Source organism: Rhinolophus ferrumequinum, chromosome 10 (genome assembly GCF_004115265.2).
Source record: "Rhinolophus ferrumequinum isolate MPI-CBG mRhiFer1 chromosome 10, mRhiFer1_v1.p, whole genome shotgun sequence".
Taxonomy (NCBI): domain Eukaryota; kingdom Metazoa; phylum Chordata; class Mammalia; order Chiroptera; family Rhinolophidae; genus Rhinolophus; species Rhinolophus ferrumequinum.
The window spans coordinates 86,209,469-86,497,826 of record NC_046293.1 but is presented as its reverse complement, the minus strand read 5'-3'; the positions used below and the strand labels follow the sequence as shown (position 1 = coordinate 86,497,826).

Genomic DNA, 288,358 nt, shown 5'->3' with positions numbered 1-288,358 from the left:
GAATGCCTGAAGAATTCCTAAATTTCAATAAGTTAAGGGAACGTATCTTGGTGTTGAATCTTTTATGTCAGTTTTTTTTTCTTTTTCAGAATCACTGGAGGTGCTGATTAAAAATGCAGAATACTGAACCGCGTTCCAGACTCACTGATTCCAGATCTCTGAGTGTGGGGACTCAGGAATGTGCATTTCCTTCCTCTTTTTTAATTTTTCAATTACAGTTGACATTCAATATTATTTTATATTAATTTCAGGTGTACAGCACAGTGCATAGATATTTGTATAATTTAAGAAGTGATCCCCCTGACTAGTCTAGTACCCACCTGGCACTATACATAGTTATTACCATATCATTGACTATATTCCCTGTGCTTTACTTTACATCCCCTTCACCGTTTTGTAACTATCAGTTTGTACTTCTTAATTCCTTCACCTTTTCACCCTGCTCCCCAACCGACCTCCCATCTATCTCCCCAAAAAATCTAGTACCCATCTGCACCATACATAGTTATTACAATATTATTGACTGTATTCCTTATGCTATACCCTCCATCCCCATGATTACCATGTAACAACCAATTTATACTTAATCCCTTCCCTTTTTTCACTTACCCAAAACCCCTTCCCAGCTGGCAACCATCAATATGCTCTCTGTATCTACGAGTTTGCTTCTGTTTTGTTTCTTTATTTTGTTCTTTAGATTCCATATATAAGCAAAATCATATTGCATCTGTCTTTGTCTGTCTGACGCAACACTAAACACAATACCCCCCAGGTCCATCCATGCTGCCTCAGATGGCAAGAACCCATTCCCTTCCCTGGTGGAGCAATATTCCATTGCATATATGTACCACCTCCTCTTTATTCATTCGTCCATTGATAGACACCCAGGCTGCCTCCACATCTTGGCCATTGTAAATAATGCTGCAATGAACATATGGATGCACATGTCCCCTCTAAGTAGCTTTTGGATTTCTTCAAATAAATACCCTGAAGTGGGGTTACCAGGTCCTTCTTTGTCGTCTTGTTATAGCCTATGTTTTAAAGTCTATTTTGTCTGGTGTAAGTATAGCTACTCCAGCTTTTTGTTTTGTTTTATTTCATTTCCATTTTCATGAAATATCTTCTTGCATCTGTTTCCATTTGTATATGTCTTTCAATCTGAAGTGAGTCTCTTGTAGGCAGAATATATAAGGACTTGTTTTCTTGTCCATTCAGCCCTCCTATGTCTTTTGATTGGAGCATTTATTCTATTTACATTGAAAGTTATTGTTGATAGATATGTAGCTATTGCCATTTTATTATTCATAATTTTGATTTTTTTCATGTTAAAGAATTACCTCTAACATTCCTTGTAATACTGGTGCTGATTAAGTCCTTCAGTTTTTTCTTGTCTGCAAAGCTCTTTATCTGTTCTTTGATTCTAAATGAGAGCCTTACTGGGTAGAGCAATCTTGGTTGTAGGTCCTTGCTTTTTATCACTTTGAATATTTTGTATCAATATCGTCTGACCTGCAAAGTTTCTGTCGAGAAATCAGCTGACAATCTTATGGGAGTTTCCTTATAAGTTACTAGTTGCCTTTCCCTTGCTGCTTTTAGTATTCTCACTTTGTCTTCAACCTTTGCCATTCTAATTATAATGTGTCTTGGTGTGGCCCTGTTTTGGTTCATTTTATTTGGGACTCTCTGCACTTTCTGGACTTGTATATCTATTTCCTTTGCCAGGTTAGGAAAGTTTTCAGCCATTATTTCTTCAAATAGGTTCTCAATCCCTTGCTCTCTCTCTTCTTCTGGTACCCCTATGATGCTAATGTTGTTACATTTGACGTTGTCCCAGAGGTCTCTTAAACTATCCTCATTTTTTAAAATTCTTTTTTCTTTTTGCTGTTCTGATTGGGTGTTTTCTACTACCTTGCTAACCCTGGAGGAGCATGGGAGAGGCCACATGGCAAGCTAAGGATGGCTGCCACTAATATCAGGCCTGGGTAGCTCAGCAAAATGCCAGGATACCCCAAGGCCTGCTGTCATCTGTCAGCTCCCTTAAGGTTCAGCTGCTGATAAAGCCTCATGCGGTATGCAAGTTGGATGAGGCAGGGTCTCAGGGAGTCACTAGAATGGGAAGAGTTGTGGTCACTACGTTAATGTAAATTCTGGCTTGGTGCCGGTGCTGAGCCAAAAGTCTCAAAAAAAGTCTTACTTTTGCTACTCCACAAAAGTCTGGGAGCACACTGAGGCCAGTTGCCACCCACCTGGGGTCTGTAGGACTCTGATAGTTTTCCAAGAAAGAGTGCAATGATGATGAGGCTGGCTGCTTTTGGAGAAAGTGCCTCCCGCACTGGGGAAGTTGGGTGGGATGGGGTCCCAGTGAGTCAGCAGGGCGGAGCAGCAGAGCTCACCATACCAATTAGATTCAGATTTGGCCGTAAGTGTAGGGGGTGGGCTCAACAAAGGAAAGATGGTGCTCGCCTGCTGGCTGCATGGGAGGAGCACCTCCTTACAAGGAAATGGCTACTGTCCTCTAGCCTTTAACCAGAAGAAACACAACTCAGTTTGCCCCCTGTATGTCTCCAACACCCTCCAAGTTACTGTGCCCTCTGCTGGAGCCCAAGGTGAGTGCCTGTGAGTGAGTCTGTGCTTGGGCCCTTTAAGATGATGCCTGGGTTTCCTTCCATCTTCCGTCCCACCTGGATGGTTGGAATCCCACTGTTTTTCACAGCCAGATGTTGTGGGCGCTCCTCTTCCTGGCATCAGTACCTTGGACAGGGAGGCCGGTGTGGGGCTGGGGTGTCTTGCTCTTCTGTGGGAACCTCCATGGCTGAGATATCGCTCCCAGTTCTCAACCACCACAGGGAGATTTGGGGTTAGGCAATTCCATGTCTCTGCTCCTCCTACCAGTCTCAATGTGGGTTTTTCTTTATATTATTAGTTATAAAACTTCTCTTCAGCCTGACTTCAGATGGTTCTCCAGTTTGATTGTTCTGTAATTTAGTTGTAATTTTAATGTGTTCATGGAAGGACACAGGCACAGTGTTTATCTACTCCACCATCTTGGATCTCCAGGTCTGTGTCAGTTTCCATGGAACCAGTGTGGTCTTTCAATCTGCAGATTTGATTCTTTCTGCATTTCAGGGAAAATTCTTGGCTTCTCTACCTCAGGGACACTAAATATCTTGTTGAATTGTCTTCATCTTCATTCATATCTGTTATTTTCTCTCTAATTGCTTTTATCTTTGTCTTTTGTATTCACTGACACTAGCTCAGGCCTTTTCACTAACAAATATTCTCACAGTATATTTTAGTCTGTTTCTTATCTACTTATTACTTCTATAATGACCTTGCTTTGTTTCTCTGTTTCCTTAGTGCTACAATCTCTCTCTTTTTTTCTTTTATTCTATCGTTTTATTATCTCATCTTTGAGTTTTTGTTTTTATTGAATTCATGTTCTTTTTAGTTTCTTCTTCTTCTTTTTTTAGTGTGAAACACTTGTGGAGAATTCTTTTCCTTGAGTTATTTTTCTTCCAAACTGGGTTCTTTTTTTATCTTTTGCATGCTATGATCTTTCTTTGCTTTTACTTTACTTTCTATTTTCTTTTCTCCCTCTTTCCCTCCCTGTCTGCCTCCCTCCCTCCCATAGTCTCCTTCTTTCTTTCCAATTTTGTAGTACATTTGCATAATTTCCATGCTGTTTCTTTTTATCTTGCTTATAAGCCTGAGCAATGTTATCCAGACCTGTTTGCTCTGGGTTTGGAGATGAGGCTGAGGATAAATCTGAAAAACCTATATAGGTTTTCGTTAGATTTTGACTCTTTTTCTTTCTGAGATTTGGCTCAATGTTTTGTTTTGGGGATAATCTATTTTCTGGTCTTTTCTCAATACATGTGGAATATTTTAAAAATTGGGATAACATTGCAGTGGATTAAATATGGCTCAAATTCTTTGCCATTCCTCCTATTGAGAGGCAAAGCCTATATCCTTTCCTCTTGAATCTGGGTTGGCGCTATGAAATGTTCTGATCGGTAGCTTATGGCTGAAGTAACCTTGTATAACTTCTCAGGCTTAGCCTCAAGAGGTATGAAGCTTCTGCTTTTGTATGCTTGGAATTGCTCCCTCTTGGAAGCCAGCTGTCATGTAAATAGTCTGAATGCCATGAGACCACCATGCTGTAAGGAAGTCTAAGCTAACTATATGGAGAAAGAGAGAGAGAGAGATTGAGAGACAGAGAGAAAAGCTTTTCAGAAGAACACTGTGGTGCCAGAGATATGAGTGAAACCTTCTTGGACCCTTCCTAAAAAAATAATTTAAAAAAATTTTCAATTGCAGTTGACATACAATATTATATTATTTTCAGGTATATAACATAGTGATTAGACATTGTGGGGAGTTATGAGGTGATCACCCCAATAAATCCAGTAGCCATCTGACACCAGACATAGTTATTACAATATTATTGATTATATTCCTTATGTTAAACCATACATCCCCAAACTCTTTTGTAACTACCAATTTCTATTTCTTAATCCCTTCCCCTTTCCACCCATCCTCCAATGCCCCTTCCATCAGACAACCACCAAATCGTTCTCTGTATCTAGGAGTTTGTTTCTGTTTTTTTTTTTTCTCTTTAAATTCCACATATAAGTGCAATCATATGGCATTTGTTTTTCTCTGCCTGACTAACGCCACTCACCGTAATCCCATGGTCTATCCATGTTGTTGCACATGACAAGATTTCATATTTTTTATGGCTGATTAATATTCCATTCTGTATATGTACTACCTCTTTATCCATTCATCCATTGATGGACACCCAGGTTGCCTCCAAATCTTGGTCATTGTAAACAATGCTGCAATGAACATATGGATGCATATGTCCCTTCAAAGTAGTGTTTTATGCTTCTTCAGATAAATACCCAGAAATGGGATTACTGAGTCCTTCTTTGACTCTTGTTATAATCTCTGTTTTAAAGTCGTTTTGTCTGGTATATGTATTGCTACCCCACTTTATTTTTTTTTTCATGAAATACCTTTTTCCATATTTTTACTTTCAGTCTGTGTGTGTCTTTTGATCTGAAGTGAGTCTCTTGTAGGATATGTAAAGGTCTTGCTTTCTTATCCATTCAGCTATGCTATGTCTTTTGATTAAAACATTTAATCCATTTACATTGAAAGTAATTGTTGATAGGTATGTAGTTATTGCCATTTTATTATTCATATTTTTAAATCTTTTTTTCCTTCTTCTTAAAGAAGTCTCTTTATTATTTCTTGTAACATTGGTTTGGTGGTGATGAACTCCTTTAGCTTTTCTTGTTTGGGAAACTCTTTATCTGTCCTTCAATTTTAAATGATAGTTTTGCTGGGTAGAGTAATCTTAGTTGTAGGTCTTTGCTTTTTATCACTTTGAATATTTCATGCCAATCTCTTCTGGCCTATAAAGTTCCAGCTGAGAGTCTTATGGGAGCTCCCTGGTAGGTAACTAACTGCTTTTCTCTTGCTGCTTTTTAAGATTCTCTCTTTGTCTTTAACCTTTGGAATTTTAATTATGATGTTTTTTGGTGTGGGCCTCTTTGGGTTCATCTTGGTGGGATTCTGTGCACTTCCTGGTCTTGTATGTCTATTTCCTTTGCCGGGTTAGGAAAGTTTTTCATCATTATTTCTTCAAATTTGTTTTTAATTCCTTGCTATCTCTCTTCTCTTCCTGGTACCCCTATGATGTGAATGTTGGTACGCTTGATGTTGTCCCAGAGGATAGTCCCCTTAAACTATCCTTATTTTTTTGGATTCTTTCTTCTTTTTGATGTTTGGGTAGTTTGATGTTTGATGGTTGTGTGTTTTCTGCTACCTTATCTTCTATATCACTGATTCTATCCTCTGCTTCATCTAATCTACTGTTGATTTCCTCAAATGTATTCTTTATTTCAGTTGTTATATTCATTTCTGACTGGTTCTTTACTATGTTTCCTATCTCTTTGTTGAAGTTTGTCACTGAGATCATTGAGCATCCTTATAACCAGTGTTTTCAACTCTATATCTGGTGTATTGCTTGTCTCCATTTTGTTTAGTTCTTTTTCTGGAGCTTTGTTCTGTTCTTTCATTTTGGACATGTTTCTTTGTCTCCCCATTTTGGTTTTCTCCCTCTGTTTCTATGTATTAGGTAGAGCTGCTATGTCTCCTGGTCTTAGCACAGTGGCCTTATGCAGTTAGTAGGTGTCCTGTGGGGCTCACTGGCACAGTCTCCTTGGTCAACTGAGCCAGGTGCTCCAGGTGTGTCCTTTGTGTGGGTTGTGTGTGCCCTACTATTGTAGTTGAGCCTAGGTTGCTCTTTGCATGTCAGTGGGAAGGACTGACCCTCCAGCTGATTGGTTGTTGGGAGGACTGGCTGTGACTACAGTGGAGGAGCTGTGGTGCAGGGGCTGACTTTACTAAGCAGGATTCACTTTAGTGGAGCTCTGGTGCCTATCCAGTCTGCCCTTTGGGTATGTCATCCATGGAGGCAGCCAGGTAGAGCCCTGGCTCTTTCCAAAACCAGCCACTGGGCATGCTGGCCCCGAGGCCTCTTGTGAAGGTCCCCACTCAGGCTAAGTTCAGCTGTTGCCTGTGCCCTGCGCAGGGTCACCTGGAATGAGCCACAAAGCAATCCACACTGTGCTGGTCTTGGAGGTGATTGGAAGAGGCTAAGCTGCAATCTGAGGCCAACTGCCTCTAATGCTAGGCTTGAGGCTTCTTAGCAAGAGGTATGGGGCACAGTGAGACCAGATGCTGCTTGTTTGGGGTTTGGGAAACTTTGAGAGATTTTTGGAAAGTCTGCAGTATGAACTAAGACTGGCACTTGTATGGAAAAGCCACTGGAAGCCCCTTTGTTAGGCTGCAAGTCTGGTGGGGCAGGTTCTCAGGGAATCACCAGGACAGGAACAGTGTTAGCCAGGTTGATGGAGACTCAGATATGGCAGCTACCTGTATCTACACTGGGTGCGGGGAGGGCTCAACAAAGGAACAGTGGCTTCTACCAGCAGTACTGTCTGGAAGAAAGCTGTCCCGCCAGCCATCACTCTGAGCAAGACAACTCAGCTTCTCCCTGTATGTCCCTGGCACCTTTTGAGCTGTTGTCCCAGTGCTGGAGGTCAGAGCGAGTGAGTCCATCAGTGAGTAAGTCTGTGCATAGCCCCTTTAAGAGGAGCACCAGGGACTGCAGCTGCGTTCCATCTCACTCAGCCACGATCTCTTCTGGTTTCACAGCCAGAAGTTGTGAGGTCTTCTCTTCCCAGCACTGGAACCCTGGGTTGGGGAGCACAGTGTGGGGCTGGGATCCCTTGCTCTTCAAGGGTCATCTCCTCAACCAAGATACCCTCCTGATTTTTAAATGCCACATGCAGGTATGAGACCTGCACATTCCACATCCCTGACCCTCCTGCCAGTCTTAACGTGGTTTCTCCTGTATGTCCTTATTGTAGGATTTCTGTTCAGATAGGCTTCAGGTGATTCTCAGTGATGGTTGTTCTGTAGTTTAGTTGTAATTTGCTGGGCAAGCACAGCATTTACCCACTCTGCCATCTTGACCAGTAATCCTTCTTGGATCTTCTAATCCAGCACAGCCACCAGCTAAATGCATCTAAGTAAATGACCCTATCTGATGACACATGGAGCCACCAAACTAATCCCTACTCAAATTCTTATTTCCAGAATTGTGAGAAATAAATGATTGTTCTTTTAAAACTAAGTTTTAGAGTGGCTCGTTATGCAGAAATAGGTAACCAGGACAATTCTATAAATTGTTTTTTGTGTTTTTTATTTTTAAAAAACCACTTAATGATAAATCCTGACCACTTTCTTCCAAATTAGTAAATATTCATGAAAATGTAATTTTTTGATGGCTGCACAGTATTTCATTTTTTGGGATTGTAAATAAGGTTTTGATGAATGTCTTTGTACATAATTCTTTGGAAATCGAGATTTGATTTTCTAAGACTGTAATAACACTCTTGAGACATGTGCATAAAGTTTGAGTTTTTATTCGTGCAGTTGTGGAGATAGGCTTGCATGGAGACTATAACTGAAGCCATATTTAAGGTGACAGCATAAGAAGAATGCAATTAGTTCAATTGCATATGAAATAAGAAGAGAGAAAATTTATTCAAAAGAATGTCTCACATGTGACCTTGGCCTCATTAGCTCAGGCCTCTAATTAACAAAGCTGATGAAAACAGTTTGTTTCAGACTGCTATTATATTGGGATGGTTCATGATGTAGAAGAGCAATGTTGTTTAACTTCATGGGATTCTATGTGAAGGAATACCCTGCAATCTATAAACCTACTCTTCATAGATGAAAAGGAGAGAAAACTATTCCATAGAAAAGGAAATTGAGTTTAGAGAACTTTCCTCAAGGGCAGTTGTTCTCAGTCTTTAGTGGGCATAAAAATCAACTGATGAACTTTTAAGAATGCAAATTCCCAGTCCCAACCAGAGAGTCAAATTCTGGAAAGCTGTGTAAAAATCGGTATTTTAAACATGCATCCAAGAGATTCTGATTCAAGATCACAATTTGAAAATACTGTCCTAGTTGAAGAGAACATTTTTTTTGTCAGGGTTGGGGGAGAGTTTCATACTCTGGGCTAGTAACCATGCAATAGTTTTTTGTACTTAACCTCATTACCTTATTTAATCATTTTAATTATTATATACATGTTCCAGATGAGAAAACTGAGGCTTAGAGAGAAAAGTGAGCAGCTCAAGGTCAAACACAGCTAGAAAACGCAGAACAGAAATTCAAACACAGGTCAGTCTGGATTTCGCATTGTACCATGACCTTCAAAGCAATAACCAGGTCAGTAACAGCCTTGGCGATGGAACATAGATTTGGCCATCAATGTACAAAGCAAATGCCTGGAGTAATTAAGCAAATAACCACTAACAGCTTGAGTTTATCTAGCATCTTTCTTTTGGAAGAGTCTGTTAAGTAATGTCCTTTCTGTAATTCTTTGTGCTTGTGTTTTGGTTACTACATTATTAAGGCCCCAGATGTGTATCTCAGGAGAGAGCACTCAACTTAAAGAATAGAATTATTTGCTTTTCTCTACCATGAATGAATGCTCCGGAGTCAGCAAAAGATAGGGAATACAAATTTGCTGAGAACTCCATCAGTCTTAGTTCACCTTCTCGTACTACAAAATGCTTTCTTTTCAGATAACATGATCCCTACACAGACGCCAAATTTCATCTGGTACTCAGTCCTCCAAGAAACTGTTCTGGAAGAACTGGCAGAGGTGAGCTTGATGAGAGACTATACATTGATCTCCATGGTACTTTCTAGAGAAATTTTGAAAGCCATTTTGACCATGTACTCTATTCCACAGAAGCTAAGTTTGGAACACAGTCCTCTGCCCTCTGAGCAAGACTCTATAGCCTCACTCTAGACCCCACAGGGGTGGGTGGGCAGAGCAGCTGGGCTCAGTCACTCATTGGCTCTCTGTGGTGTCAGTCTCCACTGCCTTGGGATTACCGCTAGGTGGTGAAGTAAAACTGTGAACTGAAGGCCTTTTTCTCTCAGGGCATGAGCACGAGGGCAGAAATCACCTCAGGACCACCAGGCCAGGGCAAGTCAAGCTCTTTACTGCTTTCCCTGAGATCTGTGAATCTAGACACTTTTTTTTGGAAAAGTCTCTCTATGACATTTAAATTTTCTGTCATCACTTTTCTGTTTCACCTGAATACTTGGTACAGTTTCTTCAGGAAATGTCAACCAGTCTCCGCTTCCCTTAGAGGATCCAAGAGAAGTTTTCTGTGGGATTGGTTAGTTTGCTAACAGGAGGGGCTTGGTGGTAGTCGTGGGGAGAAAACCCCATCGAGGTGGTGAAAGCGAATAGAAAAGTGCAGTGTAAAACTTCAATCTCAGCCAATTACCAGTGCTGCCCATACCCCACCAGAAACACAGGCTAGGCTTGCAGCTGGAGGGGCTGGTCCTGGAGAGGCAGTAGGGTTTGTTTCTCACCCACTGCCCCTTAGCTCCTGAAAGCAGCGGTCTCCTTGGGTTCTCTGTCACATATAGATAGTGGCTGGGTGTCCCTGACCTTCCCCTGGTTTGCTCTTGGTCTGACTGTTACTTGGGAAATCAGTGACATGGTGGTCTCCATGGAGTGCTTGTGGTTTCTTGGAGTGGTGGTCAACTTCGTCTCTGTCCGTGACCACCTACCCTCTGAGGAGAAATTGGGTCTCTTTTTGGCCCAGCAACAACATTTCCTCTGGGAAGGACATCCTATCCCTCAGCCCAGCAGCTGCCCCATGCTTCCTGCACCTTACTGACTTATGAGCTCCTTCTAAGGAGCCTCAGGAGCTGATCGTCCTCCTCTGGCCCCTCTTTGTGTACCTTGCCTTCCCTGAAAGGCTGGTAGCCAGCAGCGCCTTCTTCCCCAGTTGCCTTTTATACCACGTTGACAGGAGAGGAGGTGGAGGGTTAATGATAGTTGCAGGTAGGACTGCTTTGCTTGCCTTGTGGTGAGGGCTGGGGCGGGGCGGGGGTTGGTCCTCAATTCAATGGCAGCTTTCTTTCAGGAGTGAGAGTTCTTGGTGTCTCTGGTTTTTAAGTTTGCTTGTTAATCGCAATTCAAGAACAGGGAAAGTCTCATGTCCAATATTTTTAAATCAGGCCATCCTAAAATACCCATCTAAATTTGGTTTTTTAAAAAAATCTCTTTGGTCATTTTTACATAATGTGAAAACAAGAAGCAGGAAGCTAATTTTATTTATATAGATCGTTGCAGTTGTCCTTGAACTTGACCACAAAGATGGCAGCACTTTTAGCTGGGACCTCCTAAGAGTGGGCTGCAGGATGACATTATTCCCATGGAGATACCCAGGAGCTGAGAGGTAGGAACCCAGGAAGGTGACTGCAGAGTCACTCCAGCTCTTGAGGCTCTTGTGTGACAGTCTCAGACAGGATGTGGAACAGGACAAGGCCCAGGGTCTGTGAAGCCTGCAGCCAATGAGTTCGAGTAGAACTGAAAGCCTGAGCTCCTTCTTTATTCGTGTTTAGGAAACTTTTTTGGAAATGTCAGTTCATTTCAGAATACTAAGGAGAATCCAAAGCAGGGGAGGGCTTTTGTTTATCTTTAATGAGAGCATTTTTTAATAGACTCATAGGTACACTTAATATTTTATTTATGTACAAGATAACACGTTGCTGTAGAGATTTCCTATGTTCATGACAATATTTGAAACATAAAATCAAGATACATTATCTAAACTGTGTGAACATACTGATTGGGACAGCGATGCAGAATACCTGAGGCTGGGACCATCCTGGCAGACCTAGAACTTGTGCCTGCTGTCCCTGTGGAGTCCAACAGTTTCCCTTTGCCCTTCTGGGCCCTGGACTGCCTGCACAAGGGATTTGGCAGCCAGAACTGAAACCGAATCCCGGAGGGCTGATGGAGCCCGAGTGGGTCTCTTGTCCATTTTTCAGATGGAGAATCTTATGGCCCAAAAAGATGTGTCTTGTCTACAGTGATAGTTAGCAAGATGTTTAGATTCTACCCAGAGGAATGCACACAGCCTATGCATGTCTATATAAAACAGCCCGCTGAAATATGGAGCAAATCTACCCAATCACTCAGATACTTGACCCACAAGATGCCCAACAACTTTGAGAAATTGTTTCTGTTTTTCACTAGTTGTGGGTTTCTTTCTTTCTTTTTTTTTTTTTTTTAATTTTATTGGGTAACAGTGTGTTTTTTCCAGGACCCATCAGCTGCAAGTCAAGTCGTTGTCCTTTAATCTAGTTGTGCAGGGTGCAGCTCAGCTCCAAGTCCAATTGCCATTTTCAATCTAGTTGCAGGGGGCACAGCCCATCATCCCTTGCGGGAATTGAACCAGCAACCTTGTTGTTAAGAGCACATGATCTAACCAACGAGCCATCCAGCCACCCACTGGCAGCTCAGCTCAAGTTGTCTTCAACTTAATTGTGGAGGGCGCAGCTCACTGGCCCATGTGGGAATCGAACCGGCAACCCTGTTGTTAAGAGCATGTGCTCTGCTCAAACCAACTGAACTAACTGGTCGCCCCTTCAACAGTTGTTTTTATTGCTTGTCATTATCTCTGGGACATGATAGTATTTTCAAGTTTACAAAACACTTTTGCATACTTGGTCTCATTTCACCCTCTTCACATTCCTGCATGGTGATATATCAGGAATGCTTTTGGCTAAATTAACAGAAAACCCAATCACAGTGGCTCAAACACAGAGAGGGATATTTTTCTCTCGTGCTAAGAAATCCATAGGTAGGTGTTTTCTGGTGATGGTTCAGTAGCTCAACATCAGGGCTGACATAATTGTTATTCTTTGGCCTTCACCCTGTGGTGGAAAGATGGCTGCCCTAGCCCCAGCCATCATATACATTTTCAAGGCAGAAATAAAAGGGAAACAGAGAAGGTGTATCTTCCCAGAGCCTTCGGTAGAATTCTGCTCATGTCTCATTGGCAGGAAGTATGTCACATGGCCACCTCTGGCTTTAGAGAGGCTGAGAACATGATTATCTTGCCTGAAGTTTTGCATATTGCTGGCCCAAGCAAAACTGGGTTCTATTAGCAAGGCAACCAACAGTGCCTGCCATTTGGTGGGCCACACGCTGCTCCCTTCCTCAACCTTGCCCGACAAGCAGTGAAGTTTGGCTTTGCTGCATTTTCTCTTCTTTCTGCACCAATCTACAGTTGAGCTTTGAGCAACAAGGGTTTGAACAGTGCAGGTCCACTTATATACAGACTGTTTTTTCCAGTTGACCCACATAACTCAAACCCACATTATTCAATGGTCAACTGATGGTTGGGAATCCATGTATAGGGAGGGCTGAGTTAAGTTATATGTGGATTTTCTACTGTGTTGGCAGTTGGCACCCCAACCCCCATGTTGTTCAAGGGTCAACTGTATTGTATCATAATTTTAATTTCTCCCATCATTACAAAAGAAGAAAATGCTCGTTCTAGAGCCTTGGACATGTCAGGAAATAGTAGAGAGCAAAATCATCAATAATCTCATACCCCAGAGATAATGACAAATGTTAACATTTTGCAATGCTTTCTTCCTGAAATTCTCCCACACATATATAAATGACATTATATTACATATTTAGTATTGTACCATGCTTTTTTACTCAATAGCATATTGCATTTTCTATGAAGTTTTTCAAACTCATAATTATTTTTTCTTTATTACTTTTCTGATCACAAAAGTAACACATGCTTGTTATAAAACACTGATGTTTATGAATATTCTCTATATTCTCATCTCAAGAGAAAATCACTCCAGCCAGCAGCTTTCTCAGAATTTGCCCAGAATGTCCATGTTGTTGGACATTTAGGTTGTTTCCATTATCAAAGATAACATTTTGACAAATATCCTTGTGCATAGATTCTGTTCACATTTCTGATTATTTCCTGTGTGTAGATTCCTAGAAGTGGAATTACTGGGGTAAAGGGTGTAAACATTTTCAAAGCTCCTGATGCATACTGCCAAATGGCTTTCTGGAAGGACTGTACCATTTATACTCTGACCAGCATTTTATGAGCATGTCCAACTTACTCCAACCTCACCAGGATTTCTGAACTTCTTTCAGCCCTTTTGCAAGAAAGCAATATGGCTTAACAGGAAGCATGGCAATCAGAGGTTTGACTAATTCTGACTAGCAGTCAAAAGTAGTGTGTTTTTTTTTTTAATATTATAAGACTTTATGTAAATGACATAATACTGACATACTATTCTGCAACTCGCTTTTTTGTTCCTCATTATATTCTTGCATATATTTTTTATTCTAATACCTTTGCTTTTTATTTTATTTTTAAAAGATTTTTATTAAAAATACAACTCACATACAATATTATATTAGTTTCAGGTGTACACCATAAATATTCAACATTTATATACCTAAAGAAGTGACCACTCTGGTAAGTCCAGCAACAATCTGACAATGTACCACGCTATCACAATATTATTGACTATATTCCCCATGCTGTACATTACATCCCCATGACTTAATTGGTTTAATACCTGGAAATTTGGACGTTTTATTCCTTTTCACCTTCTCCCACATTTTTAAATTTATCAATTACAGTTGACATTCACTATTATTTTATATTAACTTCAAGTGTACACGATATTGGTTAGACATTTACATAATTTAAGAAGTGATCTCTCTAATTAGTCTAGTACCCACCTAGCGCTATTCATAATTATTACCATATTATTGACTATATTCCCTATACTTTACATCCCCATGACTATTTTGTAACTACCAATTTGACTTTTAATCCCTTCACCTTTTCACCCTGTCCCCAACCCCCTCCCATCTATCACCTCAACAAATCTAGTACCCATCTGTCACCATATATAGTTATTACAATATTGTTGACTATATTCCTCATGTTATACCCTACATCCCCTAACTACTTTGTAACAACCAATTTGTACTTCTTTTTTCACCCACACACCCAACCCCCATCTTATCTGGCAACCATCACAGTGTTTTCTGTATCTATGAGTTTGTTTCTGTTTTGTTTATTTATTTTATCCTTAGATTCTACATGTAAGTGAAAACACATTGCATCTGTCTTTCTCTGTCTGACACTCCACTCAGCACAATACCCTTCAGGTCCATCCATGCTGCTGCAAATGGTGAGAACCCATTCCCTTCCATGGCTGAGCAATATTTCATTGTATACCAGGAGTGCCAAAAAAATGTATGCACATGCCTTGTATTCATCTTTTGTTATTGGTATATAGGTATTGAGTATTACAATTTTAATACAGTTTTTTCCTTTCTTAAAGTGTGGAACACTGGTTTGGTGATGATGAACTCCTTTAGCTTTTTCTTGTCTGGGAAGCTCTTTATCTGTCCTTCAATTTTAAATGTTGCCTTGCTGAGTAAAGTCGTCTTGGTTGTAGGTCCTTATTTTTCATCATGTTGAATATTTCCTGTCAATGCCTACAAACTTTCTGTTGAGAAATCAGTTGATAATCTAATGGGAGCTCCCTTATAAGTTACCAGTTGTCTTTCTCTTGCTGCTTTTAGGATTCTCTCTTTGTCTTTAAACTTTGCCATTCTAATTATTAGGTTAATGCAAATGTAATTGTGGTTTAAAAGGTAAATAATTGCAAAAACCGCAATTACTTTTGCACCAAACCTAATATAATGTGTCTTGGTGTGGGCCTGTTTGGGTTCACCCTGTTTGGGATTCTCTGCACTTCCTGGGCTTGTATGTCTATTTCCTTCACCAGGTTAGGAAAGTTTTCAGTCATTATTTCTTCAAATAGGTTCTCAAGGCCTTGCTTTCTTTCTTCTCCTTCTGGTACCCCTATGATGTGAATGTTGTTACACTTGATGTCCCAGAGGTCTCTTAAACAATGAGTTGTTTTGGATTCTTTTTTCTTTCTGCTGTTCCAATTGGATGTTTTCTGCTACCTTGTCTTCCAAAGTGCTGCTTTATCTAGTCTGCTAGTGATTCCTTCTAGTACATTCTTCATTTCAGTTATTGTATTTTTTCACTTCTGACTGGTTCTTTTTTATGGTTTCTATGTCCTTTTTTATGCTTGTTATCTCTCTGTTGAAGTTCTCACTAAGTTCCTTCAGCATCCTTATAACCATTGTTTTGAACTATGTCTCTGGTAGGTTTGCTTGCCTCCATTTTGTTTAGTTCTTTTTCTGGAGTTTTCTCCTGTTCTTTCATTTGGGCTGCTTTTCTTTGTCTCCTCATTTTGGCTGCTGCTGTGTGTTGTTTTCTATGTATTAGATAGGGTTTCTATGTCTCTCAGTCTTCTCCAGATGCCCTTATGTTGTACGTGTCCTGCGGAGCCCAGTGACACAGTCTCCCTGTTTACCTGCACCAGGTGGCCCAGGAGTATCTCTTGTGTGGGTTGTATGTGCTCTCCTGTTATAGTTGAACCTTGACTGTTATTGGCACATCAGTGGGTGGGATTGACCCTCAGGCTGACTGGCTGTGGGGTGAGGCATATCCACAGCTTATGGTCTACTGTGCGGGAGGCTTACACCACTGAGTGGGATTCACCCCAGTGGGCTCTGGTGCCTGTTGAGACCACTCTTTTTATGTGCCACTTGTGGGGCTAATAGCAGTTCTCTGTTGTGGTCTGAAGCCAACTTCCAAGTATGTTGGTGCTGGGGCCTCTTGGGAGGGGCTCTGGTGCAGGCCCAGGTCAGCTACTACCTCTGAATGGCTGGGGGCTACCTGGTAGGAGCTACAAAGTGCTCTGTGGTTGTTCACTGCCTGTGCTAAACCTGGAGGTACGTGGTAGAGGCCACGCTGAGAACCAAGGATGACTGCCACCAGTACTGGACCTAGGGTAACTCCACAAAAAGCCAGGACACCCAGAGGCCTGCTGCCACATCCAGCTCCCTTAAGTTTCAGCCACTGAGAAAGCCTCATGTGGTACATGAGTTCGGTGAGCAGGGTCTCACGGAGTCAGAGTGGGAAGAGTTGTGGTCACCAGGTTAACGTAGACTCTTGTTTGGTGCCAGTGCTGAGCCTGGAGTGACTCAGCGAAAGTCTCAGAGCACACCGAGGCCAGTCACTGTCTGCTTGGGACCTGTGGACTCCAATAGTTTTCCAAGAAGGAGTGAAATATGGGAGGGGCTGGCTGCTTGCAGAGAAAGTGCCTCCAGTGGTGCATGAGGTGGGTGGGACAGGGTCCCAGCTCAGTCAGCAGGGCAAAGCAGCTGAGCTTACCAGGCCAATCAGATTCAGATTTGGCCTGCAGGGGCGAGCTCAACATAGGCAAGATGGCATCTGCCTGCTGGCTGCATGGGAGAAGGATCCCTCACCAGGAAAATGCTGACTGTCCTCCAGTCCTCCCCCTAAAGCCACACACCTCAATCTGCCCCCCGTATGTCTCCAAGGCCCCATGAGTCACTATCCCTCTGCTGGAGCTCAAGGTGAGTGCCTATGAGTAAGTGAGTCTGTACGCGGGCTGTTTCAGAGGATGTCTGGGTTTCCCGCAGCCTTCCGTCCCACCCAGATGGTTGTGATCCCCAGTGTTTCTCACAGCCAGATGTTGTGGGGGCTCCTCTTCCTAGCACCAGTACTCTGGGCTGGGGAGCCTGGTGTGGGGGGCTGTGGTCTTTCCCTCCCACGGGGGAAACTCTGCATCTGAGACATCCTTCCTGATTCTCAACCACCACATGGAGGTTTGGGGCCTGTTCTGTATCTCTACCCCTCCTACCAGTCTTGACATGGCTTCTTCTTTGTATTTTCAGTTATAGGACTTCTGTGTGGCTAGACTTCAGATGGTTCTCCAGGTTGATTGTCCTATAATTTAGTTATAATTTTAATGTGTTCACAGAAGAACACAGGCACAGTGATTATCTACTCTGCCATCTCTGATCTCCCAAAAGTCCTGGTTTTAAGTTCTGATTCCACAAGAACGTGTGTGTGACCTTAGGCAAGTCACTGTACTTCTCAGTTTAGAGCAAAAATATTGCATCCTGGTGGACACTGTTGGTTATCTGTCCAGTAATTATTTTCCCTTTCCTCCTTTCTAAAAGAATAATGTATTTTTCAGGTAGCACCCTCCTCTATATAGCCTTAGGGCTTCCAGGGATGCTCACCCCATCTCAGCCTCAGTAGGTGGATGTTGATTTATCTAAGCAGTGGTTCTCAAACTTTTTGGTCTCAGGACTCCTTTAGACCTTTAAAAATTATTGAGAAACACAAAGAGCTTTTATTGTGTGGGTTATATATATTTATATTTACTGTATTTGACACTAAAACAGAGGAACTGTAAAACTATTTTGAATGCATTTAAAGATAACAGCAATAAGCCCATTATATGTTAACCTAATTTGCATATTTTTATGAAAATAACTATATTTTCCAAAACTAAAAAAATTAGTAGGTAGAGTGGCATTATTTAACATTTTTGCAAATCTCTTTTTAATATCTGGTTTAATAGAAGATAGCTGGATTCTCATAAGGGCCTCTGCATTCAGTCTGTTGTGATATCACATGGCATGTAGTCTCTGTAGAAGTCTACCATGAGAGAATATGAGAGAAAAAGGCAATGCTGCTATGAGATGTTTTGGCCTCATGGACCTCCTGAAAGGCTCTCAGGGACTCCAGGGGCCCCAAATCACACTTTGAAAACTGCCACGGTGATGTCATTGCCCTTACCAGTGATAGTGCCTGGTCCAGGAGTGGGCACATAGCCCAGTCTGACCAATGAGGCATTAGGGGAGGCTGCCGGTGGGCTCTGGGAAAATACTTCCACCCAAGTCAAAACACAGGAAAGGTGTGTTCATGTCTGCATGTGCCATTAGGAAATGCCACAGCTGTTTTCCTACCAGCCTGAGGATGAAGCCAGCACGTGTAGGAAGGCTGAGCCAAGGATGGCAGGCTGGCAAAGCTGGTGTCTCAGGAGTAAAGCTTGTGTCTTAGAGTCTGTGCTCACTGTGGGAGAGAAACATGGAGCTGCAGAAGACATATTAACCATAGAATTTGGCGTGAGGAAGTAGAGGCATCCACAAATAAGGAATCGGTGAGTCGAGGAAGTGTGGGAGCAGGCGGTAAGAATCAAAATTCCTGCTGTTCCAGGCTGGGTAACGGGAGACACTGCTATGTGGCTGTGAATTAACTGATCCAACCATTTTCAGTGGAACCTTGGGAAAGTACAGTGTGTGCCCATTGAGGGTTTAGTATCAGGGCAAATGACGGAAAATTCTGGAGACTGGTGTATTGGTATGTTTTGGCTATTTTTATGGCCTTTAATAAAGTCCTCTAAGAAAGAGATAAGCTTATGTCCATATGAAGGCAGAGAAGTAGGCAGGAATCTAATATCCAGGAGATACTAAGGCTCAGAAAAGCCTTCCTGGCCAGTACTTCCCCAAACCCCTGCCTTTAAGCTCCTCCGCCTGACACTCTGGACAGCATGTGGACAAGATCAACTCTGTGGTGAGAATATTATTTGGATTGCCTCTGGGCAGAGGTGTGTAAACTGAGTCCAGGGAGATGGGCAGAGCACAAAGGCCATTGATCAGGGCCTCAGATACTATATCCAGATAAAGTCTTGACCCGTGGTTAATGCACCATGGAACTGACCAGAAGTAAATTGATGGAAGGCTACTAAATGTTCAGGGAATTGTATTGCCAGAAAAACCCTAGTTTTGGCCAAGTAGAGCCTAGTAGAGCCATGACATTTTTGATCCGTAAGGCAGTTCCCACATCTCTGAACCTGCAGTTGCTGAAGCTGTGCACCTTCCCCAATGGTATTAAAGATTCTTTCATGCCAAGGATCTATCTACAGCAGACTTCTATGAAAATGCAAATACCTCCCAACGTAGCAATAATACTAGTTAATTTCTATGTATCAGGTATTTTACATACATTATCATATTTAATCCTCACAGTAACCCTGCAAAATTGATGTCATGACTCCTGCCTTGCAGATGAGGAAACTGAAGCTTAGTTTAAGAAACTTACTGAGTGATTCCTGACTTCAGAACCTGGTTGATTTACCCCACCAAGCTGCCAGCTGCTAGGACCTTTGTTTGTCTTTGCTCATCTGAATTCCAGTGGTACAGAGAGCAGAACAATGGGGGGCAGAAATGAAGTCCTCTGGTTCCACAGTCTGGAAATGAGCTTGCCCTCGCTGAGGTAAATGAAATTGAGCACACAGTGATATAAAACATTGATTCAGATTTTCTTAAAAATGAAATTTATTATCTCACAACAGGAAGTCCACAGGTAGGGCAAGTAGGCAGGAGGGATGTTCTCAGTTGGAGGACGGGAGTCCAGAGTAATTTCTGACTCACCTTGAATCACATCAGATAAGTTGCTGTGTATGCTGGCTATTCCTGGGAGATGCAGGTACTCATTGACTCCAGCCAGTGTTCTTAATGACTGCTGAACACACATTGCTGGTCCCTAGTTCCATCACCAGGCTCACTCTCCAAAATCCAGGGAAGATTCATCTCCAAGAAGCCCCATGATTAACCTGGGCCCCTCTAACCTCTCCATAACCACTCATAACCATAACTGTGTAACCCTCAGTGCTTATACATTAGTGCCCGCATACCCGCAGTTTCACTTTCCACAATTTCAGGTACCTGTGGTCTGAACATATCAAATGGAAAATTCCAGAAATAATGAATTCACCAATTTTTAAATCGTGTGCCATTCTGAGTAGCATGATAAATCCCACTCTGTCCCACCTGGGACGTGAATCATCCCTTTGTCCAGTGTCTCCACACTGTGCCCTCCCCGCCTGCTAGTCACTTAGTAGCTGTCTAGGTGGTCAGATCAACCGTGGTGTCGCAGTGCTTGTGTTCTAGTCACCCTTACAGTAGCCTAATGCTCTGTCACAATGCCTGCGTCACTCACCTCGCTTCATCTCATCATGTAGGCATTTAATCAGCTCACGTCATCATAAGAAGGGTGAGTACAGTAGAAGAAGATATTCTGAGAGAGAGAGACCACATTCACATCATTTTTATTACAGTATATTATTATTGTTAACCTCTTACTGTGACCAATTTATAAATTAAACTTTATCATAGCTATGTATGTGTAAGAAAAAACATGGCATATATAAGGTTCAGTACTAGCTGTAGTTTCAGGCATTCTCTGGGGTCTTGGAGCATATCCCTCGTGGATAAGGGGGAAATACTGTATGTGTAAAAGTAATTATGAGCAAACTTAAGAAATCCAGATACAGAAAACAAATTCGTTACAATTCACCATAGGTTTCTTTTCAGAACACTAGAATTACGCTGTTGCATCTGACCCATGGGCATTTAGCCCTGTATCCTGTTTCCTCCAGCAGCTCCAAAGAATGGTTTCTCAGAATGGGGGAGAAGGAAGGGACTTGGAGATCATCCAGTCCAAACCCTAATTTTCAGGTGAGGCCCAGAGAGGGGAAATGACTTGTCTGAGTTTTCACAGCTGATTACTGTCACAGCAAAGAGTAGACCCCAGGTCAGGACATGTTATCCTGTTGGCTGTTAGCCTCCAGGGAACCCCAAACATGCCCCTCCCCGTGCTTCATCCATTAACTTACCTAAATTTCTTGCCCAGCCCTAAGCATTTTATCAGGCTATATTCACATTTGGCAATAATGAGTTCTATAACTTTATCACCTGCATAAAAATTGATAGCACTTATTTATTGAAAAGTTTTCCAGAACTTATATAAGTTTTGAGAAGGGAGCTTACATTTTAATATTTGAGAGTTATATTAAATGTAGTCCATATTTACCCTAATTACATTGAACTACTTTGCGGACTTTGATCATTTCTCATCCCTGCCTTTGTCTCAGTATGCATTTTTTTTTAAGTCTTTTTAAACTTAAGGCAAGATCTGAGCTGATCTCAAAGAATCATTCGTTTTAAAGCCAGAAAGGACCTTCCAGACTAGATACAACTGTTTTCTAGTATTGGGTAAGTGTCCTTTCTCATAAGTTTTACAAGAGAATGTTTATTTAGTGTACTTATAATACAACTTTTTGTACAAAATTTACTTGGGTGCAGTTTTTGGGAAGAAAATTACTATATAAAGTTGACATTAATCTGGCACTGAAGTTGTCATCTGGAAATAGTCCCCTGCTGCCTCCCCATTTGTGTTATCTTCCCGGTGAGACTGATCGCTGTTGGAGGATGGGGCATATTTCTAATAATTCTAATTCTGTAGTAACTGTATCCCCTCCATAGCGCTAACACTGGTCTGAGCACACAGGGGCATTTGATGAGTGCTAACTGAATGAATGGACTAAACAAATGGATGCAACCCAACGAGTGAGACTCGTCTTTCTTTATGGTAAGGAGGGGACAAGGCATAAAAAACATACTAATTCCAGAAACAGCAACAAAGATACCATTCCAGTAAAGAGAAGAAAAGACTTGTTTCCGGCTAGCATCTGCCAAAGTTGGTCCAGGAAGGAGGACAGCAGTGACGATCATTTCTCAGAAAATGCTTTTGTCCAGGCACAGATGCAATTGCTCTGGGAAACAAAGCCATGCAGAGGTGCAGAGTCCAGGGGTCCTGCTGGCCACCCTCCCCCGCCCTCACCCCAATGTTCCCCCCTCTTCCCACCTCCACCGGTGAGCAATGTACCCCAGAATGTAGTTCCAATTCCAAGAATCTTTGAAACTCAGGAAGGGCCTGAATCATTAGGACAGAAGGAAAGAGAGGCAATATCCAGAGGCCTTGAATGTCTCCGTGTAGAGCTCCCTGTTGTTATGAATTCTCATTTCCTTGCTAATAGAGACGCGTATGTGGATCATTTGGCAAAGTGGAAACTTCAGAAATCACGTGTACGAAACCTTGGGAGCACTTGAAGAAAGTCTTAGCAGACACTCTGGAGCACGCATCTGCTGATATGAAGAAGTTTTCCACAGAAATAAATATGATGGAGGTTGTATACAAGAGTCCAACAAAGACAACCTGTTTATTCAGTTTAGTGAGGTCTGAGTGAAAGTCATTTGGTTAGTGTTTGGCTAACATGGGCTGTTAGATTTAGTTCTGATTGTTCGATAAGTTGTCTTCTCTGCATAAGCCATCAGTTTGACCATTTTCTGAGAGATTTAGTCATCCTGCTCATCTTAAGGAAGACAATCAAGCATAAAAATCAGAGAACAATCTGGACGAGTTCCTAAGAAAGCCTCAAATGTTGAACTAATCTAGTTAGACTGCACTTAGCTGCAACCTATGGCACTTGGGATGGGATTTGATGTATCAGTTAGATGGGAAACATTGGCCTCTTCCAATTTATTTGCATTTATAAAATTACACCTGGTGCTAATTCTTTCCTCCCCTGCACTTGCAGAGGGTTTGAGGAAATTAAGGCTAACTTTTAGCTTGAGGCTGCATGAGGGGAAAGTAGTGAAGGGAAGGCCAGAGTCAGCACTCCCTTGAGTTCAAAGAGGAAGTTTAGGCTCATTATGATATAATTATAGGGAATATTGGGGGCAGCACCAACCACTTCCTCAGAGGCTCACATGTGGGTACCAGATGTAGTAGTTCTTACGAGGTTTCAAAAGCAGTATTGTCCCCACAAAGTTCATTAGATGTGACCTCAAATTATTTATCCCCTCTGGGCCTCAGTTTTGTTGTCTGCAAAATGAAGGAATTAGCTGGAATTATTCATTCTCTGCCTATGCTGTACATTATATCACTCGGGAGTTGTCAAATGGCGATACCTCAGGTGAATGATGCAGTAATGATTCCGGATTCAGAATCCAGAAGTGATTCAGGTGGAACCCAGGCATCAGCATTCGTTAAAAAGCCCCACAGGCGATTCTCGTGTGCCTCTAGGGTGGACAACCACAGACCTAGATGGAGGATCTCTTCTTTCAAATTTTAGTGCTTTGACCAATGGATAGCTGATTAATAGTCCATGCATTCTTTCTTATTCGTAACAGACCTCTGAAGGGACATTGTAGAAATGTGCTTGTTTTATAACTGAGGATGGGCAAGGGTGGTATTTTTAAAAACTTTGGAGGGCCTCAACTGAAATGTGGGACACCTAGGTATGTAAGTTTTTTTTTTTTTTTTTTACATGGGATGTAACATGAATACGTTTCTTGTGACTATGGAAAGTAGCGTGGACAGAAAAGCATAGTTGGTTTAAGAAGCATTCTGTAATTCACTGGCTAATCAGCAAACAAGGAACCTCCTCCAGGAATAACTCTGTAGTCCATTCAATCATCTATCCGCCCAACAATAGTTACTGAATGCCTGCTTTTTGCAGAGGTGCTCTGCCAGGTCAACTTGTCGAAATTGCTCAGAAAGTGAGCTCTCTCTTGGGCTCTGTCAGAGAGACTTTACTGAACAGAATAAGCTGTGCTTCAGTGCCAGGGGTAGCTTTTCTCCTGCTCTGATCTTGTCAATATTGTGTCAGTGAAGGTAGCACAGGTTCGCCTTCTGTATCCACCTGGGCGTTCCTGCCTCTATAATGTCAAAAGAACACCTAGAACCTAAAGTTTATGAAACACTTACTGTGTACCAGGCATTGTGCTTTACATATATTATCTCATTTAGTCCTCCCATCAACTCTAGGAAACAGGCATTATTATTTTTATAGGTAAAAAACCAAGGCTTACAGAGGTTCATTAAGTTGTCCAAGGCCACAGAGCTGAGAAATGAGAGTTGGAACGCCAACCAGGACTCGCTGACTCCCGTGCTCTCGTTGTATTATTGCCCACATTCCAGAATCACTTCTCAGATCCTCTGTTCTGCCTTGCATCTCAGTCCTGCTTCTCTTTCAGGATCCAGTTCAAGACTCATGTGTACCATGAAGCCTCCTCTGAGTACTCAGCCCCACCCCAATATTTTCCTCCCACTCTGTTCACTCACACTTGATCCTACACTGCACTGGGCCCTGTCCTCTAGTGTTACACAGTGTCCAGAGAGAGGTTCAGCTTTTCATGTCACACGCCTGTTTCCCTGAGAATTTAGACTCAGCTTTATTCTTTCTTCCACTATGCCCAGCTCAAACCTAGACGTAGACCTGTGTGAAGACCCAGCACCTGATTTATGATTGATGAACAAGTGAATAGACTGGTAAATATTCTAAGTTCTTGATTCCAGAGAAAGAATCAACCAAAAAATCAAATGTGCCCTCACTGTTGACTTACTCAATATGTTGGTTGAATACTTATGCCCAGATGAGAGCTCTCCAAGCATTCTCTGCAAGCATTTCTTCTTCACCATTTTTATAGAGAATTAATTCGAGCAAAACTCAATTTGAGCAGGGCAGTGCTCAAACTGGAAGTGGTTACTGTATTTCCCTGAAAATAAGACTGGATCTTTTATTTGGAGCAAGACCCATTCTTGCTCCAAAAGATGCATTAGGGCTTATTTTCAGGAGATGTCTTATTTTTTCATCTGCAACAAACTATGTTTATTCATTTATTCATGTACAACAATCTACATTTATTCAAATATAATCATGTCATCTTCTTCTGGAACATTGTCATAACTTTCCAAACCTCAAATTCTGGCTGAATTTCTTGCGACTCCATTTCGTTTGGAACCATTGGCCCCAATCCCTCATGTCCAGCAACAGAGCTCTCCCTAAATGAGCCCTTCTTGTCCATGTAGCCTGCTCGTAGTGCATTGGCAACACAGCTGTCAGTGACTTTATCCCAGGAATTCTTCACCCAAGTCATGACCTCTTGCAGGCTAGGTTTCACAAGGTTTCCACGCTGATTTCTCTCCATTCTATTTTCAATATAGTCATTGATTTCCATGCGCAAATGGTCCTTGACTGGCTTGTTTATTTCAATATCAAGCAACAGTCTGGAGATAGGCAGTCATTCCTGTGGGAATTATTATTTGACCCATTCTTTTCTCTGCAAGGAAGTTCTTCATGTCTTTAGCGTGGTGAGTGCTGGCTGAATCCCAGACTAGCCGACCTCTTTGGCCACCACAAAACAAGTGGCAGCATTAAATTGACTCACTTCCTTATAACTGCTTGTGTGCACCAGGCTTTTTTGGTTTCAAGAACATAAATGCCCGAAACATGTTCAAATTTATCTTTCTTGCCCTTAGTGATGACTAGAGGTGGGGCTTTCTTTCCATCCAGATGAATTGCCAAAATACAGGTAACATGTGCACTTTCGTAACCAGTGGAGGAAATGTAGATTGATGAGACACCCCTCTAATCAATTGTCATTTGAGATCCTTGGCCCATAAAAACCAAGGATCTGGGGCTTATTTTAGGGGTAAAACTTTTAGAAACTGTTGCAGTTTCATCCATAGCAATCATGTTGGAGAGTTGGTATTACAAAAGTCGATGCCATCAACAAAGGACTTGAATGCAAGTGCACGTTTAATAACTTCAGTACCTTCCAGCTTGAACAGTGTTGTCGATCTTAGAGACCATTCTTAATCACCGAAGGAAGCCATCCAGCCAGTGTTGCGATGCTTTGAATTCTTCTGGGGATATTTCTAACTGTGGTGCCATTGCAAGGGCAAATGCTTGATCCTACACTACACTGGATCCTACACTGCACTGACTATTAGCCCTGCGCACAACCAAAGCCTTTTCTCTCCTGTCAGCAATCCATTCACAGATGATGTCTTCCAGCTCAGGAAACAATGGTTGCCGACCTGATCCACACTTGCGCTTCTTAGCATTTCCCTCGTCCACCTGTTGACTGAGGTTATCCTACTCTGCTCACCATTTTCAGACCATTAGGAGATCCAACTTCTCTTTGCAGAAAGCCATAAGATTCTTGCCCCGGGAGTCCTCCACCATTCCTTTCTTGTACTCGACGGAGTCGCTCTTTCTTTTTGCACTTGTCTGGGGTCAAAATATTATTCCCTTTAAATCTACCATCAAATCAAGTGTTAACTGAAGACTTATGAGACAGGAGTGGCAACAAAAATGATGAGAGTTAAGAATGATGGTCCATACAAAAGCCACGAAAAATCGCAGGCACCAAAATTCAGAAAATGTTTCTTTATTTCACACGAGTGCATTAAATACGTCCGTTACAACATATGACATATTGAATTATGAGGATTCATATTAGACACAACCACATCCATTTGTTATCAGGTGCGCACGTTATTCTTGCATTGTTTCTGTACTCCAATTGGTCATTTGGCAATAAGTCTTGAGTTCATCTGTTTACATAGGAGTTTACCTCTTGTCCAAAGGTGCCTGCTTGGGTATTTACAAATACTTAATTGTAATTTATATTATCACTTATTTTAAGTATGAATGTCAATAATATTATTTATTTATACTTAATTATATATTAATATTATTATTTTATAATTCAATATGTCTGTAATGTGTTGCAATGGACATACTAAATGCGTCCATCTGGCTGACAATCTTAACTGGGGCTTATTTTTGGGGTAGGGTTTATATTACGAACATCCTGAAAAATCATGCTAGGGCTTATTTTCCAGTTAGGTCTTATTTTCGGGGAAATACAGTAGGGGTGCTCCTCACCAATTGTTCTTAAGGAGCCCCAAAATGTACTTTCCACCCTATAAAATCAAAGAAGCAGTTAAATGCAGTCCTTGTTTTCTGAAAGCTGTGGTTTCCATCACAAATGAAATTTCAGCCAAATAGACAAATGTAGAAACTGAGGCCCAGAGAAGTGAAACAAATTGCCAGTCACATGGCCAGTAAGTGGCAATGCCAGGGCTGGAATTTGGGCCCCCTAATAGAGTGCAAGTTGTTTTGCTCTGTACAATGAAGGTTGGCAGAAAAAATGTCTCTCCTCTGAATGAGTGGTCATTAGTAGCAAAGGGCTTTTGACTGGGGACTTGCCTGGGTTCCCTGCCTGACTTGTCTTGTCTCCTCTGGCCCTGGACCACAGAAAGCACTTCATCCTTTCTGCTAGGAAAGACCAAGCAGACCGATTCCCCTCGATGGGATTTTTCCATCTTTTTGACTCTGCCATGGGTGTTTGTCTGAGAATGGTGTAGGGGACGTTATGTGGGGGACTAATCCCAACTTTTGCTGTTAGTGAGATGGGTGGTGTGGGAAAATTACTCAAATCTCATTTTTCTTCTCTGCAAAATAATGGATCTATATTAGATTGATGCTAAGTTTACTCTCAGCTCCATACATTTCATTCTTGTAGCAAATAACTTGTCTTTGTCACCTCTCATTCATTTTATCAAAAAATAAACTGTAATAGCATGTTAAAATGTAGAATATATAGGAAAAGATCTCAGTAATTTGCTTGTATTAGTAATGGCTTGTGTGTGCATGTGTAAATTCCCCAAAGGGCTGTAAAAATAGTTGACATGCCTTGACTCTACTCTGTGTCCGGCACTGTGGTGAGCACTTTGGGCGTATTTGCAAGTTTCATTCATGGAATAACCCTCTGAGGAAGTTACTCATGATCACATTCATTTTACAGACGGGAAAACTGAATCTGAGAGAGGTTAAGTGTGTTGCCCAAGGTCACGTAGTAGAAAATGGTGAAGCCAGAACTTGGCCCGGGTGGTCTGTGTCAACACTGAGCCAGAAAATGACTGGTGGTGATTAAGCTGAATGGAAAAGGTGTCACTTGTGGGTAAACTCCCTCATTGAGAAACTTCCAGTTCCGGCTCCACAAAGCAGCTATGGGTAATGTCCTGAAGATATCCAAGAATTGAGCAAATGCTTTGGGTGTGCTCAATCTCAAGGGGAGATATAGGCTTGTTGGTTCCTTTCAGCCCAACCATTCACTGTTCCTTCTGATTCCTAGAACTGTTGGCTGAAAGAGAAATGCTTACGATAATCCACAGCATGGGACCAAAGGTGACAGGAATCGTGCATTTGGCCTAATGTTTATCTTGTGGGCCAGCCAGCCACAGGCGACCATTTACTAGCATTTCATCAGCTGTTATAGGGCTTTCCCCACCAGCTTCCTTTCTAATTACTGATCAGCGCTGTAAGAGAAGGGGAGGAAATGAGAACACATGGGGGAAGGGATCTCCCCGCTAAATGCTATCATGGCAGGAGGTTGAAGGGAACTTGAAGTATGTGTCTGTCTGCTGTCTGGACTAGAAACCCCAGTGGTCCACCTTCCCATGGGCCAGGACCCAGAGCAAGTTAGTAACACACGCCATTTGTTCCCCTCATTCACTGATGGCTTTACTTTCTCAACAAATAAAACAGGCTTACTCTATGCACTCATCAATGCCACTTACTTTCTAACCACTTTTCTAGCCCATCCCATATACTCCCAAGTATGTCCATATACTCATTTATTATTCTTTCAATGAAAATATTGTCATGAGCGCCTATCCTGTGCCAGCATGTGGGTTTGGGGTTGGGATACAAAGACGACTAGCATCAATCTCTGCCCTCAAGGAACAACCAGCAAGTGGGGGAAGCCGGCAAGGACTTAGGTGATAGGACTTAGGTCCTTGCGATGGAAACCTTGTGTGGTGTGAGAAATGTTTGCAGAGAGTGAAGGGGGCTGGACTAGAGGCTCCCATTGGGGTGACATAGGAGCTGGGTCATGAAGAGTGCATTGGGTGGGCAAGGGCATTCCAGGAGGAGCAGCTCATGCAAAAGGTAGAGACTCAGAAGCAGCAGGATGTTTCAGTTAAACTTGAATTTCAGATAAAGAGTGAATATTTTTTTAGTATAAGTATGACCCAAATATTAGATGGGGGCCTACTTACACTATAACATTATTTATTGTTTATCTGAAATTCAATTTTAATTGGACATCCTGGGTTACTATGGGCTAAATCTGGCAACCCTACACTAGGAATATAAAAGATGCTCAGTAAAGAAGACCAGGGATCTGAAAATAAACTATATGCAATTTGAGGTGCAATGTTAAACACCCCCTCCTCCAATGTACGTGTGTAAAAGGATGCTATACAGTAAGCCCTCTGTATCTGCAGGCTCTGCATTCACAGATTCAACCAACTGCAGATTGAAAATATTCGGAAAAAATGTTACATTTTCCCCTATTCTGTGTATTACATCCCCATGACTTATTTGTTTTATGCCTGGATATTTGAACTTCTTATTCCCCTTCACATGTTTTCCCTCTTTTTTAATTTTTCAATTCCAGTTGACACTCAATATTATTTCATATTAATTTCAGGTGTATAGTATAGGGGATATAACCAAAAATATTGTGATAGCATGGTACGGTGTCAGATGGTTGCTGGACTTATCATGGTGATCACTTCTTTAGGAATATAAATGTTGAATAACTATGGTGTACAATTGAAGCTAATCTAATATTTTATGTTACCTGTATTTTAATAAAAATCTTTAAAAAAATTTTTAAGTGTGCATTGTGCTGACATGTGCTATGTAGTTAGGCCTATGACCTTTGTGTCTCTGCTGAACAAGGGCAGACTTTTTTTCTTGCAATTATTCCCTAAACAATACAGTGTAACAACTACTTACATAAAATTTACATTGTGTTAGTTATTATAAGTAGTCTTTAAATCTAAAGTAAAAGGGAAGATTTGTGTAGGTTATGTGCAAATACTGTGCTTTTTATGTAAGAGAGTTGAGCATCCAACGATTTTAGTGTCTGTGGGGGGGTCCTGGAGCCAATCACCTATGGACACCCAGCTGTTGTCCTGGCTGGAAAGGGTAAGCTGAGGGGAAAAGGAAGCTTATACGGAGGAGAGAGAGGCTTAAGAATTCAGTGTGGGGGTGGCCGGTAGCTCAGTTGGTTTGAGCATGGTGCTGGTAACACCAAGGTTGCCGGTTCGATCCCCACATGGGCCTCTGTGAACTGCACTCTCCTAAAAAAACAAAACAAAACAAAAAAACACCACGTAAAGAATTCAGTCTGATGCTACCACATGAGAGAAACCTGACAACATTACGCTCGGTGAAAACAGACCAGATACAAAGGGAAAATATTGTGTGATTCTACCGTATGAGGTACCCCAAGTAGTCGTATCCACAGACACAAAAAGTGGAATGAATGGCAGTTACCAGGGGTTGGGGGTGCGCATGGGGAGTTGATGTTTGATGGGTAACAGCACAGGGTGACCAGTTAAAATGAGTTTCAGTTTGGGATGATGCAAAAGTTCTGGAGATGGATGATGGTGATGGTGACACAGTAATGTGAAGGTATGAAATGCCACTTAATTGTATACACTTGAAAGTCGTTAACTTGGTAAAAGTTGTTCATGTACATTCTACCACAATTAAAAAAAAAAAGAATTCAGTCCGAGATCCTGCTGTGTCCTTAAAAGAGCTCCAGAGGGATGCAAAAGCTTGCATCTGGGTTGCTCCCGACATGGAAAACATAGATGACATTCAGGTGGCTCGGCACCCAGGCTGCAGAAACCAGGAGTTCAGTGCCAGCCAGCAGGGGGAGGTTTACGTGACTCAAGGTCAGGGACTGGGCAGGGGCTCAGAGCACCCAACTCTCCCAGTCTCCAATGTGGGGGCCATTCCTCTGCCTTAAAGGGATACCCAAAAAGAGCCTGGAGCTCTTCTCAGAAGGATGCTCTATAAATACAGCATCTTCTAGCCAATCAGGACTCCAGGGGTCATGGACAGATCACCAGAGGGATGCAGATGGGGGACAGTCCCTGGGGGACTTAAATTTAGTTCCACCAACCGGGCTCAGGTCACTGGTTTCAAAAGCCCTGTGCAGTGTCCCCAGAAGGAAACATTAGGAGAATACTGTTCATTCTTTGTAATTTGGGGGCTTTCCCTGCCCCAGTCACGGCCTAGGACCATACTGGATTGGTATGGGGTTTTGGATACAGATGAGTTTTTATGAGCAACCATTAAGACATCCTCCCTGGCCCTTGCTGTAAGGTGCCTGGGCCCTGCTAAATCCAGACCCGACAGAGTTGTTCCGACGCACCATACAAGGAAGGTTCAAGGCCCAGAAAGCATGGGCTAAATAGTGACAGTGCTCCATCTGCCACAGCAACAGCTTACCAGGGGACTCTGGTAGCTTCACCTTCTCTAGTTAGATGAGCTCACAGAATGATTCTCTACTCTATCACACAAAACAGCACATTTAACAACAAATATTATATATCACCACCTTTACTGTTAAAGTGAAATTCATAGTTAATATAACTTACGCATAGTGTTAAAAACATAATCTCTTAACTGTAGGAGAATTGAAAAGACAATAACTTAAAATACTCGCATTTCAATATTTAAATGCTTAGGTGCAGCTACGTTAACAGACTTATGAAGTATTCAGATGCTTGTACCTAGTTACAATGGATAAATTTGGCTTTAAGAGCAGCAAGGAAATGTTCAACTAAAAATGATGTGCCTAAGAATAAAAAAAAAAAGTAAGAATTATATGCCTTTTTGGTATTTGAAATAAGAGTTAAATAAGTATATCTGTGTAAATATATATATATACACATAGAGAGAGAGACAGAGAGACAGAGATAGACAGAGACAGAGAGACAGAGCAACCATTGTGATGTGGGAGCTGCAAACGCATAGTACAGATGACTCAGTACCACTGGCCGCATGATCATGAGACGACCTTCCAAAACGGTGAACTGCTGTTGAAAAATTGCCCTCCCAAAACCAGTACAGTCTTCCCTGGACTTACACCCTAGTTGGAAAATTCAGTGTGTATTAAACTCACGGGTAAATCATTTTTTTTAATTTATTTTTTTAATTTATTGGGGTGACAATTGTTAGTAAAATTACATAGATTTCAGGTGCACAATTCTGTATCACGTCATCTATAAATTACATTGTGTGTACGGGTAAATCATTTTTGCATAAGCAAAGTAGAGTTTGATTCTAGGCTCAGAGCAATAAACAGGTGTTTCACTTACATGACACTTTAAAGTTGAACAAAGTGCAGGACAATTCCTCCTGATGGGAACTGTCCCCCATGCTACAGATGTCTCTAATCTGTGGCCTCTGCCCACTAATGCCAACAGCTTACCCAATCACTGTGACAAGCAAACACCCTGCCGAATTGCCCCAAAGCTCCCGTTGGTAACCACGGTTGTACCAGTTCTGAAGGCGTTTGGCACTTACAGAAACATTTCCTCCCTCCCTTCCTTCAGCTCCTTTCCTTTTCCTCCTTTTGTCTTTCCACATGATTGTAAGAAGTGGGAGCAGGGACCGGGGAAAGAACTGTATCTGTGCGGCTGTGTGGAATGGCTGAGGAAGGACCAGCCGAGTCAGCTGCCAGGTGCCCTGAAGGCAAAGGCCTGCAGGATCTCCTCAAGAACCTATCATCAGCAAGGAAAGAAGTCGCCACCGTCCTTACTTCTCCAGAGCTTACACTTCCCACAACTCTTTCCAGTATGTCATCTCATTTGAATGTACACACTGATTCTGTGTGGTAGGCAGGGCGAGGTCACAGGCAGCCCTTAAGAGATGAGCAAACAGGTACAGAGCGCTTACGTGACTCCCTGACCCAACGTCGTTCTCCATTTTAGCCCCGCGTCTGTTTCCTTGCCAGCCGTCCTCAGGATGTGTAATAATGGTAGGTTGCTGTGTGGTGACTAATGGACAGTCTAGTCTCCACTGGAATGAAAGCTCCCAGCAGGCAGGAGCCTGCTATCTCTACAGCTCACTGATCTTCAGAAGCACTAACATGGTTATGTAAAGTGAGTAGGTAGTCAGTAAATATAATATTTGTTTAATAAATGAATTAGTAGCTTCCTTGCTTCCAATCTTTTATCCTCTTCACAGAATTCTCTTCAAATAAGATCTCATCACAGCACTTTCTTTGCAAAAACCGAGTAGTTCACCACCATCTATAAGATAATTTTGAGCTCCTTAGCTTGGCATTCAAGATCAGGCTCTAACTTACATTCCCCTCCACAGCCATCCATGCCAGCCACACTCTAAAACACCCAGAAATACTGCTTTTAGCAACTAACATTTTTTGAACACTTCCGTAGGCCAAGTACTGTGCAAAGCACTTTGTGTATATTATTCCAGTTAATCTTCACAAGGACTCTCTGAGATAGGCACTATTAGTGTCCTCATTTTTATGGAAGAGAAAACTGAGGCTTAAATAACTCACTGAAGACCGTGCAGCTCTTGAAGGGCACATCCAAGAATTGACCTCCCACCTGCCTGCCACTCACGTCTATACTCTTAACCCCCACACTAAGCTGAACTTAACTTGTGCTTTTGCAGCTTGACGGGGCATGTCCCTAGAATATCCCTCCTCTTCCGCATGTGCCTTTCATCCTTGCAGTCCAGATCTAATGGACGCTCCACGAGTCTTCCCGTCCCATCCACTCGGGTGAGTCCCTCTTTCCTCTGCAACTTCACATGCATTCTGATTTAAAGCAGCATTAGCTGGGCAGGAGATAGTCCTCCACTCAGGACGGGAGCTCTTTCTAGGCAAGGACTGTGGCCTATTCATTTGTAGAGTCAGCATCCAAGTCCCAACTCACAATTGGCATTAAGTGGATCTTTCTTGAACATCTAAAGACGAGATCCAGTGACGCAATCATCCTTATTAAGGAAGCAACCACAAGGGGGCAGTAGCAAAAGGTCTGATAATGAATTGCCTTGACTTCCCTCTGGGAGTCAGGAGTTTTGTGTCTGAAAGACGCCCTGGGACAAAGGAACCAAGGTATAAAATAATTGAAATGTGCTTAGCCAAAAAAGTAAACAACAATGTGAAGTGGGGGAGGAAAATTGGAAGAAAATTATCAAAAGAACAATTTTTCGGAAGTTTTAACTTTTGGAGTTCTTAAAAAATCTGGAAAGCATGGAGAAACAGCTTTTCCTACTGAATATTTTTTTTTAAATAAAGTACTTCCATCTTTAGTTTCCGAAACATAAATTTATTAACAAATCAAGAAACACATAACACATACATTTAGATCTGTAAAGAGGGCTAAAAATATAATTAATGTGATTTTCTATTATACTCCTCCAAATTTTGCTATCTTTCTCCCTTCACCCTCCTAATTGTTGTCTATGGATTGAAAATGTTTTTAGTCAAGAATTATGGTTATTTGTTTTTCATTTATTGGTTATTTTGGTTGTGTTGGGTTTTCCCAATTTAAAATGAATAAAAGACCATACCAGTTTTGAGATATGTTCTTTTCCTAGCACTGATGGAGATCAAAGGACACCGATAGCTCACCTTGCAGAAGGATGGGGCAGGGCTGGATGGAGAAGGACCAGAGAACATTGGTGGGCCATAAGTTCCAGAATTCATGGGAGGCACCCATATTGAGGAAAATTAAGAGGGTTTTGAGAAGTGGGTCCTTAAAGGGAGATTTTTTAGGAGCACCTAGAGTGCCTTAACAGGTCAAGAGAGACATTATGGTGAAATGCCCCTGAAGACTGGATATGTGTCCCCAAAGTTAAGGGATGCAACGGACAGCTGTGTAATCCCTACCTGGAAAATCTCCAAAGCAAGAGAGAGCAGGGTTCAGGCCTGCCTCCGTGATATGGTAAGAGTGAAGGACCAGTTGGCTGCTGTTCTGGGAAGAGTTTTCACTCCTAGCTTTTGTAGGGGCCAGGATAGTCTACATGTTTCCCAGGGACTAGGTGTGGGCCACCTACGAGAGAGGGGGTGACTTAGATCCTGTCCAATAGAGAAGTAACGGGATGTGGCAGGAAGAAGCTGCTGGTGGACTGACAGCTATTTTGCAACTTTAAATGAGCATATGGCTTTGTGTTAGCTAAGAGTGACCAGAAAAGTCTTGGGAGTGCCTGAGTTTTCCTCAGGGATGCTAGCTCCATGGGGCCAGTTTAAAGGGGCAGAGAGAGACAAAAATAAAACTTGCTTTTCAGTAGCGTCCCATCAGCTGTGTTTGTTCCACATACTTAGTTTGCTTTATATATGAAAGGCTGAAGGGAGATACGATCAAATCTCAACAGCCGTGGTCTTTGGGTGGTGAGATTATGAGTGATGAGATGACTTTTTAATTTCATGGGTTTTCTAAATTTTCTACCATGAACATGTTTTAATTTTATAATCTTCCAAAAATGAAACTAAACAGTATCCCTTGAAAAAAGAATGAAGAAATTAAGATTATATAGATAAAAATAGTTTATGGCTAAAGTTCTGAAAAACAAGTCCTGCTTTGCTGTGATGAGGGTGGGACCTGGGGGTAGAGCCCTGATCTGGGTATGAGAAGCTGAAAGATGATGGTGAGAAACAAGAGTGACTGCTGAGTTTCTTCATGTCATTTCCCTTGGATCCTAGTCACCTGCCTCTATGCTACTCTCTTGACTCAGAAACTCTTACCTGACACCCAGGTCTAAGGTTCCTCAGCACTTGTCTGATCACTGTCCACTCCGGACAATTCTTGACAACTCACTGTCCTGATCATGTTCCCACAGGGACTTCCTGGGGATCAGGATCTAGGTGTAAGGGTTGATGATGGCATGTGGAACTTCTCTTCCAGCTCATTTTTTTGTTTTGTTTTGTTTTGTTTTTTTGAAGCATCTCTTTCAGTCTTTACTTCCTAACCTGGGTTTTCAATAAGGGCTAATTTAAGAATTTCAGGACAAATAAGAGGAGTGCCTTACCTTGGAGCAGGGTTTCTCAACTTTGGCACTATTGATGTTTGGGACTGGGTCATTCTTTGTGGTAGGAGGCTGTCCTGCGCATCCTAGGATGTTTAGCAGCCTCCCAGTAGATCCCAGTAGTATACACTCCCCAACCCCAGTTGTGACAACCAAAAATGTCTTCAGATAGTGCCAAGTGTCCCCTATATGTCAAAATCATCCCTAGTTGAGAACCATTACCTTAGAGGTAATTACCTATTTCACACACTCAGAAGAACAAGGCCCCCAAATTAGAACCACCCGTACTTAGAGCAGACCCCTTAGAAGTCCGGTAGATGGTGACTGATCATTTCCCTCCTGGAATGCTGTTAGCACGACATGAAGTCTGAGGTCAGGCTTTGCCAGGTGGCAATGGGGCCCTCCTAGGACTGAATGTGTCCTCCCAATATTTATATATAGGAGCCCTAACCCCCATTGTAACTGTATTTGGAGATAGACCCTTTAGGGAATTATGTTTAAACGAGGTCATAAAGGGCAAAGCTGAATCCTATAGGACTGATGTCCTTGTAACAAGTGGGAGAGACACCAGAGCGCTCGCTCTCTCCACGTTCGCACCCCGAGGGAAGGCCATGTGAGGACACAGTGAGAAGGTGGCTCTCTGCCAGCCAGAGAGGCCTCACCAGAAACTGATGCTGCTGGACCTCGATCTTGGACTTCCAGCTTCCAGAACTGTGAGAAAGAAAATGCTGTTTAAGCGCTCCAGTCTGTGGTATCTTGTGAAGGCAGCCTGAGTCAATTGAGACAAGCACTGTGCATTTCTCCAAGAGGGAGGGAGAGACAGTCCCCTGTGGTCCCCTGGCACTGTCAGTAGCCTTGCCTCATGGAGCATATTATGCTCTGTTGGGTGGAGAGTGTCCCACTACACCAGATTGGAGGCTTCTGTGTTCCTAATAACAACATGTAATGATTAATCGTTGATATTTATAATAAACACTGTACCTGGCCAGCTGATCAACCCTTCAGCCTCCCAAATGAACACAGCCAACCAACAGCCTCTCTTCTCTCTTTCAGGGCGACTCCGGGATGAATGCTCAGGTATGGAATATTTTGATTGGCAGATTTTTTTTTAACTGAGCATTAAATTCTTTTTTGAGGAGTAGCTAAAGTTTGTGTTTAAGATCTTTTTTCAAAATATGTATTTATTCCTTGATAAACACTGTTGTCAAGTGAAGTTTTCATAGGTTTTGGAGTTTTCACTCTGAGCATCATTTCCTGTTGCATGAGACTGCAGGAGAACGTGGTATGGAAGTTCTGACAGAGTGTGGACAGATTCTAGAATATCCCTGGGATATTGTTTTCGCAGCAAAAGAAATTCAGCACCTGTTATTAGCTTGTTTTCTTGGCATTTTGGCTCCTTCTCTTAAAACCAGAGGAAAGGAGAGTGAGTAGCTATCCTGGTCAAGCCTGTGTTGGTAAAATGAGATTTCAGTGTCCCTTTGCCCATGTCATTGTGTAGACTCAGGGGCCCTGATGACAGGCACAGATGCCAGCACAGGAGCTTCGTGGTTGGTCCATCTAAGAATGAGAGTGGTTGGACCGAGAATATAAAATCTCTAGAGAGTCACCTCAGAAAATGGTGGAGCCTAGTTCCTATATTTTAGAAGAATCAGGTTCAGCCTACAAAGAGCTCCCTGGGGCTAGGACTGTTGTGTGAAATGACATGCCTTCTTTCCATCCTCCTGTCATTGCTCTATCTAGTGGCCATCTCCTCTAGCCTGGAACTCCAGTGCCTCCAAACTGTTCTCCCTGCACAGGGCTTGCGTCCTCCCAGTCAATCCCAGCGAGCTCTCTAAAACCCCTGTCTGTTCCTGTTCTTAAACTCAGCAAGGACCTCTCATTGTTTCAAGATTAAAATTCAAGCTCCTTCAGTGAAAGAAGCCAAACACAAGAAGCCACATATTGTGTGATTCTTTACATGAAATACTCAGAAGAGGCAACACTACAGAGACAGATCTTAGAAATATTAACTGGGTGAGTAAATACAGGAATTAGGTGCACAGGCCACAGGAGCAGCCAGCTTTTCCAAGAGCACACAGATTTATTCGGAACTTGCATTGCTCAACAGAAGGCACATTTTAACCTCCCCCGACACTACATGAGGAAGAACAAGGATGTGGTGAGGATGCAGGAGCATGGTGGGAAGATTACAGGTCCGATGAGAGGGAGGTGTGTGTGACATGAGAGAGTAAACCCAGCAGTCGTGGCTTCTGGTTCTGGCTGCATGGTCCTGGGTAGGAAACTAAAACTCTCTCGTCTTCTTCTTTTAATTTGTAAAGAGTTTTTATAGTCTCTCTTAGTTCAAATGTTCTACAATTCCAGTCATCCTGCTAGACCAGGGCTTTTCAGGGTCGGCATGGCCCGGGGTGCATGTTACAAAGCTAGATTCCTGAGCCCCACCAGGTCTCTGTATCAGAACCTCTGTGAGGGAGGCTGGGGAATGTGTCTTAACATACTCCTGGGTGACTTTTTTGTAATGCACATTTGTGAGAGGACAGGGACAGTGTCTACCTTATTAACTCACGTATCCCCAAAACCTAGGCCAATGTAGCACAGAGACAGGGTGCTCAACGGATGTTTCCTGATGGGAGAATAAGTGAGTGAGCAAATGTTTTGGCCACAGAAATGTAGACCAAGGCAGAAGAGGACAAGAGTGGCTGCCTCACTGTAGCGTATGGTCTACAGTAGCTTTCTTCCCCATTCTGGGCCAAATTCACCATTTATAAAATGCAGTTGTAGGACCAAGTGACCTCCTGCCTTCATTATCCTCAGTGCCATGAATCCCTCATTGCGAGAGCACCACGAATCTATGCTGTTCCCCTTCGCTGCCTCTTTGTGAGGTGGAAAAGAATCAAGATGAAAACCAACCACAGCCCAGAGATTCGTTGTCAGTTTTAATAGGGGGGCAGAGTCAAACAGTTTAGAGGAACGTATAAAAAGACCTTTTACTTTTTGCTGGAACATGATATGATTTGTGCATAGCACATACATATTTAAAAAAAATAGAAGCATCACATTTTACAAGCACATGACTGAACAAATTCTGAGTCTTCCTACTCGCTAGACCCAAGTTTAAGAACAGCTGTGCACTGGGACCCAGCCTGAGTCTAGAAAGGGAAAACACAACGTGGGGACACAGCTGTCTGAAAGCTGGAATTTCACTAGTTCATGAGGTATACAAACATGGTTCTGTGTTGGCTATCTGCATGATGGACTAGATTTGGTGTCTGTTATGGTGTAATCCCTCCTTCCTGTTCTGGGAGGGGGTACGCAACTCAGGTGCAAGTGTAGGGTGGAGTATTTCTGTCTATTCTCTGGCCTTGTTCCAGACGTTACTATCTTTGGAGTTTTCCTGGGAGGCAGTAGAATGAGTGGCTGGTTCCTTGGTCGGAGGAAGGGGGACAAATATTACCTCATTACTGAATATCACTACGGTCACCTTCCAAGTACTCCCCCTGGGAAGCTATGCACTGATGCCTGAACCTAGTTCACCCTTCAAAACAATTTAGGAACTCTTTTTCTGGAATGGCCATCAGAGCTGTTGTTGTGTTACCCTTGATGTCCTGAATGTCATCAAAATGTCTGCCTTTCAATATTTCCTTTATCTTTAGGTAAAGAAAAAGTCCTTGGGGGCCAGATCAGGTGAGTAGGATGGGTGTTCCAATACAGGTATTTGTTTCCTGGCTAAAAACTCCTTCACAGACAGTGCTGTGTGAGTTGGTGCATTGTCGTGATGCAAGAGCCAGGAAATGTTGGCAAAAGTTCAGGTTGTTTTCGTCTGACTTTTTCACGTAGTCTTTTCAGCACTTCCAAATAATAAACTCAGTTAACTGTTTGTCCAGTTGGTACAAATTCATAATAAATAATCCCTGATATCAAAAAAGGTTCGCAACGTCGTTGCAACAAGTGCGTGAACTTCATTGTCAGAGCTTCGTACTTTGCAGGCATAGGAAAGGCAAATGGCAGAGACTACCTCTTCAGTGACAATGGACCCAGAGCCTTTGGGGAAAAGCATTGGGATAAAAAGATGCAGGAGTTTTCTAGTGTGTGCCTACATGAAAGGGGGCAGAAGGGGAGAGAGGACAGAGAGAATATCGCGGTGTCTTACAGGCCAGTGGCTGCATGTGGTAGGTATGTCTGCACCCGTGGCTGTGACATTGGCAATGGATGTCCAGTACGGGGTGGCAGGAAAACTCTAGCTCGTGGACTTTTGTACTTCCTTTTTCCTCGGGACTTGCATACATGAGAACTTGAAGGACCTGAAGTCTAGCACAAGGCACAGGCCCAGAGCCGGGATGGGCAGGAGAATTCCAAACTGCCCAGGACAAGATTGGAGTTGGGAGAGGATTCCAGGCCTGAGTTATTGACCTGGGGAGAAACCTAGGTGTCTGAAAAGGAGGGAGGTTTGTAACCTGGATCAGATGAGAGAGAAAATATTCTCTTTCTTAAGTCATAGAATTGCCCTGACCAGTGCCTTGGAGTGTGTGTGTGTGTGTGTGTGTGTGTGTGTGTGTGTGTTGGAGGTGTTGTGGGATGTGAAGGCAGAGGGGGAAGGCTGTGAAGGGTAATGTTAGGGCATTAGTTGCAAAATTATATGCTGCTTCCTAAAGGAGGTTCAAAAATGTGTGGGAAGCAGGAAGGGAAGTGGTACTAGAAGGCAGCGAATGAGGAAACAATCAACAGCTCGAACAAGGCAGTTGCAGTTTTCTGGTTTCCTCTGAAGACCATCCATCTCCCTCAGGGTGCAGATTTTACATGGGCCTGGGGCTCTCCCATGGTTTCTGAGCTAAGCTCTTCCCAGGTGAGAAGTCTGTCTTCAAAGGGGTGCAGTATGTTGCTCTCTTTATCATTTGCTCTTGAAGAGGGAGGAGGACAGCGTCAGGGCTCCTGGAACCCCAAGTTTGCATGGAGCTGCCAGAGAAGGTGCAGGATAGGAGAGAGATCAATTAGCTACAAAACTCTCTAAACCAGGACCATAGCTAAGGATTTGGGGGAGGGAGGAACCCAAATCGTTCTCAATACAGCCTCAGCAAGAAGGCGGGGATCACTCTGTTCCCTGCCTATACAACTCCTTCTGCAGTCTTTTGGATCCTATGGGGCTGACAGCTAAGTTCAGGACTCAGTAGACATGACGATCAGCTAGGCGATGACTCTGCACACCTGTGCATAGACACAGCAGCATGAGAAAAGGGACTCAGAAGCTCCTTGCTGATCTTACTGTGTTCCTGCCTCTCAACCCACTTCGGGGCATGGAGATTGATTTTTCTTAAGCCTAAGCCACTTGGGAGAAAGCCCTTGGGAGAATTCCTTTGGATGGGAAGCATTTCAAAGAGTCAAGGATGCATCCATACACCCAGAGGTTATATTCAGAATACTTAACAACTAGTACAGCATGGTCTGGCTGCCAGTTCGAGCAGACGCACGGCTGCTGGTGACTGATTCTAGCCAGAGACAATTCATGTGCTGGTGCCACGATGTAGTGACTGAAAATCAAGCCTTCTTGATCCTCTGCATTTCATAGCTTCTCTTTCTCACTCCCAGCATGAAAAATGGGAGCGGACATTTGGGGAACTCCACGTCAGGATTTGAGCACTTTTATGAACCACTAGAGAGCTGCAGGAAATATCTAGCAGCCTGAGACCCCTCTTAGCTCAAAGATCTAGACAGAAAGGAACTAATGCTTTGGGACCTAAAACTTTTTTCTCCTCTCCAGATCACAGTCCATCCGTCCACCCAGCCTTCCTACACTACCGGCATGTTCCATCAGGAGCTGATACACACCTCAGGTTCTGAGAGTATGTTTCTGATGAAACCTGTCATAGAGACAGATTACTCTGAACAAGATCTCCTGAGAAACAATAAGCTTTGTCCCCTGCCTCCAAATAGCCAAACGGACCAATTTTCTCTCCTTTCTCCTTGATCTGGGACCATAGCTCCTTCCAGTTTCCAACCAAGGCTTGGCCATATCCACTCTTGCTCCTGAGCTCTGCTGTCTGTTGAATCTTCACTCACCTCGGTGTGGACTTTTCCTCCTCACCCAGCACATGTCTTCCCTAATGTTTACCTCTCCCTGGGATTGTCAACCTCCATCACAGCTCACACTCGTTCAGATCAGAGCTATCTATAGATGGGCACATCTGTATATAGAGAGGTATGCCAAAGATGAAGGCATTTGCAGCAGATGAGGGGTTGTCTTGCAGGCAGGGGCCCCTGAAAGTAGCCGAGGGTGTCAGGTCATATTGTAACTCGATGGTTCACGTATGCTGAAAATATTTGCACTCCGATCTGGCTCGCTCAGGTTTCCGATTTAGGAACGTTCCAATGGTTCAGGAATCTGAAGGCTCCAGGCAGATAACATTTATAGTCGTTTGGGGAATCTCTGAATATTCAGGAGGCAAAAAGACATTGTCCAGCAAGGAGCTGCTCCAGCTTGGCTACTTGATTTCACAGGATTATCACTCTCCTACTGTAGGGGTTCCAAGGGGGCGGCCTGCGGACATCACAGTGTCCATTCTACTGCACCCAGGCACCAGTGTGTATGTGAGAGGAGGACGACCAAGAAGGAAGTGCAAGTATCAGATGAGAACTTGGGTGAGTTTCCTGGACGTAGCTGGAGAGGAATTATCATCTGGCATCCAAAGCCTCTCTACTTCCTTCATGCCCTATTTTGCATCCCTTCACCCCTTGCCAAACAGGTTGCCATTATTAGGATCCTTGTCATCTGAGGTTAAAATAAACCCCGGTTCACAGTGAGGAAAAGTTATGGGCAGGCAGCCTGGCCTTGCTTGTTCTTGGAGCCACACAAAGCACCGACTCCTCCAAGCAGCATGGCTCTTCATAGAACATCCCGTCCCTCCCACGGCTTCCTGCAGACCTTCTCCTACTGCCCAAGACACTGTTCTGCCCCTTTCCTCCAACAAGGGGATGACTTCTTCCCCCCGCTGCCCTAACAATGCATCCCAGTGTCCCCAGAGCACTCACAGGCAAGGAGGTTGGAGTACCTGCTCACTTTCTTTCTGGTTTGCAGTTAAATCTTACTCCCGCTCGTCATGCCCTCTCTGTACCTAGAGGACAGCTGTTCCCTACCACCCACGTAACCCGCGCAACCAGTGGCCTCTCAATGGAAAGATGATTGGAAAGAGGCAGAATGGGAGTACACATCAATCCTGCTAGTTTGACAAGTGACATTCTTGCGGGCACATGCCTGCAGCGATGATTCCGGCAGAAAGAAACCTGATGCTCTGAAATGTCTTTGCTCTGACAATACATACGAAGATGTATGGCTATATATCAACGCACACATACTTCCACCCTGGCCTTTTCCTGTGCACAAAGTCACATTCTATAAGTGTCATCTGTAACTTCTTTCCTCAGGTGAGGTCATAGCATGGGCTCCATTGCCTTTCTAGAATGCTGGCTTCAACCCCTCACTTAGATGGGTTACATGTCATGGGGTCTGGTGGCCAAGGGAACCAACTCAGGTCTCCCCGAGCACAAGACAAACCTGACTCAGGAGTCATGGGGGAGTGGGGAATTGTTCACTTGTGCAAAATTCCAATAGAAAAGATGTCGCTTTCAACCTGTGAACCTTGTTTCAGGGTCCTCATATCCTGGGAAGGAAGTGAGTGACAGTCATGATTGGGGACACCTTGCTGCCCCGCTTTACCCGTCCATATTTGCTCAGTGCAATGTAGGTCCCTCGGTGCAGGTCTGACTCATAGGCGTTGTAATTGTTGGGCAGGAGGGTTTCTCTGAACTTGCATTCCTCTTGGAAGCTGGGCTGTGAAAGAATGGACAAACAGCCAAGGCTCAATGATAAACGAGGTACAGCAGGCCCCTTTGCGGGGTGCCCTCCCCTGTCCTTTGTAAGACAACAACTGTGATGGAAGCCACAGTAGGTTAACAGAATCATGAAAGGTGCAAACAGGAAGAGACTTCAGAATGCTCATAGCCCCTTCTCACCTTTCCTCCTTTACGATGAGGAAACCAAGGCGTGGGGACATAGATGGATGGTCTGTGTCACATGGGGTAAGTACCTTCAGGTCAAGGTACTTTCAACTAAGCACCTAAGTGAAAATTTATTCCATTCAGGAAAAAGGCCAGAAAAGGACACAACAGGCTGTCTTCTCAAGTCCACTGTGAGAGGTAGACTAGTGCAGCAGGAGTGAGAGTAGGGATCTAGTTAGTGGCTTTTTCACTTCTTTGTTGTGTGACCCTGAGAAGGCTCCTCGTCTCTCAGCCTCAGTTCCCTTTTCTGCAAACTGTGTTGTGGGGAGTGGTTAACGGAGGGGTGAAGACTGGACTTCCTAAGTCCTTCCCAGTCTGTCTGTGGAATATGGTAACTCTTTCCACTTGTGTTGCTATGGTAACTCTTTCCACTTGTGTTGCTATGGTAACTCTTTCCACTTGTACTGCTATGGTAACTCTTTCCACTTGTGTTGCCTCACTCTGTCTTTCCCAGTTTAAGTTCCAAATTTGTTATTCCTTAAAAAGAGATTTTGACTTTGACTCAGAACATGTCTGGTGCCTCCCAGACAGTCCTAGTTCTCCAGGGAAGTGCAGGAGCAGAGATGGTGAGGAGAAGCGATTTTTACAGGGAAAAAAACCTGGTTCCCTGTGTGACAGGTGGTGCCGTGGAGCCGGGGGCCAGTTATAAACCGCTAACTTGGCGATTTATCAGGACTGTGTGTGGACCACCTGTTCAGAAAGTGAGTGCTGGACTTCCTGTCCTGCATCAACAAGCTCATTCCCCATACATCACCCAAGTCCTCCTTGATTCCTCGGAAAAGGGCCCTTTCCTCCTCAGCCTGCCTGGGTCCCCGCCCTGAGGGAGGCTGGGGCCTTCTGTGCTGTTAGCAAGGAGCTCCGTGGGGCCTAGAGGAAGAGAGAAGATGGGAGCCAGGAGACCTGGGGTCTAGGCTTGCAAAAGTAAATAATGAAACAAAGAAAGTGGAGTATAATTTCTGACTCCTTCCTGCTGACGGAGGCCATCGGATGTAAAACACAAAAACCCACTCCATGGCTGACTGGCTGTGCCAGAGGTGCCCTCCGACCTTCTGTAGAGGAATTGTACTGTGAGCTCCCTGACCTGGCCGGCTGGGGGCATGGATGAGAGCCTCTTCCTGTTATGAATGGAAGATGATGAGCTAGCTCCCCAGCGCTCTCAGACACCCCAGCCTTTCGAGTTCCCCTCTCAGACAGCATTTAAAACCCTGTATGACAGGTTCTTCTTTCCGAATAGACTCCAAGTTCCTTGAGACAAGGAGTGTGCCTTGTTGAGTGCGTGATGCTGAATGAATGACGATGTAACGGGGACAATGCTGAAACATACAGACAGCCCCGTGTGGATGGCTCTTTTGATGCAGGACGGGAGTGAGCAAGCGGGGGACCACGTCTCACCTACCGCTGAATGCATTTCCCCATCCACCCTCATGCCCTACTTGGCTGTTTACAAAGCACTTTCACATAAGGTTAGTTATAAATGTGGAAGCTTTCACCAGCCACCTCGACACCATCTAGGGAATTTTCACAAGTGTTCCTTTCCCTGGTTATAGGTGCTCAATCAGTATTTGTGGAATGAATGAAGGAAGGAATGTCGCAAAGGTAGGGAAAATAAACCAATCAAAGTAGGTAAAGAGCAAATTTGAGCAATAGCTTTGAGGTTAGACTGATGATGATTCACCTCTTGCTTAGCTATGTAAACTTCGGCAAATTATTTAACCTACTAAGCCTCAGTTCCCTCATCTTTAAAGTGGGAGCAGGAAGAAAAATTAAGCCATGGAATTGGAGTGCACGTTAACTGAACCAATGCATGGAAAATCCTTGATCTATGCCTAGCACATAGTAAGATAAAAAAGTAATTGTTATTACTATAATTATTCTTTTCCAACTGAATCATGAACAGTCCTAAAAGCCTGTGTCCTACCCTGGATCACCATTTCAGCGAAACTTGCTGTGGATTATTGAACAACTTAACAATTAAGCTCTCCAATTACTGCCTGAATGCCTGGGAGGCAGTGAGCTTGCATGAGAGAGCACAGAGCTAGGGTAAGCAGAGGCGGAGGCTGGCTCCGGAACTGCAGCCGTCAGGACTTCTGTGGACCACAGTTTCTTCCCCTGTGCATGGGCTGTAGAGTCAGCCACAGGATCTAAGACTGTTGACGGGCAAAGCTTTGGAGCAACCACACTAAGAGAAAATAAACTCAGGATTGATTATAAAAGTTAAATAGAAATAAAGCTACACTGATTAAAAGTCTGGTGCAGATCAATGACCAAAATAGAAAGTCAGGAAGTAAACCCAAACATGCATGAAATAAAAATGGATCTGAAATGAATATAAAATAAAAGTGGCATTTTAAATCATTGGAGCAAACCTGGGGTTACTAATAATAAGAACAATAACAATAGCAATAATAGTTTGATGTATGACTTCATTCCTTACATTAAAACAAATTCCAAAAGGAGCAAAGATTTACACGTAAAAAGAGAACCTTAAAAATCCAGAATTTTTTTTTTTTTAAAAGTCAGGAAGTTCTTTCTAAACAGGGCACACAATAAACTAGAAGCCCTAAAAAAATCCAAAACAAATAAATTTAACTTTGTCTGGAAAACATTTTGAAAACCTTAATAAAAATGAACATACAAATAGCAGACTGGATAAAAAATAATTTCAAATGCATGGTATCTTGTAATATATTTTGCAGCAAAGAGGATATTTTGTTACTATATTCAGAACCCTTAATTCACTGAAAAAAATGGATGTTTATAAACAGACAATTTACGGAAAAATAAATACAAATAGCATTTAAACATAAGACACTATGCCTAATAAGAGAAATGTAAACCCTAACTGTGAGATCACATTTTTAATTGTTGGATTACAAAGAGAAAAATGTTTGATAACATACTTTCATTGGGGAGGGCATGGAGACTAGGGATTCCCTTTAATGTCCGTGAGTGTGGAAATTGCTATAAACTCTCTAAAGAGCAATTTGACAATATCTTTTAGAATAAAAATCCTTGCCTTCCCCAGCATTCTGTACAAATCTCAAATGAAACGAGAGAAACAGATGAAGTTTACTGTAGAAGCCCTCTCTGCCTTCCCCTTGCCCATGACTATAGCTTTGATCAGTAATTCTGCTTCTAGGAATTTATCTTACGGGACACTCCTACATCTGTTACTCCCTGCAGCATCATTTACAACAGTAAAACACTGACACAGCCTCATTTCGGAGGAGAGTGGTTATCTCAATTAGGGTACATCCACAAAGTGGAATACTATTAAGAAACCTCTTTGAGAACTGACTTGGAATAGTCTCAAAGATATATTGTTAAGTGAAGAAACAAGGTTCCAAACGTTATGTATAGTATGCTCCTGTGTGTGTGATTTAAAAACAAAACATTGGTGGGAATGCAGACTGGTGCAGCCGCTATGGAAGGCAGTGTGGAGGTTCCTCAAAAAATTACTAATAGAATTACCGTATGACCCAGCAATCCCTCTCCTGGGTATCTACCCAAAAAATCTGAAAACATTTATCCATAAAGACACGTGTGCTCCAATGTTCATTGCAGCTTTGTTTACGGTGGCCAAGACATGGAAACAACCAAAATGTCCTTCGATAGATGAATGGATAAAGAAGTTGTGGTGTATATACACAATGAAATACTATTCGGCGGTAAGAAAAGATGATATAGGAACATTTGTGACAACATGGATGGATCTTGAGAGTATGATGCTAAGTGAAACAAGTCAGACAGAAAAAGTAGAGAACCATATGATTTCACTGATATGTGGTATATAAACCAAAAACAACAAAAGAACAAGACAAATGAGAAACAAAAACTCATAGACACAGACAATAGTTTAGTGGTTACCAGAGGGTAAGGGGCTGGGGGGTGGGAGATGAGGGTAAAGGGAATCAAATATATGGTGATGGAAGGAGAACTGACTCTGGGTGGTGAACACACAATGGGATTTATAGATGATGTATTACAGAATTGTATAGCTGAAATCTATGTAACTTTACTAACAATTGTCACCCCAATAAATTTAATTAAAAACAAAAGAAAACAAAACAACAAAAAAACGATACCAGCACGTGCACACACACAGGAACACGTTCTTCCTGGAATGGTGCGCAAGGAACTGGTAACAGTGGCTGTCTCTGGAGAGGAACTAGGTGGCTTCAAGGCCACAGTGAGAATGACACTTAATTTCCATGCGTATTGTTTTGTATTGGTTTCCCCCTTAAACCGTGTTCATGTATTACCTAGTCATACAAGTGGATTTTTTTTTTTTAAATAGAAAAGGAATTGAGGATAGAAGATGGGCCAGGATGTGAAGTGAGAAAACCTTTGTATCAGAAACTGGTGGTCTCCTCCTCTTCCGTCCTTCACAGCCCCCTCCACCTACCGCTTTCCCCTCTGTTCTAACTTTGTATGTCCCTGGAGAGTAACCGCCCTGTTGATTTCCAGGAGAATTCATTTCTGATCTGGATGGTGGTTAGGGGAGAGGTTTCGCGTGTGGTTTGCAAACTCTAGAAAGGAAATCAAATCTTGGGGCAAAGGGTGGGGGAAGAGGAGGGGGAGGGAGGAGGAACTGAGCGATTTTGGCAAGAAACTGATGGCATCCGCTCACATCCTCTGTTCTAGAATGTTTCCAATTTCAGAATCCAGCCGTTCCTAGTGTCTGGGTCTCCTAAGACATATTTGTTTAAAAGTGCATGATGGTGGTTTATACATTTTGTGTTTTGTTCTCTGCTCATCAGATTTTGATTATTCAAATCCTCATCAACCCCTTTTTTCAAGTTTCTGAAATTGTGTTTTTTTCCCTGTTCTGTCCCTTTCATCTAGCTTATCTCATATTCCTAGCCTTCCCCAGCATTCTGTACAAATCTAAAATGAAACAAGAGAAACAGATGAAATGTACTGTAGACGCCCTCTCTGTCTTTCCCCTGCCTGTTCCTTTCAGCACCACGCCCCACCCTTGGCGTTCAGGGGGCTATCCCGTGCGAGGCCTGGGGGAAGAGGCCAAGATGATTTCCCTGAACTCTTTGATGCATCCAATGCTTCAGGCTGGTGGGATTTCCCTGCTGCCCAGATTGCTGTTCAAGCTGGTATCATGACCCAGCCCCTTAATTCACGTCCACTGTTTCTCTAGCTCTGAGCTCTCATGGCTTAGGAATGCTGGCTCCTCAGCTCTGGTGAGAAAAACACTCGCGCCAAATGAACGCTGTGATAATAAAAGTAGCTACCGTATATTATTACTTGAACAAATGAAAATAATTCCACTGGATCACATTTCCTGGGCCTGCCAGGACTCAAGCCCCAGCGTGAAAACGTCTTACATTCCGTATAGTCTAATCAGATTTATGTGGAACCAAACTCTAAAGCATTTAGCTCTCACTATGGAGAAGGATATTTGTAGAGGGTTAGATATGTGGGTGTTTCGGCGTGAGTTACCTCTGGCAGACATGCCCCTTCAAGTCTGGAGTGGACCAGGAATCCATCACTTGTTTGTAGGCAGAGCTGAGTCACCCAGACTGGTGGAGGTGTATTCTTACATTTAAAGTTCTTTCTCTAGGGCTGCCCTGGGCCACTTGCCCCTTTTACTCCTGGCTGTGTGTGTGCATGGGGTGAGGGTGGTTTAAGGAGTTGGGCAGTGACGGAAAAAGCAAAACAAAAAAAACCAAATCCGTGTCCTGAGACCTTTCCTCTTGCAGCCTCTGAGGGTTTCTTTTCCTGTTCTTAGCTGAAATGGAGAAATAACATCTCCCACCTCAGAAGAGGTCTGTATTCTTCTCCCATTGTCCCTAACACTCAATTGCATTGACAATTTAGAAGTGTTTGAAAATGTTTTCACCAAGCCTATCATTCTTCTTATTCCTGCATAGCTAGTTGTAGCTGACACGCCACAGACAAAGCCATTTGTGAGACTTGTCTGCAGGGCCCCTCATGAGCAAGGCTTTCCCTGAACCCCAGTCCCACTTCCCAGCACTTCCACAGGAGCTAAGCTCAGGGACGCTTGCACCCATCCCTCAGGAGGCCTGTTCCCTGCCATGTGAGAGACGCCCCTAACTGAGCACCCAGTGAGTGAAAGAAAGGCTTAGTCCTCCCCGCCCCAGGTAATTCTCAAAGACCTTTCTGGATGAAGAAAACCATGTGTTTTGCACATTGTCATACTACTATTGATTAAAATGATGCAGACACAATTATAATTAGTAAAACTAAAATCACTTAAAAGCACAACTGAATGTCTGGTACCTTTTTGTCCCCAGGTATTATTCTCAGCCAAAGGATTCTAATAGAACCACTGTCAGATAGAGATCTTTGATTTTATTTTTTCAATGTTAAAAAGGAGATTAGAATCACTGATTTCTGCCTCAGCCTAACCTGAGAGAGCAGAGGTCCAGGCCCAGAGAAGATCAGTGACCTTGCAGTAACTGGAGGGTAGGCGGGGCAGGAGCTGGACCGCGGGTCCCAGTCTGCACACCAAATGCACTCCTGCTGCAGGTCTTACACGCGTTCCCTGCAGAGAGAGCCCTCACAGGTCCACACACAGCCATGACTGACAGGAGACCTGGGAGACCCGTGTCTCAATTGTAAAGTGAGGGTGAAGATCCCTCCGCAGGGCACCAAACAGTAGGTGCTCAGTATGGAGGAGCTGTGTATGGGCCAAGGAGGGCGAGGCACCCTGCCGTGAGGCTCTTTCCTAGGGCGGAGACCTGTGGGGAGGACACTTTCCCTCAGGGGGGCTTTCTTGGCACTAATTCTGCGACCACGACCACGGGTTGTCCCCTATGCCCCGCCCCAGAAGGGTTCCCCTCCTCCCACAAGGAATCCCATTTAGCAGCAGTAGCAGCTGAGCGGCAGGGAGATGAGGCAGCTCAGGGGGCTTAAAGTGAAATAGTGTGAATGAAATCATCACCCAGCAGGAGTCTTCCTGGCTCTGCGGATCAGTTGGCAATTGTTTTTTTAGACTATGATAACAGGGCCAGAGGGTTGGCGGGGGAGGGGTGGAGGTGGTTCTGGAGCTTCTGGTGCTCAGCCGCAGAAAGCCTCAGGTGCCCAGGCTTGGGGCACAGCTCAGCCCCTCTCTGTACACAGGCTGCCTGGCCCTGGGCTCCAAAGAGGAGACATCCCACCTCCACGGAGAAGGTGCTCCTGGGCCAAATGCTTCGGGGAGGGTATGTGGCGTCTGGGGGGGCGGGGAGAATGAAGAGAGGACAGTCTTCTCTCCCCATAGTCCCCCTTCTTCCTGGACTGCTCAGTAGTGAGCCCTGCTTGCTCCCTTTGCAGGGGTGAGGGCCAGGGGGTCTCTGACCTTAGGAGTCAGCCCACATTTCAGAGATATTTCCCTTCCCTTGGTTGCTCTGAATGCTTACCCCTTTGCGGCCCGTTCTCTGATTATTAAATCTCCTGTTCCCAGCCTCCCCCAGCTTCTCCTACCAGTAGCATGACTTGAAGTGGGAAGTGGATAAGTTTCCCCTGCGTTTGTGGACTTTCCCTGCCTCACAGCTGAATCCTTTCTGGGTAAGGAGAAATACTAAACAGCTTGTTTATAGAGGTGGCCAGGAGAAGGGTTTCTGTAAGGAGTGCTTCCTTCCAGGAGATTCGCCTGCCAGAGAGGCCCTTAGCTAACACCCCCATTACCTGCTCTCCAACCAGTGGGACCCCAGGCGTTATGCAGGCTGCTGAGAAGGGGCTCTTGGGGATGGCTCACTGCACAGAGGGGTGCTCACTCCACAAAACCCAGGCTGTTCCCAGCTGCCTCCTGTTCTCTCCGCCATCTTTGCAGAGAGGGATAAATCTCCCAAGCCAGAGAGGCTTTCATCTCCCCAGCCCTCCAGCTTTCAGGGCTGGTGTCATCCAGGGCAGAGCAGAGGCCATGTAGCCTGGCATCATCAAGCCTGCTTATGCCTCAGAAACACCAGAGAAACTTAAAAAACAAAAACAAACAAACTGATTTCCAGGTCCCCAGCCCAGTCCTACTGGATAAGCATCTCTGAGGAAGGTCCCTGGAAAGCTGCACTTTTTCACAAGTTACCAAGGTGATGTGAACAACGGTCCTCCCACAGGTCTCCGCCCAAGGAAAGAGCCTCACGGCAGGGTGCCTCGCCCTCCTTGGCCCATACACAGCTCTCCCATACTGAGCACCTACTGTTTGGTGCCCTGCGGAGGGATCTTCACCCTCACTTTACAATTGAGACAGGGGTCTCCCAGGTCTCCTGTCAGTCATGGCTGTGTGTGGACCTGTGAGGGCTCTCTCTGCAGGGAACGCGTGTAAGACCTGCAGCAGGAGTGCATTTGGTGTGCAGACTGGGACCCGCGGTCCAGCTCCTGCCCCGCCTACCCTCCAGCTACTTGTCTTACTTCAGAGACCCACAGAATTTAATCCATGACCCGTCTCCACATAAACCACCCTGACTGAGAGGTGTTAGTGCTGAAGATCAAGGGCACAGGCCACCTGAGCACCACATTCAGGTATGTAACAGAGCTCCTCTGTTGGGACACTCTCCCCAGAAGCTGGCACCAATCCCAGATCTCTCTGTTCACTTGCTGATTCTCAGTCTGTCTCCAAGGAGAGGTAGAGCAACCCTCCACACCCTCCCCATAAATAACTCCGGTATTCCTTGATGATTGCTCAGAGCTCTTCCTTTTTAGCCTTCTTATTTCTGTCACAGGAACTCTCAGTTTCTTCAACATCATAGGGAAGCTTTCCTAGTCCATATTTTGGAATAAGACAAATCATGGGCTGAGAGACCCGGGATGGAGGGGGTCAGAGATTTTGGTAAGTGTGCTCAGGAGTGGGCAAGGTGAACCTCGCAGGGGTGATCTGTGATGGAGAGGAGGAGGTCTGGGCCTGGCCCACCAGGGGGACATAATGGGGAGGATGCTTCTCCAGTGCATGGGATCAGGGATCAGAGGACTTAAAACCTTACACTAAAATTTCCACGCACCGATGACGGTGAGGAAAAGAACCTCCATTTCTCCTTCCTATGGCGCTCAGGCTCCAGACACCTCTCGGAGGGCGGGTCGTGGAGAACAGCACACTCAGGCTGAGAGATAGACTTGCTTCTGTGGGCCTCTCCAGATCAGGGAATCAAAGCTGACCCATAGCCTGTATGACAGCTGTATGCCAAAATGCAGGTTTCCCTCAGACCCAGTAGCCCTCTGAGCTGTGGTTTCTGTGTAATTACAAAGGCTCTGGCAGGTGGGATCAGAAAGTCGTGGTCTGATGCAGGGGGCGCTACACTGTGAAGCTTACAAAGCCTGAGCTCTGAGGCCTCTAACCTGCACAGGCTCCTTCCACAGCCCCCTTCTTTTCTCATTCTAGATGCGTATTCACTTCTCTACTCAAGAGTTTGCATTATTTTCTTCACTGTGTAAGCTTCAAGCCTTGTACAGCCTGGGGCTTTCTTCCCCTGGCCTGATGAACTCACCGTCGCGTATAATCTTCCTTTACTGTTCATGGCAATGAAGAGGGCACTTTTCACTCCAAAGAGACTCACCACACCTCTCTCCACTGTGGAAATCTCCAGGAGGCCTGACAAGGAAATGGAGGCAGTGATACCTAAGGCTTGTACAAATCAGGTGGGACATCAATCTAAAGATGACCCTGCAAGAACATCTAAGCCTATCCCCCTGCTCCTAGAAAGGCAAACCCTCCATCACCTTTGTCCGCAATCTCTCTAATTTTAGGAGATCCAGCAGCTAGATTTGGCAAGTCTTGCCACTATACTGTCAAAACTCCAGCTCCGCAAGGGACTGTTGTGACATCAGAGTTAGAGATCACAGTGGCCACTTAGGTATCTAAAGATTGGCTTTGAATCTGGGCTTTCACTGACTTAATCACATGAGGTCCTTGACTTGCGCAGCAAAAATGAATTCTGATTAGTTTTGTTAAAAATATATACTCTACATGTTTCAACAAATCTCAACCCATTTAATCTTGCAAACGCTGCAGCCACATAGAGGGTGAGGCTTGCCTGGATCCTGTAGACCCCCACCCCCTCTTGGATGGGATGAGCCTATCTATCCAGCAATCCATCAACTCGTAGAACGCAGATCTGGGGATAGAGGGGGCAGGTTGAAATACAAAGAAGGATGTGCTTCAGCTAGAAAGTTTGCAAACCACTTGCTTTTCCTTCTCAAAGGGAGAAGCTAAATAAAAATAAGCTGTGTCTCATTTGGTCCTCACTTTTCTCCCCATCCTGGCCGTACAGCTTCCTAGGCTGACGGTTCCCTGTGGTCTTCTATGGCCACGGATGGGCCCGTAATGCTGGAGTAATTAGTGCCACGGGGCTCCGTGGGATGATGGCCAAGCACACTGGGATGCTCGGGCCTCCGCATATTGAGCCTGCCCCTTGACAGGGTCAGGGCGAGTCTGTTATGGGCATCCCAGTGGAGAACACCATTTCTCCCCCCTGCATCATGGGACCCCCTGCATCAGAGCAAGGCCCCTTCATCGTCTCGCCCTGCCTGAGCCCAAGCCCTCAGCTTCCCAACTGGCTGCAACCGGCACTCACTGTAGGGGTTCTCCTCGTGGCTCCCGCTGATCCGGCCGCCGGGTAGCACCTGGAGGTGGAAGCCGATGCCCACGTTGCAGTACAGCCTCCGCTGCCGCTTGATCCCCACCAAATAGCCACTTTCCCAATTGACCCCAGCGATGTCTCCAGCTAGCCCAGCTCGGGACCTGGACAGCAGGGTGCCCCAGCCCCTCGAGTCCAGCAGTGTGCTGTTGGCGCGGGTGCCCGCAGGAGAGGGCGCCACCATGCCCAGCAGGATGCCCAGGAAGACCAGGGCCTGCAGCGTGCCCTGCAGACGTCCCGCTCCCCAGCACATAGTCATGAGTAGCCTCTGTGCCAGGCGCATCCACCTTGCCTCTCAGGCACGTGGTCAGAGTTAATGGCCCTAAAAATACCGCCCTTCTTGTTTTTCTCCCCTCGGCATGGCGGCAGGGGCTTATTTTTGGAAGGCAGATGAAGGCTGCTGACATGAAACCAAAGCCTGCTTCGGGCACTTGGGTCGGGAGCAGAGGGACCCAGGCTGAGCCGCGGCTGGTAGGGACCATGGCTTGGGGACGCTGTCCAGTTCTCCAGCTTGCTCGGTCCTGAGTTGATTATATTTGATTTGACCTATCTTTATAGTTCAGCAGCCCGGCCCTCCCCTCCACCGATCATCACCCTGACGTCAACTGGCCCAGCTCACTTATCCAGGCTGTAACATTAACCTGCTCCTGGGCTGGCTGCCTCCCCAGACCCCCATCACCCTCCCCAGGCCCCAGGGATTCTGGGAGCCACTGTCATTCCAACTATGAGGCAGGAATGAAGTGAGCATCTCTGAGGGAGGGAGGGGTTGGCTGGGGGCCCAGGGGAAGCGGGAGGCGAGAAGCTACCCAGGACCCAAATTGGGCAAAAGTTCTTGGCCTGAGAGCATGGCTTCCTTATTTAGAGGGCAAAGGGTAGAGACAGGGATAGGGGAAGGCTTGGTGGCAGGTGATGCCTGGGCATATGAGTTACCCTAGAGATCATTTCATGGAAAGAGCTCACAGTTGAGAGCAAGAGAGGCTCTGCGTACACTGAAAGTCTGGACCCTTTTAGCAGGAGAGGACAGAGATTGGGTGGGTGGAGGGGTTGTTCAAGCAGCTTTAGGGTCTTAGAGGGAGACAGGGCCGGGTCTGGCTTCTGCTCACTGTCCCGGCCGTGGCTTTCATACACACCAGCCCCCTACCAGTGGGGTGGGAGTTGTCTCTGGCCCTTGACATAGCCCACTGGCCATTTTCCCACCCGCGCTCATCCTTGGTCTCTCACCGATATTATTCCCATTTTTACAGACAAGAAAGCTGAAGTATAGAGAGCTTAAGCGACTTGCCTGAGTTACCAGAGCTAAGAAGTGGCAAAGCCAGAACTTATAAAGTCAGCTTGAGTCCAGCCTTTTAATCTCTGTATGATTGCCTACGGTAGAAGTTAGATTTCCAGTCTGGCCCAGAGAGTCTACTGAGCTAATTACAGGCCAAGAGTCCATCATAGAACTATTTCAATAGCGCAAAACGATGATCCCATACATACACATAGGCTGGAGGCTGCAGGCAGCTTGGGGACAGCTCCTAGGATGAGTCCCACTGCTCAGGGATTCTTTCAGGATACCACACTTTTCTCTCGGATTCCAAGTCTGCTGCTCTGGCCTGGGTCTCAACCTCCAGTCTGTGACTTCTGCCTTCTGCCTCTTTGCCTAGTTCAGTTACAGTGGTGCTTTGGTTAGAATTTCTGCCAAGCCAAACATTCCAGTTTCGCCCGCTCAGATCCCTTGGAGCCCAGACATCTTCTGTCATTACTGTCAGTGGGTAAACTGAGTGGGGAGCGGGGTGTGTACCCCTGAGTGTGTACCCCTGTTAGTATCATTCTCACCAGTGAACCCCCAGCTTCCGACCGCCTTTCCCTTCCCTGTTACCTCCATCGCCTTATGCCCAGCTTTCCATCGCGGCACCACCATTTCCCACAAGGAAAGACTGGCACCTTGTGGGCACAGATTGAGTCTGCTATGTAGAACCTGTTGGAAAAGTGGTATATGAAAGGAGAGAGAGAGAGAGAGAGAGAGAGAGAGAGAGAGAGAGAGAGAGAGAGAGAGAAGAAAGAAAGAAAGAAAGAAAGAAAGAAAGAAAGAAAGAAAGAAAGAAAGAAGAAAGAAAGAAAGAAAGAAAGAAAGAAAGAAAGAAAGAATCTCTATGTAGAGTAGGAGAGTGGTGAACAAAGAAAAAATTGTCAAAAAAAAAACCACAACCCTTCGCTTTGGATTTCTAGCTTGATTGCATATATTTAAGCTTTCGCGTACGCGTATACAAGAGCAGTGGAGACACTCTATCTGTGACGTTCACTGGGGAACCTTGTGTTAATTATGCTTGCTGGACAGACTAAGGGAAGGGGCATCCCAGAAGCATGTTGGCTGGTCAGGAGAAGTTAGTCTCAAATGAACACTTGTCTTGGATAATTGGAGAGGCACTCATCAGCAGACGTCAGAATCTCTGTGGAATTCTTCTTGGAACCCATTCACTTTGGGACCTCCTTAGTGCAGAAATTAAACTGTAACAAGGTCCATGCTACATATCGATAAAAATGGTAAATCTCTAGATTCACCCCATCCCAGATTCCTCTCTGTGCAGAGGTTGTGGTTGACGTCTTAAAAGCAATGGATGGGGGACACCTGGATTTGAATCCCAACCCTACTACTTATTAGCTGCGTGGCCTTGGGAAAAGGTTAACCTCTCCAAGCGTCAGTTTTTGCATCTGCAACATGACATCATTACTTCATAGGGTTGTTATGGGGATTAGCGATAATATATGCAAAGGGCCTGGTACATAGCGCAGTAGAACTCTTTGCCAGTATTTCCCCCAAGTCTCTTCTCTGAAACATGTTGCAAGTCTCTTACCCAATTAAAGGAGGACAAACCCAAAGTGAGAAGGACCCTCTCTCGTCTGAAGGGGTGGGAGAGACACATGGGTTTCCAGTTCTTAACTGCCCGTCACCAGAGCATATGTTGTGATGGCTGTTAACATATGCAGAAACAGGCAGCTCAGATTCCTAAAATATTCTGAAAACCAGCAACAGCCTTGGGATCGTCCCCTGTTAAATATAAAACTTAAGTAATTCATTCTATTAAAAAGCCTGGGTCTTATTTTTATCAGGTGATGTGATGAGGCCCTGTTCTAAATGCGCCTCCTGGGCCTGTCTCTATAGCAACTCCACTGTGCTCATATAGCCATATATTTTTCCTGAAGGCTAATTAAGTGGACAACTGCTAGGGCTTCTTGGTTTACCAGATTTGCACTTGACCCTTCTCTTGGGGCTTAGGGACCCCTATGGATGTGAAGTGATAAAGAAAAGAGTAACAGGTGGAGGCCTCTCTGTGGACCCCTCTTTCAAATAGTTGTCCAGCAGCCTTTGGGGTTGTCAATCACTTTCTCTGGATGAGCCAAGAGTTAGTGGAGGTGAGTGGGAAAAATGCTAATGTTTGTTTCCTTCCATGACGGGGTCTTTGTCCCAGAGTGGAGTGCCATGCAATCTAGATTGGTCAACTTGTACTACATGTGGAACGCCCTCTGTTGCAGCCAGGCAGGTTGCCTTCTGTGACCCGTGTTTATTGCATTATAAAGGTCATACACCTCAGGAGTGACCATAAAAGAGAGCACAGGAAGCTTGCATGGATTGTGAAAAGCTGTGTTTACTTGTACTTTTTACATTTAATTTTGCAAAAGTAAGATTTGCCTTTTTCTATAGATAATTTGGAAAATATAAGGTAGGAAATAAAATAGCTGTTGTGTTTAATGTCTATCTTTTGTCTTGGTCTTTTTTGAGTCACCTCGGCCCAGGGGCCTGACTGCCTCCCTTAGTTTCTTCCTCCCTCTTGCTCAGACAGGCACCTGGGCACCTACAACAGGTATTTAGTGGTAGAGTTTGTTCAGGGGACTCAACAAGTAGGAGACAAGCGTGTGCAGAAGAGGGGGACTAGGAAGAACTTGTGCCCTAGAGCTGAGCAAAGTGGGGCTTTCAGCTTGCCTGAAACTTGCTGTAAGTGGGAAGATTCAAGAGAAAATTTTCTATTAGAATAAAGGGTCTCCAGGTTGGACTTCTGTAGCGAGGAGTCAGGTATTATTTTGGAGCTCGTCCTTGGTGGAATCCATACTTTGCACTTTCCTAGCGGAACTCAACTTTCCACATGTCTCACCTGTGTTTTAATAAGTGGGAACCCGTTAGCAATAATAATCCAGATTTCCTTAGTTCTTGCCTCTACCAGCTCATGTGGAACTTCACCCCGCGATAAATTGCCCCCACGTTATTTCTGAAGTTCCAGAACACGTCTTACTTGTGTTGGTGACCACGTGACTGCGCCTGCCTGGGACCATGGCAGTGAACCTGTGTGGACCACGCAGCCCACCAGTCTTCCACCTCCTGATGGGTACCCGATGTGTGTTGTCCCCCCTCATTTACACTTTCACTTTCTGTGATTTCAATTACCCGTGGTCAATTGTGGTCCAAAAATATTAACTGGAAAATTCCAGAAATAAACAATTCATAAGTTTTAAATCGCACTCTTGCGTGCCATTCTGGGTAGTGTGATGAAATCTGACGCCATCCACACCGTCCCTGTCTCCAGACGCTCCCGCACCTTACTCACTTAGTAGCCATCTCGGTGATCAGATCAATTGTCGTGGTACCACAGCGCTTGTGTTCAGGTCACCCTTATTTTACTTAATAATGGCCCCAAAGCGCAAGAGTAGTGATGCTGGCAATTCAGATATGCCAAGGAGAAGCCATAAAGGGCTTCCTTTATGTGAAAAGGTAAAAGTTCTCAATTTAATAAGGAAAGAAAAAAAATGGTAAGCTAAGGTTGCAAAGATGTATGGTGAAAACAAATCTTCTATCCCTGAAATTGTGAAGAAGGAAAAAGAAATTCATGCTAGTTTTGTTGTAACACCTCAAATTGCAAAAGTTACGGCCACAGTGTGTAATAAATGCTTAGTTAGAGTGGTAAAGGAGAAAATTTGTGGGTGAAAGACATGAACAGGAAATGTGTTTGATTGACAGCAGTGTGTTTTGAGCCTATAGGAAGACTTCAGCAAGGGAGCCCCTGAAACCAGTGACGCCAGCCATTTACTGAAAGTAAGGGATGGTTACAGATTCAGGAATAGGTTTGGACTGAAAAATATCAAAATTACTGGAGAGGCTGCCCTGCTGCTGAAGAAGCTGCTGCCACATTTCCGGCGGAGTTGAAGATGTGAATTAGGGTATGGTACCATCTGCGGTTTTAGGTATCCACAGGGGTCTTAGAATGTAGCCCCCGGATAAGGGGAGACTGCTCTATTACATTTTTCATGATAGCTGAGGGCATCAAGACCTTGAGGAACCAAAGCTGCTTTATGTTGTTTCAAAGCAAAGATGAATATCTTAGTCCCCTTCCTCGTAGTGATGCTTGTTAAAGGAACGTCTAATTGGTATTCCTTGTGCCCTGGTGATTTACTCATTTGGATTTTATTTTCAGACTCTTTGCCTGCAGAGGACTAAATCTTTGTTATGGGTCAAGGTCATCAGATTGGATCCGCCTTTCCTTCAGAATGGATTATTTCTCAGGAGCTCCTCTACTTTCAGGCAAATAGACTTCTGCTGGGGTCAGTCCGTCAGTTGTCTAGCTATGTCTGAATCCTGGCATAAGTTCAGGCCCTGCTCCACTCCCAGCAGTCCTTCCACTGGGGAGAATGGAGGCCATGGACAGTCAGTGTTATGGCCTGTTTATCCAGGGATTTGCAGTATCTGCTGGGAGGAGGTCATATTCTCCTCTCCACCCCAGAAATCATCTTCTTGGGTTAAAGTTCTTCATGCTCTATTTCTTCAGTCTGAGCCCCCATCTTTCTGTCTCAGTGTGACTTCCTGTCTCCCAGCTATGTCTTTCTTCTCTCTCTGTCTCTCTCACTCTCTCTTCTCCCCACTCTCTCTCTCTACTATTCTCCAGCCATCTAGAAAAGCCTAGAGTAACCCTGCCAAGAAGGCAGCACCTCAGGGTTGGCTGACCACCATGGCAACACATCTCAGCTGAATTTGTAAAGGGGCAGAGGAGTCAGATAACTTTCTGGAGCCTCAGAACATAAGGGTTTTTGGCTCTGCTCAGGGTTTTGCGGTTTCTCAGATTTGCCTTTCATGATCATCATCTAATAATACCTACTGCGTGCTGAGGCAGTCATGCCCCTGCCAGCCACCATGCAGAGTTATGTAAAAGACTCAGCCCGAATGGCAAGCTCCCCAGTGTGGCATGACAGGCCCTCCGTGTCCTGACCTCTGCTGGCCTCTCCAGCTCCATCCTCTGCCTCTCCCTCTCTGGGAATTTTTGCTTTAGCAACCTCACATGGCCTGTTGTTCTCAGGCATACTTTGTGCTGCTTCTGCCTTTATGTCTTTGCTTTAACAGTCTTCTCTTTGCCTGGTGAATTGCTTCCCATCTTTAAAGACTCAGCTTAAATATCACCTCCGGAAGCAATCTCTGACAACCTTCCACCTGTCTCTAAGCTGATCTGGTGTCCCTGTCTCCTCTCCCTGCCTCATTAATGTTTTGCAAGTCTCTCTATCACTGTCCTTACCAGGTTATAAGAATCTGATAGGGAAATCCTTGAGGCAGCAATGGTGTTTTATTCATGTCTGCATATTCAGAACCTAGCACAGTGCCTGCCACAATATAAGGTCTATGAAATGTTTGAATAAACGTTGTTGAATTAAAGGCTTTGAATCTATGGATTTCACTAAATTCTCAAGTAATCAACTTAAGTAATTCTCAAAGAAAGGCCAAGTGCTCCGTTAAGGGGTGATCAGAATTTTGGTGGGGCCCAGAGGTCACAGTGAGTTGAGGTCACAGATCTTAGGGAGACTGAGGCAGCCAGATTTTGTAAGGTAGAGTACCAAAGAAGAGGGTGTATGTAGACAAAGAGCTCCAAAAGTCTGTATACCTTTGCCCATAAATCAATTGTTGAATACTAAGCCACACCAGTATAAAGTAAAATACTATGAGACCAGGGAGAGCACTAGCAGGGAACTGTAAGTTCATTTCCAGAACTCGCACAGGGCTTTTGCGTGCAGACTGGTCAGAGTGGAGAGAACTAGATTTTCTCAGTAGAGAACAATCAGGAGACCTGCCAGAAGAGTTACACCTTAGTAATAGCAATATAAAAGCCCCAGAGTGAAGCTCTGGACCCTCTCCCCCCCAATTTTAAGATTTCCACTTCTGTCCAAGATGTAATAACAGGAACTAGATTTATCCTCCTGCTCGAAACAACTACACAACTGGAAAAGATATACCAAACAAGTTTTCAAGACATTAGATGTCAGGTAACAAAGGACAGTGATCCCTGATAAATGAGAAGTAAACAAGGTGAATTCTATGACTGCCCCTAGCTTGCTGTCTTAAGAGTTTTCAGGCATGACACAGGAAAAAGAAACCTAGGTGGAGCCTGGTAAACAGCTTGAATTGAGGATGAAGCTGACTGAGGCAGACTAAGGCAAACAGTTTTCAAGGCAAAGTACCAGAGAAGAGAGAGCTGTAAAGAGAGAACTCAGAGATATACAGAGGAACAGCCCCTAGTGACTGCCCCTAGGGACAGTCTAGTTCCTGAGTGGTCACTAGAGTACTGATTAGCACGTGTGCAAGTTACCTGAGCCTAGGGAAGGAGCTACCCAAAATGGTTGACAGAACGGTACTCACAAAGGACTAGAAACAGTGCCCATTCCCACCAGACATCCTGAAAAAATATAATAATTCATAAGACATTGGTTTGAGTATTCAGAAGGATCTTGCCTTAAAAGTGGGGAATAATCATTCTCAGAACAAATGCTGCTTTGGTTCCTCCCAACAAATATTAAAAGGAAAACCCAAAAAGGATCAAACTGTTTTCAAGCAAGTCAAAGTCATTGCAGGTAAAAGCCAAGAATATCTATAAAAATACAAAAACATCCAGATCACAACAGGGCAAAATTCAAATGTCTATAAAAAATTACCAGTCATATGAAGAAGAAGTAAAATGTGAGTCATAATAAGGAAAAAAATTTAAAAAGCGGAAACCAAACCAGAACTGACACAGATATTAGAATCATCAGACAAAGACATTAAAACAGTTATTATAATTGTATTTTATGTCTTAAAAAAACAAGAGGGAATATCAATTATCTTAAGTAGAGACACAGATGATATTTAAAAGACCCAAATTAAACTTCTAGAGATGAAAACCACAATGCCTGAGATAAAACAAAACAAAACAAACAAACAAAAAACAACCCACTGGATAGGATTAATGACAGATTAGACACTGCAGAAGAAAAGATTAGTAAAATTGAAGACATAACAATGGAAGCTATCCAAGACAAATCACAGAGAAAGAAATATTTTTAAAAAGTATCATTCAAGCATATCATTCAAGCAAACTTAATATATGTGTAATTGGAATTGCTGATGGCGGGGGAGGGACAGAAAAAAATGTTTGAGAAATTGATCACTGAAATTTTTCCTAATTTGAGGAAAGCTATAAAGTCAAACTCAAGAAGCTCAATAAACCCCAATGTGAAGAAAACTACAAGGCAATCATAATCAAATTACTGAAAAACAGTGGCAAACAGAAAGTCTTTAAAGCAACTAAAAGAAAAAAAACATTATGTACAGAGAAACAATAGTAAGGATAAAGCAGATTTCTTTGTAGAACACATTGCAAATGAGAAGACAGTGAACCAACATCTTTAAAATACTGAAAGAAAACACTGAATCTTGAGTTCTATAGTCAGCAAAATATCATTTTTTTTAAGGCAAAATAATATCAACTTCAGCCCAGAAAATCTGAAAGAATTTATCACTAGCAGATCCATACTACAATAAATATTAAAAGAAGTCCTTTTGGGAAGAAAAAATTGACATCCTATGGAAGTATGGATCTACATAAAGGAATGAAGAGCACCAGGAATGGTAAATATATAAGATTTTAAAAACCTATTACTTAAATCTCTTTAAAAGATAATTGACTGATAAAGCATAACTAAAAACAATGTAGTATATACTTTATAATATATGTAGAAATAAAATGGATGACAACAATAGCAGAAAGGTTAGGAGGAGAGAAATGTTGTGAGGTTCTTATGCTGTAAATGAAGTAGTATAATATCATTTGAAAGTAGTAGAGTATGTTAAGTTAAAAATGTACCCTATAGGGTGGCCACTTGGCTCAGTGGTTGGAGCATGGTGCTCACAACACTCAGGTTGCCGGTTTGATTCCCACATGGACCAGTGAGAAGCAACAGCTTGAGCTTGGAACTGAGCCACTGGTGCTCATAACACCAAGGTCGCTGGTTCAAGTCCCACATGGGCCAGTGAGCTGTGCCCTCCACAACTAGGTTGAAAACAATGACTTGACTTGGAGCTGAGCTATGCCCCCCCCACCCACAACTAGATTGAAAAATGACTTGACATCCTGGAAAAAACATAGTGTTCCCCAATGGAAAAAAAAAAAAGTTTAAAAAAATGTACCCTATAAACCCTAGAGCAACCACTAAAAAAGAATAAAAATAAGTAAATAAATAAATCAGAGTTATAGCTAATAAGTTAACAAATGAGTTAAATGGAATCTTAAAAAACACTCGGTTAATCCAAAGGAAGGCAGAAAAAGGAAAAAGAGAGCAAAGAAAACAAATAGCAAGATACTAGGTTTAACTCTGTGTCAATGATCACACTAAACGCAAATAGTCTAAATATGTCAATTAGCAGGTAGAAATTGTCGTATTGGATTAAAAAAAAAAAGCATGACTTACTGTGTACTGCCTGAAAGAAAACTACTGTAAATCTAAAGATACAAATGCATTAAAAATAAATCAAATTAAAGCTAGAATGTCTATATTGATACTAGAAAAAATAAATTTCAGATCGAAGAATAGTATAAACAATAAAGAAGTTCATTTCATAACGGAAAAGGGGCAACTAATTAAGAGACATAACAATCATAAATTATTCTGTACCTGAAATTAGAATTTCAGAAAACATGAAGCAAAAACTGATATAACTACAAAGAAAAACAGACCAATCTATAGTTACAGTCAGAAATTTCAATACCCCCTCTCAACAATTCATAGAACGAGTAGACTTAAAATTAGTAAGGCTAGAGAAGACCTGAACCAACCTGATGTAGTTGACATTTATAAACCTATCCATCCAAAAATAGCAGAATTCCCATAATTTTCAATGGCACATGGTACATTTACCAAGACAGATTATATTATGGGCCAGAAAGCAAATCACGATGGGATTCAAGTCGTAGAAAGTATACTCTCTTTCCCTGCAGTGGGATCTGGTAGTGCATCTTCAAGTCCTTCCCATTTGGTGACTTTATAACTTGACTACGGTATCCTCTTTAGTCTCAGGCCTGCTTTTCTACATAAATGTGCTCAGCACAGCTTTCCTCCTGAGGGCTACCGCCTTTCCTACAGAGCTCCCCAAATGGAATCTAAGCTTTAGTTACTGGATGCTTGGCAAGCAAAACAGAAATCCTGGGGGTACTAGCATTAGTTCTGTTCTAAGCAGGAAATGTAAATATGCATTAGAGCAGACTACTGTCAGCTTCCATTCTCTTAACCTCCCTAATGTTAGGGAATCAAGAAACTATTGCAGGAGAATCACATTTGTAAGGGTCCAGTTTTGAGGACTCCTTTAAAGCATACTTATCTGAAATGGCCTGTATTTTTCTCTTCAATGTCATTTCTGTAGCTTGTACACATTGACTAAGCTAGTGCAACATGCTATTCTTACTGCCAGGTGGTTTGGACTACAGGGGACATGTGTTTTCTTCTGCCTTTGGTCAAAGGTAGGTCCGACCTTTTGCCTTAAGGCCACTCTTATTCTTTATACTCTGTATTTTGCCACTTTGATGGAAAGCAAAAAAAAAAAAAAGAAGTTATCTGACAACAATATAATTAGTAGTCAATAACAGAAAATATGTAGAAAACCCCCAAGTGTTTGAAAACTAAATAACTCATTTCTAAATAATCCATGGGTAAAAGAGTAAATCCCAAGGGAAATTAAAAAGTGCTCTGAACTGAATGAATATGCAAAGGACCCAAAAAACCAAATTTTGTTTTGAGGAAGAACAAAATTGGAGGAATTCTTGATTTTAAAACTTACCATCTTGATTACAAGATTAGCTTCTGAGTAAGTTTTTTTCCCAAGGATATAAATATATCAATAGAATAAAATTGAGAGTCTGGAAATAAATTAGTACATTTATGACCAGTTGATTTTGGAGTAAGGTGCCAAAGAAATTCAATGAGGGGAAAGGACTGTCTTCAACAAATGGGTCTGAGACAATTTGATGTCCACGTATGGGAAAATGGATTTAGACTTTTACCTCATGTCATACACAAAAATTAATTTACAAAAATTAATTACTTGAAGTTCACCAAAATTAAAAGTGTTTGTGCTTCAAAAACACCATTAAGAAAGTAAAAGGAGCCACAGACTGGAAGAAAATATTTGCAAATCATATATCTGATAAAGGACTTATGCCCAGAATATATAAAGAATTCTTACAAAAGTCAAAGACAAATAACCCAATTTAAAAGACAGCGAAGGAAAACAACAGTGAAAGATGTAGATATAAGAATAGCCAATAAGCAAATGAAAAGATGCTCAAGATTATTGGTCATTAGGAAAATGCAAATTAAAACTACAATGAGATACCCATCCATACACACCAGGATGACACTAATAAAAAGGACAAACAACAAGGATTTGTGAGATTATGGAAAAACTGGAACCCTCATATTGTGATTTATAATAAGAAATATATATATAATATATATATTTATATATGCTATGTATTATATATATTTCTTATTATAAATCACTATATAAATGTATATATGGTCTTCCTGTTTCTGGCATAGAGGCCTTTGAATTTCCGAAGTGAGGAGAACAGCAATGGTGTCTTTTGTTATGTGAATAAGGTGAGTTTTGGACCCCACCTATAGATGGAGGCTGGTTGCCAGTAGAGCCAACCATCTGATAACCATGTGATAATCATATGATCTCTGAGGAGTGAAGAGAGGCTGGTGATTGAGTTCAATCACCACTGGCCAATAATTTAATCAATCATGCCTGTGTGATAAAGCCTCCATAGAAACCAATAGGACAGGGTTCAGAGAGCTTCCAGGTTGGTGAACTCTTGGAGATTCGATGAGAATGGCTCATACAGAGAAACCATGGAAGCTCTACTCCCTTTCTCCAAACTTGCCCAGGCATCTCTTCCATCTGGCCATTCCCGAGTTACATTCTTTTGTAATGAACCGTAATCTACTTAGTAAAATATTCCTCAGAGTTCTGTGAGCCACTCAAGGAAATCAATTGAACGTGGGGGTGGGGGTTGTTGGGACCTCTGATTTATAGTCATTCAGTCAGAAGCCCAGGTGACAACCTGGACTTGCGATTGGCATCTGAAGTATGTGTTTGGGGCGGGGGGTGGAGGGGTGAGGGCAGTCTTTCTTGCAGGATTTAACCTGTGGGATCTGATACTAGGTAAATAGTGTCAAAATTGAATTGAACTGTAGGACAGCAAGGTGGTGTCTGAGAATTGCTTGGTGGGGTGGGGAAACCACCCCACTCCACTCGTTGGAATTGGGTGACCAGAATTTAGACTCATACACTGCTGGTGGAAATGTAAAATGATACAGCCTTAAAAAGTAGTTTGGCAGATCCTCAAATAGTTTAACATAAAGAGAAATGAAAGCATATCCACGCAAACACTTGCAAATGAATGTTCATAGCAGTACCATTCGTAGTAACCCCTAAGTGGAAACAATCAAAGGCCCACCAGTTAGTGACTGCAGGAACACAATGTGGGCTCTTCTTACAATGGAATACTCTTTGGCACTAGTATTACAAAGAGTTACACGGTAGAAGAGCCTCAAAAACATGCTACATGAAAGAGGCCAGACAAAGCAGATCACATATTATACAATTCTATTTAGCGGAAATGTCTCTGAAAGGCAAATCTATAGAGACAGAAAGTAGATGAGTTGTTGCCTAGGGCTGGAGGGTGGGAAAGGGGAGTTACTGCAAATTACATTAGGGGTCTTTTTGGGATGGTGGAAATGTTCTGCAGTTGAACTGTGGTGATGGTTGCACAATTCTGTAAGTTACCGAAATTCTTTGAATTTTATACTTATGAGTAAATTTTGTGATATGCACATTATATTCAGTAATGCTGTTAAAAACCAGGAGGGCTTTTCATAGAAATTAATGGTTTGTCTCTAAAATTTGTAGGCAATGTAAAGGTCCTAGAATAGCCAAAATGTTTTTGAAAGAAAAGAACAAAGTTGGAAACTTCCATTATCTGACTTCAAGATTTGTGTAAAGCTGCGGAAATCAAAGGGATGTGGTGTTGGTGTAAGACAGATACATAGGTTAATGGGGCTGAAGAGCGACCAGAAATAGGTTCACACATATATAAACAACTGACTTCAGCAAAGATGCCAAGGCAATTCAATCAATTGTGATTGAACAATCCACAGGTATGGTAGGCAGACAATCTGCACATACCTTATGATCCCATATTTTAAAGGAAATGTTAGAATAGACAAAAAATAATAATCCGTAACGATGGAAGGCAGCTTAGTGGTGCCCTGAGCCAGAGTAATGGGGGACTGACTACAAAGAGTGAGAGGGGACACTCCGAGGTGATGGAGGTGCTCCCTGTCTTGACTCTCGTGATGGACGTTGCACCTTTTTCAAAACTTATGGAACAGTGAACTTCAAATGACTGCATTTTATTCTATGTGAATTATATTTTAAGAAAGTTGATTAAAATATGACTGAAATTCTAAATAAGAAAAGGAAGTTCATAAAATATTAATTCTAATTGAATAGAAGCACTGACTCAAGATATTTGGGAAACACGGGGAAGACACAGTCTATGTCACTTCAACTCCTATGTTCTATGATTTCATTAAATAGGTTGAAAACTCAACAAAAATAATTGTTTTAGAACAGGGACAACTTGGAGTATCTGGACTTACAGGCTGGGTACAAAGGCAAGAAAACCTCAGTTTGAATCCTTTGTGGGAAAAATTTAATAAATAAAATAAAATAAAATAAAATTTAATAAAGTGGGGCTCTAAGTACTTGTAAGGAAAGCAGTTGTGACCAAGTACTGAGGCTTAGAATTTTGGTCCTAACATAAAAGGACTGTCTCCCTGTATTAGTCGTTATCCATTTCTTTGTAACAAATCAACCCAAAACTTAGTGACTGGAAAAATAACTATTTATTATCTCTCATAGTTTTTGTGAGTCAAGAAGTCAAGAAAGGCTTCGTCAGGTGTTCTGGCATAAGGTAAATCAGAGGGCCGTCGGAGCTACAGTCTCTGAAGACTTGGCTGGGACTGGAGGACCCACTTTCCACACATGAATGACAAGTGGGCACCAGCTCTTGGTGAGAAGCCTGCTACCAGGCACAGGGATTGTCCCCCAAACAGCGTGATCTCAACTTTTATGTTTCCTCCAGTTCTGCACTTTGAGCAAAAGGCTGCATCATATATTTACAGAGCCCAAGCTGAGTTACTACAGTGAGCAGAAATCTTGGTATACAGCTAAGTTCCCTGGAGGACAGTTACGAGTACTCCATTCATCGTACTCAATTTAGAGTGTCACATGCGCATATATATGAGGTTTCTACAGCAAGCACTGTTAGCTGGCTTCCTGACAGATATTCCTTTCTTTCTGCTTTGACATGCAACTGTGTAAGCATGTAATGTGGGCTGTGCCAACCATAAAAGAAGAGCCAAGAAAACTTCAGAAAGGTTGAATAAGAGCCTGATATCACTGAGCTGCTGCGCTAACCAACCCTGACACCTCCCACCTCTTGACTCTTTCGTAAGTGAAATAAATCCTATTTCACAAAAGCAACTTTAAGTTGGGCATTGTGTTTTGTTCTCTTTCTCTAGACAGATGCATTCTAACTGATTCAAATTCCTAGGCCACCGTCATATGCAGATAGTAGACTGAAGCCAGACATACTTCACCTCTTCCTTTTCTTCCTTTCCTTCTCCATTCTTTCTAAGTCAGTCTTTTAGTCTTTACTCTAAAATCATCCAGATTTTTCAAAGTTAGTTCTTCATAGTATTAAACCACTTGGTGCAGGAGTCAGCTAACTACATGCCACCGACCAAATCCAACATTCTGCTTGTCCCTGTAAATAAAGTTTTATTGGAACACAGCCATGCCCATTTGTTTACATATAGTCTCTGTTTTTGCACTGCAGAGTTCAGTAGTTGGAACAGAAACCACACGGCTCATAAAGCCTAAAATATTTACTATTTGGCGCTTTAGAGAGAAAGTTTGCAACCTCAGACTTAGGGTTTCTAATATTGTGTGCTACTCTTTCCAGGGCTTCTGTGTTGCAAAACTCAAGGGGAGGGCCAGTCACATGTCTTCAGGAGACAGCATTCATTCACCTTCACAATCTAGGGAGTCTGTTACTATACTGTGAACATCTCCTGTACTGTGAACATCAGTACATCTCAGCCCACCCTGCTTCAGTTTTTCTGCTGTGTTGATACTGGAGTTCTCAATCCACATGTGAAGTTGTGGGGTGGGGAATGGTTCTTTCTATTTTTCCCCTCCTTCCCTTTTTTCCTTCCTTCCTTCCCTCCTTCCCTCCCTCCTTCCCTCCCACCCTTTCTTCGGTAAAGATGTGTGAAATGGCAAAAACATTTTAATTTATTATATATGGATTGAAAAACCATGTAAAGAGATGGGAAACTTTTGTTCTGGAAGCAGATACACACACACACACACACACGCACACACCAAACCAGGCCAAGCAAGTTTGGCATGGAGATGTCGTACTCTGAGCCATAATCACAGGGCACTTCTCAGCTCTGGGCCCTTCACAGAGGAAGAGGAACAAGGGTAATTCCAGCTATTACAGGCTCCTGGGCACCAAATGAAACACTGCTGTAAATTGTATATAATCAGTGAGGAAGACTTTTATTTCTCCGTGGTTATGAATGGGACTTTTCCTTCCTCTTGTCTAAGGCGAAAGAAACAGGTTTAGGTCAGTCTGGGGGAGTTTCATTTGGCTGAGATGACCAGAACTTTCTCTGAATCCTAAGAGTGCCCCAGTCCTATATTCAGGAACTGTGTAAACAGACATTTTTTTTCTTTTTCTTATACCAAAATGTCCCTTCTTCTTACCATACACTTTCTGTCCTTAGAACCAAGCACATCAACCATAAGGTGGTGGAAATTTTCAGATGCTTAGAGATGATAGATACAGAGTATCAATTACTGGTCACTTTTGCAAATTTTTCCACATTTTTCCACATTTTTGCAACTTTATCCACATAGTCTCTGCCCTCTGGAAGCTCACAGTTTTGTTGGTGAGGCCAATTACTTTAGGAAAATGCTGAGTTCCAGAGGTCTGGATCCTTGAGAAGCACGTGGGGGAGGGATCATCAGATACTGCATACATTTTTGTCCATTGCCAAGGCAGGTGAGACCAGTTCCCTCTACATTAAGCTTTTAGACATGAACCTTGCAGGGGTGATTTGTGACGTCCTACAGTGTGGTCGTTGGAGTTTGGAGTGGCCCTACGATTCCCACTTCTATGCCAAGACTGTCCTTCAACAGTTTCTCTCAGCCCCACACCGCGTGGGGTTGGAAGACAGTGGAGAGCACGGTGGACCCTGTCTCCTGGAATGGAGACCAGAATGGCATACACAAAGCAATGAGAAAACCAGACAGAAGAAAATACATTTTTGAACTGTAGAGAACAGAGAACAGGGAGGTCCCAAGGGGAGGAACACGGCCTGGAAAGTCCGAGAAGATGGAGCGGAGCTGCGTGGGAGTGGGGCGGGCAGAGAGGACCGGGCAGGGCGGCAGGCGGCCGGCAGAACCCTCCACCCCACAGACTAGAAGTCACTCAGTCCGTCCTGACGCGGTCCTCACCTCCAGCCTGTCTTTCGTCTGCCCCTTGTGCTTTTCTTTTTCCTTTCGCACGTGACACTGTTTTCTATATTTCATTCTGAGTTTGTCATCTGTCTGTATCAGTTCATCTTTCTCACTTGTATCATTTTATGTTACTTTTTGCCACCATTTTTCTACCTCTGTTGGTTTCATTATGTAATCTATTTCTCAATCTCTTATTTTCTATTATCTATCTATCTATCTATCTATCTATCTATCTATCTATCTATCTATCTATCTATCTTCTATCATCTGTCAAATTATCTATTCTCTATCCCTATATATGTCTTCATCTGTTTTTATTTTACTGTCCTTTCTCCTTCATGTCTAAATGGTTACTTACCTTAAGTCTTTCATTCTTAATATTACCACTCTTTTCTTCTTCATTCACTCTACTCTTTTTCCCACGCTCATTTCCACTCAGTAGTTCCTTTCCTTTATAGGTCAACACACCTCCCTCTTCCCAACTATTTGTTTTCCTCTCATTAATTAATAATAACATGTACATAAGCACGTCTTATGTGCCAAGCAGTGTTAGAACTGTTTTACATACGTTCATCCACTTAATCCTAACAACAACTCTATGAGATAGTTGAATCTCATTATCCGCATTTTGAGGAAACCTAGGTACAGAGAGCTTAAGTAACATGCCCAAGCTCCTACAGCTAATAAACAGCAGACCAAGGCTCAATCCAAGACAGTCTCTAGAATGTGTGCGATTAACCATGATGTCACACCAGCTCACCAGAAAGCCCACAGTACTTCAGCTTCTTTAAGTGTGACTCTGAGGCTGCCTAGCCGGTGGTGAAGGCAGCCTCATCATTACTGGGGCTCCCCACCCCCCAAGACAGGGCAAACTCCCAGGACTTTTATGCAGAATACAATGCTTGGGGGAGAGGCTCTTCTGGGCTTTAGCGCACTTAGAGCTGACATGCTTGCTGTGCCACATGTGGGTGCAGGAGTCATTCTGGGGCGTGGAGCCCTGGAGCGCTGTGGCCTGGGGTCAAACCTTCAAGAGGTAGCATGCTGCACCCATCTGAGGTCCCTACTACCCTCAGGACCAGAAATCACTGGTTCTTCAAAGTTTTAGAGATCCTCCCTCCCTGCTCTGTTCTCTCCGCTCTCTCAGCTTCAGTTGCCCCCAAAGGATCTCTTTTCTCTCTCTCTGCCCCCAACATAACCCCAACATTGAGTTCAGACCTCCTAAAGCAGAAGGGTGGTTGTCCACAAGCGACTTGCTTTTAGCCTTGCTCCTCAAATGGCTTAGGCTAGGGAACCAAACGTCTATGACCTTCTTGGAATGAGGGAGGAAAATGACAAGGAGAAAAAGACATAGATTATTATCAACAAATCATCCTGCCATGAATCCCCTATCACGGATGAAGTGAGAATATTTTTGACAGGAGGTGCTGCTATGCCCTAGTCTGGCCCAGCTTTCCAAGCCCGTGAGCCTCTTAGCTGGCCTCCGTGTCCAGTTTCTTAACATGTAATCCTTCCTTCTTTGGAGGCTGGGGTCATTTGCTTAAAATACAATTATATCCCATGAAATACCGTTCAGAAATATTCAAAAAGGATATTGTGTGTTCTGGAATTGGGTCATGGTGATGGTTGCATAACTTTGTGAATATACTACAAACCATTGATTTTTGTACATTAAAAGGGTGAATTTTATGGTATGTGAATAAGATCTCAATTAAAAAAGAGAGAAGGGTATTATCATCTCCCTGCTTAGAGTTAAATGCTCCAAGATGTTCCACAATACGATCCTTCATTATCTCTCTAGACTGATTTCCCACTGTGCACCTCTCTGTTCCACTCTCCCTACTCAGTTCTCCTCCACACCTCTGGTCATGTTATTTCCTCTACTTGAAATCCTTTTCTCTTTCCATTCATTAATCTCTATCCCCTACCATCCTCAAGACAAGTTCAAGTTTCACCTCCTTGGTGGAACTTTCTCTGACAACTTTGCTTTTATTGATATCGTCAACTCCAAGCCCCCTTTGTATTTACATGTTCCCACTCTGGCATAAATGTTAGTAGACTGACAGTTCCTCGACTGAACTTCCCATCTTTGTGACTCAGCATCCCACACAGTGCCTGGCATTGAGTAGGCACTTTAATAAGTGAATGAGTGAATGAATCAATGCACTTTGCTACTCTCTAAATGGTTCATATGTACTGGTTTTATTAACTAGATTGTAAGGTCTTGCAGGAAGGGTTGAGGTGTTTACCTGAAATTTAGCCCAAGTTCAGAACAGGATGCACGGTTGACCCTTCAGCTACTTAATGGCCTAATGGCTTGGCAGAGGAAGTTGCCCTTTTCCCATTTTATTGAAGATGGGCTGGAAAGGCAGCACACTGACTAGGCGGGGAGAGTCCCAAGGATGCCTGGCTGAATGGTGGTTGCTCCACCCTTAACCACAAATGGTTTATTGTCCACCGCCTTTGGCATCTACAACAGCCTTTGGAAAGAGATGTAGCAATTTCCCCCTCGGGGCTTATTTTTAAAATCAGTGGCTCAGAATGCTTGCCGGAAGTGGGGATCAGACAGCTCTGAGCTGCCTGGTGGATGGGATGGGTGCTGCCTCAGAGGAGATACAGTGGTTGGTCCTTAATTTCGGACGTCTAGTGCCCTGGAAGAAGAAGCCAGGCCAAAGGAAAGGGATGGCTTGCCCAAAACAGATCACAGCTTCCGTAGAGATATAACCACCTAGTCAGGCAGTGTTTTCCCAGTCCTAAAGTTTTAAGACTAGGGCTGGGTCAGGCAGAGAGCCTTCCATTTACTCAGTGGAAAAAATAGAAGTTTTATTGAGTGCTTATAGATGCCAAGTGCTCTGCTAGGCACTAGGGATTAAAGTGTGGACATGACATAGCTTCTCCTCTCCAGAGGCTTATAGAAAAGTGGGAGGAAACAGATAAGTAAACAGGTAAATATATTAGTGTGGCAAGTGCAACAATGGAGGCAGAGGAATAGAGAGTCCAAGGAAAGAGTCTTCAAAGTAGTTACACTCAGGTTGAGATCTGGTGGTGAATTGAAGGTAGCCAGGCAAAGGAGAGAGGCATCCCAAACAGACAGTAGATTGTGCAATACTCAAGAGAAGTAAGAAAATGCTGTGTCCACAGAATTGTAGAAAGTACACTTGTGTAACCACATAATGGCCCAAGGGCCATATCCAGCCAGCCACTTGTTTTTGTCATCAAAGTTTTATTTGCACATAGTCCCAATATTTATTTACCTATTGTCCGTGGTTGCTTCGTGCTACAGCTACAGAGTTGAGTAGCTGCAACAGAGGACATATAGCCCTCAAAGACTGAAATATTTACAAGGCAGGTATAAAGAATATACGAAGTTCAGGGGCCGGGACTGGAGTTAGGCAAGAAATGAGGCTAGAGAGGTGATCAGGAAGCAGACAATGAAAGGTCTTGTAACCAGGCTAAAGGGTTCACTCTTTATTTTCAAAGCAGCAAGGGAGTGACTGATGTGTTTTAAGCAGGAAAACAACAAGATGCTATTTGAATTTCAAATAATTGGAGTAGGATGAACAAAGTAGAGGAGGCAGAACTGGAGTCGGGGAGACCAGGTGGGAGGATTGTACGTAGATAAGAAACGATGGGGTGGAGAGAAATGGACAGATTAGAAATGAATTAAGAGGATTCAACAATTGTTTAGAGATAGGAGTGTGTGGGAGGGATGGGCCATTAGGCAGAGTGTCCATTTGGAACTTGTCTCAGGGGAGGGAGAAGCCGTCACGACCCAATGTCCTACGGTGCAATTTGACTTCCCGTTTACTTGAATGCATCAGACAAATTTCTTGTCTCAGGATTTTTGCTTCTTTGCTTGTTTTCACAGTGCACTTGGATTCAATATGACCACTTCAGTGGGATGTAGAAACCTGTCATTATACAGGCCCCTTTGTACTCCTCCCTTTGTAGTGTAGGTTTTGGTGCGCTCCATCTACATACACTGAAAACCTCATTAGACGATGTTATAATTTTTGCTTTCAACTCTACTTTTGCTGTCAAATGTACTTTAAAGAACTCAAAAGGAGAATAACCTATTATATTTACTTAGACATTTACCATTTCTGTTGCTTTACCTTCATTCTTGATATTCCAAGTTTCCTTCAAAAAGTCATTTTCCTAATGTCTAAAGGACTTCCCTTTTAAAGCATATCTGCTGGTAACAAATTCTCTTAGTCTTCATCAGAGAATGTCTTTATTTCACCTTCATTCCTGAATATATTTTTATTGTATTTGATATGGAATTCTGGATTGACAGACTTCTTTTAGCATTTTGAACAAGTTGTTCTACTTCCTTTTGCCCTCCATTTTCTGATAAGAAATCTCCGTCTCTCAAACTGGTGTTCCCCTGTAGGTAATGCATTGTTTTTTTCTGGCTGCTTTCAAAAATTTCTTTGTCTTTAGTTTTTAGCAGTTTGATTATAATGTGTCTGGGTGTAGATTTCATTTGAGTTTTCCTCTTTGGGATTTGCTGAACTTGAATCTATTAATTTATTATATCCCTCACTAAATTTAGGATGTTTTAGCTAATATTTCTTCAAATATTATTTCAGTACCACATTCTTCCTTCTCTTGGGACTCCAATAACATGAATGTCAGACCTTTTGGTATTTTCCCACGGGTCCCTGAGGCGCAGCTCAGTTTTTTTCCAATCTTTTTTCTCTCTGTTGTTTAGCATGAAGAATTTCTATTGATCTATCTTTAAGTTCACTGACTCTTCTTTTTGTCATCTCCATGCTGCTTCTGATCCTATCCAGTAACTTTTTCTTTTTAATTTTGGTGATTGTTTTTTTAATCTCTAAAATTTCCATGTGGTTCTTTATATCTAGTTCTTTGCTAAGAATTCTTTTTATTCATTTCAAGAGAGTTTGTACTTATTTCATGAAGCATTTTTATAATAATTATTTTAAAGTTGTTAAATAATCCCAACATTGTGCAATCTCAGAATTGGCTTCTGTTGATTGCCATTTGGGAGTTGAGATTTTTCTTGTTCTGTGTGTAATGAATATTTTTAGATTGTATCCAGGATTTAAAATATTCTGGGTTTTGTTTAAATCCTATGGAGAATGCTGATAATTTTCTCGTAGCTGGCAATCAACCCAGTTATTTTGTGGACCATTAAGTTCAGGCCAACCTTTTGTGGGTTATGATATCAATGTCAATTCCATTTTCAAAGTTTTTGCAGTGCTATTTGAATTTTTCTCACGTGTGCTGTTCAGTGGACATCTAGAATCTGAGGGTGGTGGGGCAGTGGCGGGGGGAGGGGAGTCTACCTTGTAGTTCAGTTCTCAAAGATTAATATACCATACCAACACATCTCTGGAGTAAGCTGAGGAGTTTGTAAACAACTTTATGGGGTAGTTTTCAAGCTCTCCTTTCCTGTGATTTCCTTAATACTTCCCCTGTGTCTCCCATATTTGGTCTTCTAGCCAGAAATCTGGCGCTTTCGTTTCTCCAACGGGTTGTGTACTTTCTAAACTACTGTTTTTAAAATTTTGTTTATTTGCTTTTTGTTTTGTTTTATTTCCTCAGCCTTGGAAAACACCTTCCTCAAGCCTTTGTCTAACTAATTACAATTACTTTTTCAGGTCTCAGCGTAAATGTCATTTCCTCTTTAAAAGCCTCCATTATTCTCATATCAATTATATTCCTTTTGTTATTTCCCCATAAGAACCATCATAGTTTATAATTATATATGTATTTGTTTATTGATTTAATATATCTCCTCTACTAGGCAGGAGATGGGTCATATCTGTTTTGTTCACCATTATGTCCATTTCTAGTATCTAGTATCTATGACATAAAACAGATACTAACTAATATTTATTTAATGGATAATTCTACCTTCTATCTACCCACTCACCCATCCATGTCCTGTGTCATCCCCTCCCAACAAAAAAATGAAGATCCTCATAGCCAAATATGGCCCTGACTCTTAAGAATCAAATTAAATCATTTTTTTATAACTTTATCGTTTGTAAAGCATTCTCACAGCTAATTTTTTCTTACCTGATTCTGTGACGTGGAGAGGAAAACTGTATTAATCATACTGTATAGACAACTAAACTGAGAGTCAAAGAAATAAAATAATTTGTGCAAGGTCACAGCTAGTTAGTAATGGAGGTGATGGGTCGGGCTGGTAACTGGATGAGGCAAATGAGTTGCCGAGGGAGCAAAATTTCAGGAGGCATTTACTCTCAGGGTTGTAAATGTTTGCACAACCCCGAGAGTAAGTATCTCCTTGAATGTCACGTTCTTGGCATCTCATTTGCCTCATCTTAGGCTTGGCCCTGCTGGTGGGTCAGTTAAGATCTGTCTGACTCCACAGTCTCCTTCGTTATTTTGACAGAGAGCTCTGAACAACTGTAACCACTGTGCATTTAAATCTCCCCTTCAACAGTGTTCTGATACATTTTGGAGTCACACAGATTGTGATACATTTTGGAGTTCTAACTCCTCTCTACTAACAATATTACCTTGGGCAAATTGCTTTTCCTTAGATACAAAATGGATACAATATCTATTTCATAGGCTTGCTGCAAAGATTAAAATGATATAAGATAGGCATGGTGATCTGCTGGTTGCCATTAATATTTGTTCTCCTCTTTTTCTACAGACATAGGAACACCAGTTTTTAGTTGGGACATGGCACCCAAAAAAGGGACTCCATTTCTCAGCATCTTTTGCAGCTAGGTGTGAACACATAACTATGTTCTGATCAGTGGGGTGTGAGTGATACCAATGTGCACAAACTTTGGGTTGTGTCCCATTCTCACTTTCACCCTCTTATTGACTGGAATGCAGACATAGTGACAGGACATCTTGGACCATGAAATGATAGCAATACCCTAGTGATGGTTGAACAAGATAGAATCTTGGAACCCTAATACCTTTCTAGGGCAGAGCTGGCATTTTAGCTTGGACTTGAATTTTAAAATGTTATCTTGCCTTCACAAATTTAATTTTGAGACTTGGTCACAGAAACTAAACTTACATCCTAAATGTATACAGTAGGTAAAGCAGTATAGGACTTAGAAGACAGTATTTAATAATTGGCAACACGTTGACAAATATTCATCTGCATGTATCTGTTAAAACCTCATTTATTAACATAAACATAGTTTGAGCTCAGTGGGTGTGTGGTAGGAAGTCCATGCCATGAGTAAGCTTAGAGTTCAAATTTACACTATCCATGTGCTTTGGGGATGACCAATTTCAATAAATTAACATAAAATTTGGTACTAAGCCAAGAATACTCTTGGACAGCCAAAAAGAAACATATGTTATACCTTTCTGGAGGGACATACCTTTAACTCAGGTTATATAGACTTATTACAAAGATTAATAAAGTTAACCTCACAATAAAAAAACTACAAAACAAACAAGAACACAATCCATTGTGTATGAGAATGTGCAGACTCCAGAAACAGAAGAGAACTCAAATTGAATGGTTTTAAAGAACTTAATTGAATGGTTTTAAATGCCTACACTAAGAAAAAAGAAAGAGCGCAAACAAACAACTGAACTTTACTCCCCAAGAAACTAGAAAAAGAAGAACAAACTAAGCCCAGAGTTAGTAGAAGGCAGGAAATAAAGATCAGAGTGAATATAGATGAAGTAGAGACTAAAAATACAATAGAAAAGATCAATGAAATAGACCTGGTTTATAAAAGAGATAAACAAAATAGAAAAACCTTGCACTAAACCTACCAAGAATTCCAATAAAATTAGAAATTAAGAGGAGACATTACAACTGATACCACACAAACACAAAGGATTGTAAAAGACTACTATGAACAATTACATGCTAAAAAATGGACAACTAAAAGAAATGGTAAATTCCTAGAAACATGCACACTACCAAGACTAAGTCATGAAGAAATAAAAAAAACCTGAACAAATTACTAGTAAGGACATTGAATCAGTAATAAAAAATCTCCCAACAAAGAAAAGTCCAGGACCAGATGGTTTTACTAGTGAATTCTACCAAACCTTTAAAGAAGAATGAATATCAATTATTCTCAAACTCTCCCCCCTCAACCCCCCCCCCCAAAAAAAAGAGAAGGGAACAGTTTGAAACCCATGAGGCCAGAATTACCCTAATGCCAAGCCAGAAAAGGAAACTACAAGAAAAGAAAATTATAGGCCAATATCCTTGATGAACATAGATGCAAAATCCTCAACAAATTATTAGCAAACCAAATTCACAATATATTAAAAAAGTCATACACCATGATTAAGTGAAATTTATTGCACGGATGAAAAGATGATTCAACATCCACAAATCAATTATGTGATATATGACAATAACAAAATGAAGGATAAAAATTATATGCTCATCTCAATAGATACAAAAAAGGCATTTGACAAAACAAAACATTCATTCATATAAAAACTCTCAGCAAAATGGGTGTAGAGACCACATCCCTCAACATAATAAAGGCCATACATAACAAGTGTGTAGTAACATCATCCTCAATGGTGAAAAGTTGAAAGTTTTCCTCTAAGATCAGAAGATAAAGATGCCCAGTCATGGCGTTTTTATTCAAAATAGTACTGGAAGTCATAGTTAGAGCAATTACACAAGAAAAATAAAAGCCATCTAAATCAGAAAAGAAGAAATAAAATTGTCTTTATTTCCAGATGACATGGTATTATACATAGAAAACCATAAAGACTCCATAAAAAAAAATTGTTAGAACTAATAGATGAATTCAGTAAAGTTACAGGATACAAAATCAACATACAACAATCAGTTGCTTCTCTATAGACAGTTACAGCCCTATACAATAGACTGTCAGAAAGAGAAATTAAGAAAACAATCCCATTTACAATTTCATCAAAAAGAATAAAATACCTGAGAATAAATTTGACCAAGGAAATGAAAGATCTCTGCACTGAAAATGATAAGACACTGATGAAAGAAATGAAAGAAGACACAAATAAATGGAAAGCTATCCCATGCTCATGGATTGGAAGAATTAATATTGTTAAAATACCCTTATGTCTGAAAGCAAATACAGATTCAATGCAGTCCCTCTCAAATAGTACTTTTCACAGCAATATAAAAAATAGTCCTAAAATTTGTGTGAAACCACAAAAGTCTCCAAATAGCAAAAGCAATCTTGAGAAAGAAGAACAAAGCTGGAGGCATCATATGTCCTAATTTCAAACTATGTTACAGAGCTACAGTAATCAAAATACTATGGCATTGCCATAAAAACAGACACATAGATCATTGGAACAAAATACAGTCCAGAAGTAGACCCATGTATAAATGATCAATTAATTTATGACCAAAGTGCCAAGAGTATACAATGGAGAAAGGATAGTCTCCTCAATAAACAGTGTTGGGAAAACGGGACAGCCACATGCAAAAGAACAAAACTGGACACCTCTTTTACACCAATCACAAAAACAACTCAAAATGGATTAAAAACTTGAATGTAAGACCTGAAACGATAACAGTCCTAGAATAAAACATAGGATGTAAGTTCCCTGAATCATGGCAAGGATTTTTTTGGATTTGACACCAGAAGCAAAGTCAACAAAAGTAAAAATCAGCAAGTGAGATTAAATCAAACCTTCTGCAGAGCAAAGGAAACCATCAACAAAATGAAAAATTTACCAAATGGGAGAAAACATTTGTAAATCATATATCTAATAAGGGGTTAATATCCAAAATACATAAAGAACTCATACAACTCAACGACAACAAAACAATTTGATTAAAATAATGAGTAGAGGAAATGAACAGACATTTTCCAAAGAAGACATACAAATGGCCAACAGGTATATGAAAAGATGCTTGACATACTTAGTCATCAGGGAAATGTGAATCAAAACCACAATGAGATATCACCTTATAGCTCTTAGAATGGCTGTCATCAAAAAGGGAAGAGATAAGTGTTGGTGAAGATGTGGAAAAAGGAAACATTGTGCACTATTAGTGAGAATGTAAATTATTGCAGCCACTATAGAAAACAGCATAGAGGTTCCTCAAAACATAAAAAATACAACTATCATATGATCCAGGAATCCCACTTCTGTGTATATATACAAAGGAAATGAAAACAAATATTGAAGAGATTTATGCACTCCCATGTTCATTGCAGCACTATTCACAATAGCCAAGGTTATGGAAAACTATATATATGTTTCATTGTGTGTGTATGTATATGTAATATGTAAGTATATATAATACACATACACACAATGAAATATTATTCAGTCATGAGAAATAAGGAAATCCTGCTATTTGTGACAACATGAATGAAACTTGAAGGCATTATGCTAACTGAAATAAGCCAGACAGAGAAAGACAAATACTGCATGGTATCACTTATATGTGCAATCTTAAAAAAAAGTAAGACTCATAGAAACAGAGAGTATAAAAGTGGTTGCCAGGAGCTGGGGGTTGGGGGAAATAGGAAATGTTGGTAAAAGGGTACAAACTTTCAGCTATAAAATGAATAAGGTCTGAGGATGCAATGTAAAACATGGTGACTATAGTTGATAACACTGTATTATATAATTGAAATTTGCTATGACAGGAGAACTTCAATGTTATCACCAAAAACTTAAAAAATAATTTAATGCTCTAATAGAAGTATATAATAAATGATTAAAGTCAAAGGAATATAAAACAGAAGAAAAGAATAAGACACTATGGAAAAAGACCAGGAAGATTTAAAAAGAATTTCTACAGTGAAAATAATATAGCATTTCTATAATAGAATTTCTAGATGAAAAATTTTATGATCCTTGACATTGAGTTAAATGGAATTGGAATAATTAAATAGCAAATTAGACACAAGTTAAGAGGAACAGTGAACTGAAGATAGGTAAAGGACATTGACTTAGAATGTAGCATAGGCGGAAGATATGTAATAAATATTTAGACACTGAGAAATTCTGATGAAGGAAATGATATAATTTTGATTTAACTAACAATGGATGTGCCAACAAAAAGATACTAGCAGACATTACATGGAGACAGTCTGCCATGTGTTCTCCATGGCTAAACACTTCAGGTATTTCAGAAAATCTATAAATAACTAAATATTTTTGTTGATGACCTGGTTAACTTTCTCTTGGTCTTTTGTTGTTTTACATGAATAAAGCACATGTTCTCTCACATCTGATACATTCTCTCTTCCTTTGAGGTTAAGTTTCCTTCTTCCTGAAGCACGGTAAATCTTTGGGAAGATTTTTAGTGAGCTCTGTTAGTTGAAAACTCATCCTTTAAGTTGTGTGTGTGTGTGTGTGTGTGTGTGTGTGTGCGCGTGTGTGTGTTTATGGCTTGAGTGATGCTTTAGTTGGGTATAAAATTTAAGTTGGCAGTTATTTTCTTTGAGCACTTTGATCGTTTTTTGGCATATGTTGTTGATGCTGAGAATTCTGCTGTTTTTGAAGTTGACATTCAAATCTCTTTTTGCTTGATTAAAAATCGTTTTAAAGATTTTTAAGATTTTTATCTTTGTTTTGGGTGTTCTTCAGTTTTACCATGAAGGGTCTCAATGTTGATTTATTTTTGCTTTCCTGCTCAGATCTCAGTGATAAATTGTACTGCATGAAAATTTAATACCTCTGTGAAAAATAAAACATAATAAAAAGTGAAAGGAAAACTATAAAGTGGGAAAAGAGATGTGCAAGAATAACTTATAAAGGTTTAATGTTCAGAATATAGAAAGAATGTCTAAAAAATCAATATAAAAAAGACAAACAACACAACAGAAAAAATGGAGTAAGTCTTCAAATAGAAAATTCATGAAAAGGGAAATCAAAGTAGCCAACAAACATATTCTGTGCTTCTCAACATCACCAGTAACAACAGAAATGTGAAACAAAACAGCACTGAGATACTATTTCACATTTATCAGAATGACAAAAAATAAAATTCCTGAAAGTTCTTGCCTAATTTATATGAATATATGGAGAAAAAGGAGTGTTCATACAGTGCCATTAGAAAGGGAAGTTGGTACAACCACTTTGCTGTTAAATTTGGAACTTATCAAATTCCACTCATAGATACACTCTAGAGAAACTCTAACTCTTATGCACAATGATACATATATAAGAATGTGGTTGTTGTAGCACAGTATAAAATGGCACAAAAGTGAAAGTAACCTCATTGTCCATCAATAGGAGAATAAGTAAATAAAATGGACTATATAATTCTGAGTATATAATTCCGAGTTTCAGAGTATTCAAAATAATATTTTTAATACTTTGAATACAGCAGTTAAAGTTAATGAACTAACACTATCTATATCAACACGGTTAAATCTTAAAAGCATGACATTGAATTTTCAAAAAGCAAGTTGTTGAATGATATGTAGAAAATACTTTCAATATGACCCTTTGGGCACATTTCAGTATGACACATTTTATGGCTATACTATATCGATGTGGATATACATTATACAGATATACACTGAAACTATAAATAAACCTATAAGAAAGAAAAACAACAAAATTAAGATAGTGGTTACTGCTGAGAGAGAGAGAGCATGATACATTGATTGCAAAAAATCCTCAATTTTTTCCCCCATACCTTGTCCATGCTTTTTTCAATGTGACTTTTGTAGCATTTCTCATTAAAATGTGGAGTGTATTACCACACTTCTTGAATATGAGGTGGCTTTGTGACTTGCTTTAACTAGGAACCGATAGTATGTCAATTCTGAGTCTAGGCCTCAAGAGGCATTGCATGATTCCACTCAGTTTTCCAATCCTGCTACATGTGACCATGTCTAGGCTAGCCTTCTGGAGGATGGGACCAGTGAAGGAAAGTCCAGGTGTCCCAGCTGAGGTCATCTTATTCCAGGCAACCTCCAAACCTATAAGAGAGACGAGCCAAGATGCTCAGAGCCGCCACCTTGAAGTAGGTCTTTAGAGTCGTTTGTTACTCAGAAACAGCTGATCTAAGGAGAGTAGAACTGGGAAGGGGAAAAAGAGAGAAGGGTTCAAGTGTAACTTTGATGTTTTATGTCTTATAAAGAGACCTGAAGCAAATTAAAATTTAACAAATATAGGTAGTAAATTCATGAGTGTTTGATATGTAATCCTTCTAACTGTTCTGTACGTTTGAAGAATTGCACAATAAAAGAACATTTAGGTAGAAGAATAAATGCATCAATGTGCTACACTAGACAAGATAGCCAAGGTGATTTTTAAAACAACAAAAAGATGTACTTTTCCTATTTCCCCCTCCCCCCCCACCACCACCACACACAAAGTAGACTAAGTAAACAAACTAGTGATTTCTGAGTTCTAATCCTCTTCTCTTACCCGTAGGACATCTTCCCTGTACCTTCCTAGCATTTGATCCTATCGTCAGCATTTAATCCTCTGGCCTCAGTCATTTGTAAGACATCTGACCAGCTCAGTGACAAGAGATGAACTAGGGAAGCATTATAGGGGTAAATTCTATACAGCTGCTACATGGGGTAGATGACTTTCAATTTCATAAGTACTTTGTGCTATTGTTATGTCTAAAATCTAGATTCACCCGATCAAAATGTGATAGTCCTACCCGTTCCACTCAAATACAAGGTTAGTCGCCTACCTTGTGACTTCCTCCGACATTCTAACGTGCCTTGTCCTTTATATCTGAAGTTGCTGCTACTGGCACAGGTGACATTCTGTCTGCCAAGAGGATTTGTGCTTGACCTACTGAGAGTGGCAAGGGCTCCCAAAGGATACCCACTTGGTGCCAGAGACAGGCAGGGCTGAGCAGCCTGTTCTCGGGGTTCACATCCCTCTTGGCCCAACGCACGCCTCGTGTTTCTAGTCTGACTTCCACAGCACTCCACGCACAGCTATTCTGCCCTGACTCTACGCCCTGACTGGCTGGTACTGTGAGTTGCCATGTGTTGTTTTCCCAACTCGATTAGGCTGTAAACTCCTTGAGTACACGGTGTTTTAGGCAACTTAGTATCTTTACCATCTAGTGAAAGGAAGGAAGGAAAGAAGGAGAAGGATCAGACAGGAAGGAAGAAAGGAAGAAAGGGGAGACAGGAAGGAAAGAGGGAAGGAAAGAAAATAGAGGCAAGTATTTATAGAATGAATATATGCCAGGTAGTGTGCACTTTCTTATTTAATCCTTCCAACTACTCAGTGAGCTAGATACTATTATTAATTTTTCCTAGCTTACCGCTGAGGAGACATACTTAGGACGGTTAGGTAATATGCCCAAGTAACCGGCCACAAGGAGTAAATCAGGAAGGCCACCCTTAACCAGCTTTGTCTAACTCTAGGGACCGTGCTCCCCATCTCTGAGACTGTACGGATTTGCTGAGAAGAAACCAGGAATTCATTATAACGAAAGAAAAAGGAGAGAAGGATAGAAAGCAGGAGAACGAAAGGGAGAAACCCACGAATACATTCTCTTCTTGCAGATGTCATACCTAACCTGTGACAGCGTGGTTTCTGCTTACTTCCTAAACATCTCCAGGAAGGATCTGTTTGCTTCTCTGGTAACATGTTCCAAGTTTCATTCTCCATGTGCCAAAGATATCCTCTCTATCCAGATAGCTCTCTATGCTCACTTGCCTGGGAGAGAAGTGACTTATACAGTTGGTTCTCATGCTGTGAACACTGAATTAGCAAATGCTGAACGATTACTTCCAGGAGAAATACAAGGCTGGGTTCCTGTAAGCCTCTCATCACATTTCACCAGCCAAGCAACCTATAATTTTTTTTATGGGTTTCTGTTTAAAGCACCTTATATAATAGATTGTTGATTCACTAACATTGAACTCACGACCAGCAGCACTACTACTCACGCCTGGACCAAGCTTATTTAACACGTATTTTCTCCATAAGGCACATCAGTCTTCCTACATGCCGAACACTAGACAGCACTTCAGCATTACACTTGGGGGCTAAATAGCAAAATCACTAACAAAAAGCACAAAAATGCAAAAAACACGGCAGGAAATAAACTGTGAAAAGGACACTTGTTTATGTTATTAGCTGAAAGAAAAAGGCAGAGGGTCACCTGGCTCCTCTCAGCTGGGAATGTGTGTTGGGCAACTCAGTTTTCACTGCTCTGCACATGCCCACAAATGATGCCAAAAGTGCTGCCAAAGGTCCTGTGATTCATGCTGTGGGCCAGTGACAGTATCCGCACAACTTGGATTTGATAAAACGATTGCTTTTGTAGATGCTTTTATTGATTCATTTTACAGTTACAAACACATGTTAGCAAGTAGGGGGATTTGCAAATATAGAGTCCACGATTGATGAGGGCTGACTCCCTAGAGCACGAAGTTCAGCCAAGTCTGAGATGGATTTATCAGAAAGCCTGATAAAGCTTAGATTTGGATATATCAGAAACCCTGTTTTCCTCCGGGAAAACAGGAAAAGAAAGCAGGAGAGATGCGGAGTGTATCACGATTTTAGCTTTGGGTATTGAATAAGGACGTCGCAAGCGCATTCGTCCTGCAGGAAACCTCAGGAGGCTACCCAGCCATTCTCCTGCTTGTTAGGATTTTGTACTGGTCATTGGAGATTGTCAGCATCACAGATCACAGAGAAGCTTGCCGAGTCTTAATCGAATAGTTCCTCAATCCCATTGCCTTTGTATAGCCCTCTAGAGGCTGGATCCCGCTTAGCACTGTGTTGCTGTGTATGGAAGAAACTTGGCAAACACTGGTGTATTGAACTGAGTTCTCAGGGTCAATGTGCTACTTACGTTGTCCTTATCGCTGCCGTTCCTTTGTGATGTACTCTCATACAAAGAGTTCTGTCTTAAGTTGTGGTCCCCAGCTTGGGCTTCCTGGAATTAGTGGTCCTTAAAGGTGTCTTCACTATGTCATTGAGATATTTTAAAAATCTTTCCGGGAATACATTTCACTAGGGTGAGACCTCTCAGGTTACATAAAATGGCAAGGTTTTGTTTTTGTTTTTGTAAATTTGCCTGGAATCATCCGAGGATTTCTATGTGATACAATGTATCACTTGCTAATACTGTCTATCACTCAGCTCCACAGACATGTGTGATGAACAAAAACAGACTATTGCTCAAATGATTTCAATTGTTTACTAAGTAAAAGTTTTCAGGGAAACATGGGGAAGATAATGGAAACGGTTCTTTGGTGGTTACAGGATAGAAAATCATTGATCTAAATGGTTCTGAATACGTGGTATTTTGTGTAAATAGGTGTTGTAAAATATTTTTAATTATTTCAAAATTATGATAATGATTTTTACACTGCTGTAACTTCTTTTGAGCAAAGCAGTCCACTTTCATCTAACTGGGAAAACTAAATAAGAGAAAAGCAATCATTTTCACCTATACACTGAAAAATAGCCCTGAAGATCCACTGTTTAATCTTTGTCCGTCCTTTCAACACAGCTCTGCTCCTTCTCCTTAGGGCCTCCAGAACAGGAATGTTTCCGTAAATTCCTCTTTCCTTTATGGAACATTTTTTTCTTGTTGAGAATTAGCCAGGATCTAGCTGAAGTGACACAGATGATAGTGTCCCATGCCAGCAAGAGATCTGCCAATTCCCAGGCAAGCTGTTTCGGTTGAAATTCTTTTTCATGCCTTTCTTCCATTCCAGTCACATAGTCATGCTGAGAACAGCTGGTCCCACACTTCCTGATCAATGGCAAGGATATAGACTTGCCTGGTTTTGTGCTTTGAGAAATGGGAGGCGGGGAGGAAAGGGTAACGTGGAATGTAGACCTCAGGCTTAGTGCCCCTGCCTGATTTCCTATGCATATTTTTAAGGCCTTGAGGATGAGACCGTCATGTTTTAGGAGTACTGGTTTATACAAATAGAAAACTTGCTGCTCACGGAGACCTCTTCACCAGGGCCCTCCATTCCCACCCCAAAAGGCTCCTGTGGTCAGCTTCTCTCACTTCAGACCATTCGTCACTGCCTCCCTTCATTCTATTCCTGCTCCCATCAGCACCTTATACCTAGAACGCCCCTTCTAGTCTCAGGCGACTAAGGTACCTCCTTCACATCAGTCGCGAAGGGCCTGAAACCACTCCCTTCCAAGAAACCCCCTAGAACACAATACAGAGAAAGGTGGTAATCTCATCCTTCCTGGTGCAATCACAGAACTATAGACTGCCTCACTAAAATCCCCGTTATTTAAATGCATATTAGTTCCTTAAATTATATATTTGTTATTAGCTTAGTGTTTGGTGTGTCTTCATTATCAGTGATACGTAACATCATAAGCACTTTTCTAATATTCTCTGTATATCTCATAATACAGTACCATGTGAAAAATGAATATTTAATAAATTCATCTTGATTTTATAGGCTAAACAGGGACTTTAAATTGCCCTGGAGTGAAAGCCTTGAGGTGACAAAGGAAGAGCTTGGGCAGCTGCATTCACCAACTTTCTGTGAATGAACTTTTCCTCCTATTCCCTGCCCCTGGATACAACCTCCAAGCTGTTGGCTGTACACTAAGTTACAGGAATTGTGTGGATTCTTAGTACCTCTCGTTCTGAATGCCTTTCATTGACTGATCCCACTACACTCTCCTCCAACCTGACCTGTCACGTTATAAACTAAAACAGTCTCTGACAGGGCTTTAGCACACCCTGGTTTTCTACTTCTGTCGACTCTGCTTTGCATTAGAACCAGTCTTCATTAGTAGCAATGATGCCTGGAAGACAGCTTCTCACTCCCAGAATACCAGAATACCTACCTTCTTCTTGGTGGGATTACACGTTCCCTGAAAAAGGATTGGGAAAGTGTTAGTGTGTTATGGACTCAATCTGGAGGATGTATTCTCCTTAATGTTGTTACTTAGACAGGCATTTCCTTGAGTAGAAAATCAAGACATTTCCTATGTTACGGGAAAGCATTTGGCATGCCACAAGAGTTTCTATTATATAAGGTACTACATGTAGAAATATCAGCAGAGTGCTTTTTGTTTCTTTCACGATGTCAGAAGTCATCCGTTTCACTCTGTTAGCCAGTTGCAACATCCATACGATCTGAATTTAACAAAACTATTGCTTTGTAAATGCCTTTGGGCAATGTAGTCACTGCTCATTGCAAATGTTATAGATGGGACACGCCGGCGATTGCAGCATCTGCGGACGGAGTTCTACAAGAACAGATGATGGAAAAGATGAGGAAAAAGAAGAGCAGAGACAGAAATGGGACACAGTTACCAGCAAAGAAATGCAGTAGGAGAATGGTTAAGGAAACTGAGAATGCAGGAAGCGGGGTGGAGAGAGAAGGACTCTCACTGTTTGACTGTCACGAAGTTGACGAGCAAGGTGCTGGTTTAAACTAACTTCCATCGGGCTTGCAAATCAGGACACTATCCTCCCAGCCCATGAAATGCTATTACCAGACAAGGGTGAGGTTACCTAGGGAAGATGAGGCAGAGGTAAAGGATCCAGCCTTTTTCTGACTTTCAACTTACAAAACCTTAGAAAGAATACATTAAAAGCAAGTTTTTGAAATAGTTAAAACAATAAGTACATCTGTTTCATGTATGTGTTTTTACAAAGATTTTCACAAGACAGCCATACTTGCAATGTATACTTCAGTGCGTTTTATTTTGCAATGGCAAATAAGAGAGAGGGAAGGTTTTACTTGTATGCTTCATTAAGCCTTGCACCTGATAGGATTCAACTCTTTGGGAAAAGACAAATGTCTCCATGAAAATGTAGTGAACAATTCCCTACATCAAGTGTCCATCTGTGGTATATAGAAAGTTTTAACTTACTAATATTCAGATAGGACATTACAATAAAAAAAAAATATATCATTTTTTTTTCCAGAAAGAGACTTTAAGAATAACTGTATAAGGAAGGGGCTGATCACTAGCCTGTACACTAGATGAACTTTTAGAATGTTTAACAGACATCTATCATGATTTGATGTGTGGCTTGGGTCGCAAGTTCTCTTTCTGGGCATCTTCTGCTTGACCGTATCCCAGCAGAGCTTGAGTTCCTGGAGAGTTTAACAATCCTCTTCCTCCAGCAGGTTGCTCTATGAGGGGTTAGTGCTTGGATGTCAGAGTAAGTGTTGATGATACTCGGAAGATCTGGGGAAGCATGTTACTAAGTTGATAAAACATTTCTTCAGAAATACTCTGTAAGAGGTTAAAAAGAAGTTTGTATTTGTTAAATCGTCATTGATTTTAAAACAATTTTTAAATATTTTAAATTATGGAACTAGTTCTAGATACGGAGTACAATATGTAAAAATTATCGTTCATGGCTGATTTAACTGCCTGGTTTTGGGCGAGGTGTTTCCCTGCTCCATCCATCCTCTGAGAACCTATGTTGTTTCTGTCAAATAATAGGTTTGATTACCAGAAAAAACCCTAGATAACAGCAGGGTAATCAATAATAAAAGTTCCACTAACTTTGCTAAGGTCTATACAGAAGACGGAATCATTCTCTGCTAATCAATGCCTTTATTTATGAACTCTTCAAAATCTATGTAACATAAATGTGGAAAAAACAAAACAAAGCAAAGATGAGTCAAGTTTGGTTTTAGAGTGAAATAAAACATCCCGAGTGGAGATTCTGAGACAATAAACTAAGATCTTGACAATAAACTAAGTGCTTTATGGCATCCAAACACTTCTCCCCTTAAAAAACAGGAAGATAGCATTTTTTAAATATTAGGGGCAGTGTGCTCACTCTATCTGTGAGGAATATAATAACAGAGATTAAGTTGGGGTGAGCCCTACTCAGATAACACACCTGTGGTACCAGAAACTGCACTGTCCTAGAAATCCCTCCATCCCACGAAGCCATTTCCATCATGAAACCTAAAACAGAACAATAGACTTTGCTTAGTTATGAGTTCTGGTCTTCACACCCACGAATCCTTTACTGAAATAAACTGAATTTTCGTTGTGCATCTTCATGTCTTGACTTTTTAGGTAGCCGTCTGCCTGTAGGAGAGGCTTCTGCAATCCTTGGTTCTCCACGCCAAAGAGGTTTAACACGGATTTAATCAACACACTCTTACTTATGATTTCTCAAGTCCTGTTTAGTCTCCACACGATGAAGCCAAAACAGATTATTAAAGTCTAATTAAACATGTGGCTCATGTTTTGTTTCTTTTTAAGAAAGTAAAAAGCTATAACCAGAACCAAATATAAATAACGTCCAAATATCCTGTATGTCAAAAGGGCTTATTTTGCGATGAGAAAAAGGTAAGTAAAAAAGCCCGTTATGAATTATTTCTTTATTAAATCCATTTAATTGAGGCACCAGATAGCAGGGGTAACTTTCACATTCTTTCTCCTGGGTTGCTCTGCTTTCAATATTTGGGAGAAAGACAAATAGGCCATTGTTAAATACAAGGTTATGCTCACCTTTAACACATTTAAACACAAGCTCTGCTCTCCTTAAGCACCACGGGATAGTCATTTCCTAAAAGCAGATACAAAACAAATCTTGTTTTCAATAAATTTTAAAAAATACATATATATAGTCAGATCTTTATTTATCTATAATGTGGGTCATCCAGTTTGTGAATAGATTTGGGCAACTATTTGCTAATTTCAGCTGGATTTCCTTTGATTTTCGGGCATATGACTTCTTCCAGCTGTTATACTATACTTGTGAAATGATAATTTAATTAGCCTAGTAAATATAATTTACTATCTAGTAAACATATCTAGTATAATTCTAAACAAAAATATAAATGACGTAGAAACTCCACCTACTATTCTCAATATGTTAACATGAATAATTCTATTAAATTGTACAATATTTGAATAAGCAACACATTAAAATGTTTTTATTATGTTATTACAAAAGTAATAGAAATAAACAACCACCCCACCCCAGCCACTTCACAAACCAAATGCACTCATTTTTCTATATTCCTGTCTAATCTTGACTGAGTGCCCATGTCAGACTCTAGCCAATACATTTTACAATTTTTCCTAATTATGATCAGCAATTATGCCATTTTAAATTCTATTTCCTTTCACTATATCAGAATTATTTTCCCATGTTGCAAGTCCTCATAATTATAATGATAAAATGTTTATTATTTCATTACAGTGATTCTCAATCTTTTTGGGTCGTAGGATCTTTTTACACTTCTAAAAATCACTGAACACTCCAATGAGTTTTGTTTATGTGGATTATACCTCTTGATATTTATTGCATTAGAAATGAAAACTGCTAAAAATACTAATTTCATTTAAAGACAATAAACATGTATGTTAATATAACTTTTTTTAAATGGAAAGTAACTATATTTTCCAAAACAAAAAATTTCAGCGAATGACATCATAAAAATGGTGGCATGACGTGAGCCTCTTGAAATCTCCCCTGGAATTTACAACAAATTGAACAACTATAACTCCACAGAGGACTCCCTGTGCAGCAGACAGGCAAGAAGAAAAGTCTCACTACTGAAATCATCTAAAGGTGGCCAAATTGTGCGAGCAGGGAAGGAGGGAAGGGAGAAGTGCGGTGACGGGGCTGCGTGGGCGCAAAACGCAGACCTAGCTCAGTGCTCCGAGCTCGCTGCATCCCGGAACTACTGCAGCTGCGGGAGAGGGAAGAACTCGGACTGCCAGGGCTCTGTTTATGGCCCATGGGGCGGAGGGGACAGCATATAACGTGGCTGAACCCAACGCTCAGGGCAGAGACCCATTCATATGCTGCCTCCAAGAGACACATCTCAGCTACCAGGACAAACACAGACTCAAAGTGAAAGGGTGGAAATTGACACTCTAAGCAAATGGTATCCAGAGAAAATCAGGTGTAGCAATACTGATATCAGATGAAACAGACTTCAGGATAAAAAAGGTAACAAGAGACAAAGATGGACATTTCATAATGATAAAGGGGACTATACAACAAGAAGACATAACAGTCATCAATATGTATGCCCCCAATCAAGGAGCACTGAAAAATACCAAGCAACTACTAACAGAACTAAAGGGAGAAATTGACCAAAACACAATTATAGTAGGGGACCTAAATATAACATTGACAACTATGGATAGATCATCCAAACAGAAAATGAATAAAGAAATAGCAGCCCTAAATGACACATTAGATGAAATGGACATAATTGACATTTATAGAGCACTTCGTCATAGAACACCAGACTATACATTTTTTTTCTAGTATACGTGGAACATTCTCAAGGATAGACCATATATTGGGACATAAAACTAGCCTCAGCATATTTAAGAAGACTGAAATCATACCAAGCATATTCTCTGATCACAAGGTTTTGAAATTGGATATCAACTGCAAAGAGAAAGCAGGAAAAACCACAAATATGTGGAGATTAAACAACATACTTTTAAAGAATGACTGGGTCAAAGAAGAAACAAGAGATCAAAAAGATACATAGAAACAAATGACAATGATAATACACCCTACCAAAATTTTTAGGATGCAGTGAAAGCAGTTTTAAAAGGGAAATTTATATCATTACAGACTTATCTCAAGAAACAAGAAAAATCCCAGATACATACCTCACATTACACCTTAAAGAACTAGAAAAAGAAGAACAAATGAAACCCAAGGTCAGCAGAAGAAAGGAAATAGTAAAAATCAGAGCAGAACTAAATGAAAAAGACAACAGAAAAAATTAATGTGACAAAGAGCTGGTTCTTTGAAAAGATTAATAAAATTGACAAACTCTTGGCTAGACTCACTAAGATAAAAAGAGAAAAGACACTAATAAACAAAATCAGAAATGAAAGAGGGGAAGTTATCACGAATGCCACCCAAATACAAATAAAGCATCATCCAAGAATACTATGAAGGACTATAAGCCATCAAATTCAATAATCTAGAAGAAATGGACAAGTTCTTAGAAACATATAGCCTTCCTAGGCTGAATTACGAAGAATTGGAAAATCTAAACAGACCGATCACCAGTAAGGAAATTGAATTAGTCATCCAAAACTTTCCCAAAAGCAAAAGTCCGGGACCAGATGGCTACACTAGTGAATTCTACCAAACCTTCAAAGAGGATCTAATACCAATCCTGCTCAAACTCTTCCAAAAAATTGAAGAAGAGACAATACTCCCTAACTCATTTTATGAGGCCAACATTTGGTATTACCCTGATACCAAAACCTGGTAAGGATAACACAAAAAAAGAAAACTACAGACCAATATCTCTGATGAAAACAGATGCAAAAATCCTAAACAAAATTCTAGCAAATAGAATGCAACAATGCATTAAAAAGATTATTCATCATGACCAAGAGGGGTTCATCCCAGGGGCACATGGATGGTTCATCATACGCAAATCCATCAATGTGATACATCACATAAACAAAATAAAGGATAAAAATCATATGATTATATCAATTGATGCAGAAAAAGCGTTTGACAAGATACAACATCCATTTATGATTAAAACACTTAATAAAATAGGTATAGAAGAAAAATACCTTAACAAAATAAAGGCCGTATATGACAAACCCTCAGCTAATCTCATAATTAATGGTGAAAAACAGAAGCCCTTTGCTCTACGTTCAGGAACACGACAGGGCTGTCCCGTATCACCTCTGCTTTTCAACATTGTGTTGGAAGTCCTCGCCAGAGCAATCAGGCAAGAGAAAGAAATAAAAAGCATCTAAATTGGGAATGAAGAAGTTAAATTGTCACTCTTTGCAGATGACATGATGCTATATATAGAAAACCCTAAAGACTCCACTGAAAAGCTATTAGAAATAATCAACGAATACAGTAAAGTTGCCGGCTACAAAATCAACGTACACAATCCATTGCATTCCTATATACTAACAATGAAATATCAGAAAAAGAAATACAGCAATTGCAGCAAAAAGAATAAAATACCTAGGAATAAACTATAAGACATTTTTAAAAGAATTGAAGACACAAAGAAATGGAAAGACATTCCATGCTCATAAATTGGAAGAATCAGCATAGTTAAAATGGCCGTATTACCCAAAGCAATATACAGATTTAATGCAATCCCCATCAAAATCCCAATGGCATTTTTTAAAAAAATAGAACAAAAACATCATCAGATTTGTATGGAACCACAAAAGACCCGAATAGCCAAAGCAATCCTAAGAAAAAAGAACAATGCTGGAGGTATCACTCTCCTTGACTTCAGCTTGTACTACAGCGCAACAATAATCAAAACAGCATGGTATTGGCAGAAAAACAGACACACAGACCAATGGAATAGATTTGAGAACCCAGAAATCAACCCACATAAATATGGACAGATAAGTTTTGACAAAGAAGCAAAAAACATACAATGAAGAAAAGACAGCCTGTTCAATAAATGGTGTTGGAAGAACTGGAAAGCCATGTGCAAAAGAATGAAACTGGACTGCTATCTGTCACCATGTACCAAAATTAATTCAAAATGGATCAAAGACTTAAGCATAAGGCCTGAAACAATAAACTGCATAGAAGAAAACATAGGTAATAAATTTATGGACCTTGGGCTCAAAGAGCATTTTATGAATTTGACTCCAAAGGCAAGGGAAAAGCTAAAATAAATGAATGGGACTATATCAAACTTAAAAGCTTCTGCAAAGCAAAAGAAACCATCGACAAAATAAAGAGGCAACCAACTGAATGGGAAAAGATTTTTGCAAACAGCACCTCCGATAAGGGGCTAATATGCAAAATATACAAGGAACTCATGCAACTCAATAACAACAAAACAAACAACCCAATTGAAAAATGGGCAGAGGACCTGAAGAGATATTTCTCCAAAGAGGACATACAAATGGAAAATAGACATGAAAAAATGCTCAACATCACTAATCATCAGAGAAATGCAAATCAAAACCACAATGAGATATCACCTCACCCCAGTCAAAATGGCTATCACCAAGAAGACAAATACTAACAAGTGTTGGAGAGGTTGTGGAGAAAAAGGAACCCTCATACACTGTTGGTGGGAATGCAGATTGGTGCAGCCACTATGGAAGGCGGTGGGGAGGTTCCTCAAAAAATTATGAATAGAATTACCATATGATCCAGCAATCCCTCTCCTGGGTATCTACCCAAAAAATCTGAAAACATTTATCCATAAAGACATGTGTGCTACAATGTTCACTGAAGCTTTATTTACGGTGGCCAAGACATGGAAACCACCAAAATGTCCTTCGATAGATGAATGGATAAAGAAGTTGTGGTATATATATACACAATGGAATACTATTTGGCGGTAAGAAAAGATGATATAGGAACATTTGTGACAACATGGATGGATCTTGAGAGTGTAATGCTAAGCGAAATAAGTCAGACAGAAAAAGTGAGAACCATACAATTTTACAGATATGTGGTACATAAAACTGAAAACAACAAAAGAACAAGACAAACAAATGAAAGAACAAAAACTCATAGACATAGACAACAGTTTAGGGGTTACCAGAGGGTAAGGAGGGAGGGGGGCTCCAGAAGAGGGTAAACGTGGTCTAATATGTGGTGATGGAAAGAGAACTGACTCTGGGTGGTGAACACACAATGTGAGATATAGATAATGTATTAGAGAATTGTACACCTGAAATATATGTAACTTTACTAACAACTGTCATCCCAATAACTTTAATTAAAAAAAATTAGTGAGAAGAGTGGCAATGTTTTACATACATGAAAATCTCATTAATGCCTTTCTTAATAGAAGACATCTGGATTCTCACATCTGCCTCTGCATTGAATCTGTTGTGTTATCATCTAGCATGTAGCCTCTGGAAAAGCTCACTGATGCTCATGTAAGAATGAGAGTGGAAAAGGCAAATCATGTCTTACTATTATGCAAATAGTTTTAATCTTGCTGATCCCCAGAAGGGGCTAGGATCCTGGGGAGATCTTCAGAACACAATTGAAAAACTACTGTTTTGTTGAACTAATGTATCATAATTTATTTAAACAGCCCCTTATAGTTAGATTTCCACTTTTTTTTGTTAATAACATTGCAGAGAACATATTTATGTATATGTACGTGTATGTCTCTCTCGTTTTTTTTTTAACAATTTCTTGGGATACTTATTTCTATTGATTAGTGAAATAAAATTTAGGTTCTTCCCTAAAAGGTTAGATCACTTTAGCCGTTAGCAATGTATGCACCATCCAATTTTACCATATGTTCACCAACACTTGGATATTTAAATACTCCTTAAAATATAATTTAACAGTATTACAAACTTAATAGATCCAAAATGGTACTACACTGATTGCTTTTAAAAAAGAGACTTTACTTTTTGAAAAAGTTTGATGTTGACAGACAAGTTATGAAAACGGTACAGAGAATTTCCATATATTTCCACGCTCACTTTCCTCTATTATTAACATCTTACATTAGGATATTACTAAAATGGAGGCTGTCTATGTACCTACCAAGAAGAAAGAGAACAGACTGTATGAAACAACTGCAGGGAAAATCCTTCAGAAATTCTAATTCATGCTGGGTTTTCAACGATTTACACGTATTCATTTAAAGCAACAGCAGACTACAACTGAAGTCTTTTCTGTACTGTAAAATAATAGTTGTGGAGTAACAGGAACAGTGGTCATGATATTACAGTGAAATAACCAACACATATAGGCCTCATTTTAACAACTGACATGAAAAAAAATTTAACAAGAGAACCTAGAACTTCATTTTGGAAATGTTTCCCAACAAACAAGGGCTTTCGCCCTATCATTTAAGGAGCCAGATGAATTAGAAGCCATAGAAAGAGGTAAATGTAGAATGTGATCTTCAGGTATTTTAACTGAATTTAATCATAATATTGTCAAATTGCTATGATCTCACTAAAGGATTTCTATTTGCTGTCAATGAAAAATAAAACCCCAAATATATTTTTATTCTTTGTATTATTTTTATCCTTTGTATTCTTTTATTCGATTGTTTTCTGTAAATGCTGTAAAATAAACAAATCATTTAATAACCAATAATTTAAAAAAAGCACTACCGATACATTATTAACTAAAATCCATTAATGCAGTTTTCCTTAGTTTTCACCTGATGACTTTTTCTGTTCCAGGATCACATCCAGGATACTATTACTATATTGAGTCACTGTGTCATCTTAGGTTTCTCTTGCCTGTGAGTTTCTCATAGACTTCCCTTGTTTTTGATGACCTTGACAGTTTTGAGGAACACTACTTAGGTATTTTGAGGATGTCTTCTATTGGGATTTACCTGATTTTGTTTTCATTAGACTTGAGCTATGGGTTTTGGTAGGAGGACTACAGGGGTAAAGTGCCATTTTCATAACATGATATCAAGGGTGTACACTGTCAACATGATTTATGACTGCTGATATTGAGCTGGGCCACCTGGGTGAGGGTAGTGTTTTTCAGGTTTCTCCACTGTACATTTATTTCCCTCGCCTCTAGATCTTCCCACATTGTGCTCTTTGGAAAGAAGTCACTCACTATGAACAGCACACACTTAAAAGGTGGAGATGGTTTGCTCCTTGAGAATGGAGTATCTACATGAATTATTTGGAATTCTTCTTCATGGGAGATTTGTTTCTTCTCATTCATTCATTCATTCATTCATCTGTTTATATCAGTATGGACTCATGGATCTTTACTTTAGATGTTGGGTTGTAATTCAATGACTATTATTTACCAAACCATTTCTCAGTGTTACTCTAATTGACCTTACTGGCATAAGTCACATTAGTGACCCTCCCTTTTTTCATTAAACTTGCCAACCCCTCCAACAGGCTGATCTGTTATTGAATATCCTAGTTCTTCACCAAACTCTGATGGTCTTTGTACCTCATGCCTAGTTATTGCTATGGTTTCCTACGTAGTTTCGTGGACTACAATATTTCCCCTCCAAAGCACTGATTTGGCTAATTCATCTTAAGTACATTTCTGATCATATTAATATTGCTGTTTAATAACTTACGATTGTCTCCTATTGTCTCATGAATAATATCTAAGACTTTCTTTTAGTATTCAAGGCTATTTACATTAAGGCCAAAACTACTTCAGCTTCTATGATGTTTAAATAAAAAAATGAAGGCTTCACTCAAGCACATCTGTCCACCTTTGCCTAAACATGACCTGCAATGCCTGTCATCCACTTCCTCCCACTTCTCCTTAAGCCATTTCTTCTGCCTAGAATGCCCCCCTCTTAGTTCCATCTATTGAAACCTGATCTTCATTCTTCAGTGTCCAGCTTAACTGCCATCTCCTTCATAAAGTATTTCCTATTTTCCTAGCTACGAATGGTATTGCTGTCCTCTGAACTCCCAAGTACTAATTTTTCTTTTGTCTTAATGATCACATTTTACCCTGTCTTTCTTTGGGAGAGAGTGTGGGAGAGCAATAGGTAGGGAGATGTGATTTATGTTTTCTGTTCTTAAGTTGTGTGCTCTCTAAGGGCAGGAACCACTTTTTATTCACTTTTACTACCTTTTTGATGCCTTCTACAACACTCAGTGAGCATAACGATGCTCAAAAAGACAGGCTGAGTGAATCAGGTTTTATCCATGGGAATTTAAAAAGAAAGTGCCTTTCTCTGTAGCAGAAAGACTTCGATAGGAAACTACTTGTTATGTCCAAGATACTTTAAGACTGGTAAATAAAAGGGGTCTAGTTGCTGAGAGGGCTAAAAATAAAGAATCTTCTTTTCCAAAGTTCTGGAAGCTTATAAAAATGACTAGTAGAATTTTATGATGTCTAAATTTGTTTCCAATACTTCTCAGCTTCAAAGTTCCCCAAAGAGGAAGCGTATTCCTTGTAACTGCAAAGCCTGTTGCAAGTGAGCCACAGTGCCTTAGGGGGATGCACACACACACAGCAGGACAAGGTTTTGTCTTTTGACTCGTTCTCCTGAGAAAAAATAATATTTCTTAAGGTGACTAAGAAATATCTACCTACAGGTGAGAGAAATGCTGATAGCTCTTAAAACTACAATAGTAATGTCTTATGTTTACATGGAACTTTACAATGTACACAAGTAACTTGCATCTCACAAGAAAAAAACCTTTATAAATAAATTTAAAAAAAGGACAACCAGAAAGGTACAGTGAATCACCCAAGGTCATGCGGCAGTCTGAGACTTGCATTTTCTTTCTTAAAAGCATCTTTTGCTGAACAAAGGTTTTCAGTTTTAATGAAGTACAATTTACTAAGTTTTTCTTTTATAGCTTATGTTTTTTGCATCCTAACAGATCTTTCCTTAACCTGGTGTCATCAAGGTTTTCTTTTACGTTTTCTTCTAGAAGTTTTATAGTATTACCTTTTTCGTTTAAGTCTATGATCCATTTTAAGTTAATTTTTATGTATGATGTTGGGGAAAAGTCAACGTTGTTTTCTTCTATACCAATATCCAATTCTTCCCATACCAGCGGCTGAAAACACTACCCTTTCTCCCATTGAACTGCCTTGGCATCTTTGCTGGAAATCAAAGAGTCAGACATGCATGGATTTATTTCTGGATTCTCTACTTTGTTCCTTTGACCCATAGTCTATTCCCCTGCCAAGATCACACTGTATTTGGTTACTGTAGCTTTACCATAAATTTTGAAATCAATTGGTGTAATTTTGTTCTTTTTCAAAATTGTTTTGGCTGTTTTAGGTCCTGTGGCTTTCACATAAATTTTAGAATTAGCTTGTCAGTATCTTCCAAATTGCCTTATAAAGATTTTGATTAAGATTTAAGTCTATATAGATCAACTTGAGAACTGATATCTTTTTTTTTTTTTTAAAGATTTTATTGGGGAAGGGGAACAGGACTTTATTGGGGAACAGTGTGTACTTCCAGGTCATTTTTCCAAGTCAAGCTGTTGTCCTTTCAGTCTTAGTTGTGGAGGGCACAGCTCAGCTCTAGGTCCAGTTGCCATTTTCTAGTTGCAGGGGGTACAGCCCACCATCCCTTACGGGAGTCGAACCGGCAACCTTGTGGTTGAGAGGATGCACTCCAACCAACGGAGCCATCTGGGAGCTCAGCGGCAGCTCAGCTCAAGGTGCCGTGTTCAATCTTAGTTGCAGGGGGCGGAGCCCACCATCCCTTGAGGGAGTCGAGGAATCGAACTGGCAACCTTGTGGTTGAGAGCCCACGGCCCATGTGGGAATCGAACCGGCAGCCTTCGGAGTTAGGAGTTAGGAGCAGGGAGCTCTAACGGCCTGAGCCACCGGGCCGGCCCCGAGAACTGATATCTTAATAGTATTGAGCCTTCCAAACCATGAACACTGTATCTCTCCACTTATTCAGGTCTTAAAATTTCTTTCAGCAACTAAGCTTAGTTCTGTAGTTGCTAGGTCATTTTCCATAGCATTTTTTTACTTGAAGATATTTTAAGCTTGTCCTCAAGTCCTTTAAAGACAGTAATCAAATATTTCATGGTCTGTGTCTCAAATCTTTGTGTATCTGTTTTTATGTGTGGTTGTTTCTGCTGGTTTTCAATCATGGTATTTTATTTAGGACATACTTATCTTTCACTTATGTTAAACATTTTATTAAAGGATCAAAGCATAACTGAGTATTTGTATCACCTTAAAATGCTCCTCTAAAACATAACACTTTCCAAAATACCATGAAAATAATCAGAATCAAGGAATTATAACTATTTATACTATTATAAATAAGGCACTCATTTTTATATATAGCAAAGCATTATCTGACAGTGTCTTATAATTATTTGAGTTATTTCAGGCTGAGGTCAAGCCTAAGCATCACTACTCCCATGAAGACAACTAATGTGAGCTGTAAGCGCAGAGCTTCAGCAGGGCCAGCCTTGAACTCCAACATATGGACTATATATTATCCCAATGTGTTAAAATAAGGATAATAATGGTAATGGTGAAAGACTGAAGCACAAGTTAGAGTAGGGGATAGATTTAACGGCTGACTAAAAGTAGATGGAAAAAAAAAGATCATCACCTTTTATCCATTAATACTATGCTTTCTTGCTTTTTGTAAATGTGTGGTTAATGGTCTAGAGAAAACATCTAGTACAGAAACTGAAAACTTCGCACTCTTCAGAATGATGTCATTGAGGCAGTTTCATCAGTGCTGTAGAGAACACACCACAATACCAACTCATGGCAGGATCCCAGGCTATCTTTGAAGTCACAGACAATTTAATTTTCATATGACATAAACCCTCATATTCCATTTACTGTAACTTAATGCTGCTTAGCAGCACTTGAACCTGAAAGAAAATGCAGACCGTTGCAAGCACGTGCATCTGTGTGTACACGCATCCTCGTTGTTTTTAAAGCCCTCATTTGCCTACAGAGACCCCATCCCAAGCATTCCTGTCATTTTTTCTCTGCTTAAAACCAGCACCTACAAAGAATGGCTTTGTGTACTTGGAAAAGGTAAACCGTAAGCTTCAGCAGTCAATACGGTCACGAGAAGACATGACTTCATGAATGTCATCATGGGACATGGCCTGCTGTCTCGAAACTCTCCCTGGAAACAAATCCCAGGCTGCATTATACAGCAGATGGAGTACACGACATAGTGGTCAGATGTTTTTGATCATGAGTTCTAAGTAATGGCCAAGTGATGAAATCTTACTGTCACACCTGTGAGAACACACTGCCAAAGAAATCCATTGAAAAAGTGGAACGGATCACGTGGAACACTTCAGACCCTGGAGCTCAGGCAGAAAAGTGGGCCCTATGGCTAGCTATACTTTAGATGATAAGTGAGCAGTGAACACACAGAATAAATTCTAAACTTGTGAAATTGAAATTAAAATGTCAGTTCTGATTGTAATTGCAGATAGTACCGTCTATCGCAAGTTCATGGCCATACTTTGACTACTCAACTTGAATTAGGGTATTGCTTGATTAGGGTAATGCTGAACTGCTGAGGTGATTAGGATTTAGTTGGTATATACTTTTAGGTCTTCACCGATTGTCTTGGAAGTTAGATAGAATTATTTTCTGAGTTTATGTGCCCATGAGGGAAATTGCAAGACTATTCTTTACTCTCAAGTATGTGCCTCTGAGCACCTACAATACTTGTACTAATACTTGAAATACTTGTATTGATCAGTTTCATAGCCATTATCAGAAGGGGAGAACTAGTATGGCTTTCTCATTTTTCATTCAAAAACAATGGGGTAAGGACAACCAGTACTTAGGAAACTATTTGGCTGTATCTACCAATGCGAAACATATGCACACCCCGACACGTAACAGTTTCATCCCTAAGTACACACCCGACAGAAATGCCAACACATATGTAGTAGAATGTTCACAGAAACATTTATGATAATAGTCAAACCTGGAAATATAATCCATAATAATCAAAGCTTAGCCAAATGTCCATAAATAGTAAAATGGCTAAATAATTGTGGTCTAGTCACACGATGGAATGATATATAACAATGAGAATGAACAGTTTACAACTACAAACAATAATAAAAATAAATTTCACAAACATAGTATTGAGTGAAAGAAGCCAGACACAGGAGTAAGTACTATATGACTCATTCCACTATATACACTACAAAAACACACCTACTAATGTATGCTTTTCAAAGTGTAAATCCTGGTTACCCTTTTGGAGGGCCTGTGGCTTGTGTGACTGGAAGGGAGTATGAGGGTGGCTTCTGGGTAAGGCTCAGTTTCATAATCTGGGTACTGGTTCCATTGGTGCTCAGTTTGTGAAAATTTGGGCTATATATTTATGACACATGTATTTTTCTATACGGGTATTACACTCTAATAAAAAGTTAAAAACAAACATCTTCACCAACCACAACAATTACAACTAAAACCCCTAAATCACAAATTATTCAACAAGTTAATAGTAAAAATAAAAGAAAGTCAGGAACTCAGGATTCTTGACTTGCAGGTTCATTCCGTATCTACCAGGTTAGACTGACTCCAGTAAGACAGTATCTTAAGATCACAAAGATCTATAGAGATAAAACTGGTGATATTAGTTATCTTTTTTCTTGATTATTGTTTCCTTTCCTTTCTATTTTTTTTAAACTGCCATTAATTTTTACAGTCCTTTTTCTTTACTACACATAGACTGTTTCAGACATTTTTTATCATTATGCCCACACTAAGATGTGGTAACAGAGTGTCTAGCAATTATCTGTTAGAGAAAGAAAGCAACATCTGAAAATGCTTTGGGATCCTTGCAGGAAGCCTGAGACAAATATTACCGCTATATCCTGTAGAGTGTTGTCTGAGTTTGTAAACTTCTTGACCTGAATGGATGTTTAAATACAACAAACTGTAAGATCGTGGCTCAATATACTTTTGTGAATTAAAATGGACACTTGGGAAACAACTTAATGTTCTGCAGCTGGCTGTCCCGATTTAAAACATGTAACTTTTGTAACCTTGTGGGAGAGGGAATGCTGGTCATATCAGATGTCTGGAAGTAAATCCGAACTTAGCGACTTTTGGAAACACTGTTTTTTGAGGTTGTTTCCCACCTACATATGACCATTTTTATAAACTGGTTAACCAGGAGTCCAGCTGCAGGAATGTTTGGATGTTTCCTTGTGGCTGGAATTCATCACAAACTTTCTTTGTTACTCCCCAAAGACTCTTTTATAGATGCCCCAGGATGATAACTTAACAATGGCTATAAATTCCTGATGGAACTAAGACATTATAAAGCTACAGTGGAGAAAAATAAAGCATGTTTATGTCAATCTCTCCTGATACCATATTAGGTATGACGGAGGCTACAGAAGTCAATGGAATGAGAGACTAGCAAGTCTGATGCAGCTTTCATAGGATGGAGCCAGAACGCTCTTAAAACAATGTGTCTGGTGAAAACACAAATGGATTACAAGTGGGAAACCATTTAAAATCTTCTTGTCTTACATGGCATTTTTTATGTGTGTGTTTATATAGGAGATTGCATTTAAAAATGAGGCCCTTTATAATCAGTCTCAGTAACACTTAGTCACTCTAAAAAGTAAAACATAAAATCTTTTACACTGTACTTTGTAATATAGCATTAACACACACCTTTTATTGTGCAAAACAACTTTTAATAATCAAGGATCAAACATCCCTCCTGCCAGTCACAATCTGCACTTACCAGTTAGCATTTTGCTTTTTAAAACAACACCAGCAGGTACCAAGCTGCTGACATGGGCCCTGTACCACCAGGCTGACCCTGGCTGTCCCGGGACCTGTGTGCCCCGTTGGCTGTGAGACTGCTCTGTTCCTCCAGACTATTGGAAGTTCAATTTTTAGTCCTTGTGCTATTTCCACAACTATTATTTCCCCTAACCAGTTTTTATGTGGGTGAGGGAAGAAAGCAGGAGAGAAAGCAGTCATAAAAAGAGATTAAAAAAAAAGTAAAATAAAAATAGTACTTAATAAAATGAATGCATGATTATGTCAAATTTTATTTGTAGAAACCAATACTTGTATTGTCCAAAAAGCATCCTTGAGAAAATGTTAAAATGAGGCTGGCTTCTCCCTGTCATCTAGCATCTCTTTCCGTTGCCTATTAAAGCATACACAGCGAATGCAAACTAATTTTAATGTTAGCCTAAGCCAAATATAAACGTGGAGGCAGATCTAATGTTACTTAACACAAAAATGAAGGAGAAAAGGAGGAGAGAGAGAGGGGGAGAAGTAGGAGCATATGCCTTATCCAAAGCTACAGATAAGTTTGATTTTCTAGTTTACCTACCACAGAATAAGGCTACAATTCTCTGAACATAACGATTAAGGATTATTCACTGTTTTGTATTATATGCCACTCGATTCTATTAACCAGACAGGAGATACGAAGGTCCATTAGTAAAAAAAAAGGTGCTTTTAAAATGTAGAGTAGCTTATTATTAGTGTACAATAGAGGGTTAACATATTCATAAAATTATGCTATTTTTCGATGTACTCACCTCTGACATATCATGCACCAGCAAGAGCGGAATGCTTATGGTTGTGATGTCATGGGTACAGCAGACCTTGAGGATGTTTCGCAGTCCCATAATGGCAGGGTCGCGAGCAGTGATGTTCCCGGATTTCACATTGTCATCCACACAGAGATGGAAAGCAACATGGATTTCTGAGAGATTAGAATGCCGTGTAATATAAAATTCTCCTGTGAACAACAAATACAATTGTGATTTTCAAATGCATAAACCACAGTCATCAGTGGACTTTATAAATAACGGAAGGGACAGTCAAGGTGTTGAACTAGTAGAGGTATACAGGAACCTATGTTGGGCGGGAAGAATACGATTACTGCTTCTTACTTGTTGGAAAGAAGGTGACGAAAAAGAGGCGATAGCCAATTTTGCATTAGGTTCACAAACTAAAGTAATCATCGAGCAGTAAGTAAATCCAATGAGTACTCATCATCTCTATTTTGATGTAGATGCTTAACTCAAACTTAACATGTGAAAATGGGTTACTTGATTATTTGTCACCCCCATACCCTAAATCTGCTCTTCTTCTCCATCTCAATTCATGGGTCCAATCTCTGTCCAGTTAGTTCCTTAGGACAGAAACATAGACATTTGCTCTTCATTACTGTTTTTCTGTCAATGCTCCCTTCCCCAATCCCCAATCTGGTTCTCCACCAACTATTTTCAGTAACATCTCCAACAAACATGTCAAATCTGAGCACTCCGTTTTTATTGCCATCTCCCTAGTTCATGCCACCATCATCCCTCACCTAGGTTTTTGTGACAGGTTTTCTTAATTAACCTCTCTGCTCTCATTCTGGCCCACCTACACACCATTTCCACGTTGCAGGCAAAACGATTTATGCGCGTGTATAAATCAGATTACGTCAGTCCCCTACTTAAAATCGCCTAACAGGCTCACACTATATTCAGGAAAAGGCCAAACTTCTGACTGTGGTGTACAAGGCCTATGAGATCCGGACACTGACTATCGATCTGCTCCAGCCTCTCTCCTCCCGCCCAGACACACAGGCGTTTGCTCAGTTCTTCAAACACACAGAGCTCGTTCCCAGTCAGGGCTGCTTCCCAAAAGGCTTCCCCAAGATTCCTGTATGGCTGGCTTCTTTTCATCAGTCATGCCTCATGTCAAAGGTCTTCCTTGACTGTCCCATTTGAGAGGACTCCCTCACCCCTCTCTTACTCTTTCACATTGTTCTGTTTTATTTTATTCTCAGCGTTACAATTATTTTATTTCATTATGAGATTAGTTTAAAGAGACCATTGTTTATATTCCACACCTATAGGAATTTTGTCTACCTTGATTAATGTTCTATCTCTAACACATAGAACAGTACCTGGTACACAGAAGGTAGTCAATAAATATTTGTTAAATGAATGAATGAACAGATGTTTTAGACTGAATGTTAGAGCAGTGTTTGTCAAACCTTAAAATCCATGCTTTCTATAACCATTCCATTTTCTATGTAGCCAACTAGCCAAAAAAAACTCCAACAGAACCAAAAAAAACTCATCCGCTTCTATATCCTGTAGTTTCTGTCAGTATAAATAAGTAAAATACAAAACATATAAAGAATATGTTTTTACAAATACACATTGCTCCCTGGAAATTCTGATAAGTCCTTCTTGGAAAGCTTTGTTCTTCTAAGAAATACTTTTTTATCACTAGCCCCTGCCCTTACAAATTCTTTTCACCTTTTCTTCAAAGTCATTACCTTAGGATTTTACTTATATTTACTGATAAACATATAGTATAGTTAAAAGTACTTAGTATACCTTAGCACAATATTTAACTCTTTCTAGTTACCAGTGTGCATAAGCCGTACTCATGGATGCCACTGACAGGCCCCAGGCAAAGGTCTTTTGTTTCTAACTTAAGATAAAAGAAGTACACAAGCAGAAAAAGAAATTAAACAAAGGATAGTGCCCGAAATATCTATGTAAGCTAGATAAAGAAAATTGTCTGATGAGAAATAGTACAGTTACAATTTCCCTGGAAGGCAATAAAAGACACAGACAGCTTGTCAGAAACCTAGTACACTCTATGAGATAATGTCCTTTTGGACCCAGGGAAGTGTATTAGCTCCTAAAATCCTACTGATAATTTAGGTGATGGAAGTTGTAGCATTAAACCCAGGCTATGGTCCAGTGGGGAGGCCGATGACTTAGTGAACAGTTCAGGAGTTCCCAATCCCCAAACTGCCACTGCTTGGTTTGACCTTAGATGACTTCTCTCCTGGCCTCATTTTACCCATTAATAAAATGGGCCTCCTGGCTGGCAGTAGTAATCAAAATACTATAGTAGAAAAAGAACTAGACTGGGATAAGGAGATCTGGTCTCTAGCACTTACTGGCTGAGTGATCTTGGGAAAATCAATCCAACTTATAGATCCTGTGTACTTTGTGTATGAAATGGGAAAATAATGCCTGACTGCTTTCCTTACAAAGGTGTTGTGAGAATTAGCTGATATAAACTGTAACTATTTAGATAATAACAAAGCAAAACTATTGGTTAATAATTATATATTGGGTTTTTCTGCAACTTAAAAATTTGTGATTTGAATCTTTTCTCCTGTCCTGTTTACTTCCTAGCTGTGCAGGCACACTTTCATGAAACGGAAATTCAGATGCTACCAGCATATCTAACTCAATAGCTGAATATCCCTTTTTAAATGCACACTTATGACATATCTTCCTGACTTGGTGGTGATAACAAGATACTAACCCTACAGGCTTTTCCCAAAATGGAACAAGGAAGGTAATAAATATAGCAATAAAGAGTTAAATTTTTTTTTTAAACGTCTGTACTTCCGGAATAGATAATAAGATTGACACATTTTAAGAAAGCCACAAAATATAGATGATTTAAATTATGGATCTATGAAGAGAAATACAATAAATCCTGTCTCAATGAAGGTATTTTTAGATGGAGAGGAGGACAGTTTCCTGTTCCACAAAGTAAAGGAAACAGCCTGCGGTGACGCAATCCTGCCTCTAACATTATCCACGAAGGTAGGAGATCTGAAGGTGGAAGGAAATTTGGAAGCTGATGACCACAAGCTAACTGACTGACAAGATGAATACCGGAAATGGGTATGCCATTTGCTAGATTAAATGGAATGTGATCTATGTGTAGAAAATCTGGGGAAGGAAATGTGAGGAAACAACCATGGTTATTTAGGAAAGGGCAAAATTTACCATTGAGTTTAAAAGACCTTACACTTAAAAAGTAAACAAATAGGCCTTCCTTGTCATACAAACGCTACTAATGAATCCAATGTAGAAGAGGATGAAGAGACTGAATTTCTGATTTCTAAACAATGTATCCAAAAACAAAGGAAATTAAAGAAATGGAAAGCAGGAAAATTTATGGGGGAATGAAAATAAGAAAGGTTCTAAATCAAATGAACTATGTTCTTTCTAAACATTCATTCAATTGTTTACATCTCTATGTACCATTGCTTATATTTTAGAGTAAAAATTATTTCTTGGTTAATTTAAGAAACTAAGAACAACGTATAAAAAAGGAAATCTGAAATAGCAAATAACAAAACATATGCAATGGCTTGAGCCATTTTTCTTCTATGGATTTAGAAAAAAGTCAGTACTCATACAAGATTTAAACTGCAGAACATCTGTGAAAGTGTATTATATAGATACGATATTGTTTCAAAGTGATACACTGAAAAACTTTTTATAAAGTACACAATAAGAGCTTAGATTTAAAATCTATGATTTCAATGTGCATAAGAAAATTGCAATTTAAAATAATACTTACCAGGTAAAATATTTAAATAGTTTCTATCAGCATTTTTAGTCTTATCGTCACTTTCTCCATTGGGGTTTCCAGAATCTATTCATAAGATAATGCGACATGAAAGAACGTTAACAACATATGAAAACACGTTACTACTATCATCACTCCTCAAGCAACCACAACAGTAAAAATTTACTAAGGGTCTCTAGGTGCCAGGCATTCTGACGCATGACACATGCTTTTACATGGATGGTCTCATTTAATACTTACAAAACTCCTATAACCACAATCTTACGAGGCAAGTACTATTACTACTTCATTTATATGAGGAAACTGAGGCTTAGGTGGGTTAATTAACTTAACCAATGGTGCACAGGTAAGTGGTGGAACCAAGTCTTGAACCCAAATACTCAGATTTCAAATCCTATGGTCCTAACCACATTAGACTTGCCAATACCCTATTTTTCACCTGGGAGGTTCAAGGCACTAAGTTAACAACACATAACTTCATTAGATAGTTGTGTGGCCATATTTATATTTAGAATGCGAGTCACTGTTGTTGATATAACTTGTTCAGGACTACAAATGGTTAGTAGCACCAGGAATCACTTGATATTCAACCCATCCCTAAAATGTGTTACTTATCTGACATTATACTCAATTTATTTCAAACAGATAATGTGAGATTGTTCTAAATGCAGCATTTTAAAATTCAGAGTCACTGGTTGCTTTTTTTTCTTTTTAGAAGACATGATTTTACTTAAAAGGATAAATGTTGGTAAAATAAGATACGTCACAATTGACCACATATTACTATGGTTGCACACTAATTATTCTACATGTATACATATATTTTTAATAAAAGACACATCTGAATTTTATAAAAATCTTATCAGAACTTAAAAATGCAGAATGAATATTAGCATTCAACATAGCTCTCTTTAAGAGGCTGAATATTTATTTCAGTTAAATACAAAACTATTTGGAATGGCCTCCAGCATTAGAAAAGCACTTGAAAAGAATCAGAACTTCAAATGAGTAAACTGCAAATACCAAGGGAATATTATGGTTTCAAGAATGTTCTAAATAAAAATAATTTAATATTTTCACCTATTGACTACTTTGATGAATTGATTTATAACACTATCCCTTGTAAATGCATACGTTTTATAAGTAAAGAGACAGAGGGAGAGAGGGGCACAAAGAGGAGCTCTGTGTTGCCAGAACCCACATTTGATGTAATAGTTAGTTCCTCATACAGAGCCATTGATTGATAAGCTTTAAATGTTTGATCATAGTACAAAAAAACAAAAAACAATAAGGACTCTAATTTTTTTCACAGGGGTTTTAAGTAAACAAAAGAGAACAGTTCATAGTCCATTTCCCTTTCCATGTTTTAATGGTAATATACTTTGTAATAAGAAAATGGCTATTTTTCATTTTTAAAAAGTATATATATATGGATGGACCTAGAGAACATTATGCTAAGTGAAATAAGTCAGATGGAGAAAGGCAAATACCATATGATCTCACTTATATGCGGACTCTAAAGAATAGTGAACAAACTATTCAGAAACAGTCTCAGAGATATAAAGGAAAAACTAAAGGTTGCTAGATGGGAAGGGGGTAGGGATGAGGCAGAAGGTGAGGGGATTAGAAAGCACAACCAGTAACTACAATATTGCCACAGGGATATGAAAGTCAGTTGGGGGAATGTAATCAATAATGTTGTAAAGATTTTGTAGGGTATTTGATGGACACTTGTCTTATTAGGGAGACCACTTCATGGACGGTATGGGTACCTGATTGCTGTGGGTACCTGAAGCTGAAGCTGAATAACAATGAACGTCAACTATAATTTAATACACACACACACACACACACACACACATATGTATAGTCACCGGATGTGGAGTACAGCACAGGGAATAGAGTCAGTGGAATTGTAACAGCTGTATACGATGTCAGAGGGGTTGTGGATTATCACTTTGTGAAGGGTATAAATGTCTATTACATGTTTTGTACACCTGAAACTAATGAAAAAATGTATATAAAATGTGCACAAAACCAAACTGTTTTTGTAGGAGTATAAAGATGCTTATATAATAAACACAGGAAAGAAAACAATGGAATGCCTTAGAATAAACAGGTACTTGTGCATCAGGATATAAACGTGTAGAACAAACATGTGGGCACGCACAGAAAAGGAAAAGATGGAGAAAGTATTTTCACAAAACTCTCTGTAACAACATGCTGGTTCCTTTAAGAAAGTTGTCTTTTATAAACCTACTTGTTTCACTGACTCATTTAACCACAAAATAGTTGCTTGAACAAGAACAAAATAATACCATGATGTACACACATTGCCTTAACCGTATGTGGTTTAAAAACTTCCTGTCATTTACTGCAGACTTTCTATCGCTCGTAAATATACTTAGAATCCTCCTCCCACACCTGTCATGATCTCAGTCTTCACGCTTTAGTCACTACTAAGAATAATAGTAAAATGTTACTGATCACATCATTGCTAGTTTGAATGAGATGGAGGAAGAGGATGGTAAGGCAAATAAGAGGACACAGTGGAATTTTTGAATGGTCGTTTGTTGGGATATACTTCCCTGATTTCCTAGAATTCAGTCTGGTTCTGTCAAGTATAACACATCCAGCCACAGCAAAGCCACAGTCACCTTTAGTGAGAATATAAACTAGTGGAACTGCTACAGACAGCAATTGCTACACTATTAAATTATAAATGTGTGTGTCCTTTAGCCCAGAAACTTCTCTTTAGGAATCTATTCTACAGATGTGGTCATGCACACAATGATATATGTGCAAGGTCATTCATGCATTATTATTTATAATAGCAAAACTTTGGGAACAGATTAAATATCTATCAATAAGGAACTGATCAATAATAGCTTATCCTGCAATGGACTATGATGCAGCAGTAAAAAGTATGACGATGCTCTTTATGTACTAATATGAAATAATGTCCAAGAGAAATTATTCAGTGCAAAAGCAGAGCACATAAAAGTGTGCAGGGAAAGCTGCCATTTGTGTAAAAGGGATAATAAATACACAGATACACGTGCTCGTATATATCTAAACATATGGCTGGAAAGTACACCAGAGGTAGCATGGGCTGCCTCAGGAGTAGGAAACTGGGTGGCGGGTGGGCAGGGTTACAAAGACCTTCACTATATGTTCTTTTGTACAGTTTGAATTGTGAATCTTGAGATTGTTTTACCTATTTAAGAAATCATTAAAAAATAAATATTATTTAAAATCTGTTGACTAAAGAAGCAAACTATAGTCAATGCTAATCAAGCTGTCTAGATAGCTACAGTCTAGCATCAGAAGGAGGAGTTATACAATTTACATGGGAGAGAGGAACCAAGACACCAAGCAAAGATATAACAATATGAACCAAAAGTACGATAATGCTTTCTTTTAAACATTGCAGTTGCAAAACAAAGGAACAAAAAAGATTATCTGAACTACCAGAAGCAAATTTAAAGGTCTGACCAGCCACAACTTAAAAACCTGCCATATTTTATTTCCTGGGCAAGACATCAAGTTTTTATATGAAATAATTAAATACTAAGTATGCATTCAAGCCAGAGAAGAACATGCATTATGATTTTATGCCTGTGACATAACATAAAATATCAGAAAACGAAGAAAATCACATATTACATATATTTTTGAATAAATATTACCCTATATTTTGATCTAACTAAACAAATTTATGGTACCAATTTAATTTTTAAAAAAACTTAAAAATTTTCATTTTTCCAAATATATGGTGATGCAAGAACTGACTCTAGGTGGTGAACACACAATGGGATTTATAGATGATGTAATATGAAATTGTACACCTGAAATCTATGTAACTTTACTAATAATTGTCATCCCAATAAACTTTAATTAAAAAATTTTTTCATTTTTCAATTAAAGAAATAGCAGAATTAATCTGTAATTTAAGACAGTTTTTTCTTTTATCTATGTCTTCCCTTAAGTTTCTCTATGAATAGATAGAAAAGATCTTGAATTTTGTTAATTTCTTCCTTCCACCCTTCCACCAACCCAACTTAATATATTTCAATGATGGCCCATATGCTATTAGAATGCTTAGGGGCAGAACATACTGAATTTTTAAGAAATTTGAGTTTTACTGACCATGTGATTCTTTCAACTTACTCCTGCGCTGAGTTCTGGCATAAAGTACCACCTGCTGGACAATTTCCAGTTGCTCTTCAATTCGGGGAAAATGGAAGTCAGTGCATTCTTGGCAAACAGTGGCAAAATCTAAGGAATCCAAAACATTGACAGTCTTCTAAAGGTGAACTATCAAATGTTTAGTATTTACTTATAGACAAGGAGATCTGGTGAAATAGAATAGAAAATTCAGAAGTATGACTTCTTATACTTCTCCTTTCAATAATTCTCTTATTGTTAGGGTACAACAATTTCGTTTTGATCAGAAATAATCTCTCAAGCACGCAAAAGAGTAAACAATAGACAAAGGAATTTTAATATAATTCCAAGCCTTCTTTAAATAATAGATACTATAATCATAATACAGTCCCAAAAAGTGCTAAAAAATATAAGAAGTTTCTTGTATTTATGATAGGAAACAGCCTCTATTCATGCTTCTTTTAAAAAACAGTTATACATTTTAAATACTTAAAAAGTTTTAAATAATCATAAATGTGATTTGTACTATGAGGGAAGGTAGAATTTTACCTAGTGTATTTAAGAAATAGAGGTTGTTTAAAAAAACATAAAAGGATAAATGGATGAATTAAAATTCACCGAGTCAGGATCTGTTTCTAAATTGAAAACTACATTTATATCTTGATTATTATTTTTGTTATACCTTGAAACAAGAATGCTGTAAGAGTATTATTTACAACATAATAGAATTTTAAGAAAAAATTAAATGTCCTGAAGCATTATACCCATGCCAAAGTAAGAAACACAAATCTAAAATAGCCATGGCTGGGCATGTGTATTTTTTCATTTACTTGAATATTGGGGAAACTAAATTTTTTTTCAAGTTTTCCATAATTTAATTCCTTTCTTTGTAAGAATGGTAGTAAAGGAGAAATTTAATGAAATAAATATGTATAATGTTAACTTACCTCTTTTAATACCACTGTATGAATTGATTCGATTATCTACTAGTAAAACCAGGCCACAGAGAGATGTAGAGTAAAGTGACAGAGCTGTCTGGAGCCGATGGAGTTTCACACCACTTCTATGATTCCTTTTGTGCTTACAGAAATCCAGCATGTCTGCTCTCAGCAATCTCAAATTATGCATGGTCTTCAACTGGGCTCCTGGGGGCAGGCAAGAATCCCAGAAAGATACTTAGCTGCAAAATCCAGTATAACAGGATGAAATCTCTATGACAATCTGTACTATAAATAATTAAAAACGGCCTTGCCATTTCCCATTTTCATAACTGTTAATACTTCATCTTTCTGTTTGCAAAAATAATATTTAAGCTAAAACAGAAAATGTATAGGCAACAAACTATAGGCTTTCTTGGAGCAGGATATACTTTGTAATTAAAAATAACATGGGTATATTCTACTCATGCTAGTAATTTTTCTCTTATAGCATAAAAAATGCTTCACAAGTTACAATAAATTATGACTGCAAAAAATTAATACACTTACCTAAGTGAATGGTAAAACTTTCTTCTAACTTTCTCTGTTCCTCGTAAATCCTTCCATTTGCTTCTACAGATTCTCTGAACTGACTTGGTTGAACTTTAATTTCTTCACTGAAATTAATAAAAGTACTGATTTTTTTTGAAATGTCTGTCAAGAACTTTTTTTAAAGGAAAGAAAGCTTTATCATGAAATGACACAAAAGTAACAGCTGAAAGTAGAACTTAATTTATTCCTAAACTTCTCTTAAATCCATGGTGACAAGTAAGATCATAAGTACCAAGAGGTTCGAAAATCCTACTTGTTCTTTCATTTCCTCACAGTAAGTAATACATGTTTTTCATTTTCAATCTCTACAATATTAATTCATATATTACCATTTAATATTTCCCAGTGGCCTAAGAGAATGATTAAATGAAGTTACTAACTTACTACTTTAAAATGACATTTTAAAAAATACATCCTTTATCAGGGTTGGCTGCAGGCAAAACTAGAAAATAGGCAAAATGACTGAAACAAAAATTAAAAAGTAAAACGTCAAACAAGGAATAATAAAAAAAGATGAAGTTCATTTTGATGTATTCACATCCTCTTTTTTTCCCCTTACCATTTCCTGGCCCCCTCCCCAATAACATTCTCCTCCCATTAAAAAAAACACACAAAAAATACTTCTCTCTGCTCTACTCTGTTCTTGTATTTGCTGAAAAGGTTTCCATGGAGGCACTATAATTATACAGCTGTTCAATTCACATTTCATGGCTTGCTGAAGATGATAAGAGCTATAATAGTCATCCATTCCCCTGACTACATTTTGGGGTTAATCCAAGCAATCTCATTAATCTCACTGACTTCCTTAGTTAATATGGCAAATTTAAACCTAAAACTAAATTTATATTACTAAAATATCCTCATCTTAGGTTGTAGAAAGACACAAGAGAATGTTGTTCCCACTCTAACAAGAAAAAGCCAGATCACCTATAAAATCAGAACTTTTCTGGAGCCCATCAGAGATTTGAGGTAACAAGGCAACCACGTAAACTAAATTCTAAAGTGTGACACACCTCTCCAAGGAAAGGAAGGACACAGTTTTCACTTTTGGCAGAGCATGGCAGAAATGCATTGCTGTAATGTAAGGGGATAACAGGAAATCAACCAAATTTTCAACTAATTCTTAATGGTCAAGTATGGGCTAGCGTGGAAACTTAGAAGAGCTGCGAGTGCCAAGCACGAGGGCAGTTTGCATACTTTTGCAAACTCTTTTCCACTGGTGTCCACCAGGTGCTTCCAAGAACACAGTGGGGGCAGGGTAGGAGGCACAGCTAGAAATACTGAAAATGCTCCAAGCCCAAGACCCACATACACAGCGTTTGCCCCAGACTGAAGCTGGACAAACACAATGGACAGCTGTCTCCCACCCTCAATGATAAGCCTAACACCCAGTGACAAACGACAGTCTACTGTTGGGGGTGGAGCAACAGCAGAGGCAGCGACCTCGTGTTGTGGCCAGGCCTGCAAAGACTACCAAAGGCGGAGGATGGAGCAGAATGACAGAGAAACCCCTGTAGAACCCAAAGTCCCAGTCTAAACATGAAGTGGCAGCACCTTACTACTGTAGAAAATGAAGCTTGTGCTGTACTGAAGGAACAAAACCAAACTCAGCTCAACTGCTCACTGGATTTGCATGACCTCCCCATGAATGGCCTGTTCATTTCTGCACATAAATACCAATCACCTCAGTGTCTTCTTTTCTAATGTATGCAATATCCAGCATTCAGTTAGAAAAAGAGAGACACCAAAAAAAGGCAGGCAAACAAACAACCCCATTGTAAATAGACAGATAAAGCAATCAACAGAAACAGACTTAGACAGAAACATATCGGGACTATAAGAAAGGGACTTTCAAATAACTATGATTAATATGCAAAAAGATCTAGTGTAAAACAACACAAGGACAGATAAGAATTTCAGCAAAGAGACAAAACAAATGGAAGCACTAGAAATAAAACATGATATCAAATCAATAGTAACAGATATCAATCCCTTTGACAGGACCATAGGTAGACCAACCACTCACATTATGATGCCACCATTACCCTGATAGCAAAACCAAATGAAGATATTATAAGAAAAATAAACTGTAGACCAACACACACACACACACACACACACACACACACACACACACACACGGCATATTTATTTATTTATTATTTTATAGTGAATAATTTATTTGTATTTATATTTTATACATGTGATATAATACATTATGACATATATGTAAGTTTTAACTATAAAACTTCTAGAAGGAAACAGGAGAAAATTCTTTGTAATCTTGGATTAGGCAAAGATATCTTAGATAAGACACAAACAATTTAATAATTGATAAATTGCACTTAATTAAAACTTTGCTCCTCAAAAGACACTATTAAGAAAATAAAAAGACAAGCTATAGGCTGAGAGACAATATTTGTAAAACATTTATCTGATGACGGACTTGTATCCAGAATATACAAAGAACTCTCACAACTCAATTAAAACAAACAAATAAAAAACAAAGGAGAAATATGGATGGAAGATCAGCATATGAAAAAAATGTTTGACGTGACTAGCCATCTAGGAAATGCAAAGTAAAACCATGATGAGACATGACTACAAAACCTACCAGAATGACCAAATATCAAGACCAAGTGTTGACAAGGAGGTGGAGCATCTAAAATTCTCACACATCGGTGGTTGGAACGGAAAAATGGGCAGGCACTTAGGCAAACAGTCTGGCAGTTTCTCATAAGGTTAAGACACTTACAATGTGATTCAGCAATTCCATTTCTAGGTATTCATATATGAGAAACAAAAACATATGTATATACAAAGACCCGTTTATAGCAGCTTTATTTATAGTTGTCAAAATCTGGAAATACATCAAATGTCTATCATCAAGTGAATGGATAAACAATAACAGAATACTAATGATCAATAAAAAGGAAAGAACCACTCATAAATGGAACAACATGAATGAGTCTCAAAAGCATTACTCTAAGTGAAAGACGCAAGACACAAACTGCTACATGCAGTTTGATTCCATGTATATGACATTCTGGAAAAATCAAAACTACAGGGACAGATTGCCAAGAGCTGGGCAACAGGAAAGGAGATTAACTATAAAGGTAGAAAAGGGAAAAAAAGGTGTAAAGGAGAAATCCTGTATCTTGATTGCTGTAATGGTTTCATTACTAATTAACTTTGTCAAACTCATCAAAATGTAAATCTAAAACAGATGATTTTTACTATTTATCCTCCAATAGATCTGACTTAAAAAAAGGCAGAATTAAATGAATAAAAATAAAATACAATTTTTATCAATCTCATATAGGAGTTCTATATGTCTTTGTCTTGAAAACAGATTTCTGTTGCCCAAGGAAACCCCTATCAAAAAAGGAAAGAAAACCAAACAAAGTCATAGTAAAAACATTCCTTCCAGTGAACATTTGGTTTTCAAAAGCAGCAGCAGCTAGAGGCCAATATTTACACAGTAGAACTGATACTATAGATTGAATTTCTGAAACTGGAGCAGCAAAGTGAGAGAGAATTTTTACAGCAAGGGGTTTTCTCAGCTTCCTTAAATTAGTTACTTTCCACATTTTTGACCACGAAATACAGCATATATTTTACATTTTGGCTCAATACACACATTCACTTATAGAAAGCTTCAGGCAGGATACGCTCTGATATTTATTTTTCCCTATTCTACTCTATTCCTTCCACTTTTTCGTTATTTTACAAGTCTGACTGGAAAGTAAAAGATCTAGAATGATCCCTAGCCGACTGCAACCAGCAGTTTGAGAACCACCACTGTACATTATAGCATATGGATGTTCCCAACACATCTTTCCCTACAGCTCTCCCTCATCACTATTTTCATTTGAAATGAGGAGTATAGTCAGCAATTTTAAAAACACCATTGTGTAGTATAGCATACAGACATTGGCAGTCCATCTTTCCCCTTTTCATCACTATTTTCATTTGAAATGAGGAGTGTAGTCAAACATGTTATCATCGAGAATGTTACCCATCTCAATATAAAAGAATAGTGTTTAAATATTTCTAAGGTGTTGACTTGGGGAAAAAAATAAGGCAAATGGGAGATTATAATACTTAGATAAGAGGTGACAGATACCAGGTAAACAGTTAAATGATCATCCATTTGCCCGTTTGTCCACCCAGCCCATATTTACTGAGTATGTCTTATGCGCCAGTGTCAAGAGCCGGATACTTGGCAAGGGTCAGGGTATACAACAGCAGAAAAAACAAATATGGTTTTTGTTTTCAAGGCAAGACTAGTGGGGGAGACTGACATGATATAAGTAAGACGCTATTTCTAAATGTTTATAGCACATATCTGAAAATGCTAGAAGTAGGATTATTATATGTACTAAATATATTTCCAATTGAATATACTTTAGGATTTGAAAGAAGAAAAAATTTCTCCAATGTGTGAATATACAGCCAGGAAATAACACAAGCTCTAGGGCAATATATGAAACACAATGTATTTAGGCCCTAAGGTACCATACAAGTTATAGGTGATGGAAAGTCCTCTGTATTATTTTTGTACCTTGTACATGCTTCTATTATTGCACATATAACTCTATACAGTATTGTTTTATTTACAGGTCAGTCTCTAGAATATAATCTCCACGTGGGCAGATGTCGTTTTTATTTTTTTGCTTAGAGAGTGCTTAGCATTTAAGATGCATTCAACCAATGCTTATTGCACTGACGGAACCCAATTCAAAGAAACAAGAGATAGTACATGGGGTATTTAGGTATACATACCTAAGAGATTTATAAAGTTACGTTCTAGAGGAGAAATCACTATTTAAAACCAACCAATTAACGCCCCTCCCAAGTAATCCACATAAAATCCATAAAACAAAAGATTTTAAAAGAAGTATAAAACTATCTTGAATTTTCATCGGTAGCTTATTTACAAAAAGGTTCAATTTTACAATAAGCACAAATTATTAATAACACTGAATTTTCATCAAATAAGAATAATACATGATTAATACCTGAGGGAGCTGTTGTTGGGGTTTTTCAGGTCTTGATGAAGTTTTATCACCCATTCTTGATACTCTTGCTTTTGGATGGCAGTTGATTGTTTTAATTCATTTGACCATTTATTTTCTAAGACCTAAGAAGAGACAATATACCAGCTGGTTATTTTTTTTTTACAAAAATAAATAAGTGGAAAAAAAATGTAACTACATTTCTAAACATCATTGTACTCTACTTACCTGCTGGGATTCAAAATGCTGAGCAGCCAGTGAATTCACATCTTGATCTGTCCGTGACTTTCCCAATTCCTGCATCACTTTTTCCATTTCAATACCTTGTCTGAAACATAAATCAGCAGATCAGACATAGTCATCAAAATTTTAAGACATACGACCACTCCAGTTTCATTGAACAATCTCTGCAAAGTGAAAGTAAAATTTTTTTATCTTATAGGAACATGTCTAAGAATGGCAATTATAATACCCGGAAAGCACTTTGAAGCCTTGGAAATGGAGATGTGGAAAAAACACTGATAATTTCATTTAACATCAACAACATCATTTATACAGATAAATTTTAATCTAAGTTTAATGTGTGAGTGAAAGCAGCAGCAAAGTGAGAGAGAATTTATACAGCAAGGGGTTTTCTCAGCTTCCTTAAATTAGTTACTTTCCACATTTTTGACCACGAAATACAGCATATATTTTACATTTTGGCTCAATACACACATTCACTTATAGAAAGCTTCATGCATGATATGCTCTGATATTTATTTTTCCCTATTCTACTCTATTCTGTTCCATTCCATGGAGATGGAGTCAAAATCTGGGTGATCTCTCAATTTCTATGGCAAATGTTTACAAGTCCAGACCCCTTTTCATCTGCAGATTTCCCTAAAGAAGATACTCTGTAATTCCAGCTTAAATATATTTTCCATTTACTTGTACATAAATTAAAGTGATTTCAACTTTTGAAAGTTAGTTTATATTATAACCAGAAGCTACCAGTTAGGTTCTAAGAATCTAAGTGACAAAAGTCACAAAGTTCCCTTTACAGAGGAACATACTATCAGGTTGGTGCAAAAGTAATTGCGGGGTTTGCAATTTTTAACCTTTTAAACCGCAATTACTTTTGCACCAAGGCAATACTTCTGAAGATAAGCTTTTGTCTTACCTTCTTCATTTATCCAAATAAATAACATGCATGAAATTAAAAATGGTTTTCCTTCCAGGAAAAACTCATCATATCAGAAGTTTCTATCATAGTTATTTATGAGAGAAATGGGTAGTGATAGATGGGCCTGGGGGAGCCTTCGGCAGGGCTGGAAATATCCCATTTCTTGCTCTGGATGATAATTACATGGGTGTGCTTACCTTGTGAAAATTTATTGACGTGTACACCTACAGTTTGTTGCCTATTTTGTATGTATATTTTCATAAATTAAGTTCATTAAAAATTTTCAAATTGAAAATTATCTTCTAAAACAAACGTGTTAAAGATGTTTGTTCTAAAACATATTTTTAACACACTTAGAAAGAATGAAACAGACATCGACTTAAAAAATTTTACTATCATTTTGATTAAGTAAATTGCTCCTAGAAGCAAATTTACACTTCTTTATAACAACTGATTAAGATATGTATATGAGTAATGAAACTCATTCACATGTTATACATTTACACATTTCTATACACACCTTCTAGGATTAAATATTCAATACCATTTAGTCCCCACTTAATTCTAATGCAGGTGACTCCATTAACTTTTTAATAACTATCAGAGGTCAGGTGAAGATTATGCTTGCAAGTAAGATTTTTATTTAAAACAGGATAACTGCTAAATATTCATACATACAAACTTTGATATGAATATATTAATATTTTACATTACACATGTTCCCTCTAGTGGATAAAATGTATCATTGCCATTTTTAAGTTTTAAAAAGTAACTTCAATCTGGTTTGCTAAAAGGAGCAAATTTCCAGTGAGGAAAAAAAAGGCTAATAAATAAGAATTCTACAAATAAAATTTCATAAACATGTATTTTACCCTAAATGTGTCAGAAGTGAAAGTAGCTAATGATATAGTGAATAATACGGTATATATTTTTGATCATTAAGATCAAAGGAAATTGTATTATATTTCAGATGAACTACTAACTATGCATTGGCTTAGTGTGTCAGGCATGACAATTCTGACAACCTGTACATTGTTTTGAAGACACTTTGGAAAAAAGATCATTATAACTTTATTGATGCTGTGCTGAAAAACTGCCTTTTAAAGATGTAAAATGAAATTTAAAGGAACGGAGAAATAGGAATTGTGTCACTTCTGCTCATGAACTGGATAAATGAATTAAGCACCAAAATTTTGGGTGAAATTCTACAGATACCAGTGAATTCCAACTTACTTTAAGTTACACTGTTCAACTTTGCAATACTGGTAAATGTTATCTACCTTAAGACAAACATAGCTATTTTTCCTTTTCAAGTTAATAGTTTGGATATGTGAAAGATAAACTAAAACACTGGGTTTTAAATAAATGTTTTCAAATATTGTTTATATGTTTAGAAAGAAAAAAAAAGGAAAGCCCCTTCAAGAATTCTGGCCAAAGGACATTTCAAAAAATACCATAAGCCAAAAAAAAAAAAACCCCTACTAAAAAATATTCTACGAAAGAAAGAAAAAAGCATAAATTAGCAGTAAATGCAAAAATTAGTTAATTCAGCTTCCCAAAAGGTCCCAAAGAGTCATGTGGATAGGAATCTGTTTCAATCAGAGAAAATAGAACAATTACAGAATATTGATATGAAATTTTCTGGGCGGTGTAGTGAGTAGGCAGTAGACTACAATTTAGAGTAGCCCAGCAGGTGAAAGAAAGGACTAGTAACTGTATTGATATGAACTACAGATGGCCAAGCTAGGAAGTTTTTCATATACCTAACTATAGGCAGAATGAGTGCAGTTCCAGAAAACGTGAGATCCAAGAACAGATTCAGAATGAGATTAAGGTTATATAATTAAAACCCTACTAGGAAAATGAAGTTCAAGAGAAGGTAATTAATTTGTATTAGGTAATTATATTTTTATGTATTTTTTAAAAATAAAATCTTTATTTGGTTCTTATTTTTATAATATATTCATAATTTTATTGGCTACATAATAAAGAACTAGAAAAAAATGGAGTTTTTGTCTCCCCCAGGGACACAACTTTGACTATTTACCTGGTGGCACCTATCCATACTGTGTGTATCCCACCCTAGAAAGGAATAAACTGCCTCAATACAGGTAATCAGCAAGCCCAAGCCCATGAAGAATGACAAATATCTCAAAACATCACGTTCTTTTTGACACAGAGACAGCTCTAATATCTTGTTAAATATGAGAATAAAAGGTCCAGAGGAATATCATTATTATGAAAATTTACGAATCTATGCAATATAATAAAAATGCTGATCTGGTACACAAGACAGTAGCCCTCAGGAAAAATGATTAAATCTATTTACTTATGATTTTTGTGTTTTAAGTGTTCTTAACTATGACAACCCTCAAAACAACACGCTATTCTCATCTTGCTAGTGCAATGTTTTCTAATGCAAAGCTAACGAGGGCCAGGAGCAAACCAGTATCTCATTTTAAATTGACTTCTTTGGGACTGATTTAATAATCAGTCCCAAAGAATAAATGTGATTTGCTGCTATTGTATTTTCACAATCAAAGAAATTTTACATCAGCAACACCAAAAAAAATTCTCTTAATGCTATGTAGACCTAAGTCTTAAGTAACTGTTTTTAAGGTAATAAATGTTATTAAATCAAGCTAGACTAAAATGGATTATCTGAAAAGAGGAGAGTGTCCTTAATTATTACTATAATTATGACATTATTAGGAAGCTTTCTGGAAAGTCATGCTTTAAGATAAAAAATGCTAGCAATTTTTTACTTACTCTGAAGGAAAAAAATAGGTCATAAAAGCATCGTTTGCATACTATTTTAAGTAATCCATACAAAATGAATTCAAATCTAATTAATATTTCTTGGAACAATACTAGTGTTTTTTGTCCTAAAGTAAATAAGCTTATAAAATGCACCGAAAGAGACCATGGACTTAGTCTCAGCAGAGTTTTAAACAGGTTTTGAACAGGGAGACAGTATGGTATAGCAGGTAAGAACTTTGGAGTCCCTTTCTGGTTTCAAATTCAGCTTGTCCTTAGACAAGTTACTTAAGCCTCAGCTTTCTCATCTGTACAATGGGGATAATGAAATGACAGTAGGGTTGTGATAAGGATCAACTGAGGAAGGGCATCTGGTATGAACTGCGTGTTTGTATGCCTTCCAAATTCATATGTTGAAAGCTAACACTCAGTGTGATGGTATTTGGAGGTAAAGCCTTTGGGAGGTAATTATGTTTAGAAGAGGCCATGAGGTTGGTGCCCTCATGATGGAATTAATGCCTAGAGGAAGAAATGCTAGCGCTCTCTCCCTAGAAGCGATGCACTGGAAGCGTGCACTGAGGAAAGGCCACATGAACGCACTGCAAGGCACTGTCTATAAGCCAGGAAACGGGTCCTCCCCGATACTAAATCTGTTGGCACCTTGATCTGGGACGACCCAGGCTCCAGGGCTGTGAGAAATAAACTTCTGTGGTTTTACCTATCCGGTCTATGGTTTTGTCATAGCAGCCCGAGTTGACTAACACAGCATCCAAAGCACTTTGCAGTGCCTGCAACAACGTAAACCTTCAGCAGAAGTAAGCTATTCCTCTTTTAGAAATAAGAGTAGATAGATAAAGCCACTGTAATTTACTTAGGTAATTTTTGAGAAGTTTTCTAAATCTACGAGGACTTACTTCCCAGTTGAAATTACAGATTTAAACACACAAGAAAATTAATTTCTAATATCAAAGAATTTTTTCTATTTTATTCAATTTTACAACAATAAGGACAAGTTATTCTGCAGGCCATCATATCTGACAATATAACATTTAATTATGATAATGCAAGAAATTTGAAATACCTCTCTTGTAATTTTTTCAGCTCCACATCTCTTTCACCAATTAGTTCTGAGATACTAACAAAGTAATTATGTTCCAGATTTAGGAGTGTTTCAGAGGCAGGAGAATGGATTAGGTCATGGTACACATCTGCAAAATCTTCATCCCAGCTGGGCTCTTCAGGCCTTGCATGCTCTAATGTGGTCTACAAGATAATACACAGACATTCTTAAATCATGACACAGAATTTATTTAACACACTACTAGAAACGTATGTATATAGTGATTATAGTTTTGTACATCAGACAAGGACAGAAAACCCCTCTATTTATATGTGTGTATATATTGGTTATATAGGATTATCTGAGTACCCCCCAAAATAGAAAGATACAAACTGTGTTATTTATATGGTTTACCTGGCGGCAGGGATGGGGAGGGGCTAATGTGGAGGAAGGCATAGAAGTGTCCACAACAGAAAAAAAACCCAAGTATGCTATGATCCAATTTCTGTAAAACAATATATACATACATGAAGGGATGATCATTAAATGCTAATGGTGGCTATTTCATGACAGTGAGGTTTCTGATGGCCTTTACTTTCTTTATATTATAATATACTGTATAATACAATAGTTTGGAGGTATTAATTATATAATCAGAAAAACTTTTCATTATTAAAAAATATATTGCTAAAAAATGTTTTGTAGGCTATACATTTAGCAAATGAGGTTACCTAAGTGGTCACCTGTGTGGTGATGAAATGACCTTGAAAACCCAATTCATGCATAGGATTTTATATCATGATAAACATATGCAATTTTTGTATTTTGACCTTTTCTAGTATTCTGCTTTCTTCTTAAAATGCAAGTATGCTTTTAGGTATATGAGAAGAGTAGCTATCCAAATAATAAAGGGACTGAGTAAACACTGATAAGAAAAACAGCAACACTGAGAGATGCAAAACAAGGGCACCCTCAGCACACAAATCCACTCAGGGCTGCCTGTCCCACGGACGTGTGAGGGGGCGACTCAGACCGACACCGTGCTTTACAAGTGAGGACACCGACACACTATGTCCCTTGTCAAGGATTACACAATTTGATGGCAAAAGTGGAAATAACACAAAGATTTGTATGTTTTTTCCATTACTGATCTTTGTTGACAGATCACTTGTGAAAAAAAAGGACAATCTGAATTTTCTCCTTTTCTTACCAATGAAAATATTAAAAGCTGCAATCTATAACATAATTGAGAGTGATAATTTACCTTAAAAATAAAACGAATGGATAAATCACAGAAACAGCTATCTTGAACTTGGTCAATCAATAGGTAAACTTTTCCCCCTTGTTTCCTTTCACTTCAGTCACTTGCCAGATCAGGAGGGAAGAGTTTAAAATGACTAGCTGAACCTAGAACATGGATTTCATCTACTCTGTGCCTTTGAAAACCTGAAACCACATTCTGATACCTGCTCCCTATCGTAAGACCTGGCACTGCTCTAGGAATTAAAACCAGCCCATGTAACTTAACCTTGGTTCAAAATTCACTTCAGGCTCAGGCTAAAATTTTGTAGAAAAGAGCCAGTGCCAGGTAATAGGGATATGCCCGGCCACACACACACATGCTTGGCCAGACATTCAGTAACCCCACGAGCCGTATCAGCTATGTATAATAATTTACAGCATCGATTGAAAACTCAGCCTAGCTTCATGAATAGGCAGAAGCTACCCATGTGAGAAGCACGAAACAGTTTTTCCTTGACCTAACTGCCCCGTTGCCTCAGGAACGATAAAACTAGAACGGGGGTTGTGAGAGCTGAGAGCAATGGGGCAGAGTGAAGGCCTGCTGAGAGAATACTACTCAGTGTCCGGGCCATTCTTTCTCCACTGCCACATTCAGGCATAAAACTCTGTTTGGGGCTCAAACCATTTGGCACCCCGATTTTTCTTGGCCATCATTATCTAACAGCCTACCCATCACTCACCGTCATTCATTTAAAGCTTTGGCACTGCGTTCACACCCTTCCGCAGATGTGTGGTGACACACATCCGTCGTCAACCCCGGTCACTTGGATGTCCATGTGGATAACCCACAAATGCCTTGCCTTCGTACTTCCCTGAACTCCGTATCTTTAATGAGTCCTCCACTCCACCTCAGTTACCCATTCTATATCATCACCAACGACAGCTCAACCTCGAAAATTCAGACATTCGCTCTCTGACTATAACCTTCAACCAAGATTTCTCATTCAATGACTCCCAGGTAATTGCTTCTTCCACCTTCTCAGGACCTCCGCTCTACAGATCCTCTCTACTTTTTCATTTTTTCTCAGCCATGGGCTCCCACCTAGCTTCACTTCCTTCCCTACGCAGCTTCCATTCCACAGACCAGCTTTCAACCACTTTCTTGCCCAAACCCTCAACTCCCCTGACTGATGTTCTTTCCCTTGCCCACCTATAAAAACTCCAATCTTACAGTCAGGTTGTAGAGAGCTACAGCAGAGTAACTGCAAACCTCGGAAGTTTATGGCGGCAGACTGGTGTGACTACACTTTCCCTTCAGTGATGCCTGGCAAGCCGATCTTTCTCTGGTCAGTTCTCTCCTCAAACATCCAACTATCTCATTAGCCCCCCACTTCATCCAAACTAATGACCTGTCTTTATTACTTCTCAGATAAAGTAGAAGCAGTTCTTCTACCATAACGTCTGCTACTCAAGTAGTAAAATTGTCTTAATTTATGTCCGTCCTTTTCTTTTTCCTTTATGCTAAAATGGAAGAAGTGTCCCTCTGCCCAGTTAAGATTAATTCCCTACTTGAGCTCTGGATTCCATCCCTTCTGGTCTTCATCTCTACCATCTTAAAAGAACAAACCTCCCACCCTGTGTTCCCATTCTGAAAGTGCCTCATCCTTCTCCTCTGGAGAGCCAAACTTCTTGAGTTATCTATCCTCATTCTCTCTACTTCCACATTCCGTGACATTCTTAAAGTCACGGAAATCTAATTTCTGCCCCTAACAATCCATTTAAACTGATCTTGCCATACGAAGATTACTTGATAAACCCAATGGATATTTTCTGAGTCTTTCCTCACTTGACCTTCTTTGCAGCATTTAACACTGTTGACCATTCCCTCCTTCCTGGCGACTTGTTGTTTTCTTAATTTTCATGAAACCATAACCGTTTGCCTTCTTTCTACGTCTTTGGCAAGCTCGTCTCTCCTTTGCAGGTTCTTTTTCCTGTTAATACCTTACGCACTAGTGTTTGTTCATTCATCTGTGTCTTCTCTCATCCATTTCTTTGCCCCCCATCTCCCCAACACATACCAAAGCCCCATTATTTGCAGGCACTGTACTAGATACCAGAGCTATAGCAAAGTGGACATTTCCAGGTGGATATCCACAAGTAGGAGATACAGGTAAGCCAACACACAATTATAATACAGACTTTTGTCAGGATTCTGTCTAGGCATCTACTCTTCTCATTCTACATAGTCACCATGTACAACTTCATTCATTCCATGACTTTGAAATGTATCGATTGCAGTGTTATGACAGTCTGTGTCTTCCTACTAGATTGTAAGCTTCCTGAAGGCAAAGACTCATCCTCAACTGTCCACCCAATCCATTTTAGAGGTACAAAGAATATTGGTTGAATAAATTAAGTGGAATTATTATTTTAATGTATCTTACAGCTTTATTGTTTATCAGCAGAAAGATTAGGTTTCTTTAATTGTAATTATCACAGACATATCTTTTTTTATGCAAATATTTAAAATAATATCTATAAATACTGTCATCTTTTAAATAAACTAGGAAACCTTTCTGGGCACAGTGCAAACTACTTTGATTAACAAATATGATCCCACAAAATGGATTTCTTTCAAATTCTCATAGACTGAACTGCTTAAAATAGGATGTAATTCACTCATTAAAACTTGCAATTATTGAATTGATTTGTCTGTTTATATAGTTCTGTATCTGGCTCTCTAACTAAAACGTAAATTTCAGTTTTTTGTCTGTCTTACTTCTATTTTACACCCAACACCTAGTACAGTACATGGCATATAACAGATTCTCAACATACTGTATCTCATCAATTCAAAGATACATTATAACTCTCAGAAATCAGGATGCATCTTATGCCTGCTGGCATTTGGCATTCTATCGTAGTTTAATTGGTGGGGGTATTCTTTCTTAGTAGTAAATAAAATAATGGTGTGTTAGTTATGATCAAGGGCATCTTAGACTTTATGAAATAAGGTATATTATTTAAATGGAAAAACGATGATGTTATATAACTATGTATCAGCAGTGAAGATAAGTGATAGGACAAAAGTAAACCAGACTAAAATGAACTACTACTACTAGTTTAAGGTTGCCAGATAAAATATAGAAAGTATACAATAAGTATACTTCTTATACTAAAAAATTATTCATTGTTTACCTGAAATTTGAATTTAACTGGTGTCCTGTATTATTAATTACTAAATCTGGCAACCCTATGCTGGTTAGAAATACAAAAGTAACCTCTCATTTTACAAAGGCATTACACAAAGTATTGTGTCTTATGTGCTCACCCTCATACAGGAAGGAAGCACTCAAGCATCAACATAGAGTGTATATTATGGAATACATTTTTGTATGTTAAGAAAAAAGGATTCTACAATTGTTCAAGTGTTATCTTATAAATTTAAAAATCCTCATCAAAGTCCAGAATATCCTTGAAATTTACAATCTGATCTGTTTTCTTACCTCAGCATAAGCTTTGGCCCATGTACTTGCCAGCTGGTGTAAATCTACTTCCCCTGACTTCACAGCTTCCAGCGAGGCTTCAGCATCTCTATCATAATCTCTGAGAGATTCTCCTTCTATAAACTGGCTCAGAGCCTCTTTTAAGTCTGTAACAGGGACAAGAAACGCCATCATCAGCAAAATCCAGACATAAATAGGGAACATCTTACCTGACCAAGCATTCCAATGTGAACTTTTATTTCATCAAGCTTATACTCTTCATACAATGTCTAAATAAATAAAATAAACGTAGGGGTTCATTTAACTAATTTCACAACTATTTTTCTTTACTATTACAGGTTATTGCCTGGAGAATGGTCAAAATTCTTAACTCTTATGTATAACCTTGATACTAATTTGAAAGGTTAATTTCTTAAGCCTGATGCTTCAGTTTGAAACTGAGTAGGTAAAAAAACATAAAGAAAAATCACCTGCAGATTTCAAGGGTTAAAAGGTTACTATATTTAAGTGAAAGTTTCCTATACACATATCGTTATCTTTTGAATTTGAAAGAGAAATTGAATAATTAGTATATTAAAACTGATTTAATTCAGATGATCAATAATTCAATTTTAGAGACACTACTTAGAGGCTGATATAATGGAAAAAACAGAGACAGAAGTCAGGATACATGCTCTGATCTTGGCTCGGTTCATAACGTTTGGCACATTAGACCAGAGGTTCTCAGTCTTTAGCATGCATCAGAATTTAGCATGCCTAGAGGGCTTACAGAAATAGATTGCTGCATGCTATCCTCAGTTTCTGATTCAGCTGAAATGGGGTGGGGCCCAAGAATTTGCATTTCTAATAAGTTTCTAGGTGATGAGATTGCTTCTGATCAGGGAACAACTTCTGAGAACCACTGCCTTAGGCAAATAATTTAACCCTTTATTTACAGGTTTCCTTATTTGTACAATGAGGTTGTGCTAGAAAGATTCTAGTTTCTCTTGTAACTTTAACTTTCTATGATCCAACAGTATCAACTGAAAATATTTCCCTTATCTGTGAGATAGAACATAGACTTTTAAAAATGGTTTAATACAAATCACCTCGTGGAATTAATTTAGGTAAGCAAAAATTCTGCAAAGATTAGTATTTCTTCTCCTCCAGGACATCTTAGGAATTGAGAATCAGATTATTAAAGGGCCAATGCATTTAGCAACATAATTCAATAATACAGAAAGTGATAGCTGAAATGCCTTATGAATGCACCAACTAAATTAAGAGATTAAAAGTTCTAATCCAGATTTTGTAACGAATTTTTCATTATATAATTTACTTTTTATACTAAACTGCCTTATAAGCAATACAAGGATTATAAGAAAAAGCACTAAATAAAACAAAAGTCTGGGAAACCTTTTCATTCTTAAAAGCAGTTCAATACCTCACATTTTATGGCTGTTTCTAATGCTTGCTGGCTTTATGCTTTCTAATATGAAACTTCTAATGACAGAGACTAGAGGAAAATAATAAAGTGGTATTAAAAAAATCAGTCCTCACCTTTTTCTATAAAGCAGGGTAAACTGTGCAGCAGCATCAGACGTCCATGTAAATAAGTGGCATCCTCTTGAACAGGAAATTTGAGGGGTACCCTCAGTTCAAAGCACTGACTTCCTACTTTGAATTTATACACAAATTCCCTCTCTTTGTTGCAGAATCTTTCTCTGTTTTTCTTCATCTTTTTTGGCAGGATATCTATAGAACTAGGAAAAAAAAAAGCAGCAGCTTACAAGTCCATGAAAACAAGGTGTTTTCATTGTTGCTGTTACCACTTCTAAGAAAATGGCCCATCACTCAGATTTTATTTGTGTGACTCTGAGCATGTTTTCCTACATTTATCCCTGCATTTTCATTTTCATAGTGAAAATGAAGTGCTTCTTTTGAGAATGAAGTTTCTTGTAAGCCTTGAAGAAAAAAATTATGCCCATAGAGTACTTTGCATTCCTAGGCAGGGTTCTCAAAAACAGGGAAAGATTACATGGCGAAAAGAGCAGAGAGAATTCTTCGGAAGAGCTACATGAGTGGACATGTACAGAGCTTATGAAACAGCTGATGAATACAAAAATCAAAGAAATAGATCAGGGACCAAGAAGTGATCTTGGAGATCTTAGATGTGCTAGATCGGATTGGGGGTAGATGAAAGGGAGATGGTGCTGGAAAGGTTTCCATGTGGGGAGAAGATATACAGAAAACAAAGTACAAGATACTCCACAAGGCAAACTGGGTGATATTCAGAAAGAAGAAAATCTGGTCAACAATAGTGAGAAATAACATCATATAAAGATTTATTTATCAGCCTCCTTACTAGACTTCCTGTCAATAGGCTCCCCCCGCCCCCGCATTAAAACCCCATCTTATAGGACTCTGAGACAGAACAGACTCCAACGCTGAAGTCATAGTAATCTTTCCAAAGTTCATACCTGATGATGCTCATCTGCTTAAAACCTTTCTATCACATTCTATTGGTCTCCGGGTAACAATCAAACTCCTTAACCCAGTTTACAATGCCTCTGCTTACATCTCCACACTTTTTTTTCAGCATCTGCACCCCTCTTCCCCAAGACACAAATCTGCAAACTTTATCTTCCAGCCATACTGAACTCGTTTCTAAACCAAACCTCTTTTTCCACTTCCAACCTTTTGGAATGTTTTTCCTTTGCTTAAAACATTCTTACTGTTCTTTTCTTGGCGAAATATTTTAGCTTTGGTTTCAATCGGTTCAACATTTAGACTTACTATGTTTCAACAAATTGATTCTTTAGTTCCCTCCCCACCGTGTTTTTTTTTTTTTTTTTTTTTTTAAGCAGGGGTGAAATCAAGGAAGGATTCTCATGCAAAAACGGGATAGGAGGAGGATCGCTGGGCAGAACTCATACCGCCAACACAGTGGGGATCCTCAGGCTCAAATTAGTCACGCAAAGGAAGGGCTGAAGCTCCAGCCGAGAGAGGGGACAGCCCCTCCTTCAGGGGTTTCATTCTAAAGGGGTGTCCTCACTCTTGGTTCTGGGCTCACCTCCCCGAGGTCCGAAGTCCTGGGGTCCGCACACTCGGAGCTGTCAACGAGCCGCGGCTTAGGGACCATCAGCTGACTTACCGACTTGTTTTCACAACCAGCAGATCCGCTTCAGCAGATTCGCGCACACCTGTTCCTCTTTCCTGCCACCCCGGAGAAAACTCCTCGGTCTAAGTGCCCCCTTGTTCTATCCTGCCTCAATTTAATTATTCAAAAGTGTAAGAAGGTATATTTCTACTGTTACTGTATTTCAGACACGAAACAAAAGCCATTGTCGTGACGAACATGCAGCGGCAAAATACAAACTCGGCTCTGGAGGACCGGAAGCGGAAGGGCAACGTCTTGGGAAGGGAGTGAACAAATGAGCTCTTCTCAGAACGCGTGCGCGCCGGTCAGGATGGCTGGTCATCATTGGAGGACTGGTGGCAGGGGGCGGAGAGCTCCGGTGTCTGTTTTTGGGCGGGAATTGAAACCGCCACTGCTGCCAACTAGAACTTCAGAGCTGCAAAGATCCAGGCTTGAAGGGAGCCATGGTGCGGCCTGTGAGGTGAGTAATTCAAGACATCAGGCGGGGATGCGGAGAAAAGAGGAGGAAGACGCTGTAGTCAGCCTCACCTCCACACGATTGAGGGGAAAGGGACGAGCAGGACGGAGGGTAGCGATGGTGCGGTGGGATGGACGGCAACTGGGAAACTGTCCAGTCTCCACTGAGGGCCATCCATTCTCCAGAAGTATCCTAGCATTCTAGCCTTTCCCTTCTCTTTTCCTCCCTTCGCAGCTATTGCCGTTTCTTTACCCACCCCATTCAGATAAGACCTTGTATAGCAGCGTACGAACAGCACTTTACGTTGCACCCAGCTCCTCCTTAGGTGTTACTTCATTTGTTCATCACTGTGGTTATTTGATAACAGCAGTTTAGGTATCCCTATCTTATGTATTTAAACCTCTAGGCCTAAAGTCCAGTTTACCTGAGTCACAAAGCTGGTGAATGGCAGGATAATACTCAAACCTAAGTCACCTGGCTCCAAATCCTCTGTGCTTTCCATTATACTATTTGAAGCTATTCCTCTCCTTAACCACAGTTGAGTGCTATGGAGGCGTAGGGTCAGCCATTCATTTAGTAAAGTTATGGAATATAATATAGGTTACATTCTAGTCAAGGGGTGAGGTTAGGGGACCAAAAATAAACATCGAAATGTGAGAGAGAGTAAGAAGGAAGAAAACCTTAGTTTAAATAGGTGTTGCCTCTCTGAGGACATAGCACATGAGCTGAAGCATGAATGACAAGAAGGAACTAGCCAATGAAAATCTGGGGGAATCCTGGTAAAATAAAGGGAACAAGAGCCACGGCCTTGAGCTTGACCATGTTTGAGGGACAGAAAGAAGACCACGAAAGCTGTAGCATTTGCAAGCAGTGGGGAGAATTGTAGGGGATTGGGTTACAGAAATAGGCAAAGACCAGAGCAGAGAGGGCTTGTAGGCTTTAGAAAGGCGTTTGGATTTTATTCTATGTGCAGTGGGAAGTCAGGGGAGAGTTTTTAGTAGGGGAGAGAAATCTAATTTTGGTTTTATAAAGTTTGCTTGCAGCTACTGGTGGAGAATGAATGGCAGACGGGATAACCAGAAGAGGAGCAGGGAAACCGATTAGGAGACTATTGTATCATTGGGTAGTGGTTGGAGTAGGGTGTTATCAGTGGACATGGAATGGGACAGATGAATTTGGGATGTATTTTGGAGGAACTGCTTGGAAAACTTGCTGATGAAGTAGATGTGGAGGCAAGGGAAAAAAAGAATCAAGAATGACTTCACAGTATTTTAGCCTCAGCTACTGAATGGATGATCTTTCTACTAACTGAAGTGTGGCAGACTAGTTAAAGGAACAAGTTCAGAGGGGGATCAAGAGTTCCGTTTTGAGCATGTTAATTTTGAAATGGGTATTGAACATCCAAGCAGCGAATACATGATACCTTTGTCTGGAATAGCTTGTCAAATTATGGTTTGCAGACCCCTGCAGGTCACTGAGACCCTCTCGGGAGGTTCATGTGGTCAAAACTATTTTCATTATAATACTAAGGCATTACTTGCTTTTTTCATTGTTCTGTTACTGGCACTGCAGTGATGGTCAAATGACTGGCACCTTCACACGAAACAAGACAGGTGGCACCGAACTGTACAAGTAGTCGTTGTATTCTTTATTGCTACAATTCAGAGTGAAAAAGAGAGAATGTGCTTGATGAAGCAGTAAGAATTATATCATTATAGCTTAACCGTTGAGCATAATTTTTTTTAAAGAGTTTTGATTTTATTTTACTATTATTCAATCTCAGAATTTCTTCTAGTGTCCTCTAAAGTGGTATAAAGATTCGTTTCAGGTGGCAAGTACAAAGTCACTCGCCATTTTTTAAGTGCCCATTGCATACAGAACATTATTTAGTATTGTGGTGAGATTTAAAAAAAAAAAGAAAATGACTTTTAGTGTCAAGTTTATAACAAGGAAGACAGAATGCACATATAAAAGAAAAGAATATGTACAATAGAAACTTTTAAATGCCCCACAGCAATTAAACAGTATATAAATTGTAAGTGTTAACTATGTTGATTATTTTAACTTTGTGGGTTCTCTGAATTAATTTTTTTTCTTATCAGGCATATCAAATAACTATTTCAGCTAATATTAAATCCCTGTAAAATCCAAATCGTGTTTTAAGTTTAAGTATTCTCAAGAGAATACAAACACATTTTTCTTTACTCAAGACAATTAATGGTTTTAAGGATTGGGGTGAGAAAATTGATGTTTGTGTAAATGAAAAATTTCTGTCTTGATCATAGGCATAAAAAACCGGTCAATTACTCACAGTTTGAGGACTCCGACAGTGATGGTAAATAGAGATTCTTATTTTTACTTTAAAAGATTTGCAAATTTGTTTCCTGAGAAATGTATATGAGATATATATATATATATATTTATTTATATTTTATATTTATTTATTACATATTTATATATTATATATACATATATATATATTTGAACATATTACCCAATTGCATAAGAGGTAGGCCTGCAAAAATAATTTTTAAGCATTTGGGATAATTACGCTGATAATTATACTGACAAGAAGTATGTAAGTAAGTAATAAATGAATAGATCCAGGTAAAATGTTTCCTTAGGTCAAAACTACTCTAGGACCATGTTTCTCAAGGTGGGGTTTGTCTCTTCTCCCTTCCCCTAGGAAGGGACACACTTTTTTGAGGCACAAATATGTTACAGAATATAATGTGAAATCCCCATTAATTATACAATAAGACCTTGAAGAAAGGTTAGGCTTAAACTATGTATACCCTATTGGGTTATGTATTTATATATATATATATATATATATATATATATAGGCTATTACGGCAACTTTGGTCAAAAAGCTTAAGAAACATTGGGCTAGATTACATTCACTTTGAAGTAGGTTTTGTATTTCTCAGACCACCAGAACTTTCTGTGAGTCAAATGCTTAGGAACTCTGAGGTTTGAAGGAATCTGTTTTCTGCCTTGGGCACAGCCTTAGTGTGTGTAAGACTTAGGAGAAAATACTATAAAATATAATTTGTAGCTTTTTATCACTGTCATCTGTCTGTCACCAAATATTTATAAATTGCCAGTTGTGTTATAGACATTATAGGGTAGAGGTTGAGGCAATCACAAGTTATATTTCTCCATGAGGAAGCATAAAAGAGACAACATGTACTAATAAATGCTAAAGTATGTGATTAGTACTACATGTATCCTGAAGGTATGCATACCTATGTCATGCATACATGACACATGCTGCTTTTAGCTTTAAAAGCTAAAGCAGTAGTTTTATGTTGAGTATGAACAGAACTATATCAGTTTTTAGTGACTTAGTTTTTGATATGTTGATATTTTAATAAATAAGGCCACTAAAACAAAGTTGAAAAACATGAGTGAGAATAAAGAGAGTATATCAACATTTTTTGAATTATGGAAATTAAACAATTTGCTTAATCTTTAAAACTTGAACACCCACTGTAATGAATTTCAACTGCTAAGAAAATAATTTTATTTATTTCTTACTTAGAAGAAGGAATTTCATATATTCTTTTATTTTTAATTCACACATAAATAGATGATTTTGTTTCTGCAACTGGACATTTAACTAAGAAATCTAGAACAGCACCAAAGGAGTTAAAACTAGAAGAACCAACATCTAAACTGAAGAATCTCCAGAAAGAAGATACCCCATTGCAAGAGAAAACCCCTAAAAAAAGGTGAGAGGTAAGACATACAGTAAATACATGATATTAGATGTGTTAAAAAAGAGACAGATGCGGCCTCTGGTTTAAATTAGAGCTCGAGCAGAGCCATAGGTATTATTTTATTTAGTGCCTATAGGAGAACGAGGATGTACCATTAATCCTCTTCTGACTTTCTGACTTAAAGAAATTCATAAACATGTAAGGAAATACCCATTTAAATATTAAGACAATCATACTTGTAAAGTTTTGAAGTTATAACTTACTTTTACATGACCCCATACCTGTTTCTGAAGTCCAGTCTCACAAGACTACTTTGTTAAAAATTACATTTGTAAGGACAGGTTTATAAAATTTAAAACCATGTGTTTTTCTGCAGAACAAAAATATTTTCTCTTTATATTGTTGAGACTTGTCCAGCAGTGAGAAGATCTTGTAATTTCTAGACTAGCCTTGGAATTCCATTAGTTAACACCAGCAGAGAAGAGAGTGAGGGAAGGAAGCCCTGAGAGGCTCAAAACTTGTAGTGTGGAGAGGAGATGGGCAGAAGGGGAATGTTAACAAATGGATCATGGGTCATGTGATGTTTACTGCTACAAGTACGAGAAAAGTTAATTAACGTAGAGAAGATTAGTCCATGTCATTCTCTTTCCTTTTCTCTCTCTCTTTTTTTAATTTCTGTTTTTGATCATTTCACTATATTTCAAATATAGTGAAAATACCCACATATGGGATAAAATATTTGCAAATCATATAATTGAGGGACTTGTATCCAGAATATTTAAAGAACTCTTACAAGAAAACTCTTACAACTCAGCAATAAAGACTAATAATGCAATTTTTAAAAGGGCAAAGGATTTGAGTAGACGTTTCTCCAAAAAAGATATACAAATGGCCAATAAGCACATGAAAAGATGCTCAACATCCATAGCCATCGAGGAAATGCAAATCAAAACCACAGTGAGGTAATACTTCACACCCACTCGGATGGCCATAATCAAAAAGACAGACAATAACACGTGCTGTGGAGGGTGTGGAGAAATTGGAATCTTCATGCATTCCTTCTGCAAATGTAAAATGGAACAGCTACACTGGAAGACAGAGTAGCAGTTTCTCAAAATGTTAAACACAGAGTTATTAATATGACTCAGCCTAGGCCTATAGCCAAGAGAAATGAAAACATGTGCCTACACAAAAATCTGTACATGAATGTAGCAGCATTACTCATAATAGTCAAAAGGTGGAAGCAATCCAAATGTCTGTCAGCTGATGAAAGGATAATGTGGTCTATCCATACAATGGAGTATTATTCAGCAATAAAGAGACATGAAGTACTGATACGAACTACAACATGGATGAACCTTGAGAGCATTATGCTAATGGAAAGAAGCCAGGTACAGAAGACCACATACTGGACGATTCCATTAATATGAAGTGTCCAGAATAGACAAATCCATAAAAACAGGAAGTAGTTTAGTGGTTGCCAGATGCTGGGGAGTGAGTGCTAATGGATACAGGATTTCTTTTTGGGGTGTTGAAAATGTTCTGAAATTAGGTAATGGTGATGGTTTCATAATTCTCTGAATATACTGAAAACTGCTGAATTGTATGCTTTAAAAGGATGAATTTTATACTATATGAATTATATCTCAATAAAATTGCTGTTTTAGAAAAATAATAAATCCTCCAAGGTGCATCTCAGTATTTCCTCCTTCGTGCAACCTTCTCTGTTTTTGGTTTCTCTTCCTGTTACGCACCATAGCACTTTTGACCACCTTGAACAGGAGACATAATCTGCTTATATGGGATAATTATTAGTCTGTCTTATTTCTCTACCCGCCTCATTAATGGCAGAGTCATTGATGGACCTTTGTGTCCTATCTAGTGCAGTGCCTCATACACAGTAAGTACTTGGGGAACTATTTGCTGAAGTCTAGATTGGGAGAAACAAATGTAAAAACATTTTTTTAAATTAAATGTAAGACCTATAATAGCTGTCTGAGGAGGTGTGAGTGAGGTCATTTCTAAGTGAAAAAAAAAAGTGACCTGTGAACCAAGTCTTATTCCAGGTTGAGCAGGTAGGTGCTTCCCACATGGGTGAGCTGGTGGTAAGGACAGACATTACAATGAAAGGAAACAGTAAGTGCAACAGCACATATGTCAAATCTCTTATTACAACACGACATTGCTACCTTTTAGAAGTCTCATCCTTAAAAGTCAATGAGGATCATGATTATCATTGAAAAACATTTTTGTGAGGTTAGCAACTCTTATATGGTAATTCAGGAAAATCTCAAATTTTTCTGTTTAGTTGAGATTGATCATTTTAAAAAACTCATTATTATTTGTGTATCTACTCCAGGATGGCTTTAGACGACAAGCTCTACCAGAGAGACTTGGAAGTCGCACTGGCTTTATCAGTGAAGGAACTTCCGACAGTCATTGATGTGGAGGAGTCTCAAGATAAAAGTAACTTTATTTTCCATATATTTTTCTTTCTAACTTTCTTATTGCTTTTATAATAATTTCTTTGGATGAGATTTCCCAGAGGAAAGAGTACAATTTTAATACTTTGGACCATGAATGGCACAATTTGCAGAGGGTATGATTGGATTCAGTTTATTCTGCTGCATAAATCACGTACATACATACATACATACATCTCTGCTTAACAGCCAAAGTGAGGTTGAGGATGGACCTGGTCTGTGAGCTTGGGGATATTCAGATTACATTTTTGTATACAGTGAAAATTTAATTTCTTGATCAAATGCATTAATCTGTACAATCGTAACAATCCACCTCTGTTCTCTCAAAATTCAAGTTAAACATGACCTAATGATGGTAATTTTTATTATTTACAAAGGTTAAAGGTACTAATTTGGTTAGCAAGCTCAGTAGACTTAAGGGATGTATGATTTTTGGATTTCTCTATGGGTTTTTCTCCTTTGATTTTTCTGGTAACTCTGCGGCAGATATCAATACTTATATTCTGGAGACGCAGAAGTTATTCCTGGAAAAGACATCCAAACTGGTGAAATGCTTTCTGGATTAAATTGTTTTAGTTTAACTTCCTTTATGTTGGAGATATTTTTAGCCCATTAGCTTCTTTAAGTGTATAGATATTTAAATCAGTATTGCCTCCTATTTGAAAATAAAGGAGACAGTGTTGATTAGGGGGCCTTTTGGTAATGAGGAATCAAAGAAACTTAAAAAGTGAATTGTCATAAATTATATCTAAAATTGAGAAAATTAAATCCATCTCTCGCCTGTAAGAGACTCTGGAATGTGTAGCAGGATTTCCTTGGAAGTAACACTTCTCACAGAATAATGCGCTTTGTAACACTGAGACTTAACAGTACGAATTATCATGACTTAAAGCCTTTTTAAAACACCTTAGATCATTTTAAGATTATTATACTGATTGAAGAGTCTTTATGTTAGTAAAAGCATGGTCCTGCCTACACAGAAATAATAGTTAATACTTATTGACTTTCCTATGTGCTAGGTACTACAATGAGCAATTTCCATATGTGGTTGACATTTAATCCCCCACAGTAACCCCACTTCATCCCCACACTATTTTTATTTCCGTATTATGGACAAGGAAATTAAGTCTTAGAGAGGATAAGCAACTTTCCCATGGTCATATAAGCCAGTTTAAGTGGTAGAGCCTGAATTTGAACTTAAGTCTGATTAACTGTTTCATTTCAGAGCCCAAACTCCTAAAAATATGCTAGCCTCTCCAAGTGAAGTCATTGTGCCAGTTTGAGTTTAAATCGTTTGTCTGTATCTGGATGCTGTTACATTTTAGCACGAATCTTCCTCCTTCTAGACACTGGCTGGTGAATCAACACCTGTCTCTTCTTACCTCCTCCTTATATTTAGGCACTGACCAACGTGGCAGTAGTAAAACAGAAACAATGGATAAGTCTCCCCACATCTCCAATTGCAGTGTAGCCGGTGATTATTTAGGTAAGTTTTTATAGTGAAAATAATATTTATTTATTACAACAATGCTGTTTTTCAAATTTGTATTTACATTTCTAAAACTGTAGCTAGATCCAAGATCTTTACATTCGTGAAGGTGCCCTTCATCTCTCTCCTTTGCTTCTTTCTGTTTTAGTTTTCTTTCACTGCAGACCCAGTTTCTCCCCTGGTGAAGGGTCCTGACGACCCATGGCTTGTAATCAACAGCAGTTGAGCACTGAAGAAAGGGGCTGTGTCTTCCCAGCTCCACTTTGAAATTCTTGGGGAGAGACTCTCATTTTGGGTCTTGGACTTACCCGTCTACCAGACTCTGTTGCCAGGAGACTGATGTATTATAATTGGCCCAGGTTGGGCTATGTGGTCTATTACTAGAAGCCGGGGAGGGATATAGCTGGGCCAATAAAAACAGCAGACTGAATAGGCGTCTACTCTCAGCTCTTTACATATTGCCTGTCACAAAAAGTTTTCCATTGATTTTTATGCCTCCCCTGAAGATTTGGATAAGATTACTGAGGAAGATGATTTGCATGGTGCTCGAGGGAAAAGAAAAGCAGCATCTAAAGCTGGGGTACAGCAAAGGAAGATTCTTCTGGAAGGCAGTGATGGCGATAGTGCTGATGACTCCAAACCAGACTTTGCAACTAGTAAGTGATATCCTACCTCAAAATTAATCCTATGGAAATTCAGTGAAATGTTCTAAGAGACATTCATGTGTGCAGAGCACTGTGCTAAATATGTGGTGTGTGCAAGTTGGAGGAACACACAGGATGGTTAAATTCAGATATGGCATTTGGGGAAAAGCTTTATCTGGAGGTGACCTTTAAGTCATGCCTTGAAAAATGAGTAGCATTTAGGCAAACTACAGGGAAAAGCAGCATTTCTGACTGACAAGCATGAACAATGGAACAGGCAAGTACCCCGGTGAGAGTTCAGTGAGCCCCGCAGGAAGAATGTTGTAGGAGCAGCTCACGAGGCAGGCTGGCACTGAACCCTGGGGGTCTCGGGCCCATTCTAAGAAGTGTACACTTTTTTTGTAAGTAGTAGAAAACCACAAAAAATATTTTGGATAGAAGTGATAGGAAACCTTTATTTATTGTGACAGTTGTTTTCAGACTCAGAACTTAGGACAAATGGGAAGCATAGTGACCTTGACAGTACATCATGACATATTAAAAATTGAAAGGAATAAATGCAAAAATTTATGCCAAATCAGATGCTATGTTTTGATAGATTATAACATGCTATCAACAAACAATAAGAGATTTCTTCATCAGCATTTGTTCCACAAATATTTGAGCACCTGTTATGTGCACTGTAGTCTAGACACTCAGAATACAGCAGTGAGCAAATCAGCTCCCTCCAGGAGCTTAAATTTGAGTGAGAGGACATGGCCAATAATCAAATAGGTAAGTTCTCACGTAGCGTCCTTGACAGGTTCTGTGACTCTAAGTGAAACGCCATGTAACAAAACCAGTTTTACCATAGGCTAATTGATTGATATAAACAAGAATTAAGTTCCTATGGCATCTCATCAACCTTACAACGAAATAACATTGAACAGACTGACATTATTTGAGGACCTGTTGTACATAATTTGTCAAGTGTCATAGAAGAGCTACGAAAAAGGGGAAAGCAGGATAGAGCCTAAAAGTCTGCTTTTTAACCCAGACCTGCCCCTCTACGTGACCCAGGTGATCCCAAGGCAGTGGTCAATGGATCTTACTTTGAAAAACACTAATGTAAGTGGAGCACAAAAAGCAGGAGCCGGGAAAGAGAATACCCTCAAGAAGCATAGCAAAGCATGGACTAAATGCTTCCCAACTTAAGGTTACTTAATATAATACCAAAAAACAACACAAAAGAAACAGTATAGTCAAAATAACTCCTTGGCAGTTTCAGGGTCTTTTCTAGGCATAATTGTAGCACCCCCAGAATGTCAGTATCATTATTTGATGCATGCCTGTCAGAAAAATCAATAAGCAATTCTAAAGTTATTGACAGACTACTTAGCACACTAACGAAATTAATTTATCTTTAATAAAGGATCAAAATGTTTGCTTTGTAAGTGGAAGTGAAATCACTTGCTTTATTTGTTGGGTTTATGGAATTCATGGGTTATGTTTAGAGGTAGAGATATTTAAAAAGAATAGCATTGTGTTATTTGCATTCCCATGTCCGGTAATGTCTCCTGAACCATTTTATAATAGGAAGTTTTATGGAAATCATGATTTGGATACTGACTTTAAAATTGCCCATCTGCTCTTAAAAGTGCTTGAATAGATATTTCTCCAAAGATGATACACAAATGGCCAAAAAAAAGCGTGTGAGAAGATGCTCAATATCACTGATCATTAGAGAAATGTAAATCCAAACCACAATGAAATATCACTTCACACCCATTAGGATGTCAGAAAAACAAAATAGCAAGGGTTGGTGAGGATGTAGAGAAATTAGAATCCTTGTGCGCTGCTGGTGGGATTGTAAAATGATGCACCCGCTATTGGAAATCAGTATGGCAGTTACTCAAACAATTAAAAATAGATCTACCATATGATCCAGCATTGAAAGCAGGGTCTCAGATATTTGCACAGCCACATTCACAGCAGCATTGTTAACAATAGCCCAGAGGTGGAAGCAACCCAAATATCCATGGACGGATGAATGGATAAGTCAAATGTTATCTATATATACAGTAGAGTATTAATTCAGTGTTAAAAAGAAAGGAAATTCTGTCACATGTTACACCTTGGACAAACCTGGAGGACCTTATGTTAAGTGAAATAAGCCAGTCACAAGAGAAATACTGTGTGATTCCACTTATATGAGGATCTAAAATAGTCAAATTCATAGAAACAGAAAGAAGAATGGTGGTTAGCAGAGACGGGGGGGGGAAAGAATGGTAAGTTGTTTAATGGGCGCAGAATCACTGTCTTGCAAGATGTAAAAGTTCTGGAGGTCTATCGCACAACAATTTGAATATACCGTGTTTCCCCAAAAATAAGACCTAGCACACCATCAGCTCTAATGCATCTTTTGGAGCAAAAATTAATATAAGACCTGGTATGATATAATATAATATCATACCAGGTCTTATATAAGACCAGGTCTTTATAATATAATATAATATAATATAATATAATACTGAGTCTTATATAATATAAGACCGGGTCTTTAATATAATATAATATAATATAATACCGGGTCTTATATTAATTTTTGCTCCAAAAGATGCTTTAGAGCTGATGGTTTGGCTAGGTTTTATTTTTGGGGAAACACGGTACGTACTTAACTCTACTGATCTGTACACTTAAAAATGGTTAAGATAGGGCCGTCCTGGTGGCTCAGGCGGTTGGAGTTCCGTGCTCCTAACGCCGAAGGCTGCCAATTCCCACATGGGCCAGTGGGCTCTCAACCACAAGGTTGCCAGTTCGACTCCTCGACTCCTGCAAGGGATGGTGGGCTGTGCCCCCTGCAACTAAGATTGAAAGGACAACGACTTGACTTGGAAAAAGTCCTGGAAGTACACACTGTTCCCCAATAAACTCCTGTTCCCCTTCCCCAATGAAGTCTTAAAAAAGAAAAATGGTTAAAATAGTAAATTTTATATTATGTTTTTTACCAAAATTCAAAAACTTTTTAAAGGAAATCGTTTTTCAAAAATAAATAGCTTGGTTCCAGGTTGTTACTCAATTCTACATAAGGAAATATTTTTGAGATGAAATACGAGCCAGAGGTTTGAGAGAAGTATAGTCTTTTAAGTTTTGTACAGGTGAACAATGATGTAGGATATGGAAAACACAAGTAGGAAGGAAAACGTTTATTGAAATATGAGTGCTCTGAAGTTATGATGGATATGAGGACTGCAAAAATTATTTCTAACTGGAAATTATTCTTCCTTTAGACAGATTCAGGACCTACAGTTGTTTGGGGAAAGTGTGATTGTCAAATGGTGATTTTATTGTGAATTCTGATAATGAGGGTTGCTATTGTAATTAGGACAATAATCACAACGGGAAGCCGTTGTAGTAAAAATGATTAATCAATAAATGGAATGTCTGAATTCTTGGACGTTAGACCGGGTAGGACATTGGGAGAAAGTCATGCTGGTGGTTGATGTTGTAGTAGATACTTAAACATTCTTAGGTTCTGTTGTGCAAGATGCAGAAGTTCTCACCTTCGTGTCACTTGTGGACTAAAATGACTGCTTCTCCTCTAGCTCTTTCACATCTGATTTGGTTTTCTTCCATAGTACATTATTATGGTTTGCACTAAACTCCAAGTATGGCTATTCTCCCTATAAAACGCATATGGTCCAGCCCTGAGAAGCAGTCCTTCATCCCTTACAGGGAGCTAGCTCATTAGCTGAGAGAGTGAGAACTGCCATCTAGCCTGCACTGTGGATATACAAACTAAGCTTTAAGCAAACACTGTTCCTTGCCTCTCTAACTTTCTGACTCCTTTTCTGTCCCACCCCAGAAGTACAAAGCCTTACACCATCTTCCGGCCGTGTAAACCTCCTTAACCTACTCCAGCCAAGCCTGCTTTACCTTAAATTGAAAGACAGACATATTCATCCTTGCTTAGTGTACTTTAAGGAGCAACAGTTTATTTTCATTCACCCTAAGCCCAGAATGACTAACAACTCTCCAATCCCCTCAAAGGTGATTATTTATTATACTCGAATGTGCAACTATTATCATTTCACACACCCTCAAGTTTGGAGCAGGCTCCTTTTCTTTAGGTAACATGTCAGAGCTTTTCCCCAGCATTGGCTTAACCTCGATGAGAAGAGAAAGGGTCATCTGTGGCCTTCATTTGGGAAAGAAAAGTGAAAATTGCAGAGAATATTAGACTTTTGTTAAGGACATCTAAATATTCCCAGAATCTATAACCTAAGTGTTTGGGCCTTCCAGATTTTCCAATACGGTATGCTGATGACTTGGGATTCTGGGGGCTCCCATTTTCCCACCTCCAGATTATTTAGACTGCTTTCTCCATTAACTCATAAAGCTAAGTTGGACCCCATCTTTAGATAAACTTGTTCAGTAGAGTTTTGCCCAGTTCCTACCATTTATTCCTCTCAAGCCAAAAACACATGCAATACCAGAACTGTCCTAGATTTTATATTCTGAAATTTTGGAGACACTTCCCTACTACTTGCCATCCGTGAACCTAGATCCTCTTAGGACTCCAGAAATAATTACTTGATTTTGAAAGGTACTACTTATAATAGCCTTTGTGTGATTTTCTGGCCTTATTCTATATAACATAGTAATCATTATGTGAATATGTGGGTTGATTACTCTTTTGTTTTTTAAAAATTTTATTTGTGTGGAAAAAATGATAGAATAAGGAAATTACAATTTGAAGATCATAATGACCATCGTTAATTTAGGCAAAGATCATCAATGGAAGGCTGATGAGGATCTTTACAGTGGAGAATTCAGGCTGGCATCAGCTGAACCAACACAGAGTGGGACAACCGTACATTATGTGCTTTCTGATATGATATTACCGAAGTACAGAGCATCACCTATGAAGTATATTCTTGCCCCCCCTAAATAATAAGAAGGTGAGCCTGATTCTAATTGAGTCTTCAGAAAATTCCAGCTCACAGAAAATGCAAGAGTAAATTAAATGACACCATGAGGAAGAAAACACAAATCCAGAATGTGGGACATTTTATAGAACAACTGACTTGGTTATTTCAATAAGTCAAGGGCATGGTGGGGGATATTGCTCTACATTGAAAGTGATTAATATGGACTGGATAGATGGCACTCCAAAACTCTTGTTTCCATTGTTAGATATGATAATGACATTGTTTTGTTTAAAAAAGTCCATGTTTCTTAGAGATGCATTCTGAAGAATATAGGAGTGTAATGACACGATGCCTCGGATGTATTTTAACATACTCCAAGAAGGAAAGGGAAGAGAAAAGAAAAGAGAGAGAGATGAAACAAAAGCACCAAAATACTGAGATTGTTGAATAGTTATTGTCTACTATTATGTACGTTTAAAATTTTTCATACATGTATTTTTATATAAAATATATTTCATATAGATAAATAGGAAGATAGTATATATGGTGGGCATAACAGTGGTTATCTGTGAGTGGTAAAATTAGGGCGCAGGCCTTCTTTTTCCTTAATACTTTTTATTGTGGTCTACATTTTCTGCAATAAGCATGTACTGCTTAACTATCAGGTATTCTCCATACTTTTTTCCAGAGCAGGTGTGCCTAATTAGCATATTGCTTCACTGGCTTACATCACCCCATGGAGGACAGAAAAGAGTTTGTGGGAAGTTAGAGGTGTGTCCCAAATGAAATCATATATAGGATTATCTTTTTTAAAAAAATATTTTATGTTGTTTAGTCTCTTAAGGTTGTTGTATGGTTAGTCCCTGCTCCTCAATTCCCAATGTTTTTCTATTCTAGAATGTTGAAGTTTATGTGATTAAGGAAGGTATACTGTTATTATTACCATCAAGGTCATCATTTTGAAAGAGTAGCTAATGTTATACCCTACCATTCGTTTCAAAAGTTACTGAGTTAAGCTGGTAAAATCGGAAGTAAAGATTACTGATAGGAAATTATAATGACGATAGTAATAGCAAACAATTCTACTTTGCTTGCGGTATGCCAGATGTCATTCTACATGCCTTCCCTATGTTAACTCAGTTAATCCGCACAACAACCCTATGATACAGGTTTTCTGGTTACCTCCATTTTATACATGGGAAACTGAGGCACAGTGCCATGGGTGAGCGACATGTCGGAGGCCGCACAGCATGTAAGTGGAGGGGCCAGGATTCAAACCCAGGCAGCCGTGCTCTCCGTCATGGCAGTGTTTTGCCACTGGAAATGGCTTAGCACAAAGGTTCACAAGAATATGCAAAAGCCAGAGATAAAGTCAAGGCCATAGAAGCCTTACTTCTTAAAACAAAGATGAAGTATGGACTCTTCTGTTTTAGGTGAAAATTCTGAGAATGATTCTGATTTTGGTGAGAGTGAAGATGATGATGAAGACGTCACTATAAGAAAAAGTAAAGTTAAAGAAATTAAAAAGAAAGGAGTGAAGATTAAATCCCCAGTTGAAAAGAAAGAGAAGAAACCTAAATCCAGATGTAATCCTTTGGGTAAGCTTAGTCCAAAACACTTTATGAAGGAAATGTATTTGGTTTATTTAATGGGTGTTTCTTATATTTGCCTTTGTTCTCCTTAACAGTTCGTGAGTGTTCCTTTCTAGTTAAGATGTGTAAAGAAAGCAGGGTGAGTGGAGAAAGCAGATGAGGGGAGTGAGCTCCACTACCTGTCTAGCGCTTCCTATGTATCACCTCCCTTTAGCACTGACAGCGCCCTCTGAGCTAGCTATTGTCACCTGCATTATACTGTGAGAAAACTGAGGCTCAGAGGCTTAAATAATCTGTTGGAATTCTTACAGCTAGTAGTGAGTGAGGGGCTAGAATTTGCACCCAGGTTTGTCCATCCGGAGCCTAAGCCCTATCCACTGGACCACATTTTCTCCAGGATATTAAACAGGGAACTTTGCATGATTCTAACTTTCTTGATTTCATGCTTGACTTAATCTTTGACTTCAGAACTCTTTTGCCACGTTTTGAGCCTTTTCGTTTTTTTCAAAACAACTTCTGTTAGTAACCATTTTTGCAAACTTTTGGAATTTGTGACAACTTGAACATGGAATACCTGTTTCTTTCGTAAAAGAAGTTAGGATGCTTTTGAGTTCACAATATGTGGTAAATTATTGTAACATAATTTTCATTAATCTTATTTGTTCTACTTATTAATATATATATTTATGTCTTAGTTGTTTAATATATATGCTCTTTGAAACTGAAATTTCCATTACTCAGACTCCATTTATGAATAGAAGTTGCTCTTTCCTTGATAGCATGCTCCTGAGTATTTGCTAAGTAGTAAGAATTAAGTGCTGATTGAGTTATATTCCTCTCCACTGTATTCGGAATAAAAGAGGTTTTAATTAGTGTTTTTCCAATTGACAAGTTGATCTCATCTCCAGAAATTACATTTCACATGCAGAGCTTTTTAGAAATAAAGCTGTGTATTAGTTTCCAGTTGCTGCTGCAAAAAATTTCCACAAACTTAGTGGCTTAAAACACTACAGATGTGTATTACTTTACAATTCTGCATATCACAAGTTCAAAATGGTTCTCACTGGGCTGAAATCAAGCTATCAGCAGGGCTGTGTTCCTTTGTGAAGGCTCTAGGGGAAAATCCATTTTCCTGCCTCTTCCAGCTGCTCGAGGCCGCCTGTGTTCTTTGACTGTGGCCCACTTCCATGTTCAGAGCCAGGAATGTCAGGGACTTTCTCACATCACATCACTCTTACCCCCACCCCTGCTTCTCACTGTCACTTGTAAGGACCCTGGTGAGTACATCGGGCCCATCCAGATCATTCAGGCTAATCTCCCCACCTCAAGACCCTTAGTGACGTCTGCTATGTCCCGTTGCTACACACGTTTGGGGAATCAGGATGTAGACATTTGTGCAGGGCCTACCACAAACTGTGATATGAAAAAAATCATTAACAATATGAATATATTTTATATTTTCTTTAAATGTTTGTTTATGGTTCCTCCCTAAGACAAATTAAAAACTAAAAATAAAATTTCAGTTTCCAGGTTGGAATTTACCATATAAAGTCTTCTGTATACCTTGGAGCAAGTTGCTTCACAAAGAAGTTTAATATATAATATTGGAAGTAAAATTTATCTCCTAAACAATGGGATTAAGAATTAGGCAAGATGGATTATATTTCTAGTTCCACTAATAATGTAGTGTCTTTCATTTGCCCATGTTATAATTTTTCCCTTGACAGAGGAAATTTCAAGATCTGTGCTGTCCGATGTGGTAGCCACTAACCACATGTAGCTCTATTCCATTTAAGTTAATTAAATGTAAACAAAATGTAAGCGTCAGTCAGTCCTTTGGTTTTGCCAGCCACACTTCAAGTGCTGGAGAATAACAGGAGGCTAGTGGCTATGGAATTGTGGGATTGCGCAGCACAGAAGGTACAGCATTTCCATCAGCGCAGAAAAGCTGCCAGGCAGTGCTGATGTAGGGAGGAGAAATGTTAACATTAAAGAGAGGATATGGTGAAAACGGTCCTGTTCATATGCATTCAGATACCCCTAGGGATCTCAAAGCAAGCATTATCTGAAAGGGAATTTATAGTCCACCTCTCCTCCCATCATCCCCTTCACCCTACCCCCAAAAAAACCACCACCTACTCCCATTCTTGTGTTTATTCTCTGGGTTAATGTCACCATCCAGCAGTGTGTGCACAGCAGGAGCTTGCAAGTCATGATTATTTCTTCATCTCCACCACTGCTTTCCCCCATCTGAGTACTAAAAGAGATCCAATACCTCTTTCTCCCCCTTAGTGCAGGCCCTTACCACCTCTCTCCCAGATTACCGTAAGAGCCTACTAATGGTCTACTTGCCATATACTACTGTCAGAAAGATGTTTTCTAAATGCAGGTCCTCCTGAGAAAACTACGTGGCTCCTTCACTTCCTCAGTGATCTGCACCCTGTCTATCGCTTCCCTTTCCCACCCTTGCCATTCCTGCTCCAGCCTTACTGGACAAGTAGCTCGTCTTGGAACTTGCATCTGCCAGTTTTGCATGCTCTACTCTGGAAAACTTCCTCTAACTCATCTTTACCTTCCAGGCTTGACTTGGCTCAAATTATCCTCACCCACCTCCTGTGACTTCTAAATCTACGCAGATAATATACACAGATTATGGGTTCCTTCCTACTGTGATACCTCTAGAGTCTGTCATAGCTCTTACCATACTGCATTGCGCACATCTTTACTGTGCTGCCCTTTCTATAAGAGTCTAGTGACGACCATTGGAATTCCTTGGGAGCAGGATTCATGAATTATATTCTTTGTAACCCTAGAGGCTAATATACGAGGTCTGACAAGTAAGTTCACAAAATTGTTGCAACGATGTTGCTAACCTTTTTTGACATCAGAGGGATTATTCACTATGAATTTGTACCAACTGGACACACAGTTAACCAAATTTACTATTTGGAAGTGCTGAAAAGGCTGCGTGAAAAAGTCAGACGACCTGAACTTTTCGCCAACAATTCATGGCTCTTGCATCGCGACAATGCACCAGCTCACACAGCACTGTCTGTGAGGGAGTTCTTAGCCAGGAAACAAATAACTGTATTGGAACACCTTCCCTACTCACCTGATCTGGCCCCCAATGACTTCTTTCTTTACCCGAAGATAAAGGAAATATTGAAAGGAAGACATTTTGATGACATTCAGGACATCAAGGGTAATATGACGACAGCTCTGATGGCCATTCCAGAAAAAGAGTTCCAAAATTGCTTTGAAGGGTGGACTAGGCACTAGCATCAGTGCATAGCTTCCCAAGGGGAGTACTTTGAAGGTGACCGTAGTGATATTCAACAATGAGGTATGTAGCACTTTTTCTAGGATGAATTTGCAAACTTAATTGTCAGACCTCGTATTGTCTCACTGACACACTGAGACACTGTTGTGTAATGTTTAGAAATATGAAATTGGGCTTGGGAGTCAGACCTGGTTCCTAATCCTGGTTCTAACATTTACTAGCAAACTACAGGCAGATTGCTGAACTTCTGTGTTTCCTTATCTGACAGTGGTGATGGTAGTATCTGTATCAGAGTTGCTCTAAGGGTTAAAGGTAACATATACGATTGCATATATGCATATATTACATATATTACATATATTACATATATTACACTGCCTAGCACATAAATGCTCATAAAAGGTGACTGTTTTAGTCTTTCAATAAATGTTGATTAAAAAGAGTTTTTCAAAATGATACTACCTTTTTAATTTTTAGAAGATTATGCTACTATAATTTTTACAGATATATACTAGTCTTAATCTTCCTGACAAACTTTTTTATGGATATTTTTCAAATAAGTGACTTCAGTAGACTCTGCTCCAGCTGCTGTCAAATCAGAATCTCAGTCCTCACCGAAAAAAGTTTCTCTTTCTTCAGAGGCCACTAGGAAACCATTACAAATACGCAGTCCTTCAGCTGAAAGCAAGAGACCTAAGTGGGTCCCACCAGGTATGGTATATTTATTGATCAAGGACTCGGGCTTGGAGAACTACCACTGGTAGATGGTTTTCCTAGTTGTAAATGTTACACATATCGTTACATATTCTCCAAAACAAAGGTTTTGCATTCATTCATCATTTATCGTTCCCTCATATTGAGCATGCAGGTTGTTTAGTATTTTTTTGAATGTTATAAATAAAGTTGTAATAAGCACAAACATCCTTATTTTAGAAATGTATGGGCACACCCCTGATTATTTTCTTAGGATGAATTCCTAGTAGTAGAATTGCAGTGACAAAGACAAGTAACATTTAAGGTTCCTGATATGTGATTTTGGCAACAAATCTGTTTGCTCGCGACCCGCTGACCTCCACAGCCTGAAGTGTCAGGGCCTGTACATGGGAATCCCGGCATGTAACAAGTGCCCTAGCAAACGCAACCTCCAGCTCCTACAAACTTGACTTCTTTTTGTTTTCTTTTGCTCCACAACAAGTCTCATTGATGCTTCAAGAATTCTTTGACCTTCACCCTTCTTGACATTACTAAAACCCAAATCCAGGCCCTGTTCATTTCATGCCCCAACTACTGGTGGCTTCCTAACTAGTCCTGGCTCTGTCTACACTTTCCCTGTCCACACATGAATCTTCTCTTCCAGTGAAACTGATACATTTTTGTGTTCCCTAAATACAGTGTATGTCTTCTTCTGTCAGAGCCTCTCTATCCAGTCTCCTCTTTCTGATTATGTCTTTCTTCATCTGTCCCCTCTCCTTTTCTAAGTCATTCCAAGTCTACTCAGGTTTACTTTACTTCTTTGCAGTGACATTTCTTGATTGGTGTACAGTGGTCATTCTCCTAGTAATAACTAGGTATTAATAGACAGATTTAGGCCTGAGACTGCATGATTACTTAATTTCGGAGTCTTCATTTCATCATCTGAAACATTAAGCACTATATAATATTTAAAGTCCTTTCTGGTTTAAAAATTCTAGGATTTTAATGAGGACTTAAAAGTTTTTTGGAGAAGGAAAGGAAGAAGATTAGTTACTGAAATAATGATGCCATTATCACTTAAAGGATAATCCTTAGTGTATTTCTTCTGAGAATAATTAGTAATTTCCCAACAAAAGAAATTTAAAACAAATGATATAATGACTGTAGAAATTTAAAGGTAGCATTATCAAAAAGACAAAAAAGGATATAATGGAATGATGGATAAAGAGTTAATATCATAAAGCGCAAAGTGCTTATAGATTGTGTGGACGGGTAGGGCAAGTGATGTCTCTGAGGGAATGGGGGCATGTGATAAACTTGAGGGAGCAGGGATTGTCGGACTTGACAGCTCAGGCCTTTTTGGAAGGAAACAGTTGCTGCTCAGCTCCTTCTAATTGTTCACAGGCAGGATTATGGGCCTGCTATTTCCAGATCTGATTTTTTCAAAAGAAGCCAGAAATCCAGATTTTAATATGAAATCTCATAGTTTTTTTTAAGTTGACTTTTTTTTTTCCTTTTTTGAAACCCAGTATAGGTATATCTGCGAGCTAGATTTGACCCTCAGGTAGGCAGTTAGTTATCTGTTTTATACAAATATGAGACCACCAAGCCCCCAATGAGAAAGTGAGCCAAGGACATAAACATACTAATGCCCCCAAGAAATACAACTAGAAGTGAGTATGAAAAGAATTTCAGTGTCACTGATAATTAGAGAAATAATAAAATACTACTTTATACCTCTCAAACTAGAAAATAAAAAAGCAGTATAATTCAGTACACTCTGAATTGTGGGGTAGCAGGTATAATTATTTACTATGAATTTATAATCACTTTATAGGACAGCTTGACAGAAGCCATAAAAATAAACCTGTGCTTTGCCCTACAAACTAGTCTTGGGAATTTATTCTTAAAAAATAATTAAAAAGAAGAAAAAGTAATAAGTGGTCAGCTTCTCATAACTATTTATAGAAAAATTGTGAGAAACTAGAAACAGCCTAAAAGTTTGTTGAAAGAATTTGATATATGGCACATACATTCAATTAAGAATGTATAAATCGGATAAATCGGATGGTTAGAAACATGGGAATGTTTATAAATCTTTCCTTGAAAAAAGTACACACAGTTGTACTTATGACTACAGGCATAATCAACTATGAACACTTAATGTGGATAAATTTTGAAATTTCATACTTGGAAATAATTACTACGTTAGAGTGGGAGCATGAATGAAGCCAGTGTAAATAAATAAAAAACAGTATTTGTCCTGTTTAAAGTTATTTAATATTTTAAAAAATAGGTCCTTTTAAAGGAGTACTTGTAAAAATAGCAGGAGTTTTAAAAATGTATTAGATTTTTCTACTACTTTAGAAATTATAATTGCATTCATTTCTTTATCCCTTTACAATCAATGTTATTTGTTCCCAACTTAAGCTATTTCAGTTTTCATGCTTAAAGTTTTGGTATCATTACCTTGCCTTCTGGAGATGTTTGAAGATAGGTGACACTGTATTTTTTCTGCTCTTTATTACTTTCCATTTTTTTGATCTTGTTTATAACTCCATAGAGCCTGCATAGCAGAATAAGCCTTAGCTGCGTTTTTTGCTTTGTAAATGTATGTTTGTTAGGAGATTTCTAATATTATCAGCATCAGGTGGTATGTTTTCTTTCAGCAATATCTGGAAGCAGCAGCAGCAGCAGCCCACAGGCAGGGGTGTCTGTTAAGTCTCCGAATCAGAGTCTCCGCCTTGGCTTATCCAGATTAGCACCAGTTAAACCTTTGCATCCAAACGTCGCTAGTAGCTGAGTGTGGTCTCAAAGAAATGTTTAATTAACAGAATCACAATTTTGCAAGTGTGTTCATATTTGATTTGTGTTTATATTTGAAAAGGGTATTGTAATATAAAGGAATTCTTTAATGTCATATAAATTCTCTCTACCCATTTTGTGATTATGTTCTCTGAAGAGCTATTGAAACTTCGATAAGAGATTGGTTTGTAAGAATCATCTTGTAATGTCATTTCCTTCTGAAGAGCATATTCTATTTTTCTTATGTATAAGAACTTATTGTCATTAGTAGTCGTCAGTTTGACGTGGAGGAAGTATATATTACATGCTGTTCTTTTCTATTAACAGAAGGTTTCTTTCTAGTTTCGTCTAATTTATGGCACCTTAACTTTGTTCAGAGTTTATCTGGCAAAAGGAAACATTTCCATTTTTCCCAGGAGACATTTCTGAAATCTTGTACTTAAGCTACATTGTCAGTTTTATTGCAAAGATGTTTTGTATTTTAGCCAAATATTTTTATAATGAGAATTCAGAATTATTTTACACATTAAAGCAGTTTCTATATGGCATATGTCTCCTACTTAGAAATAAGAGGTTATTGTACAGCCAATAGAATTTCTTGACATTTTATGAAACCCTCATTGTCAAAACCTTTAATAAAAATGAAAGGTTTTGATCTGCTCTTTTCCTTGGTACAATTACATCCGTCTCTGTCTACATTTCATGATAAAATGAATGCTGGGCAAAAAAAATTAGGCTTCTGATGTAAATATAAAGGGTGGACTGTTAAAGTAATCACTTTGTGTGTGGTCAGCTTTAGAGGGTGTCTGTCCAGTACCTCGTCGTCCCTATTATGATATTAGATACTACAGCTTTTCAGGGAACTTAGATCTGAATTTGTTGTGAATCAAAATAGTAACAGACATTTTATATTTATGGTGACAATTTCAACCAGCTCCTGTCAACTTTTTAATAAAAATTCTTTAAAAAATGTACAATACTTAGCTCAGTTCTTTGTGGTTTATGGAAATATCTATGTTAATGTGAAAATAAGTAATGTAGAATTATGATTAAAGTGAGTGTTGGCTTACTGCTATCGTACATTCTTTTCTTATCTAGTGTATATTTATATACTGTCATATACCATCTCATCTACCCCGCCCCACCCCCGTTTAAAAACATGTTTTCCAGTTACACAGTATTGAGATACCATATATGGCGCAGTTCAATAGTAAACATTTATTAAGCGCTTACCCTGTATTAGGTACTGATATCATTGATTAATCATCTAGCACCAGCTTGATGAACCTGTTTTCTCCGTGTTATATAGTTTCTGTTGAAAATTACCATAAAGTTTGTTAAAACTGGCCTTGCAGAAAGCACTCGTGACCTTCCTGTTTCCAAATCCAGTGTGTATTTTTCTCACCTCATCTTATAGACCCTGTTCTTCATCCTCTGCTTAATACATTTTATTTCCTGGGCTCAGATAACACTATTCTTTCACAATTTTCTCCCCATCTCCCTCTCTGCTTTTCACTGTTTTTCAACTTTCTAATTTTTGTGTCACCTACATCCACTCCTCCCAACATAGTGTCATATTCTGTCATGTCATTCCCCCCAACCCCACCCTCCTTTTTTAAAGCTTAGGTGACTTCAAGCCCCAGTGGTCACCTATGTGACAGTTACTGCCATGTTAGGATCTTTAGCCTGCATCTTACTCTGCACAAGACCTGTTGTTGTCTGGTCCATTGATAATTTGACGTAGGAACTCATCACTAAATCAGTAACATCTCGCCCAACCCCCAGTGTTTCCCCCTGCGGTGTTTCCTGTTAGTAAATGGCACAACCACAGACTCAGTACCTGAGGTATTGCCACCCTCACATCCAGTCACCAAGCTCTGTTCCATTTCCTCGGTTGTTCAAAACCGTCCTCTCCTTCGACTTGCTGTCCATTACTCCGAAACATCACACTTACTGCTTCTAACAAGCACTCTTGCCTTGCTTCTTAACCCACTGTGGCTTACACTCTATGCCACTGTTGCCAGAGGGAGTTTTCTAAAATAAAATCTGAGCTTGAACACCCCGCTGCTGAAAATCCACACACGCAAACCTTAGCCTATTTTGTTCACAAGATATCTCAAATCTGGCCGACGCCTTCTGGCACCCGTGGTGGTGGCATGCAGCCCCAGCCCCTGGGCCTTCAGCCCCAGCCCCTGGGCCTTCAGACTGGCTCTTATCTGCCTTCTTTACGTTGCTAATTCCTACTTGTCCTCGAACACATGGCTCTTTTCAGAAAGCTTTATTTGCATGTCTGTTTCCTCTGGCCCAGACTGTGTACCTCCAGGCCACGCTACTGCCATTCAACTATAACTTTCCTTGGTTTTCCTGCTTTTAAAACCTGATGCAGAGTAAGTGCTCAAAAGCTGTTCATCTGATGAATACATTATATCCAGAACTGCTATGAGCTTCTGCTAACCACGAAGTTTGAAGAGGAGGGGGCTAAGGACAATTTCAGGATCTGGTCTGCTCCGTCATCTCTCTGTCCTCTGGAAGTCCTGCAATTCTTGTTCCAAACTTGAAAGAACTGGAGCAAGAAAATGGGAGTAGGAAGAAAAGAGATGTGTTTTCTAGATTGATGTGAAAGGTGGTTTGGGCCTTAAGTCCTTTCAGCTACGGAGTCACAAAAAGGGCGGAAATAGTTTCTATAGCGACGGGAGGAGGGTGTGGTCCTCCACCTGAACTTGGCGGGTTACGGTCCCAGCCCCCGCAGGGGCCGAGCAGACCGCCAGCCTGATGCAGCCCCTCCCACCGGAACAAAGTAAGGACGAGGAGGCCGCTGGGGCTCGCGGTCCCTCGAGAGGCTGAACCAGGCAGGCTGGGGCGGCCCTCCCTGGGGAAGAAGCTTCTGGGGCAATGGGGGAAGGAGGTGGGGGGAGCGGGGAGAATGAAAGGGGTACAGAATACACAAAAGTAGAAAGGGGCCTGTGGGTCGGCGCAGAGGAAGGGGCAGGTGTGTAGATCTTGTTCTGAACAGATGCAGAACGCCATCGATAAACTTTGTTCATGGAACGTCGCCTCGCTGACTTCGGGCTGAGTGCGGGGCGGGGAGCGACGGATGTTTGCGAACTCATAAGACCTCCCCTGAAACTGCTCTCAGCCTTGACTCCGACCACTCACCACTCGGGGCACAAAACTTTCTTCCCCCTTTCTTTGTCTTTACCGCATGCCCTGTCCCCTTGATCAAAAAGGAGTCCCCGACCACTGGCTTCATGTTGAGGAGGATCTGGCTGGTACCAGCCTGTTCCGACGCAGCCCTTAGTCCTGCCAGCTCGGAGCCCACCCGGAGCCCACTCCGTGACGCGAGTTAAGGCATGCGTGGATCAAAGCAACTTGCCTCTCAGGTAGCACGTGCCGCTCTGGGGTGATTCCCCGTGTTAGCAATTTGTCTTCCTTAAAAAGAGTACGAATGACGCAAAATTTGGGATTTTTTAAAAGTCTGTAGTTAATTTGTGGTATTTGCTATGTTTGAAAAGTCCAAAAGCCAGTTCAGGGCTTAAGTAACTTGTGACCCCTCTGACATGTTTTAAATGACTGACGGGCAACAATTTTAATTCAAGCTTCACTGTTCGGGATTCAGTGGACTTGGCAAAAGTATGGGGCCATTTAAATGGCAAATTCAAACTATGAAACGACACATATAAATGTCTTTTGTGGCCAGTCTTGCTGGAGGGATTTAATCCCCTACATGTGGTAGGTACATAAAATCTAGGAGTTCTAAGGAATTCTTCAAACATGGACTGTGCCTGATTGTTTCTGTGATTTGAGTCTTATTTGCATTCCTTGTTTTAATCCTTATCAAGAGGGTAATGACAAACCTGAAAGGAGTCTAGCAATGTGCCAGCCACTCTTCCCGGATGTTTTTCTCTCCAATTCCATATTGTCAGCAACTTGGCTGGAATGCTGCTTCTCCAATTTGGGAGGACTCAGTTCTGGGAGTCAGGGGTTTAGCTGACCCCAAACCCAACAGGAGTGTGTTGTGATAGCTAAAAAGATAGCAAATACTGGTCTAGGCTGCTTTAATAGAAATATAGTGACCAGATGAGAGGTATAAAGGTCTCACTGCCTGACTTAGCATTGATTAGAACATAGTCTAGACTAGAAAACTAGTCATGTTAAGAGAGGTCATAAAAAAATTAGAAAACAGAGGGATAATCACACTACTCTCTAGTATATGCTTGGATGCTCCATCATATGAGGAGGGGTTTGAAATGAATGCCTGGAGGTGAGGAGGTGCTGGGAAGGCAAAAAGCCACTGTTTTCAATATTCAAGAACTCTTGAGTAGTAGAGAGGGTAGGTGTTTCCTTTGTTGCTTTGCAGAGGATTACACATGTCAGTGGAGGACATGTTGGTCAATATTATCTCTTCCAACCAACACTTACCAAGCACCAGCCATATGTGAATTAACAGCTGCGTGTGAAACAGGCTGCCTGGGAAAGCGGTGAGCTCTGGCACAGAAATATGTTCGCGAACTCATCCTAGAAAAAGCGCTACACACCTCATTGCTGAATGTCACTACGGTCACTTTTGAAGTCCTCCCCTTGGGAAGCTATGCACCAGCGCCAGCACCTAGTCCACCCTTCAAAGCAATTCTGGAACTCTTTTTTCTGGAATGGCCATCAGATCTTTCGTCGTATTACCCTTGACCGGAATGGCATCAAAATGTCTTCGTTTCAATATTTCCTTTATCTTTGGGCAAAGAAAGAAGTCATTTGGGGCCAGATCAGGTGAGTAGGGAGGGTGTCCCAATACAGTTATTTGTTTACTGGCTAAAACCTCCCTCACAGGCAGTGCCGTGTGAGCTGGTGCATTGTCGTGATGCAAGAGCCATGAATTGCTGGCAAAAAGTTGAGGTCATTTAACTTTGTCACGCAGCCTTTTCAGCACTTCCAAATAGTAAACTAGGTTAACTGTTTGTCCAGTTGGTACAAATTCATAATGAATAATCCCTTTGTTATCAAAAAAGGTTAGCAACATCGTTTTGACTCTTGATTTGGACTGACGGAACTTTTTTGGTCATGGAGAATTGGCTGACTTCCACTGTGCACTTTGACGCTTTGTTTCAGGGTCGTATCGGTACAACCATGTTTCATGACCAGTGAAACATGATGATAACATGGCCCAAAGCATCGTCTTGCTTCTCCAAAAGGTCTTGGCAAACTTTGACTCTCCTTTGCTTTTGTTCATCAGTGAGCTCCTTCGGGACCGTTTTTGCACTCACCTTTCTCATGCCAAGATTTTCATTTAAGATTTTCCTGTTTCTCTATCGATGTTTACTTGGCCTGCTATGTTTCTCGCAGTCAGCCCATGATTTTGACACACAGTTTGATGAATTTTTGCAACATTTCCGTCAGTTCTTCTCGTTACCAGCCACCCTGACCTCTCTTCATCAGTGATGCGTTCTCTCCCCTCAGAAAAACATTTAGTCCATTTGTACAGTGCTGTTTTCTTCATGGCATTAACCCCATAAATTTGGACTAACCATGTCCCTGATTTCACTTCCATTCTTGCCAAGCTTAACAAGAAATTTAATGTTTGTCCGTTGCTCTAATTTAAGCTCAGACATTCTCGCAACAACACACAAAAACACACAACAATAATGAGTGCCAGTCATCAACACAAATACAGCTGTGAGACACCGATATACCAAGGTTATGAAACCTTACTGAGCTGTTTGTACAGTGCTGGCAATGTAAGTGCACAGTGGCAAGTTCGCAAACTTAATTGTAACACCTCGTATTTAAGCAAAGATAGACTGATCACTGAGGATACTCTAATCTAAAGAGGATTCCTACCAGGAGGTGGGAAAATGGGCAAGAACCTCTTCCAGCTCTGAAGAGTCTGTGATTCTGTGGACCATTAAGAGTTTCAGGGAGAACTGCAGAGGCCGAGGAGTTCTCTTTGGCAGAAATCTGAGAAACTTAAATACATTACGTACATCATCTCATCACAAATGCAAAGGGAATCCCTGCACATCCTACTTGGCCAGAATTTCTGCCCCAAAGGTAGTCAGCCCCACAAGGGCATAAAGATCAAGCTACTGACAAGTGCAATGGAAATACTGAAATCATAACAGGAATATCTCAGAACAGATCTTTCCTTTCTGGGCAGTGAAGTTCAGTATACATGGATAGTGCATTATGTATAAAATACTGATCATGCGGTAACACTGGCCTTGCCCCCCAGACTTTGAACTGGTGAAAGCAATGATTCTGTGTTATTTATCTTTGAATACTTCATGCTTAGCACAGTATCTGGCTTGCAGTTGGTGTTCTAAAATTTTTTGATGAATTGATCTAAACTATCTTAGATTTCTCTTTCTTCAGCAAATTTGTATCAAGTGCTTTCAATAGGCAAGCCATTGTCCTCAACCCTATGATGAATATAAAAAAAATAAAATAAAATACAAGCTCATCATCCCTGTTCCCAAAAGACTCACAATCAAGATGAGATGAAAATATACAGAAGGTGCCAAAAAATGTATACCCATTTTAAGAAAGGAAAAAACTGTATTAAAATGGTAATACAATGAATGACGCGAGCATTCATTTGATTAACTCCATCTTTTGAGTGAACATCATACTACACATTGCTACGTAATTCAATTCAACTTCGAAAAGTAACACACAGATAATCTCTCTTAAAATGTGTACATTTTTTGGCACCCCTGGTATACGCCCAAGGTAATTAACACTAAAGCTGTTGACCAAGTGATAAAATGGTCCCCACAGACAAAAGTGTTGAAATCCAGAGGGAGGAAATTGGTATAGGCTTGTATAGATTGGTAGGGAAACTCTGATCTTCATGTAAAACAGTAAGAGGAATTTTTCAATTTTAGTTTTAGTTCTCAAAGCCATATTCACTCTAGCTCTAAGCAGAGTTTATTCATTGTCTTTAATCCTTCCCATAACAAGTACAAACAATATATAAAACATTTTAATTCCTTCCTACATAGCTCACCACAGGTTTTGAGGACAAAAAGTAGATTTGTGAAGTTTTGAGTGTAGGTTAAGCGTAATGGATTAGATGGAAGCCAGATGGAATACATTAAGAAAGAAAGGCACAACACAGTCTGTGATATCCACAGAATTTTCCGAAGGACGAAACGCATGGAATCAGTCAAAACAGAACTTTGCTTCCCAACCTGGCAATATTTTACAGAGTTATAGAATCAAAGAAGCTTAGAACTGGAAGGAAAATTAGAGGTCATCTAGTCGTTTCATCATTTTACAAATGGGGGCACTGAGTATAAAGAAGATAAGTGATTTGCTCAAAATCTATTTGTAGCAGCACTGAGACGAGACTCCAAGATTCCTCAGCATTTTCTTTGGGTTCCATGTTCTCTTTACCTACAGAGCTATCAAAACCAAACAGAAGAAAGAGCTCCACTTGGTTGGAAAGATGCAAATTGACTTTTATTGTCTCCTGCTTCCCTGTGAAGCAGATGGAGGGAGCATTTGATACAGAGCTTGGGCAGGAAAAATTGTACTCATTCTTGCCCAGTATTTGGATTTTGGCCACATTGAATTGATGGCCAAATTTCTACCAGTTCTGTCTCCCAAATTATTCCCAAGTTCATCCTTCTACTCTACCCCCAATGTCATTGCCTTGGTGGAGGCCTTCATCTTGTCTTGCCTAGATGCTCAAGACGGCTTCCTACCTGAGCTCCATGGTATTGTCAGAGAGTGGACCTAAAATGCAAATCGAGTCTTGTCACCCTTAGAATAGCCACATAGGCCCCAATGCCCTACTGGGCCCTCCACCAGAAACGTCCAGTGATTATAGTCAAAATTTCTGGAGAAGGCAATGCTCTTTCATACTTTTGTGCCTTGCACAGTCTCATTCATCTGCCCTTGACTCTGTTCCTATCCTTTTTATTCTTCAAGGATGGTTCTACTCCGCTCAGGTGTGAAGGCTTCCTCAGCTCTTCCAACAGACTTAGTCACCCTCTTGAAGTGCTCTCCGTTAGCTCTTCGCACAGGCCGGTATTACCGCCTGATCATGTGCACACTAACGACCTGCTCCCAGGAGTCTCCTCTGCTAGATAATGAGCCCTGCTTAAGGGCAGAGGCCAGGTCTGCTTTATTGTAGGAATTGTCTCGGCAAATGTCTGTAGAAAGGAAGGAAAGGAAAGAAGAAGTAAAACCATGATCATCTGCAGAGAACTATTTTTGTTCGCCTTTGCATAGGATTTCTTCACATTATTGTGCGTGTGTGTTAAAATTAATGTTCCCACTCACCTCCCCCAGCCCCACTTCTCAGTAAACTTTTTACAGTTTATTTTTTCTACATCCTTCAATATGCCTGCTAAAGATCATGTAAACATTATGTTTCTTCTTAAATAAATATGGAATTATACATATTTTTCTGTTTTTACTTAATGTATTCCAGACATACATAAAAATTTGCCTCATTTTAAAAAATTAGTGTATCACATTCCATAATACATATGTGACACATTTTTATTTTTAACATATTTTTATTAAAATATAGCTAACATATTATATTAGTTTCAGATGTACACCATAGTTATTCAACGTCCATATACCTAAAGTGATCCCCATGATAAGTCTCGCAACCATCTGACACCTTACTATGCTATCACGATATTACTGACTACATTCCCCATGCTACACGTTACATCCCCATGACTTATTTGGTTTATACCTGGAAATTTGGACCTCTAATTCCCCTTCACCTTGTTTTCTCCCCTTTTAAAAATTTTTAATTACAGTTGACATTCAATAGTATTTTATATTAATTTCAGGTGTACAGCATAGTGGTTAGACATTTGTACAGAGAGTGCCAAAAAGATGTATACACATTTTAAGAAAGGAAAACTATATCAAAATTGTAACACTCAATATATACTGATAACAAAAAATGAATACAAGTCACGTTTGGCTTATGCAATTACAAGAGGTGCTCAAAGTGGTTACCATCACTGTCCAGACACTTCTGATTACAGTGAACTACTGTTTGAGCAACGTTGACCAGTGCCACTCATATATATTTTTTGGGCACCCTTGGTATAATTTAAGAAGTGATTCCCCTTGACTAGTACCCACCTAGCACTAGACATATTTATTACCATATTGACTATATTCCCTATGCTTTAATTTACATTTCCATGAATATTTTATGACTGCCAATTTGTACTTCTTAATCCCTTCAACTTTTTCACCCTGCCTCCCAGCTCCTCTCCCAACTATCACACTGATAAACCTAGTACCCATTTGAAACCATACATAGTTATTACAATATTATTGACTATATTCCTTATGCTATACCCTACATCCCCATGACTACTTTGTAACAACCAATTTGTACTTCTTAATCCTTTCTCTTTTTTCACCCAACCCCTAACCCCTCTCCCACCTGGCAACCACCAAAATGTTTTCTGTATCTATGAGTTCGTTTCTGTTTTGTTTGTTTATTTTGTTCTTTAGATCCCACGTGTAAGTGAAATCACATTGCATATGTCTTTCTGTATTTGACATACTCCACTTAGCACAGTACCCTCCAGGTCCATCCATGCCACCACAGATGGCAAGAACCTATTCCCTTCCCTGGCCAAGCGATATTCCATTGCACATAAAGAAGTACCACCTCTTCTTTATCCATTCATCCATCAACAGACACTCAGGCTGCCTCCATATCTTGGCCATTGTAAACAATGCTGAAATGAACATATGGATGCACACATCCCCTCGAAGTAGTATTTTGGGTTTCTTCAGATAAATACCTTGAAGTGGGATTACTGGGTCTTTCTTTGTCTTTTGTTATTGCCTTTGTTTTAAAGTCTATTTTGTCTGGTATAAGTATTGCTATCCCAGCTTTTTTTTAATTTCCATTTTCATAAAATATCTTCTTATGTCCCTTTCCTTTCAGTCTGTGTGTGTCTTTCGATCTCACATGAGTCTCTTGTAAGCAGCATATGTGAGGGTCTTATTTTCTTATCCATTCAGCTCCCTATGTCTTTTGATTGGAGCATTAATCCATTTACATTTAAAGTAATTGTTGATAGATATGTAGCTATTGCCATTTTATTATTAATATTTTTTATCTTTCCTCCTCCTCCTCCATCTCCTCCTCCTTCTCTTCCTTCTTAGAATTCCCTCTAACATTCCTTTTAATACTGGTTTGGTGGTGATAAACTCCTTTCACGTTTTCTTATCTGGGAAGCTCTTTGTCTGTTCTTTGATTCTAAATGATAGCTTTGCTGGGTAGAGTAATCTTGGTTTTAGGTCCTTGCTTTTCATCACTTTGAATATTTCTTGCCAATCCCTTCTGGCCTGCAAAGTTTCTGTTGAGAAATCAGCTGATAGTCTGATGGGAGCTCCCTTGTAGATAACTAACTGCTTTTCTCTTGCTGCTTTTTGGATTCTTTCTTTGTCTTTAACCTTTGCCATTTTAATTGTAATGTTTTTTGATGGAGGGCTGTTTGGGTTCATCTTGTTTGGGACTCTCTTTGCTTCCTGGGCTTGTATGTCGATTTCCTTCACCAGGTTAGGGAAGTTTTTCATCATACTTTCTTCAAATAGGCTTTCAATTCCCTGCTCTCTCTTCCTTCTGATAACCCTGTGATGCGAATATTGGTACGCTTGATGTTGTCCCAGAGGCTTCTTAAACTCTCCTCAAGTTTTTGGATTCTTTCTTCTTTTTGTTGTTCTGATTGGGTGTGTTATACTACCTTATCTTCTAAATCACTAATTAGACCCTCTGCTTCATCTAATCTACTGTTGATTCACTCTAATGTATTCATCATTTCAGTTAACATATCCTTCATTTCTGAGTGGTTCTTTTTTATGTTTTCTATCTTCATTTTTATGTTTCCCATCTCTTTGTTGAAGTTCTCCCTGAGATCACTGAGCATCCCTATAACCAGTGTTTGAAACTCTGCATCTGGTAGATTTCTTGTCTTCATTTTGTTTAATTCTTTTTCTGGAGCTTTGTTCTGTTTTTTTTTTTTTTTTTTTAATTTGGGACATGTTTCTTTGTGTCCCCATTTTGACTACCTTCCTATTTTTATTTTTATGTATTAAGTAGGGCTGCTATGTTTCCCATTCTTAGTAAAGTGACCTATTGTAGTAGGTGTGCTGTGGGGCCCAGTGGTGCAGTCTCCTTGGTTACCTGAGCTGGGTGCTGCAGGTGTGTCCCTTGTATGGGTTGTTTGTGCTCTCCTGTTGTATTTGAGGCTTGGTTGCTTTTTGCACATTAGTAGGAGGGATTGACCTTCGGGCTGATTGGCTGTGACTACAGTGGAGGAACAGTTGTGCAGGGGCTGACCCTATGGAGCAAGATTTGCTTTAGCCAGGCTCTGGTTCCTGCCGTGTGTTCTTTGAGTGTGTTGTCCTTTGAGGCGGCCAGGTGATGCTCCAGTGAAGTTTGAACCTGGAAATCAGGTGTACCAGCCCTAGAGCCCCTTTGGGAGGGGCCCTTCCACAGGCCAAGTTCTGCTGTGGCCTGTGCCCTGCCCAGGGCCATCTGTCATGAGCCACAAAGAGGTCAAGCCATGAACCAAGGCCCATTGCCACTAGTGCCCCACTTGGGGCTGCTCAGCAAGAGGTACAGTACACACCAAAGCCAGATGCTGCTTGTTTGGGTTTTGTGAACCTTGGAGAGATTTTAGGAAAGTTTGTAGCATGAACAAGAAAGGCCATTTGTATGGGAAAGACACTGGAATCAGCTTGGGTGGGTCCAAAAATTGGGTGGGGCAGTGTCTCAGTGAATTACCAGGGTAGGATGAATGGTGTTAGCCAGGCTGATGGAGACTCAGATACCGTGGCTGCCTACGTCTGCAGGCCCAGAGTGGGGAGGGCTCCACAACGAAATGATAGATTCTGCCAGCACTTTTGTCTGGGAGAAACTTGTGCCTCTGCCCCTCACCCTTGAAGCCAGACAATTCAGTTTCTTTATGTACATCCCTGGAACCTTTTGACCTGCTTTCCCTGTGCTGGAGCTCAGAGCCAGAGAGTCCATCAGCGAGTAAGTCTGTGTGCGGGCCCTTTAAGAGAATCACCTGGGACTCTAGCTGCCCTCTATCTCACCCAGCCACAATCCACACTGGCTTTCACAGCCAGAAGTTATGGGGACTTCTCTTCTCAGCACTGGAACCCTAGGCTCGGGAGCCTGGTGTGGGTCTGGGATCTCTCGCTCTTTCGGGAAGGGATCTCTGCACTTAAGATATCCCTCCTGATTTTTATTGTCATACATGGGTGTGAGACCAGCCTGTTCCACATCTCTGCCCCTCCTACCAGTCTAGAGATGTCTTCTTCTGTATGTCTTTAGCTGTAGGATTTCTGTTCAGCTAGACCACGTTGGTTGTTCTCAGTGATGGTTGTTCTGTACTTTAGTTGTAATTTTGATGTGGTCCTGAGAGGAGGCGAGCACAGCATTTACCTACTCTGCCATCTTGACGAGAAATATATGTGTAATATTTTTAAACTTGTCATTATATATAGTAATGTCTGATGTTTCAACATTATGCTGCAATAATTATTGGTGTGACTTGTCTCCAATCCTATGAATAACTTCAAAATTGTGATGCTGTCACTATTTATTATAGTGTCTGCAAGAACCTACCAATGGAGTGATTATTAAAAGTCATGATAACATTTGCATTGGTTCCTATTCTGTCCCTATTTCATGTATTCTTAATTTCCTTGGTTCTTTCTAGTGATAGGGGCTGAAAAGGGACTTCCAAGAGACTCAAAGTGGATTTTCAGTAGTGGTCTGCTATTATAACAGGAGTATACCGGTGGCATGAGAGCCCTACAAGACTCTACCTTCCACTTACAGAAATCACCACTTTAACTAGATTCCATACACATACGTGAGTTATCTTTTCATCTTGCAATGAGTTAATTATTTGTAGAACTGTGCTCTGCATGAAGAAGGTACAAAAATGGCCAAATGAGATGCACGACAGCATTTCTACCAGTTGTCCCCCTTTTCTTTTTCTATAGGCATTAAGCTACTGAGTAACCACTAATAGATCTATATTTTAGGGCCAAAGGTGTTTGTGGCAAGAGAATGGTGTACCTTTGCAGGTAGCTTGGGGAACCCACCACATGAGCCCATCTTCCTTCTTTGCCTCCTGTCTCACTCTGCCCTCAGCACACGAGGTCTAATACCAAGATAGCCCCTCTCCTCCCTTCATTGGCCACCAGAAAGGAAACAAAAGGAGCAGCAGTGATTCAGCCACTGTTTTGAAGCCTGCCACCTTTTCTCCTCCAAGCCTGTCCTATGTTGTTTGCATCCCTGAGTGTGGGGTCATTACTTATATTTTTGTCCTCCTGCCAATTTAGTTTTTACTCTCTCTCCTGCAGGACTGAAATGGATGCTAAAAAGCCAAGGAAATGCAGTTTGACACCCTTTCCGAATTTGAAAACAGAAGAGAAACAAAATCTCGCCTTTTTGAAGGTAAGGATCCTGGAATTTCATTTGTGGAAGAGAACGGTATCATCTTGAAGACTTGAAGACCCAGTGGCGATTATTGTGCCCCAGGTACCTTTAACAATACGATGAGAGCAAGGAAGGTGTGAGAGGACTGGCTAGTTGACAGAGCCAGGGCTGGGAGAGCTTGGAGGGGAAATCGACTGGAGGGCCAGAGTGTAGTTTTATGAACTTCAGAACTGCCAGGCCTTAATCAAACAGGTGACTTGTATTTTCGGGGACCCTGGGCTAGTATCTGTTCCACAGTATCTTTTATTTCGCTCTGTATTCCTGGCACCAGAAGTGTCCTGGAATGGTTCTGAACAAGTATGCAAGAACAGTTCCAGAAAAGGTCTGTTTTATTTCTAACACAGACATGGTGTCTTTCTTTTCACTCTGTCATAAAAACTAGTGAATTACCACAGCACTAAAGATAATATTGTGATGTAATCACAAATAACTTTGTGATCATCATCTATAAGATCAACTTCTAAATCAGGTGTACTTGTTAATCTAATGCCCTAAGTTTGAATTACACAATTTACTCAAAAGACCATATTTTTTGAGATCTTTGTTGTGAAAATTTTGCAGCAAACTTTAGCCCAGAGCATTCAGGCTGGGCTTTCTGAATTCCGCGTGCATCATTGATTGGGAGAGCCAGAGGTTAGCCGCCTACCAAAGCCCTGGTGAAAATTCTCCTTACTGTGGATCACATACCACCTCCTTAAAATTATAACTCTTGGGTCACCTCCTCCAAGCAGTCTTCCTGATTTAATTCTAGCATTCTTCCCCTCGGGGTTATAACTCTTAAAATGGACCCTAATGCAAAGTCCATTGTTCCCCACCCCTACTTCTGCCATCGCCATATACAACAAAAACATTTATTTTGCAACTCATAGGTACAAAAATTTACTAATACCTAAAATATTTATTTAAATAAAACAAAATTAATATAAAATATTTGCAATAGTAAATCCTACAGCAAAACATGATAATATAATAAAGACAATATTCTGTTAATTCAAATTTTTAAATACTGTGGATATAGAATGGTCTTGGTCATGATTTTACTTAGCAAAATCATCACAAGTTTTGCAACTTTCATTCTTTTTTAGCTGCTTGAGCTCATATTTATTTAGTGCTTAGATAAACCTTAGAGGCAAGTACTATCATTACCACCATTTTACAGATGAGGAAACTGAGATTCAAATGAAGTTAATTATTCATGGCCATAAACCAATGAGTAAAGGACAGAATTCAAACCCATATTCTTTTTTTCTTTAGTTAATATTAAGTTTTTTAGGGTAACATCGGTTAATAACATTATGTAATTTTCAGGTGCACAAGACTATAATTTGACATATATGTACTCTATTGCATTCTGACCACCTGAAATCTAGTTTCCTTTCGCTTCCACATGTTTGACCCCCTTTTCCTGCTTTGCACTCCCTCTGTCCTTTAATTCCCTCTAGTAACCACCATTCTGTTGTCTATATCTATGAATTTGTTCTTGTTTGTTTCACTTGTTTGTTAATTTTTGTTTTATAGTGCACATAAATGAAATCATATGGTTCTTGTCCTTTTCTGTCTGGCTATTTCACTTAGCATAATAATTTCAAGATCCATCCATATTGTCACAAATGGCAATATTTCATCTTTTTATGGCAGAGTAGTATTCCACTGTATATATTTACCACATCTTCTATATCCAGTCATCCATCCATGAACACTTAGGTTGTTTCCATGCCTTGGCAATTAGATATAAATAATACAGCAATAAACATAGGGATATATATATATATATATATATATAGAGAGAGAGAGAGAGAGAGAGAGATCTATTTTATACATAAATAAATATATTTATATATTTATATAAATATATATTTTATATATAAATATATATTATATATATTTATTTATTATTTTTTTACACAAATAAATGTTTTCATATTTTTCAGGTAAATGTTCAGAAGAGGTATTGCTAGATCATATGGTAGTTCTATTCTTAACTTTTTGAGGAACCTCCATACTGTTTTCCATAGTGGCTGCACTAATTCACATTCCCACTAACTGTGTATGAGGCAAACCCATATTGTTAACCACTCTATTCCATGCCTCTTTGCTGAGCAATGTCAACTCTGTTGTCATATACAATTCCTTAATTATATTAATCTTAAGAAGCAAATTCTGCTGCAATTACAGTGACAGGAATGATCAAAAATAAAATTAAAAAGCACACTGAAGATAAATTCATTTATGTTGTATTTTATGATAACTGCTGGCAAATTGACAATATCATTTAAAAATATTACTTAAACTTATAACTATTGTCTTTACACTGGCAGTTATTCTGATGGCCCTAAATAAATGTCTTTTCACCATCTGTTTATTAATATTTTCTCCCAATGAACTTCTCATTTAATTGAATTGGATAGGCTTAACTAAGGAGAGGCAAACAAGTCAGTAACTGTCCTTAGCACATGAAATCTTGGGTTTCGGTGGATAGTTGTATTAATTGGAGGATGAAAAGAATGAATTATAATCCCTTCACCTAAAAAACCATTGAAGATGAGAAATCTATGGATCTCAGCATATCAACTTCCCCAAGCAGGTGTTGAAAAAATTATTTTAGGTATTTAAATAGATTAATAAAAATGTATATTTATTTCATGATATTTAATATGCTATATAGTGTTTATAATGATAAGTATTTAAATATTTTCTATATGGATCTTGGTAGTATTTCAGCTAGGAGGGGTTTTAAAATGTCATTTTTAGTAATCCATTTCACCTGGCTTTAAGACAACAGGTCTTATAGATAATAGTTCAGTGGTTACCAGAGGGTGAAGGGGTAGGGGGGTGGTAGAAGACGGTAAACAGAGTCTAATATATGGAAGAAGAACTGACTCTGGGTGGTGAACACACAATGTGATATATAGATGATGTATTTATTATTACAGAATTGTACACCTGAAACCTATGTAGCTTTACTAACCATTGTCATCCCAATAAACTTTAATTTAAATAAAAAACAGGTCTTAATATAGTATTAAGTAATATATGATTAGTAATATTTGTAACAGTAATGCATGGTTATATTAATATAACAATATATAGTATATAGTAATATATGATTCTTTTTAAAATGCCCACATTCGTGTGAGTAAAACATGGTAACATATTAGCGATCCGTGTACCATAGAGAGACCTTTATCTCTGACGTCTATGGAGAGTCCTCATCCTTTCAGCTTAGCTGGCAAGGGTCGTAGAACTCTCATAGTGGCTCTCAATTACACAGGATCTCTCTGCCCTTCAGGAAAATGCTTTCGTGTTACAGTTCATCCTAACTGCTGGCAGAAGGAACATACTGTCTTCTGGACCTCACTTATGTCAGCTAGTAAGTTGGAGGATGTCTGGCTCTGCTGCAAGTCTATTGAAAGAAAACAGTGTTGCCTCCCAGCCTGCTTCTGGGACTGGAGGAGCTCACTGCAGGGTCTCGGGTTCAGCCCTCCCGGAGAGGGGTCTGGAAGAGGCCTGGGGAGGGGGCTCTGTTAACTTCGGATGTTACTTTACAATTTCCCTGACAGTTGATGAGCAGGTACTACAAAGCATATCCAAAAGCTTGCTTAAGACACATTTTCTATTTTCCAGATACTGGAAGATTAAGTACTTGTTCTGTCCTTTCTCTTCTGTCCTTTACGTCATTCAGTTGCTGAATATCGCCCCCTTTAGACAGGACTTCCCTCGCCACCCTTTGTAACTATACACTATATACGTGCTTGTTTGCTTGTTTGCTGTCTGCCTTCCCCTCTAGAACTGCAATGTCCCATATGGCAGCCACTGGCGACATGAGGCTATGAACCCCCTCCATGGGGCTAGTCCAAACAGAGGTGTGCTGTAAGTGAAAAATACACAGCAGATTTCAAATACTCGGTGGAAAAAAAAAATTAAAGTACCTTGTTAATTTTTTATAATTTGGTAAACTTTGTAGTATGTTAATTAATACCTCAATAACATAAAAATCATTTTATATTGATTACATGTTAATATAGTATTTTGAATATATTGCGTTAAATATATTGTTAAAATTAATTTCACCTGTTTCTTTTTACTTTTTTAATGTAGCTACCAGAAACATTTAAATTACACGTGTGGCTCACTATATATTTCTACAGGAGAGTGCTGCTCTCGAATGGAAGCTGCATAACAGCAAAGATATTTTTGGTCTGCTTCAGTGCTGAATCCCCAGAACCCAGGACAGTACCCAGCACAGATTAGCACTTGATGCGTATTTGTGGAATAAAAATCAGGAAAGTGTATATTCATTTGTTCCCCCTACAAATATTTATTGAGTGACTACTCATTTCATTCAAGTATTGTTCTAGGTGCTGGGGATACAGTGGAGAGCAGAACAGACCAAGACCAAAAGAAAAGAAAACAAAACAAAACTCATGACGCTTAAAATTGGGATTCTTTGTCAAAAGACCGGATAGTGCAGTTACATGCTGAAAAGGGTAATGACCAGCTCCCATTTTCCTCAGCTGTCAAGAGTTCAGATTGAACTAGACTAGTGGTTCTCAGCCTTGGTTGTTGGATATTTACAATCACCTGGGGGAGGTTTTAAAGACCACTGAAATCAGGGGTCACGGACTTTTTTTTAAAAGTTTATTTCTTATTAACTATTTTGTAATCCGGTCTCCACCATGCTTTCTCCCACCTCCATGTAAAGTTCCTACATTCCCTCCTTAATTTCAAATGCATAAAATAAGCTGCAAAAAAGCCTGTTATTCTCTGGAGCATTTGAGATCTTGCTCCATGGCATATGTTGTCAGTTTGGCTCAAATAAACTCTTATAAAAATTCCGAAAAGAGTTCCTTCCTATCACGCGGGGACAGATGTCCATTTAAACACCAGTCTGAGACCCTGGTTAGATTTTTACCCGGGTAAAAATTAGATTACTAAATCTCTCTAACTGTTGGCTGGTTGTGAAACTGGAAAAGTTATTCCTACATTCCCAGAATCCAGTGGGATTAAATGAGATAAGAGAACATAGGCTTACTGCCTGGCAGCTGTTGGAAGCCCAATAAATATTGACTGCTTTTACCTTCCCCCCTTCTGTCCATTTAACAGAAAGGGGATTCCTGTAGGTGACAGGCTTATTTATGTCTCCCAGAGTAGAAGAGGGTATCTGAGAGCCATTCATTCTGTCGCATTCTGGATCTCATGGTTACTCCATCAGAAAAACAAACAAACAATCTGACCTTTTGGTATTGCAAAGGAATCGAATTCATAGCCAATTATAACTGAAGAGAGAATAAAGAACAGTGATTCCAATTGCCATTTTGCCTAGGTTTTTAGTGTGGTGCGCTATTATTTATGGTAATGAATTCACCTTTTAAATGCAAATTGCAGGCTCAGACTAGAAGAACTTAAATGGTCACATAACTAAACATTAAAACATTTAAACTATAATCATAAGCAGCCATTCTAGAGTTGGTGGCTTAATGAAAAATGGGCATATAATACAATATATCTGCATTAGGGGTACTTTCGGGGTTTGAAGGAGACCGCTTACATACCTTTTCCCATTCTCTCCTAGGGCCCCACTCTTCCTTCTGAGACCTACATAGAAAGTGCCATTTCCTTTGTTCTGTATTCCCACTGGTGCTCTCAATTTGGAGAGAGAGGAGAACAGAGAGTTGAGTTTACCTTCAATTGCTATGACCAGGATGTGAAGCAAAAAGCATGGGGGAGCATCTCTGAGTCCCAGAATTAATCAGAGAATAGATAACTTCTCTTGAAAGCTTCCTCAGGCCATGACAAATGGAGTCTATCTGTTTGACATTGGAAATGGAGAGGAGGAGATGTTAGACATACAACCCCCACCCATATGTGTTTAGCTTTTTACATTTGCTCCTTTCAACAATATTAAGGTAGTCATCAGCCCCATTTTACAGAGGAGGAAATTGAGACTCTAGGAGAGTAAGCAAATTACCTAATTCTGCTAATAAAAGCTGAAATCAGGATTCTGATTTTATTCTCTAATTTATTAATGCTTTTTTAAAAATTGTTTTTATTATTAAATGTTGAGAATATATAAAAGAATATTTAAGTTTATGTGTAAAGCATAAGGAATAATAACACAATGAACACCCTGTGTGTATCCAACACACAGTACAAGAAAAGTCTCCTGTGTCCCTTCCCTTCTGTGCTCCAGCTTTGTTCTTTCTCAAGAGTGCTTTGGTTATTCGGAGTCTTTTGTGATTCCATACAAATTTTAGGATTGTTTTATTTATGTGAAAAATGCCTTTGGGGTTGTGATAGGAACTGCACTGAATCTGTAGATTGCTTTAGGTAATACGGACTTATATATTTTTTTTTTGTTTTAGAGAATTTTTATAAGAGTTTATTTGAGCCAAACTGACGACATATGCTGGGGAGCAAGATCTCAAATGCTTCAGAATGGACATTTAAACAATATTAATTCTTCTACTCATGAGTATAGAATGTCCTTCCATTTGTTTTTTGTTTTCTTCAATTTCTTTCATCAATGTCTTAAGAGTTTTCAGTGAGAACTAATGTCTTAATGATACTTAGTCTTCCTATCCAGAACATGGAAAATCTCTTTATTTATTTAGATCTTTGATTTCTTTCATTAAAGTGTCATAATTTTTCTTATATATATTTTGTACATATTTTCTTAGACTTACACCTAAGTATTCTGATTGGTGGGGAATGCTAATGTAAACAGTGCGTTTTTAATTTCAAATTCTAATTGTTCATTGCTGATATATAGGAAAGCAATTGGCTTTCTATAATGATTTTGTATCTTATAATCTTCCTATAATTGTGGCTGTATATTGTCTTTAGATAAACAGAAGTACTTAATTAAAAGTAGATAAATTTATGATATGTACTTTTTGTCTTGTTTAAGAAATCATTCTCTCCTCTAAAATCATAAAGATACAGTCATATACCACATAACAATATTTCAGTCAACCACAGACTGTATATACAGGTATATTGGTGGTCCCATAAAATTGTAATGAAGCTGAAAAATTTCTATTGCCTAGTGATGTCATAGCTATTGGAATGTCACAGCATAACACATTACTCACATGTTTGTGGTGATTCTGGTATAAACACACCTGCTGTGCTGACAGTCGTATAAAAATATAGCAATGCAATTATGTATATTACATAATATTGATAAGGATAATAAATGACTATGCTACAGGTTTATGTATTTACTATGCTTTTTAGAATTATTTTAGAGTATACTGTTTCTACTTATAGAAAAAGTTTGAGTATGCCATGTTATGCCCGCAGCAGCCTCATACATCTTATGTTTACCACATCTCTTGATTGCAACTTTTTTTTTTTAATGATTTAATCTAGTGTTGTTTTGACAGTAGCATCCTATACAGGCTTGTAGCCTAGGAGCAGCAATAGGCTATCCCACATAGCTCAGGTGTGTGGTAGGCTACACCATCTAGGTTTGGGTAAGTGCACTCTATAATGTTCACACAACAATGAAATCACCTAACGATACATTTCTCAGAGCATATCCCTGTCATTAAGTGGTTCATAACTCTATAGATATGTCTGCTAAAAGTTTTGTAATTTTGTCTTTCATCAGTCCTAAAAAATTCTCAGCCATTTTGTCTTTATGTCTGCCATATTCTTTCTCTCCTTCTGAAACTCTAATAAGATGTATGTTAGAGCCCACTTTGCCTTCCATGTTTCTAATCTCTGAACATATTTTTCATCTCTTTACCTCTCTGTGCTGCCTGCTGGATAATTTCTTCAAACTTTTCTTTTTCAGTTCACTAATTCTTTCTTTGGCTATGTATAATTTTTCATTAAGCCTATTCATTGACTTTAAAGTTTCAATTTTTATGTATTTTTTATTTTTCAAAGTTCTAACTTGTTCATTTTGAAATCTGGTCATTTGCATAGTGTCTTACACTTATTTTTTAGTCTCTTTTATTTCTTTAAGCATATTGTGCATCACTACTTTGTAATTTTTACCCGATAATTCCAATACTTGGATTTTTTGAGGGGGTTATTTTATTCTGGTGTCTATAGTTTGTGCTAGTTCTTACTCATAGTACCTTGTTTCCTTGTGTATTTTGTAATTTTTTTTTTTTTTTTTTTACTGTGAGGTTACTAATCTTGTTCTCAGAAAAGGAAACTAAGCCCAAGAAAGGGTAAATGGTTTGCCAAAGTCACACAACTAGCAAGTAGCAGAGCCAGAATTCTAGTTGTTTGTCTAACTCCAAACTCCGTGTACTTTTTAAATATCGTATGAAGCTTTAAAGACCCTTGACTGATGAATTCTTTCATAAATCATTCCACAAGTGTTTACTGAGAGCCTGCTTTGAGCCGAGCATTGTCCTTGGTGCTGGGATACAAAAATAAACAATATACATCTCCTTGCTTAGTATGCACAGTCTAGCGGGGGACATAAACATTTAAATAGACAAGGGACAATAAGGCATGGTAAGGACACTCACTAAGGTAGAAACAAAGTTCTCTGGGAGCCTAGAGGAAATTTCCTAAGCCATTGGCTAATGCCTAGGCACGATGTCACGCTTCACTGATGTGCCAGTCCGCTACAGTCCATCAAATGGCATAGTTACAGGGCTCATAATTCTCATTCTCTCAAAGGGAATGATGCCCCCTGGAGTTAAACAGGGATACTGCGTGGTGAACTAAAGGAAGGGCATTTCAGGCAGAAGGAATAACATACGCAAACGCATAGAATAAATCTCAATCAGTGGGAACAGAGCCTTACAAATCATCTCCTCTAGTCCTTCTACATGATGCATAAATCCACTTTCTATTATAGGGAAATTAGTGTCTAATTTATTTAATTAATTTAGAATAAACACTGGCTTTCTGAGTGTTTCTATCTATTGTCAACTGTATCCACGTGTCATCATAATAGAAGCATGATCTTATATCTACTTAGAGACCTTTGGAGGGAAGTGCTTTATAAGCCCTGCATACCCAGTTTCATGGAAGAACACAAGGGGTCAGAGGATATCGTCTCATGTCAGCGCGATACAGTAGAGGGCACCAGGGAGCAGAGATTCGAGACGGGCTTGCTGCTGTTGTGTTGTTATCTTCAACAAGTCACTTGGATCCTTTCATAGCTTCTCTTTCGCCATGTGTAAAATGAGAGCTTTTAACTACATTTTCCCTGAGGTGGCTTCTAGCACCACGATTTTCCAAGCTCCTTGTCCAGAGGTCCAGAAGGGAGAGTATCTCCCCTAAGGCCAGTCACTGAGTGCATTAGAAAATGGCTCCAAGCATCTGGGTGTATGGGCTTATGCTTTGCCCTTCCCTCAAGTCCCAAGGACGACCAGGGTCTCTTTCCTTCACCTTCACCAGCGGCGTAACCAGGTGGGCAGGACCCCAGGGAGGACGTGCATCTGTGAGATGAAAACCTGGTCCTCCCAAGGGGCTGGCCTCCAGAGTCCAGCCTTAGCTGTGGGTGTCATCGGGAGGCTGCTCCCCCCTGGCGAGGCATCACGGGCTTCCTCACACACAGTCAAGGGGCTTTAGGGGCAGAATCTTAGCTAGAAGAGGCAGCGGGAGAAGTGCCGTAATTTGCCGAAGGTCTGTGTAGCCATAGTAGCTTAATGCTCAGCTTGCGGATGTGAGAGGAACCTGGGTACATCCCTCTTTGTCCCAGATTCTGAGGTGCTCTGCTGGGCTTAATTATTGAACTTGTATTCTTTAGAGAATCCCCTCAGGTTTCTCTTCTCTCTCATTACACTCTCTGCCTGCTTTAATGCGTTTGTTTTGAACTCTCAGTTGCTCTAGCCTCTGGGAAAGAATTATGGAACCTGTAAGGAAGAAGCTGTGATTTGATATCACAGAACTTGAGCTTTACTTGCCACTGATCAGGCACTTGGGGATTTTTTTTTTTTTTTAACGGAGAAGAGGAAGAGACAAGGAGGAGCCAACTGAGAAAATAAAAAAAGCAACAACAACCCTGTGAGGGTTGTTGTTTCATGGAGGTGTGCCTTTCTGAAAAGGCCAGATGGCCTAGGGGCGGGGGACCAGGTGGTCCTGATGCCTGCTGAGAGCCCACTTGCTTTCTTCCCTAAACTTTACAGATGAGAACATCCAAGCTTCTGTCCAAGGTAATAAGATGAGGCCATGCGTCTTGGGGTTTTGCTCTAACTAGCCTTACATAGGGACCAGAGTGAAGGGGCAGGAAATGTACTCTCCTGTGACCCGTGGGTTAACTTTGAATGTTGAGGATGGGGGCTTGGCATGATGAGAACGCAAAATAGGGAAGGGGAAGGTGGAGTGGCACAGGGAGAAGATACTGATGCAGGACGTAGGATGGAGAGTTCACCTTTCTATGTGCCTTCTTCCTCCGTTCTGACAGAAGTCACGTGTCAGTGTGACTCATGGGATGGGGTCCTGCCTGATAGGGTTTGCAAAGCCCTTCTTTCCTAAAATGAACCATTTTTTTCATCTAGTTCCCCAGTACTGGAAAGTCTTCTTTGAGTAGAGATTTATTTGAGACAAAGCACTTCCTTTTCTGAGAATTCTTTGAAAATGCAATTTCTTTGAGAGGGATAAGGGTTTTCTCTAGTGTGAAGGAGCTGATTAGAAGGCTTTCCTTCCAAAAGGAAGTGCCAGGCAGCAAGAGAGCACTCGTACCTGGTGGGGGTGGAAGCCACATGGAGTGGGAATGTGGCTACACTGTAGAAAGTGTGGACTACCAACCGAATGGGGATGCTGGACTCACAGTTCAACTGTCTCCTAGGGTGGCTTAGAGTCATCTCAAATCTTTGAGGACTATTGTTCTCTCAGTCTCTCTCTCCCTCCTTTCTTTTTTTCCCTCCTTCCTTTCCTTCCTTTCCTTTGCAAATATTTAGGTACCTACTATGGGTGAGATGCCACATTAGGCTTCGGGATTCTGAGATGAGACCCAGATCTTTTATTAAAGAGTCTTATAGTCTGGCAGAGGAAGACAGATGCTGTGCAACAAACCTTTGCAGGTGCTGTGATCAGGACAAGTACAAAGTGTGGGGTAGCAGGAGGGTTACAAATGCAAGAGGGATGGTTACAAAGGCTTCATAGAGGGAAGTGGTACCTTGGCTGAGGCTTGAACGTGGGCGAATTCACCAGGTGAATGACAGGGGTGTAGAGAGGAGGAAGTGACAATAGGGTGGGTGACAGGAGAAGATTCCAAGGAACAGCAGGAGTAAAAGTGTTGAGATGTGAAATAGTATGGTGTTTGAAAACTGCACGTCATTCATAATTGCTGGAGCTAAAAGGGCAGGGCCAGGGTCATGGCAAGACATGAGGCTGGGAGGGCTTTGTAGGCCAGGACTTCTACGCCTTGGGAGGACATCACTGAGGAGATTTAAGCAACAAGATCAGATTCATGTTAATTTCGGAGGTCACTGGGGCAGTAGAGGATGGGTTGGGGGAGGGGCGGGGAAACCCCTCAGGAGACCATTGCAATAGGTGCCCAACGAGGCATTTGGTGGGCAGAGTCGTGAAGAGATAGCTTCCTTCTCACACAGTTGTGCTACTCATGGTAAGAAATCATAAGTGACAATTGGCCAATTTGTAAAAACATTCTCACTCTCACTGCTGCAAGTGAGAAGGTCATACATACTACAGTCAGCTTATGTCGATTAATCTAGATTTGCACTAAAGGCATTTCCCGGTAACATCGTACAAAGGAAGCAGCCTTGTTTAAAAGCAGCCTACAGCTTCTCCTGCTATCCCAGCAAGGAAGGTGATACTTAATGAAGATCCATCCCCATCCTGAGACACTCAGCAAATCCAAGACTGGCTCTGCAGCTGGCCCCGGGTCAGTGTTGACTCTTGTGGCATGGACACTGACACACACAGGCTGGGCACTGTGGGGACCCCGAGATGAACCAGCCAGAGGGAGTGCTGTCGAAGGCTGGCATGTCACGGAAGGCCTAACGTTTGCGGCCACGGAGTCTCATTGTGGGGAGATGAGAATTCATAAAAAATTAGGGTGGATACGTCAACATCAATGGCATAAAGGAAACCCAAGTTCAGAGTTGGGAGAGACAAATTCCAAAGAGGGGATTGCATTATATCGTGACTCCCAAATCCGGCTGCACACAGCTCACCTGGGGAGATTTTTAAAAAATACAGGTTTTTGGGCCACTGCCAGGGAGTCGGGTCAGATCTGAGATTCTGTATGTTGAAAGCCCTCCAGGCAAATGTGAAAGCCACTGGAGCATATGCTCTGTGCTGACACACAGATGTGCTCAGGAAAGACTGCATCCTCAGGGCTCATCCCATGTATCCCCCTGGAGGGGGAGGCAGGAAGGACGTGTTCCTGGAAGAATCCTTGAGTCCCAGGAATCAGTAACTGTAATCATTTGGCAACTTTGAACTATTTTGCATGAGGGCTAGGGATGTGGGTGAGGGTGGAGCATCTGGGGTTCCGCTTTCTCACCTTCCCTGGAATTAGCTTTCACACTGAACTCAGTTTCTGTTTGAGACAAGGTGAGCTGGCTTTTGCAAAGCAGTGAGATGGAATTTGCCTTTTTTTCCCCCTGAGAAAACAAAAGAAGTGTGAGAACCCAGGGGTCTCCAGCTCAGTAGACACAGGCACAAGAGAGGTGGAGGAGGGACCCAGGGTCAGGGCTTCAGGCTGGAGGCATGTCATCAGCCAGCCAGGTGCAGTCGTGCAGTGCCCAGGCCCTCTGGGTCTGTCACCCGGCAATGTAGTAAGCATAGCTGGAGACCCCAGGGCCATCCCCGTGGTTTGGACTTGGGCCTCAGTATGGGAGAATCTTAGCAACCTGAGCCTGCTTGTGAACTCACAGGTCTCCCTCTCTTCTTCAGATCCGCGCATTGCGGTGTCATTGCGGTGTCCGTGCCCAGGCTCTGAGTCCAGCTCCCTCCACAGTGTCTCCTGAAGTCTAACCCCCTCCATCAGGCTCTCGGGGACTGAGTGCTCCCTGCCATTGTTACTGTTCCCTCCCTCCCCAGCATTGCATGGAACCATGTAGCTTTCTCTGTTGTAATGTTTTTTGTTTTTAAATAACGGTATTTTCAAATGATAAGCAGTACATGTTCATATAAAAAGTCTGGAAAATAAAGGAGCGTCACAGTCGGGTTCTGGCTTGAGGCCTCTCTGAGCGCTGTGATGAGCACAGAAAGGGGTTCCGCAGCCGCCTGGTCACTTCCTCCGATGCCCCGCCCTTAGCCCCGCCCTTAGCCCCGCCCTTAGCCCCGCCCTTAGCCCCGCCCTTAGCCCCTCGCCCCTTAGCCCCTCGCCCCTTAGCCCCTCGCCCCTTAGCCCCTCGCCACTCCACAGGCTTCCTCCAGCCAGTCCAGTGCCCAGGCCTCGGACAGCACAGGACTCACCACCTATGCTGGTGCCCCCGTGGATAGAATCTTTTCTATGCTGAGGATTCTACATTGGGACACAGAGCTCAAGACCATTAAGGAGATTTCTGTTCTCTTGGGTCAGACGTCAGTGAGGGACCACAGAACAATGTCATGAAGCCCAGTGTCTTACAGGAAACATTCTGTTTTGCCACCATGAATGCAGGCTCACACCTTCTTCCTGCCTCCCGGGGTTGCTATGGTAGAATGCAGTGTTGTTATGGGTCCTGTGTGTCTCTGAGGAAGCTGCTGGAGACAAAAAACAGCCCGCAGGTTCATCAACGTGGGCCATACATCGGTACCAGTGCATGGGCTATGGGTGCAGGGCTGTGGAGGCTGCCAGCCCTCACGGTGGCCTGCTCAAGCCTGGGGCACCGGGAACCCTGGGCTGGTAGCACTTGGCTGTGAGCTGCCTCTCTTTACTCCAGGTTGTCATCCAAACTTAATTTTTTATGTGTGGCATGATGTGACAAAGCTTGGGAAGCACTGTTCTACATGCAATGGTTTTCAGTCTTGGTTCCGTCAGAGGATGAAGGTTGCACACTGCCAGGAGTCACCTGAATGAATCTTACAGACAGATGGGACTTTGGAGCTTACATCTTGCCCAGCCCACAGTTCCGTGCACGTTTCTCACAGGTGCTCATGGGGTGGAATCGGCACTCCCAGTGGTGGAGCGCTCACTGCCTCGCAAGACCTCATGACGGCTCTAAACTTAAGAAAAGCCTTCTCTTTACTGAACCAGAAGCTACCTCCCTAAAAATTCTACACTTTGACCTGATTCTGTTCTTTGGACTCCGTAGAACAAGTTTGTACTGTGTCAAGCAACAGCCCTTCTGATATTGCCCCTCTTCTCAGGAGTTTGTTTTATTAATAACCTTAATGTTTTTTAGAACAGTTTTAGATTTACAGAAAAATGGAGCAGATAGTACAGAATTCCCACATACCTCTCCATAGCCCGCACCAGTTTCCCTTGTTTCTATCTTACATTTGTATGGGGCATTAGTTACAATTAACGAACACATATTGTACATTATTATTAAGGAGACTCCATACGTTAGGCAGATTTCCTTAGTTTTAACCTAATGTCCTCTGTGTTCCAGGATTACATCCAAGACACCACATTACATGTAGTTCTCATGTCTCCTTAAGCTCTTTCCTTTTGGTTCTAACAGTTTCTTAGACTTTCCTTTTTTGGGGGATGATCTTGACAGTTTTGAGGAATACTGGTCAGATGTCTTGTAGGATGCTTTCTTATTGGAATTTGCTGTTTTTCTCATGATGAGATTAGGGCTATAGGTTTGGGGACAAAGACCACGGAAGCGAAGTGCCATTTTCATCAAACTCTATCAATGGTGCATACTATCAGCACGGTTTATGACTGTTGATGCTGAACTGGATCACTTCTGAGGTAGTGTTTCTCTGGTTTTGCCACTGTAAAGTTGTTCTTTCTCTTTCTTTCCATGCGGTGCTTTGTGGAAATGAGTCACTATGCACAGCCCATGCTTAGGGAGTGGAGTTGTGCTGCTCCTCTTTGAGGGTGGAAGTATCTATAATTTATTAGGGATTCTTCTGCATGGGAGATTTGTCTCTTCTCCCTTATTTATTTCTTCATTAAATATTTTAGCTACATGAGTATGGGCTCATGGATATTAATTTTATGCTTAGAGTTATAATCCAATGCTACAGTATTTTGTTGCTGAGATTGTTCCAGCTTTAGCCAGTGTGGCTCTTTCAGTTGGCTCTTACGCCCTTTTGACATATTCTTATCAATTTTTTTGTTGTTGTTTTTTGTTCTTTTCAGCAGTTCTTTACTTTCTGTCACTACAAGATGCTCCAGGCTCATCTTGCACATTTCCTGCTCCAGTCCTAGCGTCAATTATTTTTCCTAGGAGCCTTGGTTCCTGTTATTGGAGAATGGAATTAGAAACTACAATCTGAGTGCTAGGTGTATTTATTTCAACTGGGATGTTATTTCTTTTAGGACCTCTCAGCTGACAATGCAAAGAAGTGTGTGTGTGTGTGTGTGTGTGTGCGCTAACCTTTATGTATACAGATATCTATAAATATTTCTATATGTAGTCATCTGTATCTATATTAAGTTAAGCTTAAGTTCTTACTAATGTCTTCAACTCTAATCCATTATCACATGGTGTAAATGTTAATGTTGACCTTGATTATCTATAAGTTTCCACTCTGAGAGTGAAAACCTGGTTCCTACCATCTCACCCACTTATTTGTTTGATTTCAGTATACATGGATGGCAGTGTCAGAATTGTTAACCTCTCAGAAGTTTTGTTTCATCTTCTCTCAGCTTAAACATCCTCAGTTCCTTTAATCATTTTAGGCTCCACATCATTTTGCACATCCTCCATCATTTCTGAGTCCATGGTTTTCCTGTCTCATGAGAAATGAGCAAAGATCTCTCTTTCCATTTTACAAATGAGGAAAGTGAGCTCTCTCAAACACTTACCCTTAGCATATACAAGGCGCCGGTTTACGTGCTTTTCACGTGTGGATTCAACTCATCCTCACAACAACCCTAAGAGGTTGGTACTGTTAGTATCCCCATGTTACAGGAGGAGAGGTTAATAACTTGCCAAAGGTCAAGCAACTAATGAGTAGTGGAGCTGGGATTCAAAACCAGAGTCTGCTTCAGAGTCCGTATCTGTGAGCATTATTTTGTGCCACATTGCTGCTAGAGGGATCTTTCTGAAATATTTGTATATGTAACTCCCAGCCTTGCAAAGTGTCAGTGCTTTACTATTGCCCATAAGATAAAGGCCAAGTACCTTAGCTTAGCACTGAGAACCTCAGCATACCTGTGCTCCAGGTTAACCAACATGAGCTGTGAAGACCCCTGGAATATGCCCAGGTGCTGTTGTTTTTGTTTCACCTAGTGAACACACTCTTTACCCATCCTCCCAAATAGAGCGCAGAGCAGGCCACACCCGTTCCAAAAAGCCTGTCCATATTCTCTTGGGCAGATGCATTCACAGTGATCCCTTCCTTCTTTGTTGACACTCATTGTCCATGCGCTGTGCTTGGTATTTAGTCTGGGGTGAGTTTTGTTAATGTACTTTTCATTTATCTGTCCAGTCTCCCAGCTCATCCTCAGTGCCGACTTGTCATTGTCGGTGGTTGTAAGTTTTAATCCCCACAGATTTATTTGATGAGAAGTTGGCCCTTAATGAGATTCGCCATTACAGTATTTGCTCAGGTGTCATGGTTGTCTATCCAATAGACAACCAAATCCTGTATACAGTACACATTAGCTAATCAAATTAGTTTGGTCTAGGGCTCTGGCCCATGCTCTAGGCAGTCCCCTCTCCCTCAGAGCAAGTCCCGATTCTAGAAGGTCAAGATGGACTCTTCTAAATAGTCCATCAGTTGTGTGGAGGGCTTGGCTGTGCCAGGTCATAACGAGTTGAAGCATTGTACCCCATTCCTATTTCAGCGCCGCCGGTATACCACGTTTTACAGAGGTGAGTCTGGCCCCAGCTGTGTCTCAGCTTTGGACAAATGCCATGCACTTCCCTCAGAGAGGGCTGGAAAAAGGAGAGCCCCTGGGTTCTGCTTCAAAGAGCAGAACTGAGATTCAAATGGTAGCCTGTTTTGGCTGAACTTTAGTCATTTCAGTGCCACCTTCATGACTTTTGTGTATTCACATTGTTTTTACTTAAATTTTAGCCTCATGCCAAATAACAACAACAACAACAACAACAACAGAATTATAGGTTTAACATGCTAGTTATAGTTTCTCAAATGGATATAAAAAGAAATGCCTAACCATTCAATAACTGTTATCTGTGTACTATGCACAATTATGTCACATGCCTTCATTGCATGCCTACCGCCCTTTAGGACACACTGTGCTGCTGCTTTGGTCTCCTCCCTCCACCTCTTTCTAGATGTTAAGTCTCTTCCGATCAGGTCAATGGTGTTCAGGCTGGGCGCTTATAGTCTAGTAGGTTCTCCTCAGGCACCTTCGGAGTTCCTCTGAGGGTGAAAGCATTCCTGGGCTAGACGACGGGCATTTTCTTCGGCAAGAGCAGACAACTTTGATCTCTTCTCATGTCCAGCGCTCTAGTTAAGATTTTATTGGAGGGAAAGATTATGTGGATATTCTTTTTTTTAAAATGTGTGAAAACCACAGAACAAGTCAATCCAGGATAGACACTGCGAGAAAGATCATTTGTTTGGGTATTTATTCAAGCAGTCATTCACCCAGTGCCTGGAGTCTCTCTTAGCTCTTCTTAGCTTTAGGGGCTGAGGAGAGGTGGCTTCCAGCATATATCTTGTTTATTGTAATGAAGCAATATATTAATAAATGTGTGGGTGACTTGGGGTGAAACCATGCCAAGCACTATTCCAATTCTCTTCCACTTGATCCAGGTTGAGAGTAAACCTTTGGTTCAAGCCGAAAAGCCATCTTCCACTTTCAAGAACATCAGGATGACCCGCTTATTACATAAGGTAGGAAGTGATGCTTAGTATCTTTTCCCGAGGAGAGGATGACGGCACATAGGTGGCCAGGGGAGTTTTGAACAGGAATTTTTGGTCAATCCAGCATGACAAGATAAGCACGTTTTATCCACATCACCATGCCTCATCTCCACACGATGGTCCATGTTGCTATGTATTGATAGTCAAATTACCTCTTCCCTAATCAATCAGTCAATTGATCAATCAATCAATCAATTAATCAATGCAGGGTGGTGGGAGGCAGCCAAGTGAGTAGGTCATGTCAATAATGTAGAGAAAATGGGAACTTGTACTAAGGAAATTTTGCAGGAAGAACTTCCCCATGTTAGGGTGGTATGACATTGGAATGATGATAATAAGGGCTAACACTTATGGAATATTCTACATAGATTGCCTCATTTACCTCACAAAAAGTGTGAGGTAGATGCTGTTGTTGTTCCCATGATACTGATGAGAAGATTGAAGCTTAGACGAAGGGTATGATCTCTTTAAGGTCTACAGCTGGTAAGTGGAGTAGGAATTCAAGCCCAGAGGCCGTCTGCCTGACCACTCTGCTTTTCTCTGCAAGAACTTTAAATATAGATTTAGGCCTGGACTTGGTTCGGGCTCATCCTTGCTGTGGGGAAGGTGCTGGAAGAAATGACTCTCCAAGACATTTTCTTGCCTGAGGCTTCTGTAACTTTTCTACTTTCTCCTTCCATAGAGTACAAACACCGACATTACTTCACTCTCTTTTGTGGATAACACGGGGAAGAAAAACATGGTTAACTTCCCACAGATCAGCCACAAAATCCTACTAAAGCCATCCCTGCTGTGTCAGGTGAGTGCAGGGCAGTGGACATGGCCTTCGGCAGGCAGGAGAAAGACCTGATTTCAGTATAGAGTCAAGTTTAGAAAGTTCCCAGGAAGGTGGGAAAAGCACAAAGTCACCTGAAGAGTTGGGCTCTAGTCCTGTTCTCACTCTTTACAATGAATGTAAACTTCAGCAGATGTCACCGACTTTCTTTTATCTACAAAACAGGCTCTCTATTGGGTCGTCATGAGGATTCATTGAGGAAAGGAAAAATGAAGTATTTGTTGTGTAAATGGTAAAAGCATACAACATTGCTTTGGAGGTTTTTGCCACCCCTTTGGAGGATGTTTTGTGTGTGTGTGTGTGTGTGTGTGTGTGTGTGTGTGTGTGTGTGTGTATGTGTGTCTTTTTTGGGTTTTTTTTGCCTCCAATGCCCCCTCATTTTTTTGTGTAAAGACCAAATGAGATAATGTGAGAAAGTGTCAAATTAAAGAGACATTATACACACATAAGTTTAAGTATTTGTGTCCTTGGGCAAGTCATTATCCAGTTAGGAATTAGCCTTCTCAAGAGAAACAGGAAAATACTGTTCCCATCTTCTCCTGTAATAAAATGTCGTTAGAGTTGTCAAATGCATCCTGTAATGTACATGGGTCTTACAGAGAATAATGAGAATCAGACAGATACTTTCTTTGAGATAAATATGAGAAAACCTACTGTCTCATGATTACCATTTCTCCCTGGAGAGGAAGGAGTAGAGTCTGGCTGGGTGTGGGTGTTCTTGGTCAGATAAATGGGTTAGGACACCCAGGAGAAGGCTAAGGAGTCCTTTATCGCAAGTCTCTTTCCCTGGACAGGAGAATCAAGTTCACAATCAGATGCTGACCTCTGAGCTCAAGGCTTCAGAGATACCATTCCTTTCAAACACTGACACCCAAAATCCCAAGCCCAAGGAGAAACCACCGAGGAAGCACAAGATGCCTCTGACAGCAAAAGGTATGCCTTCAGAGCCCCAGCAAGGTGTGGTGGGGAGGTTAGAGACGGTCAGGTGTCAAGAGCTGAGCTGAGCTGAAGAGGGCTAAGGTGCCAGATGCTGGAGGAGTCAATTAAGGCAATAAGCCAAAGTGAAAGCACTGTGATCACTTCCTGTGATGGTATAAATAGGAAGCTAACTAGGGGAAAGCACTGACTCCCCATGGTTCCATTTCCCACTGTGCACTGGCACCAGGCCAGGGTCAGACATATCAGCACTCAGACTAGAGTCCCTGTTGTCTTTTAGGGAGCAGGGGAGAAAGGGAGGGAGAAGGGCTAGGAGCGAAACAGTACTGAATACTGAATCAGAATTGGGGAAAACGTCTTGAAGTTTCTTTCCTCTTGATAAAGAGATCTTAGCAGAAGTACCAGAGGAGAACTCTGAATGGAGGCTCCTGGGTTAGGTGTGTAAGAGCGCATGGCCAGCCAGGGGAACCTGAGTCCTTGACTGCAACTCTTCCGAGACGTCAGTGCCCTGGCCGTGCACAGGCTGCTGTGGGGAGGGCAGCTTCCCCCGTGAGGCCTGCCAAGGTAAAACCTTCGTAACTGTCTATGATCAGAAGATCACACATAGGTTTTTGGCCAGGAGCCCGACTCCTCACAAGGCTCAGAGATGCATAACCTACTAGGGTTCAAAGGGAAAAAAAAAACAAAATCCACTGAGCATGTACCATGTTCCAACACTATGATGCTTGGAGCTCTTCTCTCATAGCTTTGAAATTGGTTGTCCTTAATCTTAGGAACTGCACACTAGGAGATCATTTCAGTTCTGAGCTAGTTCTGCCTTTACAGAGCTGATGTCTGCCTCCTTGCTCTCTCAGGCCTTGGTTCTGTCTTCTGGACAAAGAACCAGCCTTATTCAGCTCACACATAATCGCCCTTCATATATATGACACCTGACCGCCCTTCATATATATGACTGCCCTTCATATATATGACACATGACTGCCCTTCATATATAAGAAGACACACACACAGGTCTTGAACCCCATAAGTCTTTCTTTCCTCCTGGAAGTTCCTTCTCCAACTCTTCAGCATTTTGTCAAATAACATGGTGTCCCTTCTCCTCAATCTTGGTTTCTTTCCTCCCAGCACTCTGCGGTTTATCTAGCTCTCTCTTAAAGTTTGAATCCCACCCCACCCATCCCGAGAGCAAACCCCAGACCCGTGATGTGACCGGTCCAATGTAGAGTAGAGAAGAGCTAACACACTTCCTTCCTTGGAGTTGGAGGGACTCACTGGAGCAGCTGGGAATACCTACTGTCCCTTGAAAGTCACGTTTGCCGTCTGCTTGGCCCCTGAAGGCATTGTAGTTTGTAGACCCTCTCAGGATAGACTGTTTGTGTAGCCCGAGACCATATTAACTTGGGCAATTGCTGCCTTTTCTACATACCATGTTTCTCTGAAAATAAGACCTAGCTGGACCATCAGCTCTAATGTGTTTTGGAGCAAAAATTAATATAAGACTCGGTGTTATTTTAATATAAGACCAGGTCTTATATAATATAATATAAGACCTGGTCTTATTTTAATATAACACCAGGTCATATATAATATAATATAAGACCGGGTCTTACAATAATTTTCGCTCCAAAAGACGCATTAAAGCTGATGGTCCGGCTAGGTCTTACTTTTGGGGAAACACGGTACAATTGTTGACACTAAGTTTACTCCTGGATTTCTTACCCACGCTGCTGCAACCCACAGCTCTTTGGATACTGACTTCTCCCTTTCCCTTCCTTTGGAATCAGTACGACACCTTGACATTTATGTGTGCAACAGTTCCACCCTGTGAGACTCACGATGCATCGTCCTTACTTAGTAAGCCATCTAGTTGAGGAAAAGGCTGACTGGCTCACGAACTTGAAGGGCTGCCGTCACCTGCACCCTGGGCAGATCCCCAAGTTGCCTCAACTTAACTGACAACTACAGTGTTTTTCACACAGAGGCCTTAAGGTTTTTTAAGAACCAGCTGTCTTCTTATGAGCAAAATGAAATCCTGGGCTATGCAGAGCTGTGGTTCCTGGGGCTTGAAGCTGAGAAGCTCCACGTGGCTCCTGAGAAATTCAGCAAGACAAGTTTTGATGATGAACATGGCTCCTACATGAAGGTAATGGGAGAATAAGTCATGAAACTGCTCGGTTTGGGGCTTGGGAACAAGAGATAGTCTGGAAAGGAAAAAAGTATGGGGTATTTTATAGCATTTGATGCTGATCTATCTGGGACTAGGCATACTGAAGGATTCTAGTAGGTGGTAACCCAAAGAAATGCCATGTTTAAAAACAGGAACACATGCAGTTAATATACAAACTATTCTGATAACAGAATACTGATTTTCTCCAAGAGTATTTGGGGTAACAGGTATCCTGGGTGGACTCTCAGAGGCTTCAGAGCGTGGACCTATTGGAAAAAGCCAGACTATGGAATAAGATGCAAACTCCCCAGCATTCCCTGTTTCTGTCTCCTCTGTACAAGCCCATGAACGGACCTTTTTTCTATTTTATAATAAATATCATTTACCCCACAGGCGGGGGAAAAAAGCTTTTGCCACTATAGTCTCTGGTGTTTGACTTCCTTCAGTTTTCCAAAAATGGGTCCCAGTGACCTCTTCTTTCCTTCTTCTGACTGTATCACTGGGGCTTTCCAGAACAGGGTCTCTTCCCAGACTGAAGATGAAATCTGGACAGTGGAAGGTGCCCCTTTCACTTCAGGAGGCAATTTCCACTTCTGAGAAAGTTCCGATGAGTGATGCTTGGTCCCCCAGGCTGGAGGACTGGTGGGCATTTCCTCCTCTGGACATTTCTTCCCAATCTGGTTAGGCGCAGGGGATAGTATTGGTCTTTGATGGCTTCCCAGAAGAGGCAGATTGTTTTAGCAGCAGTTAGGGCTGTGTTTCTGAAGCTACCGTGTGCAGAAATCACCTGGGGGTCTTGTTAAAAATGTAGATTCTTATCCAGCGGTCTAAGGCGGAGCCTGACTGTCTGCCTTTCTAAAAAGCTGCCAGGTGGTACCCGTGCTGCTAGTCCTTGGACCCCACTTTGAGAAGAAAGGCTTTAGAGTTTCTGGCACACACCCTCTATCTAGAGCCGTAGTTCTCAACATTTTTTAGGTCCAGGATCCCTTTGGGAATCTGATAAGAGCTATAAATTCTCATCCCAGAAAAGACACCCGTACTCAACATTTCAGCAGGTGGGTGGGGAAGGGGGTTACTAATGGGTCCTTGGTTAAGAATCATTAATATAAACCTTGCCTCCAATGCAGCCAGCCATCCTCAAACCCCCCACCCCCAAGCCGGGCCTAGAGTCTCTGGGACATTTCCCAGGCATGTCACACTACCTTTAAGCTACTTCACCGGAACTCAGTTCTTCAGTCTCAAATCTTAGAAAGCTAGGTTTTGGTTGGGGGAGGGATATGTGGGCTTCCTGTATGCTGGGAATCTCTATCCTTACTACGTTCCAGTGCACACCCAGAGATGCAATGCCTACAATGTCTATAGCAAATTCCTAAACAAGAAACACAACTACGTTCTCACAGTTATTCTGTCAGCAAATGTTCATTGAATACCTATTTACTGAGAACCTACCATACGCTTGGGCATCTGCTAGACTCTGAAATATAAAGGGAACTATCAACAATGAGTGTGACCTGGTCCTTGGCCTGAAGTCACCACAATCGGCGTTCAAGTTGACATGTGAGTGAATAATTATGACACCCCCAACTGGTGGCATGTAGACGATATGTACAAATATTAGGGAAACACATGTGCCTTTACACCAACATTCTTTCCCCATACATTCTCCTGCCAGACCTCACAAGTAGAGTACGCGACTTCCACTTATCAGTCAAGTTGCACATGTTCATATTCATGGTCTTGATTCCTCCTCTATGAACAGATCCCCACCACACAATCACAAACGCATCGTGAGGGCTGGAACACAAACACCTGTCCTGAATTCAGGAGTATAACACTAGGGATCACAGATTCTCTGAGCTAGAGGGCCTTGAGACCATCCTATCTAGAACCTTCAGGTACAGATGAGAGCACTACAGCTCAGAGTGGGTAACTGGCTTGTCTGAAGCCACCCAGAAAAGGTTTTTTTAATTGGTAATTTCCTGTTGCTTGGACTAAACACGTCCTCCCTAGTTTTCAGCACATGGAGAGACATGGATGATTCTGGCTCTTGGAAAATACTTCTTTTCTTAGTTGAGAAAGGTCCAAGTTGTGTACTTCTAACTCCAAGATAGAATTAAATCTGGAAAAGTCAAAAGGAGAAACCAGATCTGGCCAGGAAGAGGAAGAACAGACATAAAGCCTTCTCTGATTGATAGAGACACGTGAGGGGTCAGACACAGAACTTTCTCCAAACCGAAGCTGCTGCTCTTCCCAAAGCCTCTGCCATGTGCTGTGCACCGCCTGACGTGGACAGAGCTGGTGGGACTTTCCTGGCACCACATGGCAGGCCTGGGGTCCGGGCAACACCATAACCGTTGTAGTAGCAATGAGATGAGGTTGGGAGTTGCACCAGCCCTAGTGAAAGTTCTCCCCAAGAATGAGCCATGAACTGAGAATGGGTATCTAGGGGCCCCAGGGTCAGGGAAGCCCCGGGGTCAGCTCCTCACCCTTTGCCTGGCTTCTGCAGGTCCTGCATGACCACATTGCCTACCGCTACGAGGTTCTGGAGATGATCGGGAAAGGGTCCTTCGGACAGGTGGCCAAGTGCTTGGATCACAAAAACAATGAGTTGGTGGCCTTGAAAATCATCAGGAACAAGAAGAGGTGTGGTGGATGGCATCGGCTGTACAGGAGGGACTGCACAACCCTGGCCCCTTCCTAATGCCAACCCTCCTGACTCTGCCTCTGCCTCTGGTCTTTTCCTCTTTCTCTACTTATCTGATTCCATGGTGGGGTGAGGAGGAGGCAAGACTATGGAGTGTTTAGTGCTTTCTGCCTTGTTGAGGTCAAGGGGAGGGGCTGAGAAAATGGGCCACTGCCGCAGCATGATATGACACCGTGTCTTCTGTCCCCTCCTCTCCCTCCAATCATTCAGATTTCACCTCCAGGCCCTGGTGGAGCTGAAGATCCTGGACGCTCTCAGAAGGAAGGACAAAGACAACACCTACAATGTGGTCCACATGAAGGACTTTTTCTACTTCCGCAACCACCTCTGCATCACCTTTGAACTCCTGGGGTCAGTTGCTCTTTCTTTTTAATTTATTTTCTTTTTAAAAGTTGGTTAAGATAACAGAAAAATACTTTGAGGTCACAACACTAGTTTTTTTTCTGGATGTGAACACTTAATGATTAGAATGTCCACTCAGTTCTCTAGAAAGCCCGGGAGTGAGGAAGCTGGACCAAAAGCTGCCCATGTCACCCCATCCCTCAGTCATGCCTGTCACCTGCCAGCATACACAGGATGCGCTGCCCAGGTTCTGGGTGCTAGACTGGGTGACATAACCCAAATAAGCCGTCTGCCCTCAAGAGCAAAACTAAAATATTTTGAAAAATTTTCTACCACGGCCATACTCACTGGCTTTACGTCCTGTGGTGCAGAGGTTGGCACCCAGGGGAGCAGGCAGCTGACGGCTCAGAGTGGGGAACTAGGTTTGATTTTGTGCAAATAAGGACAGGAACAGATTTTTTAGTAAGAAAACAACGTGACTGAAATAGATTGGCATCACCTGGTTGCAGGTTGGAGATGAAAGAGTGTGCTAATTGGGAGGAAATGCTAATTTGATTACTCTTCTCTCTGAGAAGACCACCTGATGCAATTTAAATGAAACCAGAAGCCCAGAATGCATTTAGCGAGGGAGAATGATTGGAGGTGAGCTCTCAGAGGCCCAGTGTTACTGGCTGCGCTGGGCTGGTAGCTTGGTGTGCCCAGGACACCATCACTGCCGGTGAAATGCTAGGAGCTGGCTACATTTCAATCAGGAGTGAAGTTGACACTGTCGTTACCATCTCTGATGATTACAAAATCTCTACTTCCCAATATGCAGAGGTGAATTATCTTCCTTGTGGCTAAGTGGACACCAGGCTGCCTTTATTGGCCGTTAATCAAATGAACAGCTGGCATGTCGCTGTATTTAACAGCGCTCTGAGAGGTCAAGAGGAGCAGGTGTGTGGAGGGAGAAGCCAAGGCCCAGAGAGGTTGGGCAGTTGCCCAGAGACACACAGCTGGCCAGGAGGAGGCCAGTGCCAAGTCTCATATCTCCACTGTGCCCCTCAAGAGTGAATGGCTTCTAAATAAGGCAGCGTTAGATAAAGCTTGGAGATAGAAGATTGGGAGAAATAAGGAAGATGCTGATGCAGAGTAGTTTCTGGGTCCATGTCCTCTTCCCCCTCTCCTCATCTTACAGTTTGTACAGAGGGTATAAGAAAAACAAATAAGTTTTTCTTGTTAAAATTCTTTGGCATTAGTTTCCAACATTTTGTAAGCCAGCAGGTTTCATGTAACATGGCAGGTTTTTATACAATATTGCAGGCTTCTGCTTGTCTAGCAAATTTAGAATAACCTGGCAAAAGCGTGCCCTCTTCCTGAAAAGCGACAGATCGGGACCAAGCAGTCAGGCTTGCTACAGATAGGGTAGGGTGTCTCTGTTTTGCCTCAGCCCCCATGTGCCCACTCTCTTGTTCCCTTACCTGTCAGGAACCTGTCATCTTTAGACAGCCTTATCAGGCAGGGCCACAGTGGCTGCTGGGTTGAGTGACTGGTGGGCTTCCTGGCTCCCTCCCATGGGCCTGAAGAACTATGAATGTTTTAGAAGTTTGTTCCAACCTCTTAACACCCAGAGTGTAACAAAGTGATTAAATGACCTTATCACTTAAGAAATGAGGGGACATCTAAGAGGCCAGCACAGTTGAGTGTCATCCTAGAGCCACCATGAATCCTGGGAAAGTTGAGTTTACAGGACACGAAAGGCCTGCCTGCCGGTCTGACGCTCGCCTACTACCAGAGGGAGACCAGCTGGTATGGGATTGTTTGCAGGTTCAAACTCAGCATTATACTTTTTGCACTGATACACGTCCCTTTCTCTCTTTCCCAGAATCAACTTGTATGAGTTAATGAAAAATAATAAATTTCAAGGCTTCAGTCTGTCAATCATTCGGCACTTCACCCTGTCTGTGTTGAAGTGTTTGCAAATGCTCTATGTAGAGAAGATCATTCACTGCGATCTCAAGCCTGTGAGTACAACCTCTGTCCTGCCAGGGGAGCTGGTGCCCACCCCCAGAAACTGTGTGTCCCGTTCCACTCCCCAGTGGTAACGAGGCAGCATCGCGGTCAGGGCTCCAGGGTAGAAGCCAAGCAGCCAGAGGTTGTGTAGAGGAAGTGAGCTGCCGTGAAGACCCAGGAATGGGTATTGGGACAAGGGAGAGAGATGTGGTGTCACCGAGGCACACAGGGACAGGAAGGTGTGCGGGCTTTCCTATGGAATGCTTAGTGTAGGGTGTGCAGAGACCGGTGCCCTGCAGGGAGCTGGATCACTGCTGTACTACTACGTCCTCACTGTATCCACTCTACTCTGAGTCGGTCCTAGGCGGCAACAAATCTCAGACTACTCCTCCAAACGGAGCGCCCCTTCCTCACGTCTTCCTACTATTCTATATTCAGCTCTATCTTGGCACCGATTGCTTTCTGTAGGAATTGTTTCTTTATTTGTAACACCCGTGAACTGCAAGCTCCCCAAAGATCTGCAACCATGCCTTCTCACCATTTGATTCCCAGGACCCAATATTGTGCTGGACAATAGCAATGGTAGGCCGTCAGTGCGTAAATGCTTGTTAGGTGCAAATGTGAGGAACACAGAGAGGGAGCTAGAGAAGAGGCATGTAAGTGTGAAGATACAGGATCGGGCTGGTTCCAAAAACAGCCTGACTCTCACAGATACATAAATATCCCTTAACTTTTCCTCGTTCCTTTCTCCTTACAGCCAAAATGGCTATTAAAAACAAAACAAAACAAAACAAAATAAAACAAAACAAAAAATCTGTCACTCATTGGGTAAATTTGTGATGTTTTTACAATTAAAGATTGTTAAGATAGAGACGTTTCCTCAGGGCTGCCTGGTGGAGCCTCATCAGGATGGTGGCCTTGATGTATTCTCCGCCACATCCAACTTCCTAATCAGCTTTGCAGCTCCAAAAGGTCACAGTGACTAGCATCTTTGGGCTTAGGGGACTCACTCTCACCCAGGAAATTCACAAGACACTTAGTAGCCAACATATCAGATAATAGGTTCCTTGAGAAATAGCTCAGGTAGATTGGAATATATGTGCCCAATAGGGACGTCTACACGTCCCTATAACCAGGAGAATGTTTAATGAGTGTGGATTCAAGAATTGGAGTTATTCTTATGGACTTCATGGTTAGTATCAATGAGCTGTGATGGCCTGGCACATCCGTCACCTCTATAGAGTGAGTTCTACCAATAGATGGGAAGGCCAGTCTCACCTAGTTAAGGAGCCTTCCCACTGGGCTAGAGACACACTAGAAAGTCTTGTCTTTTAAAGAAAGACTTGCTGATCATACTGTGTCAGTTAACACAAATACTCTTTAGAAAAGGTACTGTGGACTAAATTTGTACTTTTTTAGTTTTGGTGTCAGAGGTTTCGGACCAGGCCTGTTATGCCATATCTAGAATGTTAAGGGAATTCGGAAAGCAATCAATTCATCTGATATTCACGATAATCAGTTCATCTTGTATTCAGATCCTTGAAAACACGATTAGGACTAATCTTCCAGACCTACGTACCATATTTCCCCAAAAATAAGACCTAGCCGGACCATCAGTTCTAATACATCTTTTGGAGCAAAAATTAATATAAGACCCGGTATTATATTACATTATATTAATTATATTATATTATATTTATATTATAAAGACCTGGTCTTATATTAAAATAAGACTGAGTCTTATATTAATTTTTGCTCCATAAGGTGCATTAGAGCTGATGGTCCAGCTAGGTCTTATTTTCAGGGAAACACAGTAGTATACTCTCATCTTGGGAGGAGAGCCCAGGACCTCTGCCTCCTTCTGCATGACTACTGGAACTTCTGTTTTCTTATTTCCCCAAATTCAGTGTGAAAACCACAAATTCGAATCAAATCATTGCCCTTTTTTGTGTTCTCTACTGTCATAGCAGTGTGTTGGTGGGGCGCTTATCACATATCACTGTCAGTGATATGTTTAAGGCCTTATGTAAGGAAGGCATAAGACCAGATGCCAAGGAGATAAAATAAACCCACAATCTATATGGGAAAAGAGACAAAATATATGCAAAAAAAAAAAAAATACTGCAAGTCAGCAAATACTGGATCCAAATAAGAAGTACAAACCACAAGTCAAACGGGAAGTCAGAGGAGGGGAAGAAGAGTGGGATCTGGAGAAGATGTAGGTGGAGTCCTCCATGAGGCAGTTGAATTTTGGACTGGGTCATGGAGGATGGCAGACATTTGGGTCAATAGAGAGCCTAGCACAGCATTATTAAAACGGATCGTATGTCCTCCTTCTTCTCTCTAGGAGAATATCGTGTTATACCAGAAGGGCCAAGTCTCTGTTAAAGTTATTGACTTCGGATCAAGCTGTTATGAACATCAGAAAGGTAGGCCCCATTCCTGTCTCTTTGTCTGAGTTTCCCTATTGTGATTTCTTTCCCTTGCTGAAACAAATTCTATACGCATGAGGTCACCTAGGTTCTAGGCTGGGCTCAGCCATAATAATTGCTCGTATAGATTTTGAACAAGGTGCTTCACTTCTGTGGGCCTAACTTTCCTCATCTGTAAATGAGACAGTTGGACTCAAATACTGCAAGGATCCTTTGCAGTTCTCATTTCTGTGGATTTGGAGTTACCCAAGAGCGTTGGGTCCCAAATCTAATAAAATTAACTAGATCAGAATCACTGGTGGCCTCTGAAAAATTATAGCTTCCAGCGGCCTCACCCCAAATATATCAAATCTAAATTTCTGGGGGAGTACCCAGGAGTCTGCACTTTAGAAAATATAGCCATTCTAAAGTTTGGGTTTCTCTACGTTTTTACTTTCTTCAAGCTAGAATCCATAAAGCAGACCTAGAGTATATTTGTACAACTTTTTCTGAACTTGATTTAATAGTCCCTTCTTTTGGCTTTTATCAAATTTGATGTTAATTAAGAGTATGTACCACTCAACAAACATTTATTGAGTATCTGCTGTGTGTCAATCACTCTCCTGGGTACAGGAACAACAACAACAAAAATGAACATTGCCTGTCCTCAGGTTGCTTACAGTCCAATGGAAGAGACCTAAAGATAAAAAGGTAGCACGATAGGTGCAGTCATCAGAGACATATACAGATTGTGTTAAGGGCACACAAAGGAGGGGCTTTGGGTGGCTTCATGGTGGCAGGGGTGTCAGAGGAAGCCTCTTGAGGTTGAAGAAATGACTACTAGATGGATGTGTTTGAATATTCTGCAGCAGCACTTTTGAAGGCGTATGTCCTTTGTCGTTTGTGTATGGATCCCATAAGAAATGCCAGCCAGAAAGCAGTATGCCTCTCACAAAGAACGCATATGCTTACTCTCCTCAGATAGGAAAGCTGTGTACCCTCTTAGTTACCACTTATCGTGGCTGGCAGGATGCTCAAAACTGAATTTGTAATTATTTTATCCTTAGTTTCTGATAGCCATTTCCCCCTTTATATATTGTTTTTCTGACTCCTCTTTATCTTTAGTTTAACCATGAGATCGTATAGAGTATGAGTACTAGATTCAAACTGCCTGGGTTTTCAAATCCCAGCTTTGCCACTTATAGATAAGTGACTTTTACAATCCGTATGCCTCAGTTTCCTCATTTGAAAATGGAGACAATAATGGTGGCTACTTCATAAGGTTGTTGTAAGAACTGGAAGAGTTCTTCTGTGTAAAGCACTTGGAATAGTGCCTGGCACATGTGAAGTATTATGTAAGTATCTGTTAAGTCCAGTTGTTAAAACTACCCTGCACATATGTACTTTGATCGCAAAGTGCCTCGAATCCATTTTGGAAGCAGGCAAGATATAAAAGTCACTTTTATTAAATCTTCATTTTGTCTATAATCACAAAATTATTACATCCTTACTATAACCAAGTCAAACACAGAGAAGGAATTACGGAATCCTGTCTCACCCCATCCAGGGAGCCACCAGTAATAGCCTAGGGAGACAGTTAAAATGTCCCATCTCCCTGACCTGTCTCCTCAGCTATAAAATCTAGGCTCCTTACAATACTATCTTCTATACAGCCTCATCTGCTGAGATTTCACTGAGCTTTTCTTTTTATACTTTACATTGTACAACACAAGCACATAATATATAGAACATACATTTTTAAACTACGCACTTTGTATTCCTCTTTGCCAGTCCTGATATGCTTCGTCTCTTGCCAAATCACAATACTTGCAGAAGATGTCTACCTAAAATTAATCTGACAGTTTGGAAACTTAGCTTTATTTTAGTCTTATGTCTCCCCCCTTTTAAAGCTTAGCTGACTAAAATTTATTTCCCTAGAACAATGACTACTTTAGAGTTCTTTTTTAAATAATTGTTTTATTGTTCAATTACAGTTGACATACAATATTAGGTTAGTTTCAGGTGTACAACATAGTGATTAGGCATTTATATAACTTACGAAGTGATCACCCCAATAAGTCTAGTACTCCTCTGACACCATACATAGTTATTGCCATATTATTGACTGTGTTCCCTGTGCTGTACTTTACATCCCCGTGACTATGTTGTAACGACCAGCTTAATCCCTTCACCTTTTTCACCCACTCCCACACAACGCCCCTCCCAGCTGGCAACCATCAAAATGTTCTCGGTATCGCTGAGCTCTTTGGCGATAAAAGTGAGGATAATAACACCACCATGCTAATCGGGTTGCTGTGAGCATCTGATGAGATTAGGTAGTGATGTGACTCCTAGGTGCTGTTCAGCTGGACTTCTGGCTCTGCGAGGAGGTGTGGGGAGTCTTCATTATTATTTACCCTCATCCGAGATGACGGTATCCTGAAGAAGGATGCTCCGGAGAGAAGGTTTTGCCACGGGAGGTTTCTCTTCCTTTTCCTCTCAGTGTACAGGTACATCCAAAGCCGGTTCTACCGCTCCCCAGAGGTGATTCTGGGCCGTCCTTACAACATGGCCATTGACATGTGGAGCCTGGGCTGCATCCTGGCGGAGCTGTACACAGGCACCCCTCTGTTCCCCGGGGAGAATGAAGCGGAGCAGCTGGCCTGCATCATGGAGGTGAGAGCAGGCCTGGCCGCCCTCGGCAGGCCCACACGCTGCAAGGCAACCAGCTGTCACTCTCCGAAGCAGGGTTGTGTCAGACTCACTGTTCCGCAGTGGGCTGCATACTTTTTGTTTGGGGGTGGATGTTCCCTAAGAGTATTTTTGAAATTTATGTATCCCTTTGTACACTTTTAAGTTGACATCTAACATTTTTATCATAAATAATTGCAAAAAATGTAATTTTCAGCATGTTGTGAATAGTCACATTCTAAAATAAAACGATTATACCAGTTTTTACAATATATATTCAAAATAATCTAAAACCAATGTGACATGACACCCATCAAAACCTATGTATTGTTGTCATTAGTCATTCATTATCTTAGCTTTCTGGGAAGAGTATCTCCCAATAAAAAGGATTTACTAAGACTTATCATATGGTCATTTATTACACCTATTATTCTTTTTGTTTGTTTTTGTTTTCTGTTCAGATTTTATTTTAAATCTTATTCAAATTGCCAGTACTACAAAAGGGTAGACAATATTTTTTTATCTTTTTTTATTTTTATTAGTTTCAGGTGCACAAAACAAAGTAATAGCTAGATATTTATCATTGATATCCCTTACACTGTGTCAACCCCGCTCTCCCCATCTACTAACCCTCTGACATCGCACACAGCTAATACATTTTCACTGTCTCTATTCCTAATGCTGTACTCCACTTCTTGTAACTATATATATATATATACACATATATATATGTGTATATATATATGTATGTGTATATATATATATATATATATATATATATATATATATATATATACAAACTTGTAGTTGACATTCATTATTGTTCAGCTTCAGCTTCAGGTGTGCAGTGCAGTGATCAGGCATCTACATCTTCCCTGAGGTGGTCTCCCTAATGAGACAAGTGTCCATCGGATACCCTACAAAATCTTTACAACATTATTGATTACATTCCCCAAATTAACTTTCGTAACCCCGTGGCCATCTTGTGGTTACTGACTGTTTTCTAATCCCCTCACCTTCCCCCTTATCCCCACCCCGCCTCCCATCTAGCAACCCTCAGTTTTTCCTCTATGTATCCAAAACTGTTTCTATTAGCTCACTCACTTATTCTTTTCTTTAGATTCCACATATAAGTGAGATCATATGGTATTTGTCTTTCTCTGTCTGACTTACTTCACTTAACATAATGTTCTCTAGGTCCATCCATGTTGTTGCAAATGGTAAGATTTCTTTCTTCTTTATGGCTGCGTAATACTCCATTGTATAAATGTACCACAGTTTCTTAATCCAGTCATCTACTGATGGGCATTTCGGTTGTTTCCATGTCTTGGCTATTGTGTATAGTGCTGCAATAAACGTAGGAGTGCATAAAGATTTTTGAATTAGAGTTTTGCATTTCTCCGGATAGATACCTAGGAGTGGAATTGCTGGATCATAAGGTAGTTCCATTTTCAGATTTTTGAGATACCTTCATACCGTTTTCCATAGTGGCTGCACCAATCTGCAATCCCACCAACAGTGCACAAGCGTTCCCTTTTCCCACATCCTCGTCAGGACTTGTTGTTTGTTGATTTATTGATGATAGCCATTATGCCTGGGGTGAGGTGGTATCTCATTGTGGTTTTTATTTGCATTTCTCTGATGGTTAGTGAGGTTGAGCATTTTTTCATATGTCTGTTTGCCATCTGCATGTCCTTTTTAGAAAAATGCCTCTTCATGTCTTCTGCCAATTTTTTAATATGGTTGTTTGTTTTTTTGGAGTTGAGTTGAGTGAGTGTTTTACCTATTATTCTTTTACCTTGAAGCGATCTTGTTACGGAGCTAAATTAGACAAAACAGGAGAAAATAACCCTAAAAAATTTGGAAATTTCACATTTAAGGAATTTTCCAGTGAACAAAGAGATTTGACTGGGAACAAAGATGTACTCTATCCATCCATCCATCCATCCATCCATCCATCCATCCATCCATCATCTGTCTATCATCCTCTATAGCAAATCTCTATTTTCTAGATGTCTCAAAGTTACAGATGGTCAGAGAGACACACACACCTTTGAGACTTATTAAATATAGATAGATAGTTTCATGTCATTATTATAGGTTGAAACTAATAATAAACTGTTAAAATACGTTAGGTAATAGTAATTATAAGTGATAGCTATAGTGGAATGAACATTGGCCTGAGAATCAGTAAACTTAGAGTCTAGTCCTGGCTCTTTCTCACTGGCAACTTCCTGTTCTAGACTTCTATAAGTTGAGTGGATCAGCAGAGATGGCTTCTAGGTTGATGATGGATGATTTAATGAAGCAACTCTGAGCTATTCCTGGTTTCGATACCAAGAATGAGAGTGAGGAGAATGGGATCTGGATTGAGGTGCCTACTGCCCCAGATTCAGCTTCCTCCTGACCTCAGTGTCACTGGAGCTGAGGAGCCAGAGGGCAGAGTCATTCATGCCACAGCCCTAAGCCCTCACCACAGCCACAGTGTCCCTGGGCCCTCTCCCAGGATTCCTTGGACTCCCCATGATCCAGATACAGCTGGGAACCCAGCTGATAGTTTAGGTGATCCAGGGCTAAGGGTGACACCTGTAATTTCTCTATCTCTGTGCACCCTATAGATCACAATGGGGAAGGGTAAACACGTAGGTGCTACACTTTTCAAGTAGATATTTTGTCATCATGCAGGTGGTCTGATACCCACACAGTGATTTCCATCTTGTGCTTTCCTCCTTTCCCCGTGCTCTGAGCCAGGATATCACATTCCTTAATTCAGGGATCGTCCGCATGGACACTGGTTTATTCATGCTGGCAGTGAGATCTGGCCGCCATCAAGACTACCTATCTCTCATGGGTGCTGATGCTTAGTTAGAGTTCCATGACTGGTGTTGACAGCCTCAGATTAGGAGTCGAAAGACCTGGGCTCTGGGCCTGCTCTGCCACTGACTTGATGTGGTCTCTGAATATCCCTTGGTCTTTATCTGTATAAGGCAAAGTTTAGTCAAAGTCCCACTCAGCTCTAATGGTCTTTGAATGTGTGACTCCACAAGAGTGAACCAATTGCATTTTACTTGTTGCAGGTGCTGGGCCTGCCACCAACCCAGTTCATTCAGACGTCCTCCAGGAGACAGACATTCTTTGGTAAGTTCCCAACGCTAATTCTCTTTTTCCCATTGTGGCTGATAAGCTGTCATTAGGCCTTGAAGACATCTCCCGTACCCCAGCCCCATTTAGTGCTCTTCCCCTTGTCCCATCCCAAAGGATAAGCTTCTAAGGGCACGATGCACCAAAAAGATGAAGTCAGTCCTAAATCTAAAATCCCCTTGAAAACCACGAGAAACTAAGGGAGTCCCATGTAGAAAAAAGCCATAGTGGCCCAAAGGTCAGTCAAGTGGAGTGAAGCCAGACATGAGGGAAAGGGGACTCCATAGACAGGAGCTCCATGACACCTGGAACGACATTTCTGACCAGCCATTGTCATCAGCCACGGTCATACAAACTGTGGAATCCCAGTCATTCCTAACCCTCCCACCTCTTATTTTCACCTGAGAATGGCCTCAAAATGGGAAGGCAAATCACATAATTTCTCTCTATAACTTGCCCCATCAATAGGAGAATCAAAACCACCCTCGTGGGGTGGCATCCTGGTCAAAAGCATTTCAGACATATTGGTGCTCAGTCAGTATGTACTGGCTCAGCCATGTGGGGGTTAAAATGTAGACTATTTCTGTATCATTTGGTAAAATGCCACAGCCATAAGCCCTCGCCACAGCCACAGCTCCCTGGTCCTTCTCCCAGGACGCCGTGGACTCCCCACCATCCAGAAACTAAAAGTTTGAGGTCTGGCAAGTGGAGTACTTCCATGATCCTACTTTATTGCCACGGTTGTCATCCATTCTAATAGGTCAGTCCCATGCCATTCCAATGGTAAAATCTTGTAAACGTCACCTTGTAGTCATGGCTGAAGCTTTGAAGACCTTGCCTCTGAGGACTCTCAGTGTCCTGGTAGCCTTAGAATGGTGCCCACACATTAGCTAACCCTTCTTCCAGAGCTGTCGGATGGCAGGCAGAAGACCTGGCTGACTCGCTCTATTACTTATCCATGGAGCAATGGAATTAGTCTTTTGATCCAAATTGGTCTTTTGGCTTTCGAAGGATTAGGGAAAGAGAGTAGAGATATTGGTGTTCCCTCCTGCTCATCAAAGACATTGTGGGAAGAGCCACATCTTAAGCCTATGACATTGAACTCAGTGGAGTGGAGAGTAAGGTTGGTGGGTGGAGACTGAAAGGAAGGGAATAGAGGGCATCTTGGTGAAAGGGTCCCAAAGACATCTGCATGTGAAAGACATATGCATGTCCATTTTATAGAGTATCCAATTTTTACCATCAGCACTAGGCTTTAGAATGGTGATGTAGTTTTGGTAGCAACATCGACATGTCGTCACTTCTTGCATAAGAAAGGACCATATTGGGAGCTGCATCCTCTTCAGTGTTTCCCTAACTTTATCTGACTATAAGGATCACTTGGATACTTGGCAATAATGATAATTCTCACGCTCTTCCTGTATAACCTACGATATAGAAGGTTTGAGGTGGGACTCAGGAATCTATGTTTTTAACAATAGCTCCTTGTGATTCTTATGATAAAGTGAGTTTGGGAAACACTGTGTTGATTTCAGTTCTTGGCTCTCCCTTCCCCAGGTTTGAGTTGCCAACAACTCCTCAACTCTCAGCCACCCCTCAAAAATACCCCTAATTAGCAGCAAAATGATGTTGCCTCAAAGGTAGTAGTAAGATACGTAGGTGCTCCACGCAGCAAGAAGGAGATGGAGACAATAGTTGGGGAGCATCAGAGGGGTGAGGAAAACTTGTATAAGAAAGTGAATTACGTAATGATGACTTTAGGAGCCATGTTATGTATAAGCCTGTGAGCTGGATTCTTCTTTGGTCATTTGTCAAAAGAGCAACACATAGGATAAGGTGGGGGCATCCAAATGGAGATTTGCATGAGTTCACAGGACCTATGCCTTATGTCATGCCTCTAACCCTTATCCATATAAATACATAGATACACGTGTGTGTATATACACACGTACACATGTGCACATTACTGGTCTCTTCTGGGAATTCAGTAAAAGCAGATGTTCTTTCGGAGGCCCTGCAAATTGCATTAATTACAAAAGTAAAGGAAGCACTACCTTATGCACCTTCCAGAAGGTCTGTCACATGAACCCCACTGAGTTTTTGTGAGAATTCAGTTTGATGTGTAAATTGTGTGTGTGTCTGTGTGTGTGTATACATAGCCACCCAATTTACATGCAGATTTACAAGGTGTGAGCATGAGTGGTCAACTTTTCTGAACATAACACCAGAATCTAGGTGTCCAAATGGCTGGTCTCACCTTCACAGCATCACAGACAGCATCCTTGGAAAGCCTCTGAAGCTGTCTTCAGGGCTTCTTTTCAGGCATCACAAATCACCCTTTGGTGAGGGCTTTACTTGTGGAAATGGCTGAAGAAAGTCACTTTAAGCTGTGTCTTAAGGAACCAATCAAATTTAATTTCCAATTTTGGACAAAATTTTGACATGATTCTAAAGAAGTAATGAGATTAATTAGCTTATGTGGCTTGTAAATGGTCTCTGAAAACTAATCATTCTCCTAAAATGAATTTTAGGATGTACCAAATTCTCACTTACTGGGTTAGTGGGGAAGGAGCAAGGACATAGGTAATCCAAGAATGGACAATATCCTTTTTGTTCAGAGCTGAATGTTTTCGTCACTTCCTATTTATTATTATTATTAGTAGTAGTATTAATCATTATCATTATTATTTTACCTTGATATGACACCATTTAAACCATTTGATTGATTCGGGTGGAGGCAGTGGGGAGGAGTCCCAAAACATACTGAACAGCAGGGAAATTGTTTGTAAACGTTAGTTGCATTTATTGGATAACCTACGAGTGCTTATTTCAAACTGCCTGAGACTGTTGGGTGTGTTTGCATGGAGGGGGCAGTGTAGTACCGTGAGTGAGAGAGCTGCAGAGACCACTTCAAGACGCAGCATGCTTGAATGAACAGCTGTGATAGGCCCAATGAATATTACACCTGGAACTAAACACAGAATGTTGTATCTCTAAAGATTCCAAAGGTTTTCCTAAAAACATAACCAGCAACAGGGGGAAAAAAAGATACCCGGATTCCAAGGATCTCACGATGGTGCTGAAAACCTACGACTCTAGCTTCCTGGACTTTCTCAGAAGGTGTTTGGTGTGAGTTTGTCGGGGTGTCTTTGTCTCTGATTTTCCTGTACATACTGTACTTTCCCACATGTTTGCTGGTGAAAATCTGGGGCCAGGAGACAGTTATAAAAACAATAATAAATCCTGACCGTAGAGCTTTAGAGTCTACAAAACGCTTCCCCATCTGTTGCCTGATCAGTCTGCTCTCTCCCTTCCTGTGTGATTATCAGGGCAGATGATTTGATCTATTTTGAGATATGAAGGCTGAAGCTCAAAGAGATTGAGTGACTTGCCCTGGATTACAGTGTGTGGGTAGAGTGCCTTCTCCGTGGCCTCCAGCTGCCTGGCAGTGAGGTTGTAGGCAAGTTTTTAATGTCTTCTGCTTCATCAACTGAAGCCAACCTCTGCCACATGCCAGTTGTAACTGTTTGCACACACACCCAGTGTATGGTTTCAGGGTCCCTCCCAATTCCCCTGTGGTTTAGAGCCTAAATCCTTTTGTATTAGGGAAGGAAAAGGGTGACCTATAAATCATGTATTATGTACAACTTTTTAGAATCTACATGCATATTTTAAATCTTAGAAATTAGGTTCTGTACTTCAGTCAAGTCATAGTAAAAAAAAATGGGACAGCACATAACACACCAGGAACAGTCCCTAGTTTAGAAGGTGTTTGGAAAATGTAAGCTATTGTCACTTTTTAAAGAGGTTTTGCCAGTCTCTCTCCACCAAGTGGTAAATGGAGTAGCTGCATGATATTTGGCAAGTGATTGTCTGTCTCTTGGCCTCAGTTTTCTTTCTATAAATGGGGGTATTCCTAAGGTCCGTTCCAGTGATATCCGTCCCATAATTGTTCAGTATTGTAGAACACCATATCTTTATGTTCTGTCATCCTTCCAGAGTGTTGGAGTCGTTTTAGCAAAACACTCTTCTGGCAATTGTGCACTCTGGAATTTAGGTACTGGCTCAGAGGATAAGCCATCAGGTACTGCTGGAAGTTTTCTCATCTTGGGGGTCATGCTATTCATCCGAGAAACAGACTTAGAGAAGGATCCTGTAGTTCCATGACCCACCCCAACCTCTTGCTGAGGCTACATAATGAATGTGCATTAACAAGTAATCGAAACTAACTCCTGAGACAAAAGTGATTTATCCAGAAACCCCAACTATCCAGAACACAGCTCAGAACCAAGAAAGAAATTGTTTTCTTATTTAGTGCAAAAGGCTGATTGCCCACAACTTGCAAGCAGCAGTCCAGCTAATGGGGCCTGTTACTTTATCACTCCGTATTTTGCTAATGAGCAAATCTGGGAATGAGAGACTCAAGTTTTAAGCCAAATTTAACAGGGGTAAATGTCAAGTCCTAGCTAGGTTTTATAGACTAACCCTAGAAGTTCAAGAAAGGGCAGATGTGGCTTAACAGCAGTTCATTTGACAAAGAGCAGGGAGCTTGAGTTGTTTACGACCTTGATGAGTCTAAAATACTAATGCCACCTACCTTCAGTTAGCCGCTGCTCCCAACATGATGGCACCAGTAAGACCACAGCTGAAATTTCCTGTCTGGGAAGGTGGCAACCGTGTCATATGATCAATAGTTAGTAATAACGTAAATGTTTTCAGATAGTTGCAGAACTAAGACATAAAAGATGGATTGGTTATCTCAATCTGTATGATGCTACTGGGTAGAATTAGGACCTGGGTCAAAGTTACTAGGGTAAAAGTTCCTGGAAAGTGAATTTTGGCTTAATAAAAATGAAGAACTTTTAAAGACCTGGAGTTTTTAAAAATTGGAATAAGTGGTTCTGTGAATTAGTGCCTTGTCACTAAAATTACTCAAGAATGGCAGGATGATTCCATGTTGGGGGTTTGGTCAAATGTATTTTGCCACTGCATTAGAAGTTAGGCTGGATTATATCCAAATCCCCTTATAATCTTAATATCCTAGTATTCTATAATATTCTTTGTCACATATTTGGAAGCCCAAATTCTGTAGTTTGGGAATTGAAATTAAGCATCTCTTCATTTTGATCTTAGTTTATTGAATTCCAAATCCCATTGGTTAAGATTTTCTATAATATTTCTTGTAAGGGAATTTTGAGGAACTCTAGAAGACTCGGGCTCTAATATATTCCTTGGCATGTCATACAAATTTACTAAAAAGATTATTTCCAAGTACTTTAAAATTATATGTCATAATCTTTGTTCTATGACATCTTTGATTTATAGCATAGCTTAAATGGTCTCTTTAAAAATTAACCATTTTTATAATGACTTATTTAGGTTCTTTATTGGAGTTTTTGAAAACGTTTCTGCATTAAAAAGTAAAACACTAACGTGTGCTGGGCTTTGTTGATATGTAGATGGGAACCTTCTCTGCGCATGACCCCTGCCCAGGCCCTCAAGCATGCGTGGATTCACGAGGCACAGAATCTCAAACCACAGCCCAGACCCCAGATCCTGAGAAAACCCAATTTGTGTTTCTCCTCTGAGACAAGGAAGGACAAGGTTCAAGGGTATCATCTCATGGGTAAAAAAGGTACAGCCCTTCCAATAGCTAGTCCTCTTCTCAATAGTCCAGGGGGGCGGGCATCCCTGGAAGATTGCACATCCATTTCTCTGAGCTCAACCGTGGATAATAATTTTGGGTACACCATTACTGGCGTGCCATTTCTTACTTTTGGGATTTTCCTTTTTCAGGAAAATTGTTTATATCTGGTTTCTCCTCTTTCTTTTGCCCCTTATCATTGGGATTTTTCCATTTTTTTTATCTTATCTTCAATTCCCTTTCTCTTCTTTTCCTTTTCTTTCATTGTGTCCTTTTCTGCAGCCCCATAATTACCTTTTGGATTTTTATTAGATAATGGCATTATGTAAATACCTTTTATATGAAAATAGCCTAGTGATTATGTACATGGTCACAGGTGTCAGGTTGCCTGGAATTAAATTCAGGCCCTATTGTTTACCAGGAGCGGGCCCTTGGGCAATTTACTTACCTCTGTGTGTCTCAGTTTCTCTGTTTATGAAAATGAGAATAATGCCTATTCTCTATGGTTGCAGAGAAAGGATCAAATGAATTAGTATATGTAAAATGCTTAGAATAATGCCTGTCACATAGAATGTACTTTACAAATGAGTTGTTTTTATATCAGTACAACCAGGATTTCCTTGCTAATGGACAGGTAATGGACAGTTAGAATGTAATTCACATTTGAACACTTGTTCCTTTGTCTTCTATCTCCTTCAGCAGAGGTAGTCATCAAAGAAGAGACTCTAGACAAAATAAAAGATGGCTCCACTAAGCAGGTTCAGAATTCAGATGATCAGCAAGGCTCTCTCCAGCAAGTAGCTGAAGTTGTCCAGCTGCCTCATCTAGCAGAAGCTTCCGGAACACCAGAGACTGTTGTTGGGCAAGAGGAGTCCAAGACCTCCACAGGACAACAAAGCAAAAACTCTTCCCCCAAGAACCCAAGCCTTTTACCACCTATTGTGTGACCTCAGCTGAGGGTGTGTCCTGTTCCTTTTCACCAACGATTTGTATTAGAGACTGCACTTATATTGTACAATACTTCCTATTGTTGTTTTTAATGCATAAAGGGTTTGTTTAAAAAAACAACAACTCTATACACATGGCCAGTTGGCATGATTTCTAACTTGAGGGATAGGAGAGGATGTTCTTACATCCACATTCCCTCCTATGCCCTCCACCAGATATAACCATGGGGGTGGGTGTGTGTATGGGGATATTAAATACTCATTGTTATAGCATCACTAATAGAACTCTAAATACATTTTTCTTTTTGCCCAAACAGCTAACCTATATTAGTCAGGATTATTGTTTGAAAATGACAGAAGCTGAATTCAAACTAGTTTAAACAACAGAGGACGTTTGTTGGTTTATATAATTGGGGATCAGGAAGGATAAGTGTAGTTTCAGGCACAGCAGGATCGAGGAATTCAAACAAGGTCTTAGGACTCAAACTTCCTCTCCACCTCAGCCTTGCTTCTTTTTATGGTTAACTTCATTCTGAAGACAGGCTGTGCCCAGAAGTTAAGATGACCACTCTCATTCAGTCAAGATATGTGGTCTTCATTGCTGGCAGAAAAGTCTCAGAAATGACTGGACTTAAGCCAATCACTATGTCTGAAATATTAGGATCTTCTGATTGGCTAGCCTGGGTCACATGCCTATGCTGAGATGGTGGTGGTGGTAGCACCATGACTGATGCTTCTCTAGGGCCCCACAACAGGACGTGTTCATTCATCCACCACTCCCAAAGTCTAATCAAGTCCATTTACTTTGTTGCCTTTCTAGTCCTTATCTAATACATACATAACCTCTATGGTTGTAATTATAGTACAGATAAGATGTTACAAAAATCTTTAGATTATAACATCATAAACAAGGTGGAAAATATACCTGGCTTCATAGTTTTCATTTTAATCACTGTGTAACATTCTACGGAAAGAGACACCAGGTAATTGAAGCTATGGGTTTAGATGAGATCACCCAGGAAAGATGATACAGAATAAGAATAGCAGAGGGTCAAGAAAAAGTTCTAGGGGGCCAGCCCGGTGGCTCAGGCGGTTAGAGCTCCATGCTCCTAACTCCGAAGGCTGCCGGTTCGATTCCCACATGGGCCAGTGGGCTCTCAACCACAAGGTTGCCAGTTCGATTCCTCGACTCCCTCAAGGGATGGTGGGCTCCGCCCCCTGCAACTAAGATTGAACACGGCACCTTGAGCTGAGCTGCCGCTGAGCTCCCAGATGGCTCAGTTGGTTGAAGCGCGTCCTCTCAACCACAAGGTTGCTGGTTCGACTCCTGCAAGGGATGGTGGGCTCTGCCCCCTGCAACTAGAAAACGGCAACTGGACCTGGAGCTGAGCTGCGCCCTCCACAACTAAGACTGAAAGGACAACAACTTGAAGCTGAACGGCACCCTCCACAACTAAGATTGAAAGGACAACAACTTGACTTGGAAAAAAGGCCTGGAAGTACACACTGTTCCCCAATAAAGTCCTGTTCCCCTTCACCAATAAAATCTTAAAAAAAAAAAAAAGAAGAAAAAAAAAGAAAAAGTTCTAGGAAAAATACATAGATGTAAGGGATTGACAAAGTTGAGTCCCCATAGGAAAATTAGAAACCAGAGGAGGAGAAACTTTCCAGAAAGAAGGATCAAGAACATACAATTCCATAGAAAGGTCAGGAAAAGAACAGAAAATCCTTCTTAAATGGGGTGAAATGGACATATTAAGTCAGAGAAGTGTCATCACAGCTAACTTGTCCCAGGTCCTATAGCCAGAGAGGTACAGAAATGGCAATAGAACTCAGGTCTTCTGGAGCTTTTTTTATACCAGCTCTCTTCAACCATGGATAAAGTTGAGGTGAACAGTTTTGTCCTCGAAGCCAAATCCTTAATATCATAATTAGAATGACTTGGGTTGGATGTTAGAAAATATTTCCCAATTCACATGGATATTACATGTCTGAACGTATTTCAGACATAAGAGGCTAACATGAGTTGATAAATTATGGCTTCTTATATTAGGGAACACTAAATTAAAGCAGAGGAGCTGCAAGTCATGGCACAGATGAGGGATACACAGTGAACGGGCCGACTGACTTTTGGCAGGACCTCTTAGCCTAGCATTATTTTTCTTCTGCTATCTGATTATTTTTTTCATTCCTGAGATTTTTTTCCCCTTATTATTCTATTAGATCTCAAGGAAACCACACACCTGGAGCCCTTTAATTGCATGTGTTTTTTAAAATTTTATGTCCTTGCTCGCATGGAGAAGAAAATCTGCAAAATCCAGTGACTAGCATAAGATGACGTTTTTGCTGGGAGTGGGATGAAGATAATGTTAGCACTCTGTGAGGATATGGAGAGGGCGGCTGTGGAAGTGAGAAGGGAAGGGCACCAGGGCTCGGCCCACTGCTGGAACCGGGAACGCAGCGGGTGGGCGCCCATCACAGGTTCACCATCAGCCAGTCCAGCAGCTGCAGTCGTGTAACATTTCCCACCGCCTCATCCAGCTGTCGCTCCTTCTCATAGCGCAGCACTGACTGGAGAACCTCACCTACGCTGCGTCCTTTGTCCACAGCAGCAGCTGAGAGCTGGAGTAGCTGTGGAAAGGAAAGAAAACAGTAATAGAGAGGTAGAACATCCCCTAGCACCCCATAGCTGCCCAGGCTAGAACAAAGAGCACAGTTAGACTTTGAGAAACTTTTGCAGAAGGGACTCAAATTAGATGTTGGGAAGACTTCCTTATTGTAAAGTTTGCTGGCCTGTTTGACAGAAGAAAGTTGATTATATCACCCTTAGTTTAAACAAGAGATGTTAAGATCCATCTGTCCATGACATGGAAAATATAATTTCCCCCTAAGACTAAAATTCTTCCTGTTTCTAGTAGGTGTTTGGTCAGTGGTGTTCTTGCTCTCTAAGAATTCTAATGTTCTTAACTTCACTGTAATATCACAGAACAGTCCCCCATCATTGTCCCAAAACCAACAAGAGCAGGAAAGAAATGTGTCAAAGAACAAATGTGGCTGCTGTCCCATGCCCCATAGACCAGAAACCCCTAGAATGTTAAAACAGGAATGCAGTTCAAAGATTCATTCAATACTTATTCATCTGGAATCCTAGCAGCAACAGACTGAAATAACCCAATTTTTATTTTGTGCATCCTGCACCTGACTCTATGATAAAAAGTCAAAGGGCAAATAAACAGGCCAAATATCAGGAGCTTTTTCAGAAGGGGAAATTTTCATGTGAGAAACTGAAGTATATACAAATACTGTTGAAACAAATAGAAAGACCAAAAGTCTTGGCAAAAAGAAGATATAAAACCAAATGGAAATTTTAGAACTGAAAAAAAAAAAAACCACCCAAAATGAAAACTTATTGAAGGGACAGAATGGAGATATAAAAGTAAGCCACAGTGGCTGCACCAATCTGCAATCCCACTATGGAAAACAGTATGGAGGTATCTCAAAAATCTGAAAATGGAACTACCCTATGATCCAGTAATTCCACTCCTAGGTATCTATCCGGAGAAATCCAAAACTCCAATTCAAAAATCTTTATGCACTCCTATGTTTATTGCAGCACTATACACAATAGCTAAGACATGGAAACAACCAAAATGCCCATCGGTAGATGACTGGATTAAGAAACTGTGGTACATTTATACAATGGAGTATTACGCAGCTATAAAGAAGAAAGAAATCTTACCATTTGCAACAACATGGATGGACCTAGAGAACATTATGTTAAGTGAAATAAGTCAGACAGAGAAAGATAAGTACCATATGATCTCACTTATTTGTGGAATCTAAAGAAAAGAATAAGTGAATAAACTAATCAGAAACAGTTTTGGATACATAGAGGAAAAACTGAGGGTTGCTAGATGGGCGGGAGGGGTGGGAGGTGGGGGGGAGGGTGAGGGGATTGGAGGGCAGTCGGTGACCACACGATGGCCAAGGGGTTTGAAAATTAATCTGGGGAACGTAATTCAGTGGTTACCAGAGGGTAAGGGGGTTGGGGGGTGGGAGATGAGGGTAAGGGGGATCAAATATATGGTGATGGAAGGTGAACTGACTCTGGGTGGTGAACACACAATGTAATTTATAGATGATGTGATACAGAATTGCACACCTGAAATCTATGTAATTTTACTAACAATTGTCACCCCAATAAATTTAAAAAATAAAATTAAAAAAAAAAAAGTAAGCCAGTAAACTTGAAGATAGATCAATAGAAATTGGGCACCCTGCACAATTTCTGCTTGATTAAACTTCTTTCAAAAAAGATTGAAAAAAATAAACAGAGTTCAGGGCCTGTGGGACAATACTAAAAGGTTTTACATTTATGTCATTAGAATCCTAGAGGGAGAGGAAAAAAGAGTTGTGCAGAAAAAAATACTTGAAGAAATAATGGAAGAAAGCTTCTCCAATTTCCCAAAAGATATAACTGACAAATTTAATAAGCTCAGTGAACATAAAATAAGATAAACCCAAAGAAATTTACTTTAAGACATGGCATAATCAAACTGCTTAAAACTAAAGGAAAATAAAAAAATATCAAAAACAGCCGGAGAAAAATTATTATTTTTAGGGGAATAACAATTTGAATGACAACAGATTTCTCATCAGAAACCACAGAGGCCAGAAAGAAATGGCACAATATTTTGCAAGCACGAAAAGAAAATAATTGTCAAACCAGAATTCTATATCCAGCAAAAATACACTTCAGGAATAAAGATCAGATGAAAATTTCAGATTAAAGAAAATTAAGAGAATTTATTGCCAGAAAATGTGTTCTAGTTGTTCAGACAAAAGGAAAATACTATCAGAAGGAAATTGGGAACATTAGGAATAAATGAAAACCTACAGAAACAGTAAAAAACCTCAGTATAAATAATAAACTGTTCTTCTCAGTTCTTTAAAATGTTTTATTATTGAATCCAAAAATAACATTGTCTAAGAATTTTTTTCAATGTATGTAGATTAAATATATGAAATAACTACAACATAAGAGGGAGGTGTAAAGGGGCCTAAATGGTAATAAGATTTCTATGTTCTAGTTTAAGTGGCAACTATTTATTCTACATAGTCTCTTTACAAAGTGAAGTATGCATATTGTAATCCCTAGAGAAATCATTAAAATAAACTACGCGAAGAGATATAGTAAAAAACACAACAGATAAATTAAAATGGAATACTAAAAAATATTTAATCCAAAAGATGGCAAGAGAAAAACAGGAAGGAAAAATAGAACAAACAGCACTAATATTAAAATAGTAGACATAAATCCCAACATATCAATAATTAGCCTAAACGTAAATGGTCTAAAAACACCAACTGTCAGAATGGATATAAAAATAACACCAAAAAACAAAACATGATCCAACTACATGCTGCCTTCAAAAAACCACTTCAAATAATATAGGTAGGTTAAAAGTAAAATTATGGAAAAAGATGTACCATGAAAACACCAATCAAAAGAAAGTTTGAACCTCAACATTTATGGTCAATTGATTTTTTTTATAAAGAGGCTTTATACAGGGAAAAATAACTTAAAAGGGCCAAGATATCCATTTATCTTTTCAACAAATGGTGTTGAGACAACTGCACATCCACATGCAAAAGAAAGAATTAGACCCCTACCTCATGTCACACACAAAAATGAACTCAAAGTGGATCACAGACCTAACTGTAAGAGCTGAAATTATCAAACATTTTGAAGAAAACAAAGAAGAAAATCTTCCTAACCTTGGGTTAGGTCAGTGTTTCTCATTCTGGCAGTACTGACCTTATGGCCAGATCATTCTTTGTTGGGGGACTGTCCTGTGCATTGTAGGATGTTTAGCAGCCTCCTTGTGCTCTACCCATTACGCTCCAGTAGCAACCCTTCTCCCAGTTGTGACAACAGTAAACGTCTCCAGACATTACCAAATGTTCCTTGGGGAGTGAAACTGCCTCCAGTTGAGAACCACTGGGTTATGCACAGATTAGATATAACATCAAAAGCACAAGCAATAAAAGAAAAAAACGATGAATTAGATTTCATCATTAAAACTTTTGCTCTTCAAAAGACTCCATTAAATAAAAAGACAAGCCACAGACAAAGAGAAAATATTTGCAAATCACATATTTGACGAAGGACTTGTATCCAGAACATATACAGAATTCTCGCAACTTTATAACAAGAAAACAAACCAAAGTATGAGCAAAAGTTTTGCATAGATTCAACAAAGAATATATATGAATAGCTAATTAACACATAAAAAGATGTTTAACATCCTTAGTCATTCTAATGTATATATATCAAATTAAATCCACAATTAGATACCACAATAATAGCTATAAAAAAACCCCAAAAACAAACAAACAAAAACAATGCTGATGAGGATGTGGAGAAACTGAAACCTATATAAATTGTTGATGGAAATATAAAATGGTACAAATATTTTGGTAAACAGTTTGGCAGTTTTTAAAAATATACTTACCATAAGATGCAGCAATTCCACTCCATGTTACCCAAAAGAAATAAAAACATATGGGCACACAAAGCCTTGTATGTGAATGTTCATAGTAGTATTATTCATGACAGTGAAAAAGTGAAAACAAACGTTCTTTAACTGGTGAATGGATAAACAAAGCCTAGTCCATCCACATAATGACACACTACTCAGCAATAACAGGGAATGAACTACTCATGCATACTACAGCATGGTTAAACTTCCAAAAGACGCTAGTGTGAACAGCCGGATGTAAAAGACTATATATTTTATTGCTCCATTGTATAAAATGTCCAAAAGATAAATCTATGATAGAAATTAGGTTTATGGTTGCCTGAGGCTGGAGGTGGAAATTGGGTAAGATAGCCTAGAAAATTCTGAGATAGAGAAATAAGGAGCCTGTAGCCCAATCAGATATTAAAATATATTAGAGAATGACAGTAATTAAACTGTGTGCTATTCATATAGTATTAAAATGTAAGAATAGTCTAACAATTCAATGAAACAGAACTGAAAGTTCAGAAAAAGAACCAAAGATAGATAGCCATCTGGAAATAATAACAGATTACATTCTTACCTACCTCATATTTTATATAAAAATGAATTAAAAATGGATCAAAGTTTGAATAATTTTTTAAAAAGTATTAGAAGAAAACACGGGAAACTTTTGTTAATATCTTAGAGTGAAGAATGTCTTCCAAAATATGACACAAAATCCAGGAAAAAAATAAAAGAAAAAAAATGTCTTAGATTTGACTATATAAACATTTAAAAAATTCTACTTGGCAAAAACAAAACAAAAAACACCAAAAGACAAATGATTTAAAAATGTACTTAATATCACAAAGGCTTGTGTATATTGTGTATATCTTGTACATAAAACTCCTACAGATCAATAAGAAAGAAACAACCTAATAGAAAAATGTGCAGAGATTATAAACAAACAATTCATCCACGAGAAAGAAAATTCAAATAGCTCTTAAACATATGAAAAGATATTCACTCTCATACCTAATAAGACAAGTGCAAAGTAAAGCAACACTTGAAAAGATCACAAGTTTGGCAATTCACCGTTGATCATCAAGTATGGGAAATCGTTTTTGTAGATGTGCAAATTGGTGCAAGCTCTATGAAAGGCAATTTGGGAATTTATATCAAATACACAACACACATTAGTGGTGATGTTGAAATTCCTTTCCTAAGTATTTAGCATATACAGATACATTGATTCTGTACATACAGCAGCATTGCTTGTAGTAGCAAAATATTGCCAACTGAAATGTCCATACATTGGAGAGTAAATACAGCACCTTCATACAATAAAGTAATATGCAGTCAGTAAAAAGATGTGGCAGCTCTATATGTTGCAGGAGAGAATTTATATATTTTATTGCCATGTGAGACTTAAAAAATAAGATATGTACACATAAGTGCATGCATATGTATTTCTAGAAGGATAAGCAAGTAATTGATCAGAATGTTTTTCTCCAGACAGAGCAACAGGATGGGAGATAAAGATGAGAAAAAAACCTTAATTTTCACTGTACATCCTTTTGTGCTCTTGGATGTTGAACTATACACACATTATCTATTCAAAAATGGATGCAAATTTATTTAAAGGAATTGGGCTCATGGGCATCCCGGTGTTACTGGCTTCAATCACCTGTATCAGTATGAGAATATTTGTATGCATTTATGACATCCCTTTCCAAAACAGTCTCAAATTAGTTTTAGGTAGTTTCTATGAGGTACACTTCATCCAACTAACTGTTCTTAAAAATATACTGATGTTCAATGCAAATCTATGCATCAGTTGAAGTTTGGATTGCTGCTGCCCATTCTTTCCACTCTTTTCCTTTAATAAAATAGATGACTGTCTTTATGTTTACAGTGGGCAAAGATGTATGGGCCTGTGTGTGTTTATTTGTGTGTGTGTAGGAGGAGGACTACAAGTCTCCTGGGCCCATTTTAGACAAGTATATTTTCAGAATTCTAATTCAAAATAATTTTAAACCAGAATGTATTACAGATTTTATATACGGTGGCTTTGACTGAAAAGACAGCTATGGAACAAAAGCCTGTTTTACACATTGTACCAAAGCTATGCTTCCTTGTAGATTTTTTTCTTCAGTCTAAAGCTTTTGTGAATATAGTCCCCTCTGCTAATTGCTATGAACCAAAATAGTTGTCTGCTTTGCAGACTGGAAAACCTGTAACGAGCGAGAACTTGCCAAGGACTCTTAGGGGGATATATGTCGGAATGGAAGTCCACGTTCTGTCCTCTGTCCCAAACTTGAATGTGCATACAAATCACCTGGGGATTTTGCTGAAACGAAGATTGTGAATCAGTAGGCCAGAATCGATCCTGAGATTCTGTGCTTCTAACAAGCTCCCAGCTGATGCCAATGCTTTCGGTTCATAGACCACATTTTGAGTAGCAAGTCTAGGCTTAGTGTAGTCTAATCTGGATGCAATACGATCCTGTGTCTCCCCGGTTATCACACAAGCCAAATAAACCAGTTGCAAGGGGTACTAATGCCAGGTACTAATGCCACTCTTTAAACAGAGAAAGCCCCTTCTTCCACCCTCTCATTTCTATAATGATGAATTATTTTTATAAATAATCCCAGCCTCTTGTGCCACCCCTTACTCCTGAGTTGGTAACCACTATTGTTCCACTTTTCTCAATTAAGACAAAATAATCCAAAGTCCTAAGCAGGTGTGTGTGTGTGTGTGTGTGGGGGGGGTGTATGGTCTCTCTCTCTTAATTCCTGTACCATAGGATGAAGCAGCAATTTGCGTAAGTGTTCACGCTTTCCAGACTCAAAATATCCCTTCAGTGAGCAGTTCCAAGGCCTACATTGAGGGAAGCAAGGATTTAGAAGGCACACTTACCTTTATCAGTAATAACAGGGATTCTCATCTGCCTTATTCTTTAGTCTTAATTCTCAATTGATTTAGATCTTAGGGTGAGGAAAGAGGGGTGCTATTTATGAAATCCCTTCAAATCCCCAACACCTCCTAGACAACCAGCTAAAAGAATAATGGCAGGTTTAAAAAGGTCATTAATGTAGCTCCTTCGCCCCCCTGCCCCCCTCAACCCATCCCTGGGATGCTTCCCAGAAGCCCCTACTCATCCTTTGGGCGATGCTGTCCTATCCAAAATTCAGCCTGAAGCCCAGGCCTTAATCTGGTTCTTTCACCAGCTCTCTTGGAGGTTCCTCATCTGTGCAATCCCACCAATATATGCATTAAAAAAGATCAGATTTGTTTAAAATATATCTCTCCATCTTCAAATTCTACCCTTCTTGTGGCTGTCTTCCCATTCAGAAAGAAAACAGAACTTAAAACCCTAATTAACCATTAATAAATTCCTCTGACTCTGCTTCCTTACCTTCTCCTGGATTCCTTCATCATCACCAGCAAAGTACAAAATCGGGACATTGAGCTCAGAGGCGGCTACCCATTGAAGTACGGCCTGGAGTTGCTTGTCCTGAACCACACCACTTAGGTTGTGATTGCTGACAATCACTGGGGGTGATGTACACTCTTCAGGCAACTGTTCTGATACACCTCTCAATTCATCATGGACAGCTTGATAGGCACTCTGCAAAAGAGCCTCTGCTGTCCCTGTCCCCTTAACTGCTAAACACTCATATAAACCCTCTGGGAAGGTGGAAGTTGTCCTAGTGGCCTCCCCAGACTTATCATCTCCCAGCTCTGTCAAGGGAGAGTCACAGGACTTGGCAATAATGAGACACAACTTCATCACTGAGTCCGTCAGATGTTCTATCATCTCCTTATTCATGTGGCCGTCTAACTGGTTGGCAACCATCTTGGTCAGCCCAGCAAAGGCACCACCAGCCTCATCGCCATCACTTAGCTTGTTGGGGGTGGGGGTTACAGGTCTTTCATACAGGTGGCCGTCTTCTTCCTTAACTGGCGGTTCTGGCACCTTGCATTCAGAGCTACGGTCACGCTTGAAAATGGTCTCACTAAGTAAATTCCGGATAAAGTTGAAGAAAATGCCCTTTAGATCCTTCTTTTCTTCTTCTTCTTGGTTATCTCCCATATGAGGAGACTTAACGTTGGTCTCATCAGGAACTACAGGGAACTTTTTGGCAGGAAAGTTGGTGTCGCTTGCAGCTTCAAGGAAGCTCTGTGCATCCATGCTTCCTCCCTGGGCCAGGTGGTACTGAATCAAAAGTAAGGCAGATACAATCAGGTCCTTGGCCCAGGAATCACACATAAAATTCTCAGGATTCTCTGGGTGAGGCATAGGGGGGTTGAATTTGCAAGTATCCAAAGGAAATCCCAGGGGAATGTCTGGTGCAGGATTATATTGTTTGTTGGAATCTGCAAATGCTGCATGCTGGAAATCTGGAGATTTTCCTTCTTTATTCTGAGTTTTATGCCACAAGCTCAGTCCCTCTTTGATAATGTGTTCACCCAAAGTTTCGGCACAAGTCTTCTCTGGTTTGCACGGAGGACAGTACACTTTTTCCCTCAATTTACCTTCAGATTTCATCGTTGCAAAGTTTACATTTTGGTTTTTAGGGTTACCCATTCCTTTCATGGACAAAAGGGAATAACTTTCAGACTTGTCCTTGGTTTTCCTGATATACTCAGGAGGTTTCTTGGCAAACATCACAGTGTATAGCTTATTCAGCATGGCATCCATGATATCTGCGGCCTTCTGGCTTCCATGACAGAATAAACTTCTTTTCACAGCCGAGACAAAGTCTGTATCAGTCATGAGGCTCCCTGTGACATTGTGAAGGTTCTTCATGAAGGAGTCAATGAGATCTGAGACCACGTCTTTCGCATGCTTGATCAGTACCTTCTTCAGCAGGATGGTGGCAATGGTTGTATCCTTCACTTGGATCCTTAGTGTGTTCATGATGGAGACCATCATATCAGATACCACACTGTTGGCATAGGTCATGATTCCTTGACTAACAGAAGCTGTAAAGTCATCAGGCCTTTCTTGCCCTCTGAACATCTTTCTCTCCCCAGGGAAGGACCTTCCACCCTCTTTGGCATCAACTGCATTATGAGATTCAAACTCTTCCTTATAGAAGAAAGATTTCTTAGAAGCAGGCTTGTCAGCTGGACCGTTGCTCTCTTTACTGTTCTCCTTGATCTTCAAAGTAGTCTTGTATCTCAAATTTGGGGGACTCTGGAACAATCCCAAGGCTCTGTCACCAGAGCCAGGAATCTTATCCGAGGTAGTGGCTTTGGAACATGCAGAGACAGTCTTGTTCACCAGCTCTGATGCCACTTTACTCAGGCTTTTGTTGGGTTCATCTCCTATGTACAATGACTGATGGATACATTTGTTTTCAGAGCCATTGATCTTCTCGTTGATCTCTTTGCGGGCCATGGCTATGACTAGATTTGTGAGGCGGTTAGCATAGAAGGAAATTTCATCTACTGAACTCTTATTGCCAAGTTGGGCCCTGGGGCCCTGGAGAGGGTTCTCTCTGTGAGTTATCTCAAAATGCAATCTCCCTGGACTGTCCTTGTTGGTGGTATTGTAATAGTCCACAAAGAAACCCTTGCATGGATCTCCTGTGTCGGTCATTTCCCCACCAAATGATGATTCTCCGGGCTTAAACCTAACATCTTGGAACCCTGCTGTACTTCTTTCCAGGTCTTTGCGGAGCCAGCTGAGCACTCTGACAGGATCAGTTGAGGCTTCCTTAAAAATAGACAAGGATTCATCCGACTGTAACAAAGTAAACATATGGGATATTCAGGACAACTCAAAGATCACTTACAAAAACGATCACCCTGCTCAAACCTGAACTTGCTCAAACCATCACAATAAAAATAAGAAACATTTACTTGCTTACTATGGATCAGGCACTGTTCCAAGTATTTTAAGACTATTATCTCATTTTATATTGCTCTCATAGTAAACTTAAATGTTAGCTCTCTTATTATCCATATTTTACAGAAGAGGAAATTGAAGAACTGAGAGATTTAGTTACTTATCTGAAGTTATACAGCTAATCATTGAGGAAGCTGGAATTCCACCCCAGGCGGTCTGACTCCAGAGCCCATGCTCTCGGCCACTTCACTAGATTGCATCTAACAACATATATCCTTGAGATCTGACAGTCATCAGCTACCCAGACGAGTTAGCATTTGAACTGAATCAATTTTTTTTTGTATTAACTACTATTTTCTATGGTTTATCTGTTTTTATTTACGTCTCTTATTACGAAAGTTTTCAAAAAATTAGAAAAGTCAAGGAAAATTGTGCACAATTAATTACTTTGCCCGGATGCACAAGCACAATCTGGATATGCTAAATGGCTTCCAATGGACTATTTAACATCACTTGAGCTAACAATCTGATTTATAACTGAGGAGCTACTATCTGGATAATTTATTAGTCTTTTTAAGTGAATGTAGATTCTTTAACGGACACTAGCTGTGACAAGCACCGGCACACACGTACATATTTACATTTTGTAATCCATAATTTTCACTTGAACATAGGCCAAAATAAGAATGTACGTGAAATTATCCAATTTACCATCAAATGTAAAGGATCATTGTATTTATTGGAGCTATGTCTTCTGGAAATGACCAGAAGTATTGCCCATCTTTGAAGAATAATTTGGTATTCTAATTACCAAGCATCATAGAGTTACTAGCTACTATTTGTTAAATACTTATGTTAGCCAGGTACTATGCTAAGTGGTTTACACACATTATTTCATTTAATCCTCATACACACCCTGTAAGCTAGGTATTACTCTTCCAGTTTCACAGGTGGGAAAACTGAGGCTTAGAGAAGTTAAATAAATCCACTAGCATCTCACAGCTACTACTTGATGGGAGTTAGTATTCAAATCCAGTTCCTACTCTCAATCTGGTGCTCTCTACCCACTGCCAAGTCTTGTGACTTGGAGAGAAGAGAAGAGCAGTTGTACCAGTCCTGTACCAGTCTTCTACAGGGCTGGTTTAAACTGCTTGTTGGCCATCGTGCTTGGTTCAAAGTCCTCTTAATGGTTCTAATTTGAACAATAGCCACTATAGGGAAATTTTATGCTTCAGTGGAAAACAGTGCATAATTTATAGCACACCCTTCCACACTTTGGAGCTATTTGACAACTCTGATAGCAATGCAATATAATACTTGTCTTTTCACACATTAATTCTGACCAGGGAAGGTTTGACTGACTTCCTCTCACACTGTGGAAAAGGTGCTTCCATTTGCACATTCACTTCAATATTCCTGATCTATATGTGTCTTTTTTTTCTTTAATTCTCCTTTGAACCACACCAGTTCCTTGTTAACGAGTTAAATATAATCTTTAATGTGAGTTTATTTTTACACATATATGTATGACAGTCATTATTTCATTCTTCTCTGAAAATGGTCTTTTAACAGTTTTGGAAGTCTTTGCTAAGATGTCCAACAGATTCACCTAACAGAGGTAAATATCACCATGAGAGCAAGATACCAGGTGCATCTTGGCCCCCACAGGTGAATCCAAAGCGGCAATAGAATTATGCAGGTGTTCTGTGTTTCTAGTTTTACTTTTCCTTTCTACTAAATTTGCTTTTGGTTTTCACTTTGGTTTTTTTATGGTCGATAATCATTGGTGTCAGCAATGATTGAGAACTTTGTTTTACTGTTTGACCATTTTGTGATTCTTTAGTGAATTTTGGTTTATAGAGCTCTAGTCTCTGTTGGGTGAGACAAAACAAATCTGTTTGGCTAGTGTTTTTCGCCCATCATAAGCTCAAATCAATAATTTTGTGCCCACCTGGAAGGAGAAGAGCCTTTGATCTCTGTACAGGTGAGTTTTGTGTTTCTGTTTTAACTTTTGACATATGGCTTAAAGTTTATTATTATTATTATTTTTAATTGAGATATAATTGACATATAACACTGTATTAGTTTCAGGTGTACAATATAATGATTCAATATTTGTATATATTGTGAAATTATCACCAAAATAAGTCTAGTTAACATCCATCACCACACATAGTTCAAATTATTTTTTCTTATGATGAGAACTTTCAAGATCTATTCTCCTAGCAACTTTCAGATATACAATATAGTATTATTAACTATAGTCACTATGCTGTGCATTACATCCCCATGACTTAGTTATTTTACAAATGGAAATTTGCACCTTTTGACCACCATCACCCATTTCACCCAACCCCCACTACTGGCAACCCCCAATCTGTTTTCTGTATGTATGAGTTCTTTTTTCTCTTTAGATTCCACATATAAGTGAAATCATATGGTATTTGTTTTTCTCTGTCTGACTTATCTCACCTAGCATAATGCCCTCAAAGTCCACCCACGTTGTAAATGGCAAGATTTCCTCCTGTTTTATGAATGAATAATGTTCGAATAATAGTATTCTTATAGAACCTAACTCAGAAATATTTTAGGAACTTAAGTTCACATAAGTTATGTAAATCTTTATTAAGTTAGATTAGTTAGATAAGTCTAAGTTGGGTAAACAAGATTAGTTTAATAATTTTAGTTTAATAAAAACAGCTATGTCTATTCTGATTTGTCAGTGTTAAGTATGATACAAATGTGTATTTTTATTTTACTTTGATATGTTCTTCACAGACTTATACAGGTTATACAGATCCAATAAGGTAGTATTACTTCTACTTAATGTTTGATATCATGAAACATATAAATTTGTGTTTAATCAAATTGAATAGTTATTCTGACAGACTATTTCAAGTTACGTTTTATAGTATGCCAGATTTATGATAAATTTCCAACATCTTTATGTAACTTAAAATAGTGAACTGGTATTAAATTAATGGATATTCACGGGATACTTAGATAATTTCTAAGTAAAGCAGAATACTGAAATATTGATAACTAAGTATAGTTTATATGATTTTGCTTCTCATTTTTTATACTATAGAAATGTTATATCTTTGGGTCTGTTAATGAATGTGTTCATTTTTGTCACTTAGGTTGTATAAGGGATGTGGCTGTAGAAGTTGTCTTATGTGTATTCATGAATTCTGCTAGTCTGTACTTTAGCTAATTTGTTAACAATTACATACCTCTCCTTCCCCAGTGTTCTTTGTGAAATATAAAGAATAGAAAATATTTTGATAAAAAGTTATGATTAATACAAGTGGTTGAGACTATATTTAGGAACAATAGCATCAGAGAAATCCTATGGTGTATATGCTTGTTTTTCTAGGGACTGCAGGTAAAACCTGGTGGAGAGAGTTTCCTAGTCTCAGGATAGCAAATAATGGAGGTCTTTAAAAATCCAATCTGAGATTCCTTATAAAAACTTCCAGTAAACTTAAAGTCCTATCTGGTTGCTGCACCTATGTAAATAATCAGACCAAGTCTGATAATACACTAGTCTTACTTTGTGTCAAAAGTTATCTTTTTTTTTTTTTAAATGAAAATGAAGGCAACTGTAGAGGAAAATTAGTGATTCAATAGAAAACTATGCATAGTCTAGACACAAAGCATTATCTATAGCCTTTCCCATAAACTGTTTCTGATTCAATGGGAGCTATTTTACCTCTGTGTAAGCTTAGATAGTTGATAGCAATGCAAAATAATTCTACGTCTATAGACATGTAAATTTTGTTCGGTAGAGATTCAGCTGACATCCTTTCTCTAATGTGGAAGAGGGCAGTTTTGCCTCTATTTGCACATTCATTTCAATATTGCTGATCTATAGCTTCTTTTTTTAATTCTCCTTTGAACTAGTTGTAACATCTCACCAATTTCCTCATTAATGAATTAAATAAAATCTTTAACATGTATGCATTTATTTTCATTTATTTATTTATTTATTATTATTATTATCTTTTTTTTTTTTTTTTTAAGGAGGGCGCAGCTCACAGTGGCCCATGTGGGGATCGAACCGGCAAAGGTGGTGTTATTAGCACCACGTTCTAACCAATTGAGCTAACAGCCACCCTGATAATTGCTTTTTCAATCTACCGGTATATAATTCTTTTTTTAAAATAAATTTTATTGGGGAATATTGGAGAACCGTGTGTTTCTCCAGGGCCTATCAGCTTCATTCAGGTCATTGTCCTTCAATCTAGTTGTGGAGGGTGCAGCTCAGCTCCAAGTCCAGTGGCTATTTTCAATCTTTAGTTGCAGGGGGCGCAGCCCACCCTCCCATGAGGGTTCCGGCAACCTTAGTGTTAAGAGCTCCGGCTGTAACCACCTGAGCCATCCGGCTGCCCCTCCTCCGGACACTCAGCGGCAGCTCGTTGTCTTCCATCTAGTTCTGGAGGGCCCAGCTCACCGGCCCATGTGGGAATCGAACCGGTAACCCTATTGTTCAGAGCCTGCACTCTAACCAACTGAGCCACCCGGCATCCCCTAACATGTATTCATTTTGCATTTGATTGGGAATCTTTATTTGATCCGTTTTTGAACATTATCCCTTAATCGTACCTACTTATTTACAGATAAGCACACTGTCTGCATATGGGCGTGCTTCCATAATTGGGCTAACATGTACAGGTATGTCTTAGTATAATGCAGATGTGGGGTTTATTCTTATATCCTTTTCAATTCTTTTCACAGAACATTAAAAAACCCCAACAAACCTACAGCATAGCAGAGAGCTTTATGATGGAGTCTAAAGAGTTGTGTTAGCTTGCTGTGTTTATAGTTTTTATTGTCTATGTTTTTTAAACCTAAAATGTGTGCACACTAGGTCCATTATTCCATTCGATCCAGAAGAATTTTGCAAAAAATAAAAATAAAAAAGTGGATGGTGGAGCCATAGTGACTGACTGAAAGTTTAACCACATTTTTTTTTCTATCAATGCAGTCTACAATCAAACATCCATCTCTTCCAAACCCCTCTGCCCTCTTGCAAACTTTAACTCTTCCTCTTCTTATACAGTAAGATCCTGAGCAGTTGGGGAAGGTGGATGTCAAATTATTTCTGAGCCTATCTTAATTAAGGCCAGAGAAAATTTTCATGTCATGACAGAGAATACGAAAAGGGCTAAGGGGCTTCATTTTCTCTTCTCAGTCGTCTTCCCCTTCAGTAGCTTAGTGTTAAGTCAACATACACACCTCCCATCCTATTCTTCTTCACCTCTATCTAGCTCAATTAAACGTACTTTATAAAAATTTCCCTGACCCCCTCCCACTTTGAAATGATCTGTTCTTTAAACACCTATAGCAATTATTATCCAGAAAATCCATTTGACAAATGATCACAGATTTCTTACAATTCGTGTCCATCAGTTATTCAGAGCTTTTAAATTATATTTTCACCGGTATAGTTTTTATTTTGCCAAATGAATGGTAAGGTCTATGAGAGCAGAGATTGTTGTGTTTTTTTTTTTTTAATTTCCCAGAGTGCTTCTTACTTAGTGAAAAATGAAGAAATTTTTGTTATTTTAATATTGAAACTTATCTGTCTTTTGTTTTTCTAAATGAAAGGGCAGAGGTAAATAAAAGGTCTAGTAGGAGCTGTTTTGGTTGGCATTTACTCTACAGTAATTGGATATTTATTATTATGTGTCTTAATGTCTTACATAGATTCATTAATGTTTTATCTCTTAGGCTAGATAGACCAGATCGATTTTAGACAAACAGAAGACGGGTCATGTAACATTACATGCAAGTAAGTGTTTGATAACTGTTAATACTAAGGATGAGGATTACAATAGTGATTGAGATCCTTAACGGGAGAGAATTCTAAGACTCAGTACAGTGTCTGTATCAGTTATCCATCATTGTCTCTCAATTGTCAATCCAGCCTTCTTTATCTGGCTTTATGACACTGGAACTGGATCTGTTAAACATTTCTCTTTTGGCAGCTGGCTTTGTTAATAGAAGCACTGAAGGGAAAGGGTTTCCCTCTGGACCACCTGCACCCTCTGGAAAGTGTCTCTGGCACCAACAGGTTGCGTGTATCGGTGGCAGCCACACTTCTCCAAAGAGATCTGAAGCAGACTTGGTAGGGGAAGAGAGAGCTCAGTTTCTTAGTTTCTTAGTTTCTTCCTTGTTCACTGTCTCTCTCAGCCTAAGGGTAGCAGCTGCTTTTTGCATTTGCTAATTCTGGAACTCTTACAGTTCTCTTTTATAGCTTTTTTAGTTAACTACCTTTAATAAACAGTATTTTAATATTAAATTACTGGTGTGCTTTCCATCTTCTGACTGGACCCTGACTTATACTGCCAGATACTAAGTAAGCATTTAAAAATTGTTCTTTGAACAATGAAGGCAGAATGACAGTTTATAATTCTGAGAATTTTGAGGCAGCTTACATTTCAGAAAATATTCTTTTATGAACTTTGAAGACATTTCTTCTATTTGAAATCCAATCCCCTTCCGTTTGAAAATTAAACAAAATTTTATAACTCTAATACACAGTTTTTTCATTAATTATAGCATATTTCTCCTACTAGATAATGTATTATAAGAACTTTCCCAAAAATTAAAGATGGGGATTTTTTGTTCTAGAGGAGTTCATTTTTCTCCCCAAGAAATAAATCTTCAAAAATAAGAGGTGGGTGGTGGTGGAGAGAATTAGGCTACTCTTAATGGCACGCCACATATTCCTAACCCAGTTTTCGTAAGGAGGTTAACATTTACCATTTTCCAGTCCTGGGGTTGGGTGTCTCCGGGTGAATAGATATCAACTTTGCATACCCCATTTTGGCTTTGTAACCAGTCAACCCTTTCTGACATCTGGAAGTAGGAAAAAAAAAGAAAGAAAGAAATGGTCATCAAAAGGGCAAATTGTATGAAAGTAAGGAGAAATAAGGTAAATGGCTTACGTGTGGAAAATAGGAGCAATGCTTTCATAGAGACCTGTCCCAAGAGCTACTTCAACCCGACTTAACTCTGGATGTCTTCATCCTCAGCTCTCAACTGCAGGAAGATCTCTTAGACATATGTATCTCTTGTGCTAAGGCCAGTGCCTGCTATGTGCTAGAGGTGCTTAATACAGATTTATTTATGAAAGTACCTACGCAGCTACGTCCTTCTCTTTGTGTCATTGCTTGACAGCCCTTCCACATCTTGGACTTTCAGTAGACACTCAAAACTCAATGTGATTAAAATAGAATTATTTATTTCTCCCTTGCCTGTTCTTACTGCACCAACTTATTTTTTAAAGTAATATATGATTTATTTTTAAATTATTTCTGGAGCACTAACTTACTTATATTAGCAGTAATTCTAGTAGCTTTTTTTTTTTTTTTTAAGACCAATCCCTCTTCTAATTAGCCAAGTATCCTAGGGGAATTTTCAGTCTCCATGATTCAGCCAAACTGAATGCCAGAAGAGGGATGTCATGGGCACCATCCAATGGGCCTTTATTTACGGAGGCAGTAATACCCTTGCTGATGTTGATTCTTTCATAACCCTCCCAACTTTTCTCTATTCCCCAATCTCTGTAATGGTACCGCCATCAACCCAGTCTCCCAAGCCAGAAAGCTGATATTCCTTTCAGTTGTCTTCTTCCACCCCAAGCTTCTCTTTAGCTGCTACTACTACTCCTTATTTGTAGCCATTTTTCCTTGAAAGAATTGTGTATACTTGCTGCTTTCATTGCCTCCCCTTATTCCACACCCCTTATTCCATATATACTCCTTGGCCTTTGGCCTTTGGCCTTAGTCTCATCCACTTCCACCACATGTTATTTGACGGTCCTTGGGGACATGGCGAATTATCATGTTTGCCCACTGACGATCTACAAGTATGAGAAGCTCCTCTTTGTCCTGTTTTCCTGTGCCAGACTTCCATCACCAGGCGTCCACACTTTATAATAACAGTTTCCCTTCCTTCATTATAAATGTTGCTTCGATCTATGCTTCTCAATGAACAAGGTAGAATAAGATGGTCACCTTTTCCTCCCCAATGTTTAAAATTCCGTTATAATAAAGTCCAAAAGCTTATCCTATTTTTTTTATAGTGACATGTTTTACAAAGAATTACTTGAAATAAGTGAAGCATTAATGGGGATTGAATATCTGGTTAATTGTAAATATCTGTTTTAAAGGACTTTAGGCTGTGCTGGGAGTAGGCATCATCCTTCAAAATAAAACCAGCACAAATCAAACAGATTATACAGATTTACGTGGATTCATTAATCTTGTTATACAGAATATTTCAGGTAATTATTAAAAATAAAATACCAGATCTTGGAAGATCTACTTGCTCTTTGCTCCTACAGGATTTGTACCCCAATCACTGACTCAGATTACTGAGTCAACAAAACAAGTTTCTTTTACTCTTCTTGACACAGGATTTGCACCTGTTTTAACACCCCAATCACTGACTTAGATTCCTGAGTCAGTGAAACAAGCTTCTTCTACTCTGCCTGACACTGTAATAACTGATTCCTTGAGTCAGCAATGGGTTCACCACCCTGATTAGAATCATGCAGAAAACTGTTTAAAAATACTAAATCAGAGATACCATCCCCCGGAGAATCATTTCAATTTTTTTGAGTGTGGGGAAACTTAGGCATTGGATTTCTAAAAAGCTCCGTGGGGGATTCTAACATACATCCAGAATTGAGAATCTTCGGGCCTGGACTTATCTGGAGAGTGCCTCCCTGAGAAAGTCGGGCCAGCTCCAGAAACATAATTTATTCTTTTCTTTAAAAATTTTCACTGAGATTTCATAACCTTCTTTCGTATCTCATTTTAACGTGATTTTTAAAACCCTAAGAAGGAAGCTGTTAATGTCTATGAAGTTAAACCCGGTATTGTTTCTTAGTAGCTCACTATTAAATATAAGTATTCTTATGCTTGAATCAATACCATGAAGAAAGGAATGGATGGTGTACTATTACTTGGCCAAAGAATGAGAAGACTGGGAAATGGGCTGTCCTGGACTGTTGACCGTGCAAGTCTCTTAACTGCTCTTTATATGCATTACTTCTAATATAAAATGGCAAAATCAATAGGATCCACTGACTTATTTACGCTATATAACAATTAAAAAGCAAGGATGAAAATTAAGTAGGAAAGTAAGGAAATTATGTGATCACTTACTCTTACTGAGGATGGGTTCTGAAATCTGAGGAAAGTTCTCGATTAATCTGTTGTTGTCTTCACTATCCCTAAATTCACCTACCCCTCCTGCCATGTACTATAAGGAATCTGCAAGAGAAAGACACAAATACAAATGACCGGTTTTACATATGAACCCTATTGCTCTTATTTCCAAATAACGATTTTGGTTTATTTCATATTTTTCACATGTAGTACACAAGTGATGAGCACAAAATGACATTCAAATTTCAAGTCCAGGTCTCATTCTTGGTGCAATTTGAGGGTTTCCAGGTGACAAAAAAGGTTTCATCTTCTGGCCAATAATTTCTGAAATGACATTCTCCACTTTCAAATCACTGATATATAGGCTTATTTAACAATGAAGAAATGGAACATTTTTAGCTTAATTTCAAACTTGCTTGAAAAGGAAATCAGAAGATTAATAGTTAGAATGGAGACTAAGTGGCCTGAATTCATGGATCTCAAAACATTTTGTAAGTATTCCTTTGATAACTTGAGAGAAATATACATCCTCATGTTTTAAAGGGATCTGATAGTTAATGTCAAAAGCAGCTTCCAGATCAATTATCTTCCTTATACTACACTACCTCTACGACTAAGACATTTCCATAGAAGACATTAGGGCATTGCACTCTCATCCTGGAATACCCACCTAGCCCCCTAAAAACGTCCTCTAAATCCCACCTAACTTCATAGCCCAGGTCATCTTACCCCATCCATGGAATGTTTTCTAAACACCTAATTGAATGATCCATTATCAAAGTTTCCCTCATATTTTGTTTCAAACTTTATGTCCTAGCATGTATGCTTACATACATTTCATCTCCTTTATTAGATGGTTTCATGTGGGCAGATACATTTTCTTACCCTGTAAGAGACCGTTAGCATGAGAACTGCTATCTTAAGGTCAGGGTTAACAGCCCCTAGCCTGAAACAACATAATTGTAAATTCCAGGATGTGGGCAGTTGCAGCATGGAGACTAGAAGTCCTGTAGCTTAGCTTATACTCAAGGTCTCCTTGTCCTGTAGTTAATCTTATACTCCTTAAAGCTATGCAAGTCCTGTAGCTTATCTTATACTCCTTGTCCTGTAGTTAATCTTACACTCTTTGAAGCTATGTAAGTCCTGTAGTTTATCTTGTACTCTCTGAAGCTATGGAAAGCCTTGAAAATGCTATATAAACCCTTGGCTTTAAGTGTTTGGGGTCCTTGTTAAAACCCGCTGCGTCGGGCAGAGACTCGGACCCCAGCTGGCTGGACATAAACCTCGTTGTGTGACTTGCATTATTGTGCGTGTCCTCTGTCTGTCTGAGGGGGGACAATTCCGGACCTTAACAACCCATTTTGGAATTTCTCATAGTAGCAAGTATCTTAAACTTAGTGCTTAATAACTGTCTGCTGAAAGAAAGATTATATGAATATTGCCTATTTCTAAATCCAGATAGCTCAATTTTTCTTTCTTTGTTAAACTGAAGAATCTGAGAACAAAAAGAAATCATTTGCTCAAGTTGGTAGTGGTAGGCCATACATTAGGTAGGCTTTCTTGAAGCTTGACTCCTTTAGGGGATAAATTCACCTGAGAGACTTATCCAAGGTATAAATATTAACAGACCTTCCTATCTCAATAATACCAATAAATCATCATCTCAGAAGTGTTCTTGTATTTTTTCATAAACAGAAAGTATACTTACTAGTCATATATATGCAGCAAACACTTCCACTTACATATGTCCTAATGTTTTTATTCTATTTTCTGTCCTCTGCATGTTTATCTGCATCCATGAAGCTTGTTTTATACTTTAAGCTCCCTAAGTTGTCCTGGATAATAGTATATAAAAAGAGGTACTTAAATATCTTTTGATGATGATGATATCCAAAATCTGTATGCATTTCTCGTAAGGAAATAGAAAAGAGGGAAGGAAAATCTAGAGAGTGTAATGGAGCCAATGAATGGCTTGAAAAATTTCTTAACTCCAAAGTTGGTGAATAATATCCTTGAGTTAGGGTGGAAGTAGAGAAAAAGAAAGCTATATATAGTGTAAAGATAAATCGACTTTATAAATAATTTATTCTAACACCCTCATTTTACAGATTAGGAAATTGAGGCCCAGAGAAGGAATAGCAAAACCAGTGAATTTGTTCCTTTAAATATTACAGCTCTGCAGGTTAACATCCTGGAAGCTGTGAATGTTTTCTGTAGCCAATAGAGGGATCCTCCAAATGGAAGGATTGATTTGCAATGTTCCTTAAAAATGCCAGTGTGGTTATTACTTCAGTAGTAGTTTAGAAGAGGTGCAAATCATGAATGTCAGTCAGGAAGGGCATAAACCACACAGAAGTTTGGTTATAGTTGCTGTACTCCATCTCAAGACATTTTCTCCTGTATTCATCAGAAGCCAGAGGTTCCTGTTAATTCAAGGTTCTCAAACTCCCAGAGAAGCTCAAATTACAGGTGGCATAAATTAAGCTTTAGCAGGGTTGATACATATGTGATCAAGTTTTAAAGTTTACTGAACCAGGTTTCATTACTAGTTTTAAAAAAGAATGTGTTTTATTACATCCATTCTCTTTTTCTCTCTTACTCCCTTTCTCTAAGTGTTTGGCACATTGTAGGCACCCAATAAATTTGGCTGTTGATGAAATCAGTTTCTACTGATTTTGTTTAAATAAGGATTGGAAGTGTGTGTGTGTGTGTGTGTGTGTGTGTGTGTGTGTGTGTGTGTGTGTGTGTGTGTCTTTCTCTCACTGCTACTATTCACTGTTAAGCTTTCCGGTGGATCTCCTCTATGTTCACTTTCCCTCTAGTAGTATTTTCTTCCTCCAGTGCTCCATTAGTACAGACACTTTCTTAGCATAGTTATCTACATATTCTGCCTTTCCCAGTTCTCTGTTGTCTAGCCAAGGCTTCAGAAACAATAGTAAGAGGATGAGAACGGATAAGAATCAAGACCCAGAGCTATATCAGTCTGATTTTGCTATTAGAGCACTGGAAAGAAAAGAACTTTTGGAATAGCCACACAATAAAGAAGAAAAGTCAGGAGGAAGTCAAGCTTCCAGTCTCATTGTCAAATTGAGAAGCTGAGACTAAGACCTCCTTCAGCCGCCCAAAAGGGTGGTCAGAGATCTGCTCAGTTTGCAACAAAATGAAAACTTCAACAGCAAACATAGTAGGTTTAGCTGTAACACTGCCGAAGGAGAGGCCCATATATTTTCAGAAGACCCTGATGTAAAATTTAAATTGACTGGGCAGAGACCCATCACTTGTCACCGAATTCTCCCTTTTAACCACAGAGGATCAGAAAATAGGCTGTTTTATCAGTCCAGTGGGATTTCCTACCTCTGTAGTACTGGAGTAGTGACCACAGAAGACTCCAGAATATACTTTTAAAGTCAACAAAGATGCTGGGATGTTCTTGCTCAGCTCAAGATCTTGTTTCCTCCCCCAGCCTTCCATGTACCTCCACCTTGTTGGGACTGGTGAGTGACATCAGAATCACAACTGGTGATATCACTGTCTCTATAGCAACAGTGGTGAGGCTACCAGAAATTGAGCCCTGAAAGGACAGGGGGAGGGGTGAAGATACACTCCAAAGCTCTGATACTTAGTTTGGAGGGACTGGGTTTACTTTTCTCTTGAATTTTCTCCAGTGTGTGTCTAACATAGGTAGGGAATATGGGAGGGGGAAATTTTGCCAATGGAGTCCACGTAGAAACAAGAGTATTATGTATTAACAAATCCAGATGGATGCAGAGACTAAGAATTAAAAGAATTGGGGCGTCTAGTAAATTTTTTATGCAAAGCCCATGGAATCACTTCATTTTGTGGGATCCAGCCTGGACTCTATTTCATTATACTGTTGTAAAAAAAATAAATTTGGGGATATTTTGCCTAACGTGACTATCTCTGGGTTAAAATTCATCTTAGATGGTCAGCGACATTGTAGCACTAATCCATCCTCTACAATGCCTCCATCTGAGGAATTGTAGTGGGATAAGTCAGACCAAAAGGCATTTGGCTGGCAATTTCTAGGCTTGAGGAGGACTTTATAAGTAGAACATTCTCTTTGGAAATGTTACCTTAGCTCTCTTACTTCAATGACTAAATATAAGACTAATACATAGTCTCAATGAAACAAAAAAACATCTTTGATCCAGGCCACAAGGTAAGGATTAAAATAGTTAACAAATTCAAGTGACTGGTTTATTACAGGCTTCCTTCAACAATGTTATTTATGTATTGATGATCCTTTATATTAGGTCTTAGTTTCTTCATTTTTAAAATAAAGAAATTGTGCTTGGTGATTTCTTATAATCCCTTCTGGCTCTAACATTCTATGATTTTGATACTTCAAAGGTATTTGAATAAAACCACATGTACACACATATAGCACTTTGCATTGACAAAGCACTTACACATCCATTATGTCATCTGATCCTCACAATAACCTTTTGAGGTAACAGGGCAGGTATTATTTTCCCTGTGAGACAAGTGTAGACGCTTGCCCAGGTCACAACTAGTAACTGATAGAAACAGACTAGGATCCAATATTCTGAATTTTAAGTCAGTGCTGTTTCAATTATATCACGTCACCTTGAAACTAGTATTTAGAACATGGGGCAGTGTTTGACTTGGAGATATAAAATAATTGGCAATGTTATACAGGTGTTAGGAGGTTGCTGATAATAGGGGTCTATCAGTTTATTAGAACCCAGAAAGTATGTTTATATTCATATTGATCCCAGAATCAAATATTACCATATTTTAAGTGCTGACGGAACATAGGATGAGGCCAAGAAATACAAGACATTAGTAAATAGCATTAGTAAATTTCTCTGATAAAATCAAGAGTCTCTTTCCTCTTCTAGTTCAGTTTGGTAGGTGACACTTCAGTGAATAGTGGAGTTGGGGTGGCGTGGGAACAACCAATCTTACAAGAGATTGCTAATAACAGGCAACCTCTACTCCTTACAGGCCTTTTGTCCATCCCAGCAATGCACACTCCTTTCTTCCTGAAAAAACAAAGCATGAAAGAATTACCAAGTCTAGAAAGATCCCCTAGTTTGTTTTCTGATAAGCCCAAGGTAGATGTCTCAGGACAGGTTTCTGTCTCCCACTCAGGGATCTTGAGAGGTTGACCAGAATAAGATACTTAAAAATGTTTAGTCTAGTCTTTCTGGAATCTCCTGAGGCTGTAGATACCTCTGTCTGAAGCAATGCAGATTCTCAAAGGAGTCTGCAATTAAAAAAAAACAAATTACAAACTATTGCTCTAGAGAGAGCCATCTTGAGTTCCTTCCCAGAAAAATGTGCAGAGAATATACATGTCCACTAAATTTTACATAATATTTTAGGAGATTCATAGACTTCCTAAAGTCTACTTTATGAATCACACACACTCCAGGTTAAGAATCCCTGGATTCATATGTCAGGTGGCGATTACTGCTTTGATAAATAAGTAATAATAATAAAGATAGATAGAATGACCACCTTGGATAAGATGTCAGAGAAGTCTCTGAAGAGGTCACCTGCGAGCAGAGATTTGAGCTGGTGCAGACCTGCGGGAGTGAGCATGCCAGGAAAAAGGGCACAGCAAGGGCAAAGGCTTGGTGAGAATGCTTTAGCGAGCTCGACGTGCGTATCGTCATTTCTATTTCTCCTCCTGATTTCCTCTCGCCGCTTCCCCGCCCTACTCCTTTGTCGCACAACCTCTCCCCCTGGACCCTGGCTTTCTCCTTAAAGAACTCCCGGAGTCCAGAGGCCACGCGTCCCCGTTCCCCCAGTCTCACCGGGGCATCACTATCTGACATTTTCAGGGAACAATGAACCGAGAGTCAGGAAAGCTGAGTTTGTATGTATACATTTTGTATGTATGCCCTTGAGTCAGTCCCTGGTTGCCTCTGAATTTCGGGTTTCTCGGCAATGAGATTATCTTTACGGTCCACGCCGTAATCTGAGACTCCGACCTCAGCATTCTTTTCTTTTTATTTCCCTTCTTCCCCGTCTCCTTCACGTTCCCTTCCTTCAGTCCCCGCTCCCTTCCCAGCTCCCTTCTCTGTCAAGCTCCAGCCGGTCTCTGAGCGGCCCCTTTTCTTCCCGGGCAGCGCCTGCGCAGACAGGCGTGGAGGATCGCTTTTGACCCAGCTTGGTAGCCGTAGTCAGCCGCAGCGTCTGCGGTGGGGAATTGTGGGAGAAGATGGCGGCCGCCGTTCACCCCCGGGTTGTCCGGGCCCTGCCAATGTCACGTAAGTGTCACCGGGAACCCCGGCCCTAGCTTGGGATTCTGAGACGGGGATCGAAAGTTTGAGGAGTGGCGCTGTGCTGCAGCCGTCATGCTGACTCCACGGAAACCTTGGTTCTTCTAGGTCCGGAGCTGCTTCTGTACAGTTTCTCTTTTCCTTTCCCCCTTCCCTGGCTCACAATATTAAAATACGCTGTTCGGAAGGGGTCTGCGCTGAGGGAGCGTGAGCAACGACAAGGGAAGAGGAGAAAATTGGGGACGTGTAAGGGATCGAGAGAATCACATTTCTTACAGGGTTGCAAAGGTTTGGGGTTATGAAAAGAATTTGGGGGGAAGGGGCAGGGGCCCCCGAAAGGGATGGAAAACAAGGATAGTGGAGTAAAGGTTCTTCATGGATTGACTTGACGACCTTGTGCTAACCCTTAATCGGCCTCAACTTAAGATCTTTCGTGTGATAATGATAATGAATAATGATAATGAAATGATAATATACAATGTCAGGGAGTTTCTGAAAAGATTGAATGAAGTAATATAAAAGCACTTTCTAAATCAAAAGCATTTTTGCAGCTGTAGAGTGTGTCAGGTCGAGGCGCTGGGGCCTTGGGGAGCGAAGAATGGTCGGAGAGAGAAGAATCAGGGAGCTTGGTGGAAAGGAAAAGGGAGAAGAGTAAAGGATATCTTAGGATACGTCTAAGCGTTGTTTATTTAACCCATTACTTGATTTGCTATCATGGTCTTCAAATTGAAAACATACATTTGCTCTTCCAATCACTAAGGCTAGAAAAGCAAGAAAATTTAATATAGTTGCACTTCATCATCATACTTTCACCCACTACCCTTTCACAAACACACCCCAATCAACTTCCAAAAATTGTATTTTCCAGTGTGTTTTAATCATTACAGAATATCATTTGTTCTCAAAATTAGCTGAACGTCAGAGTCATTCTTAGAGCATTCTAAAAAGTAGAAATGGGGACTCATTGCAGAGCTATTGAATCAGAATTTTTGAGATTGGCTCCTAGCACCATAAATTTTAAAATGCTCCACAGGTAGTTCTAAGGTTCAGCTTGAGGTGAGACTCAAAAGTGTTTGGAGGATCTTTTTTATTTATCATCTTTGGTAGAGCTAGGTCCTACATACCCCTGGGAAGGTTCTTGGTGCACATCATTTATAGTGGATGGTTTTGTAGCCATGACCTCTTTGCAAAGGCTGCTGGTTCTTGTTAAACTATTACATTGGTTTGACATAATGTTGATTGTGACTGGTAATCACTGCTGTTTATTCAGTACCTGCTATCTGCTAACCACAGTTCTAGACATTTTTATAAATTTTTTTCTTTAACTTTTTTTTTTTTTAACTGACACCATACTGCTTTATTGTCTCTGGTAAAGTAAGCTTTTGAGTAAACTTTGGAGAGGCAAGTGTAGTGTGTAACATAACCAAAAGACTGTAGAACAGTACTATGTAAAACAATTATATATAGTGAAATATGGAGAAACTACTACGTACCATAGGAAACCAGAAAAGGGAAGGATTAGTATTATTTGGAGTAGTAAGGGAAGATTGGAAGACCACTAAAGAATTGCAGTTCTTCCACTGATTTTTTTTAGGGTTGTTATGCTCTGGAAAGTCAGAGAGAATGCGCATTTTCCTGTCACTGGCAAGGACAGGGGGTGAAAATGGAATCGTGATATGCTCAGTGAAATGACAACCTGTAGATCTGGAATAGTAGGAAAGGAGGTTGAATACGTTACATGGGATCAAATAACAGAGCCATTTGAAAGTCGAGCAGAGTTTGGAGTGATCTCCAAAGTGGGTTTTGCAAGAGAAAATAGTGGGATACAAACATAGTATTAGAACTTAAAGATTTTCTGTAATAACATCAATAGCTAACACTTACATCATTCAAACTATGTACACTGTTCTAAGTGCTTTGTTTTCTAATGTGTATGACATTGGTACTACATAGAACATGTAATTTATAAATACATACCTAAAAAACTCAATATACAAGCACATAGATTTGGAGACTATTGGTTTAGGTATTATGGTAGGAAACCATGTAAGTTTTTGAGCCGAGGAATATAAGGAATAAGTAATGTTACTTTCCTAATGATGTTCATCATAAATGGAAGAAAGTAAGAGGCTGGAGTTAAAGAGGGTAATATATTTATTGAGTACCTACTATGAGCAAGGCACTGTGACAGGTACTTACCTATATATTACTAATTCTCGTATCGACCCTCTAAAGCGTTAGCTCCATGAAACTAGGGACTTTGTCTTTTTTACTATGCTAGTCACAGTACCTAGAATAGTGCTTGGCCCATAGTTGTTGGGAAAACAAGTAACTGTGAGGTTACTAGAACATTACTTTCTGAGGAATTTTAAAGTAGTAATAAAGGAAAGCAACCCTTATTCCTGGAATGCTTAATGTGTGCTAGGTAATGTGCTAAACCCTTTATGTACATTTACCCTAATCCTCATAACAATCCTTTGAGGTATTAATTCTTTGACTCCAATAATTGTTCCCATTTTACTGACTCTGTCCTTTATCATATGCCCTCACTTCCATCCTTATTCATCATTTTAATCATTCCCTTTTATACATTCTCAACTCCCCAGCCCATCTCCTTTTGTCTAAACAAAGCAAAACAAAACAAAAGTACTGATTAAATCAAACTTTCCATGTATTTCCTACCTGCCCCTGAGCAATGAAGAACTGAGCTAGGGAAAATGCCAACTGACTGGCCTTATTTTAAATTCCTGAATACAAATCTCAAAGTAGATTTTCAATGGAATACAAAATAGATTTTCAGCCCTACATTTTCCTAGGAAATTTCCCTTTCTCCATAACGATTATTTGACATCACCAATCTCCTAAAACTTTTAATGTTCTTCTGTCTTATTCTCAGCTATACAGAGAATTCAAAGGAATCAGATGAGAACGATCTCTTTTTCCCACCATAAAAATCATAGCTGATGTGTGATAAGTCTCTTCCTTCCCTCCTGTTACAGTGGATGAGCTCCTTCTGATCTAAGACCAGTTTCTTCACTTTGCATTCGATCTCATCCTTTCTTACCTATTCATTCCCTCTCCCAACTCATTAATTTTTGCCTCTATTGGGTCATTTCCATCAGCATATTAATATAATATCTCGTATTTTAAAAAAATCCCCTCCTTGTCTTTATGTTACTCTGGTCCCATTTTTGTTTGTCCCTTTATACCCATCTCCTCAAAAGATTGTCAGTATTCCTCTTACCACATTTTTGCCTTACATTCTCTCTTTTGCCTGCTCCAGTAAGACTTTCATTTCCACTATTCCAATAAAATTGCTCTTGTTAAGACCGTTTACAACCAACATTTTCTAGATCCTATGGTCCTCTGTCCTCATCCTACTTCACCTTTCAGCAGCATTTGACAGAGTTAACTCCTAGTCCCCACCTTATCTGTGGTTTTGCTTTCCGTGATTTCAGTTACCTGTGGTCAACTGCAGTCCGAAAATATTAAATGGAAAATTCCAGAAATAAACAATTTGTAAGTTTTAAATGCACATTTGTTATGCCATTCTGAGTAGTGTGATGAAATCTCATGCCTTCCTGCTCGATCCTGCCTGGGATGTTAATCTTTCTTTTGTCCACTGTATCCATGCTGTATACACTACCCACTGGTTAGTCACTTGGCAGCCGTCTCAGTATCAGATCGACTGTCATCGTATCGCTGTGCTTATGTTCAGGTCACCCTTATTTTACTTAATAATGGCCCCAACGAGCAAGAGTAGTGATGCTGGCAATTCAGATATGTCAAAGAGAAGCCAGAAAGTGCCTCTTATAAGTGAAAAAGTATGAAAGTTCATACAGGACAAAACATAGTAGTATATATGGGGTTTGGTACTGTCCATGGTTTCAGGCATCCATTGGGGGTCTTGGAATGTATCCCCTGAGCATGAGGTGGGGACTGCTGTATTCTCCATCAGTCACTTTTTTCATTTGGTTTCTGGATACCATTTTCTTTTTTTTTCTTTTTTTGTCTTATTTAACTGGGCTGCTTTTCAGTCTTTGCTGGCTCTTTGGACTAGTCACTTAACCACTCTGAGCCTTAGTTTCCTCATCTCTAAAGTGGCAATAAAGATAACATTAAGTAAGATAACACCTATTAAGCACTTAGAACAATGCCAGGCACCCGGTAAGAGCTTGGTTAAGTTTAGCTGTTATTATGATGTTACTATTTCGTTGTTATGTATCTGATCTGCAAGTTTTAAAATTATAGCTGGTGTATAATATTAGTTTCAGGTGTACAACATAGTGATTAGACCTTTATATAACTTATGAAGTGATCACCCTGATAAACCCATCTGACACTGTACATAGTTAGTATTAGGTTGGTGCAAAAGTAATCGCGGTTTTTGCAATTATTTTTAACCTTTTAAACCGAAATTACTCTTGCTCCAACCAAATACATGTAAAGTGAAATGTTTGTTTTTAATCTCTGGGGTTTCAGTACCTTATCAGTAAGCTAGGCTGTTTCTCCAATTCCATACTTCTGGATAGGGATAAACAGTGGTTTCCGGGAAGAATGTCACTGGAAAGTCATCCCTAGAAAACAGACACAGACTTACTTACCTACCTACTTTTGATTATTTTCAGTACTTTTATATTAAGTCTGAATTGCATTCTTTTAAAATAAAAAACCCACATAAAAGAAAACATAGGTACTTAACTTCTGGACTGGGTCTCAGAGAGGATTTTATGAAGTTGACCCCAAAGGCAAGGGAAGTAAAAGCAAAAAATAAATAAATGGACCACATCACACTAAAAAGCTTCTTCACAGAAAATGAAACCAACAAAACAAAAAAGGCAACCAACCGAATGGGAGAAGATATTTGCAAACAGTACCTCCAATAAAGGGCTAGTATCCAAAATACTTAAAGAACTCATAAAACTTAACAACAGCAAAAAAATAAACAATCCAATTAAACAATGGGCAGGGGACCTGGACAGATATTTCTCCCAAGAAGACATAGAAATGGCCAACTTCACTAGCTATTAGGGAAATGCAAATCAAAACCACAGTGAGCTACCACCTCACACTGTTAGAAGAACTTTTATTAACAAGACAAGTAATAACAAGTGTTGGAGAGAATGTAGAGAGAAAGGAACCCTTATACAGTTCTGGTGGGAATATAAATTGGTACAGCCACTATGGAAAACAGAGTGGAGATTCCTCTAAAAATTAAGAATAGAATTACCGTATGACCCAGCAATCCCTCTTCTGGGTATCTACCTGCCAAATTTAAAAACATTTATTTGTAAAGATAGATGTACCCCTATGTTCATTGCAACATTATTCATGATGTTGAGGCATGTAAACAACCTAAGTGTCCTTCAATGGACACTTTTATGGATAAAGAAGATGTGGTATATATAGACAATGAAATACTACTCAGGCAAAAGAAAAAATGAAATACTGCAATTTGCGACAACATGGATGAATCTTGGGAGTATCATGCTAAGTGAAGTAAGTCAGACAGAAAAGGACAAAAGCCATGTGATTTTTCACTCATATGGGATATAAAACAGAAAGCAACAAGCAAACAAAAACATAGACACAGCAGTAAGATGATTACCAGAGGGGAAGGGAAGTCGGGGAAGGTTGAAGAGGGTAAAGGGTCAAAGATGGTGACAGAAGGAGACTAGACTCTGGGTGGTGAGCACACAATGTGATATTCAGATGATGTATATAGAATTGTATTCTTGAAATTTATATAATCTTAATGAATGTCACCCCAATAAATTTAATTAAAAAGAACAGAAAAACAATGTTCTCTACCAGCAGCCCTCTGCCTCCCTTAATATACATCCATATCAACTTTATTTTTCATTCATCATCAGTTTCAAAGTCTGTTCGAGGTAAGTCTTGCTGTTCCCTGCATTTGGTGTATTCATTCCCACCTCTTCATTGTTATATGTGTTATGTGTTTCACATGGAAATCTGATCTTTCTGTTATTACTCTAAAACCTTTCTCAAAACACTTTATCCATGTTGTTGCAAATGGCACCTTTTCATCTTTTCTTAGGGCAGAATGGTATTCCATTGTGTATATATGCCACATCTTCTTTATCCAATCATCTATCGAAGGACATTTTGGTTGTTTCCATGGATGTTGAGATTATCGTGCTAAGCAAAATAAGTCACCAGACAGTCCAAGTCGAGAATCATATAACTCCACTGATAGGTGGGATATAAAACTGAAAACAACAAAGGAACAAGACAAATGAAGAAACAAAAGTCATAGACACAGACAATAATTTAGTGGTTACCAGAGGGGAAGGGGGAAAGGGGGTGGTAGATCATGGTAAAAGGGATCAAATGTATCGTGATGGAAGGAGAACTGACTCTGGGTGGTGAACACAGAATGTGATGTATAGATGATGTATTACAGAATCGTACACTTGAAACCTATGTAACTTTAACAATCGTCACCCCAATAAACTTTAATTAAAAGAAAAACAAACCAAGAGTCTTTCCTCGTGATTATCTAACTCATTGCTCCTTTGCTTTCTCTCAGTTCCTTTCACTGTAGAGGTTTATACTCTCTTAATTAGTAACTGTTTAATGTTTGGTTTTTTTAATGATTTATCTTCCTAGACAAATTATGTCCTATAGGACAGTGAGTTTATACTTTTTATTATATATTTCTGTATGTCCTACAGAGTCTTTATTGCAATAGTCTGTGTTTATTATTGCTGTTGGCACTTAACATTATAACTTTTAATGTAAAAGTTAAATTTAAACTTTAACCTAAGTAAATGAAAAATACTGATAGCAAAATAATGTTACACGTTTGTAGGAAAAGAAGCTGTTTGTATCCATAGTGACTTTCACATGAACATTTTCCTTTTTTGTCCATTCTGGGCTTTTGGTTAAGGTTCTTCTGTTACTGCAGTAGCTGCCTCTGTGTTTCACCGCCCGGTCCAGCGCCAGCTTCATCACGCGGTCATACCTCATGGGAGAAGTGGGCGTTCCTCGGTCAGCGGGGTCGTAGCCACTGTGTTTGGAGCAACAGGATTCCTGGGCCGCTATGTTGTCAACCACCTTGGTAAGTAAAGTTCCTTCAGTTTAACATAACCCCAGTGCCATTTACTTGGGTTACCTAATAAGAAGCCATGAGCTATGTTTCTTTTCATTTTAATATTTCCAAGTGTAATAACTCCTATCTTGGATTTGGGTAATTTTGGTCTGTGGAGCCTTTTGAGCACTCACATACTTCCTCATGCTTTCTATATAGGACATTAAAGTGGGAATGGGGGTCTCTGAGAAGTTACGGCATCTGTAACGTGGCGAAATACGCTCTTTGTTAAAGATAGTATCAATTCACATACTTATTGGAATTTAACTATTTAGCAAATCACCGTCGTATAATGTATCCATAGCATGTCAGCATTGATGCTTGTCTCCATCCCTTCTTTTCTAGGACGTATGGGGTCACAGGTGATCGTACCCTATCGGTGTGAGCCATATGACGTCATGCACCTTCGTCCCATGGGTGACCTGGGCCAGATTATCTTTCTGGTAACAGCCTATATTACTGATTATTGGACTTGACAAACATGAATTACTAAGTTATTTTTGAGAAAGAGGGGCAGTATAATAAAGCAGCAGTTTCATCACAGAGTGGGCCAAGGGTATCCTCCGTTCGCAGGGCATTCTTGCAAACTCTAGTCCAGCAGTTGGCAGACTCTCTGTGAAGGGCCAGATAGTAAATGTTAGGCTTGGTGGGTCATAGGGCCTTTGCCACGATTACTCAGCTCTGCCCTTGTAGCCCCAAAGCAGCCATAGCAATGTGTAAAAGAATCGGAGTGGCTGTGTTCCAATAAAACTTTATTTACAAAGCTAGACTGTAGGCTCGATTTGCCTGTGGGTCATAGTTTGCCGGCCTCTGCTCTAGATTTATGCTGTCCAATATGGTAGCCACTGGTCACATGTGTGGCTACTGTGTACTTGAAATGTGACTAGTCTGAATTGAGGTGTGCTTTTAAGTGTAAAATACACACCAGATTTCAAAGACTTAGTACGAAGAAAATAATATTCAATATCGTAAATAATATTCAATATATTGTTAATAATTTTTTACATTTATTACATACTGAAATAATATTTGGGGCATATTGGATTAAATAAAGTATATTATTAAAATGAATTCCACCTGTTTGTTTTTATTCGTTTAAATGTGGCCAATAGGGGGCGGCCAGTTAGCTCATTGGTTAGAGTGTGGTGCTCTTAACAACAAGGTTGCCGGTTCAATCCCCACATGGGCCACTGTGAGCTGCACCCTCCACAACTAGATTGAAACAACTACTTGACTTGGAACTGATGGGTCCCGGAAAAACACACTTAAAATAAATACATAAAAGTTTTTAAAAAATAATAAAAATAAATGTGGCTAATTCAGAATTACATATGTGCCTCAAATTGTAGTTCCATTGGACAGTGCCTCTGTAGACAGAGAAAATCATAAGTAGGGCATTTTATAACTTGGTTTGCTTGGCATAGACTAGAATAGTTCTTGAGCATTCCTGTTATTTTTTAATCTGCAGGTTTTTTCTTTACATCAGTAGTTACCAATGGGGTGAGACGGGAGATGGGGTCGGGGAGACCCTTCAAGGGATAGATTAAAAATGTGTGGACTCTTTGGTTGGTTGTCACAGTGACTGGAGACCTTACTGGTTTATTAGGTAGGGGGCAGAGATGCTAAATGTCCTACAGTGCACAGGACAGTCCCTTTCTACAAAGAATGATGCTGCCAGAATGCCTGCATTGTTCGTACTGAGAAACGGCCTATGCCTTGATGCTTGGGTCTGCTCTTCTTTTAGCTAACTTTTCTTACTCTCATCATCCTGTATGGAATTGAGCTCTTCCGTTTGCATACTTTCCCCTTTTAAAAAAAGAATTGGTAAACATCCTTAATATCTCTGATATTATTTTCATACAGATTATTTATTGATCTCTTTAAATTTTGACTTATTTTAATGTAATTTTTGTTCTTTATTGAATGTTCACAAGTTAAGTATATTTATACTGGTAATTTCTTGTTTCTAAAGAGTTTTCTTTTCCAAAATCTTATTGTCAAATATCCTTGTGGTATATCAGTTACCACAAGAAGCTTAGCTTTTTCCTAGTTCATTGTAATTTAAGATTATTGGTCACCTTGCCAGTCCTCAGAATTAAAATATTTTGCAAATGACAGGTGACAACTGTTACAGGCTTGCAAATGTGGAATCACTGGAATCAAGTCACATGACATGTATTCCATTCTTTCCATAGTATTCATGGAGTGTCCACTGCTCCTGGCACTGGGCTAAGCTCTGAGCATGTCTGGATGAACAAGTCCACAGGCGCTCACAGTCTTAACAGGCAGTGCAGACACCACACACATACCTTTGAGTACAATGATGTTTATGGAGGGGAAGTCCAGGGGCAGTACGCCATGTTACTGTTGTTCACTTTTGAGGAGGATGGACCATGTTGGGTGTGGGTGCTGATTTCTCTGCTTCAGTCTCTGAAACGGCTGGCTGGTCAGCCACTTGGTCTGACTGGGGCTCTTGGGCCTTATCCCTGGGAATTTGGTTTCCTTTTGATTCCTTCTTGCCAGGCCTCGCTCTTGGGCCATTTATGCAGTTCATACTCAAGCTCTTCCACTCCTGAGTATTTTTGGATTCTCTGGCCATCTTTGCTGAAAAAGCCTCTTTTAGCGCTTTATGTGTAGAGCTGCTTTCTTTGATGAGTGTGTCGGTCACGGTGTTGCCGATTTTGTGTATTTTATGTCATCACCATGAGGTGAGCTGTATTTTCAAATTTTACATGCAGGTTGGAGCGATCACTCGTGCACAGTAAGCGACAAACTGGAATTTGCATTCCTGTCTGACTGGTATTCTGTACTGTCCCTTGCACCCTACTCTCCATCAGTTGTAACTGTTTCCCGCTGAGGGCTTCATCCTTTTGAATCTGATTCCTCTAGCCCTTTCACTCTTTTCTGAATTACACAGGCAGTTCAGTGGGCTCACTCATGCTCGCTTATGTGTGCTCTCCCCTCCCTCTCTCACCTCCCGTCCTCCCTCTTTTCTTCCCCCCTTGCTCTTCTCCCTTCTCCCCTTCCTCTCTCACTCCATTCACTCATACATACACACTTAGTATTTGACCCTATGAAATTCTTATTATCTCCCATTGAAATGCTTTAAACGTTCAATTTCATTTTAACATAGGAAGCTCTATGACGGGGGTTATTTAATCCCCAGTCCCTATTTTGGATATGAATCATCAATCTGACCTAAGTCCTAAATGGTACTCAGAAGTGTATTTCTGCACCACAGTCTGCCATTGACTCACCCTGAAGTTTTAGGCAGGTCATGTCTGAGTGTTGTTTTCATGTCTTTAGAGTAGAAATGACTATATCTGGGATTATAAAGAGGAAGAGTTAAAAAGGAACAAGAAAATAGTTATGAACGCTCCCAATTTATTGTTACCCTCAGAATCATTTCTGTTGTAATAAATGGAGCCTATGTGAAATGGTACCACGTTGTGACGACGACAGATGGCCCATTTTGAAATTTGCCGAGGGGTGGCGGGTTGCGGCCCAATAGAATTGTTTACTGCTAGGGTGCACCCCTTGGGTTTTCATCTGATTGGCTGTTGTTGTTACAGGAATGGAATGGGAGAAACAAAGATTCTATCCGAAGAGCGGTGGAGCATAGCAATGTGGTCATCAATCTCGTGGGCCGAGAATGGGAAACCAAGTAAGTGTTCGACTCGTTTCTTCTATGCATAAGCCGTCTTTGGGGTTAGGAGACATTTACTGGGCAACGTCTACTTGTTAAGCACTGTAGTGGTGACACTGTTAACTAGTCCATCAGTAAGCATCAGTTGAACTACCGTTTACATACCAACCATTTACATACCCAGTGACCTCCCCTTAGGGGATTTAGTTGCATAAGTTTGGTACATGTAAATAAAGCCGTGTGATGTGCTTCCTGTAAAAAGCCCACATGGATTGTGTCTGTGTGGTCGGGATTATCACCCTGACGGGACGAGCGGGATTGGCCCAGTGCTTGCATCTGTCCAGCTGGGATGGGTTAGGCGGGAGAATTCTGCCTGTTCTGCTGTGCAGCCAGATGAACATTGGTTTTTCTCGTTGGACCGTGTTCTCGATCTGTTCTTCGCGGTGTTAATGTAAGGTGGCAGGAGTGCTGATTCGAATAGTCCTTTTCAGCCTCTGTGTGAGTTGTTTATCAACAAATGTTTGAATCCGTAGTTTCACAACACTTTGTTCACACCTTTTTTGTCGCATGTAGGAAAGTTTGACTTAGATTTATTTACATGTGTCTGCCTCATCAAATGGTCTTAAGTTCTGTGAGGACTTGGAGGGTCTTCATCAACGTTGTAGTCACCGAATTGGCTAATAGCGCCTTAAACAAAGTGAGCATTTAGTTTCATGTTGTTGGATTAAACTGGTGATTGACTCTCCAATTCCCCGCCCAGGATAGGAAGTGACTTCCCATCCAGTCCCAGCACTTCCCTCATCCCTACCCATTAGTGTAGCCAGATGCGTTTTAAGGGCCTCAGCCTTGAGATTCCTTGAGGACACAGAACATTACGTGTGCTGATTTGTAACTTATTGTAAGCCTTGAGTTATGTACAGTAATAGTGCGCATTAACCTAAAAAAACTTAATTTTGATTTTTGGGTTAAATCATTGCTGTTTAAAAGTTTAGGTGTTATGAATTCAGCAGTAGTATGAAACACAGCTTATCACAGAAAGCTTTGATATTGTTAATTAGGTGTTCTTAGCTGAGCCCTCCCTTTTTTTTTCCTTCCAGAAACTTTGATTTTGAGGATGTTTTTGTGAATATTCCCCAAGCAATTGCTCAGGTGTCCAGGGAAGCTGGAGTTGAAAAATTTATTCACATTTCACATCTGAATGCTGATATTAAAAGCTCTTCTAGATATCTGAGAAGCAAGGTAAGTAACAAGTTGATTTGGGAAGTGGTTCACAGAGCTGGAATTTCCTGGCCCCTTTGAAACCTGCGTTAAGTGAGAAGGGTTTCTCATCGCCATATCCAGGATCAAAAGGGGTTTCTAACTCTCCGTGCCAGAACTAGATTTGCAATTGTGAGGAGGTGTGTGTGTGTGTGTGTATTGTGTTCTGACAGTTTGGGTCAGTGCCTTCTGTTTGCAGGGAACTAGGCTGATGGGCCTCAAAGATGGATCGACCAGATTACCTGCCCTCAAACGCGCAGCTTCTTGGGGCGTAATAATCACACAGTAAAATCATGGGACGGAGAGTATGATTCCTGCCCAAAGGAGTCACACCTGTGTCACCTACCAAAGCTAAAGGACCATCCTTTTTTCGTAAACCCCTTGCACAGTCACGGTCTTATGCTACTTCTAAAGCGGTGACGTGAAGGCTAAGAATGACCAGAGTTCCTTGTCAGTGGCTCCAACTTTTGGACCCACTGTGTTCTTTTATTGAGCAAACGTATTAAATACCTACTATGTATTACGTATTGTATTAGGCACAGGGGATACAGTAGTGAATAAAGCAGACATGGTCTTAGCCTGTATCTGGTTTCTAGTCCATTGAAGAAAACAATTCCAGATGCACCAAGTGTTGCAAAATAGCCAACCGTGCCATAGGAACCTGTAACGGGGGAGAGAGGACATCTACCCGTTAGGAGCATTTAGTTACTGGCATCAAAAAATCCAGTGTAAACTAGCCTACACAAAAGGGAATTCATAGGCCCACGTCTGAAAATCCAGCAATAGGGAAATTTAGCCACGTTGGTGTTACAGTTCAGGCATCAGCTTTGGTTCTCTGTGATTCAGCTTTTTGTGTAAGCCTGGTTTTCATGCTCAAAAAACTGCCTGACAGCACATCCAGGCTTCACATTTTCATACTACACTGGGGACAGAGAGAGTACACACTGTGCCTGCCTCTGCGCTAGCATTCATAGAAGCGTCTGGAGTCATGACTGTTTGGAAGGGATGGGGTGGGGGAGTCAGTGGTGAGAAAGGGAAGAGTCCGTGATGTCCAGCCCTTTGGCTTACACCACTGGCTGGATGGTGTACTGATGAATAAGATGAGAAACACTTGAGAAGGACTAGGCTTTAGGGCAGTGGTTCTGAGCCTTAGCTGCACCTTAGAATCACTGAGGGAACTTTGAAATATCCTGAAGCTCAGGCTGCACCCAGACTGATTAAAAAAGAATCTCCTGGGATAGAACTTGGGCATCGGTATTTTATACTCCCTAGGTAATTCCAGTGTGCAGCAAAGATTGAAAAAGACTTATTTATGGAGAATGGAAGAGGATGATCCAGTTTTGGATTTGGGTTGCATTTCAGATACATGTCAATCATCCAGGTATTGGTGGTAAATGGACTTTATGATCCTGTGGTTTAGAAGAGAGGTCTGGGTTGGAGGTGTAAATTAGGGAGTCACCAGTGTTTGTTGTTAATTGAAGCAATGGGAGGGGATAAGATGGCCTAGTGAGGAAGTGTAGACTGAGAAGAGAAGCTTGTCCTGGGCCTAGTGGTTATCCCCAGGGGAATCCCACTGGTTAGTGTGGTCTGGTAGGCCAGGAGGCACCTGCAAAACACAAACCCAAAGACTGAGAGGGAGTGGACATGGTGAGGTAGGAGGGAAACCAGGAGAGTGTGAGGTATGGAAGCCCAGGGAAGACGGTGTTGGGAGGAGGGAGTAGACTTAAGAATGCCACTGAGAAGCAAGTGAGAACTCTGAAGTCTCCTTGGATGAGGACATGGAGGGCATCGGTGATCTTATCTAGAATTGTTTGAATGCAAGTGTTGGGGCAGAATCCAGAGTTACAGGTGGGTGAAGAGTGAGCAGGAGCTGAGGCAGTCGGGACAGTAAGGGCAGACAGCCTTTTAAAGTGGTTTGGAAAGATGGAGGAGGGACAGAGGGACAGGAAGCTGGAGGGTCGTGTGAAGTTGGAAAATTATTTTCCTCTTAAGGTGGAAGATCTTTATTTAAAAGACATTGTTTAAATAGTGGTAGGAACGTGCTGGTAAAGAGAATGAGACTGAAGATATAGGAGAGAGTAAATTGGGCAGGTTCCTGAGGAAGTTTAAGGACGTGAGCTCCGAAGCGTTGGAGGTGGCACTGCGCCTGTTGTGTGGTAAGAAAGGAGGAGAAAGCTCATGCACCTGAGTCTGTAGACTTAGTGGTGGGAACTGGAGGTGGTTTTTTCTGCTGCTAAATCTTTGAATTAGAAGGCAATGCCATTTACTGGAAGGAAGAGGAAAATCAGGGAGAAATTTAAATAGGATAGAAAATGTTTGAAATTTTCATTTGGGAGAGTAAAGTGATTATAAGAAAACACTATTTTTGTGAAATGTTGAGGGCCCAGCTAAAACTGGTGACATGAATTTACAGCCAGGGCCCACTTAGGGGTTACGTTCTGAGAAATGCATCCTTAGGCGGTGTCAGCATTGTGCGGCCATCACAGAGTGCACGTGCACACACCTAGAAGGTGTAGCCTACCCACACCTAGGCTGTGTGGTACAGCCTACTGCTCCTAGGCTGCACACCTGTGCAGCATGTTCCTGTACAAAACAACACCACGAGATTCATTGAAGCACCAGAGAAGTGGTGAAAGAGGCACATTAAACATGAGCTGTACGAGGCTGCTGCCGGTATAACGCGGCGTACCGTTTTATAGCAAACTTTTTTTATAAGTAGAAAGAGTACATTCTAATATAACAATAAAAGGTATGGTATAGTAAATGCATAAATCAGTAGCAGTTGTTTATTATATTATCAAGTATAGACTGTGCATAACTGTGTGCTATACTTCTGTACGACGGGCAGCACGGTAGGTTTGCTTACACCAGCATCACCACAAACACGTGAGGAATGCGTTATGCTGTGACGTTAGGATGGCTGTGATGTCACTAGGTGACAGGAATTTCTCAGCTCCACTATAAGCTCATGGGCCCACCATGCTATATGCGTCTGTCGTTGACCGAAACATTATGTGGAGCATGGCTGTATGGAGGCACTGATTAATGGTTTTTACGTATTTCATTTCCTTCATCTCTGAAGGCAGCAGGAGGCATGGCTCAAAGGAGGAGGGTAATGCCGTTCTTCCAGGATTGGGATTTTTGCCTGGTGGGTGGAGTAAGGGACAAAGGGACAAGGTAGTTTACGTTGTTGGTAAGAGAGTGATTGAAACGTGGGACCAAGTTCCCACCACTAAATGTAACCTGAAGCAAGGGAAGTTAGGAGGAGCTGGTGTAGAGGAGGCAGGAGTGGACTAGAGTTCCTGAGAAGGTGGAGGAGCAGATGTCTCAGGAACAGAAACAAAGAACAAGCAGGCTGGAAGTACAGGAGATGCTTGAGAGTAGGACGTCCTCGTTTAGTGTTTCAGAAGAAGGGCACTTTCAGCTGTCAGTATGGTCTGTGGCCTGACCGAGTTGAGAGCACCGAGTGGAGTGAAGAGGCGTCCCTGGAGTTGAGGAACTCAGGAAGCAGGTTCAGGTCCACTTGGACTCGATGTCACCCTCAGGGGCGATGCAGGAGGAAAGGAAGGCTGAGCTAGGCCCCGATACCTGCATTCAACAAGAGGCCTGCCGAGGCGGTGAGTAGATGGTAACGAGTGAGGGGAGGAACATGAAGGACTCTGCCCCCAGCCTCCTCTGGGCAGGTATGTCCTGCTGCAACGTCCATCATGGTAGGCTTCCTTTCTCAGGCAGACTGCTAGATTGTTGACACAAACCGGAGAGTCTGTAATTAGAAGGAAAAATGGAGGCTAGAAAAATTCTACCCTGATTTTTCTCCTTTTATGTAAGCTTCCCTAGAATAAATATGAGAACCAACTGAACAAGAGCTTGGGCATTTTTATGTGTGATTTGAAAACAAAGAAATTCTGTGTAATTGAGTTTTAAGAAGAGTATGATTACCTTAATCTGGAGGAACATATGACCTTTAAATTACAAGTAATGTCCTAATAGTAGAAAGAGTGGAAGATTTCTTCACTCATCTCACTCCTGTTTTGTTTGGTTGTTTGTTTAGGCTGTTGGAGAGAAAGAAGTGAGAAATGCATTTCCAGAAGCCATTATCATAAAGCCGTCGGACATCTTTGGACGAGAGGATAGATTCCTCAATTATTTTGCAAGTGCGTGTTCTTTTTTAATGGTAGAAGACAGGACAATGGCTAACCAGGCCGAAGCTAAGCACAAGCTGACAGTGTTCTCTGACTAAGACAGAGGGTATACTTTTTCCCCCAGTTGCCTTTTTCTCCCCAACGTCGTTATATTTGCCTAGTCAGTATGGTCCTTCTCAGGATCTTCATTACTGTGTATCAAAAGAAGCAATGTAGATTCATGGAAAGAGCATGTCCTTGCAAGTCAGAGACCTGAGTTCAAGTTTTGGCCCTGAGACTAACTAGCTCTGTGACTTTGGCAAGTCTCTGATTGGCAGCTTCCTCATCTGTTAAAATGGAGGTAATAATGTCTACCTCAAGAGTGGTATTTTTTAGAGCAGTTTTAGGTTTATAGAAAAATTAATGTCCTTTAACCCTCATCCTCCTCCCACAACAGTTTCCTTTGTTATTACCATCTTGCATTAGTGTTCATTTGTTATAATTGATGAGCCGAAGTTCATACATTTTTAACTCAAGTCCAGAGTTTACATTAGGATTCATTGTTCATGTTGTACATTCTCTGTATTTTGACTAATATATGATGATGTATGCTTACCTGTAGACTATCATACAGAATAGTTTCACTCTCCTGAATTCCCCTGTACTCCACCCCTTCATCCCTCCCTCTTTGCCCCCCTGCCTCCCGTCCCCACCCTAATACCTGGCAAACATGGATCTTTCTACTGTCTCCACAGTTTTGCCTTTTCCAGAATATCATATAGTAGGCATCATGCACTTTGTAGCCTTTTTAGATTGCCCTCTTTAACTGAGCCATGTGCATTTAAATTTCTTCCATTTCTTTTTAGTACTGGATAATATTCCATTGTATGGATGTACCACAGTTCATGTATCCAAGTTAGATGTTTTTATCATGTGTTTTTCCCCTCCATTGCTTGTATCCTTTCATATTCTGTATTTCATTTTTAAAAACTGTGGTGAAAATATAATACGTAATATCAAGTTTATCATCTGTTTATGGACTGAATTGTGTCCCCCCACAAATTCATTTCTTGAAGGCCTAACCCCTAATATGATTGAGTTTGGAGACGGGGCTTTTAGGAGGTAATTAAAGTTAAGTGAGCTCATAAGGGTGGGACCCTAACCCAGTGGGACTGGTGGCCTTGTAAGAAGAGGACGAGATCTCTCACTTTCCCTGTGCGGATGCACTGAGGGAAGGCCCTGTGAGAACGTAGGGCTGCCTGCAAGCTAGGGAGAGCTCTCACCCGGAACCAAAACATCTGACACCTTGATCTTGGACTTGCCAGCCTCCAGGTCTGTGAGAAAATTAATTTCTCTGGTTTAAATTAGCCTTCTAGTCAGTTTGTTATGGCAGACTGAGACACCATCTGAACCGTTTCTAAGTGCAGTTCAGTACTATTCTGTATATTCACATCGTACTGCAACCAGGCTCCGGAACTTTTTTCATCTTGCCAAACTGGAGCTATATGCAGTAAGCAACTTTCCACTCCCGCCTCCCTCCACTCCCTAGCAATCACCATTTTACTTTTCGTCTCTGAATTTTACTACTCTAGCTGCCTCATATAAGCGGAATCATACAGTATTTGTTTCTTTTGTGACTGCCTTAGTTCACTGAGCATAATATCCTCAAAGTTCATCCATGTTGTAGCATGTGACCAGATTTCCTTCCTTTTTAAGGCTGAATAATAATCCTCTGTATGTGTACACCTCACTTTGTTTATCTTCATCTGTCAGTGGACACTTGGGTTCTTTCCACCTTTTGGCTGTTGTGAATAATGCTTTTATGAACGTGGCTGTGCAAATCTCTCTTTGAGGTCCTGCTTTCAGTTCTTTGGAGTATTATGTCCAGAGTGGGGTTGCTGGATTATATGATAGTTCTACTTCTAATTTTTTTGAGGAGCTACCATACTGTTTTCCCTAGTGTCTATACCATGTCACATTTCTATTAAGTGCACAGGTTTCCATTTACTTCTACGTCCTCGTCAGCACTTGTTATTTTCTTTTATAGTAGTGTGAGGTAATCTGTCATGGTTTTGATTTGCATTTCCCTGTTGATTAGTGATGTTGAGTGTCTTTTCATGAGCTTTTTAGCCATTTGTGCGTCTTATTTGCCGAAATGCCTATTCATGTCCTTTAGTTATTTTTTAATTGGGTTTTTTATTATTGTTGAATTGTAGGAGCTCTCTCTATATTCTGGATAGTAACCCCCTATTAGATACAGGATTTGTAGATATTTTCTTTCGTTACATAGGTTGTCTTTTCACTCCATTAATTGTGTCCTTTGATGCACAGAGCTTTTAATTTTGTAGTCCAATTTATCTGGTTTTACTTTTGTTGCCTGTGCTTTTGTTGTCATATCTCAGAAATCATTGCTAAGTCCAATGGAATGAGACTTTTCCCTTATGTTTCTTTGTAAGGATTTTATAGTTTTAGCTCTTATGTTTAGGTCTTTGATCCATTTTGAGTTAATTTTTGTATATGTTGTAAGCTAAGGGTCCAACTTCATTCTTTTATATGTGAATATCCCGTTTTCCCAGCACTATTTGTAGAAAAGACTGTCATTTCCCCATTAATTGGTCTTGACACCTTGTCAAAAATTATTTGGCCATATATGCAAGGATTATTTTTCTCTGTTCTATTCCATTAATCTGTATGTCTGTCTTTATACCACTGTTTTAATCACTGTACACTGTTTTGATTACTGTAGCTTTATAAGTTTTGAAATCAGGAAGTGCAAGACCTCCAGCTTTGTTTTTCTTTTTCAAGATTGTTTTGGCTCTTCAGGGTTCTTTACGATTCCTTACGAATTTTAGGATGGAGTTTTGATCGGGATTGCATTAAATCTGTACATTGCTTTGGGTGACATTGACATTTTAACAGTATCATCTTCCAGGTTATGAACACAGGATGTCTTTCCATTTATTTGTGTCTTTTAAAATTTCTTTTGGCAATGTTTTATAGTTTTCAGTGTGCAGATCTTTAGCCAACTTGGTCAAGTTTATTCCTACGTATTTTATTCTTTTTGATGCTCTTGTAATTTCTACTTTTGAACAAATTTTTTTGAAAAGTTGTTTTACCTTTGCATTTAATCCACTTGCAGTTTGATTTGTTTTAGTTTATGGTGAGATCTGAGCCATTTTTCTTTTTTTTCCAAGTAGTACAACAATGGTCTCAGGACCATATTTTAAATAATGTTTCCATTTTCCACATATTTGTCGTACTGCATTTATCATATACTAAATGCCCATTTTACCAGCATCTTTTTCTGGGTTACCTATGTTTTATCGCTGATCTGTTGATTCCTATGTTCCTCCTTAAAATGGGGTGCAATTACCCCTATGTTTACTGCTGCACTATTTACAATAGCCAAGATACGGAAGCAACCTAAGTGCCCATCAATAGATGACTGGATAAAGAAGAAGTGGTACGTATATACAATGGAGTATTTCTCAGCCATAAAAAAAATGAAATCTTATCCTTTGCAACAGCACGGATGGACCTAGAGGATATTATGCTAAGTGAAATAAGTCAGACAGAGAAAGACAAATACCATATGATCTCACTTATATGTGGAATCTAAAGAACAAACTAAACAAAACAGAAACAGACTCATAGATACAGAGAACGCACTGATGGGAGGGGTGTGGGGGGCTGGGTGAAAAAGGTGAAGGGATTACGAAGTACAAATTGTAGTTACAAAATAGTCACAGGGATATAAAACACAACATAGGGAATATGGTCAAAAACCTTGTTATAACTATGTACAATGCCAAGTGGGCACTAGACTAGTCGGGGGGATCACTTCGTAAATTGTGTAAATGTCTAACCACTATGCTGTACACCTGAAACTTTTATGAAATAATATTGAATGTGAACTGTAAAATAAAATAACTGTAAAATAAAAAATAAAAAAATAAGGTACAATTAGAGTCCAGCCTTGGGAGTGGCCTTACATTTAGCATTATAGAGTAGAAGATAAGTAGCCAAGCCATTTGACCTCTTTGCCTTTCTCTGTGTGTCCTTAAATATTTGGCCCTTTTACTTTCCATGTTTGTTGTCTTAAAACAAGGGGCTGCCCATTAGCTTCCTGAGAGTCTGTTACATTGATTTCATTATTTCTGTTATGCAAAAGATTCCGCTACCCCGGAGTACCTGGAGGGTGGTGGGTCTTCCAGCAGCACAGGCCTTCTAAGAAGAGTTCTCTTTCTTCTGCCAGATATGCGCTGGTTTGGTGGTGTACCTCTCATTTCCTTGGGCAAGAAGACAGTGAAACAACCAGTATATGTAAGTACCCTGGATGAAGGGGCTTTAGTTGAATTCAGATTGAGATGATCAATGTTCTAATTTTATCCTAATACTGTAATTTTGTCATTTTCTTCTTTGTCTGTTTGCTTCAGCTGATTGCCTCTCAGTTTACTAAGAAGTACACGTGTTCTCTGGGTCTTTACTTGTTCATTCATTTAAGAAAAATGTGTGGAACCCTTAATGTGCTAGGCATACTACATGTCACTGGGGATATAGAAAGAGTAACTAGACAGACACAAATTGCTGTTCTCAAGTTGGTCTCACTCAGAGGCAGGTCAGCAAAGCAATTATCATGCAATGTGATAAGTGCAGTGAAGGCGAGAGGAGTTTACGTAATTATATCGGAGGGACACCTAACCTATGTAGGAGGGTCAGGGAGGGCCTCTCAGAGGAAATGACATCTAAGGTGACAGCTTAGAAATGACTAACAGTAACTGAGATGAAGGGGGTTAGGAAACGTAGTCCATGCAGAGGGAACGGTGTCTACAGGGACCCAGAGGTGAGAGAACATGTTGGATTCCATATTATATTGAACTAGGGTTTCTCAGCTGTGGCACTGTTGACATTTTGGGCCAGATAATTCTTTGTTGTAGCGGCTTTTGGAGAATGGTTAGCTTTGTTCTGGGCCTCTTCCACTAGATGGCAGTAGCACCCCCCCCAGTTGTGACAATTAAAACTGTCTGAAGGCGTTTGCCAAATGTCCCCCGGGGGCCAAAATTACCCCCAGTTTAAAACCATCGGGTGTGCAACCATATAAAATGATTATTTTTCAAAGTCAAAATAATAAGTCAAAGTGTTAGAATATCGGCAACTCCATGTGGTTCAGCCTAATATTAATAGTTGTGATAGTGTAGTGACAGAGTTCGGGGTGGTGAGGGATGCGATGGGAGCCGTGGTGGGCCAAGGCGAATCAGCAAGGCCCTGACAGCCGTCTGAACAGATACGCGTCCTGACTGGAGGAAGAATTTAGGTGAACCTTCTAACGTGGAGATTCTTTGAGCTCTTGAGAAGTGGGTTCTTTATGAAGCTTTCTGAAAACAGACAATGCCATTCTTTCAATTTTATCATGGGTGTGTGTGTGTGTGTGTGTGTGTGTGTGTGTGTGTGTGTGGTGACCTGCTTTCCTTTCTTCTCTCTCTCCTTCCATCTTTCCCTCCTTTCCTCCCTTTTTCCCTCCCTTCTACTGTCCCTCCTTCCCTCCCTCCTTCCCTTTCTTTCTTTCTTTCTCTGACTCTGTTTCTGTCTCAACAATTACTTAAATACGTATTATAATTTCTTATAGGTTGTGGATGTATCCAAAGGAATTGTTAATGCAATTAAGGAGCCAGATGCCACAGGGAAAACTTTTGCCTTTGTTGGGTAGGTGGCTAGAGTTTGACTTTAAAATTGTGCTACCTGTTAAAATGAAGGAATCATGATGCTTTACAATAATAGTAATTTCTAAACGTATCACTAACAGATTTATTCATTGCATTTTTATGGTGTCTTTCTTCCACTGTATTCATTCCAGAAACCTTACTCCCTTAGTCCTTAGGCCAGTGTGTCTCAAAGAGCTGTCCAAAGGCCACCACCATTATCAGAATCTACTGCATGCTTATCTTAAATTGGAATTTGAGGGAACCTGGGAATCTGCTCTAATAAATGGTTTTTCTGTCACCAAAGTCTGAGAGCCTCCACCCTAGACTATTATGTATACTTAGTCCAGTGACCCCAAGGATAATTTTGTACTACTTCAGTGATGTTTTTAATATATAAAAGAATATTATTATAAATTCTAAAACACAAAACAGTTTTAGGGAGTGAGTAGAGTCGCAAAATCAAATTAATTTTGATAGACTATCTTAATGCCCCAAAAGGTTGGAAATGACTGGTTTAGGGTACAGTTACTTATGCTATGCAAGACTGATCTTTTGTCATATGCTCTCTTCATTGAAATTTGCTCTTCAGAAAAATGGGACACAGTTGAGCTCTGTGTCTTACCTGAAATTGTCATATTATGTTGCATCTAGGTTTAGGATCTTTTGACTGAAGTAACTAAAACTAAAGAACTAAGACTCAGCCTACCAAATTCGGAAGTACCAAATCTGCCTAATAATTGGCCCAGAACTCTGTCATTCTATGAAGGAAACTAGTGAAACCTGATGAGGGGATCTGATTCAACAATTAAGGGATAGCCTAATTCCTGGAAATAATTTGCTTCTAGAGAAAAGACATTTTTATCTCTAAGCCAGATGGGTAGAATTTATTTCCAGGATTATGAATCCATATATTGTTACGTTTCACTGTTATAAATTTAGTTTAGTTAAAAAAAACCAAACAAACAAACAATTTTTTGGTGCAAAAAAACTGTATTGTGTTTCCATGTCAACTAGCTGCTACAAGATGTATGTCTCTCTTTGAGTTCCCAATTTGGTACATTAGCGTGCAATCTATTTTATTCACCAAAAAATGTGTTTAGCACAGGTTCCATAAAACACTAGACTCAGAAGACATCAGACTTTAGTCAAGAGGTTGTTAGACCAGGATTCCAAGGAATAAATGAACAGAAATGGCTTTATGAACCTTGTTTGCTTAGTACTCCGTGGGAATGGCTCTGGGATGAGTTAGCCATTTTCTTCTTTCATTTTGCCCAGCTACTCCAGTTTCTTTGCTAGGCTACTCCTTGTTTGGCACAGTGATGGGACAAGTAATGCCAGACATGGCAGTGTAGGCATATTTCCCAGTGAAATTGTAAAAATGCATCTACACTTGTCTTTTTGTCTCTTCAGCTCCAGGGGGAAAACTTTGCTTGTTTCCCCAACACTTGGAGGCTAAGGCAGAGAGGCATAAGACCTTAATTTTCCTTCTAGTTTTTTCGTAGTTGTTTAATTATATGGTGTTGGCCCATTCTGTTTATCACTCTTTCATACACACACGCACACACACACTCACACAGTCACACTTTCACACTAATGCACACACACACACACTCATGCACACACACACACTCGGACACACACACACACTCACACAGTTACACTTACACACTAATGCACACACACACACACTCATGCACACACACACACTCGGACACACACTCACACAGTCACACTTACACACTAATGCACACACACACACACTCATGCACACACACACACTCGGACACACACACACACTCACACAGTTACACTTACACACTAATGCACACACACACACACTCATGCACACACACACACTCGGACACACACTCACACAGTCACACTTACACACTAATGCACACACACACACACTCTCACACTCATGCACACACAAAATGAAAACTAGTAATAAACAAGTTCAGCAAGGTCACAAGGTACAAAACCAACATGTATAACTCAATTTCTATAGGTTAGCAAATGAACAATCTGAAAATAAATTTAAGAAAATAATTTTATTCAAAGCTGAAAAAGAATAAATTACTTGGTATAAATTTAACAAGAGGAGTACAAGACCTGTACACTGAAAATTATAAAACATTGCCAAAGGACATTAAGGAAGATCGAAATAAGTGGAAAGACATCTCACATTCATGGAGTCAATATTGTTAAAATGGCAAATTTCCACAAATTGATCTATCTATTCAACTTAATCCAATAAATAGGGTTTTTTGCAGAAATTGACAAATTGGTTCTTAACTTATATGGATATGCAAAAGACCCACAATAACTGAAACCATTTTGACAAAGAAGAATAAAGTTGTAGCAATTAAGCTTCCGAGCTTCAAAACTTACTCTAAAGCTACAGTGATCAAATGTGGTACTGTCGTAGAATACACATATAGATCAGTGAAACAGACTTGATCGTCCAGAAATAAACCTTTATATCTATGGACAGTTGGTTTTTGACAAAGGTGCCGTAACACTTCAAAGGGGAAAATACAGTCTTTTCAACAAATGCTACTGGGATATCCACGTGTAAAAAGATGAACGTTGATTCTTACTTTACACAATACATGAAAAAAAATAATCAGCTCAAAATAAATCAGAGGCCTAAATGTACGTGTTAGAGCTCTAAAACTTTTGAAATAAAAATAAAAAACCTTCTAGACCTTGGGTTAGGCAAACATTTTTTAGCTATGACAAAAACATACTCCATAAAAGAAAAAAAAATGGATTAATTAGGCTTCATCAAAATTAAAGACTTCTGTGCTTCAAAAGACGCCATTAAGAAAACGATAAAAAGACAAGTGAGGAGATCATCAGCTAAAAGACAGGGTGGGGTGGATCAGAGAGGTATATGGAAAATCCGAGGACAAAGAAGAACATAGGAAATACTCTCTGGGAGAACAGGAAAAGAGCCCTCCTCGGGGAGAACAGTAGGATTGCAAGGCAAGACTGAATTCTCCATTTGAAGGTAGTGATCAGAAATAAAAGGTGAAGCCAATTAGCCCAATTGTACTTTCTCTACAACTCTGTCTTGCTAGGGGTTCAGGCAAACCAGGTAGATACTTGGATTAACCAGAGAAGGGGTTTTGTGCTAGGATAGTGGAGAGAAAGCTGGGGGATGAGGTTTTGCTGAGGATACTTGCAAAGGAATGACCATGAAATCTAAGCCCAGAAGGACACAGGCTTTGGTGAGCAGGGGCCCTAAAACCAGTCTTTGAGTCACACTTAATGAAACAAAGTGCTTTAGAACAGCTGAAGAGCAAGTGTACTACATATAATTACAGAGATTACCCGTGGCACCAGTATTGCTTGTCACCATACAGATTGCAGGTTGTCCTTTGGCAGAGCATATATTACATGCCCTGCAGTGACCTTTACACATCCTTCTGAAACCTGAAGAAAGCTATTTGAGGGCTTTGTCTGATATTTCCCCTAGCTGATATGATATTTTCATGTTTCTTTCTTTCTTCCTTTCTTTTTTTTTTTTTTTTGCAAAAATGTTAGAATGATGAGTTTCTCACTAAATTATTTTCGTTTAGTTCTCAGCTATCACAGGCTTTCTGAGGCAAAAGCGATTAGGAAAGTGGGTGAAGAGATATTAAAATGTATTGTAAGCAGTAATAATTATTAAAGCTAGGCTATTCAGGTACAAAGTTCTTCAGATCAATGGCATAGAATAGAAAGTCCAGAAACAGTCTCAAATATATATGTAAGAATATAGTATATGATAAGGGTGACATTTCAAAATAGGGGGAAAGGGTAAGTTACTCAGTAAACAGTGTTACGTCCTTACCTTAGAATAATGCAAAGATACGTTGTAGCAGGAACTTATGGATTAAAAAAAGCAACTTAAAAGCATTAGTAAAAATATGTGGAAAATTTTGTCACTGGGGACTGTAGAGGGATTTTCTAAATCTAAAACCAAACCATAAAGTAAAAGAAATTAGTGGTTTTGATTAAGTGAAATGTTTAAACTTTTGTATGCCACAAAACACCTAAACATTAAAAGGTGAAATACAAACAATAAAAGATGTTTCCAACTATATCATTAAAATATAAAGAACACTCACAAATCATTCTCACAGACAGGGACTCCAGGAGGAAAGCGAGGAAAGAAAGAAGTGCAAATGACCAAAAATGTATGAAGAAAAAGATTAATCTTTAGTATTAAAGTAATGCTAAGTAAAACATTGAGGTACCTTATTACCTGGCATATTGGCAAAATTTTGTTTCTTTATTTTTTATGACTAAACTCATTTTTGGTGAGGGGGCTATTAGCATTTTATGTAAATTGATATAACCTTTTCGGAAAGCAAGGTTCAATAAAAGCCTTAAAATTGCAAAATATACTTTGAGCCAGTTCCACTTGTAGAATGCATTTTAAATACATAATTATGGAAAAGTACAAGTATCGTGTTTCCCCGAAAATAAGACCGGGTTTTATATTAATTTTTGCTCCAAAAGACGCATTAGGGATTATGTTCAGGGGATGTCATCCTGAAAAATCATGCTAGGGCTGATTTTCTGGTTAGGTCTTATTTTTGGGGAAACATGTTTTTTGCTACAAGACTGTTTATTAATGCAGTATTTTTTTAAAAAAAAAAATATTTATGTAGCTTAAATATCTAAAAACTTGGAATTGGTAAAATAGTTACGATTACATGCAATGCAGTATATGCAACCATTAAACCTACACTAGAATATCTAATGATGTTGAGAGATGATTGTGATTTAGTGCTATATGAAAAAGACATTACAGAATAGGATGAACTGTGTAGTCTTACATTTATAAAAGCAAAAATGTCTATGAAAGGGGATGAGAAGGATATGTATTAAATATATTATCTTCATCTTTTGTGAGATTAGGATGAGTTTTCTTTATGCTAATCTGTATTTACTCCAGTGCATATGTGTTCCTTTTTCATTAGAAGAGTGTTATTTTGTTAAGGTAAAAGAAAAAACTTGTAGGAGTGCATCCTTCATTTGCAGGCGGTGCCTCTTCCTTCTGCAGGCCCAGCCGATACCTCCTCTTTGACCTGGTGCAGTATGTCTTTGCCGTGGCTCACAGACCCTTCCTTCCGTACCCTTTGCCGCATTTTGCTTATAGGTAAGTGAAGTGCTTCTTTCTGTGCGTCCTGCAATAGAGCTAACTCAATACATTTGTTAGCAATGCTCTCACTTGGGTGATAGAGACTATGTCTCATCCGGTGAAGCCTCCGAGCCTCTAGGATGTGCTCCTGAGAATTGACATTAGTCTAGGAAAGAAGCAGAGGGTATCTAAGGAAAGGAAATGTAGATTATTGTGGATGCGAAAAACAGTGTGTGTTGAGAGGTTAAATCTGCAGTTCTTCAAATTCTCCAGTTCAAAACCAGTGAGTTTTAATTTGGCGAAGTATCTTGCTTGGCAGGTTGGGCAAAGGAACAATGAAGTTTTCCCTCTGTTTTATACCCCTCACCTAGAAGTGGCAAAGGGACCCTTCTTTATGTAACTCGTCTGGTCATGTAGCTGGGGAAGGAGCCAGGTTGATTCAGACGTGGCCTGTGGTTGCCTTACCTTCTTTTCCTGCTTCTTGGTCCACGTCTCCCCGTGTAGGTTGACAGTCTCAGAATTATGTCACACGCTAGAGGTCTTATGAGGGATACTTTCATATCCAGTTTGCCAGAGATTAATTTGTAAACCAGCATGGCAGTTCACTCCTCATTCATTTGTTCATTTATTCGTTCAATAAACATTTCTCGAATGCCTACTGTGTCAGTGCACTAGGAAGTCAAGATGTTACAGTAAACCCTCTAACAGGTATCATAAAAACAGACCATTAGAATTCAGGGTGATGATGTTTATGGAGACTGTTCTATTTTCAGGCTGTCTGCCTCCTCATTTATACTCATGGTGACTTTAAAGGAGGTAGGAAAGAGTGTAGTGTGAGTGAAAGAGGAAGGCTGAGGTCAGAATGTGAGGAATCCCTCCATTTGAAGGACCAGCAGAGTAAAAAATTTATCAGGGAGGCTGAAAACGAGTAATCAAATGTTTGAGTGAAAAATTGAAGCAAGTTTGGAAGTCTAGACACCAAAGGAAAGCGACTGTTTTAAGGAGGGGAGCATTGCTGGTTGTTCACATCTGTATCTCCAGGACCTAGAGCAATACAGGGCACGCAGTAGGCACTTTTAATATTTGTGGAATGAAAAGCTGCGGAAAAGTCAAATAAGATAAAGGACTGAAAAGCAGCCCCTGGAGTTAGTAGTAAGGTCATTTGTCTTCACTGCAGGGGATGGGGGTGGAAGCCAGATTGCTGGGACCCACTTTCTCGGTTGTACATAAAACAGAGTTCTCATGGAGTTGGCACGTGCACATGGCAGGGCCCAGTGTGGACACTAAAAAGGACACCACCGGTGACCTGTTAGCGTAGAATCAGAGCACGGAGAGTTGAAGGTTTGTAAGGAGTGTTTTCACTTCGCTATGTTAGCCCAAATAACATGCTTTTTCTGCCATTGGAACAGCTTGTCTGGAATCTAAGGCTTTCTATGTTCCTGGAGAAATTCTGACCAATCTTCAGCTTCCTTTTTCATTTTTTTTTTTTTTTAATTGGGGAAGGGGAACAGGACTTTATTGGGAAACAGTGTGTACTTCCAGGCCTTTTTTCCAAGTCAAGTTGTTGTCGTTTCAAACTCAGTTGTGGAGGGCGCAGCTCAGCTCCAGGTCCAGTTGCCGTTTCTAGTTGCAGGGGACGCAGCCCACCATCCCTTGCGGGAGTTGAACTGGCAGCCTTGTGGTTGAGAGGATGCACTCCAACCAACTGAGCCATCTGGGAGCTCAGCGACAGCTCAGCTCAAGGTGCTGTGTTCAATCTTAGTTGCAGGGGGCGCTGCCCACCATCCCTTGCAGGACTCAAGGAATTGAACTGGCAACCTTGTGGTTGAGAACCCACTGGCCCATGTGGGAATCGAACCGACAGCCTTCGGAGTTAGGAGCATGGAGCTCTAACCGCCTGAGCCACTGGGTTGGCCCCTCCTTTTTCATTTTTTTTCTGCCACATGTTGGAATGATATTTTTTAAGTTTTTAAAAAGCTGTGGAATCTTGTGTTCAATGACTTTTTACATAAAGGCCCACTAGGTAATCAGATAAAGCTGGTCTGGCTATAGTGATTAGTGATACTCAGAGCATATACCCCCAAACCCTTGCCCCGGTCCTGTTTGGGGACCATAAGGAATTCCTAGGGTACCTTGTAGGCTAACTTAACACCCACTGCCCCGAGGGTTCTTCAGATGGAACCAATGACAGACAAACAAAGCCCTCTATTTTTATTAGAGTCAAGAGATGGCGTCAGCCACGGTGGTAGCCCCTCCTGTCCTGGTTTTTGTATTGGCTTCCTGATTTGAATCGTAGACCTTAGGCTTCTCCTTACTTTTGGATGTTTTGGTTCCCTTGGGGCTCCTGCTTTTAAGGATTATAATTTATGTCATGCACACTACTCGGCTTGCCCTGCATCCTTACCAGGAGGGTATTTGAATGTCGGAGGCTTAAATTAGATTGAATTTTAGACTTCATTGAATGTTGGATCTTTTATGTGTGTTTTGTTGCTGGTGGTACTTTTATTTTAGTTTTTAAGATGGGTGGTCAAGGATTGCCAGCAGTTAACAGCTTTCAGGCTGGGTGAGCTTGAAAGGAAGGTAACCACACGTTGTGGTCCCAGGATGTTGGTTATTGTCTTTAAAAACAAATTCAGTGAATTCCCGCCTCTACAGCAGCCTCTCTTACTGTGATTCTCATAGGCCAGCTGGCATATTTGGCATAGAGACACTTACCACATGTGCCATGTTTATTCCTTTGCCCAGATTGATAGCACGACTCTTTGAAACAAGTCCGTTTGAGCCCTGGACCACGAGGGATAAAGTGGAGCGGGTGAGTATGAGTGTGGTGAACCCCTGCCGGGCCGATGCCCCAGAGACTGTCTGAAGAGAAACCAGAGTGTAGAGACAGATAAGTTAGACTTCGTTTTTGTTTGCTTGCTTCCTTGGTTACTTTCCTGCGCTTGTCTGTTCTCCTCTATGTCAGGTCAGCCCCTCCTCTTGTGAACTTACCCGGGGTGTGGTAGCCCCATTACCTTCTCTCTGGAGTTATCAATGTTTCTTTATTTGTTGGATCCTTCCTATCGCTTACAAACATGCCTTAAGAGCTCCACCTTTCTTTTAAAGGCAAAGTCCTCTGGTCCCACCCTGTTTGTGTCCCTTTGTATCATAACTCCTCAAAAGAGCTCTTGACAGTTTCTTATGTCATTCTTTCTCTTTAACTCACTCCATTCTGGCTTTTATTCCCATTTCTCCCCTAAAAGTGCTCTTTTCAGGGTCACCTGTGATCTCCATTCTGCCAATTCCAATAGTCAGTTCTCTGACCTCATCTCCCTCCATCTATGAGGTGCTTGCTCTCTGCTTACAACCCTGAATCTCTTTCTGGCCATTGCCTTGCTTTTCCTCCTCCCATAGACCCTGCTTTCAGTTTGCTTCCTGGTTTACCCTCTTCCCGATCTCTAAATGTTGGGAGACCTCTTACATTTATAATTGGAAAAGTGTTGGTACAGTAGGCTGAATGGGTTTTAGATTTGGTTCGGGGGCTGCTTTATCACACTCTGGTGAAAGAACTGCAGACTTTGTAGGGTGGGAGGTTAAAGGTTTGAAGCTGCTCTGTGTGCAAACGATTCTCTCCATGTTCTTTTGGACGTGGGATCTGTGGAAGTCTTACAGTTCATTCTCCTTCCCTACAAACAGGGTGGGTTTGGATTTCTAGGTCTACAGTGAGCTTTAGTCACAGGTTAAGTATAGCTGAGGCACACAGGTTAACGGATTATCTCTCAATGAGCAAGGACAAGTGGTAATTACCCCCTTAATTCAACAGTTAAAGCTGAGGCAGGAAGCCTGTTCTCAGAGCACAGGCGCAGGGAGAATTGAGGACTGGGGTAGCTCTGCTTTAGCCCCGACTTTGTTCTTCATCCCTCCTACCAAGCCACCGCTGACAAATGTGATGACTTGTGCTTCTCCACTCTATCTTGTTTCCCTTTAAGTCTGTAGGACGACTCACTTAGAGCCTGTGTCCCGTGCTCCTGGGTAGTGCTGGGGACCTTGGAGCTGATATTTTGTGGACCTGCCTTTTTTTTCCCAAAACCCTTTTCCTGTGCTCTACTTTGAGCGAGTTCCAGGAATCAAACGCTGCCACATACATATATCCTTTGAAAGCGGTGTAGTCTCAACTCATGAGACTCAGGCCAGCTTGAGTGTTGAAGGGCTTGCTTGGTGTTCTCGGCCAGTTCTCAGCACTTTCTATGGTTCTTTGTTTATTCAAAGGTTCACATCACAGACATGACCTTGCCTCACCTGCCTGGCTTGGAAGACCTTGGCATTCAGGCCGTACCCCTGGAGCTGAAGGCCATCGAGGTGCTGCGGCGTCATCGCACTTACCGCTGGCTGGCCTCCGAAATTGAAGACGTGAAGCCAGCCAAGACTGTTAATGTTTAGTGGCCCCTGAGCTGCTGCTGGTTTGGGTGTCATTTGGGTCACCTGGCTAGCGACCAGCCCACTTTCATCAGAGTATCCTATAAAGAGTAAATAAGATCTCTGTATTAAAACATCTGAGGTTATATTCTGCAGCAGTGTTTTCCTTCTCGATTTATAAAATGAGAAATTCAGCCATTTAGAATTCGAGCATAATTTTCTTTAACTATGTATGTTTAATAGTGACATATATAGCATCGATCCTCTGAAATGCTGAAGGATTTGAACTTCCTCTGTCGAGCCACTTCTAGCTAATGTTCTGGAAGACAGGGACCCCTTTTTAATGTCAGAATATCGTGATGACCACAAGAGAGATACATTGTTTTTTACTGTCTGTTAATTGAGAAAATATACAATGTTCCATAACTAATATGAATTTATTTTTTTTGATGTATCTTAATGACATCGACATACAAAGAAGAAATAGTGCATCCGTCTAAGACATGGTCTATGGACATGCATTCTCAGCCTACTTGCATTAATTCCATGGTCCTCTGCTTGGATCTGGACTACCTGAGGCCTCTGTGCGCTGTTAGGACAACACCTAGTGTAGAAAGATTCTCTCCCATGCAGAGGACGTGCCCCAGCCTCTCTGCAGTAATGGCAGGTACTTAGAAATTAGGACTTCTGCGTAAGTTGTTAATATTGTCGCCAAGGTTCAGGTGAACAGTTGGTTTCATGTCAGCAAATTCCTCAGTATAGTATGAGGAAAAACTCCCATAATTTGAGGCGAAGCCAACACAGCACCGTCCTAGTGACCCAAGGTTGGTCACTGCATTCCACCGCGATTCAGCCCCTCGATCTGTAGCATGGGAATGTCAGTGAGAACCCTGCTCAGATTCAGTAATGCCCGTCTCGTTGTGACGAGTAAGTAAGGAACATGGACGTAGGAGGTGAGTTCTCTACCTTCCCTTTTCTGCGTGCTCCGGAGTCTTTGGTCCCCAAACGGACAAAAGCGTGCTATTAAAAGCAGGGGCCAGCCCCAGCAGCACCTGGGAGCTTGTCGGGAATGCAGAAAACCAGGCCGCGCCCCAGGCCTGTGGAACCAGGATGTGTATTTTAAATAGGTCCCTAGAGACTTGTACGCACTGTGGTGTGAAAAGCACCGATGTACACAAGTGCTCTGTCAGAGGAGAGCAATTTCCGATGTTAATGCAGGTGGCCGAGTCCCTGGACTACTGAATCCCAATCTCTAGAGAAAGGGCCGAGGACTTTTATTTTTGTTAAACATGCTAGTTTCTTCTCGTGCACACTAACGTGAGATTCAGTGTTCTAGAGAAAGGAGCCCAACTTAAGTGGCACTTGTTTTGTTCAGTTTCTCTTGTTATTTCGGATAGTAACTCCTGCTGGTCCTAAGCCAGCCAGTAGGCCCACAGATGAGTGCATTTGACTTGAAATAATAATTCTATAATGTGCAGCATCTTAACAGTGTCTGTATGTTCTGGCAATGTGGTTTCTCATCTCGTCATAACTCATGATGCTGCATACTTGCTTCCTCTAAAACTGTAATTCAATCAGGATAGTTTCTCTTCCTTGTCACACACCCTTATAATAATACCTCATTTATTATCCAGATATGAAAGTCGTAGCTGCTATATAACTTATCTAACATGTTATAAAACAAGAAATTAAGGAAAGTAATGCATAATAAAATAGCACACACTCCAGTATATTGATGTGTGAGCACAACCGCACTGAAGCCATAAGGAAGGCGCCAGCTGCCTTCAACCATATGGACAGTCACAAAGGACACCAACGTAAACAGGCCTGATACGGGAGGGAGGGCTTTACTGGTCATGCAAATTCGCTGAGCGCCTTTGCTATTCTTGATGCTAGCTTCTGAATTAGCAGACAGCTCTTCTATGTATTGAAGTATAATTGACATTACTCAGTTTCCTGTGTAAGACATACTGATTCAAGATTGTATGCGTTGCAAAGTGATCACTGCAGTAAGTTCAGGTACCACCTGTCGTATGTAAAGTTAGTATAATATTGTTGACCGTATTCCCCACGCTGCACATTGAATGCTCACGGGTTCTTTTATAATTGGAAGTTTAGACCTCTTGATCCTCTTTGCCAATTCCATACCTCTACCCACCCCTTCCCTCTGGCAACCACCAATCTGTTTTCTGTGTGAGTCTGGCTTGGGTTGTGTTTTGTTTGTTTTGTTTTTAGATCCCACATATAAGTGAAATCATATGGTATTTGTCTTTGTCTGACTTATTTTACTTAGCATAATACATTCAATGTCCACCCATGTTGCAAATGGGAAGATTTCATTCTTTTTTATGGCCGAGTAGTCTTCTGTTGCTTATATATCCCACAGTTCCTTTATCCATTCATCCATCAATAGACACTTAGGTTATTTCTATATCTTGGTTATTGTAAATAATGCTATGAACATAGGGGTACATGCTCGTCTATCTTTTCTGATTAGTGTTTTCATTTTCTTTGAATGGATAACCGGCAAGTGGAATTGCTGGATCATACGAGTATGGTAGTTTCTTTTTAAATTTTTTGGGGAGCTTCCATATTGTTTTCCACAGTGGCTGCATCGATTTACATTTCCATCAACAGAGCACAAGGGTTCCCTTTTCTCCACATCCTTGCCAACATCCTTATTTATTATTTATTGTCTTTTTGATAATAGCCGTTCTGCCAGGTGTGAGGTTATAATTCATCGTGGGTTTGATTTGCATTTCCCTGATGATTAGTGACGTTGAGCATATTTTCATCTGTCTATTGACCATCTGTATGTCCTCTTTGGACAAATGCCTATTCAGGTCCTTTGCCTACTTTTTTTTTTCTATTTAAATTTATTGGGGTGACAATTGTTATTAAAATTACATAGATTTCAGGTGTGCAATTCTATATCACATCATCTATAAATTACATTGTGTGTTCACCACCCAGAGTCAGTTCTCCTTCCATCACCGTATATTTGATCCCCCTTACCCTCATATCCCACCCCCAACCCCTTTACCCTCTGGTAACCGCTAAATTACGTTCCCCAGATTAATTTTCAAACCCCGTGGCCATCCTGTGGTCACCGACTGCCCTTCAATCCCTTCCCCCCCCCCCCCCCCCCCCGCCCATCTAGCAAACCTCAGTTTTTCCTCTTTGTCTCCAACACTGTTTCTGGTTAGTTCATTCACTTATTCTTTTCTTTAGATTCCGTAAATAAGTGAGATCATATGATACTTATCTTTCTCTGTCTGACTTATTTCACTTAACATAATGTTCTCTAGGTCCATCCATGTTGTTGCAAATGGTAAGATTTCTTTCTTCTTTATGCCTGCGTAATACTCCATTGTATAAATGTACCACAGTTTCTTTGCCTACTTTTTAATCAGATTGTTGTTATTAAATTGTATGAGTTCTTTATATATTTTGGAAAGTAATTCCTTATTGGATAAACAATTTACAAATAATATCTCCCATTCAGTAGGTTGCCTTTTTGTTTTGTTGATGGTTTCTTTTGCTGTGTAGAAGTTTTTAGTTTGATGTAGTCCCATTTTATTTTTTGCTTTTATTTGCCTTGCCATTGGAGTCAGATCAGGACAAAAAACATTGCTAGGAGCTTACTGCCTATGTTTTCTGTTAGGAGATTTATAGTTTCAGGACTTACATTCAAATCTTTAATGCATTCTGAGTTAATTTTTGTATTTGGTTGTCCAGTTTCATTCTTTTGCATGCAGCTGTCCAGTTTCCTAACACTTTTTTGAAGAGGGTCGTTACCCTACTGTATATTCTTGCCTTTTTTGTTGTAAGTTAATTGACAGCATAAGCATGGGTTTATTTCTGGGCTCTCTATTCTGTTCCATTGATCTGTGTGTGTGTGTGTGTGTGTGTGTGTGTATGCCAATATCATACAGTTTTGATTACATATGCAGCATAGTTTGAAATCAGGGAGCATGATACCTCTGCTCTGTTCTTCTTTCTCAAAATTGCTTTGGCTATTTTGGCTATTCGGGGTCTTTTGTTGTTTCATACAAATTTTAGAGTTGTTTTCTGTGAAAAATGCCATTGGAATTTCGATAGAGATTGCACTGAATCTGTAGTTTGCTTTGAGTAGTGTGTACATTTTAACAATATTAATTCTTTCAATCCATGAGCATGGGATATCTTTCCATTTGTTTGTGTGTTCTTCAATTTCTTTCATCAGTGGCTTATAGTTTTCAGTGTATAGGTCTTTCACCTCCTTGGTTACATTTATTCCTAGGTATTTTACTCTTTTTGATGCAATTGTAAATGGGATTATTTTCTTGACTTCTCTTTCTGATAGTTTGTTATTAGTGTAAAGAAACACAACAGATTTTTTTTTTTTTGGTAATTAATAGAGTTTATTAAGGGAAGCTTGCACAGGAGGCATATCTTGGGCAGCTGCAGGACAAATGGATCCCTGTGCCACCTGGCGTGCACCCGAGAACTCTACAGAGTAGGACGGGGATATTCACAGGTGCTAGCACATGAGTGCTACCAACTACGGGAAATTACATGCCGGACCATTTTTGTACCCTACAACTTCACTGAATTCACTTATTAGTTCTGTTTTGCTTTTTTTGTTTTGAGTCTTTAGGGTTCTTTTTACTCATAGTATCATGTCATCTGCAAATAGTGATAGTTTTACTTCTTCCTTTCTGATTTGGATGACTTTTATTTCTTTTTCTTACCTAATTGCTGTGTCTTGGACTTCCACTACTAGGTTGATTAAAAGTGGGGAGACTAGCATCCTTGAGTAAAGGCCTTTAGATTTTCACCTTTGAGTAGGCCCAGGGCATCCCTGGTCCAGCCTTCCTACTTCTGATTCTCGTCCCCCACAATATATTCTCTAGTAGAGTACACATTTGAGTATGAAAATGCAAAAAGCTACTATAAAATACATATATCTCTGGGTGCTAACTTTAGTTTGTAAATTAAAAGTGTAGACTCACTACTCATGGTTTGCCACAAATTAGTATGTGGTTAGCTAATCCCGTAATACTTTTCCTCTTGTCCTTTCATACTTCTTCCTTAGACCAATGGCAAAGTTTTCTGTTTCATTTTTCTTGGCTCCTGAGGAAATCTGTTTTGCTTAATCTGAGTTACCAGCAGGACGCCTCTGCTCCAAATCAAAATGCCACAACAGCTAACCCTACCATGAAGGAAATGTTCCCTGGGCCTCCACCCAATAAATCATGAATCAGCCAGCACTTGCCCTGATCCTTCTAAATGAAGCCAAATCGCTTTCTTCACCATCACTTATGTCCTTGCCTTCAGAATCTTCATGTTTTCTGTCTTTTAAGGAATATAGCCTTTTCACTTTTCTCAAATTGTTCCCAGGAAGCACCACTTGGATCCTATATCTCTGTCCTGCTTACTTGTCCACGTAGGACAACTCACATTCATGTCTCTAGCACACGCACATTGTCTCCTCAGCTCACATAATACTTCTGAAAGTCTCACCATTAAAGAATTTCATCCGTTCAACTACTAACATAAAAGTTCAGGGAAGATGCAGCCCCTGAAGTCAGAGAGCCTGGATTTCACCAGGACTCCCACGTTCTCTCACTATTGAACTTGAGAGTTATCTAAGCTTTCTGGGTTGTTGCTGTTCCCTCCATCAACCATGTCAATAGGTTGTGGTGAGGATCCCTAGCGATTACATGGATAAAGCACATATCACACACAGTCCTGGCATATGGTAAGGAATAAATACTAGCTGCTGGTATTCTTACTATGAATGGCCTCTTCTTCTGGTCATTGTGCTAGGTGATGGGGATATAAGGAAGAAAAGACACTTCCTAAATAAATTCCTAGTTTAGTGGCGGGAAACAGACATATAAACAGTAATTATTGTGCCTCAATGTGGATCTTTATGTTTCCCAGAAGGCTGTTTATTAGTACAGAAATTTTCAAATTATATGATTTGTGGAAGTAACAAAACTAATTTTTAAGCTTTAAATTCAACCCACAATTCTAATTATTTATCAATCTAGTGAATATAGCAATTGGTTTTAAGGGGTTTTTACAATTTAGTTACTTAGATTTCCTTAGATATTTTAAACACATTTTTAAATTTAATAAGTTCTTTTTTCTAAGTTTTGCAACTGCCTGACTAACACACAAAATCTCCCCACATACTTGAACAATTCTAGTAAAGTTAATCACTATATAGATATTATTCTTTAAACCTGTCTGGTAATCATGATTCTATTTGCAAACTAAGCAAAATTGTCAACTTAAAATTAAGTCTGAATCAGTAAAGTACACATTTGAAATTGGAATCATAAGATGAATCTATTGACTCCAAAATGCTAAATTCTTCAATATTACAAGTATTTTTGATACCAAATATGCACATTATTCCCAAATTTAGCATGAAAATTTTCAAGGTTTGAATTGCCTCATTCCACATATTTAATTTTGTCTTTCAGAGGTTTCCATCCATGTCTCTAGCACCCGCATTTTGTCTTTACCAACTAAGGAAACAATTGTACCATCCCAAGCATTTTAGAATTCTCTTCTGAGTGTGTGGAGATTGCATGTGACCAGGGACTGTGGCCCCGGTGCAAGATCTGGGCACCCCCGTCCAGGCTGATTCTTTTCATGACAGACGGACGAGCTGAGCATCCATGTACAGCAGCTTTCCCGGTAGGGATGTCAAATCCTGCCCTGTGGGAGGTGTGCTTGTCACCCTGTCCTCAGGATTCCAGTTGCTCTTTACCTGATCAACAGAGCGGACTTGGGCCGCAAGACTGTACCCCACCCCATTCATCATTGCAGTGTCATTTATAATTTACCTACATTGATCATTTCCCCTCTAGAATTCAACACATCTGTTTACCTTCTGACCCTACTCTTTGTTTTTTGCAGACATAATTCCCGTGTATAATTAATACTTGCTAGAAAATGAAGTTTGACATTATTTGCAATTACACCAACATTCATGGAGGCTGAATATCACAGGTATTCAGGGCATACTATGGCCATAAAACTTCTCTCATACTTCCCAAATAGTTTCTATTTTAGCTACGAAGGTCAGTTACCAGAGCCAAACTTGTTCTTAACAAGTAGAAGTTTTATGTCCATTCAGTCAAAGAGTCTCTTACATCTTTCTGGGCCTATTCACCTGCAGATTCATTTGCAGAGTACAAACTGAAACCAGGTTCTTCGTATCATGCATTCACATGTGATGTCCAATATTTATATGCTGTCCAATTTCTTTAAGATAAAAGGAGTGACTCGCAGCAGGGCCACGTAGACATGGAGGAGATCACAACTTCGCGCATCTTCTGTTTCATCTCCTCAGGGTCCAGCTTGGGCGCAAGGCCCTCGATACGGAACATCGCCGCTGTGCCCCAGTAGCTTCCAGCTGCCACGCTCGGCGCTTCCCTGATCCTACTCTTAATTCTAAATTCTTTCCTTCCTGGGCCCATATATATATATATATATATATATATATATATATATATATATATATATATATATATATATATATATCTCCCATAGCTTTACTTGGCTGTAAGGTCACTCCAACTTCATTGTGATGATAAATATAAGTTCTGTCATGGAAGCTCATATGGAGATATATGCACAGAGCTCTGAGAGTATGAAGAAGAGGCTATCTCTGAAAAGATTTGGGACAACTCCATAGGAAAATGGGTTTATAAAGCTGTCTGGAGGATAACCAGGTGAAGTGTGTGACTGCGCATGAGTGTGTGTGTGTGTGTGTGTGTGTGTGTGTGTGTGTAAGGGCGGGTGGGGAGAGGGAGAGAGAGGTGAGAGAAGAGGAAGCAGTGTGAAGAGAACAGCATGAACAAATGCACTGGGGCATGAGAGAGTAGGTGTTTATCTGTAGGAGACAGAGTCACTGTCTCGGGAGAGGGAGAGGAGCGAGAAGTTTAACCTTTAACTTGGAGGTGATGCAGAGTGGTTTAGCAGGTAACTCTGTACAGACTTGGGTTCAAATATGAACACCACCACTTCTTAGCTGTGAGATTTGGACAAATCACCTCATCTCTCTTTCTCAGCATCAATTTCCTTGTCTGTAAAATGGAGATGATGATAATAAAATGCACAAATACTTATATCATAGGATTGCAGTGAGGAATTAAGTGAGATAATGCATCTAAAGTGCTGAGCTTGGCACCTAGTAAGTAGATGTTAGCTGTTACCATTTAGGGAACAGCATAACGGCCTGAGTCCATCATTTGTTTCCTGACTTAATAAGTAATAGCTGCCTTTCTTGAAGGAGGAGGTGATTCCTATTTTCTAAATGATGGAAATGGGCTTAAAGAAAGTTAATGGCCCCATTAATAAATAGCTGAGCTGCTTTTCTGACCTGGGTCTATCTGGTTACAAAACTGACGCCTTGTTCCAGAAGCGATCTAAGAATGCTCAGGAGAAAGACATCAGATTTACATTCCAGAAGGCTATGGAGTGAACGGGAGGTGCAGGGAGTGAAGGCATATTTGAAGAAACCTTTCCAGCGAAGGAAAGACCTGAGCGAATGAGAGCCAGAGCAGGAGTGTCAAATAAAAAACACATTCAGACTCAGTAAGGAGAGGCTTTTATTTGAGAAGATTATTGCAAGGGAGGGAAAGGGACTATTACAACCAAAGGGAGAAACAGAACAAAGTCTGAGCTCAATCTGCGGAGGCAGAGGGTGAGGGGTTCTCAGGGCAGAAGGGAGCTGGTAGAAAAGCACTGGAGGACGTTAGGCCATCTGGATTCGGTACGAGGACGAAGGGAGGTCAGAGGCCATGTGTGTTTGTGAATTGGCTTTATTCAAAGGAAAAACAAACTGCTCGTATGTGTATGACGGGAGACAGTTCTACAGCTTGGAGCAGGACCCCACCACACACTGCAGTTAGCCTCCTGCCTTCCCACAGACAGAGATGGGGTGCTATTTCCCCGATGATTACACTTCAAAGGGATGGCTCTCAGGTCCTGGAGAAAGACACTCCCGGGTTGTAACATTGGCAAGAGACTTTTAAAAAGATTTATATACATTTCCAAGGGGCAGAGAAAGACTTAACAATGACAAGTTTTCTAAAGAAAATGTTCTTAGGGACATCAGTGTCCTAGAGTCGGGAAGAAGCCTCTAAAGTTCAGTCAGGCTGAGGGAACAGGAAGGCCCTCTTGGTCGGGGGATGCAAAGATTTAAGTGCCTTGGTGTGCGCTGGGGTGATGCTGCCATAATCCGTGGTGCCTGGTCCTGGGGGAAGTGGAAGGGACGGAAATCAGAGCACAGATGGGGGATTAGTCTCAAACAGCAGGAAAGTGTAGGTTGATAGTAGTATATCATAGTTTGTATTAATTAATAAAACTATATATTAATATATTAAACAACACTTATTCACTATGTATTGAAAGTGCAACTTCAATTTCTGTCTCTCAACTTTTCTTTAAAATCTCTACACTAGGTGTAAGCCCATGAAAGGAGGACCTTTTTGTCGTATTCACTGTTATATCCCCAAACACCTAAAACAGTGCTAGGAACCTACTCAGCACTTGATAACTATTTGCTGAATGAATGAATGAGATAGAGTTTTTTCCTTACTCTTAGGTGAAAACTCCATCTGACCTCAAATTGTTTTGGTCTCGTTCAGGTCATAACAGTTTCAATTCTGTAATAAAATCTCAAGTTATAATCGGCTCAATTTGGTTATTAGAATGCCAGTCTCATGTAATAGTCACACTCCTAGCTGGAGACCTTAACCTCTTCTTCGTCCCCCAGCTGAGGTCGAGGAAGACCGTATGATGGGCTGCTTTCCTCAGCCTTTACTTAGCTTTATCCCCAGTTTACCAACAGAGGTTGTCCTCTCTGCTGAACTGGGCCAAGTGTGAGGAGGGACTGGGGAAAAAAAACTGTCTTATGGGGAGAGGGAGGGTTTTCCATGACAGGTAGATGTCTGGGCCTTCTTGGCAGTGGATGCTTAAAGCAGAATCTTGTGGGGTGCTTTCATGAAAGTGATGACGGTAATTGAAGCTGTAGAAGGAGATGTTCCAGAGGATGAAGTATCATATTAATAAAACATCACCCATTGACACCTCAGCACAAATTAAAGTAGCTACACTTCACTGGTAAGGACGTGGGGGCTGAATAATGATAAACGATTTATGGAGGTGATGTGTGTATGTGTGTGTGTTGGGGGTGGGGTGGGGATGTTGGGTGAAAGCAGTACTAAGAAATGAGAACTAAGGAGTTGGAAGGGAATTTAGAGATTATCTGGTCCAGTCGCCATATTTCATCATTGAAGAAACGAATAAAAACGAGAAATGACAGCTCTGTAAGACCTGGGTGGACACACGCTTCTGGGGCCAGGCAGTCCATAAGTAGGACGGTAGGAAATAGAAGTGTAGGGGAAAATTTGTACTTCAGTGGGAAATGACGCATTGTCTGGAGTCTAGATTCTAAATGAGAACAAACCTTTTGGGCTCTCTGATTTGATTCTGTGGAAGTTATTTTACAACCTCGTATGGAAGCTGGAGATAACTGACAGCAATGAAGAAGATTTCTTGTCCGTAGACATGTCAGTTCTGTCCATGGAGGGACAAGAACTTCGGCTGAACTTCCTCCCCAAGTTTTGCCTCCAGTGACACATTTATTTCACTGGAGTCACTGGATCTTGGGATTGTCTCTTGACTGATTGTGACACCTCATCACTTTCCACATTAATGAGTTAAATACAATCTTTCACACATATTTGTTTTATATCTGTATGAGAGTTAGGATTGTTACCTTTGTTTCAAGGTAATCCTTTAACACAAGGGAATGTGGTGGACTGGGGCATCTGCGCCTGCTCCCTCCAGATGATTTATTTCCACTGGGGGATGTTGGTCAGTGTTGCCAGATCCCCCGTTGTTCAAGTGAAGCTGAAAGTCTAATTTTCACAAATGTGTGAAAACTCTTTATTTTTAATTATTGACAACTGAATTTTTAAAAAAGCAAACAAAATTTGTGTGTGCCCAAGAAAACTCATTGGTGGACTGATCCAGCCCATCGGTCAGTCATGTTATCGGTCAGGAAAGCAGGGAAACCTGGATCCAAGAGGACCAGATGCTGACCTGTTTGCTCATCCTCACCACAAACCTGTCAAGTGGACATCGCTCCATTTTTTTTAAAAAAGATTTTATTGGGGAAGGGGAACAGGACTTTATTGGGGAACAGTGTGTACTTCCAGGACTTTTTTCCAAGTCAAGTTGTTGTCCTTTCAGTCTTAGTTGTGGAGGGCGCAGCTCAGCTCTAGGTCCAGTTGCCATTGCTAGTTGCAGGGGGCGCTGCCCACCATCCCTTGCGGTACTCGAGTAATTGAACCGGCAACCTGGTGGTTAAGAGGACGCGCTTCAACCAACGGAGCCATCCGGGAGCTCAGCGGCAGCTCAGCTCAAAGTGCTGTGTTCAATCTTAGTTGCAGGGGGCGTAGCCCACCATCCCTTGCGGGACTTGAGGAATTGAACTGGCAACCTTGTGGTTGAGAGCCCACTGGCCCATGTGGGAATCGAACCGGCAGCCTTCGGAGTTAGGAGCATGGAGCTCCAACCGCCTGAGCCACTGGGCCTGGCCCCAGACATTGCTCCATTTTATGAGATGGCCGCAAAGAAGCCAGGTGTCAGAAAGTCATGGCAGCAGCAGGACCAGACCCAGCTTTTCTGCCCAGTGCTGTTTTCCCTACAGCAGGGAACAGTGGGAGTTGGAGGAGTTCAGGAAAGGTGGTCAGGCTTTACAGGTTTGCCTGGGGCCAGGGCAAGTCCTGTGAGATCATCAGGTTCACATGAAATCAGTTGGGAGCTCCTTTAACAGAATGAGATGGGTGGATTTTCAAAGAAGCTTTCATAATACACTACCTTCTCCAGATGATTGTTTTCCTCCCCAGGGGCAACTAAAGAAATAGTCCTAGATTCTTTAAGCCTACTACTTAGCTTTTTCTCAAAGACAGCCCCAATCTAATGATTGCAAATCAAAATGGAAGCAAAACCATGGATGAGTTACTAGGAAAACTAGAAAGATCATAGGGTAAAGAAAAAAAGCCTCTGCATTTTTGAGTGGCTTTAATAAGTTTTATAACCAGAATACAGAAAACATTCATTCATTCATTCATTCATTTAAAAAATTACTGACCTCCTACCAAATATGCCTATCACTGTACCAGAGTCTACTTGGCATATCAATTACATGAAGCTGTCTCTGTCCTTATTCATTTCATTCATATGTAAATGTGACAAGCAAGACCCTGAGTTAGGGTCAAACAACCCTGAGAGGAAAAACATCTCTATTTTACAGATAAGGAGAAAGAAGGTAGATTTACCCAAAATTGCGCAGCTGGTAAGTGGCAAAACATCATATTCTAAGTCCGGAGCTTGAATCTTGGATTACATCAGATTTGTGGGGCTTATAATCAGGTACTTTGAAATAAAAATTAAAAAGAATCTATTAACTACTAATCACTGATCACAACAAACCTTTCCATGACCCTGGTTCAATTGCCTTCATTGAATATTGCAAAATTTTCTATTCATGAACTCTCATGATATTTTAGACATTTTGTTAGGTACTGGGGATTCAAAGATAAGAAATTGTTTGCATTTCCCTGATGATTAGTGACATTGAGCATATTTTCATATGTCTATTGGCCATTTGTATGTCCTCTTTGGAGAAATGTCTATTCAGGTCCTCTGCCCATTTTTTAATTGGGTTGTTTGTTTTTTTGTTGTTGAGTTGTATGAGTTCCATATATATTTTGGACATTAGCCCCTTATCAGAGGCATTGTTTGCAAAAATCTTCTCCCATTTGATTGGTTCCCTGTTTATTTTGTCAATGGTTTCTTTTGCTGTGCAGAAGATTTTTAGTTCATTCATTCATTTTAGCTGTTACTTCCCTTGCCTTTGAGGTCATATTCATAAAATCCTCTCTGAACCAAGGTCCATAAGTTTAGTACCTATGTTTTCTTCTATGCAGTTCATTGTTTTAGGTCTTATGCTTATGTCTTTGATCCATTTTGAGTTAATTTTGGTACATGGTGACAGATAGCAGTCTAGTTTCATTCTTTTGCATGTGGCTTTCCAATTCTTCCGGCACCATTTATTGAAGAAGCTGTCTTTTCTCCTTTGTATGTTTTCGGCTCCTTTGTCAAAAGTTATCTGTCCATATTTATGTGGGTTTCTTACCAGTTAGAATGGCTATCATCCACAAGACAAATAATAACAAGTGTTGGAAAGGCTGTGGAGAAAAAGGAACCCTCATACACTATTGGTGGGAATGCAGATTGGTGCAGCTACTATGGAAGGCAGTGTAGAGGTTCCTCAAAAAATTCAGAATAGAATTACCATATGACCCAGCAATCCCTCTCCTGGGTATATACTCAAAAAAATCTGAAAACATTTATCCGTAAAGATATATGTACCTCGATGTTCATTGCAGCTTTATTTGCAGTGGCCAAGACATGGAAACAACCAAAGTGTCCTTCGAGAGATGATTAGATAAAGAAGATGTGGTATATATACACAATGGCATACTATTCTGCCCAAAGAAAAGATGAAATAGTGCAATTTGTGACAACATGGATGGATCTTGAGATTATTATGCTAAGTGAAATAAGTCAGACAGAAAAAGTCAAGAACCATGTGATTTCATTGATATATGGTATAAATGAAAGCAACAAAGGAACCAGACAAACAAAGATTCATAGACACAGACAATAGTTCAGTGGTTACCAAAGGGTAAGGGGGCGAGGGGTGTAGTAGATGAGGGTAAATGGGATCAAATATATGGTGATGAAAGGAGAACTGACTCTGGGTAGTAAACACACAATGTGATATATAGATGATGTATTACAGAATTGTACACCTGAAATCTATGTAACTTTACTATCAATTGTCACCCCAACAAACTTTAATTAAAAAAAAGAGAAAAGAAAAAAAAAAAGAAATTGACACTACACTAAAGAAGACCTCCTGATTGGTCTTTTACTTTTTTTTTTTTTTTAACTTTTTACCTTATTGATCTTTTTACCTCTCTGTTCATTCCAAATCTCACCATTGTCAGAGTTTTCCCCTTAAATAGAAATTTGAATTTTTATTCCCTTGTTTAAAAATGCTAAATGGTTCCCCATAATAAAGACAAAACTGAGCAAGACCTGGACCAGGATGAGAAAATCAGAAAGGGAATCTAGTTTGATAATGATAATGATATTCTTTTTAGGTACGGTATGGAGACTCTGATGTGATTATGGATTATCAGATAGGAGGGTTTTCAAAGCTCATTGCTGGCATTTTGGCTAAAGTCAGTACTAGAAGGTATAGATTTGGGAGCCATCAGTGCCTAGGGAAAGCTAAAGGAGAGACAAGAGCCCTTGAAACAGGATAGAATGAGGAGATGTGGTGAGGAGACTACTCCACAGAGAAATTTTCAGAGCACTGAGGTCTCGGCATGGCCACCTCAAGTCTTTTCTGCATGAAGCCACTTGGTTCCTTTGTTCTTGATGGAAATGTATTCTAATCAGTTTCCCAGGATTCAAACTCCAGAACACAACTTGAGGTGTAAGTTATCCTGCTTCTAGGAAACTTGTTCTACAAATGCAGGAAGTTTATCATAATATAAATCTTCAAATTACATGTGCCCAGTTTGGAGGTGAAAGTCCAGCATGCTGTCACAAAAGGTGTTATCTCGTAAACAGCCTCAACACAAGTAATTCAGCAAAGAACATTCTTGTACACGTTGTCCACACATCTGATGATTTCCTCAGGAAATGGAATTACTGAGCTAAAGGGAGTGAACATTTTTAAGATTCTTGATAACTACTGAGAAATTGGCCTCAAAAAAGATTAGAGAATTTATATAACCCACCAGTGGTTTATATATTGCTAATTCTGAATAATCATGTTCCTTTTTTTTTGAAACCTTTGTATATTTGATAGGGTACCAAGGATATCTTACTGTGTATTCATATGCATTTCTTTGATCATTTTCCATATGTTTGTTGGTCATTTTGTGAATGCAATTTACATATTTTTGTCATTGAGATAAGCATCTCTTTTTCTTGCCAACATGTACCAACATTTTATATAGTAAAGCTGTTAACTATATACTATATGTTGCAAATATTTTTCCAGCTGATTACTTGACTTTTAATATACAAAAGCTAAATTTTTATTTGGTCAAATCTATTGCATGTTTTCATTTGTGTATTCTTCCATTGTTCTTTCCTTTTCCAATATCAAGTCAATATTTCACTCTATTTGCTTAATGTTTAACTCTAAAACAGCTGAATTTATTTCAGGGCCCAGTACATAGTAAAGCTATGATTTCCTTTCCCTTTTTTATTGTTTACTAAACAATCTTTTCCTTACCCAATAATTTGTGATACCATCTTTGTCATAGGTTAGAAGGTAAATGCATGGATTCTGGAACCATCTAGTCTAGTTTCAAATCCCAACTGCAATAATTGCTAGCTTGGTGATCTTAGGCAAATTCCTTAACTCCTCTGTGCCTCAGTTTGCTTATCTGTAAAAATGGTTATAATAATGTCTACTCATATGATGATTGTGAGAATTAAATGAACTAATGTATGTAGTAGAGCCATTAAAAGAGTGCCTTACACATGATTAAATACTCTGTAGATGTTGGCTCTTATATACCAAATTCTGTCACTATTAAGGGTCTGTTTTGGAGCCCTACTGTTTCGGTGATATATCATATTTCGTGCCAAATTGGATTCTGTTTTAATTATTGTAGCTGAATGGACTTGCTTTTTAATGCACTTTTAATATCCAATGAAGTACACCTAAAATCCACCTTGGTATCCGGTGGATCAGGACCTTGGATGAAATGAGAAGCAACAGAACTGAGTTCAGAAAGGAAGGACACAGCTCCTTTGAAGCCCTAGCAGGTGCTCTCGGGGCAATCTCGAACGCATGTCCAGGGTTCTAGTTACTCAAAAGGAGACGGGACTACCAGAAGACGTGAGTAGGCCTAGACCTCAGTCCCCCACGGCGCGGGCCTGAGAAAGACTTTCCCCAGGGCAGGGGGTGCAAAGGGAGCCCAGCAGAGCTGACTCAGGGCCAACCAGAGGGTTCCTATGAGAGACCAGTGAGGACCTGGGAACTTGACACCACTTCCCACCACAGGGAGATTGGGGAAGAAAGGCCCTTGACACCCTGATTCATGGGGGCCGGCGGCATCACTGCTTCCCAAACTGAGACTACATGAAGATCCTAAATAATATTTGTGCTTACAGTTTTTTGTGATTGTCATCGTTACACTAGAGGCAAATAGAAAACTATGTGGAGAGTGGCTTGTATATGTTTCTTGGCCAAAGAAACTTCTCGGGCTAGGTTAATATTAACTTAAGAACTCAGAGAGGACACCGATTCTCTTGGGCAAAGAATGGGCACTGGTCAAATGTCCTTCCCTCTGCGCAGCTTCTGAGAAGTGGATCTGCTGTAAAGACAAAGCTCCTGCACCCTGCCTGCTACCATGGACTCACTTCTCACATTGATGGCTTTGGAGGCCTGTTGTAAAGCCCCAATAGCTTCTGGGAAGCATTTTGCTTATGAAAGTCCTGCCGACTTTAAGGATAAATCCCCTCGCTGCTCTTACACCTAAGTCATCCTAATGACAGATCTATACTTCCTGGTAGAATAGGCTAGAGATGTGAGACTGACCTTGAAGCAGTATTTTGGTCATCGGATGAACTCTTAGAGATTCACAACTAAACACCCCACGGAGCGTCAACATCAACGACGACATTGTGTGGTGACTGTTAGGATAGGTGATATACAGAATCGGAAGACTCATGATTCAGTCCCAAAGGTGATTGATGAGCCAGTAAGTGTTTACGTCCTTTGACCAGGTAGGAGAGCAGAGCCGTGTCATCATCAGCGTAAATCCAACAGGCGTATAGGGATAAAGGACAGGTATGCAGTTTTCGATAGGTTAGATGGTATAGCCGAAATTTGGACATTTTAAGAGAATCTTGCGTTTTATGTAAAAACACTCCTAAACAAAGAAGAATACTGTGGCTCGTAGGATCTAATGGTGTTCCTATGAAGAGTACATCAAGGAATGTACCTACTTTATGCCTTTTAATTTTACTTTGGATTGTGGTTGGTTAATGGACATTGAAAATGACAAGCTCAATATACAGGTGTTAATTTTAATAACTTTTATTACTAAGTACACACTGGGTACTAGCAAAGAACAAAATATTCATTGCGGGGATTTAAATCTAAGTTAGAAAAACCATTAAAACCCAGATAGAAAACACAATAAAATGAGACCACAATTGATCTCTTTCCATCTGAGATTACTTCCCTGATTTAGGTTTGTCATTTAGGTCCACTGAGCAAACTTTTTAGTATCTTTGGACAATGTTTCATATACTATAGGTATTCAATAAATATTTATTGTAAGGATAAAAGGTGGATAATTTGCTAGATAAGTTACTGCTTCTGAAGCAGGTATCCTGGGTGCTACAAATATGATAAAATCAATATCCAGGGAAAATGCTTAGAAAATTATTTCATTGCAAAACAGTTTTTAGAACTTTTGACTATGTATCTTCTTAGATTTAGAGCAGGCATTCATTTTCTCAATTGGTCTATCTTCAGCTATAACCAGTAGTGCCACAACAAATATTTCATGATTAAGTATCTGTCTTGAGAGAGCTTACCCCGAATTGACAAAATAAGTGATTACTACATTAAAAAAGCTGGTTGTTGACTACTTTTAAATTCCAGTTTTGGCATTGTGAAGGGCAAGGTCAAAGGATTTGAAAGACCAGGAAAGAGCAGGCAATCAACAGCAGAGGACATTGGGGTGGTACCTAACAAAGAACTAGTGGAGTGATGGGGATGTGATAAATTATTATCAAAATACCATTTTTTTTCTCTTAGATAGGTCCCCGATGTGTGAGAAGCCCGTCACAAAGCTTGAGCATAAATGAGATATGACTGTTCTCTAAGCTACCTAGGTTTAAAAGAAATGAAGAGAACTGATTTCTTATATTATTTCTTATCTTCATAGACTGTACATAAACTCTTAGGGAGAAAATTATGTTTTCTTATGATTTGTACAACATATTGGACATGGATGCTCAATAAGAATAAAACTGATTGTCATCTTCTGAGTCCGAAGCTATTGATGCAGATGTGGTAGATGTCCCCCATCT

General features: G+C 40.1%; 6 protein-coding genes and 1 pseudogene across 9 annotated transcripts; 3 read left to right on the top strand and 4 right to left on the bottom strand.

The window, feature by feature from the left end:
- Window positions 1-41,674: 41,674 nt before the first annotated feature.
- On the bottom strand, window positions 41,675-54,878 carry FGF6 (fibroblast growth factor 6). The gene is made up of 3 exons (XM_033117892.1): window positions 54,489-54,878; window positions 53,403-53,506; window positions 41,675-43,741 (listed from the first exon to the last, which is right to left on the bottom strand). Exons 1-3 carry the CDS (start codon window positions 54,832-54,834, stop codon window positions 43,565-43,567), a joined length of 627 nt encoding a protein of 208 aa, XP_032973783.1. The 5' UTR covers window positions 54,835-54,878; the 3' UTR covers window positions 41,675-43,564.
- Window positions 54,879-90,017: 35,139 nt separating this feature from the next.
- Window positions 90,018-133,913, bottom strand: C10H12orf4 (chromosome 10 C12orf4 homolog). 3 transcript variants are annotated; one of them, XM_033118504.1, is made up of 14 exons: window positions 133,685-133,913; window positions 132,091-132,293; window positions 130,552-130,697; window positions 125,825-126,006; window positions 121,050-121,149; window positions 120,825-120,946; window positions 115,762-115,868; window positions 115,222-115,419; window positions 114,257-114,385; window positions 110,099-110,173; window positions 106,294-106,496; window positions 91,831-91,888; window positions 91,211-91,278; window positions 90,018-90,591 (listed from the first exon to the last, which is right to left on the bottom strand). In XM_033118504.1, the coding sequence occupies exons 2-14, from the start codon at window positions 132,266-132,268 to the stop codon at window positions 90,499-90,501; spliced, it is 1,659 nt and encodes a 552-aa protein (XP_032974395.1). In that variant the 5' UTR covers window positions 132,269-132,293; window positions 133,685-133,913; the 3' UTR covers window positions 90,018-90,498. The 3 variants fall into 3 exon arrangements, with proteins under 3 accessions (XP_032974395.1, XP_032974396.1, XP_032974394.1); XM_033118505.1 differs by lacking the exon at window positions 133,685-133,913 and adding an exon at window positions 133,467-133,598; XM_033118503.1 differs by having other exon boundaries at window positions 90,281-90,591; window positions 133,604-133,912.
- Window positions 133,914-134,024: 111 nt separating this feature from the next.
- Window positions 134,025-156,697, top strand: RAD51AP1 (RAD51 associated protein 1). The gene is made up of 9 exons (XM_033116245.1): window positions 134,025-134,150; window positions 136,433-136,482; window positions 137,740-137,881; window positions 140,229-140,335; window positions 141,752-141,838; window positions 142,348-142,497; window positions 148,829-148,993; window positions 152,829-152,978; window positions 155,630-156,697. The coding sequence occupies exons 1-9, from the start codon at window positions 134,134-134,136 to the stop codon at window positions 155,761-155,763; spliced, it is 1,002 nt and encodes a 333-aa protein (XP_032972136.1). The 5' UTR covers window positions 134,025-134,133; the 3' UTR covers window positions 155,764-156,697.
- A 12,442-nt stretch (window positions 156,698-169,139) lies between these two features.
- DYRK4 (dual specificity tyrosine phosphorylation regulated kinase 4) lies at window positions 169,140-211,180 on the top strand. Its single transcript, XM_033117868.1, has 14 exons — window positions 169,140-169,227; window positions 187,045-187,125; window positions 187,838-187,954; window positions 188,785-188,923; window positions 190,906-191,069; window positions 193,600-193,736; window positions 194,008-194,148; window positions 196,004-196,142; window positions 198,479-198,560; window positions 201,046-201,218; window positions 204,311-204,371; window positions 207,374-207,503; window positions 209,834-210,009; window positions 210,718-211,180. Exons 1-14 carry the CDS (start codon window positions 169,141-169,143, stop codon window positions 210,963-210,965), a joined length of 1,875 nt encoding a protein of 624 aa, XP_032973759.1. The 5' UTR covers window position 169,140; the 3' UTR covers window positions 210,966-211,180.
- A 2,260-nt stretch (window positions 211,181-213,440) lies between these two features.
- Window positions 213,441-232,580, bottom strand: AKAP3 (A-kinase anchoring protein 3). Its single transcript, XM_033116121.1, has 4 exons — window positions 232,505-232,580; window positions 230,094-230,189; window positions 220,887-223,193; window positions 213,441-213,596 (listed from the first exon to the last, which is right to left on the bottom strand). Exons 2-4 carry the CDS (start codon window positions 230,187-230,189, stop codon window positions 213,441-213,443), a joined length of 2,559 nt encoding a protein of 852 aa, XP_032972012.1. The 5' UTR covers window positions 232,505-232,580.
- Window positions 232,581-238,619: 6,039 nt separating this feature from the next.
- On the top strand, window positions 238,620-270,300 carry NDUFA9 (NADH:ubiquinone oxidoreductase subunit A9). 2 transcript variants are annotated; one of them, XM_033118009.1, is made up of 11 exons: window positions 238,620-238,767; window positions 245,708-245,860; window positions 246,236-246,333; window positions 249,463-249,554; window positions 250,634-250,775; window positions 254,845-254,947; window positions 259,170-259,237; window positions 260,541-260,617; window positions 265,673-265,768; window positions 268,496-268,562; window positions 269,999-270,300. In XM_033118009.1, exons 1-11 carry the CDS (start codon window positions 238,719-238,721, stop codon window positions 270,167-270,169), a joined length of 1,116 nt encoding a protein of 371 aa, XP_032973900.1. In that variant the 5' UTR covers window positions 238,620-238,718; the 3' UTR covers window positions 270,170-270,300. The 2 variants fall into 2 exon arrangements, with proteins under 2 accessions (XP_032973900.1, XP_032973899.1); XM_033118008.1 differs by having other exon boundaries at window positions 238,622-238,767; window positions 245,690-245,860.
- Window positions 270,301-276,260: 5,960 nt separating this feature from the next.
- On the bottom strand, window positions 276,261-277,612 carry LOC117029112 (mitochondrial import receptor subunit TOM5 homolog; annotated as a pseudogene).
- Window positions 277,613-288,358: the final 10,746 nt, after the last annotated feature.

What these genes read in the sequence shown, in the direction of transcription:
- FGF6 (XM_033117892.1), bottom strand. Translation starts at nt 54,834, where the DNA reads ATGCGCCTGGCACAGAGGCTACTCATGACTATGTGCTGGGGAGCGGGA. An exon ending in CCACGAGGAGAACCCCTACA is followed by an intron (nt 53,507 to 54,488) that starts GTGAGTGCCGGT and finishes TTTCCTTGTCAG; the next exon opens with GCCTCCTGGAGATTTCCACA. An exon ending in AAGGAAGATTATACGCGACG is followed by an intron (nt 43,742 to 53,402) that starts GTGAGTTCATCA and finishes ATTCTTTCACAG; the next exon opens with CCCAGCTTCCAAGAGGAATG.
- C10H12orf4 (XM_033118504.1), bottom strand. Translation starts at nt 132,268, where the DNA reads ATGAAGAAAAACAGAGAAAGATTCTGCAACAAAGAGAGGGAATTTGTG. An exon ending in TAAGTTGAAAGAATCACATG is followed by an intron (nt 110,174 to 114,256) that starts GTCAGTAAAACT and finishes TCTTATGAATAG; the next exon opens with ATTCTGGAAACCCCAATGGA. An exon ending in TGGTGCATGATATGTCAGAG is followed by an intron (nt 91,889 to 106,293) that starts GTGAGTACATCG and finishes ATCTGCTTTTAG; the next exon opens with GAAATGACTATCCCGTGGTG.
- RAD51AP1 (XM_033116245.1), top strand. An exon ending in CAAACCAGACTTTGCAACTA is followed by an intron (nt 142,498 to 148,828) that starts GTAAGTGATATC and finishes CTTCTGTTTTAG; the next exon opens with GTGAAAATTCTGAGAATGAT. An exon ending in ACCTAAGTGGGTCCCACCAG is followed by an intron (nt 152,979 to 155,629) that starts GTATGGTATATT and finishes GTTTTCTTTCAG; the next exon opens with CAATATCTGGAAGCAGCAGC.
- DYRK4 (XM_033117868.1), top strand. Translation starts at nt 169,141, where the DNA reads ATGGATGCTAAAAAGCCAAGGAAATGCAGTTTGACACCCTTTCCGAAT. An exon ending in AAAATCTCGCCTTTTTGAAG is followed by an intron (nt 169,228 to 187,044) that starts GTAAGGATCCTG and finishes CACTTGATCCAG; the next exon opens with GTTGAGAGTAAACCTTTGGT. An exon ending in TCATCTCATGGGTAAAAAAG is followed by an intron (nt 210,010 to 210,717) that starts GTACAGCCCTTC and finishes TATCTCCTTCAG; the next exon opens with CAGAGGTAGTCATCAAAGAA.
- AKAP3 (XM_033116121.1), bottom strand. Translation starts at nt 230,189, where the DNA reads ATGTCAGAAAGGGTTGACTGGTTACAAAGCCAAAATGGGGTATGCAAA. An exon ending in AACCCCAGGACTGGAAAATG is followed by an intron (nt 223,194 to 230,093) that starts GTAAATGTTAAC and finishes TCTATTTTTAAG; the next exon opens with GAAGCCTCAACTGATCCTGT. An exon ending in ATGAAGGAATCCAGGAGAAG is followed by an intron (nt 213,597 to 220,886) that starts GTAAGGAAGCAG and finishes TCCTTTCCACAG; the next exon opens with CTACTCCAGCTCTCAGCTGC.
- NDUFA9 (XM_033118008.1), top strand. Translation starts at nt 238,719, where the DNA reads ATGGCGGCCGCCGTTCACCCCCGGGTTGTCCGGGCCCTGCCAATGTCA. An exon ending in CCGGGCCCTGCCAATGTCAC is followed by an intron (nt 238,768 to 245,689) that starts GTAAGTGTCACC and finishes CTTTTGGTTAAG; the next exon opens with GTTCTTCTGTTACTGCAGTA. An exon ending in TGGGCCAGATTATCTTTCTG is followed by an intron (nt 246,334 to 249,462) that starts GTAACAGCCTAT and finishes TTGTTGTTACAG; the next exon opens with GAATGGAATGGGAGAAACAA.